General features: G+C 31.0%; 13 protein-coding genes and 1 long non-coding RNA gene across 26 annotated transcripts in view; 8 read left to right on the top strand and 6 right to left on the bottom strand.

The window, feature by feature from the left end:
• Positions 1-3,895, bottom strand: part of LOC111035058 (cell surface glycoprotein 1-like) — a 4,684-nt gene extending 789 nt beyond the window's left edge. Inside the window, exons 1-2 of the mRNA XM_022316558.1 lie at positions 3,176-3,895; positions 1-24 (exon numbers count right to left, since the gene is read on the bottom strand). The exon at positions 1-24 is cut by the window's left edge and continues 789 nt beyond it. Of these exons, the coding sequence (XP_022172250.1) occupies positions 1-24; positions 3,176-3,895 (744 nt within the window). The remainder of the gene's footprint in view (positions 25-3,175) is intronic.
• A 2,232-nt stretch (positions 3,896-6,127) lies between these two features.
• Positions 6,128-7,289, top strand: LOC111035072 (repetitive proline-rich cell wall protein 2-like). Its single transcript, XM_022316576.1, has one exon. It carries the CDS (start codon positions 6,137-6,139, stop codon positions 7,109-7,111), a length of 975 nt encoding a protein of 324 aa, XP_022172268.1. The 5' UTR covers positions 6,128-6,136; the 3' UTR covers positions 7,112-7,289.
• A 7,848-nt stretch (positions 7,290-15,137) lies between these two features.
• On the top strand, positions 15,138-16,569 carry LOC111035074 (repetitive proline-rich cell wall protein 2-like). The gene has a single exon (XM_022316580.1). It carries the CDS (start codon positions 15,280-15,282, stop codon positions 16,123-16,125), a length of 846 nt encoding a protein of 281 aa, XP_022172272.1. The 5' UTR covers positions 15,138-15,279; the 3' UTR covers positions 16,126-16,569.
• Positions 16,570-58,737: 42,168 nt separating this feature from the next.
• Positions 58,738-185,459, top strand: LOC111035066 (netrin receptor UNC5B). 3 transcript variants are annotated; one of them, XM_022316570.1, is made up of 17 exons: positions 58,738-59,058; positions 82,460-82,664; positions 95,171-95,608; positions 132,376-132,654; positions 155,121-155,288; positions 165,025-165,057; positions 171,029-171,190; positions 171,630-171,680; positions 178,669-178,815; positions 179,975-180,334; positions 180,447-180,656; positions 180,889-181,055; positions 181,184-181,426; positions 181,513-181,662; positions 181,873-182,156; positions 182,884-182,985; positions 184,570-185,459. In XM_022316570.1, exons 2-17 carry the CDS (start codon positions 82,589-82,591, stop codon positions 184,739-184,741), a joined length of 3,042 nt encoding a protein of 1,013 aa, XP_022172262.1. In that variant the 5' UTR covers positions 58,738-59,058; positions 82,460-82,588; the 3' UTR covers positions 184,742-185,459. The 3 variants fall into 3 exon arrangements, with proteins under 3 accessions (XP_022172262.1, XP_022172261.1, XP_022172263.1); XM_022316569.1 differs by having other exon boundaries at positions 171,026-171,190; XM_022316571.1 differs by having other exon boundaries at positions 171,026-171,190; positions 182,925-182,985; positions 184,570-184,680.
• Positions 126,174-128,144, top strand: LOC111035067 (KRAB-A domain-containing protein 2-like). Its single transcript, XM_022316572.1, has 2 exons — positions 126,174-127,079; positions 128,061-128,144. The coding sequence occupies exons 1-2, from the start codon at positions 126,544-126,546 to the stop codon at positions 128,074-128,076; spliced, it is 552 nt and encodes a 183-aa protein (XP_022172264.1). The 5' UTR covers positions 126,174-126,543; the 3' UTR covers positions 128,077-128,144.
• A 6,378-nt stretch (positions 185,460-191,837) lies between the features above and the next one.
• Positions 191,838-195,820, bottom strand: LOC111035054 (peroxisome biogenesis factor 2). The gene is made up of 8 exons (XM_022316551.1): positions 195,770-195,820; positions 195,184-195,263; positions 194,876-194,953; positions 194,603-194,665; positions 194,368-194,535; positions 194,116-194,304; positions 192,287-192,496; positions 191,838-192,222 (listed from the first exon to the last, which is right to left on the bottom strand). Exons 2-8 carry the CDS (start codon positions 195,205-195,207, stop codon positions 192,118-192,120), a joined length of 837 nt encoding a protein of 278 aa, XP_022172243.1. The 5' UTR covers positions 195,208-195,263; positions 195,770-195,820; the 3' UTR covers positions 191,838-192,117.
• A 360-nt stretch (positions 195,821-196,180) lies between these two features.
• Positions 196,181-199,057, top strand: LOC111035053 (SUMO-activating enzyme subunit 2). Its single transcript, XM_022316550.1, has one exon. The coding sequence runs from the start codon at positions 196,726-196,728 to the stop codon at positions 198,688-198,690; it is 1,965 nt and encodes a 654-aa protein (XP_022172242.1). The 5' UTR covers positions 196,181-196,725; the 3' UTR covers positions 198,691-199,057.
• Positions 199,058-203,297: 4,240 nt separating this feature from the next.
• Positions 203,298-217,397, bottom strand: LOC111035052 (protein kinase shaggy). 5 transcript variants are annotated; one of them, XR_002604608.1, is made up of 10 exons: positions 216,542-217,397; positions 212,620-212,810; positions 212,286-212,369; positions 212,104-212,214; positions 211,785-212,022; positions 209,347-209,540; positions 207,078-207,279; positions 206,343-206,533; positions 205,043-205,091; positions 203,298-203,776 (listed from the first exon to the last, which is right to left on the bottom strand). XR_002604608.1 is itself a non-coding variant. In XM_022316548.1 (9 exons), the coding sequence occupies exons 1-8, from the start codon at positions 216,624-216,626 to the stop codon at positions 206,346-206,348; spliced, it is 1,293 nt and encodes a 430-aa protein (XP_022172240.1). In that variant the 5' UTR covers positions 216,627-217,397; the 3' UTR covers positions 204,532-205,091; positions 206,343-206,345. The 5 variants fall into 5 exon arrangements, 2 of the variants coding, with proteins under 2 accessions (XP_022172240.1, XP_022172241.1); XR_002604610.1 differs by having other exon boundaries at positions 207,078-207,264; positions 216,542-217,394; XR_002604609.1 differs by lacking the exon at positions 203,298-203,776 and adding an exon at positions 204,530-204,927.
• Positions 217,398-221,573: 4,176 nt separating this feature from the next.
• Positions 221,574-226,192, bottom strand: LOC111035078 (aspartate--tRNA ligase, cytoplasmic). 2 transcript variants are annotated; one of them, XM_022316588.1, is made up of 13 exons: positions 225,894-226,192; positions 225,763-225,834; positions 225,211-225,298; positions 224,822-225,011; positions 224,660-224,762; positions 224,408-224,591; positions 223,884-224,024; positions 223,250-223,421; positions 223,022-223,169; positions 222,258-222,447; positions 222,113-222,193; positions 221,932-222,043; positions 221,574-221,857 (listed from the first exon to the last, which is right to left on the bottom strand). In XM_022316588.1, exons 2-13 carry the CDS (start codon positions 225,798-225,800, stop codon positions 221,694-221,696), a joined length of 1,611 nt encoding a protein of 536 aa, XP_022172280.1. In that variant the 5' UTR covers positions 225,801-225,834; positions 225,894-226,192; the 3' UTR covers positions 221,574-221,693. The 2 variants fall into 2 exon arrangements, with proteins under 2 accessions (XP_022172280.1, XP_022172279.1); XM_022316587.1 differs by having other exon boundaries at positions 225,958-226,192.
• Positions 226,193-231,953: 5,761 nt separating this feature from the next.
• LOC111035041 (protein Spindly) lies at positions 231,954-234,869 on the top strand. Of its 2 annotated transcripts, none has more exons than XM_022316535.1 (10): positions 231,954-232,212; positions 232,420-232,523; positions 232,745-232,915; positions 233,017-233,196; positions 233,288-233,446; positions 233,527-233,733; positions 233,793-233,891; positions 233,955-234,073; positions 234,161-234,336; positions 234,452-234,869. In XM_022316535.1, the coding sequence occupies exons 2-10, from the start codon at positions 232,440-232,442 to the stop codon at positions 234,622-234,624; spliced, it is 1,368 nt and encodes a 455-aa protein (XP_022172227.1). In that variant the 5' UTR covers positions 231,954-232,212; positions 232,420-232,439; the 3' UTR covers positions 234,625-234,869. The 2 variants fall into 2 exon arrangements, with proteins under 2 accessions (XP_022172227.1, XP_022172226.1); XM_022316534.1 differs by having other exon boundaries at positions 231,954-232,147; positions 234,452-234,868.
• A 700-nt stretch (positions 234,870-235,569) lies between these two features.
• LOC111035042 (OCIA domain-containing protein 1) lies at positions 235,570-237,695 on the bottom strand. The gene is made up of 6 exons (XM_022316536.1): positions 237,295-237,695; positions 237,048-237,171; positions 236,574-236,763; positions 236,362-236,498; positions 236,181-236,304; positions 235,570-235,794 (listed from the first exon to the last, which is right to left on the bottom strand). Exons 1-6 carry the CDS (start codon positions 237,352-237,354, stop codon positions 235,677-235,679), a joined length of 753 nt encoding a protein of 250 aa, XP_022172228.1. The 5' UTR covers positions 237,355-237,695; the 3' UTR covers positions 235,570-235,676.
• Positions 237,696-237,795: 100 nt separating this feature from the next.
• LOC111035040 (rho guanine nucleotide exchange factor 10-like) lies at positions 237,796-246,808 on the top strand. Of its 2 annotated transcripts, XM_022316532.1 has the most exons (18): positions 237,796-237,870; positions 238,020-238,205; positions 239,723-239,994; positions 240,078-240,351; positions 242,160-242,298; positions 242,369-242,540; positions 242,678-242,833; positions 242,898-243,194; positions 243,257-243,349; positions 243,417-243,641; positions 243,722-243,883; positions 243,952-244,125; positions 244,200-244,371; positions 244,428-244,570; positions 244,642-244,862; positions 244,937-245,228; positions 245,297-245,425; positions 245,535-246,068. In XM_022316532.1, exons 3-18 carry the CDS (start codon positions 239,743-239,745, stop codon positions 246,066-246,068), a joined length of 3,435 nt encoding a protein of 1,144 aa, XP_022172224.1. In that variant the 5' UTR covers positions 237,796-237,870; positions 238,020-238,205; positions 239,723-239,742. The 2 variants fall into 2 exon arrangements, with proteins under 2 accessions (XP_022172224.1, XP_022172225.1); XM_022316533.1 differs by lacking the exon at positions 237,796-237,870 and having other exon boundaries at positions 237,879-238,205; positions 245,535-246,808.
• A 328-nt stretch (positions 246,809-247,136) lies between these two features.
• On the bottom strand, positions 247,137-250,649 carry LOC111035043. Its single transcript, XR_002604604.1, has 2 exons — positions 250,593-250,649; positions 247,137-249,834 (listed from the first exon to the last, which is right to left on the bottom strand). It is a non-coding gene; the product is annotated as an uncharacterized LOC111035043 (long non-coding RNA).
• An 11,838-nt stretch (positions 250,650-262,487) lies between these two features.
• LOC111035077 (echinoderm microtubule-associated protein-like CG42247) overlaps positions 262,488-288,358 on the top strand; it is a 29,755-nt gene continuing 3,884 nt past the window's right edge. Inside the window, exons 1-15 of one of the 4 annotated variants that reach the window (XM_022316583.1) lie at positions 262,488-262,762; positions 264,765-264,837; positions 264,924-265,153; positions 266,228-266,431; positions 268,130-268,357; positions 282,708-282,917; positions 285,408-285,524; positions 285,582-285,819; positions 285,895-286,033; positions 286,555-286,704; positions 286,782-286,953; positions 287,550-287,645; positions 287,784-287,924; positions 287,993-288,124; positions 288,184-288,312. In XM_022316583.1, the coding sequence (XP_022172275.1) occupies positions 264,959-265,153; positions 266,228-266,431; positions 268,130-268,357; positions 282,708-282,917; positions 285,408-285,524; positions 285,582-285,819; positions 285,895-286,033; positions 286,555-286,704; positions 286,782-286,953; positions 287,550-287,645; positions 287,784-287,924; positions 287,993-288,124; positions 288,184-288,312 (2,151 nt within the window). In that variant the 5' untranslated portion in view covers positions 262,488-262,762; positions 264,765-264,837; positions 264,924-264,958. Of the gene's footprint in view, positions 262,763-264,764; positions 264,852-264,923; positions 265,154-266,227; positions 266,432-268,129; positions 268,358-281,158; positions 281,648-281,674; positions 282,064-282,707; positions 282,918-285,407; positions 285,525-285,581; positions 285,820-285,894; positions 286,034-286,554; positions 286,705-286,781; positions 286,954-287,549; positions 287,646-287,783; positions 287,925-287,992; positions 288,125-288,183; positions 288,313-288,358 lie in introns of those variants that run through there. The other 3 variants (XM_022316584.1, XM_022316585.1, XM_022316586.1) reach the window with 3 other exon arrangements.

Below are 288,358 nucleotides of genomic sequence, written 5' to 3'. Positions count from 1 at the left end.
CTCGACCGGGTACGGTTGGGCCACCTCCTTAATGATGGTTTTGGACAGTACCTTTTCGTGTCCGTGATGTTCGTCACCCACTTCATAACCATAACTGGTGCCGTAAATGCCCCTCTTGTCGTGGTTTTTCCCGTCGTCAGAAGTCGTTTTCTTCTCGTCCGCCAGTTTTCCGCCAAAAGCGAAAGCGCTGCAGCACAGCCCGAAAACACACACTGCCAATGAAATCCTCGTCATTGTTGTTCGATTAGAATGAAACGATCGACTGATGACTGCTTAGTCAGTGCACTCAGCTTTTGTAGAGAACCATATTATGTGATGTTCAACGAGGAAGCTTCATCCGTGTCTTCCCACCTTACCCTTCTCCGGTGATATATTATTATACTTTCTATTCAACATTATCGTCGTTTGTGATTATCAGACCATATTAACTATTATAATGTTTTATTTATCACATTTCATAATATTTGTTTTAAGGAAATAATGTAAAAACAACAAATTGTTATTCTGAAAATCGTAAATTGGTTTTAGTTTTTTATGTACTTACTTTAATATAATCTTCCCTATCGTCGCAGACTTAATTAAATATAAAATTATATTTTATTAGATAATAAAATGTTAAATCAGGTCACTGGGAATGAACAAATTTGTTTTGTTTTACATATTTTAGTACTTATTGAATAATCAATAACCTAGATTTCATAATTTTTACTGTCAGTACATATATTAAAACATATTTCATACAACTTAGTTTACCAATTATATGTTCTATGTTCTATGGTCTATGGATTACAAAAGTTACTTACGGTTTGAAGTGTAAATTTAAAAAGTCTAATTTTTATTGGACATAATTTATTTAAATTTATCATTTAGGAAATTATGATAATTAGATTTAACCAATCTGACTGATTCATTTAGTCGAATTTTTATGGAAATAAAATAAGACTCAAAAATTATATATAATATATAGTATATACCTAGTTATCTTTTACGTTTTATAAAAACGTAAAATTATTAGTGAAAATGTATGAAGTTTGTATTAACCATATTATAGTAGGTATGCAAAACTTTAAGTCTATACCTATACAATATTCAATTTCATAAATATTTTAATAACTAATTATAGTAATTGCATAAAAAAAAACTCAGACAAATTGATTTAAAAAATGCTTTTAACAAATATTAAAATAAGGAATGTACAACAAATTAGAAAATTATACGGGGAGCAAAACAATATCTCTAACGCTGCCTTTCTGGGTATCATAATGACCAAACAATAAGTTTCCATATGTATTTGTGTTATTTGTTTCATCAACAATATAGCTCTATTTTAGTATAAGTATATCCAGAAAAACATACAATTTTGAATCTTTCCACCCACATTTTAATGAACAATTCTATATATCACATCCAAATTATTTATATACATGTGTGTAACACAACTTTAATGAACTACAACTACTAACGTAATTAAAATTCCAATTATTGAACTTCAATCTGAAAATTAAGTCAAACCATTTTTGAGGGTATCTGAGAACCGCCCTCCTTGTCGTGGCCTAAACTCTAAACAGTTCTCAAAACAATAATTCAGACAGACGTAGGTACAAAAACATTTGGCGGAAAATTATGACCGCCCGTTTTATTTCAGTACGTTTTACAAAATCTTTTTTTTACTATTTAGTTTTGTGGGACCACAACATGGGGGCTGATTTGTTTGCACACTTTTTGCCCCCAAACGCTTTACAAAGTCTAAAATCGAATATTATCACTATTATTATTCTATACTCTCGCGCCCGTTTGGCAAAATAAAATTTTGGCCCTAAACTACCGTTCACTTAATGTGTACCTTCTATAAACTGACATCAAAATGAAGGATTTATATATTATTACGACTATCATACCTAAAGTGATTATCCACTCAACATTATTATTGCATGTTGCTTGTATGTATTTAGGCTTATTGCTAATATTTTTATTAATGTGATGTATATCATCACAGATTATATTCATTTCATTATGAAAACAATTCTTAAGCTTGAGGACTCAAATGTGGTATTATTTGTACGGCTAATAGTAAGCCATTTATGGTTATTAACCTCGTAAACATATATACCTAATTTGTTCAAACATAGTTTATATAATGTACGCATAATTTAGACGCATATCAATTTATATCCAACGACTATAACGACTTGGTTTTTTTTATACATATTTTACGTAATCTTGATCCCATGGACAATAGATGGTCTCAGACATATTGTATAATAGTATAGACTCTACTAAGTAGAGTTAACAATCCTCAAAAAAGAAAAAAATGTACAAACTTAAATATAATTATTATTTTATAATAACAAGTGTGACAAATATACTATTGAGAGTGATCTCAACTGAAACATAATGGAAACATCAAATCTAAAACGCTTGTACCACTATGTTTATAATAAATATTATTTTTACAAAAAAAAGTAAAAGGGAATAAATTAACTATATTTATGTCTAATAAAAATAAAATATAGTTAAAATATCCAACGTTTACCACTATTAAAATAATGATATACACAAGAATTTTATAATATCATATATTTTATGATTTTATTTATTTCTATTAATAATTACGTAGCTAATAAATTATACCAATATACCGTTAATTTTACCTAGTACCTAATACCTGTAAAACACTGTTTCTTTTATAAATGTAATTTTATTTATTTTTATTCATAGTTAATAGTTATATAGGTATGTCTTTTTGAACTAAGACTAATTTTTAAAGGAATAAATCATCTGAACTCATCAATATTTTTGATGGAAATGATGTTACAGATACAATGGGTTATAGATATTTTAAATTTTTATGACGATTATGCCAAATAAAAACACAAAAATATTATAAAAAAAGTCTGTATTTAAATTCTTCACCTATACACAGTATATAATAATAATATATGATACTCGTGCTTAATAAACATATCTTAATGTTAGAGATATAATAAATGACTTGGGTTACAATGTATTCAATCAGAAATGTAACATGAGTTATGACTAGAAAAATATGACACGTTTATCAATAACTGCCGTGTTCGTTTTGATCGTTGACATATTGCGGTTGTTCTTCGTTTTTTGTCTCCGGAGAGTATTCTTCTTCGTGTTCGTTTTCTTTGTACGGCACTGGCACTTCGACTTTGACGGGAAATTTGACGGGATAAGGCACAGGTTTCTCGACGGTGTACGGTACGGGCTTGTCAACGGCGTACGGGACGTGCTTCTCGACGGTAACGTGGTAAGGACGGTCCACTGGCACTTTGACCGGGTAGGGCACCGGCTTCTCGACTGTGTAAGGCACGTGTTTCGTTACCGGTACGTGTACGGTATAAGGTTTGTCGACGTACACGTTGACAGGGTAAGGGACGTGTTTGGTGACTTCATATGGGACTCGCTTCTCCACGTAAACAGCGTACGGTTTAGGCACGTGGATGGTGTACGGCTTGTCGACCGGGTACTTGACTTCGTACGGGACTTGCTTGTAGACGGTGTACGGTTGCGGCACGTTGACTTTAACCTCGTACGGGACTGGCTTTTCCACGTGGACCGCATACGGCTTGGGCACGTGCACCGGGTAAGGGCGGTCGACGGGCACTTCGACCTTCACCGGGTACGGTACGCGTTTCTCGACTTCGACCGGGTACGGTTGGGCCACCTCCTTGATAACGGTTTTGGACAGCACTCGCGGTTCGTGGTGGAAGTCATCGTGACTACGGTACTCTTGGTATGTCTGGTAATTACCGACCGGCTCGTGCAAATCGAAACCCGAACCGTCTCCATAGCCGGTGTCGAAGATGCCTCTCTTTTCGTGATTCTTGGTATCTTCAGATACATTTGCTTCGGGCAGGTCGGCACCCATCGCGAATGCGCACCACCCAATAGCGCACGCCATATGTAAAATCGTCTTCATTGTCGTTCGATTTGAATGAAATGCATTCGACTGATGTCCGTTGGTCCGCGCGCTATGCTTTTGTAGCGACTCGCGTGTGTCCACCTAGGAAGTCGTCTTCGCCGAACCACTACATCCCCACCACCTATCGCATTCCACTTATGCACTTTCTACCGAAGATCATCGTTGTTGACCGTTTTTTTTTTATGGTGGACAATATTATTACTAACCGTTATTAAATCACTTCGCTGTATGCTGTACAAGGAAATGGAATAAAACGAGACTTTTTTTTTATTGCATGCAGGTATGTAACGTCTTCTATAACATTATAATATCCCAAGCTGTTTCAACCTCAATGTCATGTAATATTTATTTATAGAACTGTTTATTATTTATTAATACTAGTTAAATGTAACCGATTAATAAATTCTGCCACCAATGACATTGTTATTATGTTGAATGTCCATGAATATTACAATATATTATGCCTACGCGTACGTACTGTATTAGATATGATGATGTATTCTAGTTAGAATTTATGTGCTACTTTTATTTTTATTTTCATATTTTCATTGAAAATCAGTATGCAAATGACTTGATAATCTGATTAATTATTTTTGACATTTGTTTATTACGATGTTATTATTATCCAACGAAAGGTGATTAAATTAAGTGTTTATAATTTATTCATTGTATAAAGTATAATATGTATATTTACGATAATATGATATAGGTAATTATAATTTGTTTTGACTTTATAGTTCATAACTAATAAATAAATTGAAAAATTGTATCTTCTTTTGTACCTATAACTGTATAAATAATTGAAATAATAATTATTGCAATTTTTATTCCAGTATAATGAAATAACAAATATAGTTGATAAACATTAAGTGATAATAAATCCACCCAGATAAACAGATGACTGTGTTGTATAATATACTTATCTGACTGAAGTGTAATATTTCATGTACTCATTAAATTATTTAAATAAGGTTTTCAAAAAAAAAATAAATTGTTTATAATAACCAAACATATAATTGTTCAAACATAGAAATTGAAGTTATCGGGAAATAGTTCTATAACACATTTTATGTTCTAACTAAGATTGGGAATATCGAATTAAAGTTTTTCAAAATACCTATGTATGTGAATATTATAATTTAAACTTCCATAAAGTTTTTTAATATAAATACAGCCACATCCAATCGTGAAAAACAGAGGAACATACGCAAAACAGTACGTACATAGGTATAAGTAATAATATTGTATCAATATCATTATTAAAAAAAAATGCTAAAATTTGTGAAATATTATTTTTTTTAGACATAACAAAGAATATAACATCGAAGTATGCAAAGTCAAACTTTGTACTTAATTTTAGCATTTTACAAATCAAATGTTTATCATTCCTAGTATATTTTACAACCAACACAAATATGCTGCTAAATGTCTTGAACCCTGGTTCTAACAATCTTGTTTTAGATCAATCAGTTATCATTTTATAACAAATAATAAATTATGTACCTATATGAAAGTTTGGTAAAAAGGTTGTAATCCGATAACATATGCTTGTGTTACAAAATAAAAATTATTTATTCCTAATAATCGTTTGCAAATTTTCACAATTTACGATAACGATTTATTTGTATACCATTTATTACATACAAGGTGGGCAAATATTTTTCTAAAATAAAACTCACTTAGACGTTTAATATTATATTATGAATCATAATGCAGTGAATTGTAATGTAAGTTCACTAAATTCAACTACGCTTGAATACTTATTTCGTGTACCGAGATTCCTCTTGTCCAACTGATTTTTTTTCTAAAAATGTACCTAAGTCAATAATAATATGAAACCATTTGTATTATATCAGAGTATTTTTAAATAACGTATTTTAAACCGTATGTAATCTGATTTGAGTGTAGTAATACAATACGAAGTCGCAATGTCGATAAAAACAAAGAGTTCTACATTTTCATTGAGTATATGCACGCTACGTTGAAAACACAAGTTATATCATATAGGTATAAGATACCTACTATGCGTGTATTTGTAACAGTCACCTACGCTGTAATAATACTGAGCAATACTTAAGTTACGTTTACTTTTCAAGGTTCAAATAGGCGTATGAAGATTACATGGGAGCCATTCTAATAGCATTGGAAAGTATGTAGAGCTCGCCTCCCCCCGCCATGGTGGGGGAGATGAAAATGACTTCCATTATGGGTGTTCGGGACACTACAAAAACAGATGAATCCAGCAGAATAGCATCAGTCGATCGATCCGATCCAAAGTCCAACGACAATATGAGAGGAGTCTTCAACATAGTGTGCGTGTTCGGTCTGTGCGCCTACGCATTGGCGTCGGAAAACGCTGCAGAAAAATCAGCTGACAAAGCTGCCACCACTGCAGCAACCACCGAAGACAGTAAAAGCCAAGGCAAGAGAGGCATTTTCGACACCGGCTATGGATACGGCTCCGGCGGTTTCGGCCACGAGCTGAGCAGCGGTCACAGCTTCCACCACGAACCACAATTACTGTCCAAGACCGTCATCAAGGAGGTCGCCCAACCGTACCCGGTCGAGGTCGAGAAACACGTACCGTACCCGGTAAAGGTAGAAGTACCCGTTGACCGCCCTTACCCGGTGCATGTGCCCAAGCCTTATCCAGTGCACGTCGACAAGCCCGTACCGTACGAGGTCAAAGTTAAGGTACCGCAACCGTACACCGTCTACAAACACGTCCCTTATGAAGTCAAGGTACCCGTCGACAAACCGTACACCGTCCACGTTCCCAAGCCTTACACCGTTTACGTGGAGAAGCGCGTCCCATACGAGGTCACCAAGCACGTACCATATGAAGTCAAGGTACCAGTCGACAAGCCTTACACCGTTCACGTACCAGTCGAGAAACACGTTCCTTACACTGTAGAAAAGCACGTGCCCTACCCTGTCAAAGTGCCAGTGGACCGCCCGTACCCGGTGACAGTCGAGAAGCACGTTCCGTATCCCGTCGACAAACCAGTGCCGTACACGGTCGAGAAAGCAGTACCGTACCCTGTCAAGTTCCCAGTCAAAGTCGAAGTCCCTGTGCCATACGAAGTGCCACACCACCACCATTACGATGAACACTCATACAGCGAACACTCGTTCGGCGAACACGGAAGCCACAGCTATTAACAATGTCTCAACAAGTATCAACGAGGATCCGAGTTGTCATTTTGTAAAATGTAATATAATAATATAACGCAAACGGATTGATTTAACCATTGTACCTGTCCATGTCTACGTGTGTATATAATAATATATTATTATGTATATATTTCGTAGAATAAAAACTATTTTTTTTTTTACCTTATTCGATTTTTCGTTTTATTTTTTTCTTTACAATACAGTAACTTCATAGTGTTACGAAGTACCGTTCATAATAACGATTCTATATTCTATCATTAAAAACTGATTTTCCAGAAGGTATGTTCATATACATCCCTAACATGTGACTATGTGAGTATTGAAAAACGGTCATCAAAGCGTTTAACAACACTTCAAATGTCTCAGATGTCTTAACTGCAGGTATAAGAATATGATGGGTGGGTATGTTATTAACGCCGCTTTGGATTCAATAACTGATTGTACACTTCTTACTGACGATTCAAACTTAAAATAAATTACAATTATTAATGGTCAAATAATTTTTAAAAAAACTCACAGAAAATAAATTATACGCGTGTTGTTTGAAAAACGAAACGTGAAGTCGATAATGAACCACGCAATTTAGTAGTAGCTCATGAGTTATGACATTAGTATTAGTACAAACGCATTTTTTGTCACTTATACGATTTATAATGGCAACCAACACTCGAGGAAGTCATTTTATATATTATATTATGCTCAGCCGGCGAGTTTCTTATAACACGACAAACCCGTCAGGATTCATTTTCATTTATTTTATTAATATTGGTAAATATATTTGACATAATATTATTATGGGCGAACGAAATGTCGTAGTATAATAATATTATTATTATTATTATTATTATGTTAATATGCACCAACGGTTTGTATTTTTTCTGTACGATTTGTTTACAACACACGCGTGGTGTTCTCTATACAGCCAGAGTTCCAGCCGGTTATTCGCATTCATATAGAATTGGATATACTGCGGCAAACGTCACGTACCAAAGTGTAAGCAATTCGTCTCCCAAGACGTGTCATCCGGAATGGGAAAAATAAATAATAATAACTAAAGAAGACATTCCGCCCGCAGCAATCGAAACTCGTCGGTATTAGTTGCGTACGAGGGCCGTGGTGACTACTCGTCCCTTAAACGGCGGCTTGCCGAAACGGAAACGGCACCGAACAAGTCGTGTGGAGTACGTACATCATAATGATAGTAATAATAATATATTATTGCATTTTATTATCATGTTAAATTCGGTTTAACTATGGTGCAGTGCGTACATAATATGGTATAATCGCGCGTGTATTATGTCGCAATGCGTATAATATATAATACAAAATAATAACAATTAGTAATTACCGAACGAATTAATCCGGAGTGTTTCGACATTTTTTTTCTCGACGTCGGACACAATACACATTTTAGGAAGGTACATGCTCAAAGCAATAATAATATGTAATAATACGCATTATAATACCCACTGTTGCAGCAGCGTAATACTTTATATGTTATACATTTATAACGCCACCTCGTCCGATGATAATCTCGCGAGCACTGCTCCGCGATTATATAACGCCGGCTGTGTACACGAAATAATAAGAAAATAATAATATATTCGCGATGTGTGTGTGTAAGAGAACAAAGCGGAATATAATGATATACGGCTGACGACTTGGCAGCAGCTATAGGCAAGTGGGTACCTACCTACATATAGGTATTATAATAATATGCATGCACCGAGCGTGTGTGTTCACTCTATATGTGCACCGGTGCAGCGGCAGTGGAGCAGTGACCGCCGTTGACCGGTTCCGCTCTACTTGGCGCTCGCGATGCCATCACGGATAGTCTTTGCCGCTTTCGGAGACTCGAGCGGGCGAGACGGACGATGTGGGCATATGACAGCAGCTATAGCAGCGGACAATTCTTCATAAGGAATAGGTAGTAAAGACAAATATAATGCGTACCTACAGTAGCTGGGGGGGGGGGGGGTATTCAAAAAGATTAGCATCCGATTTCAAATGCACAAGTTTTTAGGTTTTGAGCAATGGCATAATATATTGTATAATAAGTGTATAGATTATAGAGGTGTGAATCAGGTACGATGTATTGTTTCAATAAAAGAATTATATTTAAAGTGGTAGAGTAGTTTTAATGATGGTAGATACAATGATATTAAAACTAGTTCACGAGAACTACCATATGATTTAAAATTTAGAAATTACCTAAATAACAGATTTTTAACATTCAAAATTATCGCAACATGTATTGAAAAAATGTTTTATTAATTTCCTTCATTTCTCTTCTCCGCTTTAAATCTATTTGCAGGTTTGTTCCTTTTTCCGGAATTTAAATTGATCTCACTGCAGTTTGACTGAAAGTATGTACAGCTCATTTATACAGATCGTAATAGAATATTATACATTTCACCCACGTTATAATATGCAAACTTTTTCGTGATTTTCGGTAGTCACCGTTAAAAGAAAATGTCTAAAACTTTGTAAGTCCATATACTTCGTGCTAGTGGTAGCAGGTATATTAAACCAACGTACGAAAGTGTTCACTCAATCATACCCATGCGACCGGATCTAACCGGGCCACGTCCAGGTTATAGGTAAATGGAATTCGGTAATTCCCTCCAGCCAAAGTAACCCCTTGGAAATTCTTTAGGTGAAAACTCGAAATATTCGAAAAGGGTTTGTGGGATTTAAAATACTAAACAGCAACGTACGGTATTACATATACCTACGCATGCAGACCACCACGAGGTCCATTGTGTGTGTTTACTTGTATAAAGGCCTTGATGGTGGACGCATATATTTAAATAGGTATACAATGTATATTATGTACTATACATAATATGTAAAATAGTGGTTTTGTAAGTCAAAATTTAAATCACACTTATAAAATATAGTTTTTACGTCTTCTAGCTGCTGACCAAGAGGAATTAGATCACGACCGGCTACCGAAACTTTGTAAATATGACTAGAAATATTATAATAAGTCAGACACTAGAACAGATTTTATCTATACGTTCATTGTTATGAACGAGCGATAGTTATTTTTTAATGTCGACTACACAAACATTATATCACGGCCATCACTTCGATAATTCTATTTAAATCACATTTAGGCAGTCGAGAGTCGAGACCTTTTAGGTATGGCTCAAGGGGTAGGTGTAAATTTTAAAAAAACTCGTGTAATAACATTAATAAATGTACAGCACAGTAAAATACGAGAGAGGCGCTTGGGATGATATTATAAAAAAATAACAACAATCAGGTATTGAAATTAACTTAGAAAAAAACAGATGAATACGTTTTATTGATTACCTGAGTGATTATATAGGTAATACTATTATATCATATGATCACAACAGACATTAAGATAATCAAACAACTGTGTTGTACATGTACCTTTTAAAATATGTATAGAAAAAATTTGTTGAACCGTTTAAAAATTTCGTAGGAAATTTAAACACAACAATCAGTTTTTCTATTGTTTTTCCAGTAATATTGTTGTATTAATAAGGCCGATCGAAACACGAATATAGGACAGTTATCGGGCTGCATTTTTCTTTTTAAATTGACCTGGGAGGGTTTGCGGGATAGCTTCGGCTTTTCTTGTGCACACCGTCCTATATTACAATATATTACGACTTGTCTGTTGGAACGATCCACCGGTCGTCGCATTTGAATATCCAACCACCGATTCACGTAGATTTTTGGTGTGGCTTGCTGCGCCTTTTTATATTCTCAAAGACATGACTGAAACGATAATTATGCTGTCATCGATGTTATTATATTACGGTCAGCTGTACAGAACGACGTAGGAAAATATAATTAATATGTACGCGAGACAGCAGCAGACCGGGACGAATCCGTTTGCGTGGTGGTGGACGAGACGCGTCTGGACATCGAGATTCTAAATCTACAATATAATATTATAATAATATTATCATGCTTGTTAGTTGTTATCGTGTCATGCGCGCTCACATCAAATTGCGAAAGGCAAAAAAAAATACCTAAAAAATTATAAATTCTTTGCCCGCGTTTACAGTGGATGGTCAAGTGTGTTTCGCGGACTCAGCGACCGCGTCCAAACGCCGTCGCAGAGTCTTGTAGTGAGCGCCCGAGATTTCAGACGAGATAATTATTATTATTATTTTGTTTTTAACAAGAATTTATTATAAGTACGCATAGACGTTGTTATTATTTTAATTATTACTATTATTATTACTATTATCAACGTCGTCATAACAAAATATGGTATTAGGCGCATGTAGTTGGTACATAGTGTTATGCGCTCGCGTTTTATTTCGGACGATTCTCGCTATTCTAGATGCGCGTGACATGCGCAATTTTTTGTGACAAGCTAATCAGTCATGAAAGATTTCGTCTCGTAGCTTCGTCGTTCCGGTTGGGACAAAACAAAACCCCGTGAAACACGACATTAATCAGAAGTACGCCGAGTTAGCACTACAAAGTACAGAACCGACAACATTCCAAAAAATTCTATGCTTGGAGATTTGTTGGACATTGTTAGACATTTTTTGGAATTTTATAAACATTTTTGAAAAAATGATTTATATCTACTCACAACCAACAAGACACTGTACAATTGAAACGAAATTTTAAATACATTATTCAACAATGCGAATTCAGTGTTGTTGGCCATTGTTGGGAATTTGTTAGACAATATAAAAGCTCTACAATACAAACAAAATGTAGAGTTGGAAACGATTAAATTATACAAAATAAGCGTGAACACCCGACTCCTTTTTCAACAAACCTACAACTGAGTCCATCGAAAGAGAAATAATCAGTTCTTATACCATGTTTATGCTATGAGAACTGATTTTTTTGATATTAACAAATCATTTAACATTTTTTATTTATAAAAATAATAATACAATGGGTACTTCGGTATATTACGAATATAATAAACAATAATCAATAGAATAGTAACATATATAGTATCAGTATCATTATAATTTAAAACAGTTTGAATGCCGTAAACACCTAACATATTTGAGCTGTAGTGCTGTTTGAATGCAGTTCACGAGTTTTATATCATATTTTAAATTATGACCATGATTTATAATCACATTTAAAAAATTATTAAAAACAATATTTAACAAAGCTTTGCTTGAAACTATAGTAATAGTGTATCGTGTGACTCAATTGGTATTCTTCACCTTATATATTATTATATTATATACCTTAGTAGTATAACAGTATGATTGTATATTTACCTAAATTGAATATCAGTTTATCTATAATATGATAGCAATATAAAACAGACATTTTTTCTTAGAGTTTTTTGATATATAAAAATCAAATTTTAGATTGATAGTTTACGAGCCGTATCTAAATTGTTTAAGTTTCAATGAGCTGAGTGGAGTGGGACCCGAATGCCTCGAAAAATTATGACCTAGTTCTTCTACTGCTCATCTAAGCTTTAAATACAAAAATTATGATTTTAATTAAAAAGAAATATTTTCAAAAATTTCAAACTTTTTGAAATAATATGTATATTACGTAAAATGAATCTCCGCGTACATTAAAATACTGAACAGTCTATAAATACAAAGATATCGAATTTAACTGTATATAAATAATTAACATAATCGTATTAAAATAAAGTCATGGTAATATCATCTAAGGTCGCTTTTAACCACAGCGCAACAACAACAAAGCCCGTCTACAGGTGATTTAAATAGCAGCAATAAAATATAAATCCATGCAATAACCATCAGCGCGTTGTATTATTATAATATACCCAGGTACATGTATAATGTATATGTTGTGTCTTGACGATTTTATAATCGTGTTAGATATCGTATTTTATAACAATAATAATATGTATCATTATTATTATTATTATTATTGTACACATAAGAAATATTATAAACCGTGCCTTGGCCAAGAGATGCATAAGAAAACCTGTCCTTCTCTAGGTCGCTGACCGACTTTGCTCCTAAATCACTGAAGAATGAATAATAAAAAAGTAAACGTGATATCGCTTTTCTTTGAACGTAATATCGTTCTCGTTTACTCGTGTATATTATTATTATATAAAAAGAAAAAAATATATTAATGTTGTAATTTTTTTATCGTATAAATATTTAATGCTAAACTTAAGAGGACAATGCGATAATTACAAATTTGATAATAATATTAATGATATTTTTTATGTTTAAAAGTATTTGAAAAAATAGCATTAAAAAAATGGGAAGAAACAAGATGCAATCGATAAATGACCCTGAATATCGTAAGAATTAAAGCAGTTTTCACTCATACCTAATAGTAGGTAGGTATTGGTGCTGATGAAATTATTATAGCCAGTTGTCAAAAACTCAAACAAAACTATTTAGTACTATACTACGATAATCCCGATATTGGATTAAAAAAATTATAAGAGGATTTCGTGAATCACACATGAATCGTCATCTTCTACGAGGCGTTCGTCGTCTGCGTACCATTAATCCTCGAGACATAAAATGTCGTTGTTCGTCTGCGATTCTCGGGTTTGAATAATTTTAAACAGTATAGTGCGTTTTAGTATGGGGAAATGAACGCTCATAATACACCAATAACATATTAATTAGTATGTCGAACCGTATATTATATTATTTAATACAAGTACTTACCTATATCTCGAGTTCAAAAAGATTTATATCTAAAAACAATTATACTTTAAATTAAAGTTACAATTTAAAATCTAAAATATACTCATATTTATTTTGTTTATACATTATTACGATTAAAGTTAAACTAAGATAACTAGATACTTACATATTATTTTAATAACTTTTTATATTGTTAGGTGTATTGTTACAGATTAACGAATTTAATATAATTTAGATAACTGCATCTTATTTCAATAATTTGAAATTTATTTATAACAATAGTTATTCGGAAACTATCTATAAAAAAGATCATTTGTAACAATAGAGATGTCTTACACACTTTTTAAGTTTGAAATAATGAAAAATAAGTAATATAGTAATAAGTAATATAATAATAATTACTATGATAATTAACACCTATGTTTAATGATTTATGCATTTACCTACATTTATAGTTTGTAGTTGACAAAAATCACTTATTTAAGTATATAACTACTAAAAACTGGAAGAAACACCCATAAGTATGTGAATTTTATAACTTTGGAAATATTTTTTGATTTTCTATTTTTATTACAATTGTCTATTTTTACTAGTCTCATGTATTTATTTCGTCTAAAATCGGTTAGTGTTATAGTGTCTCACTGTCTTTGTCATATAATATTTGTTGTTACTTTCTACTCGATATCTTAAAAATATTATATCATATCGAATAATACTAATAATATTCACTTTATTCGATTTGTGCACAATTGTGTTTTAATTTCCAGTATATCATATTATCAGACACCTCTTGGTTACCATATGAAAAATAACTAAAACTCGATGCAGAGTATATATTTTTATTTTTAATAGACGCGCGGTAAACACAATCCAGATAAGTGAGTTTTTGAATGACTCTCAATATACCGCTGCAGACAATACAATATAATAATGCATTATATTTTAATATGCGTCTTACATTATTATGTATATACCCAATAGTACCTTTAGTTGTATTTCGCGAAATAAGAAACTCGAAATACTTATCATCGTCATATTATATTACGTATTTAATACCTATATGTTTAATGGAATATCATAATGTTTATTATTATTATTACGGGAACTTCGGATGATTCATTTCAATTTCGCATCTACATACTGCAATCATATTATGCGTGTAAGTACCTATATAAACACCGCACAGCAGATGTCCGTCAGATCGATGTGGGAGCATATAACGAAATTACCTACAAGAGTTACGAACAAATGAGTCGTAACTGGATCGCGTTCCGAGAAAGTAGACTTGACCGGGTGCCGTCGAGCAAAGCACACGCCCGCCGCAGTGTGCCGCGGGGAGGGGAGGGCCCCAAACGTGGCCCCCACCCTCGACGCTCGGACGGCCAGTACAAAACGGATGGGCCAGAGTCGTCAGCAGTCAGTGTTGGACCGAGCCGGAGTCGGAGCGAGCAGCACACGACCATATTATAACACCGAAAGCGCATAAATAGGATTTAATATAATTATATTATTTACATACAGAGCGTGCTCGCTATCACGATGAGAGGTCTCCTGTATACAGTGTGCGCGTTTGGGCTGTGCGCTTACGCACTGGGCAAGGACGAAACAGCCGTCAACAAGGACGCGCCGGTGGAAGGTGACAAGAAGTCGTCGGCGGACAAGACCCAAGACAAGAGGAGTCTGTACGACACCGGTTACGGCTACGGTTCCGGTTCGAGTTACGGATACGACGTAGGCGTCGGCGGCGACGATTACCACGGTCACGGTCACGTGCTTTCCAAGACCATCATCAAGGAGGTGGCTCGCCCGTACCCCGTGCCCGTCGAGAAGCACGTGCCGTACCCCGTCAAGGTGGCCGTACCAGTGGACCGCCCGTACCCGGTGCACGTACCCAAGCCATACCCGGTGCACGTCGAGAAACCAGTGCCGTACCCCGTCAAAGTGTCCGTACCACAGCCGTACCCAGTGATCAAGGAGATCCCGGTACCAGTCAAGGTGCCCGTCGACCGCCCATACCCCGTGCACGTGCCCAAGCCGTACCCAGTGTACGTCGAGAAGCACGTCCCATACCCGGTCGAGAAACACGTGCCGTACCCAGTCAAAGTTCCGGTCGACCGCCCTTACCCCGTGCACGTGCCCGTCGAGAAGCACGTCCCATACCCGGTCGAGAAACACGTGCCCTACCCAGTCAAGGTGCCCGTCGACCGCCCTTACCCAGTCACAGTCGAGAAGCACATACCGTATCCAGTCGAGAAGCCCGTCCCGTATCCAGTCGAGAAGCTCGTCGCTTATCCAGTCAAGGTTCCTGTGAAAGTCGAAGTCCCGGTACCGTACCCGGTCAAGAGCCACGACCATCACGACGACTACCACCACAGCAGCTACTAACTGAAAGCGCATGGCATTAATACACATTTATCGCATCGAAACGGTTTTCCACAACCGCAAAATGGTTACCACTAATTTGTTAAGTACTTTTTTAATTTTTTTTTTTTTTTTTACTTTGTAAATATTTATATTGTAATATAAAATTTATACTTCCTATACAATTATCTTTAAACGAAATTAATTGTTAATATATAACGGAATTAAAAACATTTTCTCTAGACTTTGACTGTTACCGACCAAGATCTTTTTTTTAAGACCTTAAATTAACTTTTATTTTTGTATATATCAAACTTTTACCTGCCCCAACCCCTCTCCCCCTATACTATAATCAGCTATTCTCCTCTTTGGCAACGAAAAAAAACTCTACAAAGGAAACTGTCGAGGGACAATATTATATGGGACGATGTACAATGCAGTATGAATAAAGTTTATTTTTCTTTGACATTTTGTTTTGTTTTTTTTCCACACAATATTTATAAACACGATTCAAAAAAATAAACAAATAAAAACCGACGACCAACAGTTTGGAAAAGTTTAAGCGATTTCGATCGAGGATAATATGCTTTACCATGTTCGACTACGGACGGTTGGTATATATTATTGTCACTATTATCATGCGCAGAACATTGCACGCATATAATAGGTACAATGTTAACGTTATTATAAACGACAGGACAATTGACAATTGATAATAATTCTTTTATTATCCCTGCTAACGTCCTATTCGGGCTCTCCACACGTCACCGATCGGTGATGGTTATATTAAATAATGTCCTCCGATCGACGACGACGACGGCTATAATAATAATATTATTATTGTTTCGGTCGCTGCAAAATGTATAATTATTTGCAAAAATCGATTCGAACGGACGATACCTACCCGTGTGCTGCCTAATAACGATGCAAATATTACAATATGGTATTATTATTATTATTATTGTAAATTATTGGTCGCAAACGATGTGATTTCCCGGGAAAACTGTTTTTCACACCCGCACTCGTGAGCGTGCGAATTATTTAAACGACCTAAACCTCGCCGACTGCTCTGCAGTGTCGAAACCGTAATCGTGATTGCGCAACGCCCCAGCAATGGTGGAAAATCCGATTATTGCGATATGATGATGATATTCACACATTTGCAATAGGTAGGTAATAATAATTGAAATCGTGTGAAGCACGCGCGTCCCACGTGTGCGGCCACCCCTGCAAACGTGATGTTTATGACATTATAATATGCGCTACACGTTCCGATTTAAAACGAGATAATATTATTATTTCGTCCGTTCTCCGATCGTATTTTTTTCGACAGCAAAACGGCACGACAATTTATAATACTATATATTAACGATATTATAATGCGGACCTAGCTATAGGACGTGCATCTTGCACCGTGCACCTTAACCACTTTGCATTGTTATAAATCGGAGTTGTATTTTTAATTTTCGTGTGTTCATTTTTTATATTCATCCTCGTCGATCACGTCTATTATTATACAACTGTGCGTGACGTAAAAAAGCCTAATGTGAGTAATGTTTTTTTTTTTTTTTTTTTACTTTTTCTACGGTCGACATCATACTTTATACTTAGCGAATACGTTCGTACGATAAATAAATATTTTAACGAACAGCACAAATCATAAAAACTAAGTATATTATATTCACCAACTGCGTCACACTATGCACAAATATTGCCAAAACTTGGCTTTCGTCTGGGTCGAACTATATAAATATCGATAAACAATTCGACAATTTGTCAAGTCGTGCATTGTTGATTTGTTTGTTTTCAATTTCAACAAATCGACCAAAAATGAATGGTGGTAAAAGAGTCCTAGGAAAAAAGTCCGGTAAATAAATAACAATATTAAAAATAATTAATTTAAAAAAAAAAATTAAATGATTATAATTAGATACTTAGTATCATTCCCATCATATACATAATAAATAATAATAATTTTTCGGTTTAATTGAATATTAACTATCTAGTTAACTATCTTAACTAAAAATGCTGGTATAAATAATATATGTATAGGCATAAATATTTAAAAAAAACAAATTCATTAACTATTATACCAATCTAATATTAAGACTCATCAGTTTGATAAACTATCGTCAAAAAAATAAAAGAAATATTTAAAAATAATTTCGGTATAAATGCATGTTTGTTGTATAACAATATTATTTAAAATAATATATTTAACCGATAAATTTGGAGAATATTTTGCGAACAAGATTATTTATTCGTTTTGTCAGGTACATCATTTAGTTACAATTTATATTTAATTTGATTGTGCCTCACATTATATTTTTCATTTTTACCTCATTATATGTACCGGACTTCTTTCAAAAGGACTTTTAAACTTTTTTACCGCGAACCTTTTGGTGGTACACCGCCAAAAATAGATCGTTTCGAATGTGGCGGGCTTGAGGACGACGACTGCAGGCGTAAAGAATAACATGAAGAAGGTTCGCACTATACCTTCAGAGCCAATAATGTATCGAAAATCTTTAAAAAAATTAATTATAAAATATAATACAGTCGATTGTGGACAACAAATACACAGGAATGTAATATTATAGTTAATGTTTTATATTTACAATATTATTATGTCACTGGACGCCGCGCAACGATCGATCCAGGAAGACAATAATATAATAATCATTGGCGAGAGTCGCGAGCGTATACGGTTGTGCGGTGTTGGCCATGGCCTCGGGCTGGTTCGGGTTTTTATTTTTTTATTCTCGTCGACGAGATTGCGTAGCTCGCGAGCGCGTGCTAACGTCATTTACATAATACAATATATTGTAATATTATTATTATTATTATTATTATTAAGACTATTATGCCGTAGCTGGTATTAAACCGCAGACCGGACCCGGCCCAAGTCGCGTCGTGTTTTTACTGTGTTTCGTGTGTGTATCGTAATATGCTTACCAATTAACGTGATAAAAGTCATGTTTTCTCGGCGATGGGTGTCCGAGACCTGATCTATTATGAGGACTATAATACGTTGTTCTGGTTTCATTGAGCCCGGTTTAAGGTGGCGGGGGTGGCAGGGAGCAATGGCTCCCGGGTCAAAATACTTAGATTTTTTTTAGGAGCTTCTAATTTTTCACAGTACATTATTTTTCATAATGTCGTATTTATTACTTACCTTTTGAAATATAATTTAAGTAAAAAAATGGGTTCTTTTAATCGTTAATTTAAATAAAAATTACTTATTCTACGGAAACAATTAGGTTCTGAAAATGAAATACTTGACGCTGCTGAATTTAGGAGATATGACACAAACATTTTGCTTTGGCAAAAACTAGAAAAAAAGTTTTAAGAATATACGTATATGGGTTATCTGCTTTATGAAAATAAAAAAAAAATTTTAGAAAAATTATTTTTTGATTTCATATATAGGACAATTGGAGGCAATAAAGAAATCGGCCTGAATTCGGGCTTAGTTATTAAATATTAGACATTTTCTAGCTGATTTCCGACCGTTTCCTCTTCATAAACTTATAACAGAATAATATAGGTGTAGGGTGAAATATCAGTAGTATAGATGATATAAGTAGTTTATTATGTTATGATAATCTATGTATAAAAGAATATTCGGACAGCGATGTCAAAGTAATTCGTGTACGATAAAATAAAATACGCCCAAAACATCGTAATGACCGTTCGTGTGGTATCCACAGATTATTGTGTGGAGATGTATAATACATAATAATATACAAATATAATATCCGCGGGCAATCGGAGCGGTTCGAATATTATTATTATTATTATTATTATTATTATTACTTATTAGGGTCAAGACGTGAGTTTTTGCGTGCAACGCACCGCGAAGTTGCGCAATGGTCCATCCGGATTTTTTTATACCAATGACCAAGACGTACCGACAGACATAATTATACTGGGCACAATATAATAAAGGTAGAGGGTATAAGCACTGGCATGCGACGGAAAATCAAAATTTTTAATTCGTGGTTTCCCAATATACAGGTTATACTTGCAGGCTGCAACCCACCTAAAACTATTAATAACATGAAATGTGTGCTAAACACCGTATTATAATTTATAACTGCAGTGGAAAAGTATTAATTCATCTTCATTAATTATACTGTAATAGACGCTGACATCCTACCAAAAATAAATCCATTACAAAAATAATAACAAAAAAATCCCAATTAATTCCAATCCACCTTACTTGCTCATAGACAATAATCCTATTGATTGCAGCATCTTCCGTGAATGTAAAGGACTAAATAGTTTTTATTTGTTTTATTTAAACCACTTGTATCCCTCATTTTACTATTTTTCAAAGTATTGACGCACATATCAATTTATCTTATAATTTGTTTTTATTTCACTTAAATATTTACTTTGTAAAACTTAACAACACGTTGTTTATGATACGTTTATTATTATTATTATTATTATTATTATTATTATTGGTATTCACCAGTATGTTACTTTAAATTTTATCACTTATTTATATTTTGTGTTAGGTATTTCTAACATTTTTTTTAGTTTTTATAATATTTCCTCCGAGCGCGTATTTGATACACAAATAAATAAATAGACTATTGATGATCAATGCAGTTTCCACACTTGGGGCAAGACTAAAATCCAATGAACAAATTAATAGGTATATTTTTATGGCCCTCCTCATTATTATTATATACCTATTGGCTATTGGTGTACTATTAAAAGTATCTCTGTATATTATAATACAGAATACTGCAGGTACTACTATAGTTGTTCACACTTTTTTTCTGCTTCAGAAATATTTTACAACTCTAATTACATGATATTCAATATTATGCATGTTATTAAGTTTCGTACAAACCACAACTAACAAAATCCCAAGGGAGATGACAATGCCCCCTCTAACGGGTGCACTGGGTGACTATTTTTTTTTTACTATACGCAAGAACGAGTAATGAATGTCACACGAGTTCCACGATTTCAAAAAAAAAAATCTTTTTCGGGAAAAATAACTAAAACATTCTCGAGATGAGAATCCAACCTTATTTGTTATTCCTCGTAATTAAGACGTTGGCGGATGCCGCTCTTTGCTAACCGCTACCACTCTACAGGTGTGGGCCCATATTATAGTATGTACGTATTCCACCTAAGCACAAGTATTTACCCGCCTCGCATACCACTCAAATCCCTCCTATTAACTATAATGATTTATTTTTCGGGGAAATTTCTAAGCAATATTGTTATTATTTTTATTATTAATTATCGTGGTATAGTCGTATAATAATAATATAATATATTTTTAATACCTCGCGTCACGGAATTAAAATATACAAACAAAGAAAAGTTTTTGTTTCACAATAATAATCATATTTGTGGGAAACATTCTCTGCAATAATGAAACACTCTATATTATAATATTATTGTTGTAGCCTCTCTCCCTCGGTATACCTACTCATAAAGTACCAAATATACTATTCGTTATTTCATTGTTGTTGGTTTTTTTTGTACAACGAAATGTAATAAATTACCTCTATTTATATTCAACCAGAAATTTACTCTCATTAAAAAATGCTAACTAATATAAGAGCTTAAATTTAAATTGTGTACTTTATGTTTTGTTTTGAATCCATCAAAATAAATTATTCTTGAAAAAAAACAGAATAAACAAAAATTAAGATTTAAACAGTTTAGAAACTCAATAAAAACAACGAAATTACATAATATAGAAACAGAGTTATTATAATTTTTATATTTTTGGATCTTCTCGTTATAATTATTATTATAATAACTATAACACAGTTATCTAAAAACAATGTACTATTTTTGGAATTAGTTTATTACTACTCATTACTATTCAATTTGCGTGAATTATATGTAACTTAACATATAAAACTTTTTTATTTTTTTAACGTTTTCTTGACAATCATCATCTAAACTTGGTACTTATGTAGAATTTTTTTTTTACATTTTGTAAATCAGATCACAATATGGTATACCTAAGTAAGAACTATAGATTTAAAATGTACAGAAGAATAACAATTTTCACATTATTACGAAACATTTTAACAATAAATTTTAACTATAATAGTATATATTCATTCTCAAATATACTTTATACTCCTCTCAACTATTACACACAACATAATATTAACTATTTGTTATGGCTATTAAATGGTTAGCTGAATAAGACTAAAATTATATTTTTCAACAAGTATAACTGGTAAAAATATTGAAATTTTTTATTTTGTCAATTCATATTGTATTAGATTATATTTCATCCATCCACTATTGCATATTTACAGTTATTTCAAACATCTTCGACGTTTTATTATTTATGTTTCGATAGGTATAATTTTACCATATAAATAACTCTGAAAGTGTTATTTTGCATTTTTAATTTTTATAGGTAGGTATTCAATTTTTGGCTGTGCAAGTTTTATGAGATAAACATTATAAATTACAAATTAAAAACTTGATTACCAAATGAAATTACGAGCTAAATATTTATTTATACAACTAAATATATAACTTACAAACCACATGAAGTGTTAATATTAATAATATTAATTTAGTATATTCACAAGAATTACATAAAAAAACCAGATCTGTAGCTTTCATTATTCATTAAACATACATTATAGCCAATTTATAGGTATTGAATATCTGGCGAAAACATGATGCAAAAAACATATTGTAATAAATAATAATTTAACAATATTATAAAAGACTCAAACAATTAATAAATAAAAAATAATATAAATGTTTCCAAAAAAGTGATAACTATAAAAATTAATAAGTTATAATAGGAAATAAATAAAATTCAAGATTAATTGTTTAAGACAACAGCTTTAACAAAAATGCATAATTTAAATACTAAAAACTAAAATATGTTGGTTATATAATTTGTAAACACATAGAAATTTTTATATGTGAAATGATCAATAGCAACAATAAAATAGGTAATCATTTTATGAAAAATTTCAAAAAAAGTAGTTAAGAGTGAAAAATACCAAAATGTATATAATATTTAAGTTATAACTTATATGAAAACGTTAAAAATATTACTGGCTATAAAAACGATGTACCTACGCCATGTAAAATGATCAAAAAAACCATGAATGGTACCGGTGCGATATACTAATGAAAAAATTGCATCTAAAATAATGTATATATATAATATATAGAATATAGATACATAATACGGATTATGTTATAATATGTATCTACCTTGTATTACAAAACAAAACAAACCAGCAGTCCCAAGACAATTAAAATTGAATGAATTCGCGTAATGTAATTCTTATCTAATTATCTCAGAGTCTGTGGACCTAAGTGTGTTGGCCGTCGAAATAATACACAGACCTCAATGCCGTTCGCGGTATTCCTTGCGTGAAGATTAATTTTATGATTTTCTTTTCGTACGAAAGCCCGTTGACAGGTAATAATATTATTATAATCCCTCATGACCCGATATTGTAATACATATTCGTGAATAAATCAAAAACCAGTGAAATTTCATTAGCTTGTTAACGATAATATTGTAACACGAAAGTAACACGAAACTCGCTGCACATGGTACAAAGTCTGTGTAAAAGGTCTAATAACATGGTAAAAAAGTAAAATGTATTTACTTTTTGGTGTACCACATTTATATTTTTATATATCATATTGTCGTATAACTGCAGTGATTCGTGTACGCCACGTGTAAGGCGTACATAATCAAGCTGCAAATAGTTACTAAAAAAATTTTGAGAGTTTAAACTTCATAATACTTATTATAATATGTAGCCGCCCTGGCAGTTATTCCAAAATATATATATTGAACATAATATATTTGTATACAAAACATTAATAATGGAAAAATGATTTAGTTTCGAATTTGCAGTAATAAATTATCCCGATTGAGTGGAAGCTCTGAGTGTCCGTTGAGGGGTGATAAAGTAACAGCGTAGGTGAGTAATAAAAAAAAAAAAAATTAAAAAGCGAAATGTTGTAAAATTATATTGTCGTTTGTTTCGGTGACTTGTCACGCGGGGGTGGTCGTACGCGGCTCGGTCTTGCGTATGAATTAATATTATTTATATATGATTGTAGCTTTTTCGCGAACGATATCATATCATACTACTGTGGTGACTACCCGGTCCTCGGGCAGTATAATACAATATAATAAATTAATAAGCACAATGATAAAAATGAGCACACACACATATCGCACGCTGCAGTTTATGTTTACCAACGCCGTTTCCCCTGCATATACGCACGATGACATCCATTCGGAAAACCCACTGAACCGAGTGCCGACGACCATTGCCATACCGGAAAACTCGCATTAACGGTCATGTATATAATATATATATATATACACCCATTCAACCCGAAAACCGTGCAGCAGAGGGATGCAGAGGTGCGGGTTCCCGCGGGAGGGTTGGAAGGGCGGTGTAATCCGATCTGCTCGTCGAGTGACGTCATCTATATATGTATGTATTTACTTGGATATGTCAAAAGTCGCGAGTGTAACACATCCTGGGTGCAAAGGCCAGGGAGGGGGTGGGATCCGAAGTTCACTCCCTAGAGAGGATCATCCGCCGGAGGTTTCCGATCGGCTGCGGTGCAGCGCGACGAACGCGTGATATACCACTCGAATCGACAGCGACGGAATGTTCCTGATTTTCTGAGCCACGTGGAAAAATTTCCAAGTAGGTAAATATGGTATATATAGGTACCTAGCCGCTGCAATGTATACCGTATTAATGGTTAACGGTAACGTTTATATAATAATGGATCGATGGCTGTGCTCTGCAAACTTCGCTGGTTCAGGTCTTAAGAGAATCCTGTACAGGAAGTCTCATCACTTTCGAGAACCGGCTGGAAGTCTCGACACCTACACCTTATTGCAGGTTTTATCCGGCAAAGTCTGCAGTTTGGTTACATAAGAGAAGCTGCACGTGAGTGTCCATACTAACGTCATAATATTATGTCATAGACGATCACTGGACTTTTACGAACACACTAGAAAACCTGTTTCCAGGAACGCTCTGATTGGTCTTTGCTCGTTGGCCTTTAAGTCTTTGAAGCAGTGTGCAGTCATCGCCGTAACTAGTATTTACGTACTATATAGTATAAAAATTTCTCACGCGGTTTAGGTGACCGCAACGATAACAGACCCCACTTTAAAATTACTGCACAGGCGTTAACACCGAAAAAATAATCTGCTCATGTTTGTGTATAATATATGCGTGTTTTAACGAGTTTACAAAGTTTGCATACGAAATTGCTTCATCTCCTTTATGAGTATAATAAAAATATTATATAGTAGGTACACACTACGAAATATGATTGGCAGAGGAAAAAAAAATACAACACGCCTAATTACAAGACGTTTTTGTGTTTATATTTTATCGCTCACCGTGTGATGAAATATTACTCAAAGCTTGTAAGATTTTTATATCAACAGAATATTCATAAACTAAACTATATTATATTTCCAGTATACCGTCAGGATAACGCCAATAACAAAATATTTGCAACCTTTTTGTACTATCTGACACCCTATACTTTAATTTTTTGTATGCGGAAATAAGTGCACTAAACTAATTTAAAGTTAAATCAAATCATTAACGCTGTCGTTTTTAAGCTTGAAATTTAAAAATATATATGTTTATACTTTTATAGAGATTGTCAATATCGTTGATGGAAATTGAAATTGACACTTGACAGTCTGCCATTGCGGTAGCAGTATAATAATGTGCTGACCGTCCACTGCAATATTCAGATTTCAAAAATATATCATCATACTGTGTTTAATTTGAATTATTCAAAGACCATTTTTGTCGAAAAGAAACGTGATAGTGAACATAATTTATTATTTTTATTCATTATAAAATATAAATCATTGGAAAATTATTCGCAAACTACAAAATCATACATTAAAACACACCAAAAGTTACACGACCTCGTACTACTTGATCGTTTACAAATGTAATTTTGGCTTTTTAATATTTTTTTTTTATATATATATGCTTGGTAAAAGTCTTCGACTGCATACATTTTTAGCCTACATTAGTTTAATATTAAAACCAAGTATTAATATATATTATATTTTAATACAAATATTGATTGCATGTTTTGGAAAATTTAAAATTCTTCCCTTACGTTTATATTGTGGAAAAATGTAATGAATACGACAGTGTTCCCTTCATAATCGAGGGCTTGGTGAAGTGTGAGAAGGTCATTGGAGATCTTGAGGGCTTCTATGTGTTTGGGGCAGACGGGCAGTTGATGACTATAATATGTGCTCTATTGTTAAAGTTTCATTACAATTTTTAACATATTATAATATACTTGTATTGTATAATATTATAGTCTGTACCTACATACACGTACACCGAACAAAGAAAAATCCTCGTACGTCTTCCTGCAGCAAATGAATTACGTTTGGCACAAAATATGTCTTGGAGAATTTTAATCTCGTAGCTGCAGCTGCGTATGGTACCTATATAAACATACTTACAATATTACAAATGAATACGTCAGACACAATATTACATTATACAGGTGCAGTTATTTCTGTAATATTTGTACTCACGTTTATTACGATTCTACACAACACAATGTAATATACGCATGTGTCGTACACCGATTAATTTAACGAAACACGACGAAGGTTCAAACGTTAAAACCCGAGGCTCATTAACAATGTACCTATAGCGTCTAATTTAGCCTAAGTGCAGTGTTTGCCCGACGGATTAACATCGTCACCGTCGGCAAACACCCATATATATTATTATTATAATCCGGTAGCCTTTTTTTCCCGTTACGCATTCATCTCTCGCCGATCGTAATGGTACGTCCCTTCATACACCCGCACGCAATCTCGTTCGCCGTCGGCTACTCGATTTACATACTAGTGCAACGGAATACGATATGTACGTAATATTTTGTAAATATGAAATTATCGGTTATAATATTGTGCCAACATTATCGAGATAGGTAGTATGTATGTTTCTTGTTATCTTTATGAGTCTATAAAAATTATCGATTATACCTATTTTCGGTGTAATCGTAGCATTATTTTATCTGCAGGTAGCGACCTTTACAACTTAATCAATATACCTGAAACTTTTCCTATAGCTCATTAATATCAAGTAGAACAAATTGACAAGGGGCCTCAACAATATTTTAAAAGTTGAATTTTAAACACCAAACTAATATGTACATAATATTTCATATATATAATTTCCTTATAGTAATTATATATTTATGGTTTTCATTACTTTAAGATAAAATATATACAAAATCAGTAGTGATTACTAATTATACGTTTTGCAAAATTAATCTTAGACTATGTCTTTTATACGTTTTATTAAAACCAGGCATGCATTGTTAGACACTGTCAGTCTTTAAAAGCAAATCGGAGATACTATATGTCTATACACCAGTTAATCTTTTTATTATTATTTATTATATTCATTTTTATAATAGGTACTTATGAAAAGTTTCTATATACAATGTTGACATTAGCTAGTAAATTTGTTTTTTTTTGGGGGGGGAGACCTTTCTCACAAGGTCCCATATACTATCGACTATGTAAGCCCTCCTCCCAAATATTTGCTTGAATCTCCGTCTATGCGGTACATACATATAGCTGTGGTTCAATTATTGTATAATGTCAATAATTTAATTGTTAATATTATATAATGGCTAATTAGTATTATTATGGTGGTGTAGTTCGCACCATTAGGTACAGTATTTATATTTTATTATTATAATAAATAAATATTATCTTAGAGGTGTGTGTCATTTTACATATACGTATTATGTATTATCTGAAGTCACATCATACAGGTGTATTTGTTTTTAAGAACACATACATTATTGGTAATAATAATACTTCGGCCTGCAAAAATTTGGCCTGTGCCAAATTAATTTCGTTTCATCGCTTGTTCCGTGCATCGCTATTGCGTTTTAATAGGTGCCATATACCACAAAACGTAAATGTAATATAATTTAACGGTTTATAACCTGTTGATTAAGAGCGACTAGTTTCCCGTAGAACGGACTAAATATCCATTTTTTTCCGAAAGGTTACTGGACAAGAAATGTGAAAAAGAGATGTGGGCCCTTATTTAACTCTCCAGCGGCATTCACACTTAGTACTGCAGTTAGTATCAGGGGGTTTAGCTTTCGAAGAGCTTATTTAGTTTCAACACATAGACGATGCCATTAGATGTACAGGTGAATTTAAATTTAAGTTAAATTAAAAATGAATAATATTTTACTTTTGATTCGTAGATAATTTAATGCGAATCGACTGGTGAGTGGTGGCAATGCAATTTGGCTATTTCCATAGAATAATGTTACTAAGAAAAGACACAGATAAACTGTATATATTAATTCAATATATTATACATCTATTCTGTACCTTGTGGAATGAGATAGCCAAATATCAGTGCTACCAGTCGACCCGTCGAGTGGCTTAAAATTATCTGCAAAACGAAAGTATAATATTACATTTTTAAAAACTGACTTCCCTGCCTTCTTACAAAAAAATTTCCTAATGACATTTTTGTTTAATTATTTCTTGTGGTCAATATTTAGTCTACTTTAATATAGTCAATTTTATTTTTATCAAGGCACACTGAAGTTGTTAGTTATTATTAGTATTTATTTAATAAATTATACCTTATGAATTTGTTGTAAAATAAGGTGGGTTTCCAGTAAACACGAATAATGTTCAGCCATTTCCAAAAACACGGTAACGTGGTTAATTGTATGGTAACCTAACCTAACCAACCAATCACAATAAAGGATTTACGCGATTTAATGGCCACCCTCTTACCTATACACGCAAACACGTGGTATAAAGACTGCACAGTGACCGCAGTATAAATCCAGCGACCGCGGTCCACATCAATTGTCTGCGTTGTATTTTCTGTTGTCTAAAGGCTTTGGGAAAACATGGTGACCACTGTCTTAGTGATATGTTTCTCCTCGTCCATCGTACTGTTCGATTTTGCGTCGTCATGCTAAATTCCAAATTCCAAATGCATATTTAACGATGTGCGGTGCATTACATCTCTGTAGAAACAAGTCTTGTAAAGTTATATTTATAGTTTAGCTAGCCTCATAATTTCCGGTCCGACAATTATTGACGATGCCCGTTTCCCAAGTATGATGGGCCGTGGACTACAGCTCTGTCAAAGTAAGATGGTTCAATAAATACCGTCTATAATATTCAAAAGTTCTTCGTGGTTGCCTTGTAAAGTGTAAAAAAAGGTAAAATTATTGAAACCTTGATAAAATGCGTTAAAAAAATATTTATGCCATCAGTATAGCATTAATCGTTACCGTAAAATAACCACAATAATTATCATTCCAGTATAGCTACTATAAGTACTACTTATAATAGGTACTAGCTTGTAATTTGGCGTTAACAATTTTATTGTCGTAATACTTTAATAAGTGCATTATTTAGGCAGGGTCACACTCCCCGCTTGGAAAATAAGTGTTCAATATTTCACCTTCAGGTACCAGTAGAGTACTAAGTACGTTTTTTTCAATTATTTATTATTATTTTTATTGCTATTTTAATGTTTATTATAATCTATTATTACTTAGAATTTAATCGCAGAGAGTCAGTTTATGCTGTATATTGTTATTTATATATTAATAATAATATTAAATTGTTATTGATGAGTGCCAATAATAAAAAGAAAGTCGAATTATACTCTATAAATTGTGATCCAGAATGGGAAAAGAATATTAACAGTTATGTCTATTATTTCACATTATATACCTACCTACGAGTTATACCTTATGTCCTTATAATGTTTTTTTTTTAAACATTAGACTAGGTAATAATTAGTATATAAGTAATAATTTAACTATTTATTTCTTAAATTATGTATGGAATCATATTTTATATTATTCTTTATTTATTAGAAGGTCGATGATTAATATTACTTATTTATTTATTTGAATATTTAGACGCACCCAGTTACAATGATTAAAGGCATAGGTACGTATGTAGGGTTTACAATAAAATAATATAATATAATATATTTTTTTGTTATTTCAGATAATATTAAGTACCTATAATAAGACAGTACCGATAGTAATATAATTGAAAATATAAATAATGTTATAGTGTTTGTAATAATATTATAATGTCCAAATAAATTTAGTTGTATTTGTATTCATCATATTGTATAGCCGTATAGGTAACCTACATTCCTTCCTGTAGGTAGGTACACAATTTAATAATTATAATTATAACAAACAGCTAATACGTATAATATACTATTGTGATATATTTATTGATGTGGAAATTACATTTATCGAGTAAACACAAAAAACTACTCCATTACTTCCAAGCAATCGTTATTGTGCGAAAAATATACTGACTTTTTATACGTGGTAGAGGATAAAAAAATTAATAATTACGCCATCCCCCACCCGGGCATGGCAGAAACCCACGGGTGCCCACTAGAAATTCTGCCAAACAAACACACACGTGTTCCATAACCCTACAGTACCACAAACTACAGCGAATGGCCTCAGTTACTTAAGCTTAAAAAAAAAATTAATAGTTAAAAAATCGACATTTACCTGGAAGTACCAGGAGAGAGTATTTCTGATCCCTTAAAAAAAAGGTTAACACAAACCCCTGAATATCTCGGGAATTGCGACCTCCCCCCTACATTGAACAAATCCTAGACCCATGACTTGCATTATTGTTATTAATCGTTTACACCTGCAACTGAAAGTATACATTTATAATTTTATAATAATACATAAACATAACAATGTATAATAATATTATCAGTTACGGCAATATTATAGAGCACGAAAAACCATTCGAGAGTGACACAATAACACCAAACGCAAAAATTATTTATTAATAAAATATTAACTGATCCGTGTTTATAATATATGGTCAACTGACAACTACTTAGACTTAACATGTTCAAAATGTTTCATCCAGTTGCTGATTTTTTAACTCCCCCCTCAAAATCAAATGCTGAAAGTGAAAATTAATTGTACTTTTGTTCCTATGTACAATATGCATACAATTATATGTTACAATAGTATAATAATTATGAAAATCAAAATAAACAACCTAGAAAATAAACTGCAGTTATTTATAGCAATCGATACAACACTTATAGAAAGTATGATACATACCCATAAATACGTATCTACCGAAGGGTTAACAGCCGGTATAACGAGCGGAGTGTAGCAGACAAATATTGGGCAAAGTCTCCTCCTCCGTCGTCTTCGCCGTGCAGTTTTGTTTGCGGAACCGGAAATTTCCAAGATTTCTGGTTCTTATCGCGTTACTCCTTTAAGCGTACGTACATATTAATATATTACACATATATAGTGTAAATATATTATTATGTATTATAAATGTGTATAGTTGGTCGGCGGGTTTGGCGGAATAGTTTCTTTATTGTTTGCCAAGAACAACCACAACCCCGTTCCCGGTTTCCACGCTTTCCTGCGCTGTTATGGATTATATTATTTTATAATAATAATTATAATATATCCGTGCGTGTTTAATGTGCCTACGTTCGCCGCCAATCGGCAGAAAGTGCCAAGTCGGTTTTGCATTAATTTCAATTTCAATTCCGGCAAAGCATATAATAGATTAATTATTATTGATAAGCTCTCCTATAGTATAAAGTCTCACCTGAAGCTCCATTTCCACTGAATTTATGTACCTACAACAACGATTCTGATAACATTTATATTATACTAGCTGTCCCGTCACGGCGTTGCCCGCGTATTAAATAGCTATATAAAAACCTCCCTTTTACCCCCTTAGAGGTCTAATTTTAAAAAATCCTTTCAAAAAAAAAAAATAATAATAATATTTACAAATGATTCTAATGATTCTGTACACATTGTTAGTAAAAAATGATTCTATAGTTATAATTATAATTTGTATAGTTAATTATTTTGATTGTGTACACGCCGATGGGCGGCTATAAGTGTAACTCAGCCGACAGCCACCTTGTTAGGCAATGTACTAAAATTCAATTTGATGCATTCTTAAGCCTTATCTACCCGATTAACCAATGGAAACCAAAAAATTAAAAAATATACCAAGTTCTATTAAAAAATTAAGAAAGTTGAGCTGAAAATTAGTTGTTAATTAAAATAAACATGCTAATTGTATACCTATACAGTATACACATATTGTATGGCACGATGGCCCGTGAGTGACTTAAGTTTGTTTAACCAGATGAACAAACATTTATCAAAAAAATCACTATACAATTTTTCATTAATCTTCCGATTGATTCCACTGTTAAATGAGCACTAAGAAATTATATATATATTTTATATCATAGTTAGAAGATAGATGGACCTGTTTTAAATGATAAGCGATAAGCAAGTTGCCTCAACTAAGAGAATTAGGGATTTATTTTTTTATACCTAGTTAGATGATAGATTGTAGAATTTTACTTTTCGGAGCAATTCATATTTACACGCCGACCAAACACATAGTTAGACGGACAAAAAGTTATGGTTGCATGTCGCTATGAAAACCCACAGGTCGCCGGCTGTAAAATATATATATAGATATACAATTTGTACGTAAATAATTTATTTTTACCGATTTTAACCCCTTTAAAAGTGAAGTTTTTAAAATCGGGTGACGTCGTAGTGACACTTAGGAAGGTATTTGGAACAATTCTATGAAAAAAAATTAGAATAAAGTTAAATAGCGTGGTCACAAAATTGGTACTAATATTATATATTAATATATATCTGTTATATTATATATTATATAATATAATATAATATACAATATAACTGTCTAAGGATTTCGGATTTTTTTATTTATTCTTTCCCGATTGATTTTAGTGTTGCCGTAGTTCTCGGGGAATATTATGTTTCGTGTTAATTATTTTCCGTATTACATAAACGAATAATAGTAAATTATATTATTAGAAATAAATCATTTATTGAGTATCATTAGAAGTTACAAACTTGCGGTGGTGGGACAAATAAACTATTATACATTTTCAAAATTAAAATTAACAGTTTAACTTCGTAAACTATTTATATATTATACATAACTTTGAAATTTGAATAAAACTAATATTAAAAACGTAATTATGTGGTTTACTTAATAACCAGTTTACATTAGAGTTTTTATTTATTATATAAATATTAGACTTTTTATTAACATTATGCAATTTATTTATTTTTTATTACAGAGACATTACATTCAAATTAGACGGATCTAAATAATCCAGCATATATGTTTACCAGATAATATTTCTACGTTCACAACATGAACATCATGGTACACACTATTTTCTCAGAACACACATATTATTCTCAATTTTTTTTATAAGCAGCTTACGTTAGAATTTTTACAAAAGTCGTCATAAACGAAAAAATTTGCGAATTATTATGTAGTTAAAAATAAATCAAATCTTTAATATTCATATAGGTATCCAAGATTTGAAAATTTAATACAAATTCCTCATAAGTTTCTAGATCTTTCTTTTGCTAGATCTAAACAAATATATGTACTTTTTAAATTCAAATGTAGTTATTACACCTATAATAAAGAGTTGTTTTCATTTAAATTAACTATATTTTTTATAACTATTATATTCAAAATACAAAATAAAGTCTTCTTCATAAAAAAAAAATTTAAATTAAATAAATAGAAATATATTATTTCATTATAAAAAATGAAGGTTTGGCAGTATATTATTTTATTACATTATTATTATTTTAGTTGCTCTGAAGTTTGATAGCATGTTATTTTTGGTATAGAATCTGTTGAACATTTTTCTTATAGTAATCCGATAATCTAACTACAAGTGTTATTGAGTGTTAAGTTAAAAATGCATAGCCAACAAATCAATATTACAGCGTCTTTGAGATTATGCAATGCTGACAACGAAAAGGAGAAAGATAATATGAGATCTAAAGTGCACCCGCCAAAAAACCACCCGGGAATTCAGCAGAAATGGGCTGACATTGAAGAAGAGCTGTGTCTTCTTAAGTTAGCTCCGTCTCATCTGAAATTCTTGAGGACAGTGTCTGAAGCTATATTTTCCGAGTCACTGTATAGGAAACTTAACTTTGTTCCAAGGAAAATAAGTACAGCGGTAGGTGATAAGACAGATTTAAAGCAATCTGGCTGTGAAAACGTGCTAGGTACACAACAGCCGACAGCCATGACTTTTTCGACTGAGATTGTAAAGCTAGAGTAAACAAGACCTGTCATTCAAATTTTAGCAAATAAAGGAAGTAAAAATCGTGGAGCCTTCTTTAATCTTGTGTTCTCCAACGTATTCGCAAAATCTTTACGGTCGGTGGCAATGAATAGACCTTTGAACTTCGTCTTACGATTGCGCGTTGAAAATCCACGGCTTTGACAACCGAGATTTTAAAACCAGAAACAAAAATAGTTGTGCCTGTTAGTTTTCCATGGCAAATTATTGCTGACGTCATCGATGAAAATGACATCGAAAATATTTAGACACTCGACGATTTTGATTTGCAATCTATCGGTATTGACGATGACCGGAATGGAGCAGCAACACCCAGACGTGTTTGACGTAGGCCATTCCTATCGGCTTTAGCGGGAAGACTCCTTGAAGTCGATAGGAGGTTGTGCTGCTAGTGTGGTGTACCACCCTCGATACACCAATAATGTAAGCTGGTCTGAGTTTGTAAGATGACGAGCATAGACGATTTAGCGAATGGAAAATTGTGCTTGTACATTTTCTCTCTATCCCTATGCTGTGTCAATGCTTTCTCCATGGTGTAGTCATCCTGTATCGCTATTTTCATCCTGTATTGCTGCGTAAACACTGTATTGCTGTGTTGATGTTGTACTGCCTTGTTTATCTTGCATTCTTGTATTATTGATCATCGTGTTATAAGCTTATAAATATTTACAAGATATGTTAGCTATTTTTTGTTAAATGCATACTAATTTTCTCCATGTATATTGTTGATAAAATAAAAATTGTACTTATTTACAAATCACTTATTAATTAATTCAATTGACTAGTGTTCTTATAACTGGTAGTAGGTAACTATAGTTACTTTCTCCCGTGAAAATTAAAAACCTTATATTGTGCTTACGTAAGATCTATTTTAGAACATAGTGCTATTGTGTTTGATCCTTCCACTTGTTGTGGGAGGGATCAAATTGAAAGAGTACGTCGTAAATTCTTAAAATATGCTGCATTTATTTTAAGTATCGACCATCCATCTCATGATTATTACCCAATTTTAAATAAGCTCGGTTTATCGTCCTTAGTTCATACAAGAAAAGCTACTAACCCGACATTTCTCCACCTACTAATAGATGGCTGTATTGATTATCCTGTTTTACTTTCCATGATTAACTTTAACGTCCCTTACTCTTCAGTCAGTCAAATGTATCCATTTTTTATTCCAAAATGCAACACCAATTATTCTGAGAATGTTGCGTATGAAAAATAGTTATCCATATTCAGTATTATCATATTATGTATAATTGGGCCTAGCCCATATTGTTGATAGTAAATAAATAAACGAATGAATAAATAACATACAAAATTAAAAATGCGATTTTTCTATAATAATGCGTAATTAACTAAAATGCAAATCCAGTATTGTGTAATTTAAAATATCTAAAAGCCAAGTATCAAATTTTAAAATTATTAAATTATAAAAATTGTTAAAAGTGGTTTTGCTCAGGTCAGGAGCATAATAAAGCATAAAGATAAGTGAAAAATAAAAACATACATATAGCTGTTATAACTGGTATATACCATAATAATATATTATATAGGTGCATTGCTATTATTGAGAAAATATTAAATAAGATTATTTGTATGAATATGTTTTGTTTGAATTGTGATGCTGAAGTACCCGCAGCCCTTATCGATAATATTTTATTGCAGTGAGCAATATCTGTCGATAAATAAAATTAATAAATCAAAAATAAATCTAATCAGCAATCCTCGAGACTTGCTTCTAGGAAAAATATGCGTGTGGAAATAGTCAACGACCATAATAATATGATCAAAATTTTAAACAACATTATTTTGGTTGTATGTTATATATTTAAATTAAATAAAAACTTCGACGGTAAAAATATTGATAAAATGACAAATTATTTAAAATTTGCATCTAAAAGTATAGAATGGAAGAAATATGCCAAATATAAAATTAGACCAAAAAAAAAAATACAATATACATTTATATTTTATATGCAAAATCATACTTCAAAGCTAGCTTTGTTTTAGGATGAAACGCATATTATTACTCTGCTATTTTTGTGATTGTGCAAAATAAATATGCAAATGCTACAAATCTTCTGCCCTAGTAGTGGTATAGTAGTATAATGACTATTGACTAATGCGGGTAACGGTATCATTTCACTACAAATAGTATAGCTAGGTATGCTTGACCGTTGTATTGCAGACATTGTTTTTTTATTTTAATACAAAACATAATGTGTTTTTCAATGAAACACTAAAATACTTGTAAAAAAAAAGATATTTGAACTATGGACTCAAAATACCTCAGTTATAATATTAATATTATACTAATAGTTAAAATATATACGAATTTATTGCTCTAGTATTATCGAAATCGTACAATAATATAGACTATAGTTAAATTGATAATATATTATTATGTTATACATGCGTGTTATATAATAAGTAAAATTTTAGGTGAATACCAGTGGAATATTGTATGTTTTACTCGAGATAAGATCATAAATTAAATATTACGTTTGTATGGGATCATTATTCATTCCTCATAAAACATTTAAACATAAACTAAAAGTTGTAAAAAAATATTCTCCGAAGAAAACTCAACATTGTGATAAACGAACATCTGTAAAGAATACCTACCCTTAATTTGAAAGTGAGTAACTTATTTCACTGTCCAGCCAAAACAATATTGCTCTGTAGATGTCATTTTGCAAAAAAGTTTTAATGCCAAGAACTGACATTTGACAAGTTTTTTACAAAATATGAAATTCTCTAAATACAGGAGAAACAAAAAAGGGTGGATTTATAAAACAATTCTTCGAGCGGAATGACGGATATTATTTTGACGTGGGACGACCATCTGTATAGCAAAATATACAAATGAACAAGTTTAAATTAAATACAGCCAACCTACGTAGTTCTGTAATTTTGTAATTTTATAGAACTTGATGTTTTTAACAACAATTATAAAAATATCATATTAATTATTTTATTATGATTATACTAAATCAATGGGTTTCTCTCAATTATTATATACATTTCAATTCATAATATAAAATCAAATATAGGTAAATATAAGTATTAAAAATTTCATTTTAATTTTAAAATTGTTTTCACATATTATTATGCTTGATACTGAAATGTGACCTTGAGAGCAATGGGAATAATTACTTTCGATAAAAATAATTATTCAAAGCCCTGCAACCGCACAAGAATTTAAGAAACAATGAACCGTACAACTAAAATTGTTTTAATGGGTACGTACTGAGAAGTTGAGATATTTTAATATTTATACTCATACTTTTGTATAAAAAAACAACCATAATTAGTTTATAACTATATTGTCTTTTTAATTATGACCTATTATCATAATGGTGGTTCAAGCTTAATAGATTTTTAATTCTATGAAAATAAAATATACATGTTTATACATTAATGATACCAATGATTATTTTTATATAGAGCAAAATAATACAAAAATAATAATAACATTTATTTTATTCCAATTCAATTCCCTTCAATTCAACGATGATAAATAACTTATTTTGTAAAAGAGATTGTGCTCATAATTTTTGTTAACTATTAAACTTCTGAAGAATAATTATAATATAAAATGAATCGCATTAATCATATATATTAATTTTAACTTTAATGTGAAACCCAGAAAAGGTTACCGGAGTTCGTATTAATAGCTAATAACGTACTGATTTTCATTTTTTTTTTCGTCGATAAAAAAAAGGTTCTAGGAAATTTATGTTTTAACAATTTAAAAGTTTATTTTAAACTTGTTGAATTTATTTTTGTTTTTATTTAACTTTTTTATTAATACCATAGCTCAAAACATTAAACAGTATACTCATGTAATTAAAATATAATATTATAAAAAATAATAATTATTAAATAGTTTGGGGCTACTTATTCGAAATATACCTATTAGTTATAAATATATTTTTCAATTTCATTATTTAAATTGAGTACATGATATAATATTATAATTGAGTAAAAACAACACTATTGTTTTGTATTTTTTAATTACATAATAATATAATGTTTTTTATGAAACTTACCTAAAAAGTCGTGATTCATTTTTACTAGGCTCTTTTTTTTAATATCGTGCTGTTTGTCGACGTAATAATTAAATGTAATGGTAACAAAAAAAATTACAGAGGTACCTATTTATTTATACATTTCGAAAGTCTTTTGCAAATTTAAATTTAAATTTAAAAAAAATAAATTATGTTAGCTACCTACTTATAAGTTATTTTATAACTAACTTCAGTTCCTATTTTTTTTATCCAATAATTTTAAAATATTATCCACATTAACCAGTTACGAGGGTAACAGTTAGAAATGAACGTCAATATGAGAAGTTCTTAGAAAAAAATTTTATTAAAAATGTAATTTAGAATTAGTTTTTACACCATTAGGTTATATTACTGCAATAACCGTATACCATATGCAATATTTAAGGTATACGAGTACATACATATCATTATGTATATAATATCTATAGTTGGTTGTTTTAACATTAAAAGTAGAATAATAATTGCTATTACTTAATTATATATGAGAATATATAATGCAGCAAATGATAATAATGTTCTTTGCATTCAACGTTTTAACAGGAAATTAACTCAACATTATATAATCTGCGAAATATAGAATAAACATTGGTGCCTATATAGTTGTATTATATACATATATATTATATATATTACACAATTTAGCTTTTTTTTCTCAATAATGTTATATCATACGTTAGGTATAATACATGTACACTTTATGTATAAGATATATAAGTGGAAATGATTAGATAGGTATATTGTTTAATTGTTTTGACCGTCAGGCGAAAGTCTGAATCAACTGTAGACATAAATGATCAGCGCCGAAAAAACTACTTGTGAAGTCTCTTAACTGGTTCTTCTACAAATCCTAATACTTGGTAACCACTTCTTACGGGTTCCAAAGTGTGGAAAACAAATAAAAAAATGGTGGTATCGAGTAGTACACTGTATGACATTTAAAAAGGCTCTTCCGTCTTTTAGTTGTCTGTAGTCTGATTAATGATAATTATAGATTAATAGTTTTTGTTCTAGCGTTCATAGAGATGTTTCCAATTTTGAGAAAATTCGTTTACTGGGCTTTGATTGATTCTTCGACTAAAACTTTTTTTTATCACATTTTAATTCATCATTGTGTTAAAGTATAGATATCAGACCTCATGGTAGGAGTTAATAAACAATAGTAAAACGTGAAGGCATGATAAAAGCGTATTTGGTTGGGCCAACCATGAAACGATCTCTATGATGTGTGTATATGCATTTTACCTTATATATGAAATAACATTTATTATGCAACCTTACGGTATTTAGGTGGTATAATAATAGTGACATCAAGCGCCCGTGACAGAACCATGGAATGGGAGTCCAGAAATCCAATTTACCCAAATCTATTATACAAAAATGATGAACACAAAATGTAAAAACTAAAAACCAATAATCATAATAACGATGAGATGAGGATAAGATTTAAGTGGACCTACAATGGCCATCGTATATCACCTCTCCCCACTGCACTCACATCACCATGATCTTTAAAAGGAAGAGAGAGTTTCGTCTAGCAACGGAGGACTAGTTTTGCAGATCAATAACGAGTAGTCCGGACATGATCGTTTCGACTTAGTGGTCATTTTTGGCGGTGGCGAGGCGTGTAAACGATTTTGAGTTTAATTCGATAGTGTTAACACTATAATAATATATTAGATGATGCGTAGGTGCCAGGTGGATGAAATAATTCCCAAATAGAGCCGCCGCCATCAGAACTCATATAAGGCGCTTATAAATAATAACAAAACGTGATGGTGCCACACTATAAAAATAGTGTATTGGGACATTCCACCACTTCTTCCCACCACATCCATACAATATTTGAACGGAGGAGAGATAGTTCCGTTTATTGCAAAAGGCGACGAGTTCTGCAGATCAATAACGAGTATTCCGGACTAGGTCATTTCGACTTAGTGGTCATTTTTGTCGACGATGTGGAGTGTAAATGTTTTTGAGTTTAACTCGATCGTGAACACACTGCAATATAATAGAATTTATAAGTGGTAGGTGTATAAAATAATACCCGCAAGAGCCGCCGCCGCCGTCGGTCTGTTCAAATATTCCGTGTTTGCAAAGACGTGACACGAAGTAAACACACCGAAATCCGTGTTTATGATGGTACGAGTCCTCACGCTAGTTCAGAGGACTCTGCAAAGTCTCTATATATATATAGTATGTATTATATACATATACCATAATGATAATAATTATAGTGCATTTTACGGTCTCCCCGAGCAGAAATGGTCCGCCATTTGTGTACCCACACGTTTAAACGTGGTCAGCTGTACTCGAGACTTGAGCACATTCGAGTTTTCAAATCTTCGTAATTTCAAATTTTACAAACAATAATGGGTGTGGAAATACGTTGGTATTACATTATTATCGATTATCGTCACGACACTTCGCTGTGTATCGCGGCGATCGCCCGGAGTTGAGATAATAATAATTGTCTTTGAACAATTCCATAGCCTTAAGAAATACCATCTGAGACTTATGCAACCAAACGAGGCCGTAAAATATAAATACATAATATTGTACCTATTTAAATATAAACGACGATAATTTTAAAGTTACGTTCTCTCTAATATTATTGTTGTCGTTGAGTAATAATGATAATATAATCCAGAATGTCTATTATTATTTAAATTATATTATAAATCATTTGAATTCCGAAACACTTCTATAAATTATTTATAATAATATCATTGAATACGAAATAGTAATATTAATTATTATTATATCCTTAATTTTTGACGGATGACTATAACGCAAGGACATAATACAATTATTTTATTTGTACTGGATTGTATTTTATTCAATATTCACACAGAATCTAGACAAGTAGCATTATATTAAAGCTGACGGGTGGACCGACGACTGTATCAGTGGCACTTATCCGCGTGTCTTTTATAATATTTTGTGATTTGTCCACTTGGCACGTGCGTACTGAGTACTAAGACTACTGAGTGTCTATAATTTTGCTGTGCCACGTGTCTGATAGATGATGACAATATACTTGACTACACCTAAAAGCCAATTTTGTCGGTAAGATAATACTTCAAGTTTCAAAGAGAAATTAAACTAGTTTATGTAAACATAATATTATACGTTTCGAGTTAACAAAATTGTAATTTAATAATATGCTATCAAAAACTAATTAAAAATTGACTACAATATCTTAAATATTCTTGCTAAAAAATATGTTTTTGTAGCATGCAGAATTGCTCAAATTTTTAGAAGTCCAACAATTGTTTCTTATATTCGCTAAATAAAATAATTAAAAAATTTATCAATTTCTTTTATTCATGAAAATAAAATACATTTGTTTAATTTCATGAAAGCATATATTATGTACAACACGTCACGGATAATAGCCAATATGTCTTATAGGTTTTTATACAATATATTATATATAATCAAATTGTATTTATCACTAAAGTTTTAAAGTTAAATAAACTCAATTCACAAAGTATGCTGACCATAAACTAGTTTTGGTAAGACATAAACATATTTTTCTTATTTTTCCTAAAGTGTTTTATTATTATAGTAGGCATCATTAGAATGTTTGTGTAAATTAAAATAATTTATATTTTATTTACTGTTGTCTGTTACTCAATTGGCATCTGGTTTACGATATTAAACATTAAAAGTACATAAATTTTCACGAATTATAGTGGTAATTAGTAATAATATTGCCCAACTACCCATATTGAATTTATAATAGTATTTATTTTGAGGAAAATTAATTAAAATATTAATAAATTCTAACCGTGGTTTGAATAAATATTATGTACATCATGAGTTATATAAAATTCATTTAGTGTTGAAGAATTACGACCGTAGTATAACATTTTAACACAATTATAGGTATAAAAAAAATAGATTTATTATGGTTGAGTAAAAAACATACAAGGAAATGTAACATTATTGCGCTTAATGCCGACATCATAGACCGCATAAAAAATAAGCTTAAAAAAAAAATAATAACTGTCGTCTCTAATTATTCATGTTTAGGACCCTTTTTCGTAAATGCATGTTAACGGTTAGTTTCAATTACAATATTACCCGTTACACGCCGTATATCAACCCTTTTTTATGCATTCATATAAGTGGTTTCAAGGTTCGTCAAATGTTTGATCCACCTCACTCACCCCCACCCACCAAAACATATTAAACCGAAACGATGGTAAGTACAGCACATGTGTATACATAATACAATAAGGTTTTCATAGTTGAATGGTTGACAACAATGCATGCACTAGAACACCAAATACATGTTCGGTGCCTTGGAAGCTAGGCATTTCTACTTACAGACGTGTCCGCGGTAATTACTATTAACGATAATCCGGCGCTACGATAGCCACACTGAAGTCAAATAATAATTGTAATCAATGGGTATATTTTGTGATCGAGTATTTCGCGTGTTTCGGGTGAGTAATGAAATGTTTTTGCCGAAAGTTTCTAATTTAAGATTTTGCAATCGATGGTTAAGCCTTGAGGGTTTACCTGGTTATAAATCCTATTTTAGTTTGTTTTATGGCGTATAAAGAATTCGAAAATTGTTCATTGAGTTTACTATTTGTTTTGTTTCTAAAAATAAATGATTTCATTCTGAACTACATTTTAACAGCCAAAAAGGAGTTCAATAAATCAATGGTCAAAAATAAAATGAAATAAAGAAATATAATTCTTTGGATATTTGGCTGTTCGCTGAATGTTCCCAAAGATACTTATGTGAAATCTATTCAATTTAATAGTATTCAATATTCAATGCCAATGCCTAAGTTTAATTAATTTATACAGACATACTAAATATTCTTACATTAATGTACATTGTACATTTGTACAGCATTAAAGATATTTATAAATATTAAAAATATAGGTTTTAGTTTATCATTAACAAAATCTATAAAGATAGCTTTGTAATTGTATAAGTAAACATAGTACGTAGGTACTAAGGTTATCTACGACGGCGATCCGATTCCTGTCAACATTACTTTTTGGATATTTTTTGAAAACATTTTACCCGACCCTGTAAGTACTTTCAAACGAATGTCAAACTTTATTCGGCAGTTCGGCACCCCTTCAATATGCCATTCTGGTGTTCAGTTGACCGAAAGATAAGAAGTGAAAACCGTCCAAATATCTCTTAGTGACGTTGAGGGTTGTGTATAACTCGGGGTTGAGTATTTCATTGGGGACAATAGAAAATCCTACAGATTAGTAAAACACATTTTATTTCGTAAGATTTTCCCACAACACATCTGAATCAGATAAACTAAGCGAATCGTTATTTTGAAGATTCCATGAGTCATAAGAAACAAAAATGTACCTAATGCAAGAACAATAACAACATATTACAATTTAAAACTGAATGTGAACGTGTCTAAGTCAAGTACAATACGCCATCCCTAGCCCTCTACAAACGTGCTATTGTCAAATAAAAATTATTAATTTTAAGAGAACTATACAAATGCTTGTAAATAGTTTAATTAACATTTTAAGCATTTCGTTCATGAACCATTCAGCCGTTTTGACTTGAACAACGGACTTGTTCTATATTTTAATTAAACATAATTGAAGAATTTAATATTCAGTGCTATGAATCATGATGTAGTTTATGATTACTCCCTTTAAAAATCGTAATGGAATTATTATATTATTAAATAGTACAAGTAGGTAATAAAAATTCATATTTTATAAGTAATTAATACATTTTTTCAAAAAAAAAAAATACATATAACGATTATATTTTAAGATTTACATTATTCAAAATAATATAAAAATTAATATCTACACGATTACATTAGAGCCAGTAAAAATATATTAATAACTGTAGTTCGGCAAATTAAAATAGTTAAGTACTTATATCCTATGGGTAGTATTAATTAATCAACTTGTTAAAAAATTATACATTTAAAGTAAAACATTATTTTACTTAACCTTTGAGACGATAACCGCGGTTGGCGGTATAAACTGAGAACATTAATATTTAATGTAGATCATACTTTTATATACAATTAAACAAACCTATTTAATATCAGTAAATAAATAATTACAAACGTTTAACCGTAGCACATTTCTGTAATAAATTTGAATCTAAATATTTGTACGACGGAAACAACGTCGGGTGGTAGCGCCTTAGCGGTATTCGGTTACAAACAATTGAAGTCAGGAAGTGTTTGATTATGCGTAATTTTCAGCTCGCTACGATTTTGGTACGTATTTGATGTAATAAACTTGAAACTTTTATGTGTTATAAACGGTATAATGTCTGAAAACATTTCGGGTGTATTCACTATTTATATGTACTTTTGGCATATACACATACTGTGCTATTCATTTCCGGATGTATTTTAATGTGCCGTGAAACGTAGAAATGCTATGTAAATAAAAAGTGACAAATGCATTTTTTTTAGTATGGTAGAAAGTATCACTAGTTTTTGTGTATGAAAATAGAGCTTATTATATAATTTATTGTACTATGTACCATTCAACCATTGTGCTTATATAGTTTAAAAATATTGAACTATTTAATATTACTTATATCTTATAATTATTCAATAGGTACTTACATAGTTGAATATTATAATCATTAATCATATATCAAGATTCAAGACATATTAAATTCATATTTGACTTTCCATATTTAATTAAATTTTACATTCAAATAATCAATAGAAAATTGTTAACATATTTGGGTATTTTTTTTACAGCTGAAGTTGTTATTATTAATTTCACATTACTTTGTCAATAATTGCATTTGTAAATAATAAATGTGTAGAATAAATATGTTGTTTCGACTAATAATATATAATATAATAAGGTGATCGTTTATTAATTAATCATAATATTAATATATGTATATAGATACAATAAGAAGATTATTTTAAATATTTTACTCATCTTCAAGAAAAGTATTGACTTTTGGACATTTTTTTTCTTCATATATCTTGAAGACGGAACAAAACAATATTTTGGAAGTTAAATATATTTTTACTATTTTTTACCCTTAAAATTGTTTAGGTTTTTAATTTTTTGAATGAAATCATATAATTTTAATTTCCTATTCCAGACCATATTTTTTTTTTGATAATTTAAATACATAAAAATAAAAATTTGAACTAGAAGATTCCTAGTTAATATTTAGTATACCTATGTATTTAAAGTTTAAATGAGTGGATTGGAATGACACAATGGTAACTCACAAAATTTTAGTCATCCTATTTATTGCTTTTAAAAGCAGTATTTTAAATATAATTTAAACTTTATTTGAAACAGTCTTTTTTTCTTCTAGAACGAAAGTACTGTGGGTACCAAAGTAATAGGTGGTACCTATTAGCCAATTATTTTACTGTTGTTTTTTAATTTAATTGTTATGTTAATATGGTGTTACTTACTTATGTTTTGTCAAATTTGTAAATCAATATGACAATATAGAATAAACGAGGAGTACAACGATGTGAGTATTATATTATATTACAAAACCAATATAACCACAACACGCTGGATACTATCCAAACTACATTTTGTATTTATTCATACGATACCTATACAACATTTACAAAGAATGTATAAACGTTCAACAAACTATTCATTCTCATATCCCACATTATTCCATAAAACATACATTTCACACTGTATACCTACCAACATGCATGGTACCATGGTAACATAAAAATTATTTTAATATCAATGCAAAGTTTTTAAATAGCCTTTTCAAACCAAATTGCTATACTTTATTGTATCAAATATAAAACGTCGGTACCCATCTTTATTATTTAAATTGTTCGTACTTACCGAAATTTGGATTAATGCATACTGGTACGCACATAATATATAATTTTTATGACATATCTAATGGCTATTTAGGATTTAAGTATTTACCTTACTCGAATTATGCATTAAAATAAACTGCTACGTACAAAAAAATCTGAAGTGTTTTATTTTAAATATTTATGTATAGTGTATACCTTTAAAAAACTATACCTTATAAGCCTTTAAAACAATTAATTTAAAATAAAATAAAAAACCTATCTCTTATAAATTGAAAAAAAAATTATAAACGACTGTAAAATTAACTAAATATTAAGTAAATATAAATGTAAGTACTAATTATAGACTATAGTAGCACCTATATTGAAGTATTTTAAGTTATAATTGTATACAAATATTATTTTCAATTTTAGTTCTAACTAATATACTTTTTAGATATTAATTTATTAGTTATTATTATTTATAATATATTGCATAGAATAAACATAAAATAGTTACTGTATAAAGTAATGTATGTATGTATGTGTATGTATTATTAACGTATATTTTTATATGATGATAGAATAAGTATTTAAATGTACTCAAAATATAGAATTATTTATAATAATAGAATAATATTTTTTTTAATTTATGTTTATATTTTATACACATATATACCTACCTATTATTACCAACTATTTTTTTTAACTATCAAATTTTTTTTCATTCGATGACTCATTATTCGTAAGATAATAAACTCATCATCTATTAGGTAAATATCAAGATACTCATGTAATTTTTATAGTAGTTTCAAGTACATCAAAATGTATGGTTGGAATAAAAAGTGTATTAAATATTAGGTAACACTATAATAATGTACTTCTCAGTTATTAGTAAACGTTATATTATTTATCGTTTATTTAATACAATTGCCATTGTATTTATGTCTTATGATGATATGCAGGGTGAGCATACAAATAACATTAGTTTTAAAAACACAACTAAAATATTCAATTAAGTGGTTTGCTATTATCAAATTTGTTTCAAAAATAAAGTGTCTTTGGATATATTGAATGGTTCTTATTTGGATTTGGACGTTTCAATAGCAATGTTTTCATTCTTTTATTTTTTCTTACCGACTTGTCACGTACATAGGTGTTCGAATAATGTGAAACGTTACCAAAGTTTAATCGAATGGAATAAGTTTAACTATTTTCAAAAGTTTTTCTATTAGTTTTAACTTAGAATCAATAGAAAAAATCTGTACCACAATGTTAAAAAGTATAAGCATAAAAATTATTTGTTTCTATATATTGTGCCGGAAAATTACTTTTTAACAACTAAACGTTTATAAATGTTAAAACTTTAATTTACTTTTCGTAAGTTTAATTTGAGAAATAATAACGTGTTACACCAATTTACAATATTATTATTGATTAAACAACATAATATATTTTTAGTTTTATAGACATTATATTTTAAAAAGACAGTATGTTTTGAATAATATCAGATTAGGCTGATGTATCGGTCTCATGAAAATCTTTATTCAAGAAAAATATTTTTAAGAATCTATAAAACAACATTTTATTTAATAAGCTAATAGATCAATTTTATAGAAAAATTTTAATGTATGATATTTTTATAGTGGTGACCGTAGATGTTGATTTTGAAAACTTTATATGGGTTATGCGTGTTATAACGTATGACTAATTTGGTTAAAGCATTTAGGGTTATTTAAGAAATAAAATATGTTTTATTAAATTGAGTAAACCCTTATTATTAAAATTATTATAGGCTTCAATTAATTTACGTGTATTATATTATTATAATAATATATAAACTATAAATTATAAAGCATTTACGCTAAAATGTTGATGCAAATATTTCAATAAAATTATACAGGAATGCAATGAGTGTTATAGAATTATCTCCAGATTGCTATAAATGAATAATTATTATGATAATTTTCCCCATTATTCGAGTTTCATTTGAAAGTTACCCCTAAATTAATTTTTTTATTGCTTTATTTTACTTTTTTTTAACTTGAGTATTTTTATTAATTCAATTTAAATTGAATGCAATTTGAAAATTAAGTTTTAACGATCCAATAGATGATTTTTTAAATCATTATGATATTTTAATTACTCGGTTATTATTAATGTGTTGTGGATCCATAGTTGACTATTATCATATTTTATCTGTGTGTAAAATACACTTAAGTACACGTAAAAAAAACACACTTATAATTAATATTATTTATATTTAAAATAAAACCCAAATTCTGCTTTAACATTTTTGGACTTACGAATATTGTACAGAATTTGTATAAAAACTTTTAAAGAAATATAAACTAAAATATATGTTGAACATACCATAACCATTTTTATATATATTATTAATTAAGCTTTGCTCACAGCTTCGCTCTGAAACGTTTTTCAAATTAAATAATTTATTTTTGGTTTCAAACTTAAACACATTCATTAGTGAGTTATTTATCCCAATATCATTCAACTATACTATATCTTAATGTAGTAAATTTATTATTTTATATATACCAATCATTTGTTTTAATAATTAATTTAATTAATTGAACGATTTGTGGTGGATAGTTAAAAATATAACATAATTTTATTTGAAAATGTGGATATTATATTATATGATTCGAGACAGTTTTAAATTTAAATACTACTCTATATAGGAAATCCTTAAAATCTATCTTACCCACTTGTTGAGCCATCCGTAAAACAATTGGAATAAACCATTCGAACCGGAAAGTATAATATCTTTTCGCACTACTATCTGGTTAGTACGCCATCGATACTTATCCGGACCAGACTAGTAGCCTCATAAGCTCCTTATGAGTCTCCCGTCGAGAAGTACATATATATAATAATACAATGTATCCATTTTATACGAGTGGAGTATAATAATAATAATAATAAAAATAATAATAGAGGGCGAAGAAATCCCCGAAAAATTGAAAGCTCTCATTCCCTCTCTTTCAATTCGTTCTTCCTTTCATAGGTTTTTCCCACCATCCATCGACCAATCGACCGTAATACTCGTTGTAATCCTATTCCGGTGCGAACTAAACGAAATTGAATTCATGATTTTCCAATTCAGATGATATGTACCGAGTAACAGCGTCTATGATAGGTTTATATACAGAATAAGTTGTTCAGTTATAGACACTTATTTTTCATATTTCAAATAATTTTGATTGGTTCATAACTTAGAAATACGGCATGGGGTCCTGTTGTATACACTTAATAAATGTAATTATTACATTGAAAGGCAGTAAATACATGTATACCTAAAGGTATCTAGTACCTATCCAAAGTACTAGTAAAATTATCCCTCTAAGGAGGGGGAGGGGGTCCAGACACCCAAAGTCTATACTTTTGATTACGCCACTGAACAGTGCAACCAGTGTTGCCGAGGAAAAATATAAGGTCTTAGAGGGAGGAGAAGAACGAGGGATCAAGTAATTACACTAGGTACTATATATAGGTACCTAGAATGTAATAATTTCAACTGCGATACCCTATGGATGGAAATGTTGGTCGCTACGGAGCCACTAGCCAGGTGAAGGTTATGTGTCCGACGAGTTTGATTTTCAATATAGGAGAAGCGAAACTGTGCCGCCGAAACGCTTAGAGGTCAGACCCTGTGACTTTCCCTTCCACAGACCTGCAGAAGACGACAGTCAAGAGCGCGACCAACACGGAGACGCTTGTACCGTTAGCACCGGATAAAAATTCTCGGAAGAAGGAGCACGCACTTTGGAGACTATCAGATATTCAGATAGATTCTATAATCATATTAAATATTATATTATGATATTATAATGGTATACAAATTAATTTCTAAGTATAGATTTGAGATGTTTTAGACAAAAGTTTAATTAACTATTACTGCTTCCAAAATATTAACAATTCATAGACTATATAGCTAGTAGTGTAATGTAATCAACTTTGAATATTAAGAAACAATATTGTCATTAGTCGTCATAATTTTTAAGATCGATCAATTTCACCCAAATTAAAATTTATTAAAAATGTCATTGTATTTCCTTGGTGTTTTTAAAATAATATATTTTGTATGCTGTCAAATAATTTGACTAATTCTAAAACCATTAAGTACGCCTAGTGTATTTAAACACAGTTGAATAAATTTTTTTTTATTTACTCTGAAGAATCAATACATATTAGGTACATACTCGTATTTTGAAGATATAATTTGAAGAACATAAAATACAAATGATTAGGGGGAATATAACAAGAGAATATATTTTTTTAAATCAGATAAAAATCTGTATGCTTAACAATTTCTTTTTTTAAAGCATTGAAAATCGGTTTTTAATGACAATGAGATTTTGTCCAACGTGTTAAAATGTGAGAAAGACCGTCATAGAGGTAACATATTTATACATTTATTTTTTTTTAAATGAATAATACAATATGTCAATGTACATTATTATATTATTATAATGTAAGTAAGCCTATTGAATAATACTATTGTAGAAATGTAGACATTGTGTCTTGGTTTCTAAACAATTTTATATTTTTTAACCTTTAATAAACCTACAATATTTTTGAATCTAATTATAGCGTTGACTTTTAAAATTAAGCTAACATTCTCGTATTTTCTTACATGAGATCGTTTTTTCATAATTACTTTCAAAAATGTAATTTAGGTAATAATGAAACTATTATGGGTAATTGATAAAACAATATATGGTCTAAGTGTTAAAACTTAAAATAGAACATTTTAATTAATGAAGTTGTGTACATACGTATAATAGGTATAAGTACATAATATTTAGAACCAAAAGTACGTACCTATTGTATACTTTTTATTTGAACCATTTATAACAGGATTAATTCATTAACATGATTAACGAAAGGAAACGCTAAATGAATAAAACATAATTTGTCTTTCAAATGGTTAAAATGTCATTCCAAGCATAATATCAGTAACATACAGTGTGTATAATAATGACACAGGAAATGTATCAACTATTTTCCCATGTCCTAATGACCATTGTTCGAAACTGCCCAAAGTCGTAGCTGAACAGACAATATGCAACAAAAAAAAAAGAAACAACATCCCGTTGCATGTGCATGGGCACCTTTTTAAAAGTACCCTATTTTTAAACACACATTGTTATTCATTTTGTCCATTTTCCTCTTTACCTCTCTCTTTTTAATTCAACAAATAATAACAAAATATTAATATAAAAATCCAAAACTGGAACTGACAGGGATACAAGAGCAATAATAAATAAACAAAACGTATCGCATAACCGCACTGTGTCACGAGCACCATAAAACTCGTATGAAAAACTATATACACGCTCACCGCTGCTCCAAACTCATTACAATAGCGTTATTTATTATTATAATTTCCTTTGCACAATGTGGGACGTGGGTTTTAATTTTACTAAAATCTCGCACTTTTCACCTTGTGTTTATCGAACAATCGTTTCATGTAATATTATATTATAAAGCTTAAATACGTTAAAGTTACAATCACAAAATAATAATAACTACATACCAAATACGAAATCGAAAAATTAAAATATCATAACTTAAATAAATAAATGTTATCACCTATATTTATTGTTAGTACCACGTGATATATTTTACAAATTATAGAATTTTGAAAAATATATATGTATTAGAATCAATTATTATAAATTGATAACATTATGATATAATTGATATTAACATTGTGTTAAAATAATTCGGATTAACATAATATTATAATGTATTATGTTTTTCAGTAATCTACCTGGTGAGTTGTGATTCAATCATAAGTTATTTTGAGTACCTAGTTACTGTACAAGTTGGCGAGACCAAAAGAATTCGATTAGTGTCATTTTAAATAATAATAAATGGCTACGAGTTATAACCGAACATATTAATAAATATTTATTTCCGATAATATTTTTAATAGGTCTGTAATATTTATAGTTTATATATTTTAATCATAATATTATTTATTACATAATAATTATTTTATATTTAAATGAAAAAAAAATCATATTTTCAAATATGATATTTGATAGGCACTACTGTTAATTATTTTATTACAAAATTTAAAGCAGATACTAATTCATTACATGAATATATTAATCCAAATTGCAAAACATAAATATGAAAGCAAACTGGCATAGACAACTATAACGTCTAATAGGTAACAGGTAGCTTAATATATATCTCATATAATGGATGTTATTTTTCTTTGCGTGTACCCACTTAACAATTTACAATTTGTTGCACGCTTATTTTCTGCATAGTTATACAAGTCGAATACAATTAAATATTTAAGGGAGTTAGAGAGAATAATTCTCTAAGTAATTATTACTTAAAACAAAGAAAAATACTTTTAAGTGGTTACACACCTACAGTCTTAAAAAAATTTAAATATACCAAATTTACAACGAAAATCTTCTTTCATTAACAAGTTGTTCAATATTTCAAAGGTATAAAACATTTTGTTTATTATTAGTTATGTTTATTAACTTTATACAATTATACCACATTTATTTTAAATATTCCTACAATACAACAATAATTAGGTATTAATCAGTATGATACACCGTGTTACATATAATACTCCTCATATTAGTTTATTAACTCAATTTTGATTTAAATATTAAATTAATATACAATACATTTTACTTATGGATTATCTACTAAAATACATAATAATTACAATTTAAATTATATATGTAATAACAGCTATAATAATAAATTGGACCAATATAATTACTCAATAATTATGTTTAAATAGAAATTAACAGAAATGTTGAAGTTTTATTTATTTATTAAATTCAAATATTTTTTATAATGTTAAAATAATTGTATTTTAAACTGCTTATTATAATACTATTGGGAAAAAATAAATAATGTCCTAACATACTTAATAATTAACTAACACATAATTATGAAGATCATGTACTCTGCATATTATTCTAGAAAACAAAGTTTAAAGCTTTTTCTACAGTTCTTAGAATACACTTTAAAATATTCACAGTAAAATCAATAAAATGTCTGTTACATAATTTTTATTTATTTCTGTATGGTATATTGTTTATACTTGGCCGATTCTCCGAAGTCAAATTAGATAATAGATATCTCAACTTATGTTAATCAAAACAAAACATTCAATCGGAATTTCAACTTAATATCACGCCACACCCGCATATCTTGTCACCATTGAAGTGGGAAATTGACGTATGGTTGAGCCAATGTTATGTTTATAGCTTTAATATTAATGTTAATTGACATATTATCGTGATGACTTACGAGACTAACCTTTAGGTTAGGTAACCTACGTAAGAACATCATCTATAAGACTTGGGTTTTGACAATATTTCAATTGTTAAGCGAGTTATGACTGCTTATTATGAAGTAATGTGTATGTAAAATATTTCATTTTAAAAATAACCTTAGCTTGACCACAAAATCATTAGGGAATTATTATTAAAATGTATAACATGCAAATATTTCAAAATTAACATGTAAATATAGGCTATATATTTTTAATAGTTATTAGTATATTAATTTAATTGTAAGTTCAAATTGCGTGTTCTAAATTATAAAATCCCTACTTATATAAATGTACAACAACAGTTTAAAACTATTATAACACGCGTGTTAATGAACGAGTAGGTAATGAAAATTGCAAAATTCAGTACCTAACATACACCAATAACACTGTTTTTTTAAATTTAAGTATTTAATATTTATCAAGTGATTACTAATAATTATTGATCAACTTTAAAAAAACTAGTATTAGTTACTAATTAGTAATTGCTATACCATCATAGAACTTTATAATTGTGTGTAGTTTTTGTACAGTGATATATGATCATACAGAATAACATTGATTACCTAATAATAAAAATTATTATATTAAATTATTATTATTACCTATACTACAATATAATATTTATAAAGGTAATATTAATGTAATTAGTACGCATTGTAATACATTTTCTAGTTTACTACTAACTTATTTTCAATAATTTCAAGTTATATTTATATATTATGTGACTAATATAATATTCATTGATGGTTTTTTTTATGCATTCAGAATAGGTATTGATGTTTATTAATTATTAATATTGGTCACCGTTGTATAAATTAATATACATGATATTTAATTTTAATAATAAAAACTTACAACCATTCATTAAAATATACTATAACAATTAGCATTATTATTTCAATCATGGTTTTATGCTTTAATTCATAGAAGGCAAAGTAGGCCGTAGGCATTATAAAAGGATTTAATATCAATTTAGTTTCAGGTACCTATTCGTATTTTTCAGTACGCAACTTGATGAGTCATATTATATTAGAGTTGAATGGTAATTTATTTATGTCAATACTATGAGTGCTAATGTGTATTTAATTTTAATACTGCACAAGTGGATAATCATTTTGATCAATGCGTACTCCTACACGTCGTAATAATTACACAAAAACCATTCAACCATTGGTATATTTGTCGTGGGCTCATACACAAATCAATTATAATTTCAGCACCTACGAAATTCTGGTGCGGTGTATTTTTGAATTTTTTTATTAAAAGCTTTGACCTCAATAATGGCGGATCTCTAATAATTATCATTACGAAACCATTGTGTACAACTGTCACGAGATAAAGTCATATTTACCATAGTCAAATCGCAAAGGTACGATTAAAATCTATTTACACGGCTACACGTGTAAAACTCGGTGTCAACTATTATTAATTTCGATCGGATTAAGAGAGTTGTCAGAACCAAAGTTGGAAAATCTTTAGAAAGTACTAACATAATTTTTTGGGAAAACCTTTATGGAACGCTTTAAAAAATATAAAAAAAATTAAAAAATATTATAGAAAAATATTATATTATAGAAAAATTGTTCGTGTCCATGCGGGCAATACGTATCATGATGATGATTTCTGTCTTGAAGCCGCAGGTAGGTGTTCGCAGAACACCTTTATTATTATTTTTTAATGCTCACACTTTATTTATTCTTCACCTACCTACTTCAGAGACATAGTGCATAAAAACGATGCATTTTCGAGGAGTGCACGAAAGAAGTCACTGCTGCAACACTATTATTATAGTCGGTGTATTATACGCGCCATACGATCTTCGGGTCGTGTGTAAATATTTACCTCTGACATAGCGGTCGGCAATTTTTACGGTCACAAGCTTTCACAGCAAGTCAGCTTTTTTTATGAAAGACATTTTTTTACGTACGCGATAATATAAAATATATATAGGTACCTACACTTTTTTCTACGTGTGATTCGTTTTCAATTGGTTTACGAGCCATCACGACAGCACTGTTCAAACAGATGCAATTCATTCGAATCATGAGAACGAAATTGGACGGATAACAATGCACACTGCAGAGTAGTATGATTATAGTTTTTAAATACATAATGTCATATCGTTATTCGTTTTAGTATGCGTATCATAATATAAATTATAATAGAGAAAAAAATAATAAAAGTTTTGAATAATTAATATATATTATTATAGAACCATAGTATACCTATTACCTATACTATATATATTGTAGGACTGTAGGTATAATAGTATATGATTTAAATAGTCCAAAGACGAATAAAATTTGTTGTTTTCCGTCCCGTGTATAATTTAATCGATAATACGAGAGTAGGTACCTGTTTATTAGTGTTATTTGAATACAACATAGTTGGTTATACTTTTACGACCGTCTTGTTATTGAATTTATTATTATTCAAATAATACCATAGTTCATGTCATATCGTGTATAATGTACCGTTTTTAACCAATAATAATTAATTCGCAGTATCATATTATAATTCATAATAATATTATCGTTTCGTCCGTTGCAGTCCGTCGCGATTTTCGTCGTCACGATGTGTGATGGGTGGTTACTATATTAGTGACTGATTCCTAGTGGTCTATAATTGTCGATTTAATTTAACTTACACAATAATTATTAATTAACCTTATTTTTCAGTATTTTACTTTGGGTACTTGGAATAACAGGAATAATTCGTTTGTATTTTGTTGTAATATCAACCAACAATATAGTGGCATAACGTATTGCTTATAATAGGTTATATTCTAATATGACGTGATGGCGTGTATAACGTTTATTATTAAAGCAAATTTGAACATAATATTGGATTTGATAAGGTATTAATATTTAATATACAATATACCTACTGATGTATAATATAACACTAATTATTAATTGAGAATCAGCACATAAATAGATGGGTAGGTTGTAGGTAAACTACCAGGGACTTAGCAGCTGCGCTGTCCTACTTGTATATTATGTGGAATGTGATGGAATGTTTGGATACTGAAAGACGAAACCCTTTTACCTAGCACAATTATTAAGCGATGTAATTATATAACATCCGTACAACAATACCTTCAAATATAAATACAATTATTTTCAAATAACAATATCTATATTATTCTATCTATATGTATAATATTATGTGCATGCAGGTTAACAATACAATAATTCTAAAACAGTATTTGTTGCCTCTAGTTCTGAAACGCAAATAAAAAAGTTATTATATGAATATCAATAAAAAAAACCTGTCTTTCTATAATGGTCATAATAGGTATGTATGTGTATAATTATATACATACGCCGTTACAGTATTATTGATAAATTCACATAACTATAATATATTATTATAAGAGAGTCCTTAGTTATTATTTGTCGTTCTATTTTTAGGGGTTTTATAATATTGTTATAATAGTGCAACAATAAGAATATTAAATATGATTTATCGCAAACTCAAATAATAATTAGGTTAATAAAAAATCGTTATACATATATGGATATTTATAGGTAGTAGAAACCTATATTATATTATTATGATCGATATATCATCATTAATAATAATTATTATTAATTGTATTGTCTTGAAATGGATAATCGGATGTTATGACGATAAAATTTGATTTTCTTTATTTAAAATACAATTATGACGTATTACCAGACATTTAAGTTTTATATTTTTATAGCTGAGTTCTAGATGTGAACCTTCAATATATCAACTGAGAATATTTAAATATTTGAGTTTTCATTAATTTACTGGTTTACTGGTGAATACAGATTACGGAATATTAATATGGTTGAATTATAAATTATGAATTATTGTAAAACTCACAATTAAATTGATGGCATAATATGACTATCAGATATTTTTTTTACAACTATTAAACTATTGTGTGAGATTTCTGTATAAAAATTATTCAAATTAAATATTTCATTGTGAATTCCTTAATTAGCATTATACTCAGAATTATAGTATTATAAATAAACATAATGTCTTACTTAAATAGTTACCTATTCATAACATTATTATTAATTTATGTAAAATTGTTTTTCTTATTTTTACAAAGGAAACTAAATTATTTATAACGAGTATACATGGTTGCTTATAGTTTACTATATTTTAACAAACTAAACGATATTATAGTTAAACAACTACCTACGGAATTGTATAAAACCTACCTATCTGAATCATTGGCACAATTCAATTTAGTAATGAAATCCGTTGAACCGAAATATTATAAAATTCATCTCTATTCTTCATAGTTAATATGCATAGCGTATAGGTGATAGGTATTTATATAATATAATATTAGTATCATTTTATATTTTTATTGTATTTAATTTGAACTTGTACTTTTAATTGACGAATCTCATAAATTATCTCGTAAATTGTCAATGATAATTGTGAATCGATTGTCTATTATTATAAGTAAGTGAACAAAGTGGAAATTACCTAGTCAAATACATTAAACCGTCAATATTATATATATGTCTATACATACTCAACTTTAATGTCATATTGTCATCGATTAAATGACACGATTGCTCAATGTATTTATTTGATTTTTGATTGAAAACGTTGAACACTCAAAAACCGTTTGACGACGGTATATAAACGATTAATTATTGCTGTTAAACAATATTGACAAATGACAATAATATCACGAGCGCTCGATAACATGTATTTAACATTCAGGCACATAATAACACATAATAACAACTACGCTTAGTAATAATACTTAAATTGGGCAAATTTTCAAATAGATATCTACATGAAAAAAAAACCAAAATCTACACGCTGTGGCCAATATGGCTGTGTATCCAATGCCAACAATCGAATTTATTAGACGCACGTACAACAATGCGGTCGTGTTTTTTTCATCGTTATTATTATATTATTTTTATTTCACGGATTATACGGTGTTCGATCCTCCGCCGCCGCCGAGGACGACGACGATGATAATAATAATAATAATTCAATTTATTATTATTGTAAGGTATCGAATGTCAGTCGGACTCACCCTCGCGCCGAAGGGATCGACGCCGTCTCGCGGGGTACACATACGTCGTCGTTCGGTACACGACGGACGACGACGACCGTTCGGTTGGCCCGCCTGCGCGGCGGCACACCGTTAAAGAGCACGTCGGTTTTGCCTCCCCGCGCTCGTCGGCGGCCCCGCTTGAACAGTTTCGTTCGTGTGCTCCGTGTTGTCGGACCTCCGTCGCCGTCGTTGTTTGTTTCGTTTCGTTTCTCGCGAGTCGAGTCCGCTGTATCGTAGTTTTTTCGACCGTCGAGCAAACAATTTTAATTTTTCGACCCAGTGGCGAATGTGTTAGTGCCGTCAAAATAAAAAAACCGATTTCAGTGCAGGAAGTATTATAACATTGACACTCAAAATTATAGTGTCCGTCCTCGTACTCGTTGCTTTTTTGGATTATATCCCGCTAACGGACAGACCGCCGGAACGTGAAAAATTCGGCAAAAAGGTATGCAAAAATTATTTTATTTTTGGATTTGGGTTTTTTATACCGGTCATCGTGTGCGGAATTTTAATAGGGTTGGAGCGCAAACACGATGCCAGTCGTGTAACGGAAATTTAATTTAAATATTATGTTAATTGCTTACCGGCACCCTTTGAATTTTTCTTTTGCGTATCCATAACCCGGCTATGTGGCGATGGGGTTTATCAAACCCAGAACCGGTACTTAAGAAGCTCTTTGGTTAAAAGTTGCGGTTACTAGCTTATCTATATACCTACCTGGATACACTGTGATGGAGGAAATTTAGAATTTTTTATATATTCTTAGTAGATAATAGGCATTATAAAAGTACTATCAGGCTGTTTCCATTGTTCTTGGAATTCCTTTGTTGATACAATATTTAACCGTAATAACTTATACCCCATAAACTTAAAATAATGTCGTGAATCTATTCGTTCTGTCGTTACTTGTTTTATTTAAAAATATTTTATCTATTCATATAAGTAAAATATACGAATACTGTTAGAAATACTGTGCTATGCAAAATTATTAATTATAATGTACCTATAGTTAGATTTCGTTTTCTAGTCTTTTCTACAAATATATAGGTACAAAAACTCAATTATAATCAACTTTTATTATTACATAGATAGGTTAGGTAATTAGTTAAATATTATTATTTATTTTCAATTGCACACACATGAACATGATATACCTATTTTTATTTTTGAAATAATCTAAAATTCACAGGGACTTTGTATATATTGGTAATAGCTAACATTGATCAGAAATACTAGTGTTTAAATCAATGGTAACACGTACACACTCAAATAGTACCTATTAAGATAAGACGTTTAAATAAAAAAATAATTAAAACATTCATTTCAATCAATTTTAATAGACAGATGTACCTATACCTTGTACGTTACAATAAAATATATTGTGTTTGTGTATGAAATGCTACTTCCCGTTTATTTATACTAAACATTAATGTATATGATCCCGTACATGATTATTTTTGTTCAAAATAATATTATATAATATATCTATAGAATTTAAAGTGGTTAAATGAAACATGTTATATTTATTTTTGCATTAACAAAAAAATTAAGAGGGGTCTTAAAGGTATTGCGGGAAAAATAGACCTCGTTACGTGATGAAACGTCCGTTTCAGTGATTCCGGAGTACAAATAAATAAACTGGAAACCTGGTGATTCCTTCGTCTTCGTGTAAAACCCTTGAAGTCGCTATAGTATTGGTAACAAGGGACCTGGCACGTAGCCTGTCAATCAAATGCCACCGATCGTGTTCTACCCTCGTCGAAAAAAAATTTCTGTCTTGGTGATTTATCTCATGACAGTGGTTGACCATGAAGTTAAAATATTTGGAACTGCCCCTGCAAAATGATGAAATAAGAAAAGTATAATTAGGTACCTAAATCGAAGAGTATTAATAAGAATATTAAGATTCTGATTAGGATAGTACCTAGGTATTCTACGGTATTTTATTTTAATTGAATTCAATTGATTACCATTTTTTCTTTGTAAGAATAATTTTTATCACATGAAAAATAGAAGTAAACCTCTTAGTTATTTAGATTATGATTTTATACTTAGGCATTTTACATAATATTATATAACTTATTCGAGTAATAATAATTTTAAAAACAATACAAATGTATAGGTAGGTATAGAATTTATTTTTATTTTTTTATTAGTCAATTTAATATTGAACTCGATTTTAACCCATTTTTTATGTTACAATTTATAATTTAGCATGCAAAATAACATGTTATTAAAAAGTTAATTTAGAAAATGGAAAGAGTATCGTAAAATTTCATTTTATAGTTAGAAAGGTACTAACAACTGTTAAAATATTGTTATAGTGTTACACAAAAACTTGTTTTTTAAAACATTTTAGCAGTTTGTGTTAGGTTTCTATTACCCATTCCGGCCATTCTTAAGAAAAAATTAGGGAATACAACGGCTTTTTTCTTAAAGATTTAGATGAATCATCTTATATTAAACTTGTGTTCAGGCATATTATTTCAGTCTTATTTTTTACTTTTAGCTCAAATCAAATATACAACTTTACCTACTTATGTATCTATATTATTAAGTAGCTGAGGAAAAGTTATAAGTGCCTATGGTTTTCCAAGCCTAATGTCTGATATTATAAGCTAGTTTTTGTGTGAAATTTTACACTGCTGGACACTAATCTCGTATACTTGAATGGTGGCAGGATTAATGAGATATGTAAATTTGCGTCACTACAGGTAGCATTAACTCTTTCACCTTAGCTCCCACGCGTACATATTAGATAGGGAGGTACGTATATTATATAGGAACTTTCCGAGGTTCGCGCTGATTTAATATCATTCCTTATGTCAGCTGTATTACTAAAATCATCATGTCTCTTAAATCAAATTTCGGTTTAAAAGAGTTGATAGTTATTACTCTTCAGCCATATAATATGCAATATTATTATCAAAATAATAATAGCAGCAATATTATGTATTGTCGATGACAGGTATTTACATAGGATTACCATGGTCCATGTTTGGGGTACCCCGTACATGATTTATGGATACCACGATAAAACATCACGTCGTCGGTGGATGCAATAAAAATCATTAACTTTCCTATATATATAATTTTTTCCGACTAGAAAACGCGTTAGATTTTCCGCCGACCACAAAAATATTGCTTAGATATCTCTAATGCCTAACAATAATGGTATAAGTCGAAATGAAAACCGCCGTAAACCATTGTAGGAACCGTGACTGGAATGAAGTCTTTGAATAGGTATACTCTGGATATAGGTGTACGTTATACAATTTCCCCGTAATTTCTTCCATCCTTTACATACGTCTCAAATGTACTAGTGCAAACGTGAGGTCACGAACACTGATCATTTCAGTGTTTGGAAAGTAATGTTATAATATACACTTAATATAAAAAATGTATTTTGTCTTAATTATTTTTGAAAATATTGACTCATTATTTTAAATTCTGTAACACACTTTGGTCTAAACAATTAAAAATTTACATCTTATTAGCTTTCTAATAGTATCTAATGATATAGTGATACGGATCTAATCTATCCATTAGATTCTATTGTCTAGATCAATAGAATCTAACAATTTTATAAATTTATCAGTCAAAAATTATTATTATACACAAATTAGGTATTCTAATATAAAAGGTTATAATATTATGTTGTATAAACTAATACTAAAATAGTAAAATGATTTTTTTTTTTTTTATAAAAATGACTTTATTTTGAATATTACAATCTATACAGGGGTGTACAATAAGTAATAATTATGGTGAGTAAAATGATTTACGAAAAACATGTAGATGTCTCTATTTTTTTAGTATACCTATATTTACTTGTTATTGAATATTAATACATTAGGTACAATAATAACGTTATCTAAATATTTTTACAAATAATTACAATTTTAACGTATCTTCAATAAATTGTATGAAATAATATTAGGTACTAGTTTTTTTTTAACTGTTATACTAATTATTGTATTCATTACATTTAAGTATTTAACTATTTTATTGATATAAATAAATAATTTACATTTTACACAATATTTATTAATCTGGGGATTTGTATTTCATGTACTTGTACCTATAATATATATAAAAACTACTTACTTGTTTAATACATTTTTATTAAAAAAAAAAGAAAATTAGGCACCTATTAAAATCACACAAAATTAAGCACTTTGTTAACTACATTAGAAATGTTTATATTTTGTTTAATAGTACAATACCGATATAATAATTAATTATATATTATGTATGATCAAAAAACATTAATCATTCAATGATTAAAACCCAATACGAGTTCTATGTTTTTTGGATTCATTTTTTATTCAGTGGAGCTTTATCCACCGATCAGCTTCGGGGTTATATAGAATATTTGGAATGCAGACATATACGCTCTGGGGACTCCGTGCACCCTATTTCCTAGAATTCGATGGGACTGTGGCTTCTTTTTCTTATCTTTATCTCTGAGCCTTTGTAGATGTTAGTAATCGCCAATCGGCCATCCAAACATGTTTTACAATTTTTACTGGTATAGATTTTTTCGATATCTGGAATTCTGGCGCCAATGATAATAATTGTTGTGGATTTGGATTACTCATGTATATTTTTTATTATCATCATCATTGTCATGTTATATCAAGCTTGTAAAATTACGATTGGTCTTTGGAACTCTTAAAAGACTTTCAATCAATTTTAAGTGGCATCTAAACCAGTTTCCTGTATATGTTATAAATATTTACCTCCGAATAACCATGATTCGTATAGCGTGTGTCTGTATTTGTCTACCCATGTCTGATGTTTCGCTTAGTCATTAAACGTTAATTTCTCTTTTTCTATCTCACGCAAACATGCATTATATACCTCTCTCTTATGATGTCGGCAGCTCGACACCTGCCATCACCGCGTGTATACAGAGAGGTCGTGCTGTGTGTCGTAATCTCCGTACACGATGCTGTACGCACATATTTTTGTTTTATCTTTCTCAAGACTATCGACTTATAATATCGTAGTGTCTTACACCAGAATATATTATACCTACATAATAAAGTAGCTAAATTCCACAGGTATAATTAAGTCATTTATCTAAATAAACATAGACATTATATTCAATGTATTAGCATTTTTTAAATAGATATTAAAGAAACCTGGCTTTGCCATTCTCCTATAAGTTGTGCGTATCAACCACTTTACTAATAATAAATTAAAAATGAGAAAAGCAAGTTAAATAGTTAAATTAAGTATTAAATACAATATTGCACAGTGCACACCTCTTTGCACACATTTTCATGTATAGGTATAGTAGGTACAATGCAATTTTTTCAAATAGTTTTATAAATTCTTATACCTGATGTTTTTGTAGTTTTATAGTTGATTTATGTGAAAAGAATTTTGGTGAGTTATTGACTGCTGATTTCATAATATTGCGGTCTCAATATTTCTCCTGGATATTGACAATATAATTAAATTATTATATTTATTTTAATGTGATTGATTAAAAATATTTAATCTTTTTGAAAATAAATAATATTTTATTGGTTTGTAACATATTTTTATATAAACGATTTGAACATTGATATAAATCATTATTAATGGTATTCAAAATTAAGTATTGAAGGATTTGGTTTTTTTTGCAGTCATTACTTATTCGATAACACATTCCAATCGATATTTTCCACACTTCAATAATATTCTCAACCGGGCGCTTACTCGTGCTATAAAAACGATCACGCCCATGTGTTTTTCATCAGCATTTGAGTATTTCCGTAATATACTCTTATGAGAGAGCCTTGTGATTTCCTGTGGTAGAATTAAATAACCGTAGCGACAGAAAGGTGATGCGCTATTTATATTTGTGAATTTCTTCAGTTCAATTTATTATTATCGTGCACTGTACATACACCATCATGAAGCTCACCCTCATGCCTTTGGGATGTCATGTAAACGTTCCAAGCCTCTCCTGACAAGCCGTTTCCTACTTGTCTCGTCTTACTTTAAAACCCGTCGCACTCGATCTCCATATTTATTATGTGTACTGTACATATTATGGTTGGCGTGGTTGCTAATTATTATGCCACGAAAAACGTATAGAAAGATTGGAGGTGTATGAGGTTCTTTTGTTTTTAAGTTTAAATGTTTTCCAACCCCCTTCGTGTCAGAATCTGAAACAAAAGAATGTGCCGAGAATTAATGAAAGTAATTATTTCGAAAACACTCACAGTAATATATATACACATAGCACGTCGTCACTGTTAACATCGCAGTCTCGATGAGGTCGTATAATTCATTTTCACCACTCCAAAATCATTTGTTGCTTTCATAATATACATTTTCGATTATTGAGCAGCTGGGTTTCTATAAGCGTGTTTCAACATATATTTAATACTATTAAACAAGCACAATTATTTTCCATAGATGTTCTTTTTTAACTTTAATGTGAAAAAAAGTAATCGTAATTTTGTATTCAGCGATAATCATTATTAGAAAATTCTAAATTTGTATTTATAATTTAAAAATAGGAATAAACATGTTTTTATTTCACCAAATATGTTAAGTACAGTAAATTTATTTTTATTTTTTAATCCTTTAGTTCTTTATAATTATTTTATAAGAACAACATTAGGTAACTAATACAATTTAATCTACTAAATCGTTCTGAAACTACATAGAATAGAAAGAATAATTGGTTTAAAGTTTAAACTTGAATTGCACTAAAAATTATACTTCTGTCCCGTGAACCGAATGATTTGATTGGATGTATGAAAATATTCATCAATGCAATTAATATTAAACATAACTACGTAGTACTAGTTTTCTTACAAAAGCAATAGCAACTTGTTGCATAGAAAGTCCAATCATCATATCTATGTGTTTTATTCGTTTATTCATGGACAACTCTTTTTTTTTATCTATATTGGAAGATATTCGTTGTTTATTCCCCTGATACTTGGTGAAACTGCAAAGATCCCCTTCAATCGGTCGATATTATTATGTATTCCGTATCTATACTGTTTGTGCCGTATATATGTGAGAGTGTGTACCTGTATTTTTCTTTTCTCCGTTTTTGAAAATTGTTCCTCCTATTACTCAGTTCTCACGTCTTTTGGCGATCCAATGGTATTACTATATCCTCATTAATACTATTCAATTTTACGTATTAATAAGTACTTTATATTTATACTATAGTTAAGATCCTGAATATTAATACTTAAAAATGTTTGCACAGAATAAACCAGCTAAACACTTTTTAAATTTGTTCAGCTATGTAAATTATTTTGTGTTTTACGTGTCATACACTTACTCATATATTTTTTTACGTGTGAAATAAAAGTTATAATTTAAAATAACATCTGTTTTTATTTCCCGAGAAAATGAAGATTGTTTTTAATTAAAGCTATATTTTTTTTAGTATTAGTGACAAGATAATTATTACAATAGTAAATATAAGTTTTTTTAGATTTAATGGATTTATTTAACTATTGTTATGAAATGATCCCGAATCGTGGCAAAATTCCAATTACTTATTATACTATCGAATTATTAATTTTTCCGACGAACCTGTTGTTTGAAAAACATACTGTTTTATTACTCTATGTAATATGTAATATATAAACCTAGGTACTCGCAGTCGTGTTACTTAATAGTCGTTTTTAGAGTTAAAACGTTTTTGGTAGTTTAGGGCTCTATAAAATGAACCCAGTATCCCCGTTGTGTTTTGTATATAATAATAATATATTATATGAACTCGAAAAGGCGTGATTACAAACGATGTGAAATAAAAACGGGGAAAAGTAACTATGTTTTTTATTTTACTGTGCACTTACCCGTGGTGGCTAGCCCCGCAGAAGTAGCTGCAATGACTGGTGGTGTGAAAAGATTGTTTTTACGTCACATATTACAATACACACGCTTGTGTTTTCTTTCTGTACACTTTTTTTTTCGTTCCATTTCGTACTCGGACGCAAAACAATACAGCCAAGGCTTTTCGAACCCGATAAATCACATACGGAGGGTGTGTTTTTTCGCGGGAAGAAACCGAAATCAAGGGTGGGTTCGCACAAAACACAGGTAGCCGGTGGTATAATAATATGTATGTGTGTATAAATTTTAACCCCGCTCTGCTGCTACATCAACAACAATAACGCACCGCAGTTTACACTACTACAACAACTACTACTACTACTATTGCTGTTACAATTGCTATATATATATTTACTACCTACGGTCTGCAAAAAATCAACAATAGCTCTTGCTATGGGTCGTTGGGGTCGACACGGGGATTTTAAAACGATGGATAGACCGGTTCGGAACGTTGTGTTGGGTGTGTACAAAACCCCTAACCTAACCCAAGTAATGGGTTAATTATGCAAATGGCGTTTACTTAAAGCCGTTGTTTTTTTAGTATTTCGCAGTATTTTGGGGATCCATAAAATAGAACTTCGTATAGAACAGTAGAAGTGGAGGTCACCGGGAAAATACCACGGGATTATATTGGGTAGTATTCCATACACCACCCCCAACCATTGACGAAAATCGTAAAACACCCTCGATCTATAAATATAGATAATATGTATATTATACTTAAAATTGTGTAATTATCCCATGTTAGGTTTGACAAAGTTCAATGTGAAATTATTTTTAAAAAAAAGAACAATTTTTTGAAATAAATATGTTTGTGATAAATGAAATACTGAAGTACTTATTTCACATTTACCTATCTCAAAAAAAAATCTTCATACCAATATTGTATTATAGAAGTTGAGTTTTGTAGCAATAATAAATAGGTCATATGAATATAGCATATTATGTAGGATTTAACCATATAGGTATAAACGGAATATGTTACATCCTATTTCTTGTATATTCCATTTTCTACATTTTATTTTCTTATAACATTTTTGAAACATTTCATATTTGAATCAATAATTAAGTTTGTATATATATATATACAATATAGGTACTCGGATCAGCAGCTTACATGTTTATGTTAATATTATTCAGAGTAATATCATATATTACTAGTTTTGGTTAACCGGTATTTTTAATTTTTGCCGTTATATATTTCTTCAATAAGGAAGCTTTATTGGTTTATTTTAAAAAGTAGAGTATTATTTACATTTTTTGGAATTAATATTGAAATTATAGTTATGTTCCTATCATTATAACTAACTACACCAAATGTTTAAAAACAAGAAACTAATACCCATATTAAATTAAATTATTTATTCAAAAGTTTTTTCAGAGTTTCGCACCCTTGTTAGGTAGTTGTAATTAAATTTAAATGAACGCCCACAGAATAAGTTTTATTAAAAAAAAGTCTAACTTTATTATGCTGTGCCGGTAAATCTACTTTACTTGGAATTACTCCAAGCAACGCTAGATACCTGTATGGCTAAATATAATTTGTGTTCTATAGTTACCCATCAGTTCAAGCAATAATTGAAAACATATTTGTACGCCAATATATTAAATTATTATATGAGTACCTATTTAATATAAGACTATTATACGAATGTACGATAATGATGTAGGTACCGGCTTTATTGTTACTGCGAGTTAAATAACATTTTTACAACGAGTGATAGTAAAATAATATAATAGTATCATGTATTATTTATATTTTTTTCCAAGTTTGTTCACTTGAAAACGAAATTGTACCTACTTTTCGTACCTATAGTTAGTAGTTTTATATTTTAAAAATATTTCATAACATTTAAAAAAGTTAAATTTGGTGTCGTTTCTTGTGGAATATCTATAAATAGAATGCATAAGAATATTTCAAGTCGCGCACAATGGGCCGGAAAATATCAGTATATATTATTATACAACAGTGTATTTCTACATAATATTACAACGAATCATGATTAACAGCTGTATAACAAATACATATATAGGTAATTACCTATGTATTAACAATTTTACTAGTTCAACATGTTTTAGAAAAACTAATCGTCATAACATTTTTTTCCCGGTTAAATAATTTTTTTTTATTGATATGACTGTTGTATTTTGATGATATAACACACATACCTATATAAAACCAAAATTCCACGCCTGTTTTCGACACCGCGGGGGGGGGGGGATGGAATCAATTGCTCGCGGATCGATTTTATTCCCCGTGGGAGGTTTTACGAAATCATAGCACACTGCAGCTATAATAACGCACGAACAAACGGTCTCGCTGTATGGGATAGAGGGCGGTGTTTTTATTAACAAAAACTGGGAAAAATGTCAGATAAAACAAATCGCGAGGTTCCTAAGAGTTTTGTGTAGATATTGTTATATAGGGGACGGGTTATTAAAACGTCCCCTTGGGACATTCACATTCTTATTTAGTTTATAAACACATGTTTAAATGGCAATTCCCGCCAATATTGTGAGAGAATGTTTTACAGAAATCTTGTTTATTTCAAGGAGTTCATAGTTCTGAACGTTATTCATACCTGCCCCGGGTTACCTCTCCTCCCCGATAAGAAAGCATGGGCCGTGTTTGTAGCGTCGGTCGTCACCAAAGCCAAAGCCCCCGCGTCCTAGCATTCGCTAGACCTTCGCCCCATTAGCATAATTTCATCGTGTTCCCAGACCTCACACGCAGCGTAAAAAAGCTACCGATGACGTTTCCGTGTTAATAATATAATAGTGGTGCATTTTGTTTTATATTTTATAATATGTTACTTACGTTTACCATTTACTCATAAAAAATCAGAAATCATCGATGTCTTCTGCGGAATATATTTTCTAGATGTAATCTGCTCCTCAGGTAGTTCGCCATCGTAATTTGATACGTGTTCACTAGACTGAACGACATTTATATTTTCATAAATTATACCGGTTTTCATTTATGTTATGTTCTATATAGTGTGCTTTTGTCTTTATATACCGTAACATATCACCGCGAGCAAAGTAGGTACGATGGATTAATGATATAAAATTATAATATACGATAGGTACATGTGTCATGAGCAGCATATACACATTAGTAACATGGCGTCTTTATAACATAGCGATATATGGTACTTACCTAGGAACATTTCGTAGCGAATTTACCCGCGATCATTATATTTTATTTATTATATATATTTACTTACTTAAAATATTATGATATTAGTACTGATTTTTTTATCTATTTTTTGACTACATCTAATATGTGTCCTATATTACCTGGTATTACGTACTACGTGTTTACAAATTTATTGGGAAATGCATAAATATTTATAAGTACCTACATAATATGACCAATTTAAAAAAGATGAGTCCCCTACTTATAGTGACAATAAATAATTTAATCAATTATAATATTATAATATAACATTGAGTTTGTATGCAAGCATTATCCGCTTGTCCCAGTATTAGAATTATCACTTATCAGTGCCATCTGAAAGGAGTATAATATACTTATTACTATCTATTTTCTGTTTTGGATACTAGTTTATGCACTGTGGTACCAGGCTCCTTAGGATGATTATTTTGAACTAGGTTTAAATCAATTCGTGTAAAGGAGGTGTCGTTGTGGATATCCCTATTCCTCACAAATCGCGGAGCCTGAAATAAAACTCTTAGAATCCTAACAAAATAAAGAGCAAGCAGTTATTATAGATTAAAATCATTATTTTAAACTAGGTAGGTATTGTTTATAGGCAATTGCATTAGTAAAATATTGTTTACGAAATAGTTATAAATAAATGAATAGTTAATTAAATTATATAATTTTTAAATATTATACTTATATTTTCCAAATTGTATTAGCACAATATGTGTAAGAAATGTACAGAAATATTTTTTCAAGTATAACACTTTTTTGATAGGTGTACATTAAACTTGAATACATTATTTTACAGTTTGTGTTTTTAAATAAAGTTTGAAATTCATAAAGTGTCTAAATTTTATATTATTACCTATAAAATAAAAATTATGAAATCCATGTTCTGAACAATGAAAAGATAAGTTTTTATTGTCCCAATCATTGTTTTGCTTACTAATAATATACTTTTAATTATCAAGTTAAATGTATCGCTAATTGTTATAACTTATTTTTATATAGTTATAATTATTTATTTAAATGGTTTTCCCTAATCATTATTAACAATGACGTGTTATATCTCGTGTTGCATGTTAAGATATTTGGATGTGGTAGGATAAATTAGCTTCATCTTCTTTTACTGCTTTACATTTTAAAAGCAAATAAATGTAAAAAATAAATGTAAATAATAAATATCACATACATAATTTTGTTTAGCATTTATTGTAAATGTTGACTCGTTAATTTTTTTGGTATAGCTATGTAGTTTTAACAAATAACGATGTGTCTCAAGCTCAACTTCACTATGGTAAATGTAAAATTAACAAATAATTTAAGCTTGTATTTTATATCTATAAAAATTAAATGTAAAATTCGTAATAATTTTCATTATTTTTTCAAATATAAATTTAATTTAAATCAATTAATGGTGTTGAAAAATAATAACTTCAGAATAGATTTATTTTGTTATGTTGGACGCCTTCGATCCCTTTTAGCCGACAGACGAAAAGGTGTGCTGACTGGTGCACCTGTCCCAATTTATCCTCTCAACATCAGAAACACACGGATCGTTATTTTTTCAAATTACATTTCTTTAGAATACTTTTATATTGGATCTTCCCCTTCATTTTCAAGTCGTCTGCCAATAACAAAAAAAATCCGCCCACCTCGTTATATTGGATCCATTGTATAAACATTTATTTTTGATACTCTTTTTCTTCTCACTAGCCTCTTGTAATTAATTATTTAATATAGTCGAAATACCTAATATTTATAATGACATTATATAACTAAACATCAGCAATTTTGACTAGTCTAAACATACGTCTACTTGTAAGTTACAGATTATCATCAAATTACCCAGCCGTTGCGTGGTATTGTAACGTGTCAATCATTATAGGTATACTCGAAATCGTGTTGTTGCAGTTGTCAAAAAATTGATGATGTAACGTCATTTTGACTGATTGCTATTCACACCGAATCTTTCCGGAAGGCTTGTTTGGACAAGTGCCTCGATACTTCTTATTAACAAATATACATACTGTTCTGTGTTTTTCAGTGTGTATTTTAGTATATATCTATAATAAGTTAGCCTCGATTACAAAAACCTCGTTAGGTCATTGTGAATACCATATATGAATTTGCATACGTGTCATACCCGAACAAGTAGTGTCTAATCAGTTAGTATCGACGTCCGAATGGAAACCCATGAGAATTTCAAAATCTAATTTGTATTCTGTGGGTATATTATACGTACATAATAAGTCAGATAATAGTAGTGTTAAGCTACATGGTATATAGGAGTTACATGATGGCGTTTCTCTAGTGCTGGCATGCAGCTGAGTGGTGAAATTTATCCACTGTTTTTAAAGATAAATACCCTTCTATGTCCTCCACCTAACAGACATGTACTTGACTATATGGTGTTCCAAGGCCTCTCCTGACTTTCAAACATCCCTCTTCACACGCATGCGATGTTTTTAAACGATATAGCTAAAACATTCCCTTAATATTTTAAAGATATTTACGTGAAATTCTATCATTTCTGGTAAATCTGGTAAAAAAAAAATGTTGGTAGTAAGAATATATAAAAAGAAAAAATTAAATAAGCGAAATTTTGATTAGGTAATAAAAGTAATAGGTATAGAACATGCTTTATAAAAACTGTTAGTGGTTTTGAGAAAACTGTAGAAAATTTATTATATAAGCAAACGTCCGTTTTTAGTCAATCGACAGCTTGATTATCTTAACGCTCAGAATCGTTTTCAAAATATAGGTGGTATGAACATTTATAATTCACTTAACAATTACTCAAAACTAATTTTAAATATTAACAGCATGTAATTTTGTTTTTATACTAAATTTGACTTAGTAATTGTATGTAACGTTTAAAGCGTAAATACAGTTGACGTAATATTAACTATACTTAACTAATAAATAATAGACAATATAATTTGAAGTGTGAATCATCATATTTTTTAAGACATCATGTGAAAAAATTATTTTTAAAACCACACAAATATTTTTGAAATTAGATTTTGAAATTAGTTTTTTAATTAATTGTTAAATATTGCTACAGATTTATTTAAAATAAACAATGAGAAGAGACTCAATATACCAACTATTTTTCTGAACATTTGTCTATAACTTTAACTTTGAAGTATTTTATCCCATCTACCCATACTTAAAGACTATTTTTCCATTTTTAATACTTCTTTTTCTTCATATTATTTGAATGGAGTAAAATGTATTTCTTTATTTAGTAGGTATACAATTGTGGAAATAAAGAAATATAAAAGTAAAAAAAGTCCATTAACTTTTGTTAGTAATCTTCCATAGATAATGACGGTGATGGTGTAGTTTTATGATTTTTTTTTTCATGTGGAACGATTTGGTTGAAATTTTGAATTGAAAAAAAGATTATTATATTAAATTCAAGAAGGCAGGCAACTAACCGGTCAACAAAAATAAAGAAATGAATAAAAATAAAAAACAAGGTAGATTTGTTTATAATGACCTACAACATTAGGGGCTATATAATATATTATAACAATTTTTCGAGGAGACCCTCGTGTAGTTATTATGATGTTTATTGACTCTAATAACTTCGCAGCGGGGCACATAGGTATATAGTTGCAAAAATAATAATACGTAGGTACCTATATATATATAGATAAAATAAATGGAAAAAACCATATGGAGACAGTTTTTCCCCTGTTATTCTACAAAGACCTCCGATAATAACTTATGGCGTCCCGTTTGCCCTTTGTCGGACAACTAATCATCATCATACCGGCGAGAATTCCTTTAATAATTTTTATTGCTACGCCGTCTCCGCTGTACCTAAAACTACTACGCGGGGTCATTGAGTCTACAGAATTTGCTGCACATGTGGATACAACACGAAAAACGGTCTTATAATAAATAATAATAGTACGTACAATTTGCGTGGCGGCGATCTAACTTAATAGTTATCATATTTTAGTAATCGATGACATCATCCTATAGTGATTTTTTACGGAAACTATTATTATTTATAATATTATTTACCGGTTTGAAAGAAATGAAATATTTGACCGGTGGAGATATTATATTATAGTTTTACTTCCGGACGGTGCAGTTGTGTATAGCTATTAAAAATATTACCAGTGTCATATTCTTGTCACGTAAACGCATATCATCCGGTTATTTATTTGGTTTGTGTGTTTTTTTTATCCTCCCACTCTTATTTATTGCTGTGCTATGGTATGTATACGCAATGAAAGTATCGATTATTTTTTTTTCTTTCTTGTGTCCACGAGAAGTAGTTTTTCCTGCCCATCGTTTGGTCGTTAACGGTATCAATTAAAAGGCAATAAACGAATATCTATGTATACGCTGAAATGCGTTGTCCCTCTCTTTCACTCTCCCTCTTTTCGCCACCCGCAGATGCCCCCCATCACCCCATGCGTAATATATAGCAGTATACCTATTAGCTACATCCAGCTCGACAATGTCACTAATTTTTTCCCTCTTTCACGATAGAAAAAAATTTCCCTATTCGCTATAACAGCAGTGCGATGAAACGGTGCGGGGAGCATAAGAATCGGTCGACTGGAAAAATACCTGGAACACTTGGCTTTTGGGAACCGTCGACGCTTCTCTAATTCGCCGTTTGTATACGCGTTGAAAAGCGTCGTCATATAGCCTTCACCCCTGCACTGCAGACGTCTCGGCTACCCTCCACTCCAAATAGCCGCCGTGATTACCTTGTTAAGATAATTTCGTTAGTCGCTATTGGGGCGTTAATTTCGCACACAATCGTCTTATTTTCATTATTTTTCAACACTCGCACCCCCTTTTCTCATTGAAACGTGGCTGAGAACGCGATGGTAGATGAGTGCTGGTGTACAAGGTCTAAAGAAAAAGTACGTTCTTGTGTTTTACTCTTATGTTTTAAAAAAAAAAAAATAATAATAATAATAATAATTCAACTCACGAATGTTATTTTTCTTTTATATCCGCCTCTCCTTCAGATAACTAATAAGTAATAAGTTATGCATCCAAGTATACGCTTTCAAGTTCTATCTTACGATCGTGCGACAAAGCCTAGTTTAATTAGTCACAAATTAAATAATAATTCGAAACGTTCGACCGTACGGATGTAGCTTGATATGCAACAGTTGCGGATAAGAAGCGGTGATTGGAAATCATCGTTAATATTTAATTATCGATAAAGTTTTTATATACTGCTGTAATTATTACAATAGCTTTCGTGCTCATCGATGTTCATACAAAATATACAGAGTACAAAAAAAAATGATTACTAAACCTATGTACCTATTAGTATAGTATAATAATATAAAATAGTATATATATATAGTATAATAGCTGTACCTATAATCTTATTCCGAGCATATTATTTTAAAAGATACCATTGTATAATATATTATTTATTTATACCTCGTATTATATACTTCATAGCAATTTTTTTAACATCATGAGCCGTATAGACGTAAATGTCCTATCACACTGTTTCTAAATTAGAATACTTCGCGGAATTTTTTTTCTAGTAGAACGATATTTTTTCAAAAGTTTTAAAATTACAAAGTTCTACTTTTTTCCTTATGATTGATCTTAAATAATGAAATAATTGGGAATGTACGGGTTAACTACTGCGAGAAATAAAGCATAAACTATACAATTTAAGATTAGTTGTACCTATATTTAATCTCGTTCATTTATAGGTTTAGATGTAATTATATTGTTCGTGTTTCGATTGTAAATAAAAATAATGATTTAGTAACAATATGACTATATATTAACTATATGTGGTTAATGGTTATAAATAATATATATGATATAGGTATATTTACCTACTCACTAAGTTTCAGTATATATATTTGCAGCGAACAATATATGAAAGGCATATAATGTAGACTGTTAATTATTATACGTTTTAGTCATTTGCTCTTAAGACTTAAGAGTGTTAACTTGACAGTGGTAGTTACAACGAATTGTCATTAGTGTCTGTTATAAGAGTTCAAATGCGCATGTATATTAATTTTGAAACTGTTGCGCGGTGGATGGGCACTTAAAAACCCAAGACTCCCGTAAATAATCGCTCAGGTTTTTACACTCCTTGGACTAGATCCAAAATCCATTCATTAGCTCATCGGCCACCGTGTATATTTATATAGCGTTGGATTCGAAGGATTTTCCTAACACACGCATAATATATATGTATATTAGCATTATGTCTGGTTGTGCGTGTGCGTGTGTTCTTCTAAATATCATAAAATTTAATAACAACAATAATAATAACAACGGCGCATGTAAAATACAGTCCGGGGGACGTGGAATTAATTACGTATAGTCGTATACATAGACTGCATGTATAGCGATGACGTGCGAACACGACGAAATTAAAAAGTCCGACGACACATTGGCTATGAGGATCACGATCTCGACGATAGAATATACGAAACCATATAGCAGCTGACTATCGCGAACAACTGAGTACGCGTCTTCTGATTAATATTATATAAATAGGTCTGAATATTTATACATATACACATTTTGAAATTTACTATTTTTACATAACTTACACGTTGTTTTTTTATATGAATGTAAAAATGTTGGTTAGAAATCCTTTTTTAAGGATTTAACTATTTAAGAATGCTCATTCAATATATATTATGGTTTTTTTTTTACGTAACGATCGGTCCATGCACACCACACGCATTAAATTGCTGTTGGTCACGGTTTGCTATTTATTCCTTAGGGCGTAACAATTAAATTATCAAGCGGCCGCCCATATTTGTCAGTATATAATATCAAACGGGTAAATAGGCAGGTACGTTATATATCAATATATTCGATTTTCTGATGACCTCGCTTCTAAAAAATAAATCCATAGGTATGCCAATTCGGTATTCAACATTCGTGTCTCATGCTTTACATCAATTGAGTTATAAAATATGTATGAAAAATATTGATACCTATGTTTATTGTACCTACGTTGAGTAATGTGATTCATCTGCACTGCACTGATAATATTCATATTACAGGAGTTTAAATTTTAATGAGACAAATATGTTATAAATAATAATAATAATTAAAATAATGATTACAATGAGATAATAGTATAAATATGATTATCAAAAACTGATTTACTTTGATTATCATGACTTGAAACTACTTAGTCAGCATTGTAAATTATGTAGGTACGTACTCTTTGTTTCAAATTTATTAAGTTAAATCGAGCTTTTTGAAACGTTTGCAAATCTTCTGTAAATGGATTTGAGCAGAATAATCGTAATGAATGTCATGAAAAGGGATGACACTGGTAATCCCAATTAGATTTCCTCGGAGACTATGAGGATTTGACTGAATTATTCCTTTGGCGCTCTTTAATTTCAATGTTTTTTTTCTAATACCCTTAACTTATTATTTTATTATTTAGTCTCAAACCCCTAAATATAGTTATGTATGTATATTTCACCCTTAATAATATTAGGAGAGAGGGTAGGTATGTGGTTGAAACATGATGCTCGCAAATCCCAAAGACACAGGGGGTCCCCGAGGCCTTGTTAGGTTAGGTTGTTGAGAGTGATGGAGAGAAAATATAATAATAAAAAAATAATATTTCGTATTTTTTTCTTTTAAAAACGTCTGCCAAACACGGTGTAGAGGTTTTCCTGTGTCCCTTTAGTTCAAAAACCGGTCGTGTAAATTGATATATACATGACGAAATTAGATATGTATACTGTAGAGTGTAGGTACCTATAGTAGTAGGTATAATATGCTGCAGTGGTTGTTAAAATGTCATAATTCTTCAATACAAATTAGATTTCTTGTTATTTTCATTATTCAGCATTATCCGTATAAGTGTCTTATATTTAGGAGTACTAAAATATATATAACGTACCTATACATATTTAAAGAATTTAAATACCTAAGTATTTAAAATAAATCATAATTTAGCCACTATAATATACCTATGTAATGTGTATAAAATGAAGGTATATAGAATAGTGGTGTCATACATCGAATAAATTATAAAATGAACTATTTAAGTGTATTTATTATTTAAGTGTGAAGAAGTAGATATTTTAAAATAATATTTATCATTTGTGTGTGACTATTACTGACTTGGTATGATAATACCGTGTATTCGCATAGAAATTGTAAATTGTAATAACTAATAGCCGTATTATAAAAGTACGTATTTGGTTAATGTCTATGATTTTACGTAGGTACAAAAAACTTTCTTCTTGAATAGTTAGGTATGTACTTTAATCAAAGACAAAGTACTTTCTGCTTTTGGGTATCGTCAGTGGAATCTGTTTAATGCCGTAGAGAAATGTGCTGGAAAATACGCTATTCATCAGCGCTATTACCTACAGTTACTATTTGCTAATTAGTTTTAGAAGTTGTGAATTTAATTTGCTTTTACATTTTTCTTACCAAAAGATTTTTGCAAGTAATATAATATACATGATACAATTCCAATAGACCACACATCTGTTTATGGGGTGGGCAAGGCGCCAGAAGTTCCTCTATGGGTTTCGGTCGGAAAAAAAGACCAGCAGACGAAGAAGGGGAGAAGTGAAATTCGAAGAACGAATGACATGATTTTAATTGGGACCAGTGTTTTGAGTGCAACACGTGAATGGTATTATCTGTGAATATTCGAATATTTTTATGTTCTTTTCTCCCTCTTCGTTTACCGCGTATCGATATCGTAGGCGGACTTTTATGGTTGTCATTAACGATAAAATCGACTGCCTACCGCATACACTCCGTGTAATAAAATATGTATTCTATTTGTTTCCTAAAAAAATATATACTTACACACTTGAGACAAACACAAACGTCGGTCTTCATTTTTTTCGTTTTTGTGTGTTCATAATAACTAAAAAAAATGTATACATATAATATATATATATAAATAATAAAACGAAAAACAATAACCATATGGCGGAGACTAAATGTCCATTATCCATTGTCTATAAACTACTGAGTGGCATACATGGTATAACGTATATTATTATAGTGACCATAACGCAGAAAGAGAAAGACGTTGGGCGGAAGTGATATATTATTTTTTTTTTTGGGGGGGGGGGAGGCCGAAATGACTTCGGGAGCGGTGGTCTAGTTGGTCAACGGCACAATTGTATTCCGTATCGTAAACAATATCGCGGTGAATGATAAGATAACAATAATATTATTATATAATATTATATGAAAATAATGAATGGACATTAAACGCGGTTATTGTCTTGTTTTAGACATTTTTATGGCGGCTTAGTCGTACATATTAGTTTATTTCCCCATCGTTCATAGTGACAAACTGTTTTGTTTCATTCAAAATATAATATAACAATAATGCTGAAATATATATTATCATTTTGTGTGTGTGTTTGTGTGTGTGTGTGCGTGTGTGAATATAGCATTGTAATATGATGTACGGAGGTGTTCTACTCATTCTAATAACCAATAAAAATTTAATAGAAAATCTCATAATTTTATACTATGCTTAAACAATGCAAATTATATTGTTATGTACCTATATAAGATAAATTACAATAATCGATTTTTTTTTCTTAGAAAAGAATCAATGAACATTTCATATATATATTCTAAAATACATAACAATAATATACGACACTATAACTATAGTACTTATTTATGTTCTATACCCATCTTAAACTGTCCACTTTCAGTTAGGTAAATATATTATGTACCTACCTGCTTGTTGTAAATTAATTATGAATTCTAAAAACGAATTTTAAAAAATAAATCTTGAAATTTTTTTTATGCTTGGAAATAATCAAAATAAATTGATTTTAAGAAAAATAATGAAACTATTTTTTGACTATAAATTTGAAGATTAAGATGTTTTATTTTTTAATATCTAATATTATATGGTAAAATATTAATGATAATATCATAATTTTGCTTTTTATTTTTATCTCAGATTATAATGTATTAAGCCTTCATCAATATCATCAATAACTTTGAACTAAATGTACAGTGTAGGGAATGCATTTTATTTGTATAGTTCGGTATTAATCAGAGAGTACTAAATACTAATTGACTAATTAATGACAAGAGTCAAGAACTATTATGATTTTTTTACTTACATATTATATCTATAATTAGGCAGGCAGGTACCTATATAATTTAATAAAATACAACTTCAAAACCAAAATACTCTAAGGAGAAATACACATGGCACTCAAAAAGGTAGTAGTTGGTACCTAGGTATTTTATTTATATGTCCTGTGGGGACACGTCTTGCACACAGATACGCATGCTATCGAATAATAGAAAAATTGATTTTTTTCAACACCTCATTGGCTATCTATAAAGACTCAATGGTATGTAGTAACAATATTTGCCAACTATCCACAGATACCTGCATAACGTATATGATTTTATTCAAAACAATAAATACATCATACCTTTTCCCAAATTACAAAGAATCAAAAACTGGGGAAACAACAAGTTTTACTGCGAAGACATTATTTTGAGTTCTTAAACTTTCTTTTATATCGGCTTATCGCAAGTTTTCCCTTCCTGACCGAATCCAATACCGCACTTGTCAATGTTTTTACGTGCTTACGTGTTTTTACGTTTTTACGTTGAATTTAAATTCTTATGCGAATTATTGTTCAAACGTTATGTTGTCCTGTACTCGTTTAGTCTTATAGTGTCATCTACGTTTTGTAAAATACGATATTTTTTTCAAAGCTGCTAAATATTTGAAGTCTTTACTTCAATAACCGCGACATTATAATACATAAATGTATTTTTTAAATAAATTCTATTAAATAACACAGGTTGGTCGTATGTATTATTTTAATGTACCTAATATAATGTAGAATTACTACATGCAAAGTATGGTATAAAAAAATAATAAATTAAAAATATATTATATGCCTACAATGTAGTCTCAAAACAACAAAAATAAAAACGCTTATATTGGGAATAATAATGCGTGTATATTTTATCGAGTCATTTACATTTATATTCAAAAAATGTTTGTACCCATCGGTTCGAATCATTCAGGTACTTGACTGCGGGGTTTCTAAGTGTTGTACAAAGCCATTTTCTACAGTTTGACACTTTGACATAGACTTGACCGCCATCGATGGGAGACATATGGATACGTCGGTGTCTGGTAAACGTCTTCGACCCAGTTCGGTCGATTTACCACGAGGGGCTAAGTACAGAAACGTGTTTTACGGCTGCTAATTGATTCTTATTCAGTCTCAACCTCCATATTGTATGTGTATGTATGTATATATATATACTAAAACCCTCCAATGTCTACTATATAGGGACATTTCGAGTAGGGTTGTGCGTTGATATGTATATATATATATATATATATATATATATATTATATGTGTGTACTGTGTATGATAAAGAAGGACTACTTGACCCCAAGAGAAAAAAAAACGAGAGGAAAAATAACCGTTAGTAGAAGCTATTAGAATATTCTTGACCACTTGACTCTATTGTCCATTGTGGTTTTCACTCGTCGTCATTGAAAAAAACAAACAGAAGCGTACCAAGTTAATTTTCACTGGATATACATTTTTGTTTACATAGTAAGAATAATGTGATAGTGCTAACTTCAATAAATGCCAGTTTTGCGGATAAAATAATCACAAACATATATTTTGCACACTTTTAAGTCATTTCTGAAAATCTATTTTAAACAAACTAAAATTATTATGATCTATTATCATCAAAATATCGTGTATTGTATGGTTACAAATCTTAATATAAACCCTATCTATATATATTTGTTGATATAAGTTAAACAATATTGCACTTAATTATAATAATAATACTTGAAATCTAATATTTAATTTAAATTTAAATACGTATACATATACATATAACTGGTAAACAATTCTCACTTAAATTATAATAGTATTGTATACCAAAAAAATGTTGAAATATAAAAAAAAAAATGTGTAACCTAATTGTTATAGAAGACAAAAGTCGATAAAAAAAATTTAATTTGTACTATAAGTCTATAAATATTTGAACATAAGTTTAAATTCAGCTGATCATGAAGAATGAAAAAAAAGTAATTAATCTGAAAAATAGCTCTTGTATATATATATATTAAATATATACCTATATGTTATAAAAACTTGGTGAGTTCTTAGTTAGTCATTATTCAATTAGAAAATAATAATTTATAAATTTCAATTATTATGTTTACGGATGAAATTATTAATTACGGACAATTCAAAACTTAAAATAATTATGTAAGAATCACAAATTTACATAACACTTATAACGGTACTCGTGTTTAGTTCGTCTCGCTTTTCAAGTTTATACTTAACTCGTGTATTAGAATGACCGAGGAGTTGATGTACACCAATGGATTCCTAGCTGTAATCGCCACTTAATGTGGAATTAAATGAAAATATTAAAACATTTTTATTTTATGTTTTAGTGTTTATTTTATCTCAAAATATGCAAACTGGTCGTCATTTTGAGGAATAAATATCGTTGTATAATGTTATTTTAATTAGTCGCACATGTTCTAATAATAATTGATAGACTGTAATATATAGGTATATATTTTATAATAATTAAATTCTGGGAAACAATGGGATAGACAGTACAATATTCATTATATATATAGTTTAATAGTTAGTTGGCACAATAATAATATAATAATAATATGATGTACCTACCTACTACTGTAACGCTGCTTTATGACGTTGCATAATAATTAATACTGTAAATGTACCTACTGCATTGTATATATTGTTGTTTATACGCTGTCTACAATATACACGTTTTTCATTGTTCACAGGATCCGAGTGAGCACTGCAAGCTCGTTTTATTCATGCGTGTGACCTAGTAGTGGAAGGGACTATCGTGTATGATGTAAAAAACCAAGTGGACCGGACACGAAGAGTATATACACCCGTTCGGTAGAACCATGTGTGGTCAGGGTAGAAACCGGCCCGGACCTGTGGCCATGTTTACGTTACTGCTTGTACTCGTCAACATCCAAGGTGAGTGTGTCTAATAATAATAAATCTACATATTACAATTTATTATTAAATTAAAAAAAAAAAATACCTAATGTGTATAGGTATGTATTCTTTTTATTTATACTCGTTTCGGGTTTGTTGATATATCGTATCAATCGCGATGCATGTTATCGTCTCCTCGAAAACGATCCTGAAGTGATTTGTATTAGTAATTTAGTCCTGTAAACAGGATGTCAGTACATCGTGTTGATTAATGGTGTTTTCAACCATGCATACACCGAACATCGAATATTGTTTTAATGTTGGGTAATTTTTATCGTATTGAGTAATTATTATGTTAGGTATTAGTTTTTACTTTTGAAGCAATTATCAAACATAATGTTCGAAGAGTGTTAAACTTTTAATATTATAACTAGATTTTAAAGTATTTTATGTGTTATTATAATAATTGTATGAATGTTGTTAACGCAATTCATGTTCTTAATTAGGTGTAAGGTACCATTGAAATATATTTTTAAATATGTTTTCGTTTAAAAGAGTTGTTTTTTTTGACGAATAGAATGGTAATGGTTGGATAAATAATTTTGATTATTTTTCCCCTGTCATATTTACTTAAGTAGATACTTGAATAATTATTTTCATGAGGCTTATAAACCTTACATAGGAATAACTTTGCTCTTGTTAGACATGTAATATTTATATCTTAAATCTTTGTAAGCACGTTTTGGGACATAATTCGAATAGAAACAATAAAACGAATAGGCTGCTTAAAGTCAATACTTATATTGATTTTCATAAGATTTTCAGATATTCAATTATTTGAATACAATTCAACAATATATTTTACTATAAAAATCTTATAAAATTATATTAGTACACTCCATATAGTCCATAAAAATTAATATTTTGCTTTGAGGGTTTTTATCAGCCTATACCGTCTGTCCATAATATAACATTCGGCTCCACTTCAAAGCAGTATTTTTTTATACATGTAACAAGTCTACACATTTTAAATGCTATTTATTATTTTTGTTCTTCGAGTGCGTTACATTTTTAGTACTAACAATACACAGTTGTTTGTACAATACCAGATAAAATATTTAATATATTGCTGATTTGTTTTTTTTTCAATGAAAACTATACAGATTAAGGATGTTCACATAATATTGTGTGTGTGGTATTATACAACAAAGTACTCGTATTCATATTTCATCGATGTAGACTTGCGTGTTATTTCTGTGAGGAAAAGATGACGTTTTACATTTACATATTATTATATACGTCGTATTGTAGATTGAATTTTTGCCACCCTATGTATGAATCTCCGAGTTAAAAATAAAACATAAAAATAAAAAAAAATTTCTGAGAGAATTCGATCCATTGTTCAATGTACAACGGACTGAAAAATTGTGTTCGATGACCATGAAGAGTTCGACTTGCATGACGTGGGGTATGTGGGTGCTTTTCAGTGTTCTGTAATACGCGATGGTCTTTTCTGCGGATAAGATAATGAAAAAAGTAAGGGTTCGGTATGTATAGTGATTTCGTGTTTAGAACCCATTTCTACGGTGTATCGACCCTTGATAATTTTATATGGTATTCAAAGTAGAATTCGCGTTAGGCACAAGGAATATATATTTTTTCAGCAAAAGTGGTTTGACACAATATGTATATTGATACCTACCATATTTTATTTTATTTTAATAAAATCTTTATACGTATTCTTATAGATATAAGAGTTAAGATTAATTAGTATTTCATTTATAAGGATAATATTGAGTTTAATTAAAAAGTTAGTTATAATTTTAAAAAAACATCCTGGCATTATTTATATGCTGGTTAATTTTGGAATAATATTTCAAATTTTAATTATCACCTCTACTCAATGGTAAAATAATACATTTTAGTAAAATTTGATATAATTTTTAAAGTTTCTTAAGGATAGCCATATATGCCCACATAGCAAATAGACATTTGTTCAAAAGCTTCTCTTGAAATCTAGGGTGTATCACGAAGTTCTGACATACGGTATATTTCTATATCAGAACTTCATAATACACCCTATATATTATGATAAAATCATAATCAGGTCTGTATTTAGTTCAAACTTTTAGTGCATTGGGCGAGGCTTTAATATATATTATATTATGTTATAGCTAGGTAATGGTTTAAAAAAATATTTTCCTTCACGTTGTTTAGATTTTACAATTGCATTACGCGTTACAACACTCCAATTATTATATGATCACACCTTCACTTTCAGAAAGCTATGCATTCCAATGCTAAATTTTTATAATTCCGATCGATTTATATTGTAATGTTATAGGAATTTTACTATTTTATTGGACAATTTACATTATTTATGAGTTGTTGCTCGTTATTATTACACACAGTTCAATACGAGTATAATATAAACTCATGACATGCCGTGTTCGGTCGGCCCTCCCGACTGTGATTGGTGTTGTTTTGGGGTGGAAGGGGCGATAATTTATAAATCAAACCCAAAGTTATAATGGTCAACCGGAAACTGTAAGTACGTGCTTGTGTACTGGACCATCTAAAATCAACAATCGATATATTTATTATTTTTTTATTACGTGTAAGTCGGAAACGCCGAAATATGGTATAAGTACGTTTAATTATACAATAAAAAAATTTGAATTATACACACGTGCTGTGTATAATTGTCGCTCCACACAGGTGTCATACTTATTGAATACAAGCAATTGTTATGCACAATGACACGAGATCAATAAATTCTATACGGTTTGAGGATTAATGTATGAATAATATCATAATGATTTGAACTAATATTGTATTGAGATTTTCGAAATCTTATAAAATTCTATTATTTTATTTCATTCTTTAATGTTTTAATGAAAACTGTAAATTATAATGTATATACTGTATTATTATAAAAAAGTATTTGACAGTCAGAAATATTTTCCCAATCATCGTCTGCTGTGGCGTTATTAATTATTATTTACTCAATACATAAAATCCAATAACAGTCTTAAAATCAATACCACGTTTTGAAATACGACTATACGAGTTTGACGTTTTAAACTTAAAAGCTAAAACACTTTTGATAATATATAGTAAAAAAAAACAAGTTTCATTTACCCGTTTTATACAATACATTATTGGTCTGGTGGGTGATAGGTTGGTACTATATATTACAAAGAATAATCGAAAATCGTGTTTTATGCTTCTATAAATGTGGTTTTCTACTTAGACGAAAAACGAAATTTATGACTGAATAATGATAATTAGTTTTGTGAACATAATCCTTCCATGTAATTTATTTATAAGAGTAAGTAGTTAATATACGTATTTTTGTATAAATTATCTAATTAACATATTGTTACATTATTAATATTTAATATATATACCTTTCATTAATATTAATATTTAGTATTTGGAAATGTTTAAAATAAATTTTTTCTATTTATAATGTACTTTTTATTTAAAATATATTGCATACTCAATCTAATATAATTACCGGGGTACACAGTGAATGTTAATTTTTCAAGTTCTGAGTTTTTCTGATTAGGTGCCTACCCAAAAATATATTTTTAATGTTTAACTTAGATTTTTATCGTCAATATAAGAAAAAAATTATTTATTTTTAAGAGGAGTTAAACAATAAATAAAATTTACCTGTATAGAAAAATGTAAGGATTAAATTGTAAAAATAAATCTTATGCTTAAAATAAAGTATTAAAAACTCAAACGGCTTATCTTGATTGGGATTTTTTTATCAACAAATATATTCTCTGAAAATTAAATTATTTTTAAATGGGTACCTATAAGAAATAAATACATTTTTTAATTAGAAATGTTTTCTTACTGACTTCATTTAACTGTATTTTTCAGTCAAGTCTTCCTTAAATAAACTAAACGAAACATATTAATAATATATAACATTAATTGCATGCATGTGAGTATAAAATGTGTGCTGCCCTCTTATAAATTGTACAATATACATGTAGTATAAAACAATATGCACCAATATAAGTAAGACACAGATCTATAAGAACAATACAGTATTTAATTGACATTATTACATGAGAATATTAAATACTTAAGTATTTGTTGCAGATATATTTTTATTGGGTATGATTTAGTTCGGTCGTAAAAATAATAATAATAACCGTGCCTGGAGTAATCCATTTATTCACACAGGATACATTAAAGGATTAATAATATTATTACCGTTACGAAAATCTTGTATTGTTAATAGAATATAAATCTTTAAGTGCACACACACACACACACCTCTAAGATATTAATATAGAGAGAGAGACAAGAAACTTTTGTAAAATCAATTTTCGATAATTTTTCGATACACGCGATGGCCGCCCCTTCTTTTAAAACCGAACACGTTTTCAATGTTCCAGGCTTTCTTGGAGGTCTAATGATATATATTTAAACATTTATATAATATGTATTTCCAGGCTTTATTCTACATTCTTCTATTCCTATTAATCTTCGTTTTCCTGTGTAACAACCGATACGTTTATTATTATTATTATTATTATTATTATTATCATTATTATTATTATTATTATTATTAACGAGCACGGGTAGTGTTTGTCCGGTTTTGATCGATTTCTCTATTAGCCCGCACATGAGTTATCGTGTACCAACTCGTTTTTTTTTTTGTTAATTTAAGATACCTACATTAAGTATATGCATGTATATATGAATTCCGCTGGGCTTAAAACTTATACCGAGTTTTGGTGACAAATGAATAACCTACCAGACCTCCTCCACTCACACTCCATCTAATCGGCTCATCATCTCGACCCATCTCATCGGTGAGAGTATAATAGTATTCGAGATCTGCCCGATATGGTGGCCAGCGGGGAAACGGTCGAAAAATAATTACTGTCGTGTAATAATTAAACACGTGCAGTCAAAATAGAGTTGTACGCCGTATACAAGAGGTGGTTTACAGAATTTACATAATCTACGACCACGGTGGAATTCTAGAATATTGTGTATGTGTTGTTGGGAGGACAGAACATGGATTTTTATTCAAATGAACCGAACGAATGTCGGTGGTTGAAGCGAAAAAAATCGATGAAATTTGTTAAACAAGACGTGTGCCAAGCAATCGTTTCTGTTTTTTTTAACCTTGTAAAATCAATTGAACCTGCATAAGGATTAAACCATTAATTTAAAACAAAAATGATCCTTACTTGAAATAAACGTTATTTTGTAACATAAAATAGTATAATACTACTTTTCGATTTAGACAATATTGCAGGTAGGTAAATATATTTATTTTGTTGGTAATTTATTGCTTCGTTTTGAAACAAATATTTATACTACTATTCGAGTTTAAAAAATTGAATCCATACGCATAGATGTATTCGTATTATGTATTAATTTTTTTAATGAGCCTCGTTGTAGTTACTCGTAATAAGGTTCCATACTTTGGGAATGGAGTAACTAGTAAAGTCTTATTTTAAATCTTTGTTTATTGCTACGTATACAAATATTTTAGAATACGTACTAAAGTCGTAAGAAAATGGATTAGGTACCAAATATTTATTTTTGTTTTTGAAGAAGACACGAAATACATCCACCCTTTGTCACTATAATACAGACTGAAAATGAAATCTATTTAAAGAAGTCGAAACGTGCATTACAGTATAGCTGTGTAGTTATACTGTCATTTTTATTCTTCTTCGTTTTGTGAGTATAGTTTTACGAAAAAACTATACAATTCGTGGAAATATTTTTAGCATATTATATTGTATACAATTTAAATATTTTCAAAGAACGAATTCTATTTTTAACTTTTCGTTTTGTTAATACTTACTATGCATATAAAATATTCAATACGATATAAAATTATGTATTTACTTTTTTCTTAAAAAAGGTGCCCAACAAGAATTATGAATATATATCTTTGTTTTTGGTGACTCGAGTTTCTAATTTGCTGTTTAATTTTGGATATTTATTATGATATTATATTTAAATATTATTCAGCCTGATATTTAATTAATTTTATTGGTGTTATTTTATTTATCGTTTATCCATTATAGTATTAATTATATCTGTCTAATTTTGTTCGAAACAGTTTCATAAAAAATCCAATCTATAAATGCAGCGTGCATTCGAGAAAAACCACATCACATAGCGATCCTATCAATTCAATAGACAATTATTTATATAGAGGTTTAATTAAGAAATCTAAATTGATATAGGTAATATTTTTATGGTCGGAGGAGATATATTTGTTAAATCCATTAACAACAGAATTGGATTTATTTTGTTTTGTTCTTGTACTCGTTGCATAAATCTGTAAAACAATAATTTCCCCAACGGCTACAGTAGTTACGTATATTATATAGGTATAGGTATATATTTCATATATATCATATACTCGCCCTCGCAAACACGAAGACCACCACAACAGTCGTATCCGAGAGTCTAATTAACTTGTAGAAAAGTTTTCAAAATAACAATATTATAAATAAATATTGGACACTTATAAATAATTGCTGGTTGTAGCCACCGACTACGATATGTCTTATGGTGATTGAGTTGTGTGTTTTTTTTCTCTGCTCTTACATATATAATAATAATATATATAATGGGTGGCATTTGTGTGTGTATGTGTGTACATTGGCTTGTTGTGCGATTACCCAAACGGATAACCATTATTAACTGTATTTACGTGGGCGTGGCAGCAGAGTGCTTTATCGGAAATGTAAAATTATAAGTCTCGCAAAACAACTGAAAAAAAACGAAGAGAAAAAGTCATGTTAACTTCTCGGATGTCTTAATGGAAGGTCACATTGTGTGGGAATTTTGTTTTGGATGTATACATAATATAATCGTGTCGTCTAAGTCTCCGTTATATAAAATATAATTTTAGTCTCGGTCATCGAAAGAAAAAAAAATTAAAATACATTGAGATTCGAGTTTATATAATGTTTATTCTTTCAATAATAAATCCCCCACGATGTGTTAGTACGACAATATTTACAGTCGTCTCAGTTAGCAGGGCACAAAAAGAAAATGATATTTACCATCCTCGGCGGCTCGGTTATTGACAAAAAAAAAAAAATAATAATAATAAATCATACTTGATAGTATTATATAATTTATCCAATTCATGAATAGGTAATGATTAATACCTAATAAAGTTGTAAAAATCGCAGTAAAAATTGCACATTATTAAAATATTTTATAATGTACACACAAGATGATTTTAATTTAGTATGTATTTAAGGAGTGTTTAAATTAAATTGCACTAATAAAGAACAATTAAGGTATGCAAATATATTATTTGTAACTCTCCACTATGACACAATATTATCAATAGATATACCTACTGTTAATAGAATCAGTGTATAGTTTCATTTTAATTAATTGTTTTCTAAAAGATCTTTCGTATACTCAACTTAATTAGGTTTATTGTTAATTTATAATAAAGTATTATTATTTATTCAAGTGTGAGAAACTTGAAGAACCTTTTTTTGTTAATATATTTCATTAATATTATAATTACCTATTAAAATTATTTATATACATAATACAATGTTCGTATGAAATAGTTGAATAAACTGCATGAAATATCATTTATCATGTCCGGCCACACATATGAACATGGTTATTGGCCTGAATTCAAGGGGGATACAACCGAGATTTCGGAAGCACTCAAAATGTGCGGCAGTTCCGACGAGTGAATCTTAAAATACGCTTATGCCTTATTACCCTTCCGGTCAAGACCCCGGATGCGAACGTCGGCAGAGCGAACCCTCTGATGTTATTCTCACTTTTCACAACAGTTATTTTTACATAATATACATCTATATGATGTATCCATTATAATTTATATTATATAATAAATTACCAGCTCGAGCAGTCAATGTTCTGAAAAATCGCCGCCTCTCCGCACGAGCCCGGTTTTGCGCGTTGCAATAATTTTCCTCTTAGCGTCTCTATATCCATATTATATTATTATATACATTGTACATATATTATTATTATTATTATTATTATTACTATCCCATCGGACATCTCTATCTGCTGGACCACTTGTACGTGTATTATATACGCACATGGTATTATACTGCACGCGGTCGTTATGTGTTATTAAGTCACGTATATAGGTACATATATTATCGTTTTACACACACTCACAAACGGCGGCGGCGGCGTCGTCGTCGTCAGTCGTGACCAGTTTCGAACACGTAAAGAAAAATCCGCGAACGCTTGTCAATTATTTACTTTGAGTTGTGTCCGTTCCGCCACATGCGTGTCATAGTTCAATATGTATTATCCCGGTGAACATATAATATTATTATATTCCCACCAATCACCATATAGGTAATATGTAGGTGAGCGAATTCGCGGCAATAATAATAAAAATAATAATGTATAAACGTCGTTTTAAAATTTAAATTGTCCCGCCTGTGTTGGGAAAAGTTAAGTTTATGTTTTATTTGGCTCTATTGTCCTATGTGCACCCCGGATTATACTCAATGTATCTTTGAGTCCTGGAATCCGCCTTACGCTTGAACTTAAAGGTAGCTATAATCTGCACTACATTACATTTATTGTTAACTGAAAAATGTGTCAGTAACAAAAATACGGTAAAACCAAATTATTATTTTTATCGGATGAAATCGACATATAGGCACTGTTTACTGTTTGGTAATGCAACACGTAATTACAAAATCTAAGAAGCTGTTGTTTACACAATTGAGGCGAGGGCAGAGTGATCGTAGGTTTCTTTTTTTCTCCAATTATACTTCACAATCGAACTGAACAAAAATATAAAATAGTAAATTGACTTCATGTATACATGTACGTATAACGTATATATCCATTAATCCTTTTAAATTCTGAGGATGTACGGATTTAACCTCATTTCCAAACGCGAAGGAAGAGAAAGGAGATAATAGTACCTAGCGCTCCTCACGCTCCTGAAATAGGTATAATATATAATATAGAAGATAAAAAGGAGAACAAATCCAGAGCACATATTTTAACTGTCACACAAAATACCTATGTAGTATGTTTACGATAATATTATAGTTAACTTACTCACATTGTGTACACGTTATAATATGAATAAGGTTCCGTCGTTTGGTGAACAAAAATGTTGTTTTTAGGGAAACAAAAATAGTGTACGAAAAACTGAATTTCTATAACACTGCATCGGATTGCATTACTGTGACAGAGGACTGATATTGGTACGGTTTCGCTGCAGTTGACCCCCCTCCTCAAAACATAAACACTCACATATGTAGCAGGTGCTACCGACGTGCCAACAAAAAAACGGTCTGAGTATTATTTTAAAAATATATGGAACCAGTGCGCGTGACGCCATCGCTCTGCTGCAGTGACTACTATTATAATATTATATTATTATATATACGTTGGACTGCAAAAACGAAACCCAACATCTGTCTAAAAACATATTTCGATATGTTAACGCTTGTACAATATTATTATATTATTATATTTATTTACGGTTTGTTATAATAAACATAATTTATTAAATGATTAACCGCGGTCGGTATATAACACGCTATTCGACCTACCTCAGTGTACGTTTCCGTAAATATTCTCTTTCTATGAATCATGTATATACCTACATACATATATACGCCATATGTATGGCGTACTTACTGCACAACGACATCGCTAAAATTATACTATCAATAAATCTTCCGGGCTGCAGAAAAATATTATGATGTTCTATGCGCTGTTTTGAATATAATCGCGCGTTTAGGTACATATTATTATTCATATACACACAGAACACATGTAAATTATTTTCGGTGGGTTGAAGAGGTTTTTTTTCTTTTACACATTTATTACCGTAATAAATCGATTCGTACTTGTCGGTTTCGGCTGTACGACTTACGAGCTTACCTATATATAATAATTGTCTTGTTCTCTGCACTGTGCTGGGCTCTCTTCGAATAGGTCAAGCAGTGTGCATGTAAAATACTGAGCTCAAAAAATGTCTAACGTCCGTTGTGGGAATATAGGTTGTGTCCATTATCAAATTACGGTCGACCTGATGGGTTCGATAAAATTACTTTCGCCGTTAATCCTAATCCTAATCCTCTTGGTTGGATATTATGTCGCATCGTCCCGACCGAGGTCATCCACACGAGCAGCTCAGGATGTTAGATATATTATAGTTGTATAGGTATACTATCTAGAATATAATATAGTGTATGATTTGTTGGGTCATGCTAGAGCACGCCTGGGTCTCCGAAGACCTTTCCGTAACCATGTTACCGGTTGATTATCAGTGCATTGTTATCAATAATAACAATAACACTGTGAACGCGCTCGGTGACTCGGAAGTACAAAATTTACTTTTCCCGATAAATGTCCACTGTTTTAATGCACCTATGACATTATGAACGGGTCACCGGCCACAAAAACAATTTATCGTAATACGAGCCCGCGTAGCTTCGTTCTGATATTGTACTTAAGAGAACATGTAATAAGGTATAGAATTACGATACCCATATTATTATATACGTAGTCACATGAATATATTATTACTATCCCGTAACTGTTTTTTAATTTTTCGTTTGTAAAGTTATGTATAGCCTTACAAATAATAATAGCGTTATATTTAAGTGTATCAAATCAATGTAAACAGTGAACACCACTGCCCATAACTAGAGTCGCGTGTGAAAATATACCGGAAATAATGGTTGATGATATAAACCCGATGTTAATCAATACTCCCTACTTCCATATTATATATTATATATAATAATAAGCGTCCATTGTTTATATTTTATATTTACAGCCAAGCTATAAACACTAAAAATACAACTATTTTTTTTTATGGTAGGTAAGGTACTTAACTAAAATTTTTATTGTCAATTGGACAGTAGGCGTCTCATGGGATTATAATGGAAAATAATATGCTGTGTGCGTTAACACGCTATCGTACATCTTTACGACTGAAAAATATTGTCATAAAATGTCACAAAACTATTTACATAAGTTTTTCAAATGATTATCTGAAAATAAAAATCATCTATAGGTACTAACATGTGTATATTATACAATATTTACTCACCGTGTATATTTTTGTCTTTATTTCGTTGAAAAATACTTGTAGGTACGCATATAAAAACCAGATGATATAGTGCACGTAAGGATTTTTATACATTATCGTGAGTCTATCGAGTGCTAGTGGTTGATGTGTGTAGATACCATGACGAACTAGGAGAAAGAAACGAAAGATCTATTCTAAAACATCGTTAAAGGATAACGTGTGAGAGTGGAAACCCTAATCAACCGACCGAAACTATGGGTTTCGGAAATTTTTTTTTTTTTTTAATGGAATTCTAAAAGAAATTGAGTTGAATGGAATAAACAAAATGTGATGATAAGTTGAGTTAATGGATTTTGATTTTTTTACGTCGTGTACATTCGGTTAATTATGGTAATATGTTATAAATTCATAATATACGTTCAATATATATACTTATTTGTGTGTAATTTTTTTAAATAAACGTACCATGTGTTTAGGGTTTAGATAAAATTATTATTATCAGTGGAAACTTATTCAACTTATAATTGTACATCTATAATTTGTTTATTATGCATTTTTATTAAATTTTTTTATTTATTAAAATAGATTGTAATGAATATTTGTTACTGCACCGTAATCAGTTATATTTTTAGTTTATACTGTGATTTAAAAAAATTAAAAATCAATAGAGTGTACATTGTACATTTTATCGATATTCATTTTAGTGGATTTTGTTCTTATATATGTGGCGGCGGTATTAAAGATTATATTATTGCTCACAGAAAAGGGTGATATTTTTATGAAGTGCCAATGAAGTATAATGAAAAAAAATCTTGGAATATGTTGACTGAATAGTTTGGTTTTTTTTTTATTATTCATTTTTTGCTCTCTACTAACAGATACGACAGTATATATGTATAGTATATAGACAAACGGCCGATATTTGGTATGAAATATTTCCCGAACGTGTTCGAAAACTGCTTTCCTTTGGGTAATATTCTAATTTTTTCCTACATAACACCATAAAAACCTTACAACAATCCTCCGACATTCTTTTATCGCTGGTTTGGTATATTTCTTCGGGTACAATACACGGATTTCAAGCTCAGCATTATCCATTATTATTTGTGAAGTTATTTTTTTTCTAAACGGATTGCATACCTAATACCTATGTATAAATCTCGGTGGCATAAGATATGGTTGAAATTTGAATATGTGTATGTTTTTCCATTTTATCTTTGCCGAAAAACAACAAAAAAAACGTCCGACAGGATCTTGCTTAACCACAATATATTGTATAAGTATACTTATATTATAAATATAGTGTGTGATGCATATAGGAATATTCGTTGAAAACGTTATGTTTATACAGGCACATGTGACATTATAGTATAATTTCTATTGCGATTTTCAAAATCAGTCTTTTATATAATAATTGTATGCCTATATAGTATAATAATATAAAACTTAAACAAAATCATTGTTTCAGCCGGTTTCGGGTCATCGTCGGAAACAGGCGGCGGTGGTGGAGAAGTCGATGAGGGGTCGTACTTGCCGGGCGGTGACACTCTCATGCACCCGGTGACGGCGTCCAGTTTGGACGCTCCCGTCCAGCTTCCGATATTCCTCGAAGAGCCAATGGACGCGTACGTGATCAAAGGTAAACCAGCCGCCCTCACTTGCAGGGCTGCGCACGCGCTGACCGTATACTTCCGGTGCAACGGCGACAGGATCGAAGACACTATGGGTCCCGTGGTAACCGACTTCGTGGATCCGCAGACCGGCGTCCGGAACGTGGAGGCCATTGTAAACGTCACGAGGAACCACGTGGAAGAGTATTTCGGAAAGCACAACTACCAGTGCCAGTGCGTGGCGTGGACTTCACGCGGCGAGATCATCAGCAGACCAGCTAACGTGGTCGTTGCTTGTGAGTACTGCTACTTTATTACATGCTGCTCACAAATAACAATTTACCTTCTATAATTATATTGGTCAGGTCATGCGTAGTTGTAGGTTAGGTCAGGTCATTCGTTGCGGAACACACCGACCACCTTAAATATAATATTATTTAGGTATAAGTTGGTAGGTTTTATTTTACACGAATCATATTATGCCTATTACGGCCGTTTTCGGAGCAATTTTTCGAGTATACTAGATGTATGAGTACTCTTGGATTGACTGCCATAATAATATAATACCCAGAAAAATGTGTATAACATCGTATTAGCTGATCATAGATTATTTAACGATTTTCGCTATAGATTATATAGACACTATAACTATAATTAGTTAAGATCAAAACATGGATTAAATTGATTTAGAATTTGTTTGCTTATATATTTTTTATAACAATAACATTTATTTCAAACTATTCTTGACTGATACCTAAAGCAAGTCAATTTAAACCATTAAAGCATCAATTTATACATTATGTACCAATAGAGATTTCAGTAATGGAGGTCAACTACTTGGGGTAGGACTGTCGTAAGAATTAAGAGTTGGCAATTCGAATTACACAAAAATAAAAGATATGATTATATATTTGGGTTTCAAATAGCGCGTCAGACCGGACATCGAGTAGGTTTCGTGAGCTTTTGCAGATCATCTTGGAACCGGAAACTAATGAAGCGTAGGGCCTCTGCTGTGACACATAGTATACACTATTATATTGTATTGGTTGTGAGTAAACATATTATAATTTTTATTAATCCCCACTGTTGAGTGTGTGTGTTTTTTTTGCTACGCATAATATGATATTATGTCACAGTATACTATTATAGTCAAGCTTTTTTTCAGCTAATAATATACGATTACGAACCGCCAGGTTCGATTTCATAAAATATTATGTTTTTGTTATTTATTACCTTTTATGGTATCCCTGTCATATAGCTTCGCAGCCGCAATAATTATGAAACAGGCATTTTTATTATGATTGTTTAAAAAATGACTCTGGATTTTTCCATTTTATCGAACTTTTCATATGAAAGTTGAAAGTATTTTGGTACTCGTATACATATTATATATATATAACGATATATCTGGGAGTTGTACTAGCGCAAATAATGTTTTATACTGAAACACTAAAAATATATTTTTATAGAAACGATAATAGCGTATAACATAATATATTATGTATATATATATGTGCGTATCAAATAACTGCAAATATACATAATATTATATAGTGCCGATTTGTTTTTATCACGTGCGCGAACGAGACTTGTGTTCGCCGCGCGTAGTTGTTCTCCTCAACAGATTGTCATGTCATATCGTACCGAAACTCGTGACTGCGAATCTTTGCTGACACGCGTGCAGAAGGTATAAGTACATAATATATTAGTATAATATAATCGTATATATAGTAGGCACCTACTCATCGAGTATAATAATAATATAATATATTATCAGTGAACACGGATTACTCGTCAAGACATTTATACGCGACGTAGGTACCTATAGAATTATGGATTCAAACGCTTTCTCTGCGCTGCATGTGTATCATATTATATATATTACTGTAGTAATATATTATGTGTTCTTTAACATACGTAGGTTAAGTATATATATATATATATTTACCTATGTACTATTTTCTTTTCGATTCTCGCGTATACAGAGGTTTTCGCGAAAGGATTACGCGTCAAAGGTCTTAACACGCGACGCGGAGAAGCTTTATTATAAATGGACGAGGGTATTTTTTTCCACCGTACTCGCCTCCCTCCCAATCACACTTACCACCATTAATATCGATTGGTTTGTTACAACGCGTCCATGAGAAAGTTTGCACCATTTGTTGTCGTCGTCGTTGTCGCTGCTCCTTCCCGCCATACTATCCGCAGCCAACAGCCACCACCCGAAATCCGTTGAAAGCGATTTCCGAAACGAAAGACGAGTGTAGTCACAGCTGGTGTGTAATCTGCTTAAAAGTTAAGTCTTGTTTTCATTCGCCTCCGTCGCGCGTTTATAATACTAGTTGCTTGTATACACACACGTATAAAATATATAAATGTATAATATATTATAATATAGGTATGTGTGTGTTCAAATGTGTTATGGAAAACCACCGGCCGTTTAGACTTTTTCGCGGCACGTTGTTGTCATAAACGCAATCCGTGCGGTTTAATATTCAAGCATTATATTATTATATAATGTATATATAGGTATATGTGCCAACACTCATATTATACGACAAAACTTTTCGTGCCGTCAGGTTTTCAAACTGCATATAGATACCTAATACAAATCAACGATGACTGTTCCGTATAGTGATAATATATTTTGTTTATGCGCTACAAACGTCCGCACATAAAATACTCATTATTTAATCGTTAAACATAATATAATATTACAATTAGTATGTACGAAACAGTATACGTATACGGTTTTGAATATTGTAAGGCACGAAATTCGTTAAATTGCCGTTTTCGGTAATAATAATAATAATACTATATTACTACTCGACAGTGGCCTATAATAAGATGCGGTTAAATCGTGTGGAATACTAAGCGCCACCGTGACCAATCTTTGTGTTGTATTATTATTACGACGTCGAATATTATTATACGATACCGAAAGCCGCCGAGACGTTAACAATAATAATATCATCATATAATGGTTTATGGTGGAAAAATATACGATTTTTTTCTACATATTTCGACAATATCAGCAATAATAATTATTATTTCCACGAAGGCTGATCGGCCGTGTACAAATATACAAATATAACAATAGTCATTGTCAAGCGCATAAAACACTGTCGTTAAGCCACGATCAGACGACGGTGATGAATACTTAATGAGAATAAATAAATAAAGAATCGAATAACAGCCGCGCGCAGTCAGTCCTTTGGGTGTATATTATATATAATGAAAAACAATAAAACCGTGTTTGGTCCAATTAAAAATGAAAACTTTGCCCGCGACTTTAGAAGCGACATGCCGGCATTAACGGATCGTCGGAGCGGCCTTTGTTTTATCCGAAACGAACTTTCTGCCGGCGCACCCACGGCCGCCACCACCACCATATATATATAATATGCTCATATCTCTGGTGCAGACTCTCGACGTGAATCGACTGCGGTGGCGAGCCGGGCACGAGCCGACGTTTGTTTTTCGTATATATTTTATTATTTTTGCGGCCGATTAATGGCCGCATCGTTAGCGGTACAACTGAACTATTCCGATAACGGTTTTAATTACCATTTCCATACCCATCGTCCCGGGACGGTTTCTCTTCTTTACGACTCTCCGAAACTTTCGCCCGCGGCCGAGATTTATTGTTCTTTAAAATAAACCCAATAATATTTCTTCGTTTTTAGAGTGGTGGTGTTGGCATTCGCCGTCTTCCTTGAAAAAATTTACGCACACAACAAGAATATTATAACAATAATAATAATAATATACTCTTCAGCCCTTATTGCAGTTCTCTCTGGGGTGGTAATGGCAAAAAAAGAAAACTGACAGTTTTGACGTTGTATTTTTTTCTGAATGGCCGTGGTGAATAAAAACGGCCGGAGTAATTCCTTTGGAATATTTTTTCGCTCGCCAAAGCCTCGGTGTCTTTAAATCTTATCTTATTTATTGTAGAATATAAATAACATCGCATTATTTTTATTTTATGACAGGCAGACGATTGCTTACGATTTTTACTTGTTATTCGTCTTAAATTCGTACCTGTATAGCTACTTTCATACCGACTACCACTAGAGTCTAGAGTCGAATTTTGTTTGAAGAAGACAAAGATAATTTTTTATTTTATACTTATATTTAATTATCTCAAACAATGAAACCCATTATCATAATGATACCATCATCAAATTTAAATAACATTACTTGAGCCCGTATTAACAATATATTTACCAAATTGCGGGTTTGTAACTTCAACATATTAAGTTAATTTAAATGTATCAAATTCCTATACCTTTGAATTCATTTTACGTCGCCACTCGTTTCAACATTATTGTTTTTAATTCAAATAAAAATTACATTTAATTTAATTGCTGTTTATTCAAGTCTTTGTTTTTTTTTATAGTTTCATTAATAAAATGTTCGTCACACAATGTTTGTATTCACTTTCATTCCACCCAAAGAGTTTAGGTACATATGAAATCTGATAGTGCACATGTGCCAATCGAATCGTACCCATAAGACCTTGTGATGTGAATCACCCTTGTTTGTGAATCGTGATCAAGTGGTAGTTTGCGATTTGTTGAGTGTACACCTCGTATTTTGGCTGCCCTTACAGACGCAAATTAGACCGGCGATAATTTCGCAACGATTTGTGTGAAGGGACCAACAGTTTTTGTCACGTACGTGTTCGTGCTTTTCGTGTGACAGTTGACATTTCTAGTATAAAGGATAAAAAAAAAGAAAACTAAAGAGTCAGTCGCAGCTGGACATATTCGGTCCCTTTCAATAATCGTCGGGGTGTAGGAGGGTAAAAATTCGGTCACGTCAAAAGACCAGACCAGCGGGGTGCCCTAATAACTAACCATAGACCTCATTTCCATCATAATGAATACGCGATCCCTAGCATGACCGCGTGCTGCCTGCAGAAATCATTAGACGGTCAATGGTGGCAATAATAATAATTAGAGAATCGGCCCAATTACTACAAAGGTTTGAATTTTGTCGGTTTATACCCCCCAATGGTCAAACCATATATAATTTATAAAACGCTTAGGTTCCTTTGCATTGTCATAAACACGCCAAAATCACTCATATTCAGCTACAACTGAATATGGCTAATAAATAATAATACATATTATATTTTCCTATATTCAAAAACTTATTTTACGTGATGAATGATGATATGCGTTTTTGAACGTCCTTTACTCTTTGTACGTTACAATCTATCGCACATTATTGTTTATAACTCAATCGCAAATCGCTAAAATAATTATAATATATATTTTTATCTGTTTTCTTTGTTTGTTTGTATATTTTAAAACATGTTTTGTAAAATAGTCACGTACATTACCACTCCGTAATATTTTTTGAAGATTTTAATATATTATTACTTGCTAGATCTGCATTGGCAATACATTATGATACAGCCAACAACGGTTTATAATTGAGTTGGGGGTAAATTCATCACTATAACGGTGGTCTCTGCGTAGAGACTAAGTAAATGTTGTGTTTATAACATTACGGTTGACATACGTTGCTCCCGCATCCCAACATTCGGTGACAGTTATCGTATTTTTTTTTGTCGTTGTTTTCAGTCGACGAGTTGTTTTTGTTTTAGACATAAAAATCATGGAAATGTATTCACATAATTGTGTTGATAATTTCTTGGACAATGAATATAGTATCGAATAAATTCTAATTTTATATTGTGTCAAAAAATCGATTGAGAAAGGAAACTGTCATGTATTCAATAAAAATTAATTTAATTATTGAGTTGTATAATGTTTAAATTGTTGATAAAAAATATATGCATACCTACTTGAATTTACATATAAATATATAGACACATATTGATATTATACGCCTACATTTAGACTTTAAACATTTGTGTATACAACTAAATCCAGTTGGTTGTAATTCGTTAGTAATATTGTTATATAACTTAAATAAAAATAGTACCCATAATTTGGAAAGTGAAGAGAAATAAATAAACTAATACATTTGATATAGTCAAATAAAAATTTTTAGTTATAATATAACATGTTTATTTAAATTTCAGTTCTTAAAAGTAGAATTTCATAATTTAAACTCTAAGTTCTCCCGTAAAAATATCATTATTATTTTGAACATTAGGTATTTTAGATAAATTGTATTATTTTTAAATGGCAAGAACGGACATAAGTTGGCATACGAATTATTTCTAATTATATTGTGTAATTCTGTAAGGACTGTCAAAAATAAATATTTTTAACAGAATATTGTGTTCCTTCGAATATTTGTTGAGATTAATTTTAAATATTATTTGGCAATGTTCGATTTTTTTCTTCCCTATAGTTGTTGGCTTTGTGACCAAACAAAACCAATAACAATAATAATTATTGTTTATACAAGCTGTCGTGCTGTGTATAAGATTCCCCGTCGAGCCCATGTAAGAACTTGGCTTATGTCTGAGTAGACAAGAGGTCTGCGTGCCTTACGTTTTTATTTTGACAGTATTCTGATGTCCCACCGAGATATCCCATCACCGTCCAATTCTCTAATGCACTTTACATTATTTGTTTGTGTTTTTCAAAATTAATAATTTGTTTAAGAGTTTTTGACATATTAATTTCAGTATATTTTCACTATTGTAACTCTTTCTGCACCCTTGATCGCAAACAATGAATTGGAAAATTTGACTTTTTGCATATGTCATTTTTTTTTTGTTACAGCCTTACAGGGGTGGACAATGTTGTGTTAGCACATGTTTGACACGTGCCCAAAGAGGTTTTTTATATAAAAAGGGGAGGGCATCTGTCTGCTAAGGGAGGTTTTACGTCAAAAAAACATCTAAAAGAATACGTCCTATAAAATTTTGAAAACAAAAGCTGACGAATCATTTGTATTACATATGCGATGGTAAAAAATGACGTGTGACTAGTGATATAAGGGGAGTAAAAGAAGAAATAGTGCGTAATGGTGGTGGTGCTTTTTGTTATGCAAAACTCCCAGAGCTTTCGAGAAAATTAATTTTGAAAGATTATTCCCGCTCGGAGAGTGGTCTCATACATGGTTAGAATGTCTGAAAAATTTGCTCTGAAAGAAAATATATCTATAGAATGTACGAGATATCATTTGTTTGCATTTAAGAAAAACAAAATTAAACTAATCTATACAGTAGTTACAAAAATAATAATTCATTTCATATACGCAGAATGTATTATACTATTCAGTGCCTTACAATAATGATTTTCTATTAATATTGTTAACTTATATTTAATATAAATAAATGTTAATAATACATGTTCTGTCTAGAATATCATTATTTGAATGAATTCATCATTAATATTTTATAAGATTATGTATATTTTGGATTTTAAAGAAACAAAATAAGAGCCATTGTTGTTTGACATAATATGATGGGACAAAAGACTATTAGTATTATGCAAACTTAATACATTTACATTTAAAGAACCAATTTTGTGTTAAAAATTATGAAAACTAGTGAAAAAATAAACAGTTTTCTGTGTGCAAATATTCAGTTGGTTAAATTTGTAGGATGATTATTTATCATTTTGTCTCATAATGTATGATTTGCACGTACCTTTATCTATTATTAATTCGTAAACTGTAATTTTTATTTATCAAAATATTACTTTTAATTCAAATGAATTTTATTTAACACGTTTTTTTTTTATGTTTTCCAATTTAAACGAGTTTGAAGATGTCGGGATAAAGTGGCCGTGTTTTAAGAAGATAAGCAGAGCTGTCATTATCTTTGGCTAAGTCTAACTGTGTCTGACCGCTGTCAGATACAATGGGGTCTGCGTGTCTATTTCTTATACAGGGACGTGGTTTACCGTTAAGTTTGTCTTGAGCAAATGAAGTCACCGCAGCCTTCTAGTAGGATTTATTTGGGGTCATTGTAGTGCAAGGAATTTATTGCTAGGCTTCTTTCCGGATTAGCTTTACACTTAAAAGGGTGGGAAAAACTCGTTTTCATGTAACCAAAGAGCCCTCGTTATTAAGTCGGGCGAGATTTATTTTTTCAAAGGTCTTGAATAAAGAGTCATCTTACCGTCTAGGGTTGAACTTGTCTGGCATCGGTCTGTAAGAAAAAATATATAGGTAGGAGACACCTTATAAACGCATGTGGCATATATAGCGCACATATAACCCTTTTCTAAAATCGTAAGAGACGCCACGGTGCAATTTGTTCCCGCACACATCTTAAGTATCTGAAATACCATTTTAAACCGTTACAAATGTACATTACCGTACCGGTATTAATAAGTTATATCGAGTAGGTGAGTTCTTAATCCAAAGTTAAAATATCACACTGCGTTTTCAATACATTATAGATATTATTATATCGTCTAAAACTAAAAAGAAAGTTCTGTCGGTAATCACGTCATATATTAATACATTTAATAACATTATACTACTAACAATCAAAACAAAATTGACTTTAAGGTTAAAATATTATCAAATATAATTATTTAACCCGTATTTTCAAAAATGTTTACTTCACGTATATTCGGTATTATAAGAGTTTAGAATGTATGTTTGTTGTCTAAAACTGTTTGAATCAAAAGACTACTTATAATTTGAATGATTAAAAAAAAAAATTAAATAAATAATAAATAAATAATCGTTTAAAATGTGAATAGGGCATCGTGGAACTTAATGCACACAAATTCGTGATGAAAACAAACCGTCGAGGGTTTGATGTTTACATTGGCGAATCAATAAACTTGACTTTTGTTCTTTTTAGCCATGAAAAAAGAACAATAAATAAATTATAGAGAATAGGAAGTCTTTTATAATCATCGAACAAGTCTCCGTCTTGACGTTTTCTTATCATTCTGTTTTCTCAGTTCCTTTCATTTTCAAACAGATGAAAATCCTGTGTTAATTAAAAAAAAATAAAGTCGAATAAGTACTCTTTTAAATGATAAAAAAAATGAGGGACGGAAAAAAATTGAACAAAAATGTAATTAAAAACCTTTATCTGATCATATTCGCGTTTAATTAAATAACCAACTTTTTTCATCACAAAAGCTTTATCCAGTTAACTAGGTTGTGGTTTTGTTTCGTGGCCTGGAGGGGTTCTTGCAAAACAAACCAGTGTTTCTATTTCCTCCGATAATGCGGGCGTGTAATATTAAATCTATGATTGATAGCTGGTTGTTAAATCAGTTTTTATTTTTAAACATCCTACTTAATGATCGGAGCATGAGGTTTATTTTTTTTTTCTATCCATTGAGGTCCTTGCATGACCAATATAAGAATAAAAAAATAGAAAAAAAACATGGCAGCTCTTATATGGAAATCGTGACCACCAGATGCACAAACCGTATTGAAAGCCCGTATATACTACATGCGACCAATATTTTTCTCTTCTCCGTTAACACACACGTGTGTGCATACGTATGTGCGTGCGTATTTGTGTGTGCGTGCATTTAAACGGCGCCGATGTTTATGGTGCGGGTTTTCTGTGGTCATGTGACGATCTGTATGGTAATCGAGGATATGCAGACACGTATATTGTAATAGTACAGTGACTTCGGGTTGGTGGTTTCGGCCGATCGTGTCGAAGTTTGTGGTATGTCCGTGAAAAACATGTTCCTTTAAAGATTTTTTTTTCAACATAACAACTTTTTTAAACACTCAATTTTCACAAAACTATTCATTGTGTATATTCGTTAATATCAAACACAAGACCATAGTTTATATCTATTATTAATGATTTAAAATTATTTTAGATAACTGTTACTGTTACTGTTAATGTTAATATTAATTAATTAGTCAATTACACAAAACATTGTAACAAGGTTAATTATTTATAAATATATTATGTGGGTGCAATTAATATTAAATAAATTGTCAACGTGGAAAAAGAGTCATACGTTTGAAAAAAAACAACTAAATTTAGATGACTTCAATATAAAACATTTTAGATTCATTAGGTAGAATGTCTATTCTATGTGTTCATTATGTGTGTAGGTATATCGTATATGTATGGATAGGTAGTTAAAATAACTCATATAATGGTTAGTATTGTTCCTAATGATAAGAATATATCCTATGCAACGGAAATGGTTATTAAACGTAGGAATAAAAATATATGTATTCAACTCCTTATTAAATGCTTATTTCCAATCGCCTTAAAGCATATACCATTGTCTCTCGTTTGTGATATAATCTTATGGAATATTTAAATTACATTGAAAAGTCGGTTAGTTGTAAACATTTAAGTACTAATTATTATTTTTTTATTATAATTATTAGTGTAGGCTAATAAAGAATACTGTTATCTTGCGCTTATTCATTTGATCTTCGCTGTGTATAATATGTTTCGTGTAAATTCACTTGAGTAGTTAATTTGACTCATTAGAAATTATTCTGATTCTAGGTATAATACATCGAAAAAAATACGTTAAAATATTTTTCAATTAAATAGCAAATAAGCATACTTTTTTTTATACCCGAACTGTTGCCATGTTCATGCAACCGATATTCTGAATATGAGCGTAGGGTTTACAATATATATATATATTTTTAATAAAAACCATGAGAGATATTAACATCATTGCTATCTGTTATATTATACTATTCATACATATTACATATACATATTGAAAATGGGCATTTTTGTGTGTGCTTATTTGTTCAGGTTTTATGATTAGTTGGTTCGAAAGGTATAGGTAAAACGTACTTTTAATTTTAAAATTGACTAGTCTCAATATATAACTTCAAAAAGTAAAAACCGTTCTGTACGGAACCATATAATATAACAAACAAATAATGAGTAAAATTATACCACGGTCCACCATACCTATTGTCCAGACGACCAGTTTGCTACTGGACAAAGCATAATATAAAGTTTCAAAATAATCAAAGTGAAATAAAGTCCGATGCAGTTCCGATTACCGCCTATTGGGTCTGTATGAAAAAAAATAAATAATAGAATATTCTCGCATTTACATTATAAATGGAAAAGGTAAAAAAAATTGTACCAATTTGCTGATGAAAATAATGTAAATAAGTGGATTATAAAAACCCCAGTAATATCCGATTTCCAATGGCTTTCAAAAATAGTTTTTCCGATGTTATTGAAAAGTTTCTAATTCCATTAATCGTCCTCCCTCTGGGTAGGACCGCTGCCGACGCTATATAGTACTGCGCCGTACCGTGGTCAGATTACACGATCCGAATACTACGGTAATTTAATTCCTGCAATTCTATCCGACAGTTTTTATTAATCGATTTGAATTGTAGTTCTTAAACTTTGCTCATAAAACAGAACTGGTTCAATTCTAAAAGACGCTATAATATAACCAAGTTTTTTATATTGTTATTTTTCGCTTTGTGTACTTTCTAAACTCTATTAAGATTATTTTTATTTTACCTACCTATTTCATGACTAATTAATGTCTCGAATTGTATATTATATATGGTTGTATTTCATTAGTTCGAAATCACCAACTCTAAAATAATAAGCGTAGGCATAAAAACAATTTTTATGGCAACCACCGTATTCGTTTTTATAACTTTTATAACATATGCCCATGTAACGTGTTCATTAGTAAAATCATATGCACAAATTACGGAAACAACGGGTGGAAACCGTTTTTGGAACCGATATCGTTCTGGCGATGTGTTCCCCAGGGGGTCTATCCGTCGTTGCGAAATCCAATCAATTGCCAGATGCCGTCGAAAAATATGGTGTCGCACGCATATGCATCTTTACGGTTTAGGTACACTCCCGTAGTGTGTTATATTATAATTATAGATATTTACGTATTTTTATTATTTCACTCTGTGGCATCGAGTTATTTTAGTTATACTATTATAAATAGTATATAAAATATAAAATTACGATACGTCAGTAAAATCCTAGTTTTGATTTAAGCGTAGACGTGTGTTTATCTCGCCAGTATTTTGAACATCGTATTAATTATATTTTATTAATTAAAATGTTTTCAAAAATTCACGCATTATTGGATAAATTCTATTTTAGAGTTAAAAACTTCGATGTCAGTATGAAATTATTTTAGACATGCAACATATTACGCTATAGGTACTATATAGTATAGGTATAACATCATTATAGGGTCGGGGAAGTATATATAAAAACCGTTTGTGTCACTTTAAACTTATTATTTTAAATTAAATTCTTTTCGATCGATTTTTTCAACAATAAAAAAAAAACTCAAAATTCCACGCTGCCGCTTTTTAATCCAATATAGTGGGGTCGTTTTATAGATTCTAAATTAGGCCGAGTGCAATGCCAAAAGTCGCGGCTACCATATATTATTATTATACTGCATAATCGGTAATGTGTGCCCATTTACGGACCAAAGTGTTTCCCTATTCTCTATGGATCCCATTAAGGCTGGTCTGTCATTGTTTTTTTGTTTTTGTTTGCATGTCGCCGCACAGACAATGCGCGTATACGTTTATATTATTCCGGTCTGACATTTTAACACGTCCCAGCAGGTTGTCGTGTTACTATTTTTTTTTCTTCCTTATCCTTCGCTCTTGCATTTCATTCATCAACACACGCCTTTCCCCTCTTGCCCCGCGCGCAGTGTATTTGACGTATGCGCACGCGTACATTATTCGTGTATGTTGTATATATAATATGTATATATATAAAACAACGGGGACAAGATCATCTCGAGTGCTATCAAGATCGAACGTGTTGGTAGTGAACCTATAGTAGGTTGTATAGGTATATAGTATATACATATAAAAAAAAAATAATAATAATAATTGTATCGATACACATATTTTGTTGGAAAAATATTGAATTGCTTTTGTCATTTTAACATTAGAACTTGTGGGCGAAGTCACGTAGGTACATGGAAATCAATAGATATATGCGCGTGTACTCGGGCCAGTGATTTTTTTTTTATTTGTTTACATGGCGTTTCATTTTGAGTTGCACAACCGGATAGACATCGTATAAATTTACATCATGCCATTGTGGTTATGTCTTAGAAACAATCACGATCGAAACAGTCAAACGTTCCAATGATACTAAGCCGCTCATATTTTACCGAATTATGCTGTGTCAGTACCACTACAGAACTTAAATAGTATTAAATCTAATTATAATCACCGGTTGATAGTTAATCCTGCTTTACGTCTATCCATACGCACATAGTGGGAATTAATATCTACGTTTAATTGAACCTCTATAGTATTAACATAACTAGTCCTGTACGTCGTATTATACGTTTGTGATTGTGAAACAGTCGAAATTCATTTAGGCATTTGTTGTTGCTCGGTTACCCATTATCTGTTTGTGTCGTCTTGCAGACTTACAACTAATGGTTGGAAATTCGTAAATTAAATGACAATATTATATATACTATAACGCTGGTACAATATACCTGGTATATCATGCAATCAAGCAAACGAAAAGTAGAGTGATTACTCATAATTTAGATACTCAATTTATACAATACAATAAAGTTATTTTTGTTCATTTCTGCACTCGAAAAAAGGAAAAACGAAGTCTGGTATTGCAAGTAATATTAATATTAACGTGCAATATTTTTGCAAAAACGTGGAAAACGTGTCTGACAATGAGTAGAAGAAAATATTACCCAAACTATTATGATTTTGTATAACACACAATACAACATACGGTTTACTGAACATTATTAAACATCGATTATAGGCGTATTTGTCGTCCATGAATGTAAAAAATACCCTAATATACACAGGTTATAAACGTATACCTATGAACTGCAGACAATGATATTTCGACGCATGAGTCATGACAATAACAAATGGGCTGTAAATCAACTTCCCCTTTCTTTTGCACGCGACTCTACCGCCTGGCGGAGCCACAAGTAATTATAATTCTGTTTTTACTACCCTGCAGGTACTATATACGACCAAATCGTAGGGAAAATAATACATTATATACAAATGTGATCGGTATATACCTTTGCCGAGCCCAAGAAGACCCCCGAAGGTAATTATATTTTATTGGACGTTCGTGACTGCCTAACGCGGCTTTTGGTGTATGTAAAAACACGTTTACAATATTGTACATGGGGTGTAGACGTGTAATAGTATCGGTGAACTTTCAGTGAATTGTGTGTCTCGGTAACGTTTTTTTCTTTCGTTTTATACCCTTTACGCACCCCGACTGGATCGGCATCCTTTCATTTGGTCGCTTTGATGTCGAAAAGACGGGTTTTTTCTCTAAAAACGCTGATATCATAAATATATTTTATATATGATGTCGGTGGTTTATTTCTTGTTCGTAGTGGCATTTCAGTAGGTGAAAAAAACCGAATTCGGCCTTCAGTATAGGTACCTCTTCTTGTCGTCAGACGCCATAAATAGGATTTTACATAAATATAAATGAAACACGATGTATTGACCGTGCTTGCGGACCACAATTGGGTTGTAGAATAAATACGGTTTGGTGTATAATAAGTATATACTTATAAACTTATTACTTATACATATGCATGCTTAAATAACTACCATTTTTTACGGCTATATCGATCAGTAGAATTATTACCTTTCTAGATATTATATTTTTGAGATAATAATAGCTATTAGGTAGCCATCGGGATCGATATTTTTTTATCGTTTAACGTCGCAAGACTGGATCCGGAATAACGCAAAGTAAATAATATATTATGTCCGTTTACAAACGCGAGCATAATATTTCGTTGAACTTTTAGTTTATTTATATACATATACGTTTAATATTATAATATAATATATTATTATAATACATTTTGTGCTGTTCGTTTCGTACTGTATATATTGTATATAAAAATTCGAATAAATGAACTTTTAGGCAGCCATGTAATTTGCATATTGGAATTTCCCCTTGTTTGTTTTTTATGTTTTACCATGACGAATTTAGAATAATAAATGTATACCTGCAGTATATTATGTATACAACACTCGGGCGATGTGTCATCGAGGTGCAAAAATTCACCCACAACGATGTCTTGCGTGTATTAAGACCGTTATTTCAGGTCTCTGACGTTGCCACCGCCGCCCATTTTTTGCCTTTTCGCTTTACGCAATCCGTTAGCACGCATTAACAATATTACAAAATAATGGCGATCGATTAAACTCTATACACATGCAAATAACAGAGCCTATACGCCGATGAGATCATAATAATATAAACGACTTTTCACTGTACCTATACATTCAGCAGTGCATCAGATAATAATAGTCGTTTAGAAGTGCATTGTCGAGTAAATTTCTTCAGTCCTACATATAGGTAACAGTTTTCAACAAAAGAAATCACGCTCGACACGTTAATGGCCGCCGATGCTCACGGTTGTATAAATTCGTAATAATATTGTGTAGGTACATATCTATAAGTAACGCGTGTACAATGTATATAGGTAGGTACTATAAATTATAATATATTTAACGTGCTAATGCACGGTATTGTAGCGCATAATATAACTCACCGAAGATGGATATTTCTAATTCATCAAAAAGCACAATAATTCATAATTCGTTCAGCGGAGTATTTTATTCTGATCGTGGTATTAATATTAAACGTCGTTCTTTTGAAGTACCTATGAAATGTTTTTTTTCCCATCATAATTTATTATTATAATTGAAGTCTAAAATGTATATTTAGGTAGGTACTTATAGTAATTAGTCATAATTACGTATTTGACTTGAGACAAATTTTCCAGTATTATTTATGGTTATCCACCTATATTTTGAAACAATTATTATTCCATCACACTATTATTTACTTAAATAATAATAAAAATAAACGAAATTGATTCGCTCATTTTCTCCCTTAACGCGTCAACCAATTATCATAGATCACTGTGTGGTACCATTCCATAAGAGATTCAAAATTATGTTCATCTGATGAAATTAATATTTGATGTGTGCCCATTAACTACACCCGGTAATTACGCTTCCTCCTCTTTCCAAAATATTCAACCATAAATCCTCATAACTCATCGTAACACTTCAACCAGAGTTGATAAATTTATTTTTAATTATCGTAATATCTGTTAAGACTCACATGTGTTTCACATTCCTCCTCGGGCCATGCCGCGTGTAATAATATAAGTCAACCGAAACCTAATCGTTCGTTCTATGCTACATATTATACACAGCTCTTGACGTCTGCGAATTTCTGGTAAGGCAATAAAAATTCCAACGAAAAAAATTGACTTATTATTTTTCTGTTCTAATAAGATGTGAAAATCTACTACAACATTTGTCACAGGTAAATTTCGTTAAATTTTTATTCTGATCTAAACGGTACAACAAACCGTTTGAAAGAGTTTCCGAAGCATAAAAATAACAAACTGTTTTCTTTCTTACATTTTGAAAATTAAATTTTTGATTATTGTTTATGAATGACGCAGTGAAGCCTTTACTATTGTTATCTTTAGTACATAGTATAGGTCCGTATCCACAGTTTATTTATCATTTTATTTTTGCACGGTACTGTGAACTGATGTACCCAATTCTTTGTTTTTTTCGTTTGGCACTGGATTATGCAGTGTTTCTTCGTGGAAGCTTATAAAACTCACATACTTTTGTGAGGGTGTTGAATGTAAATCGATCCCCGGTTCTTGGTAACATGCGGGGTAAACAAGATGAAGGAATATAATACTATAATGTGGTATATGTTTTTGTCTTACAGAAATGTTTATCAATTTTTGAATATTTTAACAAAAAATTATATAGATATTATGTAGAAATATCGTTCATCGTTTTTAGTAATTCAAGTAATTTTAGTCCAATAATTCTGTCACTCAAGGAAAATATATAATATTTACTAAATACGAATGATGTACAAATACCTACCATCCTTTTTCTTTTTTCTTTTTAAGTTTATTTATAATGGTTATTGATTAAATGTCAAAGATAAAAGAAGCCAGTAGAATGCAAGTTGCAGTTTAGTTTAAAGAAAACAATGTAATATACAATACACTCCTTATATACGCTAGATCGTCTTGTATTACGTCCCTTCCTTAATGGGATTCAGAAGTCGTTTTCTGTGGTTTTCCTTCCCCCACCGCCGCCAACGATCGGGTTTTACACCAAGGGTTTCTTGAGCCCATTAACTATAAAAATCCGTTCGTAAAAGTCTGTGTACGAAAGCCCTGTGAAAGACGGCTGCATGTTAGGCAGTATTATGGTAAACGAATTTAACTACAGAAGTAAGTACACCATACACTGCACCCGTCTTCTCCGGTTTGTTCCTTGTACGTACATTGTAAAACATTGAGGATAACTTAGTTTTTTTTCATTTTTTTCATTATTCTTTTGTAAACAACATAGTTCTGCGCATATAACAATAGATGCTGTAGTTTAAATACGTTGTTTTTTCTACTCTTCTCGTGTTCGCATAAGCCATTGCCATCGAGACAAAAAAAATAAAAAATAAAAGTGCTCTGTTAACAACAAAAATGTACTTCAAGACACGGGAAACTGTGGTGGTGGTGTTTGAAAACTTTTAACATAAACTAGTTCTTAGAGCGAATCGCATTAAAGTTAAGTACGATATTTGCAGCCGAGATGAAAAAGAAAGTCACTACATTCAATTCTTATGTACTCTCGGTGCCTATATAGTTCCTACCTACTCGAGCATTTCATTCAATTTTGAATAGGATCGTTTCAATTGAGCAGGGAAATTAAGTATAATAATATGCTCATATACAAAAACCATTTGTCGTCCCTTCTCGGTTTTATAAATACAATTCGCTTTAAATTCTCTACTGGATGACGAGGATGCATTATTATTGTGGAGCGCCATTGGTGGTGGCTATATAACAAATCACTGATGACTTGTTAGATATCCAAAATAAAAAATTAAAATAAAAAAAAACCTGTAATCGAAACAATAACTCGAAACCCAAAGATAACCATCGAAATATTATACGCTAGGGACCCCGAGGCCGTTACGTAATAATTAAAACCAGATTTCCTTTCTCTGTCTATACGCCGAATGGCATTTCAAATTATAAATTATACTTTGGTGTGATATTTTTGAAACACCGGGCACACATTATGGAGGGGGGCGTAGGTATACCGTTGTCCGTAATCAAAATCGAACGTTCATTAAAAGCTTGTCAAAACACTGTGTTCGCTATGTACGGGATCATTGTGTGAGGGTGTTCGCTTCCCGGGTTCGATGATAAATTATAAAACTGTTTTTGACCTAAATTATAGTCGGGCATTATAATGGTTAGGGGGACGTGGTTTGGAGGGAGAAATATTGTGTTATGGTTAATAGCAAACGAGGGAGGCTAAATACTATATAGATGTATTGTTTTTCGCACGTATCGTAAATCAACAACGGTTGGTACTGGTACTGTGAATGTTTAAAAAAAAAAAATTTTCCTGTAGAAATTTTTTAAAAAAATGCTTATTGGAATTTCTTTAAGTAAACTGTGCATAATAATTTTGATATGAATAAATGAAATCAAATTTGATATTATTAATACGCAAGTAAATAGGAATGTATTTTTTTTCCTTGAACTTTGTGAATATAAGTAAACTAAAATTATATACTTTTATAAATTCGATTGTACACATATTGATGTTATTAAATTATATGCAATACCTTTATATATTTTTTAAACTGTTATATTTTCAATATTGAGCTTTAAAAGTCATAATATACAATTTAATAAACCCTATGTTTCCAAATTGTTATTTTTTTGAAGACTTAATAACAATAATAATACACGATTTGTACAATATAAGTTTATTTAGTATAATTATTGTTCGTGTCTATTTTGAACATAGCGCGTACAAAAGAAAACTTTACTGGCGGGTATATAATTATTGTAAAACAAATGTATATTCGTGTTTGGATCGTAAAACGTTTTTCTTATTTCTTTTTGGGTGTTCTCGACTCGACGCATAGTATCATAAATGTGTAGGTATAGTTTTTAATCGATAGACCACATCTAAACGTTTTTTCTTCTCAGTTTCTAATCGAATTATGCGATAAGTCAGCGTGCGGCGACTCGGAGTAATACTGCTGTGGTCGTGGTTAGGGATTCGCGATTGAAAATCTCGTGCACTCGTTTCGGATCGTGCAACTGCAGACTCCGTCGCTGCGATCCGCGACCCACCGGGTTGATGTGCGTAATGGTATACAATAGTAATAATAATAACAACAACAACAGCAACAATAATATATAATAATATATGCCGCACTGCAGCGGGGACAGCGTATTATGGTAAAAAAGAAGAAAACTCAAATGCATTTATAAACGATAAAATAATAATAATAACGCAACCGACGAGAACAATGAATCTTTAAGCGCACACGGCGATTGCATTTGTAGTAATGAACGAAGACGACGACGACGACGATTTCGTGTCCGGCAATACTGCTGCAGCGGCGGCGGACCACCCGGACACCAGCTACCGGCGACAAATCAATCCCGAGAGATCGGCGTCGTAAGATATACACACAAACCGGCTGCTGATGCTGCTGCCGAGTGCGATTGCCCGCCGCAAGTTAATTAGAAAGAAATGGAAAAACACGAGGCGAAATAATGTATATGTATGTGTGTGTGTGTGTGTGTGTAGTGTGTACAATCGATGCACATATTATTATATATTAAAATGATGACCACTATGTATATATAATATATTACAATATACCTACACACTAATACCTACATATTATTATTATTATTATTATTATTATTATTATTATTATATATAGGTAGGTACACGAGCACCGTGAGCGCGGTTCTTATCTCCGAACGCGGTCTTAAAATCCAGAAAGAATAGACTCGCCGACCGTTTTACTAGCGACTAATTTATGTGAGTTTACCTACATCGACCGTGGTTTAGTTGTGTAATACACACGATGACAATTCAGGATCATTAATTTAATCTACGACTTTTGACCCTCTTATACGGAGTACAATTTATATGGTTAGTCGGTTCGATCTGGTTTGTGTTCCGTGTATGTATATAATATATATATATATATATATTATAATGGTTTTCTTTTCTCGTCTTACCCTAAGAAAGAAAAGCGATTTTTACTGAAATGTATCTGTACACGCCTTAGCGCCTATCTTGTTTTTCATTTGTTTTCCAAATGAACGCAGTTGGTTTTGATTTTTGGCCAACGATAAGATAATGACGCGCCCGAACGATTTTGGTTAAATTCATTTTTCCATACACAAAAATATATTATATTTTTATTTGTGTGTGTGTGTGTGTGTGTGCATTTTGAATTATCCAAGTTAATTATTAGTTATTCCTATATGTTTCCGACATTTTAATTTGTATACGTGTTTATAACTTTTATTCGGTTCGCTCGTGATATCGAATAATAATTGGAGTGATATAATACAACCGTGTGTTTGTAATAAAGTAATAACTGTATATGCATTTTTATGGTATGACAACTCGCGTACATAAAAAACAAACAGATATAGACGGTAGTTTTTTTTTAAATTTCTATACCTACCTATATACATTGAGATTGGGCATACATACGTCAATAATTAGGTCGTGATGGCTCGTTCTTTTTTTCCGTGCGTTTATGTGTGGGAAATGCAGTACGTAATAAGGTCGGAAATCGGATAACCCGTGGGTCGTCATAAATCTGCCCTGTTAATTAAAAGAAAAAAAAACACCACGTGTCCAATTAACGACAAAACAAACCGTAACACGAAACCGATTCGACGCATGCAAATGGTCCGCGGGCTTACGATTTGTGGTTCGTCCTTCATTCCCGAACGAATGATACAAAGCTGGTTAGGTACATATAAAGTACCTATGTATATATAAATGAGCTACGGTGGCACGGTGGTGATTTCGGCCAAGATATAGTTTTACACTAAAAAAAGGGAAAAAATCAGCCGAAAACGTCAGTTTAAATTTCATATGTACGATAGTGTAGTATACATACGAGTTACGACGGTTTTCAAAATTATGTTTTCCCGAAAAGACAATCGCGCCGGACGCGCGTGGGTGGTCTGACTGCGCCGAAAAACAATAGTCCACGACGACGACAACGACAAGAGCCCTATAGATTTATGTGGCCGTTGCCGTGTAATGAAGAGACTTTAATAATAAAGCGATCGTGCATATAATGTATACCAAGCTCAGCGCGTATAACCGGTCGTGGCGGGATTAAACAGTAGTAGTATGTAATATAATATAGTGGAATTACGTATTATTATTATTATATATTATAGTGGTGGTTCGAAAATTTAGCATAACCAGCAGTCCCATTGTGCACCAGACAAATTGTGTAGTATTTATATGTCCGATTCGTCGAAAATAGGTTTTTTTGTCTACCGCTCCGTTTTGTTTAACATATAATGCATTAGTATATAATATGTATATTGTGTGTAGTAAATATATTATATCTCTGCTGTATTATACATATATACTACACTTACCCACCCATCTAGAATTCGTATATTTTTTGTTTTTGTGTGTGTAGTTGCTTAATGATTTCCGTTCAAAACAACATGTAAAGTTTAGTAGTGAAACAGCAGAAACGCCGAATAATACATATATAGAAACAAACGGGATGTGTAACGGACTTTTTAATTTTAGTTTAATCCTTTCTGTCGTCAGCTGATGTATTAATAAAGGGTTGTACTCTGCAATACCAGTCGACGAGACACATTTGATTTGAGCAAAGTTTTGAAATTTGAATACACTGTAATAATAAATAGCTTTTCAAAAGTTGAAGTGCATAACATAATTTATATGCCCAGCACTTTCCTGCAGACCTAGTCACAGACCACTTTATAATATTACACGCTCCACAAATATATATAATGTATATTTTATTTTTAATTAACTCTATAATATACGCGTAACAGATTTCCACATAAACAATTTTCATGTAGTCTCAATTTTTTTTTTAAGTCGTTTCCTAGTAATAGTTTTTCTTCAAAATAGCCGTACATATAGCTGATATTATGTACATCGATTATTTTTTTTTTTCTGTTATTGTTACACCATCAACTACGTGGTTATAAGCTTACAATTATAGTTAAGTTAAAATTATTATTTGCGTAGAGATATTTTTCACAATGAAATAACATTATATTGAGTTGTACATTTCAATTTTGTATTTAACCTTATAAATTACTCACAATAATTTCAGTGCATGTATAATTCAATAGCAATAAGTTACATATACCTTCCTAACTTATGACTCATAACAGTTTTAACCTTTACGATCTCGTTTTAATTTGATTAAGTGTGCTTTGAGTCAGTATTGTACCTACGTACTGAATTATTACGATTTCATAATAGCTTAGCTCTATATAGCTTATACATCCCTGTAAAATATGTATAATATCATAATAATTGTGTTGTCTTGGACACCTGTGGTAACGTATCCAGTGACGGCAGGGGAGGGGGTGGTCCAGAACTCCCGCTGAGTATAGCAATTTTAATGTTAAAAATGTTTTCTCACCATTAAAATTTAGTTTAATAAAAAAATTATATATTTATATATATTATGAAATAAAAAATTAAAAGACATTTATAATCTTTAATGTTAGGTATCGTGACTTTAAAACTAACATATCAAAAAAAACCTTCGTGAAATTTCAATATTATTACATACTTTATAGTTTAATAAAATATTATTTTAACACTGTTCAAATATTACCTACTTATTAAATAGGTTAGCATTAATAATTGCGTATCACATAGGTACCTACGTCCTACATATTTGCCAGCTTTTTGCCTGCATAAGACGTGTCTATATGTAATCTATTATGAAGTAAACTTACTTGTAAGTAGAGCAAAAATAAAAAAACAATTATTATTATTATTATTATTGATTAAATAATCCTTCCTTCCTACTTAACGGATTTCCGAGACATCGCTGCATGTAGAGACTCCTGCAGCTGTAGTTGGATTCACATATCACATGTCACACAATATATTATTATATTATAAGGCTTTATTATCATTCAAACATGCCAAATACTTTTATGTTAATTTGTACCCTTTCCCTGATTATTAACAATCCGAGAAAATGGTCCACGTTAATTGATGATTAAACTAAATAACATTATGGTAATTGAATAAACAATTTAACGCATTTTTTTTTTAAATAGCAGGTACAGAGAGGAAATAATGAATAACGAACGACTGTTTTTCTTATTATTTGAGTCGTATTGTAGTACGAAGCATCGTTGTATAAATAAATATATGCGTATCGTCGGCGCGTAATAACTTTACTTCACTTTGGATATGGTAGCCAATTCTTCATACGCCTTCGTGGTTTTCCATTTAAAATTCAATTTATGGATCGCAAAAATGTTTTAATGTTCTTTCGTATCCATATTCTTGTACATATACGTCTCGCGCCGGACGATTAAACACGCTTGTATTTTTATACGTTTTTTTTTTTGGCTAAAACATCTCTAAACTTACCATTTAATAATAACTCTACGACGACGTTGAAATAGTGCGGTGGCAATTTTTAATGACATGTTCGTTGACCTTTTATCAGAAGACGTGTTTATATCTATTAAATTGTACGAACGTTTAGATTCGATTATATCATTTCTGCGGATTCGAAAAAAAAAATATCGACAGTGACACGTGTGTACACAATTAAATATAGTTGCACAATCATAAAAATTGCCAAATGAACCGCAATAACAAATTATTACGTTATGTACGAATTATTTGATCTCAAATAATATTAATGACTTCTAAGTATTATAGCTGATCTATTTTTCTTAACTACAATTATTATTGTCTAATAAAAAATTCTAAGAAAATCAATTACTTTCTAAACTATACCTATTAGACACGGCTAATTTTCAATTAGTTTCATATTGTATTATACCTATGCCGTTTAGTAATTTTAAAACACTTAATTCATATATTCTCTACATATCTTTTTAATGTAATGTGTACCATCATCTATCATAATTACATTGAACATTTATTAAACTTTGAAGAACGATATTCCACCTTGTTTTTATTTTATACTCAATAAAAAAAACCATCCTATTGGTTATCAATGGATTATCAATCCTATGTCCAATGTCTTAGAGCGACAGTCGTCATTGTCGTCGTAGGGCTACCTGTATGAAGTTAGGTAGTGCAATTATAATAATAATATTTTATTGATGTGAAGTTTATGTAGTAAAAATACATTAAACAATGCATTTAAAATTTCAAAAAATACCATAAAAAGGCACCATAAATTCCGAAAATGCACTAAAAATGCAATAAAACGTATAAAAATCTATCAATTTGTGGATAAGTTAAGAATAAAAAAAACTATTATTTTTATCCGTTCACCTACAAAAATGTATGGTCATACGAAAGTTATAAATAATTCATAAAATATTTGTTGATAATTTTAATTGACGAGAATTGTTAAAAATATCGAATAGCAATAAATAAATAAATAAATAAATTGACAAACTATGAAGACTAAAAATGACCTAAAACTTCACAAGGATGCATTTTCCCGAAAATTCTCAGCCCTAATGATAACATGCGTGTAACATAACATAAAACGACCCGTTTCGTAAAAATATTATACCGCGCAATACTGCATCACTGTTTTGTTGTATGTCATATCATTACACGGTGACCGTTTATATGAGCTGTGATATAATATTGTACGCGACTGCATAATATTTTAGTGCGTAAAGCGCATGTACGCGGGGAGCTTTTCATTGTCATCATCTAATGGACTACACGAACCCGGGACATTAATGAACTAATGGACCTTTGCGTGATCGCCAAACCGCAGCGCCGTAGGGGTCTCCGCGTGCCCGGTGCAGCGCCACCATCATCGTCTCAAAACCGACTGCAGAGTCATCGTCGTCCCGCACCGCACTGATTTCTTCTCGTCCGAGTTGATTAATACGTATTATGCGTTTATTAATATTGTATCATTATACGTGTAACCCGCGCAGCTCCTCTCGTCCTGCCAGGCAGCGTCGTCGTCGAGGGCGGTATTAAAACAATTTTTTTTTTTTAAGATTTAATAGAAAGAAAAAAAAATGATTACAATTTTTTTTCACTCATAACACAATAAAATATCGTATGATATTATTATAAATTCGCCCACAATATACACGTTGAACGAGCGGCAGTTTGTATGTGCGTTATATAATCTATTAACGTGTTCTTCAATTATTGCGGGGCGGTAAATTGCGTCGGTCTCGCGGCGCATGACTCTCGCGGTCGGTCATTAACTATATAAAGGTACGTGTGTGTGTGTGTGTGTGTGTGTAGACTTTGTGTATGGACGTCTCACGTCGTATATTATTTACACCTGATTTATGGCCGGCAATAATTATACACACACGTAGGACGTTTGCGCGACACAATTAAATCCCGTGTGTACCTACTGCACGCGATGCATTCGGATCGGATACTTAATGAATTCCTTATAAAGTAATAAACGTAATAATATATTTTATATTATATAGGTAGGTATACACGACTCGGATATATTTTTATTGTAACGCGTAGACGTATCAAGAAATATGTTTAATCGATTAACCGAAAAGCTGAAGTTCGCATTCGCATTTCGTTCTTCAAACAATGATTTTCGAATTAAGCAGTCCAAAACAAAAAATCCTTTGAATAAGAATCACTTCAACTATACGTCCTAGTCGTCCTACACTATTATAATATACGCTTGGGTATCGTCTTTTGATCCACACATATTGTATATATACATATACAATATACATATATATATATATACATATACAATATACATATATATATATATAGACCTAGATTTTCCTGCTCCTGCAGCGCTACCCTTCGTATATCCATTATAGCTCTTAAATTATATTTTACAAATATGCGGATGAGAGTTGAATTAAAAAAATCATCAAAACTTTATTTTTTATTTTTATTTGCTGACCCATTGAGAATTGTTTGTTTTTATACTAAAGACGAAAATATTACCAGCGAAATTTAATATAAAATAAAAAGGGTTAAGAGAAACCAAACACTAATTACTTCGGATATGAATGACGCGCAGGAGAGGGCTGTTCTGCTTTTTAGTAAATGAACTCGTCTCTTGCCGTTTTTGTTTTGTGTGTTCGCTACTTGTTTTTTTATTTAATACTTTTTTTTATGTTTATATATATATATATATATATATAAAATTAGACGTGTAATTTATTAACATCATATATTTCTTAGCTGTCTTTTGAAATCTCGGTATACGTCTTTATCCAATTCCACGGGAAAAAATGGCACTAAATTCGTCGTGTACACGTTTGAGGTTTATTGTCTGTGAAATTTGTTCGGGTGCGTAACTTTTATTTTCCACGCAAACGGCTAACGATTTTATTTCTTTATAAATCCTTTGAGTGGTTTAATGTCATTATTTCGATGTCATTGTGCCAGGAATATTTATTATTTGAGTATGAACTATAAAATATACATGTACCTACCTACTATTAGATATGTCACTGTGTACAATAATCGACTTGGATACTCAAATACGTATAGGTACTGCAGGTACAAAACTTTATTTCCTTTACGTCAAGGAAGGTATTGGGTTATTTACATAACTACATAAGTAGCAGGAATAAAATATTATAACCTCGCATACCTGTTACGGAATTCCGGGGTACAATTCAAAACTATTCTTATATTATATATATGATGTATAAAATACCTACAAATATTTAATATAATTTTGTAAAATTAAATTGAAAAACCGTAGCTTTCGTTTAGCAGATTTATTTGTTTTAGTTGGAAGTGGACAGCTCGAGAAAAAACAAAATTAAATAAAGGGTTGGCAAATCCAATTCAGGAGGTCTGGCATTTTTTCAATTAACTCCTTGTTTCTTCTTCCTTCATATACGCAAACATAATAAGCCCAGTACCTTACCTCTTAAAGTTATTACTTTAGTCCACTCAAAAGAGAAAAAGATCATTCTGACAGGAACCGTTCGGAACGATGACGTTTTTCAGGATTGGATAAAAAAATATATATGTCGGTGTGGCTATATTATACAGTATATATATATATATATATACACCACACATAACATACATGTGAATCGTACTGACACCTCGGGCAAACAGTGTTTGGGCGGTAACCAAGTGAATTGGACTAAGTGTAACACGAGCATTCACATAAAACACCTCTATACATTTCAATGTTTTTTTCGTGATGCGGATTCCTTGTACATGTACAATCTACCTAATAATATATAGATGTTCGGTATTATTTATTTTTCTATGTTCCATTATCCTCTATGTGGTCTAAAACACGTTGCGTTACTCTGAACTATAATGGGTACTTATACCTAATTTCAATACATTATTTTTGGGAACATTGTATCTCGTATGCTTGTTGCATTTAATTTATACATTAATATATTATTATATTTCCGGTGTTGTGACGTTTATTATACACATACATATTATATTTTCATTAATTCAAAACAAGTTTTAAATAATTGATTTCTAAGCGTGGTCAGTAAGAAATATGCCTGTTAAAAGTACTTCCGTCGACGTTTGATATTTGAACAGTGCACCTACCACCTATTATATTCAACGATGAATGGTAAATAGTGTTAAACGTTTCCTCTATAATATAATGGCTTAAAATAATATACATATTATATAATGCTGCTACCGCGGATAGTGGGCAACATAACCCAGTATGGGATCGACATAGAGTAGGTAGGTATTCGGCAATCGATTATTATTTCTTTTTTTTTTTTTCAAGTAAGCTGCAATAGAACAAACGCCGACGATATCTGCGAGAGGAGAACGCTATGTTATATACATATACGCAATAATGTATGCGTCCGATTTCAATTTAACGCCACCGCACGAATCACCTTGTCCAAAGCGCGTGAAATAATACACTCTTAATGGCTTATAATATTAAAATATAATACGCGTACAAAACGATTTATTCGGGCGGCCACGTGTGAGCAGTGCATCGTGCCCCCGCGGCTCGACGAAAAAAAAAACAGATTGTATAATAATAAGAATATAATAACGACGACGAAAAACGTTTACCACCGCAGCGACTCGATGAGATTTCACGGCCGCTCGCTGTCATAACACCGTCGCGGTCGTAGTAAAGGTACTCGTCCCGCGAGAGAATAATAATAATATGTATACAACGACCCGGGTGAGTGTCGTCCGCGTGTCTGCGTTAAAAAAAAAACCCACAAAACCGTGAAATATTAATTATCATTTCTTGCGACGATACCGCGTTAAATAGATGTTGTGAATGAGACGACGAGTTCGTTAGAAGTTTATTATAGTATACTATTTTATCGCATATAATATACCTACGGAGTCAGCTCGTGGCTTCCAAGCTATAAGTGCTGTACACGCTATTTTGAAAGAAAAAATGTGTTAATATTGTTATAAGGTTAGATTTTTTTCAATATTTTAACAAAAACCCCAGTTTATAACAAATACGCCTCTATACTAACTTTGTATACCATTTACCCAAAGTATAAAAATATTCAGTATCCGGCATTGACTGCAGGTCGTTTACATTCGTTCCTCGTCATCTTATTTATTTATTTTTAATTAGACTGGTGACAAGTGTTTGCTCTGAAAATATGTTTATTTTACTTCCCGTGTTGTTTGTGTGTGTGGGTGGGAAAGAGTAAAAAATGATGTCACTATAAATTTATCTAGTTTTTCCTGGACATGCCTATTTTTGCCCAAACCTGCTTACACTGATTGCACGTCATGGCCTGTCCATCAGTCGGTGCAACGACTGGGCGGTTTAGGACCACGACGCGCGTACAGGCGATGACGAGACGAAATAGGACAACTCCCCTATACCGGCGCGGAGACCGCGAGCACGACTCCTGTCCGGATGTTAAAAAACGGATGATTCGTGTGATAATGAAGCGAAAACGGAAACGGGGAGAAAATCTTTAGACACGTACCAATATATATATATATGTTTATAAATAATTGTGTGCGCACGCAGAGAGAGCAGAATGCGTTTTTAATTGGATCCCGAATGCGAGAAATCATCTCACTCGCGCTTTCGGTTAATCGGCCGCGTTGGTACATATAATAATAAAAATATAGTGTTATTATTTTTTATATACATATATATAGGTATGGGTAGTGATGTAGGTATGTAATTACTATTATACATGTATAGTCGCTGCGGTATTGTCATTTTCTGCCGACGACACGGTAAATAACGCGTAGTTAAGCTCCGGACTCTTTTCCCCCACCCCGCTGCAGCACCGCAAACTCGCTTTTCGTTTATAATAATATAAAATATAGGTATATAGCCGACTGCTGACAAAGACCGTACGCGAAACAAAAAAAAATCCAGTATATATAATATAATAATATATACACTCAAAGGGATATTTTGTGTATATATACCTATATATTTGTATATGACATTTTTTTAACCGCCCTCCCTTTTTTGTGTTCTGCCTGCAGAAATTCGATTATCGTATCGATTCGAAAACGCGGAGAGTCCACTATATAACTGTAGACGAGCGAACGACATTTGCATAATTGGCGTTTCTGCTGTCGCGTCGTATATTCGTCACTATATAATTATTATTATTATTATTAGTGGTCGGGCGGATTTCGAGTAACAGAAGGTATATGCTCTGAAAACCGATCGGTCGATCTTTAGATCGCAATCTACATAGTAGTTTATTGTATTATCGTAGTATATAATAATGCTCCTCCGTGTTTTTTGAATTTTTTTCTCGAACTCTCCCCACACGACAACGTCATTTATCATTTGCCAGCTATATATTATAGTGCAGAGCTGCACGTCTCGTCAGGCATTTTAGAACTAATGCGCTTTAAAGTTGACCCCCTGCATATATACAGAATAATGTATGTATACGTACATGGTATAAATTCAATAACGCTCCGCTGTATATTAAGTAAGATTTGCAAAGCTAATTAATTCTACCCAATCGTGTAAGTTTTATCGTTGGAGTTCGTGCCGTTCAAAAGTACGCTTATATATATATATGTATTATAATAGGTATGCATCATGTACATACATGTATATGCGTGTATATGCACATCGCATACAACTCGAAAACTAAACTCACAGAACTTTAGACTCGTTGGTTGTAATAATATATACATACCGACCCCAACCTCCACCAGCCCTCCATACAGTCCGCACGATCTGTTATAAATTATATAAAGGTATGCACATTGTGTTATTATTATTGTTGTATATGTAATCGGCTGTGGGAGACGAACTGGGTCCGCCTCATCACAACGTCACGTCGTCGCTTCGCGCTCACCCGTCAGTGCTATTCGCCTATATTATGTGAAGTTTAGTGACCCGCCACTTTGGGTTTACTTTGGTTTCTCGTGGCGTGCGCTCGGCGAAACATAATAGTGTTTATAATAATCGTGTCGCGTTAAAACGTCGGTCGTTAATCACCGACAATATTATTCGTAGCCCGCGCCGTAGTCGTTCGTCAAAAGAACTTTATATTATTATTATTATTATTGTTATGTGTTCGTTTGCAGACAAAAGGACGCGGGAAGCGAACACAATTAACACGGTAACTAGAGGGACACGAAAATAAAAAAAATTGTTACCATAATAATACGCGCGCGTTGGCTAAACGAGACAAATTGTCTTCTTCCTTGTGCAGTCTCCGATCGCGGACGTAGGTCGCGACTGACTTATTATATATATATATACACACATCTTCTATTAGACTATATCCGAGAATCGAACGACTTCCTGTTTTTCGTCTGATAAATTGTTAAATTGCAGGGCATAATATTGCTGCTCAGCATAGATTATTACGGGCTTGGTCGCTACAGCGTTCTGTAGTGACGACTGAAAGTTTTAAAATATGGTTGCGAAATTTAGGTAGATAATACACATCATATTTTGCAAGTATATATGTTAGCGGTAATGTATGTAATACGTTATTTTATTAAATAACTAGTTATTCTATAAAATTCCTAAATATGTTCGTTAATATATAAATTACACGGTTTTACTAGTTAATATATAAAATACCGATTGGGTTTTCGTTAATGTATGAAATTTATATCATTAGGTAGATATGACCGGGACTGGATTAGATAACATACAAAATTTGTTACCGTTGTTGTTATTAATAAAAATAATAAGATAAGATAGTATTGAACCACACCATTTGGCATAGACTAGACTTATTCGTGTGACAGTGTACTGCGAGTTTACTTACTAGTTAGTTTAATTATTTTTAGTGTTGTATAGTGTAATAACTAATAAGTGTGCTTTAAAATGAAAACCAAATTTGATACAATTATAAAAAATACAACAACAGAACGTAATAACAGCACGTTTTTGCTGAAAGAAAAATATGATTCCTTAATAAGTGAAGTGAAACGTATTAAAACAGGAAAAAAAGAATCGCCACGTGATTATTGGTTAGTACAACGGTATGATGTGATAGAAGTGCAGGGTAATGAAAAACTTATACGTCCAATGAAAGAAAATTCTGATATTATATTTTACGTCCACGACGAAGAATTATATGATATTTTACTTAACATTCACCTATCTATTGGACATGGTGGTAGAGACAGAATGATGTATGAACTGAAAAAAAAATATAAAAATATTACTCAATCAAACGTCAAAATTTTTTTAAATTTATGTGAATCATGTGTAAAAAAACAAAAAAGTGAAAAAAAAGGTATCGTGACAAATCCTATGATTTTTTCTGAATTAAATAGTAGATGTCAATTAGATCTTATTGATTATCAAAGTCAAGCTGATGGTGAATATAAATTTGTGTTGGTGTATCAAGATCATTTGACTAAATTTTGTATTTTAAAACCATTAAAATCGAAAAGAGCTGAAGAAGTAGCATATTGTCTCATAGATATTTTTACGGTGTTCGGTGCTCCAAGTGTACTACAAAGTGACAACGGTCGTGAATTCAGAAACCAAACAATAGATTCATTAAAAGAAATGTGGCCTGAATTATCTATTATTCATGGCAAACCTCGCCACAGTCAGTCCCAAGGATCAGTGGAGAGGGCAAATCAAGATATAGAGAATATGATAATTACCTGGATGAAGGACAACAACACAACAAAATGGAGTGAAGGGCTAAGGTTTATTCAATTTATGAAAAATAAAGCTTTTCATAGGGGGATAGGACGAAGTCCTTATGAAGCTATGTTCGGATGTTCCCCAAAAGTAGGAATTTCTTCAAATACTCCAGACAATATTTTGAAAGTTTTGAATACAGACAAAAGTTTAAATAATAAAATTAACAAAGATTTAGAGAAAAATAACTGTAAAATATGCAAACATATATTTATGGAAAATGAAGGGAATACCGAGGAAGAATTGTGTCAACTTTGCATAAATAAAGAAAATATTTCCAATAAAAGAGAAGAAGCAAAAGAATGCTTAGAACGTCAAGCTAAAAGAATGAAACTACAATCAGATATGTCTCATCCACCTGCTCTTCAAGGATGTAACGTACGAGTCAAAATTCCAGATGTTAACAGGTCAAAATGTGATCCACAATCTATAATTGCTATTGTATTAGAAAAAACAACCGACGGATTTTATCGCTTAGGTAATTTTTTTTATTTATAATTTTTTTTTTTTTTTTATTAATAATTCAAATAATTTTGTTTTAGGAACTAAATACGGTACACTAAAACAACTTTACGCGAGGTCACAATTTAGTTTATGCATAGAAAAGTTTATTACGCTTAGTGACGTTCCAGATGGAGATATTTGCCTTCGAAAAGCATCCGAATCCCAATCACTTGGTAATGGACAAGGGTTTTTTAAATGTACATGCCAACAAAAGTGCACCACAAAACGGTGCATATGTTTAAAAAATAATTTACTTTGTAATTCTAAATGCCACCCAAAAAGTTCCTGTACTAATAAATAAATTGTAAATTTAAAAAAAAAATTAATATTAATATTTTATATAATAATGTAATGTGTGTTTGACTTATACTATAATATTTGAGTTTTTAATTTGTAAATTGATTAAGATTTTAATAATTATTCTAATAAATTTATATTAATATTTTATATAATATTGTAAGGCTTGTTTGACTTAATACTATAACATTTGATTTTGTTTGTAATTTGTAATTTGATTAAAACTTTTATTCAATAATAGTTTTAAATACATTAACTAAACCATTATTGTTAGTTTATAAAATATCTAGTTGGTATGTAGAATAACTAGTTGAAGTATATATTTATGGATTCATTCAATACATTAACTGAAAGTACCCGTAATTTTATAAAATAACTAGTTATTCTATAGAATTACGGAATTTCATACATTAACGCTAACATATATAAACGAGTCTAGAGGCAAAGAAAAATAAACAGACTACACATTAATTTTATTTTGTTTAGAAAACAAACACGTGTGATGGTCATTATAAATTATTGACTTGGCAGAATATATTTCGAATTATTTTGTTGGTTTTATGTGGGTATACATTTACGAATTATTATACTCTATACTATTTCTGTCCGTCTACCAAAAACTACCTTGTAAATTGTTTTAAAAACACAATGATTTAATGTCATAAAAAAATAAAAATGTCTAAACTTTTGATTTAGACTTTAATGATAGGTATTATAATTATATAATTATAATTGAACAGTCTTAGGTTATTTATTGCACGCAGGTGCGTATTGATATCTATAAATATAATTATAAACCTATGCATATATTATTATGTAAGTAATATTCGAATGGTTCAAAAATAAAAAAATGATTTGAATCGAACATGGCGTATTTGTTTAATAACATTTTTTATTCGTCCGGAACCACGCACCGCTGTAGCACACCGCATGCCAAAGACTTGCGGTCGACAAACACATAAATATATACATATATAATATATTAATATATGAGGACACGAGTTTTTTTTCGGTAACACCATATAGAACGCACTGTAATCCTAAACCTTCATCGCATAACAACCGTACCGGATTATTTTAACCAGCCGGAACAGTAATAGAAGTATATACTATTTAGGTGTCGCATTATCGTGCGTGTAACCCCAAAGCGGATACGCATATCTTATTTTCCATACTTTTTGTTCTCCCGGTGACTATATTATACATATGTATAGTATAATATATTTTAATATACTAATACTATGCACTGCAACTGCAGCACCAGCAGTTACAGTGCGCATGGACTGTCGTCATCGCCGCCGCGTCATCACACACACACACACACACACACACACACACACGCACACACACACACACACACAGGCCCTTGTAATAATATATATTATTATGTTTGGGATTTTCGAACCAGTAGCATTAGCATAAAATTTATAACACAGCTCGCCCTGTTAGTATAGTACCAAGTAGAAGTTTTTCACCCGAGGATACAAATGTACGTATTCTCGTCGTCTCCCATTATCGTTATTGTTGCGTGTGTGTTTGACGCCCACAAAAATTATACATGATAATAATGAAAGTAAAAAATAATAAAAAAAAACGTCGTTCTTTTGTCACACGACGGGGGAGGTAAGACGTCGTTGTGTGTACTTATACCGACTGAATCGATCTAGTCGAGACAGAGGAGGTTAGGTCATCGCGAGTTTGTAACTACCTATTATTATTATTATTATTATTATTATTATTATTATTATTATTTTATAAATATTTCATGCATTATATAGGAAGCGGCAAAGGTATATAACATAACGGCGGGTTTTGCCGCTTTAATATGTGTATATATATATATTTATTATAGTGATATGTATACCTATACTACCTATATTTTATATTATTATATCCTTCCGTATATAATAGTTCTCACTCGTGTCAACCGGCTGCTGGATTGAAGCCTGACGTTGATTTATTAACTGGAGCTGCAATTAAGAGGGTTGGAGAAGTAGAGAGAAACTGTACAGTGCACACACACACATACTGTCGTGCAATGCTGTGTGTTTGATCTGATAAATTATTGGCAATATAAACTCCGGTGGACGGGTTTTTTTTTCTTTCCCTCTTTGTCCTCTTAGCTCGCTGCGTTGTTGTTTTTTATCTTCTTATTCTTTAGTGTTTTTTTCCTTCTTTTTTTATTCTTTCTCTCGTAAACTTAGGTACAATAATTTGATTTATACCTCAAAGAAGAAAATAAAAGTAAACATCTGGAAGAAAGTCTTCGACTTTATCGCTGCGGATTCCACGCTATGGACGAGGCGGCTTCGTCGTCGTCGTGTCGTCCCTAGCTATCGTGTATGTTGTGTGGTACCTACGGTCAGGTCGAATGGTTTTTTAGGCGTTGTTGTTTTGGTAGCCGGTTTCGATTAATCTTCGACATCATCAATCAAAATCTATTGTTATTTACTTTTACACCTCATGCGAAGCTCCTTGTTCGACCGAATTCATTACCTGTATTTGTACGCGTCGGGCGACAGAGTAATCGACTTCCCTCCCCCATTGTCGGGTGTTATATGTATATATTTTTTTCATTAATCACGTCTCAGACAATACGAATTCCATTACTACCCATACCGACGGCACGGGAATAATACGGTTTCGATATAAATCGGTCGATGCCGTCCGTCGTCGTCGTCGTCGTCGCAGTCTTCGTCTGTGTCCTATATGTGTATACTCTACGCCTATATGCCTAAGTATGCACTCGCATATAGCGTGTATATTATAAATACACAGCGTATGATAGTAATAATAATATACTCATCCGACAACAAAGACCCCAAAGGCAGGTGCACCACTGGACTCGACTATTATTGCGGTCGACCGAGACTATATACAGCTAGTATACATATATCGTGTTGGTATATACCTACACATATAGGGGTACCAATACAGTATAGCATATAATTTTATATAGGTAGATACCACGCTCCGCCGCCGCCGGACCCGTTTCACTGCATCTATACGTTTGCTACTGCTGCTGCTGCTGCTGCTGCTGCAGCGTATTTCCTCGGAGGAGATATACGTTTACATTAAAACACACACACAAGCACACACACACACACACTCGCACATATACGTGGTGTGTGCAGAGTTTTGTATATATCTCGTTTCGGGAAAATAATATGTATAAATCCTTCCTTAAATATACGTCGTGGGCATGTTTGCATAGGCTTAATGGGTCGTCCCGCCCGAGAACGTATATAGTACATACACACATACATACACATACACCTATATGTATGAAGTGAAACGGGAAACGGTCGTTTTTGTTTTGTTTCGTGCGGTGAATCGGAGCCGATGTATATGTTCCGCGGTCTCTCTCGCAGCGGACGGATACCGCCGCCGCGCCCTCGGAAACGCTGCGTCGTTGATTGATTGTCTCCCGGAATACGCGAGCGCTTCTCCGCACGGAGCACGCATATGTCTTTCGTATATTTGTGTAATCCGTATGACTAACAAAATAAACAAAGTATATACACACGGCGAACGCGACTGCAGCCACTGTGACATGAACGCGGGCAGTTTCGCTAAAAAAAAAAAGAATAATAATATACACATTTCAGAGAGGAGGGCTCTATCCTTAATGCGTTTCAACGCCGTCGATATATGTACACGTAACGTTTTCATTGTATCGAATTTCGTTGTTTTCGTTTAATGCGTGGGACCGACTTCTATATACATAATGTTATTATAGCTCGGAGAGTTTAATGTTATAATATATATATATAGTCTCGCCGTTATTTGTCGTACACACACATATATTATGTATAGGATACGCTATCGTATGGGCATTGTATATAATATTCGAGTATGATATGACGTTATATATAATAATACGAAACTATAATATATTAAAGACGGTGTATTTAAGCGCGTAATGGAGTTTAGGACAAAATCGCCTAAACTAAACAATATTGTATAATATAATAATATGTGCATCCTACTTGGCGCCGTGTTATAGCAGTCCCGAGCGTCAAGTTTTTAGTGGCACCAGACACTTTTAAATTACTGCTAGTTTATTTTTACAAATGTATTTATAAACAGAATTCTATAGGTACCTAGGTAGTATGTACAACTCCCGCAATTAGATATTTATCATGTGCACATTATATTCTTACGAGTGTAACTTAAACGTGGTTTTTTTTTTTGCAGACCTGAAGAAACCGTTCACGTCCGTACCGTATTCGGTGAGTGTAGAAACGGACCGTAACGTTGAGCTCCGATGCCTTCCGCCGGACGGCGTTCCACCACCCAGGGTGTACTGGCTACGAAACAACGTGGCTATCGAGCCGGACAACAACATGATCGTGTCCAGCGAGGGAAACCTGTTGATCGGCCAGGCTCGACTGCAGGACACGGCCAACTACACGTGTGTGGCCGAGAACGTAGCGGCCAAGAGGCTCAGTGACCCAGCGCTGCTCACAGTTTACGGTGAGTTTTCTTTTGCAAGTTTTATAATATGCTATTATATACGGCATGAGTGTACGCATATGAGGTTAGGCGTAAAAGTATAACAAGATCGTTCTGGAAAAAAATTGCATAGAAACTTTGGAGTATGCTATAGTATAAATATTTAGTGAAACTATATAAAGTCTCAACAGTTATCACTTATTAACTTCTGATGATTCCTTACAAAAGATGCCAAAATCGATTTTGTCAACAACTAGTGTTTGTGTATAAATATACTCACTATTTCCAGTTGTCTTATTACTTCAAATTCTTTACTTTTCCTCAAGTACCGACTAAATAAAATTGTCTCTAGGAAAAATATTGGAAATTCATTAATTTGACTGGCATCGCTACCTGATCACTGCTATTTTTCGGCCTCGCCTCGTTCATTCATTACTATACGAGTATAGATGTAGATATAAAAAAGTACCCATATATAAATATACGTGTGTATTACATAGTATTCGAATCTCGTCGATTTTCTCGTAGGTCAAAAACACATTTTCCAGGGGGCGCTCTGCTCGCGTGTGGTCGATACCTATTTATAGTTTATAGGTGTAGTAAAAACCTGCGATTTTTTTTTTTTGGTTTTTATAGCGCGCGTTAACCTCTCCCGGTCTCCGACAACGCGACTGAAATCGACGCGCGTGTTCCGATCGTCGTTCTATAATATATAATATACGTGCGTATATAAGAAACACAACGCTTCTACTACCGAGGAGCGGTTTATTGCCTGTTGCCCTTCTGTGCGCGCATTTGTGCGATGGATATTTATTTTTTATTATTATAATTTTTTTGCCCCGGCGCCGCCCCGTTCCTTCGCGACCAGTGGCGGTGGCGGATCGTAAAATAAAAGAGCGCACATTGACGTTATGTGCACGCATATTTCGTACGTGCATATGATATATATATATATACATATTATATATAGTTTTAAAACGAATATATAGGTCGTGTATGTATATAGTATATGCTATATATAACACCGTGTGTATAAATATATAATATATAATATACTATATTATAATATGGTAGTAGTAGCCCTTCTTCGCGTTTTATGCAAACACGCTTCGCCAATATCGTGTACCCGTCATAATAAATTTACATCCACCGTGACAACGACGACGGTGCGTGTGTGCACATGCGAGTTTATGTACTACGATGAATCCGCCGCCGTGCGGGACGTATGTTACTATTATTATTATTATTATTATACGTGAGCCTGGCCGCATAGCTGCAGTATAGACAGTGTATTTTTCGATCAGTCGTCGATCTTGTTTATCGACATCGGCGGCAGTAGCGAAAAAATAAAAGTCGCGTCTGCTTTCCTCCGCACGAAGTATAATATTATGTTTCGGATTGCGTTTCGGCGTTTATTATTCATAAACTAGATAAAAGATTTTGTATGTATACACTTTAAAAACCACTCTCGAGGTCAACGACGTAGAAAACGGCGTTGAAAACCGAAAAGCCGTTGATATACTACCTCTATATTATAATATATTATATATAATACAACACGCTTAATATTATTTTATTATTCTAATATACTTTGTAAACACACGGTAGAGATGAGGTGTATCTTGATAATATTCCGCTCCTCCCGTTTACAATTATTAGCATCATAATGCGTGTATACTCAGCTATAGCTATACGTATGAGTTTCCTTTCCGAAGATATTATTGTGAGTGTATTACACGTGGCTGTATAAGTATGTAGGTTAGTTTATATCTTTTTTTGATGGATCCACAAACCAAACCCTTGCGTAATATCGAGTCCCCACACTATTGGAATCGTTTTTTTACAATTTTTTACTCCGAATAGAGATTGAATTAATTAAATGGTTTTAATTATGTACTTGTAAACGCATTGCACGCGATATGTGTGTATAGGTGCGTATAATATATTATATTCACACACACGCACACATGCATGCAATATATTATAGATACATTATATGTTTAGTACGCGTGATTAGAAAACGGTGTTATTTACTGCACTTTATATTATTATAGTCATCACAAGAACATTAAACAAATAAACATAAAAATCAAATGAAAAGTATAATATTTTTATGTATGGTAGGCCCCTTTATATTATATGTGTTCTCCGAAAAGGTATAAATAAAATAATATTTTTTTGTTTCCTATAACGGTTTTACGATGATGGTTTTTAACTATTAATTCGAAATGCAATAATACGACTCTCGAAGGTTTGCACCTGTCGACACTTTCGTTCATTTCCTTTTTTTATGCCCGATTTTTAATCTTTTTCTTTCTCGCTTTTAATCAACTGTATAGATTTTTCACATACATAATATTATAATGGTGACCATAAATTGACTAATGAAAACAAATGATTTTACTTGAACGTCATTTCTATGTAACATTAGGTATATTTTATAGATAAATACTCCAGAAAAAAACAGTGAATGAATATTTTTTTCTTTCGTTAAATCATTTGTTCGTTTATAGTCTCATTAGCGATCGCTGGTCTAGTTAGGCACTCCTTTAAAATAATGGACTATAAAAAATTGCGTAACGTTTTCAATGGATTTTATTCGAAAAAACAACATTAAGTGTGTATAGAAAATTATTCTAAACCTACATATTATACAACACGAAGTTTTACCTCGGTCCCGCCCACGCGCATCTACGCACGTGATATATATTATATACTTATAAATAAAACGTTTCGCCAAGGATATATACCAACGGACGATTTGTATTCAAACGTTTTACCCGGTCGTATTTCACGGTTCCCCCTTAAAACAACCAGCTACCACTACCGCCATCAACGACAACTGCACCGCACCTACACTCTTCCGGCCACCGTTTGGGAGTAAATCTTGGTGGGAGGGGGCAAAGTCGTTTTCGCGGAAAAACGACTCTATTACCGCGACTGGTTACCGCGGGTTTGGCAAACGGGATATATACGTGCAATATATATACATACGATGTATACCGTGGCAGTGCGGATTTCATTAACTCGGCGCCGTACATAAATATTCATCAGAAATTAATGAAATAGAATGATAAAAACAAATGGAAATCGTCGGTGGAACGCAGTGGCGGTATATATGTATACAAAGAGTTATATTCTACCAGTTTTTCTTTTATTTTTCGCCCAACACCTCGTGATCTCTCACCTCCATCCCTACGCAACAACACGCCCCTGCCTCCGCGGGGATTGCTGGTAATGAAACACCCGCTGCAGTGGTGCACACAGCTACGGTACTACGATAGCGTCGCATACATATATATATTTGAACCCCCCCCCCCCCTTGTAAATCTCGGTAGGTACCCACTTCATGCGCGTATAATATAGAAGAGAGAGCTGAGCTTATGAATATTCCTTTACAACGCCTATTTGTCATCAGTATATATTATATTATATATATATATATACTATATAGTATATACTATATTGGACGTCGTTCGTCGGTAGGTATACTCATCAAGTCCGACTTAAGGGATTTATATCCCCTCCGTAATACACACATATATATATGTATATACTATATATATTATATGATATCATGTACACGCATTATTATTATACATACAAATCGAACGCGTAAGCATTTCGTCAAACACGAACTCATTGTTCTATGTACATACATATACGTATAGACCTAAAGTATATTCGATAGTTCCATAGGCTATATATATTATATATAATATGGGTACGCCGTCTCAGATATTATATACGTCTGTGCGCGCATCGGTTTGAATATGAACGTTAACCCTTTCCGCACTCATCTATATCGAGCAATATACAGGGGCGCCGCTCCGACAAAAGCCGAGTTTTTCAATCAAACCGAGACGACTCAGCCATGTACATGAGGTACGTATATATATATATATATATATATATGTATATATACGGCTATAGTGGTGCCCGCCTAAATGTTTTTTTTTCTCTCTCTCCCGGCCCGTGAAAGTGATTGATAGAGTATTTTACATAACGTAATAGATAGTGCCTGCGCTCGTATATATATATATACGTGTACGGGAAACGGCCGTTTTCCTCGCGGATATATAATATGCGGATCTTTGTGCGCAGGCATTTTTGAATACACGATCCATCAGTTTTATCGAATATAAGCACCAATACGGGTGTTGTAAGTAAAAGAACCGACGGCTACAGGGGGGAATGTGTGTATATAGGTAGGTAATCTAGAGAGCGGAAGAAAACGTCTTGATTAAAATGTTATTAGGTAGATAGGTATTTTTTTTATTTCTTTTTTTTCTTTTTGAATGTACACACAGATAATAAACCTCGTCCCGTTTACTCGAACCAAAAAAATAAACATCAAATAAAACGCCGGGAATTAGTAACGTCCATTACTGCGGCCATCCCAATCTGTGTAATGGACTTTGTGTCTGCTATTTAATATTTGCCCTTTTATAAAAACAACATCTCGTTAGATTTATTATTATAACTATTATTATGCTTTTATTCTTTTTTTTACAGTGATTTAAAATATGACTCGGCCCTCGGGTATTCGTTAGACGCCATTTGAGTCTCGTATTGTTATTATTATTATTGCATGTATTCTGTGTTGTTTTTTTAATACTTTTAAGTCAAATTTGTCATCACGTGAGGTCGTTGTGTATTCAGAATACTATATATACGGGGTGATCCATTTAACGTAAGACACTCATCATTTCAGAAAAAACTTAAGTTTTTGAAAATATTTTACTTATATAATTTCTTTCAAGTCGTTAACAAAATTTTTTGAAGGAAAAAAATGTTCACTATATTTTATCGTTTTAATTTTTTTAAGTTTTTACTCTTTAGAATAGAATGATAACATACATTTTTAATTTCATATTGCAAAGTAGAATATATTCGGAGTATTTCGATCTATAAAAACAAATTTTGGGTTTCTTAGTCATAACTTAAAAGTGCTTAAAGTTTTGATGAGCGATGAAGTGGACTAACATTTTGCAGGTACCGTTGTACCACTCCACTCGGCTAATCAAAACTTTAAACTTATTACGTCTTTTAGCTCATAAACTTCTTGTCCAAAATTTGGTTTTTATATATTGATAAATTCTGTTTTGGAATAAGTAATTAAAAGTGCACCGGTTATTAATATTAAAAATAGATGAAGATAAAAAATTAATTTTTTTTATAAAAAGCGTTGGTTTTTAATGACTTAAAATAATGTAAAACAAAATATATTTTCAAAAATGTCAATTTGAAATTACCAATGTCTACGTTCAATGTTTCACCCTGTATGCGTATTATTTCGCAAGACAAATTTGCCGTAAAAAATTGATCGCCCTCGGTATATTTACTTGGCGTAACGAAACTGTCGCTCGTTATTACGATGCGGTATTATAATAATATGTAGAACTAGGTAATGGAATATTATTCTGACCCGATCGTGAAAATCAATTTTACGTTAACGCATTTATAAGTCTGTGGTTGACGTATAAAAAGTAAATATATTATAATAATATACGTGGTAGTTTGCAGTCGTCGTTAATTTTCAATATTCCGACGATCGTGTGCGGCGTGCACACGTTTATATTTTATTTGTGACTCCTTTATATCGAACGAAAGCGTTTTTTTGTATTGTTTTCAATTATTAACGCGCACCTACCTACCTAATCGCATGATATCGCGGGAACCAGTTCCGACGCGTAGGTCGGATATCGTTTAGTGAAACTCATCAATACCCGAAAATTATCTTAAGATTTTTTTTTAATACAAGAATTATTATATGACGACGATATAAATGGATAAAACCCGTATTTAAATGGTTTTTTTTCAATATAATATAATGAACTCAAAATGGCTCTTGAAAACATCGTGATTGCTTTGTGTGTATACTGCTCGGCTGCTGCGGCTGCTATTCATGCTCTCCGAAAGCGATAACATTTTGTCGTAAGTGCCTATAATTATTACTCGATTCGATTTACATTACACGTCAGGCAAATGTTTATTAATTTGTCATTAGTACTATAGATACCTAGCTAACTTTATTCAAATAAATTGCACAAAATTTGAAAATAGACAGGAGAACATGCGACCACGGAATTTTAAATAAATCACGTTTTACTGGTATTCAGTAGGTAAAATGTGGGTGGGATGATATCCTTAAATTGTTCGACAATAATATTGAATATTCTCGTTCAACCCCGCATAGATTTGGAATTAAAACCATTAATTTTCATACATTTTTACAATAAGTTAACCAAAAGATAAAAAATAACAATGACTACGTTTTCGGATAGTATAAACTGGAATGTATAATATTTTCAAACCGCATATTAATTTATGTTTCCAAGGAATAACAGTGTTTTTTTTTTTAACTAAACCCGCTTTTTGAATGCGAATAAGAAGCGTGTGATTTATGGCGCGTCGATTTTTTTCGTACAAAATTTGTGATGTAAAACCAAAATTATTGCCATTATAAACTTAAAAAGGTTGTGCGTCATATAATAACAACGTTTAAACGACGGCTTAAGATAATGTATTTTTTTTCGCGGCACACCCGTCATCGTTATTACTTATTATTATTATTATTATTATTATTATTATAGAGCGGCATTGGTTAACTCAGTATAATGTAAATATATACCTATATACTTGTCCTTAAAAACGAAGCGATTCGACCTATACTTTTGCGGCAGATAGGTTCGTGCGAAAATGAAAAAGCAAAATTATAAACAAACACAGTATAATATATATAATAGGCACTACCTACCTATACCCACCTTAATAATATATTATATTGTTTAATACGATCTGCCCGAGATATTGTCTTAGCCGTGCACCACCTATCTGTATATTATTATAATGGTGTTATGTTTTTTCCTTTATAAGAATAGAATTGTATACAGTTCCAAGCGTTCGTAGTCGCGTTTGTATAACAGCGCTTAAAAAAATCCGCAAGGAATTTAACTGAAACCCTCTCTGTCGCCTCCGTTACTTCGACGGCGGGGGGAAAGGGGAGATAAGTGGCGACGTTGGCGACGAGGGGTGAGGGAGACCGTAAATTACGTGCGGCGAGGCCAGAAATAATTAGCCCGTTATATATGCACGCCGACTACGACGACGACGGCGGCGGTGTGTAAGTCCGCCGAGTTGTGACTTTTATATGCGGCAGTGGTAATTGAAAATCTCTGGATTTATTATTATTTGTCCGCGCAACACGACGAGAAGCTAAATTCAAGTGTGTGTGTGTGTGTGTGTGTGTGTGTGTGTGTGTGAGTCGCAGGTTTGTTTATGATCGAAAGACACGTCTTGCTAAAGTGTCGCGAGCGGGACACGCGCCAAGATAAAAACAAGAAATATTAACACACGGACAAGACGTATGAACGGTCTTTCGGTCGGATTGTTCAAATATGAAGTGACAATTTTAACGAAAAAAAAATAAAAATCATCTAATCGGAACGGTCATAATTTAAAAAAACATAGGTATAGGTACTTAACATATATTGCAAATAAAATATCCACAGGACAGCTATTATATTTTATAGGTGCTTCAAAAGTGCTTGCAGCGAGTTGCGAATATTATATCCTAAATAATAATACCTACATTAGGTATTTATAAACGTTTAGTGGATTGAACAATTTTTATCTTCTTAGCTGGTTTTCGGTTGGAATCGTGCGTTAACTACTAACATTTTTTATAGGTTATTTTATGCAATGTGGCCGATCCTCATTTGGTACGCTCAAAACAATAACCGATGTCTACATAATATTGTTACAAGCTTTATATTTTATTTTATATATACTGCTGACTGATGCGATTAATAACTATCATTTTTTAAATTCTCATTGAAATCGAAACAAAACATTGATGAGATTTTAATTTTTTATATTTCAATTTTGTTTACGAACGCTTAGTGCTCTGTTATTTTAATTCAACAATTGCGTGTGTACAGCTATTACGTAAAAGTACATAATTTTATGTTGATATTGTTATTTTGTGTTTTTTTTATTAATTTTTCTCTCGCCGCCGCTGGAAAACGATGAAAAACGGGTGGAATAATGTATGAAAAATAACAGAGGTGGTTAAATCATTATTCCTCGTTTCTGAAATTGGCGTTCGAATGCGTTTTGTGTACAAAGCCCGAAAAGTCGTGTTGTCGAAGTTGGATGCGCGTGATTTTAGAACAAAAGCGCGCAGGATGTGACGGATAATGAATCCGGTGAATGATTTATGGCGGAGTCGCGCGTAGTATATAATATTATATTATATCCCATGTCCCTATACATGTACTCTCACTCTAACCCTCCACAGTTGTACACCCACCCGGTCGATTCCACGTGTATGCCGTGTATATAATATATAGGTATGTAATAATATTATATATATATATAATATAATAATAAAACTAATGGACCGAATATCCGATAAGGATTCTCACCGGTCGCCTCGTATGCACGGCGCGGATGCTCGATTAACGATCATGTATAATACGTAGGTTATATATTATAATATAGTACCGCGGGTTGGATTGGTTAAACACAATTGCGCATTAACCATATACCGGTACTCGCTTTCTCCGGCAAAAACAGTTTATCAAACGCCGAAATTCGTCGTTGAAACACTTACGAACGACTATATACGCATAATAATATATTATTATACTATGGGTATCGTTATACCTACATTGGGCGGGGTCGACGACAACTTATTGTCATACAACTACTACGGCTATGACGGAATTAATGATTCGCGGCGGCCTTGTTCAATCGTGCAGTGTTATACGCACATCATAGATTATATTTAGCAAAGACGCGCGTATTTGACATTTCGAATCAAATATTGTACACAAATTTGACGGCCGAAATGTTTGATGATGTATCCCTCGGAGACCGTATTATTATATGATGGGTTGCACTGCGCACTTATAAGGTTTGTACGAAAATGGTCGATCTTTTCCCTTGAATTCAACACTAGAATGTATACTGTTACCTCCTTAATTCGATTGTACGAACTTGCAGCAGTGTGGCATAAACAATTCCCGATATCGAGGATATATATACTAATGCGGTTTCCCAATTCGAAAATCGCCCGCGATCGTTGCTTATTCTATACAATTTAATATATTTGATCCCTTAAGGATTTTCATTATTGTTTAGTACCTACATAGCAGTAGTAAGTTGTATACTATATAATATAATTAACCTAAGCATTATTCTGTTTTGGAAGTAGATTTTATTTATTGATTTTCCGTCGTATTCTTTTCGGACTGAAGATCATATTTAAAATTATCTTTATATAAATCTACACAGCGGTAGCAATTTTATTTAATGGTCAGTCATGTAGTCATAAACTTATTTTCGGGCATCATCCAAGGAATCCGTATATGAATATTTAATACCGAATGTATACCCCGTTTTCGAACTCATTTTGTACAAATAATATAAAGGTTGACATCTCTATATAAAATATAACAAACGATCCGATCGTTTTATTATACAGCCCTTCATCTGAAATATGCTTCGTTGTTATCACGAAAACTACCGATTACACATTGCACCTTTATTTAACTTTTTTATCGACTTTTTTAAGTCATGGTTGGCATGTTGTAGAGTCTAGACGATATTTTCAAAATCTTATTTGATTTTTTTTTTTTTATGTCGAATTTTCTCAACAATTATTTCGTTTGATAGCATATATGATATATTACCAACAATATGTTGAAAATTGTACATTTAATTAATTTTAAATCACTGACCTACAAGATAATACCATTAGAGAACACTATATTTTATTTTTGAAGTGTATTTTATTGAGAGAATAGATCGCAGTCGAGCTGGTGGTAATAATATTACATTTATATAAATCCCTATGCCATTAAGAAATAAACTTATCAGTATTTTGTTCGTACCAGCTAGGACGGGGTCAACGATGGATAAAACGTACAACAGTTTTTTTTTTATAATAGCAGGTGTGTGCCGCTTTGTTGTTATATGTGCGGTATATACGATTAGGTGTAAAAGCTTTTTTCACGAAATAGGTTAAACCAATCGATATATGTATACCTATTATTATATAATATTATACTTATGATATTTACTATGTATTTATCCGGAACAATATATTATAATTTTGTTCAGCGCGGTGTATTTGCATTTGCATATAATAAGTTGCGTGGTAGTATTATTAATATAGAATTTAATCGAAAATCAACATCGCTAATAACGAAAAATAAAAATAATGTCGCGTGTGTGTGCGTCACAGAAGAGAAAATTGTCATGTTGTTTCACCAAATATGTTCACCCTCTATTTTATTCTTTAATTTTAAAGTTGTTCAAATTTTAATTTTTGGTATTTTTCAGAATCTGTACTTAATAGACCGTATTTTCAGGTTCTTAAATTTTGCATACCTATGCCATATTGAATGAGTGACTTGCGGCGGTATAAACTTATTTTTTAAATTTAGAACCATTACTTATTGAAAATTGTAAAACAGATGAAATTTTTTATTATTTTCTATGCATCTTAAGATACATTATGTATAATCGAGTAGTTGCCTATAGTATTTTACTACAGCCGCGGCTCTGTGCTATTTAACTAACTCTTCGCGGGCTTTACGCGAGAGATAATAATATTATTATATTAATATAATTGTACTATATGAGAGGCGCCTCGTCGGCATGTATTCTGTAATAGTAAAGTGTTTGAAGTTCTTTCCATTCAGCCAACCCGCACTACAGCTCAGGATTATCGTTATCAGTTTTCCTACAAGTTTATGTAAGATATTTTATTATATAAGATTCCATATCGTGAAATTCTCTTGTATATCACTTTACATATATATATACCACTATTATCACTATACCAGTTACCTAGATCCTATTTATTGTTCTTATACAGCTTCAACGTTTAATGTATAAAAAGGAATTTTAATAATACAAAAATAATCAACGTTTTGAAATTGAATTCGTAGAAAAACAATGTTCTTTTTTTGCACGGATACGTAAGACCAGCTGAACATGAGAAAAATAAAAAAACTACTCCGCTGAAACCCGCGAAATTATATATTGCTTGATCCCACGGCCGTATAATAGTAAAAAGTTTGCCCGGCAGTGGTAAAATTCCAATCAGTCCTGGATAATTGGAATGCAGTCCCCTAAGCAATTATATATCTTTGGCGGTGGCGTGTGTACTTAAAATTCTCGAGACACTCGACAACGGTGCTTTTTCTTTTGGTAAATTTTCGGCCATTATTGCATTCTGTCGGTACCGCGGCGAAGTTCGTTTGAAGAAGACGAAAAAAAAAACCAGAAAGCAATTTTTTCTTCTTCCAAAAAGTACCACCGGTGCAGGGGTCGTGACAACGCCAGATATAACTTTACGAAATTGTCTTTCTCTGCTCAGATATTGTTAAATACGAAATTACTTCCCGGCGACGGTAGTTATACATAGGCATCTATATAGGTAGGACAAGTATGGACGCAAAGAACCGTTCATTTACATTTTAACAATAATAATAATAACATTTTATATATTGTTTGTATATATAAGCGTATTGGCCGGCCATTGTTTGTCGTTTATTTTTTTTCTTCTATTGTTAACGTGCGTGCGTTTCTTGGCCTGCAGAAGAAAGAGTCCGCGGCTCGTCGGGGCGGGGCGGCAGGGTCGTCGGGGTCACGTGGATTCCCATTTTCTGCAGTTGTAATTATTATTATTTTTTTTTTTATATAGAAAATAAGCGCACATCGTCTCTAGTTCGTTTAAAAAATAATAATAATAATAATAATAATAATGAAAATAATGAATAAATTGTGTTCACCCATCTGTGGTAAAATCGATTGGCGATAAATTATGAACGGTATAAATTACTATCCGGAATTGTGTTGAATAATTTATGAACGTCAAAAGAGTTGTGACTCCCTGATATAAAATGAAAACCTTAAAAGGTGTTAATTGTTAATGTCATTCGTTTTCAAAGTAACTCTTGAGTTTTATTATACTTTAATTCTCATGGCTTTAGTTTTCATTTAAAAATTAGTCCTCTCAATAAAATATATAATATGTCAGATGCCTTATATACCTGTTATATTACCTATATACCATGGACCATGGTACATAATATATGATACTTCAATGTTTATAAAAACTTTTAAATATTCTCTTATAACTTGTTGTGAATTTTCACAAAATAGGCCTATAAAAATGCCCTAAAGTACGATTCAGACATTAATTATATTTTTTAAATGCAATCCCATAGAAAAATAATAATCATATTTTCATAATAACCTGAGGCTAATCAGTATGTTTACAATCAATATCACATAATCTAAAACTGATCGAAAAACGTTTTAATAATTGTTAAAAATAAGAAAAATATGCTTTTATATCATACAATGTTTTCTAAGAAAATATATATTAATAAATTATACTCAAAGCATCAAATATGTTAAAATATTGTATCTGTTTAATAGTTATGTAAAAAAAATATATTGTGTATGCGCTATGTGGTCTTGTGTAAAATTGTTTATTGATTTCCGTTTAGAGTTATATTTAAGATGAATAAATTCCTTATAAGGACAACATAAAAGTAATATAATTACATAAATATATTTATGTCGAGTATTTTTTTCTTATTGATAATCCTTTTAAAGGATTTCAATATTTTTTCTACCCAACAGTTTCTCTCTAGAAAACGACCAAATCGTTTTAATAAGTCAGTAGTCATCCACATCCAAAAAATCTTGAAGAGGGAGTGAAAAATTAAGGATTCTTTACCCTTCAAACTTCTTTCGCGGATTGTTTTTCAGTGCACATTTTGGCAATCAAAACTTTTTTACCCCCTCAAACCTATAGTGACGTAGTATAGAACTGCAAGCCGCATAATGAACTTATTTAAATAACTTATTTAAGCACGTATTTTACGAAAGCAGAGATTATGTGATTTATTTATTAAATATAAACATCGTTATAAGTCTCAGGAAATTATAACTTTAAACATGATTAAATTCACTAGAGTGGAAAAACCTATTGCAAAATTCATATTTTTCAAATCAAGGTTATTTAAATTCGTTGTTAACGCCATGAAAGGCTATTATATTTCATTTTATATCATATACATTACTTCAAAAAATAGCTGAAAAATCTCAGAAAAAGTAAGAGAGTGTATAAATTGTTTTTTGCATTCCGCCTAACCTAACGTAAAATTATACGTTTCTAAATATTATAATAGTTATTATGTAGGACACTTTTTATTTAGCGATTCCAGAACCATTACGTTTTCGCCACCTAGTCATCGGCTATTTCTCTCTCAGTATATCAGTATATCTATAAAGCGCCCTACTCGATTGAAATGGAATTCAATTAAACGTTTTTTAAAATCGTATATGATAATATTATATAATATATATTATTATATATAGGTGCATAGCATATAGTATAATCCTCGTGTTATCCGAGCTGTGCGGGATTTTAACTATTGGGTCACGCCTGGCTCGGCGGCCGCGATATTAATATATACATATTTAATAATATTCTAAATGCGAATAATTATAACGGACCACAGCCACAACCCCTCGCGACATAAATTTCGCTATTCGTTTTTACGATGGGTCCTCGGTCATTAAGCCGCGTGTTGTACGGGGCTGTGTGGGTGGTGGCGTTTCGGGACGAAAATATAAAAAAAAAAACCACCGAAACGCAGTTACTATATGCGTACCGCTTTATATGTACCGATTCGGGCGTATTGGAGGAGGAGGATGGGCGATAGGGACAAACCTATCGTAAATTTTACATGCACGATATTATTATATACGTATATATATACATTATACACACACAGTCGCAATCAATTATCGCACACGAAAGTCCCTTTCATAAACACTCTGAATCCGAAATGCTGCGGGCGGCTCGTCGAGGGTCTCTTTTTCACTCGGGCTCGTTCACACTGCACGCTCGTTGTTATTATTGGGCTAATGATCCGGAACTAACAATATACCGCGAGCGTAGAAACGCCGAAGCGTGTGCAGTGTGCGTAGCTCAATACATAGTATTATATTATATTAATAACAATAATATTATATACCTACGTGTATCCGTTTTTGGTGCGGTGCGCATAATATGCACGTAGGTAGGTAGGTAGGTAGGTATATAGGTAATCGACAAAAAAACAACTTTGAGCGTTATTATTATTTCTATTTATTATTATTATTATTATTATTATGATTTTATTGTATAATATATAGATGTGATGATACACTTTGAAGTCGTCGTCCTCGAGCTTATTAAAATCGGGTTTTTCGACGAAACGCACACACACAATGATAATACGGGCAATCAAACTCTTTTGAATGTGCAGCACCCCCCTCCCCCCCCTCGTATAGGTGTGCTACTGTAGTACTTATAAGACGGCTTTTTAATCGCTTTGGCAACGTCATCGTCAGTTGTCGTGATCGTTACACGTGCCGACGCGAAAAAGGTAAACGTGGTATACAATGACCGCATGCGTGTGTGTTCGCGTACTTCTAATGTTTTACACAGACACACACATGAACCGTTTTCACCGCACGTAATATTCTTAATTCGAAAATAATGGTTTTTTTTCACGATCGATATTATATGTATAGTACTTTACCATCAAAGTAGAAATCACTCTATTGCGAGAATGCCGTACTCCGGCGCACGTTATCCAGATTCGAACGTAATCGTATTATATTTTTATTTAAAACTTGTTTCTTTTTACAGTGTTCTTGCACACTCTTTCACTTACTTCGAAAACGACAACGAAAAAAAAAGGTCCTTTTTGTGATGCCGTACAAATTACTCAGTACGCACACTGCACTGTTCCAATTATGTTTTATTTTATCACTGAACTTTTGTCGGTAATCAATTATGACGTATTTATCGTGTATATAATTTATTTATTGAGCCGTTGAACTATTCCACGTACTCCGATTTAATTGTCGGTTACAATAGTCATCGATTTTACATGGAACCCTCCGAATAATAATTCGTCAATTATTTCACATTATGTACATCGTCATAAAAATGATGTACTGTAATATTTTAACACATTATACACGTGGTTTAATTAAATATTTTATTATGCTATAGTTATGTTGATTAGTTAATTACGTTTTCTAGTAAAACGTATTATTTTTATATCAAAATAATAGCATATAATTATTGCAAAATTATTAAAACGAAAATAGTGTAAGTTTATATTACAGTTATAATTATTCGGTAGCGTTACATTTACCACCAATTACATACCTACATATTAGTAATAACGTGTAATCGAAGCATTTGAAAATAAATTATACCACGTAGTGGCGTCATCTGTTTGAGGACATGTGTATAATTTGCAGCATCTAATTTAAATTGCAGCAAGGACGGTTGTTAGTGAAATCGGCCTCTCTAATTAGTTATTACTTATTAAAGTATCGAGATTTACTTATCCAACTCATATTATATGATCTTTTGATTATTTCCATTACATTATGATATTATGTATTATTGATGTTGTTATTGTTATTAAGAATATTGGTATATTATATTATTATAATAATTAGTTTCATTCATAAATAATTACCCGATGCTATAAGAGTTGTGTATATAATAAAAGGTAGATGTAAAATAATATCGAAAAAAAATTCTTTTAAAATCAACATCATAAAAATTACACCAAACTCGAGACTGGTTACTATTCATTTGTTTCTTTAAAAAAAAAAAAAAACCATTATTTTGAAATGCTATCACTGCCCGATGGATGAAATAATCATCTATTTTAACCAACAGCTGTATAATAAAATAATATCTTTATAGTTTGTCCACAACACGGACGCGACATACACTGCAGTCTGCAGTATTATTTAACCCGTAACTCTGAACATTGGTATGTGCAGGTTTTCGGCTGAAAGTCTATATTTTCCGTTTGTTTCAATTTCCTCGTATACGTTTACACGTGCTCGCGTGGCGTGTCCCAAAGATGTGCCCGACGGTGATCGGGGAGGGTAGCCATTGCGCGTGACTTTCCGGCGAGAAAAAAAAGCAATTCGAACGTACAAATCGAAATCCCGACGTCTTTCCTGCCACTCGGCGGCACCCTCGTCGGCCGACCCGTCGCACTACACCGAACACACACGCATACTGCGCCTTCACATACAAATATATGTATACTGCGCGCATAATATTGTATATATTTTCGGTCTACGTATTGTAATATTTTATTGTACGCATATATATATATTTACGCCGCCGCCGCCGCCGCAGGTGTGTGCGCACGTGGGGTGGTTTGCGGGTAAAAACGTCTTTTGTCGCGGGCGCGGGAAAAGTTTCGTTATTGAAAATCTCGTTAACGAGACGGAAGTTTTTTCCCTCCTCCGCCACCGCCGCCGCGAACTTTCCGCTGCAAATCGGCGGCCGACAGCGAAAACTCGGTAACAGCAAACACTGGTGCCTTGTTGATTCACCGTACGTGATAGTGTCGCGACTCACGACCCTCGCTTGGTGCCGTCTTCGCGAAATGCGCCAAATACAATAATACGCACATAATACTGTTATGCAATAAGTAGCGATTTTGGAAACGAGCGTCTGGTATACCTTATACGTAAATAATATTTTCGACAACTTTAGGGTCACTTGAGCCATATCTTTTTGATGGTCACGAGAAATTTTTAATTTTTAAACTCTACGAACTGTAATGTTGTAGCTGTTGTTTAAGTATTATTATATAAATCCCAAAACATCCCCGGAAACCGTGTATAATATAGTCGTACCGTTCCCATTATTTTTGGTACCGCTGGTATTATCGGTACTTTGCGTCGTTGGATCGCAAGATTATCGTGGTATGCATGCGACCACCGAATATTCCCAACTTCCACCAACCAGTTTTTCCCGCATCGCCACGTTAACACAACGGAAATAAAATGTATAGATCAGTATACGTGTACCTTTCTTTTAGAATCACTCTTTTTGTGTACCGGATAAAACCATATGTGGGTCGCGATAGATTTTCTTCCGAAAACCCGGGTCGCGGTGCTATAAGGAGATCGAGAATCAGCACTGCTATTATAGGTGATAATGATATATTATTATGCGCGACCGACGACGATCGTTTCAACTGCGATGTAATTTTGGTATCCTCCTATACATTTATGTATTATAATACGCGTGGTAGGTACACACGTACGCGCTCGTAGCGAGACCGGACCTATATAATCACAACATATTATATATATATATATATTTATAAAACAGATAAAACGTAATATAATATCATCGTATATTGGATACTCGCGCGTATTACACGGCGAGTGTTGTTGTATACTTGTACATACACACACAGTGTTGTATATTGCATCGTATATGCGCTCGGCGGGGCGAGAGCAAACATTTTTAACGACCCGACTGCGCCGAACGCCCGTCGCTGTACTTATAATGAAAGTTGTTATGGTCGACCATAAAATGCGAAACAATATTCGAATGTTTATATTGTATAGAGATACCTATAGGCACAAAGTATATTATTATTATGTATATAGGTGCTGTTGTACGTGTAAATTATATTATTATTATTGTGTGTGCGGGGTAACCTGTTTGCAGCGCAGGAGAGACAAACGTCTCAATTTATACGCATACTATTTATGCTAGGACGAGTATTAAATACGATCCGTTTAGTGCATTTTCGATATAAGGGGTGGCTACGGGGGCTGAACAGCCACTAAATTTACTATTTAAAAGTTTCGCCTTCATCGGTATTGCTAGTCGGTTTATAAAATAAAAGGACGTGTATACCTAATGCTTATATATTATAATCTCAAATAATACCTAGCTACTTAATGTTTTGTACTCGGCGTGCGTTTAAAAAGTGTCCAGACCATTATTATTTCCACAAAATCTAAAAATGTACTAGAAATTTCCATTTCCGGAATGGTAGGACGTTCCAAAACACTACTTAAGACTACTATTTAGAGGTTCTTAGTTATCTATAAAGTTACCGTACGTCGTAAAAGACAAAACTTGGCAGCTTCATCACTATGACCTAACCAGCACATTCCCCGCACCTATTATTCAGGCTGTCCTGTCGAAACACTGTATTCCTATTCTCCAAGTTTCCCGACATTGCTCCAAGTGGCATTTGGATATTCCTCAACTAAAAATTGTCATTTAAACGGTCAGATTTGAGTCACGAGAAGATAATCTGCAGAAGGCCCAGCTTCGTTCAAAAAGACATATCATAAGGGGTTTCAAAAATTCGGCATTACCTAGATGTATAGGATTATTGTAAAAGAGTAAACCTTGTACCTATAGGCTATAGCCTCTCCCTCCATTTCCACGTTCGTAGATCCACCCCTGACGGTCGTCACACACCCTCTTGACCAAGAATATAATATGTACACTTTGATGAGGAAATACGGTGTTTCGAACGGTATAATAATAAACCCATTTTTTATCGCGACTTTAACGTTTTGTTTGGATCTCTGTTTGAACAGTCCATGTTTTTAAACACGTCTTGGTCTTAAACGTGAGTCTCGTAACGCTGTTTGCTTTTTAAACTTTACCGGAAAGTCATATCTCGCCACCTACTCACGTCTCGTGATGTTTTTTTTCGTTTTCGTTTCGGCTCTTTCTGATTATTCTTTCTCGCGTATAATTAATATAAACTAATCACGTTCTTAATTATCTCTAAGATTAAAACTCACGCCCCTTCGATATGAGTTATAACTATAGTAGCTATTTTAATGAAAGGGCGGCATCGGATTTTGGAAGGAGTCATTTTTTATTTTAAATAAACATAAAACAAATTATTACATTTGGATAGCCGAATATCAAATTATAGAAATCCGTGAGGTTAGCTTATGAGGTAGGTATTTCCTCGGAATGACCAACGGTAATATAATATTTTAATTACCGTGTAATTCACGATTTCTCTCTTCGAAATGCATTACGTACCGCCCCGCAACTGCTGCAGTGACAGTTAAAATTAGTTTTTAATCAACGTCGTCCGTACCGCGCGTACGCGCATCCCAATTTTTTTCTCGTGTTATATTATTATTATTACATTTTTTATTTTATGCTGTCCGCCCGGAAACCGCTTTTGCTTATCACTCCTGGACGGGCGGCAGTATAATTCGGCGTGTGTCCGCCAGCCGTTACTACGGAACTCCGGTCACGCGTTCAACCGCGCTCCTGCAGTTTAAAACTAAAAACACTTCAAATACCTAATTCGATGCACTGACGATGTGTTTACCTATATGCGAAATTATGTAGCCATCGGTATGCACTCGATTCCGATACGATTCTCGAGCGGGGAACACGATATTGTTGTTACTACTATACTGTAACATGTAGGACATGTAGGTATTCCGGATTCCGGTCTGAAACAAAATATGTATCGTGGCTAGGAGTATTTATCTATATTATATATATACAGCCAGTCGTATAATGTTTATGTGACGGGTAGTGTAGAAAATCGGGCTTATTTTTGGCAATGTGAATAATTATTTAAATATTTTCTACATTGCACAGACATTCCATTAAGGTGTAATTTGTAGAATGACNGTAGAAAATCGGGCTTATTTTTGGCAATGTGAATAATTATTTAAATATTTTCTACATTGCACAGACATTCCATTAAGGTGTAATTTGTAGAATGACTGATTTATCGCGAACAATGTTGTTTGTCAATGCTATATCTTTAAATTAAACTCGAAATATAACTTATTTGTAGTTCACTAGATTTTTGTGCATAAAAAATGACCGGTTCGCATCCATACTGTGATTTATAAATTGCTCACTTGCAGCCCACTTGGGCATTCTACATATACGTTGTCAGGGCATTATATAAAGTGCTCAGTTTTCCATTTTGCCCGTAACATTGTGTATTATTTTGTATTATATACATTATATCAATCACGTGAGAACTCCTCGGCAGCCCGTCACCTGCAAGCCGTTTCAAACGCGTCTGTCGGACAATAACGACATCATATGTATATTATTATTATTGTTATTATTATTAGGTACGTATATAATATGTGTATATAGTACGTTCGTACAAAATATAAAAACGAAATCTACATTCAGATTATACAATAATAATAATAATAATAATAATAGTATAATACCAGGACCCCAGTATACTATAATATGTGCGTGTGTCCCTCCTAGCGCGAGTCTCTCGTATATAACCGTCAAACCAGCTTCAATGTACCTGTATAATATTATATACTCGTATAGTAAGTTATATTGTCGTGTATCCGACGTATAGGCATATTATAATACTCATCATCGTATTCGTGTGCAGTACGCGTCAACAATGAAGCGCTCAGTGAATCGTGTTGAGAGTCAAATTATATATATTATTCCGACTGCGCTGGTGTATATAGACTATACACGATTTCGTTTTGTCTAACAGCGTAGTGTACTGTATACATATAGTTATGTACTTAAAAGAAAAAAACTTCCATACTATAATACGACTCTATACATCGTTGTTCTTTTATTTCTCGCGTACATCGCATAAGTTGTACATCATGTGCAGCGCGATTATAATACATTATGCTGGAGAAATATTGCGTTTACGTGCTTTTTCGTCTGCAACCATCGCCACCCCCCCCCCCCTACAACGCCGCAGTTTGTATTTTTTTTTTACAAAGTCGTCGACGACGTCTGCACACGCGCGTGTCACGTGTGTTTTCGTTTGTTTGTTTGTTTGTTTGTTTTATTATATTATCATCACAACAATTAAACGGCTTTCGGCGGGCGTGCGCTTGAGTATAAGACACGACAGGGCGTTTTTCAAGTAGAAAAAAATCGTACTCGAGCGGCGAAATTAACGGCGTGTATATTATTATGCTAATGCGTGTCGTCGCCCCCGTTGACAATTACAATTCACTATACATAATAAAAACGTTCTATAAAATATTACTGAAATCTCGAGCAAAAGTGAAATACTACAATATAATAAATACACAAACGCCATATTATTATGATGATATTTAATATATAGGTATATATGTATGGTATACACGCCGTAAAACAGTCTATTTAGTATTTACGATTTCGTGAAATATTCAACATTTAAATAGTTGTTTACCTTAATTGTTTACTCGAGTCTTGCGGATAAAAAAAAAGTTCTAATTGTTTAATTTTGTTGAACGTTGTATGCTTTTCATTGTGTATATGCGCGAGTGTGCGCGTGTACATAACAAATATTTGAACGCGTTTTGATGTATATATACATATATATTTATATAGTGTTGTATAATTCGCATTTAGCTTATCGACTGGGGTTTAGGTACACAAAATAACGACTCTAGTTGCAATTTTTTTTCCTCCGGGGAGTCACAACTCATCAAGAATCAAAAAAAAAAATTATTATTATTTATACCTCCCTACATACCTATCTTATGGTATATAAATAGGACGACACATATTTTTTTTTGATCACCTCAGCAAATACCAAATATTTACTATATATTATTATTATTATTCTGTACCAACGTGAAATCAAAATGCGGCAGACAGACAGCATTATCGCGACGTCGACTGCGATGCTGCGAGATTTATGGGTCGCACGAGACGTTTACGGGTTCTTGACAGATGGTCGCGTGGACACAATTTTTTACCATACTCCATTATAATATATAGGTATATATGGTGTACATAAAATGAGTCGTCACCGCGAGCGCATATTTTGGTTTGACGGTGTAGGACACGAAAAAAAACCCGAAACGGCCGCGCGTTTACACACGCATATATATACGTACATATGTATAATATATATATTACCTACCTACCTGTACTGCAGCAGATAATGTCGGATAAAACGTCGTTTTTATTATGATATTATTTTCGGAAAGAATCGGCCGTGTTTCACGGTTACTTATCGCGCGCATAATATAATACTATACATGTGCAGCGCTCCGTAAAATAATATAATATTATAACGTATAGGATTATCGTCTTGACCGATCTGCGGACATTTTTTTCTTTCGAAAAACGCGATTTATTTATTGTCCGGTCGGCGTGTGTACACAATTGAGACACGAAACCGACGTGCTCTAAATCACAAGTTCGTGATCTCTGGTCACCACGTCCTGCGCTGGCTGGCAACCGGTGCATCCCGGCGTATCTATATACTCGCGTTAAGTTTATTTCGCTATCACGATTTCGACGCCGCACAAAATGGTTATATATACAATAAATTATTGTACACATATACATGTGCGTTTGGCGATGAGACCAGCGGTCACGTGCTCTGGCTGTGCAGCGCGTGTGTAGTATACTAGTATACCTACCTCATGTACCGCGGTTATTAAAACGATTGAAATAATTATTTATATATATATATTTAGAGTATCGTAACACCTATCCGTTTTCATATAAATCATTGCGAACGAAACGCATATAATTCGCACTGCTCGTATTTTATAGCTGCGGTATTGATTCGCTTATTGTGTTGTAAACCTATTATAATATATGTATATATTTCTTTTCGCAGTGAACGGAGGCTGGTCGCCGTGGTCACAGTGGTCCGAATGCAGTTCCCGGTGCGGCAAAGGGCAACAGAAAAGGACCAGAGTGTGCAACAACCCGGTGCCGCTCAACGGGGGCAAACCGTGCCCCGGGTCGGCGGTGCATAAGGCCGAGTGCACTTCCATCTGTCCGGGTAAGTCTAGTAAACAAAAATGTTATCGCTCGTATATAGTTCGATCGCCGCCTCGGTATTCCGACAACGATGGTGGAGGTGGCGGCGGCGGCTGGTGTATACTGCATATTATGTACCTATATAATATAAGCGTAATATGTGGGATGTCGAAAGTTCATTAATCGCGAAGTTAAATAGACTTTAAACTTATTCCATACACACTCTGCCGCCGCCGTTGCGGTGCAAGCCATCATAACATATATTACTATTACTGTGTATAGCGAGTATGGGCCGACCGATGTTTGTTTCAAGCGCGTATCTGTTTATATATATATATTATATGTTAACAATGCCGCCGCCGCTCAGTTGTCGGCAAACTAGTTATCCACTAACGAGTTTTCTATAGAACTCGATGGCTGGGTCTTTATTGCGAGCCTATATTATGTGCATCGAGAGACTTGACCGATGATAATTACACTAACTATACAGTATAATATTATTTTATATAGATATATATACACACAATTACCTACCGATGATTTTTTAATTGCTCTTCGACGAAAATAATATCGTATATATATATTTTTTTTAAACTTTTTTTTATATATATTATCCGTTACAATCAGTGCAGCTATATTATATTGATTATTATACCTATTTTATCCACTCCCGACTCACCAAGCACGTTACCGGTATTTTGTATTATAATAAAATATATATATTGTATATATAGGCATTGCATATTGTATACGTGTGGAGTGCTTGTGCTTTGTGCGTCGGGCTAACAATATTATTGACGCGTTATCCTGTTTAGTCGCTATATATATAGTGAATTATTTCACTCTTTATATCTTCTCCGAGAGATATTTATCTCGCACGTACGATTTGTACGACTTAACGTCGAAAGTCTTCTCGCGCGCGAGCGTTAGGCTTCATTAAGTACACCTTTTAAAAGTCTCACGAAATCGTGTCGGAAGAAAACTGGTTTCATTAATCTGGTATTCCCACGCGCTTCGTTTTCAAATATCTCGAATGATTAAAAAAAAAATATACAAAAAAATGTTATGGTAACTGAAATTTTAATTAAAATTTAATTTAACTATAATATTATAGTAGCGGTACTACCTAATACCTATTCGTGGTAAATTAAACTATAATATGTACGGCATAGACACGTAACAAGTGTACAACTAATATATATTATATTAGAGGACATTAACCGAGGAAAGTTGCATGTCAACATTTTTTATGTATTTTTATTTATTTTTTTACGAAACCAGAAACGGCCTGCAAAAGCAAATAATTATAACTGAACAACAATATATAATAATATCCCCGAGACTCGGGGTAGTACAACCATTTGGGGGTAGGTAAGTACACCAGGCACATAAAAATATATTTATTATTTACACGGTTTATATCGTGCGAGTTCATTCGCCGGCAAACTCATAAGAAATGCAAACTGCACTTTGCCGACCGAATGGAAAACAAGAAACAGAAAAAATATATATCTTATAAGTATGTATACCCACAATTGGCCATAAAAATTGTATGTTTAAAAAAAAAGGAAAATCGGTTATGAGAAGGAAAAGCGAACGGTGCAGCGGGTGGTGATGCGAGACATATTACGTGTTGGCTGCATTTCACTTATTTATACAACGCGAGTATGAAAATACTATCTGATTTGGATTTTTTTGTTTTACAATTCACGTGCGAATTAAGAATCATAATATTGTATATTATTTACGTATATGTGGGTATATATTATTTTTTATGAGATTACAGTTATTGATCAGCCATCAGTGGTTCTCTAACCTGGCGCCCGAGGGATTTAATATGTACCTACTTCTTATATCATGGCTACGATATTAGTAGATATTCTACGATTGTAATTAAAATAAGTTAATCTTATATTATAGTTAGTTGCAGTTTTCAATTGAATAATACCCAAGAGTGACTACACTTGCGTTGCAATTACATTTATTGTAAGACACGCAGTAGGCTATTTTGTTTGTAAATGTTTTGAAATTTAATGGAGAAAAAATGCGTGTTAAGTTATTGTATTTATAATATATATAGACGAGTTTTGTTAGAGGTAAAAAAATTGATCGACGGCTTAATTTGTTTAGCAGCTCGCCGCTGTATACCGCTAAAACCCCTTCGAGTGTTTCAGTGTTTTACATAATATTAAGCGTGCGACTTTTCTTGCTGGTTTAAAGCGTCCCGGAGAAAAAAAAATGAAAAGAAAAACACCGGCGAGGGGATGAAGGAGACACTGGTTTCTCTCGGGCAACAATAATGGCTAATGGTTCCCCGGCAAGGGATAGAATCGCAAAACAGCATCTGCGCCGCCCGTGCACTTAGTTTAATTCCAGTAATTTGTATTCTAAATCCGTTGCGCGCGTTGCTCACGTGAACAATAATTAGTACACCGTGCAGTATTATAATGCCGCACGCCGTTCGGTCGGATCTCGCAAAAACCTGGTCACGAGCGTCCACTTTTGGGCGAGCTACGGGTCGCGAGCCGAAAACGAAAAAAAAATATATCCCAACCCGAAACAGTAGTTAACCCTATCGTGCGCAGTTCAGCTCGAGATTATAATGTATTAAATTATATCATATAAGTACCTATCCAACACCCGCGCGTGGAACGACGATTTTTGGTAAATATTTCAAGTCTCTATAGGTATACATTGTAAATATATAGTTTAATATAATATAATATGTACATATTCTGCACACTTAGTCATATTCATAATAAATCCATTCGTGTACGGACATTTTGCGGTCTCGGGTATACTTACATCACGAAATCGATCGGATGATGCCTATTTCCTATGCTTCTATATCTTCACTGTTTTTAAATAAGACTTTGCACGAAACACACTTTAACTCTCTGTTCTATTAATATTATAGTTCTCACTACAAAACCTAGTTCGTATACAGTTAAATTAAATAAATTTAAAAAACCTTATTTTCTAATAACGAAATTATGACATATATTTTATTAAACATAATTTAATATAAAATATTATAATTTAAAGTAAGAGAAAATCTTACCGAAAATTCAAAAATTTTAATTACTTGATGATATTTTATTTTCTACATAAGAATATTATTATTTTAATTGCATTTCTTCGAAGTACACAAACTTTAACGATCAAGTATATGCATTATTTTAAGAAAATTACAAGAACGAGAATAAATTTCAGAAAACTAGTGGCAGGTATGTAATACAAAGAATAAGGAAAGCTGGTTAATTTTAAGTATTTAAATTCTATTTTCCTATTTGTTAGAACTTTTGGTTTGATAATAATTTTTATTTTTTCAACCATTAGTTGATAGTATTATTATAGTCGTTATATTATTTTGTTTTTCTACTAAACAAAAATATTATTTTATTTTCATCTTTTTCAAATTTTACTAATCGAGTGTTTGCATATTTTTTTTTTTATCTGTTTTAGAATAAAGTATTTTTCAATCTAATTAATTTTTATAGTTTTTTTTTCGTCATCATTAGATGCATAGATGCACAAAATAATTTTCAATTCACCAAATTATCTGTTTTCGGTATTTCTGTATGCTCAGAGTGACTCACTCTCAACTCCAACGTAATTCGTCGCCGATCATTTTTTTGTGCATAAAACTTACCATTTTTACTAAACATATAAAATTATATAATGATAATATATTATATAAAATGCTAAATAGATGCTGTATAATATTTAATACTTGTTGTTAGTTACTTTTACGCATTTCAACAATGTTGCAAACTATAATTATATTGGTACGCGCATTTATACAAAATACATATTATTATGTATATTAGGTATATGTGCATTACCATAATATCGTTGTAAACCATATATTTAAGCACGGTGTATAATATATGAATAGGATGGATAGTAGACGTGCATGTATTGTGAAAAATTCTGAATATGACATACATACGCAAATAAATATTTTTTCATTATTATTAGTTCTATACTGTTATTATTTCCGGTATACCTAAATATTTTTTTTTTTTGCACATCATAATAATTACCGTTCTCTTTTCGGAGTTCACCCCGCAGATCGTGATGGACGTGTTTTTTGTGTTATGCAATCGATTGTCAACCCTTTTGCACACTGCAGCACCCTCATTTCCGATCTTTTGTGTCAGCGTGCAGCCAATATATGCAACGCATAGTGCACCAAATTTACCGCACTCGGCCGGGCACGTCAATGTCCCTTCATGCAAACAAATGCAAGCCGACCATCTGCCGTTAATTGTTGATAATGGAAAAGTCACGTTAGTGCAGGGTATTTATAGCTAGGTATACCAGATATTTTACAAAATGTGTATCCAACGATTTTCAGTTTTGGTTTAACGATCTTTCATTTCGACCGAATTTGCAAACCTACTCAATATATTAACCATACATGGTGTTTTTTTAAATATGCTCACCCCTATATTTCCCTTTAATAGTATACATTTATTCAAAGTCTGATTTTTACGATTTTCAAATATACCTAAAGACCATATTCTCGAATTCTTGATATTTGTTATACCTACTACTTAAGGAATATTCTGCAGGGGCTATACAAACTTCTATTTTTGAGAACGCCCCCTTTTTTCTGCAAATTATTTTTTTTTTAATATTGATATATCTAATTCAAAATTCTATTAGGTAGTTTCTTGGTTATTAAAATATTTATACTAAAAATAATAATCCTTAAAAATGGTTTTACAAAAATATATTTTTTTATTTTCCAGCTGATAGTTTAACAATGGATTATGAGTGTATTTAATATTAGAATATGTATTATTTATTTCACTTGGACCATTTTTTACAAATTATTATTATATGCATAATTTAAAAATAAAAATTGGGTGAGCATGCTTAAAACGCCTTGTATATATTCGGATATTAAAAAACGTTAATATAAAAACTACATTTTAGGTTACTCATATCATACACGACACAAATATTTTTAGGGAAATAACACGATTTATTTAACGCCATGCAGCTTGTTGTACATACAGTTATATTCGAAAGCCGAAGAAATGAACCAGCTTAGCTATACAGTTGAACGCTGAAAATTAACCACAGGGAGGCGGCCGATAAGACGAGAAGTTTGCGTGTTATTCCGAGTGCATCTTTGACTATAATAGTAATTAACGGGCCGATGGAACCGCGGGTGGGCCGCTGCAAAATAACACGTATGTTGCAGGCTGAATACGCCCAAATATATAATGGAATCGATCGTAGCAATTTCATTCCAGCTGGATGCCGATTTATTTCTAATCTTTTTTCTTCTTATTTTTATTATTAATAACAACTTCTTATGACGAAATACAGGAAACGATTTCAATCTAAACGAGCGTAACACGTATAGATTTATATGACGTATTATATTCATTACTACTACTAACTATATTATTTATAATCAATTCCATATTTACGACTCAATAGTGAAAATAGATTAATGTTGTAATCTTTTGGTCGACTCATTTGCAGGTTCTTCTATTGATATTTAGGTGTGTTTATTTGATTGTTTCTAAACGTTCTCTGCAGTATAGACGTGATTAAACGGTTCCTAATCAAAGTGTCCGGGCTCGTCGATGTTATACGAGACTTAAAAACGTTTTGTTATAAATTACCGCCTAATAAATATATTTATAGGTACCTATATTATTATAATATATTAGTTACGAAGAAAGAAAATCACACGTTTATAAACTATCGAGATCTCCATTATTCATGACCGGAATTCAAACATCAAAAAAACCTTAAGCCCGGCGGTCTGCTGCAGTATTCACAGCGAAATCTCAAAATTCAATTCAAAATGTGTGTGCATTAGTAGTTTTTATACTCTGCACGGCGCAGATAGTGTATGTGGGTTCCTAAACAGAATTTATTCGTGGAAATCCGTACCCGAACCACAAGTATATGGACCGTTTAAAAGGTAAAAAAAAAGGTTTTGTTTTTGTAGACGCTTTTCCGGACGAAATAAATCGTTAGTGCTTCGGACTCGTCGTGTATAAATACGCCGTCGTTTACCGCCTAAAAGGTCGCAAAAGTTAATGTCTGTTTTCGATTAACTGCAGAACGGCGGCGTACGGGTACCCGGATCTATAGTGTGCAATTACAAAGGACGGGTATCATAATATTATATTCATAATATTATTATATGTTAATACTTCTCGGACGAAAAAAATGCACGACGACCGTGAACCGCGTATACGGTACATCGGAGATATTTGCACGTTTGTGGGCAGTCATAAATCCTAGTCTTGTATGTAATATCTTTTGGTTGCAGGTATTTCCACGCCCTCACATACCGACTTGCCACGGCTTACGTAATTAAATTTAATGTTGCCAAGTAGTGTGCATAAAAGAACTCGTCGCTTTGTCCTCTCGGGCCGCATACTCATTCAGACTTTGGGTTTTGTGGATAAAAAAAAATCCTATACGTATATCTGAGATTAAATATCGTGACTGTTTCCGAGGCGGGGAAAGGTATCATACACTTGAGTCGTCCCCCAAACGAAATTGAATCATTTTATAAAACCGATTATTTCGTATTTAATACAAACCCATCCAAACGTCTGTTATATATTATATATTTTTTAAGGATATTAAGATGATACTACGCCATTACGGTTCGTTATATTTTACAAAAATGTCACTTGCACATCAAAGTCAACCCGCGGAGCGTGCACCCTCTGCATATATGTGTACACGTGTCACTGGTCGTAAATATTAAACGCTCGGGAATATGCGATCCCTCTCAAAATGTAATTTCACACGCGGCCCAGGGTCACTGGCCCCGTTGTGAAGTCGCAGTTAATACATTTTTTAAATAAAATTATAATGTTCATTTTCAAAATCTACATAAAATAAATTTAAACAACTGCAGTTTGTATGATTGCAGAGTATTATCACAAAAATTTCACAAAGTATAAATTCAAGTCAAATAGTTTTTATATTTCTATGTTTAATCTCTTTTAAAATTTCACTCAAATTAGTTTATCTTACCGCTGGCACTGCATACTTTTATGTATAATATTATGCGTTGTAACTATATAGGTACTGAATAGTAAGTATCTACAAAATATTCATTATCAGCTATAATGTTATATTATATAATTAAAATTACCTTTATGATAAATTAATATTATTTACCAAAGTAAATTGGACTATGAAAGTGACTTTGTTTATGTGTTCAGTATTTAATGAATTTTGGACGATAGGTTTCAAATATTTACGATTGATGATTATCAGTGTAATACAATAATAATATTATTAATGTGACTTAAAATTATTAAATTCCAAGATACGGAAATGTGTACATAAATAAAATATCAATAATTATCATGGGATCTAGTTTTGTTTAAAAACGGGTCGTTGATCAAAAATTGAAATAATCTTTATTCTCGGACATGGTGGTGTTCTAAGGAAATGTTATGTCATGATATTTTTTTATTTTTGTTACATTAATTGTCGTTATTGTTTTCGATTTAATGACGCACTAAACCCACTCGCGGCGATATTTCTCAAGTGTCCGCGTTAAACGTGTATAAGTATAATGAAAACAATTTAAAAACAAATGTTAATAAAGTAATTTAAAAGTTACCTTATAGTCTCGATAGACATTATATATATATATATATATGTAGAACCACACGCAACTGCTATAGTTTTAGGCTTAATTAGAGGGTTTGGACGATGTTTTATAATATTATACAAGATAATAGATCTTTACTGTGCAGTGTATAATATATTTAAAATACTATATATACGCCTGCTGCAGTAACATTATTAAAAACTTTTGTGTTTCGCATCCACTGCTACTGTATACTGCAGCTTAGCCGACTGGAGTTCTATGATTGACAATACGATCGGGAGAACGCGACTTTTTTCAAAGTTTGTTAGTGCCTACCTGCTTTAAATTATATTACATGACGACTGCGAAACTGCTGAATTCTCGATCTGCAGTCGACTCTCCGTGACAAGAAGTTTGAGGTTCGGGTACTATATATAGGGCTCGTATCGACTCATACATACTGTTATGGTTATATATGGAAATGGCATAATATTATATAACGTCCTTAAAGCCTAACAACAACAACCCCCCCCCCCCCCCCGTAGTACCTCGTCATAATTTTATAAAGTCAGATTTTCAATAACACGATGGTGTGAGCCAACTTAATATTATTATTATATTGCTATAACTTATTAGGTATAAAACTCGTTCGATGATGCAAAACGGTGCACGCCGCATACCTAGGTAAATCTTTGACGATTCCGCGGTTATCTCTAAAATATTATATAGACATTATGCCTGCAGTTCAGAGCACTATCATATTATTTAAATATTATAATAATATATGCACTTACGTTATATTAAACACACAATGACGCGGGACGGGGTGGCGGCGGCGTTTATGATATTCCAATCAGCACGCGGGTAATCCTATCTGTGTAATTACACCCGGCGATCCGGATTAACTATTTGATGAGGTTATATTATTATTATATTTGTATATAAAATACCCTCGAGTGTATAATATGGTGGCCCGCTGCAACAAAACCAGTAGAGACGTTAATGAATGCGTTGACGAGGGTTAAAAATATTTCGTGCGCTTTTAGACTGGGGAGGTCGTTTTGCGGCTCGGACTATGTAGTATAATATTATTATTATTTTCATCATTATCGTTGTATTAACCTGCTTTATCAACGTGTGCGAATTAATACTCCACCCGAAATCGGATTATAATATATTCTCGTCTGCTGCAGGGGAAACGGCTGTGGTTAGAGTGTGGGCGGTGATACAATTTGTAAACACTTCCGCGCGGTTATATTTCGCCGACGATACGTATTTTCATTATTTGTATAATTTTTGCAGAATTGTACTATTCGAAGTAGTACAATAAAAAATGTATCTGTAGGTACTATATATTTATGTATACCTAAACTAAATTCGTTCTTAATAGGATTGAAAATGATAGTGTAATATTTAAAGACGCAATATATTATAATATAGGTACAATTATTAAGGCGCAATACTTTCATTAATGAAAGTGGATAAAATGATATTTCTCAGAGTTTAAAATTTACTCAGTATAATTATGGTTATTAAACTTATCGAGCTTCCTGAAAGTTTTACAATGTAGATCAGGGCGAGGTGGAGGAGGAGGAGGAGGAGGAGGAGGAGGTTCATTTCTCGCATTCAAATTAACGACAAAGCTAATATCATACGACAATATCGCATCGTCGTAATAACGTTCAACGTTTGACGTCATCGACGGGTTGGAAGAGGTGTACATTGATTACAATACACGACGTTTAAGTAAATCACTCGTCAGGACACGACGTCTATAATGGTCGTAGCAGTGTCCTACAGTTAGCTCGATGGAGAAAGGACTCGCGGTTAGGAATAATACGTATTCGGCGTAATTGATAACATAAAGTGTACCGAAGCGAAAAACGAGGCGGTTGTGTGCGCGATCGTATTCGGGTATTATTATATATGTTTGCACCCCTCGCGGTGCCATATAGCCGTCCCGCGAGTAGACAAATTATCATCTTGTGTGTCGTCGAAACGGAAGACTTCACATTAAGTCGTCCCCGTGGGATTATCGTTGGTGAATCGTTAGGAATTACGATGCGCACGAGATCCGCTTGTGTGTGTCGGTTAATCAATTCGAAATGTAAGCCTAAAATAAAAAATACCTCAAATCTAATTTCTCGTTTTATTTGTTTGATTTCAGACGGCGAATACAGTGACACCGTGGCCGAAGAAGGTGAATATAGTGCAATTTTTATTTTACAAGTGTCATAATATTTTAACCTTTATGCAGTTGTTGCCTACAACTACCCAACATTCGTTTTGATCATTTTTTTTTTTTGTAAAACACAAGGCGCCTTTCGTGTAGCCGTTATAAAATATTATCGTTGTATACATATAATTACGATCGACGGCGTACCTCTATGTATATATAACATATATCTACTTGCAGAGCTTCATACCGAACAGGTAATCGATCAGGTCTAAATTGAATAGGCGTCTCCCGTTATTTTATTATTATTTTTTTTTTTTTCATCTAAATAGAAATAAATAATTGAACCCGTAAATCGATGTTAAACCTTTTCATTTATTTATTTTTTTTCAACCGTCTTCATTTTAATATGATTAACTATAGGTAGGTACTATATTATATGCCTGCTAGATTATGTTCACAATCGGTGTATATATATAGTATATAAATTATCAATATTCCGAGATATTAAAATCCCATTGCGGAAGAATAAACTCGATTTGACGTTATCGATAAGTGTCTATTATATATATATATACAATACGCGTTTCACTACAAATTTCCACGCCAGAGGATTCGTGGACGCATTAAAAACGTAAAAACAAAATTAACGGACGCAAGTCGAAAAGCGCGTGTAACGCATACATCCGCTCGAATTCGTTTTCATATTTTTTTGCAAAGTTAAAATCGTTTTATAAATGTGTTTTTTTTTTCGCGATTGTTTGCCGACTAAAAATCGTATTTTCGCGCATCAAATATTATAAGATGGGGCGGCGGCGGACGAAATAAAATTCTTAATTCGATCAAGGGCGTATATATAGCCGCATCGCAGGAAACGTGTACCAGGTGTTACTATCTGTATATATACGAGACGTGGACGAAAAACTCGGAGGATTAAAAACTGGGCGGTGAAACGTATATAAACCCGGTCGTCGTTTTTGCATAATTCATTATAAAGTTTTTAGCTCTCAACTTTGCACGACGATAATCGCAGTTGAAATTTTATTCGGGCGTTTACCCCCTTTTGGGCGCAGGGTGGACAGAGGTACTCGCGGGCCGTATTATAGGCGTAACGACAGGCGAATAATAATGATAATAATAAAATAAAACAGACAAGAAACGCAGTAGGTGCGCTTTACAATATTTACATACGTACATGATACAGGCGCGTTATTCGAAACGTCAGAATAAATCATTCGGCGACAGTGGTGGCTCCGACGAGATATGTGTGGCGCAGCAGCGATGGCCTGCATATTATATAGTATAAATAATATAATGGCGTGTATTTAGTGTGTAGACTTCGAGGGTGACCCCCCGACGATTTATGGGCATCGAAAGATTTTTATCGTCTACCGGCCAATTAAATTTCGGGGGACTGGCGAGAGTCGGCGGAGGAGTGTATTTTGTATAATATGTACGTCTATACACGCGCCCGTTGACCATCGTCCACTGCTGCCATTAGCACTGCAGCGAATTCCCTGTACCCGTGACTCTCTGTCTCCCTCACACTCCGCACACGCACACACAACCCTCTATTCCTCGATATCTGTGTCTCTCTCTCCGGCACGGATGTCTCAACCATTGTATTTGTGTGAATATTCATTGTGCTCCGGGGCATAAATTAACCGTCGCGGATGTGCGGCAATAATTGCTACCGGTCGTGGCTTTTCCCGCGCGTACACCGAATGGGACGGGACTGCGGCTGTGCAATGCTGTGCAGCTGAGTTGCTGCTGCAGAGGTCGCGCGGTGGAGGTTACGGAAGATTGATCGGAAGTTGTACAGTGTCGATTTTGGCAAACCCTCGACCGGGTACTACGCTATACTAGCTAGAGGACTGTACTAGCTACTACTACTACTATTACTACGACGACTATAATACGGGATGGCTCTGGGCCAAAAAAATAAAATGCCGAAAATCATCTATATCCGACGAATATGTTCGCTAATGGAATTATATCGATTCTACCCTCCCGCCCAAACCCTTCTACGAGAGAACAAATTTCCAAACCGTTGTCTATTTCATCTCAAGACGTTGTAAATTATAATTTTAAAATACCTATACCTGCATCTTTTAACGTGTTTTTATACATTTTTCTGAATATCTATTTATATTGTGGCAATCGTCAATGTCATACGAGTATCCTAAAACCAAACAATAGATTAAAAATATACAAATTTAATAAATATTATTTTAACAGCGAGCTGTTTGTATTCAAAAATGTATGTTCACGACTATTTTAATTTTTTCTTTTAAAAGACTGTTTATATATTTAGTTATTTTATCTATACTTCTGCAGACAACGCGCATATAATATAATGCTAAATATTGTACATACAACACGGCTAGATAAGGGGTTCGTTCAGATATATAGGGGACTTTACGTTTTAATCGATGAAGTCCTATATGGTGGTGGTGACAGTCGATTGGTGGTGGTGTCGCCTCCGGCACGACACGAAATTATTAATATATTATCCATCGTGTATCGTTATAATTATTTATTATTATATTTTTGTACTTAAACGATTTTTTCCCCGCCACAATGGGCGGTCATTTAAAAACAATTTGCTCGTATAGATACGATACAATGATGTATAGGTGTTCCCCGGGGACGCGGTCGTCGCGCGGCCATTATATATTGGTATACGCGCTAGGCCCCTGGGATGATGATGGTGCTGCTGCAGCGGAGGAGGGACAGGGCGCACAAGACAAATGACCCCGAGGGTTTTCGAGGCACGCACACACTCGTACTCGCGTATATATACGTATAGTCGAATTTGAATTGAAACAATAGCCGAGCACTAATTCAAAACTGGTTAGGGCTGCGCGCGGGGTGGTATAGGAAGTAGACGGGTCGCATTATTGCGGTTGCTTGTATATATACCGGCAGCATTGTACACAAGTATATATATATATATTAGTGTATGCGTCGGTCGGCACGGCGAAAGGGGTGTCGGCGGCGTCAATTCCGGCTCGCTCGCTGTGTGTTAAATGCACCGCGAACAATGTGCCTGCGGGCCACGTGACAGTTGGCAGAGGACTGAGGAGATTTTATTCTCAAGTGTGTGACTGTCGGTCGCGAGCTACAACTATAATACGCGTACAGGCGGAACAGGAGTGTATATAGTAATAATAATAATCGTACATGTATATACTTTATATTATATAACAAACGGTTCTTGTAAGTTGTCGCGGTCTATTGTGTTTGCAAGGACACCGCGACGACGACGGACATCGGTTGGTTGATTATTATTAATTCCGAAAGAGTAGGTGGTGGCTATATGGTGCGTAATGCAGTATATTGTGTTCCGGAGGCACATTACTGTAAAGTGCTGGTAAAATCAAAACACTATTCCGCAGCGGAAACGCCGTCGACAAATCTCGTACATCTCGCTATGTGAATATATAATATTAAAGCAGTGGCGCAACTAGTCAAAAAATCTTGGAGGAGGGGGCTGAATCCCTGCTTTACAGTTTTCTAAACTATAATCCAGTGGCGCTTTGCCCCCGAGTTCAGTGCATATTTTTATTGTGAAAAATAATCGGTTACTTATTTACTCTATATTATTTCATATTTCTTTTATCATTACAAATAACAGTGTTCAAGACATGTTGCAAGATTTCCTCAACAAATTCCTAGTCGGTTGTATTATAATTTATTCAGTTTTCAAAAAGATATAATAGATACATGTATAATATACTTTTAACTTTGATCTACGAGCTTTGAGTAATTTGGGAGGGCTGATACCCAGCACCCCCCCTCCCCTACGGCCCTACTAGTCACCACAGTGACGGTGGATTTTCGCATTGTCGAAGTGATATTAATGTAGAGAATCACAATCGGTGCGACTTATCGGTACTTATTGATAAACGACCGTATAATATTATATTTGAGTTCGGGTGGCTGCCGCCGCCCAACCGTACGCGCACGCTCACTTGTATAAAATGATATATATATAGAGGTATAATGTAATGCAGCCCGCCGCATTTTAGTGCCGTTTACGCGCCGAAGAAGGCGCCTGTTTAAAACGCATTTACCACCGAACCCTCTTGAGAATAGCTGTTTTTGAACGCGCGTAGGGGTGAGATCGGCTCCGCCGAGGGCCTTTTCTGCTCTGACCCCCGTTCGAGTGCTAATGGCTCGGCGAACCCTCCCCCGCCCCTATAAGGATGTAGGAGGAGGAGGGACCCGGCGAGAAGTTGACCGAGAGTTGAGAATTATTATAATATCGGGTCAGGTACCGCGTGAGGATCTGCGACGACTATATACGCGACCGTCGAGGTTTTCGGGCCCGACAAACAAACTCGAAAACCATCGATCATTCGCCGCCCTGGTCGTTTGTACAAATATTTAAATATTTTGTCGGCTTCCTACTTAATATTATACATCGTGCGAGCGGTGCCGCCTAAAAGTCCATTCGCTCCGAACTTCTTTATTCCGGCCGTGGCGTAAGCCGATGATCGTTATCGTCGCGGTTTAATCCACGCCAAACTTTTTCGTCGTATACTTTACGCGCGAAACGCGAATAAGTATATAATATATATATATATATAAAATAAACAATACAAATGACAAATGTCTTCGTTTTTATTTTCCTCGAGGTTTTTTCCTGCTTCTGCACCTATATCAGACACCACACACACACACACACACACACACACACGCACACACACGTGTACGTAACGGCGATGTAAATTATGTGTTTACGGGCATCGGAAATGTGTGTTTAGAAGTCTTTTATATAAACACCGTAATATACGCGTCGGCCGTTATAGTTAAATCGGCCGGAAAACTAAACTCGCCGCCGAATCTGCAGACGCTCGCACGGCTCGAATCGGGCTTTCACGTTTTTATGGCTGAAATAAATATATGTTACGACTGTACTGCTGCAGCTTTCAAGCCCCCTAACCGGACAGTATATCTTATCTCGCTGCAGTCATATAGTTTAGGTACCTATGGTCTTTGCTGGTAAAACGATTCTTTCTTTTTATTTTGTAGTGCCCATTCTATAACCTATTCGCCTTTGAGCGCTCCCGATACGCGTTTCAACGCACACCCACAGCGACCGACCGACAACGCGTATGACAATAATATATTGTATTATACAGGATGATTCAAAGAGCATAGTATACTCAACCACTTTTTTTTTTCTTTATAAAGCGGGTTATTCAAAATCATCTGATGTTTCAAATTTTTTAACACACCTGTCTACTTAAAGACAATGTTTTCAAATTCTTGAGATTTTGTTTTGTATAACTCATGGGGTGTCTTGCAATGGAAATACAACATTCTGTTTATCAAATAAAAACCCTCGCCTCCCCCTCCTTTTTTTTATTGTAAATATTTTTTTTCTGAAAATGTTGAAGAGTGTCTTCGAAATCAAATTTCGTACTAGCCGTTTTTGAGTTATTTAACTTTGTATACTTCAAGGTGATTTAATAATTTTAATATTAGTTCATCAATCAATTAAAACATACAAACATAATTTTAAAAAAACGGACCAAGTAAAATAAAAATTAGATCAAAAATGAAATTTATTTTATGTTTTTGTAAACAACTATTTTCAAACACTCAGTATAAACACTTCGATAACTGAAAATCCATACTATCTCGTTCGAATTTTTAACTAGGTACACCAATATTTTCCACTAAATAATTTACATTAAAAACGGATGGTTATCGTTCGAAAAACCAAACTTTATATCACCATAGATCACTCTTTATAAGTAGGTAGGTACTACAAATCTCAAGAATTTTAAATTGTCATTATAAATATATTTAAAGATTCTAAAAATCAAAATAGTATTTCAATAAGTCCATTATTAAAGGGAAAATGGGGTTGAGCATGTTCGGGTGGTGAATCAGCCTGTATACCCAGCATGGTGAAAAAACGAACTTACACTCATAATGTACCTAATAATAATGTTGTGTTCTATTCGCTTTGATTTTTTAGCAGTCGACGGTCATTGGTCGGCGTGGTCGTCGTGGTCGCCGTGCGGTCCGGATTGCCGTCATCATCGGACCAGGACTTGCACGTCCCCGAGCCCCTCGAACGGCGGACGATACTGCGTGGGTCGGGACGCGCTGACCGGGAACTGTTCAGGAGGATCTTGTATCGGTAATGATGATAACTTTATGACTTAAAATGTGTTTTTTTTCTAAAAATGTTGATTCCTAAAATGTAATCGCATAATATTATATTGTCACGCGTAAATCGCATTTGATAAATATTAACAAACTTTAATAATATTCCGTTATGATAAAATATTTACACGCTTTTTTACTATTCGTTTCCCAGTATGTAAATAAATGTATTGCATTTGCATACATTTATACTTACGTCACGTGAACATTATTATTCTCTTCTCGCGTATAGATATAATGTATAATACTTGTTTATATATTTTGCGAATAAGAGTCGCACACTGGCACTATTAAACATAATATTACTACTAGCTACATATACTAATAAAAATTGCGAATTTTACGACGAAAAAATATTATCCGTTACACTGAATAAAATATAACATTTATTATTTTTATTATACTTGTTTCAGGTGGCAGAGATGACCCTGTGAATTATGATGATGAGCAATTCACCGAGGAAGGTACGTGTTTTTCGTTACACGATACTTATATATTATATTATAGTTTTTATAGTCCGGCTGTATTCGTGATGTTATGGCGAAAATGTGTATTGATTGTTATGGCATTTAGGGCTGATAGAACGAACTACCACAATATATAAGACATAAATTTCGAGATGCTTGCTTATAAAAAAATAACGGTTTTTTTTATTCAAGATACTTCTTGCCGCATTCCGCACAAATTGACGTTAAAGTTCATGTTAAGCATTTAGAACATTTTTAGCGTGTTTATATGCCGTTATGAGAACATTTTGTAAAAAACATAACGCGATATTAATAAACAAACATAACATCAGTAAATGTTTTTAAATAGTATTGAAAATATATGATGTTGTTTGCTTGAATAATAAACAATATAAATTGTATTAGTAATATATGATGTTGTTTGCTTGAATGAAAAACCGTATAAATTGTATTAGTAATATATGCTCGGTTTCTCGAGTATTCGTATATTTCATTTATATTATCACAATTTTATCACTTATATTTGCAGCTGTAACAGTCGTACACTACCCATTTTTAGGTATTATATACGTCTTATTACTGAATTCAAACTGAAGATTTTATCATATTTTTTTTTCGTGTTATTACATTCATAAATCTAATCCCATCTAGTTATAAATACTATTAATAAAATGAACGGATTGTATTTTAGTTATATACTTATATCTTCGTGAAACTAACCCTGCAAAGATATGGACCGTAAGATACGTGTTAAATTGCGCTGTTGCCTTATGCAGGAAAGCTTTAATATTATTTACTTTCTGGTCTATATATTAGTTGTCGCCAGAAAGTTTGGCAGCTTTTATGATTGGGTTGAGAGGGAGAGGGTAAATGAAGATTGAATCTCTCGCGTACTGCTGTGCAGGATATAAGGAGAAATTCAATTATATCAACAGGAAATTAAAATCACCCTATGTAAAAAAAAAATGGGGGGAAATAGCAAAACGATATGACCGTTTTAATTTCGTTTAAAAACATTGGCCATCCGTTACGAAAAAAATATTTACCTAATATACGTACAAACATGATTCTCGATTTTCCTTTTTTTCACGCTTCTTTTGATGACTTCGTTATTTAAATATAGACTTAAAACACTTAGCACCCGCCGAAACTCGATTTGAGTATTGGGTACCTAATTGAGTTTTTAAAAGAGACGAATTTTCGTGACGATAAAGTTGTAAATTAATGAAAAAACCGACAGAACTTCCTGGAGCATTAACGGGTAACTCAAAAAGAGCGAGCACCGCTATATTATGATGTAATTCCAATAACAAACGGTTGTTGGGTATTGTTCGTTGGTAAAACTCCTATTTGTCGTCGGGCTCTACAGGACGACGCAAATGGTTGTTCTTTCACGACCATCCGGAAATTAGTGCAAGAGAAAACCTCCGTGAAAGGAAATCCATTTCCATGCTTATATATTATATTATATTCGCTTTTCGTTTTCACGTTTTTCGACGGATTTTCAGGCATAGGTCGTTTTTGTTTTTTTTTCTAGCGCGCGCGTGCGCGTAAAAGCTCCAGATATTGTTCGAAGAACCCCAAGGCTTTATTGATGGGGGTGTACAGCAACGGCCCTCTTCATGTGCAATCCTCTGTTTAACAGTTTTGAATGGACAGGACCCCTATATCACTCGCGAATGTGTCATATTATATACTATAAAATACGAAGTATTAAATCATCTTTAGGGTATGACGACGGATGCGTCGGAATGCTTCTGCAGTAGTGCTGGATGGGTGGTGCGGTGGTACGTTACTTATGGGGAGACGGAAGGGCTGTTGAATTTCGTACGAATATTTAGGATCTCGCTATACTCGGGGCGGACGACATGGTTTCCGGTGATGTGACGTACGGACAAATTGTCATCGTAACGACCCTGACATGTAACTTCCAACCCCTTGGCTTGTTCCGAACAAAAGAAGCCTATATATGTATATATATAATATATATATATATATATACGAGAGGGATGATGAAGCGACACCGGAAGGAACAAGTTTATTCGCGCAGGGGAAAGAATCGTAACTAAAATAATTGCTGTGCCCCGGTTTATCGTCTTGGGGTGGAGTGTAAATCACTATAACGTTGACGACAACGATATATCCAATGAAAACATTAGTCATGCGGTCCGTTTAAACTGTATACTTGTACTTATACTGCGATCTTGTTAATTTAGTGTTCAATTTAATTTTTTTTTTAATGTTATGCTTAGAAATCGGTCAATGAAAGTATAGATTATAAAATATAATACCGTTTATTGCCATTGGTAATTTACAAATACTATGTCGATTGAAAAATTTCATATAAAATATGTACTTAACACAACTACCCACAAAATGAACATTGATATTATTATATCAGTATATTGCGTTTAAACTTTTAGTATAAATCATCAATTGCTCGGGCGTCTATAAATCGTACTTAAATGGTTTTGGAGAATGAAGTATTTATTGTATGGCGGTATTTATTAACAATACCATACTATCCTCTTTGTCTAATATTCTGATCGCTTAGAGAGTTTCATAAAGAATTAAATAATCCCGAACACAGCGGTATATAGTTAATGAAGAAAACATAACTTCTAATTAAATTAGATTAAAACAATAAAATAACTAAAAAATAACATTTTATTGAAATCGAAATACATGATTAATTAAAATGTCATTTAAAATTAATACATCTATAAATGATGTTCTTTTTATATTGTTCTATATGCGTATACAATTCTATAATCACGCGAAAACCTCTTTTAATTTTGATTAAAGACTAATTGAAACAATTTAAAGGTATCCCCCCCCCCCACACACACACACACACGCGCGCCACCATTAAAAATGTTTAAATACATAACTGCACCCTCAGTTTGCAATTATTGAATATTATGCCTTTATGTATCGCATACATATTACACCCATCTGTACATATATGCATTTGAATCACGAAAAACATCTGGACGGCAGTAAAGTCGTCGCCTGTCGTATTTCAGTGTAATACATGCTGCATACAAACATATTATATACTTTATACGTACATACAATATGATTATTGGACCGCGTTTTCGATTACATCGGTTGCCGATCAAAGACGCATCGAAACAAAAGACTAGCATTCAAACTGACACGGAACGATGGGGAATCTACCGCCGGCCGTTTCTTAATACTTATAATGAAATAGTTCCGTCGAATCGCAGACGAATTACTCCCCGGGATCTATATATTGGGTCTTTCATGTACACAAGACAATCCGTGAAAAGGATACCACCACCGCCACCATCACCACCGCCGGTGGACCAACCCCCTCCCCCCGCCGCCGGCGATATCATTCCTTTTAGCATCGGATTTTCTCCGGTTGATTGGCCGACTGATATATAATTGAACGCCGGTGGTGCTCTTTGACTTCTGACAGTCGGAGCTTTTATCTCGCCAAAAAGTTCGACTTTTTTTTGCAGCCCTCACACACATGACGCGAGTCTTAATTAAACTTTAAACCGTCTGCAGCACACCCGGATTCGATTGCAAACATTCTGCAGCGGATTCCTGAGAGTCGTGCTGCAATGCGATGGGTCAAATATTTCAGTTTATATTCGAACTTGTACCGTATAACGCCGCTGGACATTGGTGAAGTTTTTGCGACCTTATCCGCGTGGCATGATACTACTGCCCGCGCACGTTCCAATGCCATATATAATATGTGGCTTACGATTTCGCTGGAAATAAAACACTGGCTTAAATGAAAAAATCGATTAAACCTCGGCCGGCATATTAAAACCGCTCGGCGTTTGCCGCCGCTGCAGCAGGTCCCGATGCCCTATAGACTATAATCCTGCGTTTGTTGATAGCCAACTACGTAATACCTGCCTACCGAGCCCAAAGTTAATTGGTCTTGCAGACTAACTATTGTTGTGTGCGATTTCGCCTGCAAGTATACCTATGTACAGCCTAAGGCGTAAAAGGTTTTTTTTTTTGTTGTTTTATTTATAATGTAACGCTGCAATTTGCGTTCACGTGTAATTTAATAGTTTGCAGGACAGTGAAAAGAACGTTTAATAATTTTATGGTTGGCGCGTAACAAAATTATAAAACAGCCCGTCGACCGACATAAACTTGCTTGTACACAATCACGTGTACGAGGATTAATAAAATGCCAAAAACATATCTACCGCCTCCCGGTGTTTCGATGAATTTATTAATGTCATCAGCAAAAACATCCGTTTATATTCCTCGCATTTTTAATCCTGAAGGGCTTATCGATGTAATCGGCTATACGTAGTCACGTCCTGCCTAAAATATAAGCAAAAGTCGCGGGAAAATAATTCTTTTTTCCCACCTTTTTTTATGTGAATATTTGTGATATTATTTACTATATTTTCAACGCGAATATAAACGTAACGATGCATAACTATATAAAGCGATAACCTGTAATTCAATTGAGAATAATAATACATAGGCACCTTCAAACCACATATTAATATCGTTTTTTCACTTCTGTCCATCATTTTTAATCCAATCACAAAATAATTTATTTTAGATCGCAAACTCGTTTATAATACTACCTCTGGTTATCTTGCTACGACATATTTTAATCTTTCCATGATCTCATGATGTTATTCTTTTCAAACGTCTTGTTATATTAAAACCATAATTTAACTGAGATTATGTCGGAATTAAACCATCAGACTTGATTAATAAAAATATCGCTGTTCGGGAATGAATTCGTTGGAAAAAAATTATTCAATTTTAATTATTAATGACTGTCCTACTTAAGACTAATCACCGACATACCGCAAACGACTTGTACAAGAGCTATAAATAGTATATTTTAAATTAAATTATGTACATGAAATAAATAAGTATAATATATGTTCGAGTATTGGTACCTCTAATAATCATTGATTAATAATTCTTTAGTTATTGCAGTACGAATAATAAATTTAAACTCGTTCACGTGAGATGCTCCACGCTTAGCACGTAATAATATGTATATTATAAGTTATGTTTGTGTTATGTCATAATAAATATGTGATTCGAAATACCTCCTCGTTGCAGCAGGCGTATTCAAAACACGATTCGTCCTGCGTTACGAATAAAAACTCGCTTTTCTTATCGACATTTCGGTCTGTCGTATTACCTCGTGGCCGTGCAATAAATTATATCGTTAATTAGTCGTCGAAGGTTTTCCCTCGCTCCTCGAGTCAGTCCCGTTGCATACCGATCGAAAGATTAAAATATAATATAATGTGGATCGTAGTATATGTATAGCACGTTCCTCAGAAGTCATCACCGAATTTATTTACGCTCGCAGTTCAATTTTTTTCCCCCGTCGCATTACCGTCGTGTTTCGGTCGGAAACCATAAGTGAGGAAAAAAAAAACGTAATCACCGGCAGAGGTTAAGCGAAAAATTCGGGGGTCGCACACCGCGGTGGCGCAGACGTGTTAACGACCGTGCGTGGGCGATTGAAAGTGTGGTAAACACATTTCGGTTTTCGTTAGGTATTAGCAGCGATAGAAATAATAACACAAACGACGACGGCCCGAAACAATATAATATTATATTATTAAAATCGGTGGAAACGTAAGGCGGAGTGCGTACCCATACCTACCTATATATGCGGTCGATTCGTGTCGGAGGCCAGTTATAGGGCCGATAAAATCAATTCACGCGAACGCAAAACTGGTCGCCGACAAAGTTTTTGATAAACCGTCTCGGGACACGAGAGAAATCCGGCACGACGATGTTTTTATTGGCCGTCCATCGATTTTATTGGATATTATATATATTGTATTATAGGTAACATATATATATATATATTATAAATTGCTGCATGGCGCAGTGACGGTTCGGAAATAAGAAATTAGTCCTAAGCCGTTAAGTATTGTTGTTTTACACCACCAACGCGCCCACACCACACCACCTTATAATAAACCCCCGGCCACACTTACCCCTTCTGCTGCATTTAGGCGTGTAATACCTCGCGTGCGATCAATCGAGAGTTTCCGCATTGGGGCTGCATATCTCCATTCACCTCTTTCTTCAGCGTTTGGATAATACTACACAGTGCCCAATACTTTTTCACGATTTGGATCGTTTTGACGAAATATTTTACCATAGTTATTCAAAATTATTACAATAATAACGGATTTCTGTCAGGCGACGAACGGTCACCGTCTCGTACCAAACGTCCGGACATGTATTTCCCTTTTTTCCCCAAATATATATACTATAAACCTCTAGTCAACTACACAAATCACTCACAGCTAAAAGTTGCTTATAGGCAGCATATTTTATGTTATAAGAAAATAAATTCATGGTTCTATAAATCGAATTTCGGCAAACTAGCAAATGTTGAATGTACAATGTTACGTACATTTAAGTACCAGAAAGATACTTTTAGTTCGTCAGATTACAACGAATTAAATATGGAACGTTGTCTAATTTGTTAAAAGTTCATATTCGACAATGGATATAATGTATGCAATCATAATTATATAATATAAAATAAGTATAAATCGTGGCCTAGTGCTGCTTGGTGTTTGGCCTCAGTCAGAAACGTGTTCTGAGGTCAAGCGTCAGCCGCTGTCACTAGTTAACGGATGGGTGACCACCAGGGTTTTAGTGACAAATCCTCGCCACATAACATACACGTGTTCTAACTGACCGTGCTCTCCCTCCCGGTAAAAAAAAAATCTACCAGCTATACTAAAATATAACCTTAAGGCTAATTACCATATACGTTGGAGCCTTCACTCAATTAAAATAAATAAAATATAAAAATATAAATACTCAATATAGGCGTATATAATATCGTATAATGACGATGTATGTTTATTTAAGCTCGTAATTCTTACTATATCATGATTTGAATAAAAATAATATAATATAATGCGGAACACGTAATACCTACCTGTATAATTATTAATGCATGTTGTCGTTTCGTTTGTTTTAGCTGCTACCAAATCGGTAGTGGAGACCGATGTGGCGCTGTACGTGGCACTCATAGCCGCCTCCATACTGCTGGCTGGCATGGTCCTGTTGTTCCGGCTGTACAAGAACAAAGGCCGAGATCACAGCATGTACAACATGGCCAACTCGGGTACGTTTCTCATCCCAACACAATATCGTACTTATTATTAAAATACAATTATAATCACAACAATATGTGTGCATAACATGAACGAAGCGGCGTGTAAGGTGTACCTGCCTATACGGTGTACGCGTAGTCCTTGAACTCTGCCGAAATTCAATATAGTAATCGTTCGGTCGATCGATTCGCTGTACGAACAAAGTTTTAGGCATGTATGTTTTTTACTTTCGTTGATTATAAAAAAAAAATGTCTGTCATTCGGCCTCCCGACCTACTCCGCAGCCTGCGTATATAATAGTTACTAGGAAACTGAAAAAAAACCGATTGTTCTACAAAAAAAACCCATTGATTGCAGATTCGTCAGCGCAACAATTACATCATTTAAGAGAACGTTATACCCGCATGGGTTGCCTCCGTCTTACAAGTGCGTAACATACCAAATTTTAAGCTCGGAAGATCACGTTTAGCTCTGCCAGTTTAAAAATTAGAGTGAATTGACCTGTTATTAAAATTAAAAATAAGATTATTATGGATTGCTTCCCATGGGGTTTTTATTATATTTTAAGCTTAAAATTTGATATGTTTAGCTCTTGTAAGACGGAGACTACACGTACAGGTATAACGTCTTCTTAACGGCACAAGATTATAATCATCGCGAAAGAAGGGAATAGTGGCAAAAACGGATCTCGTCTCGATTATTATTGTTTTTGTTTTTTTATTTTATCGGCAGACGACTATTATAATGCGATCACCGGAAAACCGGAACGATGTATTATAACATAACCGTAAAACTTGGGGGACTCGTGGCTATACACCTAGCCCTACGCGTGGCGGGTAAATACTGCCGCTGCAACAACAACCACCGAGCTGACTTCATTTAAATGTCAATCGGCATTATTCGTACGCTAACAAGCGGCCCGTGTTCTAAAAGACTGCACCCTCGACTGTATATTATATAGTTTACTTAATTGTGTTTGTATAATTTCGACGAAGGCGACATCGCGAGTGCTGCGCAGCGGTATATATTATAATAAACTGCTCGCTCGCTCGTAAACAGTCACGGGAATAATAATTAAAAACGCGCTAGCTCGAGTTTATCTTTTTAACTCTCATGCGTGCTCGGCATCCAATATTTATGCTGATATCGAATTGATCGTTTTTCGTACAGATTTCCAACCGGAATTCTTCCCGGACCAAGAGAAAAAGACTTACTCTCTGGAGTGTCATTCGCGGAACGGCGGCTGCAACCATTTCCAGCAGACGCAACCGGACCTGACCAGAACCGTGGTAGTGGTGCCGTCGTGCTACGAGTACCCGTTCACCAACGACCAGAACGCGTACAGCTTGACCAGGTCTTGTTCGGAACACCATTATGACGTACCCCATCACAATGGTGGCGGCGGTGGCAGTTCGACGGTTACCACGGCCATCATGGCGCCGCCGGTCCCGTCCGTGGCCCCCGACAGTCCGAACGCGCTCACTTCTAGTCCCGAGTCCAGTCACAGTCTGACCAGCTACACTTGTTCGAGTGAGTATGGCGATTCAAATATAGACGGTGGCCTGTGTTGGCGCAAACTCGACCGGAAAATTAAAAATTCTTCGATTTAATAATAATAATAATACTAATATTATCTTGACAGGCAAGTCCCAGTCGGATTCTAGTGGAGTGGCGTGTCATTGCAAGGATTATTTGTGGATGAAGGAGACTGCCGTGACGTCGACAGGTTGCCGTTTGGAGTGCAAAGAGTATGGGTTGTCGCTGACGATACCTGAAGGCGCCGTCGCCAAGTCTCAGAAGGAGCCCGTACTGTTTGCCTTGTTACAGGACGAGTACAAGCCGATACTCTCCGGTAACTATACACACATATATGTAATTTGTGATTGTTCTTTCGGATATTATGTCATGTTATACGACATTCTATGTATAATATAAATAATCGTATTAATCTTTGTGACAATGAGACGTATAGAACTATTTTATATAACCGTTATGTACAATATATACGTCTGTTATTATACAAGAAATAGGAATAGATTTTGACGATTGTCGGTTTTTTTTTAACAATTAAATCAATCTTCCAGATGGACAGACGCAGTTAAGTCCAGCGGTGATGTGCGGCCCTAACGGAAAGAGCTTCAAGAAACCAGTAATAGTCGGAATGCGACACTGCGCCAGTCTGATGCAAGGGCCCTGGGTGATTTCGGTGCTGAGCTGCGACATGCCTCTGGGCGCTAAGCCCAAATGGAAGGTAATGCCTATAACCTTACACATCAAACGATCGCATGTGATTTACAATCGACACGAAAACCGAAAGATGATTCAATAGCAATTATTTCGTGTATTAAACGTTAAATGTATTTAATTTTGTGCCACCAGAAAATTTTGACGTTGGGAGAGGAAACGATCAACACATCGGTGTTTGTGCAAATGGATGCGGAACACGTGTACCTGATGAGCGAAACGTTGTCAAAGTTCGTGTTGGTCGGCGAACCGGACGCGACGGTGGTCAGCAGCCCGCCAGCGAAGACGCTTAAAGTGGCCCTGTTTGGATCTCTGAACCGGAAGTTCAAGTACGACATCCGAGTTCATGTGGTCGACGACAACGGCGTGGCTTTAGAGGTACGTACTTGGACCAGCGACACAGTCTTTCGGACGGTCTTTAATATTAATTTTAACAAACTATGTCGGTTTTTGTGTGTGTGCAGAGGCTGAAACACCAAGAACGCAGCGTCAGCGGGGGCGTAATGCTGGACAAGTCCAAGTCGATATGCTTTCAAGATGGTGGCGGCAACCTTGTGATCACCGTGGACGACATTGGTTCCAATTGGAGGAGTAAACCCCAAGACAATTACAAGGTCAGCAGAATGCTGTATATTATATTATTATAATAGTTTTTGAGTGCTCGTAGGTTGGGTGGCGAGGGGAATGGGGGTGTGGTAAATATTGTGTAATTTCGTATACCGTTTCGAAAATTATCGTTCTGGTCAAGATTTTACGCCTCCATCTATATTCGCGATACGTACCGGTCATCCGCCTAACCAAGAGCATCTTTTTTCCGTCAACAGGAGATCCCGTTCCAGACCCTTTGGAACTCGGGCGGCCTGGCTGTGTTCTCGTTGGAACCATACGAGCAACAGTACCCGGACTCGTGGGTGAACGTTTCCTGTCGGGTGTGTGTGTCACAGACCGCAGCCACTGGGTCGCTGCGCAACGTCAAGCACACGTTCAAGGTGAACCAAGACCCGAACAGCCTGTCGTCGGTCGGTCACCAACCCAGACAACCGAGGACAGTGACCAGCACCACGGGTAGCGGATCGAGCGTTACGTCGTGCGATCCAACGCCATTTCGGTAAGTCTTTGCATAGGACATGGATCGTTTCTATAACACATAAACACAGTGCTGTATTATGGGGAGGGGCCATGTCAAAAAACAGTGTTCAACACACATTGGGAAAGCAATAACGCTTTGACAAATTCTATTTTCGAATAAAAATTTAATTATACACAGCAATAATACACAATGGTATTTTTCGTATTCCCTATGTTATAAATCCATAAGCTTATTGAATTTTATGATTACAAATATTAAAAATATTTTATTCAAACCTACTTATATTAATTATTTTAATAGACTCTCCGAGAGAATGCGAGAGTAGCTCGCGAGTCCGATCAACTGAAAAACAGACAATTTCGTTTGATGCAAAAGGTTTCTTTTAAAATTTTACTACACAGTTTTTTTATTTTTTTTTAATATGTCTGGAAAAGCGGTCGGTGCTGTATAATGCCATTATGGAAAATAGTCTAGAGGAAAAATTAATTTTTTCCTTTGATGGGTAGAAGGGTAGGAAGGGCGCAGACATATTCGTTAGCACGCCACTATAATACACATACAGGCGACACATTATTATTTACTTTTTATAATATTATATATCCCTCCCACAATCGCTGTCGCCTGATTTTGATTAATTTTTTTGTTTTTCCGTTTATTTCTTCCCCCGTACGTATAGTAGAATATGTGTTGTATGTGACGTATAGGAATTAAAAATAATTTATTAATCTTTCGGTTGTTTGTTCAGATTCGGTAAAGTCTTACGTAAGCAACTCTGTCAATGTTTAGATCCGCCAAATTCTAGGAGCAACGACTGGAGGATGTTGGCCCAACGGCTCAGCATGGACAGGTATGAGCGTCCGTCTTAATATTTGACAATATTAACATAACTTAAACGTACTATAATAATAACGCGTTTGACGACGAGCAGCGTTCAAAATATATATATTATGCGGTTCAGACTCTGGCCGTTATTCGTTGTGTATATTTATGTATTTTTTTTTACGTACCTACTTGACACAGTTATTTAACAAAAGCGATTTTATTTTAATAATAAATAATACGGTGTATTTCATTCATTAAGTTCGATAAATTTAGACGGTATCGATATTACTGTTCTGGCGCGTTAAACGTGTGCCCAAGCTCCTTACTTTTCATTAAATTTAATTTATGTCTTTCGCTTGATTAACAAAAAAAAAAATAATAATAATAAATACCTGATGTCGGCTAACGGCTTCAAACTATTTTCATCGACACCGCTCTCAGCTATATAACCGCCGATTAATAATTATTATTGTTGACCTGACAATGTCTATATAATAGAACGCGTAATTTTTGTCTCGCACGTCGCGGTCGTCTCTTATCTGAATCAAACCCGAGTGTAGTGTATAAAATAATAAAAATTAATATTCATTTTACACTGTATAATATTATTATCGTTCGGCGGCTGCACACGAGTTGGAGAATAATTTCAACTCAACCGACGATCGGTGGGAATAAAAGAAACACGTGTAAAACGAGTTAAAAATTAGTTAAGAATAAAAATTAAAAGTTCTGCTCGTCGTCAAGTTAAATTAACTCAACTAATATAATAGAATACTACGATATTTGTAATTCGATGCGCCATCTAGCTTTGAACTTTCAAACTACTATTATCATACTATAGTATCATACATATTATACTATTACAATTTACAGCTGTAATCACCGTTTATTGAATTCACGGTTAATGTGGATTCATTTACCTATCAGACTCAAATAGGCTGCTCACATTTTATGCAACAAATTTAGGGAAAAGTTCGACTCGTCATCACACTGATTATAATTGGGTCAACGTGTATTTTTTAGGGGTACATCTATACATTTTTTTAGTTAATTTTCCAGATTTTATTGCCATACATTTTCGTAGATATTTTTTCTTTGTGAATAACATATTACTCTCATTTAAAATCCATAAATAAATGAATTTTCATAATAGTACGCATTAAATATAATATAGTAAATGACCAAATAAAATGTTTTCATTACAATAGACATACAGTAGACATATTTTTTTATCCCCTCACTTTTCGTCTAAAATATCATCCACTCCATTCGTTTAACGGACTGGGTCTGTAGTTCAACTCAATCAATACGACTCTGCAGGTTCCAAAGCGAGTCCTGGCAACAAGCGACGACTACTGCAGTGCAATAGTTGTAGTATATATTTTCACCTACCAATACTTTTTTTTTCTTGTGGTGTCGCCACATGGGATTGAACAGTTCGCACAATATACTTAGCACCCCCACGCAACACCATTTATTGAACGAACAAAAATCAAATTACGTTAGAAAATAATGCCGGTATAAACACCAACGTAACAATGACCTACCAATACTGCCATAGCCCACCCATCTCTATTCACCATAATAATAACGTATAACATACTCACAGGTACATAAACTATTTCGCGGTCAAGCCCAGTCCCACCGACCAGATATTGGACCTGTGGGAGGCCAGGCACAGGGAGCCCACGTCCGTCACGGACCTGTTGAACGTGCTGAGGCTGATGGGCCGCACTGACGCCGCCTCCCTGCTGGAACGCGAACTCGGCCCGTGGCTGTGAGCGGCCAAGGGAGCGGCAGCGGGCTACGCTCGTCCCCGGCCGCCGACGCCGACGCCGCCACCGCCGCCACCATTTGCAGTTCCTACGAAGCATATTTTTTTATAAATCTCAACGCCGCGCGATTTAGTTTTTTATTTTATTATTATTTTATGTTATTGTGAAAGTTTTTTCTTCGAAATTTTACGTGTACATTACGTGTTTTTGTTTGGTCATTATATTTTTCAGATAAATCTAAAAAAAAAAAAAATATTGATAAATAATAATATAAATTATTATCATCGACAATCAAAAGGTTATGAATATTATTATATATTATATTTATGTACAATATGTGTGTATGTATGTATATATATACATGTATTATCGTAAAGCGCGTTTAATCGTTACATATTATTTTCTTCTCTCGGTTCGTTATAGACAGAATAGATATCGTCGGTACCTATATATACATGATACATCGTAATATATATTATATATAGTAAAGAAAACTGCAAAAAAACGGTTGTAAGTACATACATTGTCAAGACATGCGTTAGGTTTTCACTTATATAGTCATATATTTTTTTTTAACAATATTTTACATACTAGGTACACCACATATATACCTAAATTATTATTGTTTCGAAAACAAATTGAGTCCCGGATAAAAGACTACATTATTTTAGTGATAGATTATCTGTGATAAAACATAAATTGACGAATAAAAATAAAAAGAAAATTAAGCTAAACTCCATTGAACAATTATTATTATAATGCGCGATGATGACGTTTATATATTATCATTTCTGGCAAATAAAATAAATTTTCATATCCGTTTGTATATAATAATAATACTATCTATTATAATATTAATTATTATTGCCATTGAATTATTATATTATTATTATATAACCTAGAGGTTATATTACCTCTCCCTCCGTCATCGGTTTATTCTTTTCTTTCCTATCGCTACCGTAATACGCGTTTTCGCGGCGCACCAACACACAAATCTATACTTAGGTACCTACATACATATAATATACAATATTGTGTAAATTAACAGATTTGATATAAATATATATGTGTGTGTGTATTATTTAATAAGTAACACTTAAACGTATATATTATGTTGTATGTTATATATATGTACACGCGTGGCCACTTGTTTTTACATGTACACAAAAAATATATATATACATATATACATGTATATGTTATAATATTATACATGCGAAACAAAGACTATTATATTATGGTATATATATTAAGTGCGTGTATTTAAAATAATATAATATTATCGCGTTGTAAATTATATTGTGTTTATTATTTAATTTGTAAATAATTGTACCTACCAATTATGTATATTTAATAAGCTATATTATTATTATTATTATTATTATTATTATTATTATTATTATTATTATTATTACTGTATATTGTTGACGACTCACTAGTTTTCATTTTATATTACTACCTATTATTATTATTTATTTATTCAATTATTATTATTATGATTTATTATGATTGTGCAACGTCGTGACCAACGGCGGTCGTCACTCGTCATAGTATATTACGATAAATTAGGTACATCGATTATACCTATTGCGTATGTGCGTAGGTATGCCTACGAAAATAATAATATTATATTTTAATGAAAACGTGTAAAAAAAGAAAAACCGTAGTGTTAACGTGCTGAGCCAATGATTTAGTTGATTTTTATATATATATATATGTGTATATCCATTGGACTTTTGACAAAAAATAAATAAACTGAATATATATAAATAAAATGTTTTGTTATAGTGGACAATAATTTCAGAAGGTTTTTTATTTAATCGCCGTTTAAAATACCACGCTGTCCGTCGTCAATATTTAGTTGTATTCCGTAATCCTTTCACTGTGATGTGTCCTTATTTGTCACATATTTTACGCCGAGGTTAGACATTGAAATAATACATATTGAATGGTTACAATAGTTGTCGTTAATTATGTCATCTGGTTAATTTTCACCTCGCATATACACTATACTTGCTATTCTTGGATTCTTGGGTCTTATCATCCTTTATCTCACCCAGATTTTGTGTCGGCATAGACTATAGTTACCATAGGAAGGTAGTAACTGAAAACAATTTAAATTATTACATTTAGATCCAAATATATTAAATTGTTTCTTATTATATTACCTATGTCATAATTTATTTTGATTGCTGTAATTTCGCTTTTATCGTTATCTCAACACGAGTTCTGTAGTGTATTATAACTTGAGGCCAAAGAAGCAACTTTACGCATAGTACATTTCTGCAATGTGCAACAAATATTATAAAAAAGCCCCACATCATTTTTTTAACACCCACTAATAACAACATCAAAAACCAGAGAAACTATTCTGCCGTTTTGTTAATTGATTTTTAAAATTATATTTCGAATCGTGTGCTGAGTATAAATTAAACACACTAGGTAGTAGGTGAGACAATATCGCACGAATAAACTTGTTTTCGAATTCACACTTTCATATTGTGCGATTGTGATTTGTCGAAAAAATAAATTAAATTCAAACATTTCAAACAAAGATAGTATCACTGTCGAACCAAACTATTTTCATTTAATTGAATTCGGTTGGATGTCGTCGTCCGCGGTCGCTTTAAAATACTGCATCGTGAGATAATTTATTACAGATGCCCAGGGAACAGAATATTACGACATTTTTTAACAGCGAAAAAAGTAAAACTTTTTCAAAATAAGTCAACTTGTTACACGTGGGGCGAGTAACATACAGATCCGACGAATGAAAAATGAAAAATTGATACTAGTGAAACGTATGAAAATTATATATTATTGACTAGGTATTGCATAATACATAAGTCATTTAAGATTTACTTCTTTTAAGAAATCCCAAAAATAATATTTTGAACGACCATTAATTGTTTTTAAAAATTAGAATTACAAATTTTTTGTTTTAAAAAATTTTCCAAAAAAAAATTTATATGAAATTGAAATTATCTTATTTCCATTATTAAAAAATAATGTCTATAAATTATAAAAAAAAAAATTAGAATATAGATTAAAACAAAAGTTATTTAAATTGTAAAGTCACCGTCTGTTACGCCTTGTATGCTTGTTTTCATGGGATTGAACATCGGAATATAGTTTCAGACTAACATTTCATAGACAATATTCCCTTACAAAGTTACATGCAGTTTTCTAGTTCCCTATTTTCTTTGTCGATAATAATAAAAAGACACACGTGTGTGTCAGTAGGTTCACAAGACATGAGTGAATACCTAATTGAATATTTAACTTTATTTGGAAATATAATATTATATCAATTTATTATATATTATAATAAATACATATAATAATGAACGTATATAATATTATGTTATTTTAATTTGGTTAGGATATTTAACCAAATGTGTCAAAATTTCGGCTCTGGAAATGTCTATACAATACAGCGATCAGGGATCCTCAGCGAGATTAATCGTGTGACTATAAGCATTGCACAGAAAATTCACAACATAATATGCAGGTTGAAATGGTTAAAATATTTTAACATTAATAAATTATTATTCTGCTTCGTGTTGGTAGTGTACTAGTGTCATGTCGATGATCGTTTATCGATAATATTATTGTGTTGGACAAATATTTAATAAAGTAATAAAATATATTGCTTGTATCTTACCCTTTGGAGTGTTCATATTAACGAAACAAAAAATAAATAGTGTTTTCTGACTAACAATTAGCATTACATGGTTAGTGTTATTTGACAGTGTAAATAATGTTTGTGCGAAAAAAGTGTCGAAAACATTACAAATATTTAAAAAAATTGTTAAGTGTTTAGTGTACCTACCTGTTTTTGTAATGCACAAAAAAAACACAAAGTCCAACACAAAACAATTATTAGATAAACTATAGTATCGTGGGTGTTAGTTTATTGTGGCGACTGGCGAGCTAAGGGTAAACACCCAACGGGTAAAAAATTCATTTTGAGTAAATATACCCACATATTTTTTACGCAAATCGTATTTATCTTTCTAAATTTGGGTAGGTGTTTGATATTTTTTCAATGTATTTTATTTGTGGCTACAGTTATAATAAACTGTAACGGCATCGGGTGTTTCATCCCCATTTTATGTATTTTATTTGTAATTAATACAAACAACTTTTGAATTCATTTTTCTCATAACTTAAAACGTAAGATGACAAATATTATGCAATTTACTAAAAACGTATAATATATATTATATTATCCATACGATTGATTATACAAATAACTATAATAAGTAATAACAAACATCGTTACATATTAATTGATTTGAAAGTATTTGATGAGTTTTTTACCCTTAAATTTCAGTTTAAAGATCGTAGATAATATTTTATTTATGGATCGCTATATTTTTCCACTGCCAACTGTCCACCAAAGATGTATATATTCAACAAATATAATATTTTTTAGAGTGTTGTATTTAGCCTGAGACTTGCAACACCTGCTGATAAATGAACGAATGTTATTTAATTATTCTTTATTTAAAACAAATAATTATAAGATGATAATATAAGTAACGCAGTCTCTCACATTATTATAAATAACCCCCCTTCCCTAAACAATCACATTTTGTCAAATCTTAAAGCCCTAATAAGAGTCTCCATTTGTTAATGAAAAACTCAATCCCCTACAATTTTACTTTTACCGTAAGTATTACATATTTTGTTTAATTTTCTATATTAATTTTTAATTTTAAAATGATTATCTAAATGTATAGTAAAATTAAACACCCATCATTTTGGTATTTTGATCTTCAAACACAGCTGTCCGATTTATGAAAATCAGAATTTGGCACCCCGGGCTATTTTTCGCATATGAGCCTTTTCCCCTCGCATAAATAACGAGAGTATTTATTCTAAATACTTTTACTGCTATAGTGTTTACCCTTCGGAAATCATAGCCATCATACTGTTTATACTTTATAATCATTGATTAAAATATTCTAAAATCAATGGTATATAAATAACGGATAAAAAATATATAATATTATGGAATCTCGGCGGTCGTGTAGCTAAATTGCATATTCGGAACGCCGTGATACAATATAGTTTTTAAAATCCATAAGAAAAACCGTATTACACTACGAGCGCCTGCCGTCTGGTGAGTTAGGACTCTATGGGATACCAAGAAAATGGTACCGATTATCGATGTCAGCATAAACCGATACCGGTAAGTATATTTTCGTAAAATTAGTATTGTTTTAACATTAACGGAATTAATGAGCCATGTGTGGTGTGTACAAAGTTTGGATTTTTAAGACATATAATTTATACTTAGGTAGGTACTAGCGATATAAACTAATACGGTTACTTGCTTGCGAGTATTAATGCTATTTATACTAATATTTACATTGTGGCCAGTGGTCACTGAATTTATATCCAGGTCGAGCTAAGCGACCGCCGCACTGCAGTGCTTCCCTAATTATAACTATGTTATCTTAATTGCCCGATATTCTATTTTTGTAATATTATTTCTCCATTTTATCTCCAACCCCAGGTATGTATTTGGAAATGTATCAATATTTTTCATCCCAAGTTATAACTATATATGAATAAGTTATAAGACATTTTCTATGTGCCCTGGGTTACATCTCCGTGTTAATGTTGAAATGTAGGTAGAAACCAGTAAAACACAATTGAGCATAGAATCTTTTATGTGAAATTGCCTCATCCAAAACGACATATTTAAATTTATTATTTTTACGTATTGTTGCATCAGTTATTATATGATACCGAACTTGCACGAATCACTGGCTGTGCGAGCCGTGAAAATTAGCATTTAAGTTTTGCAACTGTTCCCAAATTATTATAATTCAACTTTTCATTAGTGAGTGTTCGATCACCTAGTCCTTGGCATACTACATACGTCAGAGCGTTACAAAAGTTTTAAGCTCGATTTTTTTTTTTTACTTCTATAAGTTTAAATATTAGTCTAATTATATTACCAGAACGCGGCAAAGAATTAGATATATGTTAAATGTGTGTCGTGTGTGAGTGTAAAATAATTTCTGAGCGGGAAAAGGATAATCTTTTGAGATGAGTTTAGATAATAAGGACTATAAAATCATTTTATTTGTTTAACTCATACCATCGGCAGGTATTTGTATCATTATTATACCTAATTGCCTAATAACCTATAACCTAACCTTGCCACTGGTTATTGAAAATAAAATAGTTGTCACAATTGGAAATAATTTTCAGAATTGTATTTTACCAGTTGTGTCTCACCGTTAAAAATACCTAGTCTACATAAATTAAATCGTTTTTCATTTCGTTGTTTAATATTCGGTGTAATGGTGTTTAAAGCTTAACAAATTGCATCGATCATCTTGAATGCTTCCTTAGTCCCACTTACATCGCTGTACTAAGTTACAGTGAAAATTCCAAGCCTCAAGCTATCCTTTTTTAGGCTCCACGCGTTTATCAGTCAAGATAATTCATTTTTATTATATTATATTTTATATACAAAAAAAATTGTAATCTCGCCTGAGGTTTCCGATTAGACATGCTTGCGATCCTGCGAGCAGGATATTTTCAGGAGTAAATATACCCCGTGAGGTGAGTACGCAATTACGAATGTTTTATTAACACGTACATTTTTATGTTTTTAAGTTATTTTTATATAGGAATGGATAAAATTAGAAAAAATACAAAATCCTGTATGACATTAACGACATTTATGCGGAGGTAATATGTGTGCCAAAAGATTCTGGATAACTATTTATAATCAATGGTAGTACTCCGTTCAAGGAGTTCAGTATAGACAATTAATTCTATACAATATTTTTAATTTTATTTATTGTAGGCAATTCAAAATGTATGCTCTTATAGTCATAGTGGCACCTTTTATTTTTCTTGAAAAAGTCGTAAAAATAAGTAGTAGATAATCATCACACTACTACATGTCTACATATATTATGTACTCATAGAGTCATACAATGTAGCAATATTGTGATTTGTATAATAATTATTGTATAGTTAAAAAAAGAAACAGATAATGATTTATTATAATATAGTAATAGGAGATAGGTACTTCCTAACCTAACTTTCGTGGTATTAAAAAAAAGTACCAGTATAAATATATTCATGTAAACATCTACTTTCGTTTGTAGCTATGTGCTATTCAACACTATTATTTTAATTATTTTACATACAATTATTGAATTATCTGTAATAAAACCTACCAATCAGTATCACTAGTGTCTAGTAGAACATTATATAATTCTGTCAAAATATAGTCCAGGAAAATGTATGATCTATCCACCATTTTAATTTTTGGGAGATTACTGATACACATTTTCATGATTTTGACAAATTTTGTCAAAATTCTAACTTCAGAAGCTCATGAAAAATTACTATGAATTTATATTAACTTTATTGATCAGTATCACAGGTATTACATTAGGTTCAAAATGATGACACTCGGGGCATTCAAATTTTTCATCAACCATTCTCTTTGACTGTAATAACAATAAATTATAATTTAGAAAAATAATAGAGGTACAGTATTTTTTTTCTACTTACACTTATACAGTAGTAACAAAACACATGGGAGCATTTAAGGTGATGTGGTAACACAGGTCTCTCTCGACAAATACTACAGACTGAAACTGGAAACATGAGCGGCTGCCTTTCTTTGAATTCTTCTTTGCGTGGTGCAAAATGCATTACTCTGGATATTTTATGTTTTAAGGACTGATAATTGATCAAAGGCAATGTGAATAACAACAGCTCCTATACATTTCAACATAATTTAAATATTATTAAAATGCAGACAAGTAAAAAATTTGATAACTTGTACAACCTAAATTAAAGATAAAAATATATAAATCAATCAAATTTTTAATAATGACTACTATTTTCAAACCAAAGTTGAAAATTTTAAATATTTTGTTTGAAATATAACAAAATAAACCGATTTGAGATTTTACTTTAAAATGTTTGTTTGAATCATAGTTGATCAATCCATTAAAAATAATTAACTATTAGGTATTATAATTACAAGAACATAAACCTAATATTATCTATTTCTATCACATATAAAAACTATTCCCTGAATTTCTTAATATGTAGCCAACTATTCAGATATTCAGATAAGTTGAAACATATTATATTATGTTATGTCAAATATTATCAAAAAAAACTACTGAAGCAATATTGATCAAGTGCCTTACTAGTAAACACGGCATGTAGTAATTTAAAATGTTTTATGGTTTTAATTTTAAGTTATAACCAATTAAAGTTAAAAATAAATTAGTATTTATAATTTCTTTAATCACGAGTTTTAAAAAATCTTTGTAGAACACAAGACTGAAACTTTTTTAGATTACATTCAAGCATAAAAAATTTAAATACTTTTTTGTGGTAGTCAGATTTGCACAGTAAGACGGAGAAAAAACGGTCTAACGAAAATGTTTCTTTGCTGCTTTGATGATGAAATATATGATTGAGTTCTAGAGAAAAGTTATTAGTTTGATAATAAATAAAAAAAAGTCACCAATAGCATAATATGTATAACTTTTATATTTAAGTCACAAAAAGTAGTTATGTACATATAATAACTGATAACTAGATAGCTGATTTTGGTGAAAAATTTAGATGATTTATTCATGATAACATTTGTTGAAAAAATTTATTTTGCATATGAAAGCATATTTTGGATATTAGAGAATATACATTGCAGCCTGTATTTCACAACTAACAATATGTTGTTTTGTTGTATATAAAAAAATCATACTTGTGAAACTCTAAAGTTGTAATTTGTTATTTCCCTGCAAATTAGGTTTTGCAAAAAATATTTTTTAATACAAAATTATAGAAATTGGTAAATAACTTGATACTTATTAAATTAGAAATTATTTCATTGTGTCGAATTTGACTGAATTTAAATAATTTACCAAAGAAAAGGTGTACAATAATTATTTTTAAGATTAAGCATCTTTTACATGAAGTGCAGGTTAATGGATAGTACACAAAAATACTATACATTTAAAAAGTTTAATGTAAACAACATATACTATTAATTATTATACATGTTTCTTAGTGTAGCAATAATTATAATGTACAAATTTTTAAACTATTTGAAGTAAAATAAAAAGCATATTTTCAGCATATTTTTACATTTTAATGATTATTCAGAAGATATTTTGAGGGTTTTTAGAGCATATTAGAATCATATACTAAATTTTGAAGAACCTAAAACTTCACTTTTTACTAATAAGTAATGTTATAAGATATTGAATTGAAATATCAATATTGTTCTGCATCACTAAATATTATAATAAATATACATATTAAAGTATTATTATAATTTTATAAATTATAATGTAGACTACAGGCAATGTGATACATACTGAAAAACCATGCCATAGAAGCTCTCTCGTCATATGAGTATATTCAATATTTCTTTTGCGGGTTGGCTCTTGTGAAAGACTTAAAAACCTTTGAGTCAATGTCGGGTACTTGCCTTGTTGCAAGAATAACAGAAAATTCAAGAAAGAACCCACTTTCAAAACATCAACAATTAATTGTAGGTTAGAAATCTATCTGAAATTTACAATCATTAGATATTTTAACAGTTAAATTATATATGATATATGATTTACATTGTTTATATAATTGTTTGAAGGACTTTCTACTTTTGATTGTATATACTCTGCTCCGACTGTAAACAATTGATACAGAACTAACTTTGTGTCAGTCAGCTGGTCTGGTTTGAATCTAATTCCAAGCATTTGTTGACCAAATGTTGCTTTTGATTTTGTGACAGAATACTAAAAATAGATTTTTATGTAATACATGCATTTAATAAATTAATCAAATTAAATATTTCCCACTCACGTATGTCATTAAGAATTGTAATATAACATTTATTTCCAACTCGCAATTGTTTAAAATCCATGACTGAAAAAAAAATTAATTAAAATTTAACATCAAACAAACATAAGCAAAAAAGGGTTTTTACTTTTTATAAAATATAAAATTCTGATATTATTATACTTTAATTTTTAACTATAGGTAGGTACCTAATTAACTATTTTATTAAAATATGGTTTTTTTACGTTTGATAAAACATTGTCAATAAGTTTCTAGTAAAAAAATGTAGGTACTGACCGGTAAGTACTTAAAAACCTTTAAAGTCTGGCCAATGAATATTTTGGAAATGTGATCATCAAGTACAAGAGCATCTAGCTAAAAAAAAAACAAAAGTAAATTATTGAATTTAAACACAGACATGCAGCCATGCAGGTTCATTTGTCTAAGTGTTTGAAAAAAAAATATTAATTCAAACATTGAGCACAGTTGTTGAACGAGTACAATTTAGTAACTTGATTTATCCAAGTGATTTTGTAACATCACATAAACCGACAGTATGCAATATAACTGTACGTTGTAATAGTTAATTATTTTTTCAAACTTACCAGAGTCACCCGAGGTACCATCATGATAGCTTTGACTAATTGTGGACCACAATCAATATATGGCAGGACACAATCAAAACCTAAAGACACCACATGATTTAAAAGTTAATAAAATATATACCATAACTATTTTGAATAACACCCAATTGTATAATATTCTGATATCTGATTCGTAGCTAACGAATGCAAGTCTTCAAACACCCTAAACAATTTAAAGTATTTGACAAGTCACCATTTATTTATGATAAATTATAACAATCAAATAACAATGATAAATCAATATTTATAATCACCATGTACAGACCAAAATTTAAGATATTTAACTATGGTTGTATACTTATATAATATAGTGTAATATGTGAGTGGTTAAGAATTTAAGATCACGGGCTGGATTAGTATTAGATTGGTAATTACTGTTTAACAATAAATCGTTAACACAAATTAGTCATAAGTGAGGATAAAAATTAATTATAATCATATAAGTATTATTCATAAATCAAATATCTAATATCTATGCTCTAGAGACAATATTATATTATAAATCATTTAAATATATCATAGATATTATCATGACATCAAAACTTACTTATTGCTAATTAATTAATTCTTAAGCATCTATAAAATATACACTATACACTATGGTAGTTCACGAACAATATAAATCATAATTACGATCCATAGCATAATGAATAATTTATAACACTTATGTTCAATTATTTGGTAATTACAATAATATTGTTAAATCTACACACATTGTAATCACAGAAATGAGCTATTTGATTATTTCTATTCTGTGGATATAATATCACGATTAAAGATAGTACTATCTAGTACTATCTTTAATCTTGATACGACCAGAAACCAGAGTAACCGGCCTGCAGCGGTATTCTGTAACCGCTGCTGGTGGCTAGTATACCATACCCAACCAATGTTTATAGAATCCATCGTTTTTTGTTCCAAGAGCAACTGGATGTAGTTGTACCTCCGTAGAAGTTAACTGGTATCATACAATTTTGAACCGCTTTAAAAATGTGTATAGCCGTAATGCTGTAAAGCCTATAAACATTTGTGAACTGTTCAATCAAACGCGGTGACTGAGTACTGAGTGTTTACACTGAGTCGCGGACGCCGAGACGCTTTATGCCATTGGTCCTAGATTTTAATAGTAATTTTGTAGTAACTATATCTATACTGTATGTAATAACCTAAACCGAATCCGCCATTACGAGATTCTTACACTAGCGGCTTTCACGTTTGGCACCCGTTCTCGGATTCCCGCCATAGTTCATCTTGCTGTTGGCTGTGAGTAAGTTGTGTTTGCTCTTTTGATTTACTTGCGACCCGCGAGAGTTTCGTTTTACTACCAGTCCGAGTTCTGCCGTAGCTGTTGTTTTTTGTCTCCGTCATCTGCTCTCATTACCTCCGGGTCCCGAAAACCACGAGGACGCTTGCCGCGCTGAATACCTACGCTCATCGTGACGCCGTGTGCGAACATCTGAATAGAATCTCAAGCGGCTTGTACACAAGACATACGGTGCGAACATGGCGGCCACCATTGCTGGAGTGTTTCACCCTGAATTACAAAATCTCATCAAAGAGTCCAAAGTCCTATTGGTGGGCGCGGGTGGTATTGGCTGCGAGGTTCTCAAAAACCTCGTGTTGACTGGATTTGGCGAACTGGAGGTGATCGATCTGGATACCATCGAAGTGAGTAATTTGAACCGTCAGTTCCTGTTCTCCAAGGAGTCGGTGGGCAAAGCTAAATCACATGTCGCTAAAGATAGCGTACTTAAATTCAACCCTAACGTCAACATTACGTCGCACTTGGGCGACATTATGGACACTAAGTATGGCGTGGCGTTCTTCAATAAATTCCAATTGGTCATAAACGCTTTAGATAACAAGAAGGCGCGTAGCCATGTGAATCGTATGTGTCTCTCATGTCAAATCCCTCTAATTGAATCCGGTACGATGGGCTACAACGGTCAAGTAGAGTTCATTAAAAAAGGAGTTAGTATGTGTTATGAATGTAATCCGAGATCTGAACCCAAGACTTATCCTATGTGCACAATCAGAAACACGCCCAAAGAGCCTATTCACTGCATCGTATGGGCGAAGTTCTTATTTAGTCAATTGTTTGGTGAATCCGATGAGGATGTCTCCATGGAAGAGGCTGATCAAGATGGTTCCGAAAAATTATCTGCCCATAATTGGGCAGTTAGAAACAAGTTCGATCCAAAGAAATTATTCAAAAAAATATTTTTTGACGACATCAACTATTTGTTGAAAATGCCAGACTTGTATGCTGAAAAGAAAATAAAACCTGTTCTTTTAGACGAATCGCTCTTAGATCAAGAACATGTTGAGTATAGTCATGTACTCGACAGTGATATGTTAACCCTACAACAATGTGTTTCGATGTTTATAGATAGTGTTACTGATATTAAAGAAAAATGGGAAAAATCCGAGAATTTGAGCTTAATATGGGACAAGGATGAAGATTCGTTTATGAACTTTGTTGTGTCTTGCAGTAATATACGATCAGCGATATTCAATATTCCTTTTAAAACTCATTTTGATATCAAGTCGATGGCAGGCAACATTATTCCTGCCATTGCCACCGCAAACGCAATCATTGCTGGACAAATCGTTATCCATGCCTTAAGAATCCTTCGAGGAAATTATGAACGCTGCCAGAGTGTTTTCCTAAGAAATATGCCTAACCATAAAGGGGGAGTACTAGTAAAAGACAACCAACTACAACCACCTAACCCTAAATGTGCGGTGTGTTCCTCGGAAGGAGAAATTATATTGATGACTGACGTGGACAATTTTACTGTAAGACAGTTGGAAGACCTTGTATTGATGAAAAAACTGAATATGGTTGCACCTGATGTGACAATATTCGATAGAGTTATAATATCCAGCGATGAAGAAGATGACGTAGACTTGTACCATAAATCGTTAGCAGAAGTGGGTTTGATTGACGGATCCAGCTTTGTGGCAGATGATGTATTCCAAAATTTTAGTATAAAAATAAGGATATATCACGAAGAAAAGTCTGATGAAGAACAGCCGGATTTCCAAGTGTTCAGCACTATGAATGATTTGCTTACTGCTAATGAAATTAAAAAAGAGGAAGAATCTGAAAATGACGAGGATGATTGTGTGATGCAGAAGGATGTAAGTTCTGTTGGAAAAAGTGAATGTGACAACAATGAAGATACAGGAGATTCTAATCATGTATTGGTTAGCGAAGAAAACATCAGCAACGAAGAAGAAGGTGAAGAAGAACTGGCTTACGAAGGTGAAGAAGAAATGGCTTCCGAAGAAGGTGGAGAAGAAATGGCTTGTGAAGAAGAAATTGCTTACGAAGAAGGTGCAGTAGAAATTGATCATGAAGAAGTCAGCGATGACGAAATTAGCAATGAAGAGATATTAGCAATCAAAAGAAAAGCTGATGATGCGGTTGAAGACAGTGATCCTAAGAAAAGCCGTACGGACTAAAATACTTTTAAGTGATTTCTATTAACAGTCAATTTGAACTGATGTATCTTAATATACATATTCAAACATGAAACAATAATGTTGATTTACCTATTTTGATGTTCCTCTTTAGTACTACTGTTACTTAGTAAATTTCATATTCTAATAATCAGACTAGGTACATCAAAATTTGTATTTTCATGATAGTGTGTATTAACTGCTAATTATTATTTTTTGCTAACCGACTTATAAAGAAGAAATTAATTCATGTATCAATATTTTTTATTTATACGTGTATAGGTTTAAGGTTTTAGCTTGTATGAAATTTTATTTGTATTGTCTTTGAGATAAAATTAAAACTAACTCCCTGGTTAAATTGCTTAAATGATTTTTAAGAACTGACTTCACTTTTTATTTGCAAAATCTTTTTTATTAATTTTATTGAACTATTAGGTAATGACTAACAGTTGAATTAATGCTTTGACCTCGTACAATTAATATATGATTATTGTACTTTTGTAGATGTATTCACATACTTGGTGTTTTGTATTGAGGTAATAGTTGTCTACCTCCAACATTATAATATTTCGTAAATTTACCTTTTAAAGCACGAAATATGATGTTTTTTATTTTTGAATATAATCACTCTTAATTTATGTTGTAATAAGAGTTATTTTACAACACCAAAACCATTGTTACCAATATATATGTATAAATAAGCTAACCTAACTAAGATACATCAAAGCTAAGTGTTACTACTTAGTTGTCGTAATATAAAAGAAGTTTATTCAATAACTCCCAGTTGGAATTTTTTGAATTTGTTACGTGTGGTTTAATTTGTTTTGATTTTGGTTCAGGCTACTAACAACAATACATTAAAATAGAAGCTTTAATCATAAAGCATTAGGTTAAGTCTACAACTAATTCTACCTGAATTAATGGAATAAGTTATTTTGTTGTATTATTAGAAGATTTGATTGTGAATCAGTCTAAATCTAACTTTTTTTTTTATTGTATAATATTGATAAAATATGATGAAACTTTGCAGTTTGCTCAAATACCCTATAGGCAGCTGCTTAATGCAGAGAATGTACACGACACAGTAGACAAGAATATTTTAAAAATAAAAATGATTTCTCAAATTTAAAAAGTAATAATTCATGCTGTGTACTATTTATGTATCTACAATGTCAGTCGTTATGTATTTCACGGTTTTTTTTGCATTTATTTGTCTATTCATAAAATAAGTAACTCAATTTAAGTATAATTTTTAAAAACATGGTTATAAAACTCATTTTATAATGACATTCCAAGTATACTCTACACTTTTTGAGGAGATGCCAAAAATATTTATTTTTGAAAGCTATGTTATGTACTTATAATACCTTGCCTATATGTAATTAAGTTGTTATTCGTTTTTTGTTTGACAATAAACATAACTCATAAGAAAAATTGAACAATGTATCAATTGTTACCCTAATTCTAACAGCTCCAAGATTCATTCTTAAGGTTCTCAAAAAAATCAGTACATTATTCCACATTTCCTTAGAGTAGGAAATTAATCATACAATGAACAATCACACAATATTGGTCATTAAAACGGATTTTTATGATCTAATATAAAAAAAATGTACAAGTAAACCTTGGACTTAATACATTTTAAAACATAAAAATTATTTTAATATGAACCACTGTGATATACTTAACAGATAACTTTTGTAAGTGACCTAACCTTTATCTATTTTCTTTAAGAGGACACTACCCATGTATTTGTTGTCTCCGCCTTACACATACATTCGACATGCCAAATTTCCATTCTCTTGTTCAATAGTATGCTGTTAGTTGTGACATTATAATCAATGAGCCCACTGTCAAACATTTAGGTGACAGGTAAGAACTAAGAACATTATCTGTGATTAAGCGTCAGCTTTATTCAATTTTTTAATTTGTAATATTTCACATACCCATATTTTGCTTGAAAAATATAGGATTAAACCAAATATTGTATGTAAGGCAGTGCTCTACATTTTTCTGAAGCGGAATGGATTTTTTTTCAAATCTACAAAATGTTAGTGGTTTCTTTCTAAAATGCTGACTCTTTTTGACATTAGTTGTACTTACTGAACCAAATTGAAAAATACTAAATATTTAGTTCGGTGGTTGTACTATTCTTATGGAACTAACCTCAGACTTTTTATCCATCTTGAAATTTTCATCTTTGGTACTCATCTGAACATAGTATGTAGTGTGTGTGTTTTAATGATGTAGAACTTGCAGTGAATGAACAATTAAAGATAAAGTTCTGTAACTGAAACTCTAAGCTGCGCTTCCTCTAGCCAGGGTATTTTAATAAGACTCCAAGCTACAAAGTCCATTCTCCAGTTAATAATTAATATAGCTAAAATTGACTATTATTTGAATGGCTAAAAAGTAAATTAATTTTTATAATCTGCATTTTGTATCTACTTAACACATTCTTATTAATGGGCTATCAAACAACTTTCTGAGAGAAAGAGCACTAAAAATTAAGTTTCCAGAACTAATTTTTTCAAAAACAATAGCATTAACTTGCTGTTAAAATAATCAGTCGGTAGAGAAATAACATCACAGATTACAACAAATTATTATAGACCAATACGTACAATGACGTACCTACCAAAAAAACTTAGATTAAGGAAGTCAAGAATGTGGCGTGGTGGTCGTCGCAAGTTGTGCATTGGTTTTGAAACTTGTTTTTATTACAAAACAAAGGCACCTTTGAAATGGCAGCAAACTCTTAGTTGTTATAAATCTATTATAATTAGATGATATATTGCATCATTACCTATAACATGAGAAATCATTCTCCAGAATTTGACAGAAAATATTTTTTGATTTGTATTGAAAGCTTGCCATTCAAATGGAATATTTTTACAGAACTCTACTCAAAATATGGACACGAACCATAGCAAAGGGATAGTATTTGATTTTTTAAGGAGATGCCACATCTGAGCACTAAAGGAGTAGAATGGGAAAGGGGTAAAGCCCCCCATACCTATTTCTTAGTTACCCTTTTAGAATATGTGTTGAGTATGCAGAACGCCTGAAACATTATGGGGCATAGGCTCCCTCAAGTATAAATTCACCACGTTACGCCCTTTCTCGCCTATACCCTGTCTTACAAACGTTCATGGCAACATTTTAAGTTTAAAATAATCCATTTTATTCTGCTTTTAAAATTAGAGTTAATTTGTCTATTATAAACCTAATAAAATGATTATAATTGACTTTATAAAATTTAAAGAAAACATATTGCTACTGTCCAGGGCATCTCTTATATTGGTATTTTGATTTCAAAGCAGGTCATGAGCGTTTCAGAACTATACATTTTTTGTAAAAGTATCACAAGTGGTGTCATAATTTTATAACATACATTTATGAGATCGGAAATTAAATCTACTGATAGGTTTTTTTCTCGACTAAAGCATCAATTAAGTATAGTACTGGGCAGTGTACTGGTACTATTTAATAATCTAGGATAGAACAAATGAGACAGAGCAGTTGTACTGAGGTATTATAGTGTTTTAAAAATTAATTTTGTCTTTCCGCAACACCTTCAATAACAAAATCAATACTAAATTATGTAGGTATATATATTATACTTATTTGCATATTATTTATTTTTCTATGTATGTATCATACATATATAAATACACTCACAGGCATCAATACATATAACATGCCTATATGTATGATGTACTGAGATGTACACAGACTCCCATATGTATATAAATGTATATATATATTTAAATTTTCTTTTACACATTTAAGAGCTATGAACTAACACAATTTCTCAAATTTTCATAACTAAATTGTATGGAATTTTACATCAGTATATTTTAATACTAAATAAATGACATTACGGCATTTGATACCTATATTGTATCTGGATGATTATACAAATATAAGAATTTTTATGAATTTTTATGATTAAAATTATTAATTTCTAGTATGTAAATAATATTAGATGATATATTAAACAACAAAAACTGCAAAATCAATAATTTATTTTAGGATATAGATAGTCCATGTAAGTATAATATAAAATATAAATAATACATTAATACATACCACAGAAAAAAAAATGTAGAGAGACAAGAACATAATTTTAATTGTATACAATTTGAATGGTTTTCATATAATATCAAAAAAGAAACACTACATAATATGTAATATACATATATATTTATATATGAGTGTATCTATGTACATAAATATATAAATATATACATAAAAAAAAAACAACCAATTGAAATAAAAATCAAAGTTAGTATTAATAGTCTTGCATGTCATACAATTTGTATAATTAAATGATAAAAAAAGAAGAAAACAACATATTATTACTGTATATGTTTAACTAGCCACAAAACTATATAATCGTATCTATGCAAGTTTTATATATATATATATATATATATATGTATATATATTATGAATATACAATATTATTGTTAAATACTTTACACTTTTACACAGTTATACAGAGCTTCTAATAAAATAATTGTTCTCTATTATAACAACATTGAGCTCTAACTAATATTGTATCTATGCAACAGCTGCATCAGTATATTGTTAAATATTATTTAAAATTTTTTTGTTTAAGCATAAAAAAAAAACATTTACGTACTTGGTTATATAATATTCAGTATTCATGTATGAACAAGTATGGTCGTTGGCAATAAACGCGATGGGTTTATTATTATCATATTATACATATAAATAAATTACGTTACAATAACATAATACGCCAAAAGCGCAATATTTTTGTGGAACATCTTGCCAAACAATTTTGGGTTGCTATATTATGAAATATATACTAATTGATGTTAAAACGAAATTACAGGCTTCTATGTCTTATATGCATTGGTTTTTATTAATTGGGAATACGTGCCAATAACATGAATTGCCTGTGATAGTAACTAATTTGTACATAATTTTGAATAGTCATTACATTTGATTTTTATTAATTAACAATTCCAAATTAATGACTAAAATTAAATATATATTTTAATTTAAAAAGCGTGTTTTCTTTCCAATACTCGTATAGTCTTGAGAAAAGAGAGGAACCCTTGAGTATGACAAAAAAAAAATCAGTTTGGATTAACTTAAAATATACACGTCAAATAGAAAAAAATGTATATATATTATAAGTATAATATATAATAAACTAAATTAAAACATTTATACATTGGAATGAACGTTTTATTTTTGACAAATTTTTTCCATTTATTATTAATAGATTGCAACTATTATGAACAATAAAACAATATTGTTTTCACAAATAATAAACATTGAACCCATTAAAAAATATTAAAATAAAAAGATATGAAAGGACAGTATATTACAAAAGGTTTCTGTTTTACGTCAATTAATATATTATAATCATTGAATTTAAATTATTGCTAACTCAATATAAAATAGAAGCAATTTTGTTAAGAATAATTATATTTGTATGGGTTTTTTTCAAGGTACACATTATTCTTATATAATAATATACTAACACTATTGATTATCTGAATAAATAATAATATGAATGATTTTTTTTATAAGAATTTTGGAAATCATCATCATATATACTAATATTTAAGTTGTCTACAAAAAGAAGTAACAGGAACGTTGGGTATGCAAAAATAAAACAAAATTATCAATGCAATAGAAGTTTTTAAAAACCTGCAATTTTTTATGTTATACAAATCGTCTGTAGTTTATGAATGAACTACTCTAGATTTGTATTAATATGTTTTAGGATTGAATAAAAGCTTTAGACCTACCCTTTCGTAGAAAGCACATCACTTACAAACATAAAAAATACACTACAAAACCATAAGAATTTGCACTATATTTACACGAGTTTATTTTAGTATATATTAATACACATTTAATTGTTTATACAATTATCTTTGGACTTAAAAATAACACAAAAGGCAAGTAATTGGGAACTAAATCAAAATTTGAATTTCATTTTTAAAAGGCTACACGTTTGACGAGATCCTCTGAGAAAAAAAAACAAATACCTTACCATAAAAAACGGAAAAAACAACAACATAATAATATTTGATTAAAATAAGACTGATTATTAGTTCCAATAATTTTGTTTTAAGTTTGTAACAAAAAGAAAAAAAAATGGTTGTTAGTATCATTGAAAATGAGCTTAAAAATGTTTTAAAATTGCGTAATTCATCCATTTCATAAGGCGAGTTTAGGTATCAACAAATTTACCTAATAACAAAGTTGACAACCTTAGACTGTACTTTTTTTTTAAAACTAAATACATAAGACAATACAGATATGATGAATTTGTAATAAGTTTTTTTTCGGTGTACATATATATTACCTTAATATGTTTGTGAGTGGTTTGATTGCCAAGGCATTTTTTGGTCGCACTGTAAACAACAAAAAATAACAATATTTATAACTAACATACTAAAGCATTAAAGGCCAAGGTCCTTCGATTTAGCAGTTTAGCTTCAATAGGTTAAAAATTATAAATTAACAAATGTATTTAACGTTTGCTGTAATCAAACATCACCTCATACATTTAATTAAAAATACCAAAAATAAAAAAACAATGTAGGTTGGTAATAGTTGATAGTTATTATTATCTATTACAAGAACATAAAGCCTAATTAGGTTTATTTATTCTTCAGTCACATTTCATGGTAAATTTATTTACCAATCCCACATTAATAATACAATTTATAATCATTCTAGAAAAGAATAAAATTCACTATAATCTACTTGAAAGTTATGATAATAAAAATTGACCATTTATATGTCAATACTCAAATTAATTAAGATGGAAATTAAGGGGGGAGGGTAGGATAAAATTGTTTTCAGAATTTTTATCACAGCAATATATTAGCCAGTTGAAAATAATGCTGCTGTAAATATTTCTACAAGATATATTCAAAAGCTGTATTTTAATGTTATTCAGATAATAATAATTTAAATTAGAATTAACCAACTATATGACTGAAAATTTTGATATTTTAAAAACAATGAACAAAAATGTCAATTGCACATAACAGTACATTTTATTTTCGATACAAACTATTTCATTTTAATCAATGAAAAAATTACTCAGGTCAACAATATTGTACTAAATAAGTATTATTTATAGCTACATTAATTTTAATTTTAAAATAATAAGTAATACATTTCATTGAAAAGAAGGTTAAAATAATTAAATTGGCAATGCACTATTGCCAATATTTCATTGAACAACGTCAAATTACTTTTGTTACTATGCTTGACTCAACTTTACTACTGTGCAATCAATATACATCTTTAATAACAATAATAAAGAAATTAAAGAGAAGAAGAAAATAATAAAATAAACAAAATTAGAGAATATTTTTGATTTAGCAATACATTTTAATTTATGCTAATTGCTAAAATAAAAAATAAAGTATAAAAAGACAAAATATGATAGGTACGAACAATAAATAATTTGATGGAATTTCAATTGAATACAAATTTAAATAACTCACAATAAGGTGTAAAAAAAGTTTTAAAACAATAAACTTTAATATTAATTGTTAAGGTTAATAATGATTTTTGACAACCCAATTAAAATTAATTCATAGAAACTAATCTTAAATCTACATAATATTATATACATAATTTTCTTTTACCTTTTAAACTATTTCATTTGAAGGTTGCCTGGAAGTAGTAGATGAAGAAGGGTGATTTGGACTGTCTGGATTAATATTCTCTGGAGTAGATGGACCACCACTAGCTGCAGACGCTTCATTTCCGCTTCCTACAGAATCTTTTAAATGCTTGGGTATTAAAGCAGACTTCAAAGACCCAGCTGCACTCAATTCTGAAGAAAACATTTAATAGTTCAGTTTGACAATTAAGTTAAGTTAAAAATAGTATTATTAAAACTTTATTTAAGAGCATGCCATAGCTGCATCATTCATATTATGTTATTTTACAAACATAAAATATATCAGGAAATATTTTGCATTATTAGCTTCAATATTTAAGTGAATTTACCGATTATTTAACTTAAAGGTAAAAACATTTTAAGTGTTTCTAAGTTAGTTTTTTACAATATTTTAATTTTTAAGTCATCAGCATTTTTTAATTGTAATATTTTACATACCTACTCAAAACTTAAACATTTAAATATTGTTGAGAACAATAATTTAAACACTAATAATGTTTTTAAATTTGAGTTTGATTATAAGTCAATTTACTCTAAGACAGTTAACAATATAAAATTAGTTCAGCAGAAAATTCGTAAATTATTTTTAAATATGACATTTTTGTAAGATGGATATAACACACACAAATGTGTAATCTTCTTAACAAGATCTTAAAATAATTTTTGATTTTAACAGATATTTCAGTAAACTACATACCTAGTTGCGTAAAATTGAATAGTGGAGGTAATGATCGTCCATTTGGTAATCTATGGAGCGGATCTCTTAGCTCATCGAAAAATGCATGAGCACAAGCTTGTAGTGGAGACACCCTAAGTGATGGAGTGTATTCAAGTAACACTGACACCAATTCTACAGCTTCTGCTGGTGTCCGCATACGGAAAACCTTTACAAATGACGCCTTAAGGTTAACACATAGAATATATGCTTCAAACACACACTTTTTATAGTTAAAATATTAAAAGAACAACGACATAAATTAAATAAATATAAAAATTCAAAAGACATGTTAGAGTTCTAATTTTCTTTAAGTTCTACAGTAAACTTTCAAATATAGCAGTAATAACCACAAGTCGAATACCACTTTTACGAGCAAATACTTCATTTGTTTTACACTTATCAAAAGAATAATATTTAATTAATTATTATTACATAAAACTGAAATTATCTTCATAAAACATTATAAATTATTAACTAAATAATCAGTCTTGTAACCTCTGTATGCAAATTGTTAAGACTCTTTTAATATAAAGAGTATGTCAAAAGGTTATAATAATTGAACAAGAAAAACCGGTTAGATATTCAAACTGTCTCTTAGTCATTTTTTGACTTACTCTAATTTTTTGATGGACATTGCTGTTTTTTGGGAACGACATGCGTTGCAGCATAAACTGCAAGGTACAATATGTACGTTAAAAATACGAAGTATAGATATTTCTCCTCTAACATGTCTTACTAAAATAATATTAGTAAAAAAATAAACATAAACCAAAAAAAAAGTGAAAAATTAGTTTTATTATTTTATAGATAAAGAAATTGAAACATCCTGTAAATTGAATTTGCTCAAACACTATTTAATATTCAACCTTTAATGATCTAGATTTTTATTTAAGAGGACACAACACCCACGTGTATTCTCTCTGTCACATAAACATACAATTAACAAATTTTACCTTAATAAAAATCCATTTTACTGTTATTTTTAAAAATAGAATAAATTCAACCACGATAAAATTTGAAGGTAAGGATATTATCTAGGGCAGGAATGGCAAATCCATAGCACACAAACATTTTTGATGGTTCGCAAAATATTCAAATATTTATATTATCCATATTATTTTTATTTTTAATATTAAATAACATCACAAAGTATGTATTAATATCTACAGATAAAATTGAATTATCGTTATTGAACAATAAATAGCCATATTATGCTGATAATATGTACCTTTTTTCATAATTTAATGGCAAGCTCGAAAAAAAAAGGTAATTTTTGGCACATTGCGTTAAAACAATTTGCTACCCCTGATCCATGGCATTTCTGAGGGTTTTATTTAAATAATTATTTTTAAGTAAGTGATGATCAAAAATTATTTGTCATAACTTGCTTCATTGTTGTACCCCCATATGTTGTCTCCATCCTACACACGTACAATATAGCAAATTTCCATTCACCAGTTTCAATATTATGCTATTAGTTTTGATATACGAGTGAATTGACCAATTATAAACAGGTAATATTATATCTAGAGCCTCATTTAGACTTTTATTGATATTATTTTTATGTGAGTTATGACTTTTTTGAAACTACATTTTAAAATAATCATAACTTACATCAAAATTAGAATATCAATAAAAGGCTATGTGAGGCCCTATAGAATCTAACCTTTAAATTTTATAAAAGGTCAATTCACTCTTATATCAAAATAAGCAGCACAATATTGAATCTGGTGAACAAAAATTTGCAATGTTGTATGTGTGTAAGACGGAAACAACACATGAGGATACGACATCCTCTTAGAAAAAATATCAATAAGCCTCAGATGCCCTAGTTGATAATCTTACCTTTAAATTTTATAACAGGTCCATTCACTCTAATTTTTGAATTTGCTGAGTAAAATGTATTATTGTGAACGTAAAATTTACCATGTTGTATGTTTGTAAGATGGAACCACACATGCAGGTGTATCATCACATTAATATGTTATCCTTACTAGTGACATGTAATTATCCATCAAACATTTCTATGTTTATACTAACTTTAATACTTGCTATAGTAATTTGTAACATCTTGATAAATTGATTGAAGATTTAACTTACTTAAATTATAATTTTGAAATGTTTATAGTTTAAGTTCAGAGATACATTTTAACCTACCTATGAGCAAACTCTGGAAGTATGTATAATTTCTTTAAGCTTTCACAAATTAGTTAAATTCAATGAAGATCCAATTCAAACAATGACCTACCTTTGACCAAGGGTGAGATTTGATCTGTGGGAATTTGAATTCTGTATAGTTGGGATTCATTTCTCTAATCTGTTCTCTTGTTGGTGTGCCAAGGACTTTTATAATTTCCACTAATTGATCAACACCAGAGTCTCCTGGGAATATTGGCTGACCTAACATAAGTTCTGCTAATACACATCCGGCACTCCATACATCTAAAAATTCAATATTTCATTAAACAATTAAATTAAACAATTAAACTTATAATTTTAAAGTAAAAATTTGTATAATACTAAATTATTAAGTACATATAAAAACCAAAACATTATAAAAATTGGGTTAAAATTTATATAAAAAAAAAAACAATTACAAGTGAATAGTTGTCAAGATGTCATTGTAATGGTATGTTAAATTACTAACATTTTAATTCAATGATAAACCATTGGATACGAAAAACGATTCTGAGGGAAGATCGTGTCATCCTAGCATACTTGTAAAATGTATTCAAATTTATTGATAAAAAAATTAATAAAAATAAAAATATCTCATGGCTATAAATAGTATAACTTTCTGGAAAACAATTTTTTTTTTTTAGTGAAGATGAGGAAACTTCTATTAACATTTTTAATGTTAGCAATGAAAATAAAAACTTTTATGAATTTCTAGCTGAAAAATAACTCACGCAATTTGATAAAATTCTCATTGCCATAAATAGCTCAGAGTCAAAGAAGTTTGACAATTTTGAAAATGTTATCAAGTATAGAAAATGGTCATTTTAAAATTTGGAAAAGATGTTGATTGTCTACAGTTATTAATTTTTAAATTACAACAAATTATCAAAAATTGATGTATGGAAATTTGTTTATTTACAAGTAAGAATCCAATATCGTAAAAAATTTAAATCTAAAAGCCAATAAAAAATTAATGTTTTTTTTTTTTTGTTTAACATAGATGTGTGTGGAATCTTATTTTAATATAAGTTATGAAAAGTACTTTTATGAATACCTAACTTAAAAATAATTTGAAAATTTTTGGAATTTTATCAACATTTCAACTTTAAATGCACATAATAAATTCCTGTACCTATGTATCTTTCATATTTTTGAACTGCCATTAAAGAAACTTTCGAGGAAACTTACATTTAATTTTCAAGCATTTTTAATCAGTAAAAGTATTAAAAAAAATTTGAAAAATGTCTCCAAGACTATACCAATATTTTTCAATTTTGACCTCTCAACAGTAAAAATGGAATTCATTTTTCCATCAGAAAGATGCTGATGTCAAAAATCTAAGCATACTACTTAAAAATGTTGATAATGTTGATGACAGACAGGAAAAAAATACAAATACATAAAGCAAATCTCATAATCTAAAACATTATAACAGTTGGTTATTAACTTGGAAACACACTAATTTTTTTCGCTAAATTTTGCTAGTTGAGATAGATTACTTTGTAAAATAAAATAATACTTAAAATTACACTAGAATCTTTAAGGTTTAAAATAAATGCTTTATAAAAGAGGCCCGGTGACAATTTTCAAATTTTCCACAATACTATACAATTTGAAAATTATATTTTAGTTACCACCTTATTATAATATTTTTTCACTAGTCTACTTCTCCTGCCAATACTTATTTTAAGGAGGTTGATACTACCGAGTATTATATCAATAAAAATTACTTCACATGAAAAACTCTCAGACCTTGTAGAATTGTGGGATTTTGATAACTATTTTTATATCAGAGAGAAGAAGACTTCTTAAAGGCCACATTGAACTCAGGTTTTCTATTTTATTTCAAATAATAGTACAAAATAATTTGTAAAAAAACATTAAATTGTTTTAAAAACATATTATTAAGTTTGAGATTAAAATATTGAAAAACAGAGATCACGTTCTGTAGAATAAAAGCCTTAATTAGGTTTATATAAATAATGATCAAATTTGGTTGATTCTACTGGACAGGATCATTATTCCTGAAGTATATGAGGACAAACTGACATTAGCATCGGGCGTCAATAGTAAGAAAACTGTAACAAATAATTAGCTTTCTGAACACCTGCTTTAATTATTGGCATTGGATTATCATATAAAAAAATATTTATGAATAAAAAATAAACTCTAGTTAAGTAAAAAATAATTTAAATACAACAGTTGCCACCATTGATGATAAATAAATCCATAAATTAATTAATGAAATAAAATATAAGTAGTTAAGAAATATTTTGAAATTAATAACAATTAGTCGATAAGTTATTATTTACTGATGATTAATTATACTAGCAATAATTAATACAGGCTATAATGATTATTTTTAAATACTATTTCAATAAATACATTTATTGTAAATATGCTGATTAGTAATTAATATTGGCTCATCTAATTTTATTAAAAGTTAAGAACATCACATTTAATAAAGTTTAAATACACTTTGTTTTCATACATATAAATAAACATTACCAATTTTTGTAGTGTAATCTATAGCACCGAATATCAGTTCAGGTGCTCGATAGTATCTTGAACATATGTAGGATACATTAGGTTCACCCTTGATAAGAGTTTTAGCACTGCCAAAATCGCACAACTTCAATACCCCTGTTTCAGGGTTTAATAACAAATTTTGAGGCTTAATATCACGATGACATATGCCTAATGAGTGAATATAAGCCAAGCTTCGGAATAACTGGTACATGTACAGCTATAAAATAAATTCATTAATACCATTTATTATTACCATTCTTTTTTATCAATAATTTTATAAAATTGTAAAGTAGCAAACCTTTATGTAGTTGATCGGAATTGTTTGCCTTAATTTGCTATAATGACGAGCAACTTTATATACAGTATCTGGTATGTATTCCAAAACTAAATTTAGATAAACTTCATCCTTCTAAAATAATCAAACATTAATTTAAAAAAATAAATAGGCACCTTTAGGTAGTTAAATAATTTTAAATTTACCTTGTCCCCACTTGAATAAAAGAAGAATTTCAATTTCACTATATTACAATGGTCTAGACGTTTCATTATTTGTAATTCACGATTCTAAAATGAAACATATAATTAATAAATATATAAAAAATATACATAACTTTTTATCTTAACACAAAATAAATGAAGTGCAATTTCTTTTTTACAGATAATCATTTAAGTACACGGCATAAATCAAATTGTTTTGTATTAATCCAATGCAGATATTCCTCAAGGAAATCAAATATTTAAAAAACACACGTTAAAAGTATATTAACATTTCACATTTAAAATAAAAGTTAAGTAACAAAATAGAAAAACTTACTTTAAATCTTTTATCTTGAAGGACTTTTTTAATAGCAACCATTTCTCCTGTATCACATAATTTGGCTTGGTATACAACACCAAAACTTCCATTGCCGATAACCATTGTGTCTGTATACGACACCTCCAATGGTCGATCTGGTCCCTGGCAGGGATTTGCCACAACTGTAGTGACTTTACTGCCATCTTTACCTAAAATAGGAAATATGAAGTAAAATTAGTATTTTTACAAAATTAAAAAATAAATACCACCAGGACAATAACTTTTGGGCATCAATATATTTAAAATGGAACATAATAAGTTATATTTAATAGTTTTTTCACCAAGAATTTTAGTAGGTAGGTACATACTACATACTATAAGTTTAATTGACAAAATAAGCATCCAACTGCAAAATCTTTTTCTAAATTATCTTGAAAAATACCAACAGTCATATATGTCTAATAATATTGGAATATTATACCTACCTACTTACTAAAATATTTTTTTTTATCTTATTAAAATAAATTACTAGCTAAAACTAAATTTGTACAAAATAATTTTGACTAATTCATTAAATTACTAGGAACAAGATTATAAAATTCAAATGTTATTATATATTGAATCACTGTTATATTATGTATTATTATTTATAACAATGACTATCATGTTGCCTATCAATCGTGGGCCAATTAATGTTAAACATCTAAATAAGCATCAACAATTATATAATTGAGTACTAAAATTATATTCGAAAAAAAAAAATGTAATGATTTAATAATTTTAGTAAAATTAGGTCCATCAATGCATTTAAATTCAAAACTATTTTTTGTGTAAAATTTTTTTTATCAGACATTTTTGAAATATAAATTAATAATGATGATTAATTACCTACTAAAATGTAGGTAGCTATATAAGCAGTAAACTAAATACCACAACATAACTATTCTAAAAAAGGTCAATAAAACTTCAGATAGTTTTATTTAAATTATAGAAAGTTTTTATTGAGATTACCCATAAAAAAATTATTTTAACACAACTTGGTAGGGTATATGGTGTTATCAGTTAACCAATAATTTGTAAAAATAACTCATAATAAAATTAATCTAAATTTTAAGTTTCTTAAAGTGCTGTATACATATATATATACTTATTTATATATTATGTATTTAAAATGAATTAAGTATGATAATTTATTATTCGTCTGTTTAAAAATTGAATCTTTAATAAAATGAGATCTTAATTCTTATCATAATTAGAAAATATTTTATATACTTTTAAAATGAAATAAGTTCAACAGAACTAATAAAATTATTAAGATAAACTATATAATGAGAAAACATTATACAAAATATAGAATAATTATTCTTAGAACTTAAGACTTATACCTAGTCATTTATTTTCATCGAAAATTATTACATATAAAAATATTCTTTGTTTAATAAAATCATTCCAATGATTTAGAACATGCAAATTTAAAATTGAAAAAGGACAAGTTTAATAGACTAAACATAATATATCAAATATATTAGGTTTTAAGATTTATTTTAAACAAATAATCATTAATTCAAGAATGAATTATAGATTCTATAAAATTCTTAAAAGTAACAGATAACTGAAACGACTACTTTCAGATCATGGACAATTTATTGTAGGCAGTAAGAAAACAGGATAAAAAAAAGTTCAACTAAGTTTAAACTCTATCAAAAAAAAAAACAGTGAAACATTAACTATTCAATTATTTTTAGTTGTAAATCTATAATAAATTGTAAATTATCCATTTTAAAGGATAATATTAAGAAGATAATACCTTGAAGTCTTATACGTTCAGCGTTTGCGACCACAGTTGGATTCCAAATAGGAACCACATCATTTATTGAAGGATCTTCACACGGGAGATGCAAATCCATCACTACTTAGATTACTAACATTTCAAGCCAATGTATTGACATTGAATTGGAAAAAAGGTCTGTCATTTCAAAATTAACTTGGCACAATGAAATCAACTAACCAATATATTTTTAGATTCAATAAAGGTTATTTATTCAAATGAAAATTTAAAACTGATAAATTTAATTCTTTTAATCACTTCATTAAGATACCTAGGTAAGATATAACATTAATACCTGAGTTAAAATCACTTTAATTCTTTGTAATCGACATTTTAATAGCAAATAATATTTTTTATTTCATACTCATAATAAAATGGTAGATATAGAGTACAAATTGCATCTATTCATTACCAATCTAAACTATTTTAAATAATATTGAATACAACTAATTAACTGTACCTATAGGTAACCTAGTTGTAATTAATTAATTCGTGATTTATATAAGTGAGATATGAAGACATACACACAGACATATAAATAACTGGTAAGTATACTCATAGACACATACAAATTATAACTTACCAATATTTGTATAAAACTACCTGACAAAAACCGGATTAGAAAATTGTAGGGACAGCTCAAAAATATTTATACCTACCCTCTAAATATTTTATTTTTATCATTCATCTAACATATATAATATACAGTATATACCTAACTATTCTCCTATAATATACTGTACTATTGTCTTTTACATACCTACTACCTACTCCTAGATTTTCTATCAAAATTGAAAATACCATATTTTAAACAATTTGATAATTTTAGGAGTGTACATCCTTATTTGACTCCAATAAAAATTACATAACATGAAGGAATTTGTTAAATTTGTTTGCATAAGTAAGCACTAGTAAATCATTTTTTTCATGTAAATAAACTTTCAAATGTTGCATAATGAATTGAAGTTGAAATATGAATGCAATTACCAACATTATAATTAGTAACTAGATTAGCAAAGAAAAGTAAATTTTCAAATGAGAACATCTTAGTTTAATTAGCTTATTTAGATGTTTATTAGGTACCAAATATAGTTAAGAATATGCACATTCCTAAATTTATTCCATCATTTACACAAAGGTTGTGATGATGCAAAATTCGAAATTTAAAATTGCATTACATGTAGGTGGTAAATGTTACATATTAGTACCACATGACTAATGAAATAACAGTAGGCCTAGACAAATTTCTTTTTATTGTGATAATAATTAGTATTTTATCTAACATAGTTAGCAGTATGACGTATTTAAGTACATTATTTAGACATTATAATAGTAGATAATTTTAAGGCTATAACTCAATAGAGATCACAATTGATTCCTTGGTTGGAAAAACAAATATTTATTTCTTTGTAAAGAACTATGACCATAGAAAAAACCTGAAAGTATTGTCATATACCTACACAGTTGATTAGCTTACTTAGTTATCACAATAATTATAAGCAATTAGACCTAGAGTGTGATTTTAAGCCAACACCATGCAAGTATCTTGAATTTAATGTATATATTTTAATAAAAAAAACAAGAAATCATTAATCTGAAAATAATTTACCCAAGTGCCTACCTACTTACACCTTACATGACATGAAATTCTGTCGAAAGAATGTAGGTTTATAATATATAAAATGTAAGATAGGTTTATCAAATTACCTTGAAGTTTTCAATAGGTAGGGTCACAGAATAAATGCAGTGGTAATAAATCATAAATAATTAGTAGAATTACTTGTGTGATAGGGATGAAAAGCCGAAATATGACCTAAGTACCTAACAGTAGATTGAGAGATGTATTCCACGATCCAAATAACACAGACAAAATCAATGATATCCCTTGACCACTCCGACAGTGAGAGTTCATACTCTACTGTCATCAGTAGACAGTGTGTTGAGTATAATATTAGGTATAAGTAGTGTGGGTCGGCTTGTCAAGACGACTTGCTATTGTGTTGAGGTAAGTATTACGAAAGTAAAATAAGTTGTAAGGAATTTCTGATGCGCACGATAGTAAGAGTACAAATGTTCGTGGGCTTGAATGTGTGAGCGCGTGCAAGTACGTACTTATGACTTTAATTCCGCCCAGAGGAGGATTCGGAGAAGTCTTATTTCCTTCAGCAAAGGAAGTGGTTCTGGGCCTTCCGCTCATGTCCACCGGCGGGTGGTGTGAAAATCGTCGCCGAGTTCTCTCCCTGGAGAAGCTCTTCTATGAATCGCTGTCGTCGTCGTCGTACTCGTCGTCGTAGCGGACAGCAGTCGTCTTTGGCGTCGTCGACCAAGTGTGCGGCGGGTGGCTGCTCTTCGGTTTTTACATAATTCGTAGGAACTCGCGAGTTCGGCGTAAACACACACACACACACACGGGTGTTAATGGAAAATGTGTGCCGTACAAAACGGAACGAGAAAAGGAAACGTGATTTATTGCTCCGCACTTTTTTTTATTGATAAAAAAAAAAAAGAAGAAATTTTTCTGATACGCCTATCTGGCCTGGTTCGCGGCCCACATACTACGCTAGTATACGCTACTACCTGAGGGTAGTGGTGGCGGCGGCGGCGGCGGCGGCAGAGCAGCACATTGGAAAACGACGACGGACTGTACGCAGTACGCGCACTCACACTCAGACACTGTACACGGTACACACACACACACGAGCGCGCGCACACGCAGACCGCGGCTTGGCGTTAACGGACCGACCAAACTCCTCGACCGCGGGAGATACGGACGGGAATAATATATTATGTATATTGTAATTAGACTTTTTTCCGACAGGAATCTATGCTAAAATTTGAGCGGCCGAAACGGACGGCGCTGGTCGTTGTTGTCGTCGGAGGTAAACGAGCTTTCGCCTCGGGTTGTTCGTAAATCGTGTTCTAATCACGAGTTCGACGCGGCTGTGTCTCCATTTTGGAAACGACGGCGGACGCAGCACCAGACGGCAGACATTGACCCAATCGGAGCGGTTAGGGGGACCCCCCGACCCGCGACCGCGGCCGACATACCGCCGCGGCCCGCGCACGCCATCGCGCAATGTCGAAAACGTGACTGTGACGTCAGTCTATTGCGTAGTAGCGGCGCCGCCGACTCTCGCGCGGCACGTCGACGGCGGGCTCGTTCCGCCGCATTTCCATATTTTACTCCTTTCGTTCCCGACGTCATTACTTATTGGCCGTTGCGCCGCGGACCGTTCGGTCGGGGCCAGTTCCTATCGCAGATTTTTCGACATCAGTCGTGAACACAAATATTTGTGGTAATCATCCGTGAGGAACAAAACAGGTATCGATCTGTTTGTCTCGTAGGAAATATAATCGTCTCGAAACCCGATGGCCACATCGGGCGCGCAGGGTCAGCTGCTCGAACGAGCAGTGTCGAGCACGTCTTGGCAGTCTCGCCGATATCCGACATTCGTGTCTTTCTTGATGTTCGATCGGAGACGACTGGAACGAACGTAACCTTAAAAGTTAAAACCGCCGTTCATGGATAAAAAAAAGAGTGTAGAAAAAGCAGCGCTTGCCGCTGAATTTGGTGTTTTAAGGCCTCCGACGTGATGTCATATCTGTATGCGATATACCTATTATCAGAGCCCTATACTTAGGCATTTTGAGGGCCCGGAATTAATTTTTTAGTTTGTCCCCTCAACATAAATTATAAATTCAATTTTTTCATATTCAATTTATTTTTTTAAGATTATAAATATATACTAAATTTAATGTTGATTGATATAAATAAAATGTATGTATGACTATACAGTAATATATAGGGGCCCCTAATTATGTCGCCCATGCTGCAGCCCCCCTTAAGTAGGGCTCTGGCCTCTACCTATTTTTATAGTATTATACTTGGAATTTTGTTATTATTAACGTTTGCGTGGGTCAGGTTTTGGCTAAAACGATTGACTGCAGTTTATATTCCCCCAAATCGCATTCATTCGCACGATCGTATTAAAATAAATAATAATATATTATATTTAAGTACCTATTTAATGGTAAAATGTGTAATAGGTACACGCGTTTGAACCTTTTGAAATGTTTTTAGAATTTTAATAACTAGTTAGTTAAAATTATTACGACCGAAATGTATCTCCCAATTACCGACACGCAAGTAATAAGTATTAACCCTATAATAACGGTGCGATTATTGAACCAGGATTTATTTAAAGGGGGGGGGGGTCCAAAAAAAAGATTTAATTAGGTTCTGTTTTCTGTTCCTTTCTTGAGTAAACCTATACAGACATTTTATTGGCCAATGAACCCAATTATTTATCATATAAGATACCTATCGATAAGTTTTTATGACTATAAAAAAAAATAGGTATGCCTGGGAATGTTTTTAGAAAATAATAAAATTTCTAGGTATGACATTAGCCAAGACCACCCCCTGTCCAGACCCTGGGTCCAGTGGGTCTACCCCCCTGGTTGCGTCATTGTGGGGCGACGTTTAGTTTAACCCATTGATAAGTAACATATCATTTCAGAGCGTAAACGTATTGTATTTATCCGAACTACTTGTCTACACATGGGAATGCACGATTTATAATTACATTTATTGATTAAACTCAAGAGCTTTGTATCTGAATTCCTTAAAGCCATATGAAGTCTGTCTTATTTTGCCTAAAGCACATGTATAAGTTAGTGGAGTAAAACTGATTTGTGAAAAAAAAACATAGGGAAAACCAGTGTTCTACATTGCTATGTTCATACAGCATTAAGACCATTTTTGTAAACAGAACTAGATAGGTACCAAACAAATAATGTGCCTGAAATACTGAATGGTGGAATTATCGATCGGTACCTAAACCTTAGAGGAGATAAGTTCCCATTGTTCCCAATTATTGGGAAATTTCTAAGGAAAGTTCTGAGGATGACGTAAGACTGTAGGTGCTGTAGGAAATTTGAGCAGCAAAATTAAGACAAAATCGGACTTTAGAAAACTGAAAAACATAGGTACATGACGTAGATAATAAAATTATTATTGGAAAATTAAAATTAATGACGATAAATCGCACGGGACACAGGTGAATTTTTCACTAAACATAAGGGAATGCTCCCCACTAAAGTTTAATAACAAATTCCACTTCACCAGTCAACCAAATACCTTGGTATAACTTTAGATAAAAGATTAACCTGGTCAAACCACACCAAGCAAAAACGAAAACCACTTAACTCCCGCCTCTATCTATTTAGACCTCTACTAAAATCAAACACGAGTCTCAAAAACAAGCTACTCCTATACAAAGTAATCATCAGGCCAGTATGGTCATACAGCATCCAAATTTGGGGCCCAGCTAAACCCGCAAACGTTCACCCTATTCAAGCCTTCCAGTAAATTACCCTAAGACTTTTCACAGGTGCTCCATGGTAGGTACATAACAAATGCAGCCCTCCATAATGACCTAAAAATACAATCAGTAAGCGAGCTTGCAGAAAGCCACTACAAAAGTTTCCATTCAAAATTAACAAATCACATAAATCCTGTCATTCAAAATATGTCCTCTCTAACATTACCATAAACTCACCGTCGATTAAAAAGACACTGGTCTAGAGATCTCCTAAAATAGGGGGGAAAAAGATATTTTCTTAAAAATGCAAGCGGACAAAATCATCGGTGTTTTAGATTTTTTAACATCTGTAACTGCAACTGTCCGCAAGTCATATTATAAGAAAAAGGTGTGATTAAATTGTTTTTAACTTTTAAAAGATAATTAGGTACTGCATTATATGTACGACTAGGTAGGTACCTATTACTTTTTAGTTATTACAATGGCTATAAATGTTTCTAATTTTATAAACTGTTTGAGTACTTATATTTACTGTATTCCATTATTAAACCTACTATTCGTACAATGGTTTATTCCTACAATATAATTTAATAATTATTATTCACCTGCTATATATTATTTTATTTATCACAAATTGACTTTTTTCCTAGATTATTAGAACTAGATGCATAGTAATGTACTAATTCATTAGTATTTTAATTAACAAGTTAACACGCAGATAGGTACCTATATCACAATAACCTATTAAAATTAATGATTAGAACATTATAATCCATTTTTGTCGGAAGTATTTTTAATATTTAAATTATATAAATCTGTTTTTTTTTACTATTATTCGTAATTTGTATTCATAAATCATATTACGTAATTGTTTTCTTAAAAATAAAAAAATGATTAACCTACCATAACTTAGGTACAGTTTTCTGCAATATCGTGTAATATACATAACAAGTCAATTAAATTGAAATTATAAACCTAAAAGCTCCAGATTATATTAACTACTGGGTATTAACTAGTCAAAAGATCAGTACTTTGTTCTATGTACTATGTAGTAACCAGTAGTACATACTCAACTTAGTTATAAAAATTTGAACAAAACAGACACGCAGTAAGCTTTCTTAATAGTTGGTGCAGATCTGACGATATTATTAAGAAAATTGGTTACGTAAATTTCCATGTAAATACTTATCATTCAATTTTTAATTATTAAGAAAAACAATGGAGCTGGTGTTAAGTGTAACTCGTAAAAAAAAATAAACATTACTTTTAAAAATAATCAAGAAAAACGTGAATTTTTATGCAAAACTAGTTTTTGACATTTTTTTTTCTTTAAATAACTCAAAAATGAATCATCGTGGATACATACTTAAAAATGTCATCAAGTATTTATTTAAGCTTTTTCTATACCCATATGAAATAATTTCGTTAGGATTTAATAGACGTACTTTACAATGTTGATTCTTTTTAGCTTTATTTCTATAAATGCCAATTATAACAATTTCGCAGGGACATAAGGCTTGACATGTTGTCAAATTCACGAACATTTGGTAATAATTTAGTTAAATATTTATAAATTTATAAAATGTTTAATTTGTATAGCCCAGGATTGAAAATCGAATGCAAGGTTCCTCATAAGTAGTTCATATTGTAAACAGAATGTCAAAAACAATATATTAATTTTTTTTTTTAGACATCGATCGGTCGCCACCTATTGTATTCTCTTTTGGAATAGAGTGCATGTTAATATACGCTGTTAATTTATTAATTAAAAATATAAAACTACAATTTTATATTCAAGTAACAATAAAAGACACAACAAATTCAAAATATTATTTGTTTTTAATTATTAAATGCTTCATTGATCCAAATGACAATTTCATAACATACTTTATTTAAAAAATAGTAATAATAAAATAAATACTTTATAAAGTATAATTTAATCATGGAGTAAGTCTTTTAGGATCACGGGGAAACATTGAAACTTTTCTTATGTTATCTAAGCCTAAGTACAACATAACAACTCTCTCCAATCCGATTCCACCACCAGCATGAGGTGGACACCCATATCGGAAAGCATCTATATAAGCTGCAATCTTCTCAATATCTAAACAAAAATATCAATGACACACTAAATAAAATTATTTATTCATGGGTTACCATGATTCTAGATAAACATACCAACTTGATGATGTTTAGCTCTTTCTATTAAGTAATCAGAATCATGTATCCTCTGAGCACCAGATAGAATTTCTTCACCTCTCATAAACATATCATAAGAATTAGAAGCAACCTATTCAGAATATAAACATCAGATAAATTACAGAAATTCAAACTGCTAGAACATAATACAAATAATTACTTTTGAGTCAGGATCTGGCATGGTGTAAAAAGGTCGTATAGCAAGAGGAAACTTATCCAAAATATAGAAATCCGTATCATACTATGAAATAAAATTTAATCATGAGTAAAAAAGAATAATTTAATTAAGAAAATGATGACTATACTTTTGCTTTGACCAATCGTCCAAGTAATTTTTCATTTGGTGTTGATAAATCATCTTCATCGCCCATTTCAACTCCAGCTTCGCGAAGCATATTGACAGCTGTTGGAAATTCAAGTTTTAAAGGTGGGTCCAAGAATTTAAATGGTTCAACTGGATATTGTTCGCAAATCGTTTTAATTTCAGATTGATAACTATAAAATTAAAATATATTTACATGCAAATTTAAAATATCAAAAAATATTGATTTTGTTATTTTTTTTTAAAGAAAATTGTTGTCATGATTTAAAAACCAACTATAAATATAATCTCTGTTCCATTTTCTTCTACATAAAGGTTTTTTGAATTTTTGAAAAATTAAATTATAAAATAATTGAATTACCTCTTTCATTCTTATTTTATTCTTCAATATGTACATCGTATTTAAAAAATCAAAAATATATTTTAGTTAGTCAATTTTTATTTTGACAACATTAATAAATATCAACTAATGATTTAAATCCAAAATAAAAAAATGATTTCAATTTACTTTTCAAGTTTGATAGTTAAAAATTTAGGAATAAAAATCGATCTATTCTGTATCTGCCCAAAATCAATTATAAATTAACACTGTTAATTATAAATAACAATAAATATTTATACTGGTACATAATATTGCTATCAGCTTAATATGAATAATTAATTTTATTTAGCTTAAAATGTGTCATTGTTAATGAGCCTTAATAAGTTATTTAAAATTAATAAGGTTAAATGTACAAATGTATTTACTTGTCACGTAATCCTTTAAATATGTTGGTAAAAAGTGAACCAATAACATCAATTACTTCATGATAATGATATTTAAAAGCCATTTCTAAATCTAAGCCAACAAATTCGGTCAAATGTCTATATGTGTTACTATCTTCTGCTCTAAAAACTAAAATGTAAAAATATTAGGTAGTATAGGTATGCTATTAAGCATAAATAATTGATGATAGTGATAATAAGATAGCATACCAGCACCAACTGTGAATACTCTATCAAAGTCACCAGCAATTGCCATTTGTTTATACAACTGAGGTGATTGAGCAAGATATGCAGAGCCTTTGAAATACGATATTGTGAAAACATTTGCTCCACCTTCACTCGCAGCATTTATCATTTTTGGTGTATGAATTTCAACAAAACCCTAAATAAACAAAATAATTCAAAACTCTTATTGCAGTATGAAAAAATATTGTAAGGTTAATAGTTGCAATTACTCAAATACTGTGTTACTTTGAATCTAAATATTTAAAATTTGTACACAAAAAAACTAATTCAAAATTATTAAAATGTTTTTAAAGAAAATTATATACAAAACACTATTTTCAAATACAGAATGTATCATGTAGAAAAATAAATGCTAATAATAATATAATATTAAAATAATCTCAAATCAAAAAGATTATAACAAAACCTAACTACATTTAAAAATATGTGCTCAATTAAATTCTAGACTCAAATTTTGAATCTGGTTTATTATAAATTAATCATTATTGATGCAATTTGAACATTACAGCCAAATAATTCTTTAACCCAAAGTAACTTCAGGCCTTAATTAATAAAAATATTACATTTTTAAACGAATAAAATTTTATAACTAAATTACTTTTGCAGTGAGCAAATCTCGGAAAATTTTACAAACACCAGCTTCAAGGCGGAAAATTGCTTGATTTGCAGGGGTACGTAAATCAATCACTCTATTATCTAGCCTTGTATCTTGGTTGACTTTTATATTTAAACCTTGATCCTAAAAGAAAATACATAATTAATTAATTATAATTTATATGCTTATGAATCCTTAACATTTTCACATATACTTTGTGTGCTAATTTATACAAATTGCGTACTTCAAATAGCGGTTTAAAAAAATTAAATGTTTACTGTTATACCTTTTAATTGGATATTAAAGGTTATACTATGGACATATTATAATAGATAAAATGTAGATAATAATAAATAAATAATATTTTGCTAAAAAACTGCAATAGATAAGATAGTGCCTATTGGTAAAAATTGTTATAAGGTTTATATAGAGATAACAAACATATTATTTAGATAGGTAATATAAAAAACAGCTATTAAGTGCAAATTGTTTATATCTCATAAATGTCAATGTATATACTATTTTACCTCATCATCCCCTTTAACTGGCCTAGATGCATCTTCAATAAGTAAAGGAAGTTGATTAGCAGACTGACTAACAACCCATAATTCTTCAATATGTAATTCAACATCTTGTTGTGAGCACGATCCAATTTTAGAAGGCGTTCTTGTAACTTTACCTTTAACGTCTACTATAGATTCCTTGTTAATACTGCAAATCAACAAATCAAAATAAATAAAAAAGTACTGTTTTTATTAAATATATATTTTCTTCCTTACTTGGAACAAAATTTTACAAATTGTTTACTAATAGTATCAGATACTACAGCTAATACTTGAATGGACCATTGTTGCTGTCTGACAACCATGAAACATTGTTTACCTAAAATTAAACTATGTTAATATGCGTAAAATAAATATAACCTTTTTTTGTTTAATTGCCTTTGGCACGACTAGTATGAAGTCTTCCACGTATCCAAACACTATTATCAGCTAAAATAGTCATAATGTTTTTTACATCCACAAATACTCGGTCAGATATACCATTTTTTGAACTTTGGATCATTTTTAAAACTCCATACTTTCCAACAGAGATGTCTTCACCAGATTCCTGGTCATTAGTATTTGCTTTCTATTTTAAAAAAATATCATGATATAAGATCCAAATTTAGTTTTGGACCTAGTGGAATGTAAAAAGTAACTAAATACATTAAAATAGAGCAAGCGCAAAAAATGAATCGCTAATCGATAACAAATCAATTACTCTTCTGGAAATTAATTTTAAGTATTATTGAAAAAGTAAAAAGTTAATACAAATGTTGAATACTTACATTCAATGTTTTGAATTGTTCTTTTTTCATTGCTTTAGCTGCAAGTTTTTCCTCTTTTTTTAATTGAGATTTTGATTTTACTTGCTCACTGATACATAATTTAAAATTAATATTAAAAATGGCCAACAAAAACCATAAAAATTAAAATTGTACTATTTATGAAAAATGAATATAATATATAGTTACCCAATTGGTAGGTTTTTATAGTTCTTAACTCAATATTTACAAATAAATCATTAAAAACAATATCATAAATACTTAATTATTTATATTAATAGGACTGGTGTAATAGAAAATATCTACAGATTAAAAATGAACCACAATGATGGAAACAACAGACTTAACAAAACATACTTATATTTTGCAGGAAGTCACAAGCAAAGTTACTAAATAATAAAATGTTTAAACAGTGAAAAGCGTTTTTTTCAAATGTTATATTTAAATTGAAAAAAATTTTAATTATTAAGTTAATGATGAGTAGTTAAAGAATATTATGAATTTAAAATGTATTATAGGAACATCGATAAGAAACAATTATAAAAAATAATTTACCCCTCAGACACTTCAGCAGCACCATTTTTTGATGTCATTTTTCTATTTTTCAGATTTAGACTGATGGAATATCTAAAAAAAACAATATCTAAAAATCTTTAAAAACCTTAATATGTACTGTAATCAGTTACCAAATTGCCAAAACCACAATCTCACATTGCTAGAGTGGCTTTGATGTAAAACTTCAATACTTACGCAGAATATGGTAGAACAGAATAACTATTCTATGATCATGGACGCACGGCTATAAAGTATTATAGAAATATAGACTATCTTTAATCGCGGTCCGCGGAAGGCAGTATTAATCATAGGGTTAACTCTGTGTTATCAATTTTATCTTTATCAACTGTAGATAATAAAATTCGATTTTTATCACCTCATTATTTTGAAAAGTTTCAACATTTTTGAAAATATTATTATTACATAGGTGATACTTGTGTCTTTTCAAAACAACATTTCTGAAAAAAAAATTTTTATCGTTATAGTTTCTTAAGTATTTACTTTTTTGAATGACACAATGAATTTTTATTTTCATACTCCAAAAGACCAAAGCAGAAAATTATTCTGAATATTTCATTAATAAAATAAATATCGAATTTCAGAAAGTAGTTAACTCAACTTCATTAGTTATAACTTAGCATTTAAAATTTAATTGAGCAGAGTAGAGTGGTACTCTTACATTATCTATGAGTGGTACTGGCCAGCTGGTACCCCTGGAAAAAAGTTGTCCACAAACTCCACTCATCTATACTTGAGTGTTTAAATATTATTACTCTATGGTTTAAATGCTTAATGTAATGATCTTCTAGGCCGTCCGCCCAACGCCCGTGCCATTAACTTACTAATGTACTACTTATCGGAAATTTGATCTTTATAGAATGAAATACTCGGAATAATATTATGTTACGGAATATGGTACCACTGCAGTATGCAGATTCAGTGGCTTAAAGATTTGGCGGTCTCGTTTGAAGGAAGAAGAGTTTTTGATAACCGAGTTTGAGCGCAAAGCCCGTAGAAATATTCTAGAATTATAGCGTGGTCATAGTCCTTCGCTATTGCAAGCAGTATAGTAGCATAAGCATAAGGCATGCAAATATGCAATCATAATCATTGCAATTTGATTCAGTGGCGAATACAATTGGGGTGATGTTGAATTCACCCCCCTCTTTTGGGCTGCTTTTACGTTATTTTAATATTCTTATTTTGAGCCGAAAAAGGTCATTTAATTTTTGAAATTTCGCCTCACCCCTTTGTGTGACTTCTGGATCCATTACAGACTTGTTGCTATTTAGTGTCGTGTCCATAGACCCTATATTAGGTAGTAGGTACTAGACAAGAACAGTGAAATAGTGAATAACCCTACGAGCAGCGTAACAACATAATATTTTCGCAATTATATTATATAGAGTGTCTTAATCAGGATTCGTAATTTTTAACTAAGCACTTATACCATTTTTACGTATGAGATTATGACAGCGACATGACCATCGACCATGATATGATAGACCTTATACTTCTTGTTTACTCAATAGTCAATATGTACGACATTAGGGTAAGTTATAGAGATACATAGATTATTGTATTTTGCATCAAGACAGCCTACATCATTGCAATATATTGTAATACAGCTCGTATAATGCTGTTTTTTATACACAAATCCCGTAAAAACAGACTAAGGAAAAAAACACGGATAAAGAGAAAAGGGTAGCGGTGTCGTATGCTAACTACGCAACAAATATTATCTACGAATTTTGATACATGATGTCGTATGCTATTTTAATTCACGTATGAATTATGTCGTATAATTATATTAAAATCTTACTTCGCCTTAAACCAGAGCACTTCATAAATAAATTAAGATTGTCATGAATGTTCTCAAAAATGAAAGTTGAAAAGTATTTTTCATATCGTTAAAAAATGTTTCGAATATATTTGTTATATTTTATGGAGCGCCACCGTTCTTCTTTAAGCTGCCTTATTTCTACGTGATAAGCAACTTAAGTATTTTGATTTCACAAGTTGCTCATGGTAATCGCGTTTGCGGCTATTCATATAACATTCCTTGAGAACGCCACCACACACTTCATTGTTGACATTATTAATTTTTTCACAAAATCCTCGTTAGGGTACCTAATACACCTTTTTGTTTTAAAAAATTCATACAAGTATCATCAGCATAAATAATATGTCTATATTAATCACCAATCGAACTCATTTTGAACATAAATACAAATGACAAACACACACACCATAGTATTTGTCATAGACCTTTTACTCAGTAAAAGGTCTATGGTACCTATTTGTAGATAACATACGACACCGCTAAAGAGAAAAGAATTTACAAATTTAAAATATTTTAATAGAATATGAACATTAAAAAAATACATAAATTTGTAATTAGTAATTACTTATTAGTGTGTAAAGTGATCACTTCTACCCACTCAAATACACGACCATCAAGTGCTTACATAGAAATTGCCAATATATGTCCTTTAAAAATGGTCGGTATCTAATCCCCTAAAGAAAAATCAAGTGAGGACGTATTGTGTATATATTTTAATAACATTTTTAAAAATATTGAAGTACAAAAAATATATATTTATTTTAAATATGTTGTTGTTTCATTTCATAAAATTATGTGGAAAAATATTTAAAAAAATATAGCTTTCATTCTCCATCTTTATCATATATTTATGAATATATGTATTCTTAGTAAATAATTTATAAAAACTACATCGATATTTAATTATTTTAATATAGTAAAAATCTTTTTTTTTTCCTGTTTTAACCGACGACGCCGCGGGATCTGCTTTCGCATTGCTTCCTCGGCGCAATATAGTAAAAATCTATCAATACCTATTAACCCCTGGTGTGCTAACTGTAAAAATTGGCGCATAACCATCGATATCAAATTTGACAATAATCAAAATCAAGTTGAAACAAATAACAGATTTAGACTCTAAAATGCTGATTGGCAAATTTACTCCGAAACATTTAATAGTGAAATAGAAAATATAACCAATTCAATAACCTGTAATTCTGATATTAACGATAAAATTACAACATTCACCAATGCAATTGTAAATTTTGCTCACTCTGCAATAGGAAAACCACAATGCAAAGGGAAAAGATTTAAAGATCGCCTGTCCCTTGGTAGAGCTCTGAATGCGACAGTAAAGTAATAGAAAAGAATATGGCATTTAAGAAAAAAAAAACAATAACCTATGTGACCCAATAACATTAAAAAAAATCGGTTCATTTAATTCGCTTTGAATGGTTTTGTTGATTAAGGTTTCGTTTTTTTAATAAAATCTTGTTGTTTTTCATATAGTATCCTGAGATGAGATACGTTTGCTGACTTTGCCTGGTAGGTTTTATTTATGATTTTATTGTAAATACATTTCTCTGATATATTTTTTTTTATTTAAAAGTTTACAAGCCTCCACTACAAAGGTAACAAATAAAATATTTAAAAAAATAGTAGTTATACTGACTTTCGTAACAGTTTATAAAAATATATTATTTGGATTTCGTAGTAGTTGTAATCGATGCAATTGTAATCGAAGCTAACGATATTCGTGTTATTGTATTAACATACGTGGTGTATTATCGTATTCGTACCATGGCTATAGCCATGGTGATATCCCACTCAAGTCGCTGCTTTGAGATAATCATAGATAATAAAGATATGGATAGGACATATTGGTCTTATCAGCGGTCTTCGAGGGGAATAATTGAGGTCAAATAAAGTATTCTTATATTGAGTATCGACTATCAATATAAAGGAGCCTCAATTGCCTTCCCCTCCGGGAACGCGGCCTCAAATGTATTTAACATAGGCGTGGCCTATCCATATCTTTATTATCTATGGAGATAATAGGGGATTTTTTTAAGCACGAATTAAAATATAGTATATACTCTATATTTTAATTCCTGATTTTAAGTTTAAAATGTTGATATGTTATCAATTAAGAATTGTAAACAATCGATCATTTCTTAAAAATGTTTTACTAATTTATTTAAATAATTTTCAAGCCAATGATGTTATATCTTGAATTTGAAAAAGTATCATTAAGCAATGCAATTTTTAATTTTGTGTTTTATTGTTCTGTGGTTTTAGGCACCTCACTTGCCCGTAAATAGTTATTTTGATCATTCGTGATCTCGAGAGCTATAATAACCTCATTATTTAATTTTTTTTTAAAAACTCCACAGCCTTAATAAGTAATAACTAATAATACCAGAATCAAAAATCTAAACTTAATACTTAAATCTTTTTTTTAAATAATATTTTTTCTGATGTTGTATATCATCCCTCTGTAATGATTTAGGGTAACTAAATGTTTACACATTTTGAATAGACCTTCATTGTTATGGTATTGGTATTGTACAACAAAATTAAAATAAATCAGGGTAGTGTATCAAAATTGAGGTTTTGTTCAGTATTTTTAATTTTACTAAACCTAGTTTCTAGTACCTAGTACTACATTTACTAGATTTCTACCTAAATCTAGTAAACCTTGCAATTTAATGTATTTTCAAATAAATATTTAACACTGTCTGAAAATGTCATGTCAATGATGATTGGAATTCGTTTTTTACTTGTGAAGAATCCAAAGTATTAACTATTAGATATTTTTTACAAATATATTGTGGAACAAATAGTAGCTGAAAAAAATTATTGTTCCGAGAGATTTTTTTCCACAAAATATTTGTCCCGAAAGACCTTAGTTCTGCAAAACACTTGTTCCAATAAACTTTTGTTCCACAAAATACTTGTTTCACTGTTTAAACCGTTATTCCAGTTTGGAACATGTATTTTGTGGAACAAAAGTCTATTGGAACATATGTTTACGGAAAAATATGTAATGTACTAATGTCCCACTTCTGACCTAACCTATGACCTGTGTACTCTGTATACATGTTAAAAATTGTCTATTAATTATTAGGTGAACAAAAGAGTACAATATTAGAAAATGTCTGTCATAATCATTGCCTCTCTAATGTTCATGGTCATAACTCATAATATACATTTACTTTCTATACATTGTATAGCATATAGTTAAACATAAATAATAATACAATTTGTATTGTTTAATAGTATAATATATCTTAATAAGTTAAAAATATATATTTTTAAAAGCCTACAGCATATAGCGTTTACAACATAGGCACAACTAGACCTCTAAAACAGGGGGTGCTAAATCTGGGAATGCACCACAGAGTCGTGGGGGGCTTTGCCCCCACACCCGCTACACATGAGCCTGCAATGCTCGATAATTCAACATTTTAAAACATATATTAACACACTTCACATAAATAAAATAAAATAAATTTATAATACTTTTTTTGCTAAAATTTCAGTAACATAAGGATACATTATAATTTCATAATTTTGTTAGTAAATAACTTATATATATATAATACATTTTAAATTAGCATAATTTTTCTAGGTTTCATACAATATTTATTTAAAATAGTTTCAGTGTTAATCTGATTTAATAAATCTTTTTCAATATTCAGCAAAGACAAATTGGTAAACCTTTGCTGAAGCATACTTGATCTTAACCAGTTTTATTATTTGCTCTATTATTATGGGAATATCCGTGTATGGAATGAATTAGAATGAATTATATTATAAGACTTACGACCAAATAATTAAATATTTTTTCAGGAAATTTATCATAATATTTAAAAACATAACATTCAGGTATTTCAATAAAATAATAAAAGTTAGATATAAAAAACAGGAGGTGCTAAATTTTAACTTGGGGGTGCTAAAGACCTTTTTGCACCCCCCTAGTTGCGCCACTGGTTTACAAATGTTCTAGGTGTGGACTGGTAATAATGAAGCAAATAGTTCAACAGTCCTGAAAAATTGCAATTTTATGGTAATTTAATAACATAATAACACGAATAGAGCCTACTGTGCAGTGAGCCTACTATAGTACTATATTATAATTCCAAAGATGAATCACTACTACGATTTAAGATAAACTTAATTCGTGGGTAGTAATAATAATATTAATTAATTCCTATAACTTCGGGAGAATGGAAAATGCTATCACAGACACAGAATAGATTAAAAAAGAAATTCTGTGGTATCACGACAGATTATAATAATGTTGGCGTCACTGGCTGGAGTTAGTCGGTTACTATCTTATTAGCTTCAAAATTCAAATTCGAATATTCGATTACGATAGTAGGTATTTACATCGTATATTTAACGGTAGACGGTATATTAAATATTTGTTCATGGTATTTACATTAACATCATTTTATTTGGCAGTATATAGAAATTGAATAATGAATAACTAATAAGTAATAACTGTTTAATTATAGTGCGAGCACAGAACGAACTGGTCTACGAACGTTTGTATAGAGAGTAAATATTTTTATGATTTGTATTTTCAAATTTGTGCTAACTATTAATTACTAACCTTACAATAGGTAATTTTTAAATATCTAAATATTAATATATTATTCAATTTATAGTATAAACTGTTGCTAAATACTATAATATAAATTATTATTTATAATATTTGTTACTTGTTCTGAGTGTTCTGACTTTCTTCATTTTATTTGTCTTATATTAATAAATAACCATTGTTAAATAGGGGTACACAATTTGTATTTACTAGTTTTAAATTTGAATAGGTTTAAATTATCTAGACAAGATGAACGGAAATTTGTCCCAAAATAATGAAAGTTCTGTAAGCACACTATCAAACGATACTCGTCCTAGTGTGACCACTATTGATGTAAGTAATAACTAATGAGTATTGTAAAAAATATTAAATAATAAAATGATAAGTTACACAAAAAAATATGACTACATAATTTATAATTATTTCTTTAATACTACTTATAATATAATAACTACCTGAATACTAGTAGAAGATTTTCTTGAAGCTAAACCTAAATTTAGTTTGATCATTATATTTGAATACAAATACTTATATTAAAACAACTTTTTATGTAGATTCTGAAACAAGAATTATATCAAACACAACTGCAATTAAAAACAAAAAATGCATTTATTAGTGAACTTCAAAATGATGTAGAGCAATTACAAATAGTCGAAGATGATAATATTAAGTTGAAATCAGAAATTTCAACAAAAGAATCAGATTTAAGGCAATGGACTGTGAAAGTAATTAATCAACCTATTAGTGATTTCTATGTTTTGACAAGCATGTGCAATTTGAGTCATAAGATATATTTATAAGTAAGCGTTATTTATTTATATTTCAGTATTCCAATTTAGAGTTCAAATTATTAGACCAACAAAAAGACCATTTATTACAAATTGATTTGTTAAATGAGCAACTATCAGTTTTAAAAAGTTTAAAAGATAAACCAAAAGAAGATTTACCCGTGAATTTAAATGATAGTATTATAACAGAATTAAAAACTGAGTTAAATGAGAAAAAGGTATTATTGACTATAATTATCATATCAATGTTTAATATTAATACATATTTAAGGATTGTCGTTTGGTAACATTTTCAATTATTTTTTATAGGAAAAATATGAAGAGATGCAATCCATCATAAACAATCAAGAAATTCTTATTATGGAGTTAGAACATTTAAAAAATAGAGCTATTGAAGAACTAGAAGAATTTAAAATAAAAGTTGATTTTAAAACTGATCAGTTAAATGAATGGAAGCAAAAATATGAGGTACAATGATTAATACTTTTAATCTACTTATTTTTAAAGTTAATTAAACATTATTATGTAGTAATTATGACTTATGTTAGACATTGCAAGAAGAATGTGAAATGATGAGACTGCAACTCAATAGTATAAATAATCTAAATGATCATAATAAAAGAGGAAATTCATTGTTTGCTGAAGTGGATGACAAAAGACAAGCATTGACAGCCGAGCTGGAAATGAAAAGAGAAAAATATGAAACTTTAAAAAAATGTTTATCAAAAGCCAACCATGAAAACAATCAAATGAAGGTTTTGAAAATGATTAAATTTGCTTTTTTACCGATGCATTCTAATTTATTATTCTTTAGATGGAAATGATGAGATTAGAAAAACAGTTGTCGGAAACGGAAAGAAATGATGACTTAGAAAAATCTACTTTGATTCAAAGTTACAAAAATCGTATAAGCGTAAGATATCATTATATAAAAAAATTATGTAATTTAATGTCTTAAATGTTTTATTGTTTATAGGATTTGGAAGCCAAAATTAAAGAATTAGATAAAAGACCGGAGACTCCACAAGTACTGAAAATAGACAATTTAAGCAATGAGGGCATGAATGTTGTTCTTCAAATTGTTTCTGACGTCCGGTATGTTGTATTTTTGTATAATATCATACTATCATTCATATTGTATATTTTGACAGTTCATGAAAATCGTATGATTATTTTTTTTAGAAAAGAGAAGAAAGCTTTGGAAGAAGAAATGAATAGAAGGTCAGTTAGAGATATGGAAGCTCGACAGCAATGTTTTAAAGGGGAATGTGAAATTCGACAGCTTAAGAAGGAGATGAGAAGAGACAAACTGCAACTAAAAGAATTAGAACAACAAATTTCCGTATTGAAATCTAAACGTAAAGACATTTCTAGCATAGTTTTTATACGCAATTGTTATTTTTTTTATAACTTTTTGGAAGAAAACAAAATGTATTAACATCATTGTTTTTATGTGTATATTTTTTGTTATAGTGTCGTCATCCAAGGAAAATATTGGTGAAGATAAACGTATGACATCAAAAGGAGTACGTTTTAATGACAACTGTAAAATTGAAGATGGAGGCCCTTCAATGAAACTAGCGAAAAAAATTCCTCAACAAGCTGTTTTAAACACAATCGTTTGTCCAAAATTTGAAGATTTATAAATAAATTATAATCAATATTGTTTTATTATTTAATTGTTTTATAGTAGATATTTAAAAAATATTCAATTGAACGTTGTAATTAAATTATGTGCTTCTGATTTTTAAGTGTATTTAAAACTAAAACTTCAATTTTAATATTATAAATGTGTTATGTTCCAGGATCATAACAATGATTAAATTACAATTTGTCCATGTAATAATTAGTAGTTCGTAATATAAAATGATACTAGCTGGTATTTGTATAATAAAATTTGCAATCGGACAATAATGTATAAATGTTTTATTTATTTATATTGTTTAATAAGAGAAGATAAACAATACATAGAATGTAAGTACCTTAATAAATGTTAACAACTCCCACTTAGGACGATTGTTTGTATATATTGACACAGTGGAAAGAAATCATGTTGGCTAAACAATAATTTACTTTTTTAATTAGTTAACTGAATGAAAATTCAATTGTGTTTGTGCACTAAACTGTAAAATTTGATGCAAGGTTCTTCATAAGTTTCTTTAGTGGAAGTTAAAAAATATCCAGTAAATAGGAATGTTTATTTTTTATATGCATTTAAAGTTCAAATTTTGACAAGTGTACTAGGATGACACAATGTCTGCTCAGAATTGTTTTTCCTTTTCAATATGCAATGATTTATCATTAAATTCAAATATCAATTGCAACAATATGCTCGGCAACTACTGTACAGCAAAGCAGTACTCACTTTTCCACCTTTTTTTTAACATTTACTATTAGGTATAATATAATATATGACATACATATTCAACCATGATCATAAATTAGAAATATATTCAATTTACATTTTAGTAGATTGCATTCTTATACCACGGAATATTTACTAATTTAATCAGGATGAATTGTTATTCTGCCCCAATAATGACAAATTTATAGTGGTCAGTAAATGGTATTCTAAATAAATAACAAATTAGTTAAAAATGTACTTTCAGATGCTGAAAAAAATTTATTAGGTTATAACAAACAAAACTAATATTATATTACATTTAATAAATGGGAAACGATTTTATCTTCAGTTATACTATACAACATCTCCATACTGATTACGCGATTCTCTGGGTTGAGGTGTCCTCGGTTGATCCAATGGTGGATAAGGTTGATTATCCCATATTGGTTGCGTATTTGATGGAGGCGGAGGCCTATATAATTACAAATAATATCCAGTATTATGTTATTTTAAAATCATAAACAAACTAAAGCAAGTCATTACTTAATATAATGATTATTTATGTAGAACTAATAATAAACAACCTTCTTTGGTAAACTGAACTATTTAAATTAATGACAATTATTACCATTTTTTTTTTTTATGTTAAGTCTTATTAATGTTTAAATTATATTTCATGAACACTAAGACTGATCGTTTATATATGTAACACCAAAAAAACTATAATACTCTATTCTCATAAAAAAAGACCCTTGGCACCATTGAATGGCAGTCAGGCAACACCCGTTTTGTCACCCTTAATCAAGGCGACTACCCAAGTTTATTTCTTAATAAAAATAAAGTATTTAAATGATTTACCTATATGCCATTTTATTTGGTTGTGTTCTATCATAGTCTTGTCTATTACGATTCCTAAGATCATCATATGAAGTAGGTGTAACATTTGACATTGAAATATCATTATCCTTCCTAAGTGGTAAACCTACAACACAAATTGATTTGAAATATGATTACAATAGAATTATAGTATTAATCTTACCATCATAATTGGGTCTATAATCTGTATCTAAAGAATTCATAGGTTTATGCATATCCATACCCATTTCAGATTTATAGTCTGTCACAAGCGCTGGTGTATCAGTTCCAGATGTATAGATCGTGGGACTAATGGCACTTCTGAAAAATAAAATAAAATAATTGGATATTATTCATTATGACTGATTTATTACTGATTTTATGTTATTCTCTTACCCCTGGAAAAGTTCACCACTTGCTTTTCCTCTGCGCTCTCTGAGAACTCGTCCAAGTTCACTATTAGGTAGCTGCATTAATTTCTCAGCACATATAGTTTGATAAGAATATTTACCAACTAGATAACCAACCAGACCACCAAACATAACTTTAGGCCATGGGCCCCATTTCACATTCCGCTTTAAATAACCTTAAACAATAAACAAATTACAATCATGTATAATATTCATGTAAACTGCAAACAAAACGATAAGACATTAGACATTCAATAATACATTCATTAATAAATGAACATCCAAAAATATACAAAATGCTTTCAAGGCAATTTAGACCCATTTTTAAATGATGGTTCATAAACCTAATATGTCATATTTGAAGGTGCCTTTGTTATCAATAAAGACAACAGTTTTTATATCTGTAAGTTAGAGCTATAGAAAAACCAATCATAGCAACAATAATAATGGCATAGTTTACCAGCATTGACAGCAGCATACGAAATAGCACCTGTGATCAGCGATAATGGCAAGCTCCTCTGGAAAAAACTTTCTTTGTTGCATTCGTTCATGACTCTAGTTTCTTCCGGCGAGAACTGATAAAACTAGATGACAAGGAAAAATCAAAATAAACTCCATGCAATAATACTTTTTATGGATGCGGGAATGCAACTATACAGTTGATAGAATATAGGCACAACTATAGGAGACATCAAAATATGACTTACCACTGAATCTGGAGACGGTTTCTGTTGCTGTTGCGGAGAGCCGGAATGTAGATTGGCCATTGTCACTTAAGTCTCTTGAACGGACGGACAATTTAAAGTATTTTTATTTTATTATTTGTACAGTGGAACAGTTCACCCTGACGTAAATTACTATTTACTGTTGACAATAACAAACGCACGGTCTGCAGCAATTTAGCTTTCCAATCTTTATTCTATGGATTGACGTCAATAATTATTGTTGATGTTAAATGTTGAACAGTTGTAGGTTCACAAGACGCAAATAGTAATTGTCAGCTACAGGCTGACGAGACGGCACGAAGCCACGAATATTTTATGTAGTGAACCCGCACCCGGTTCCCTGGATGACAGGATGATAAATTTTATTATTTTTGATTTTCGAGCCTTATCGTTATCGTTGCAGACACTCCAGACATGGAGGAGAAACGCGTCTAATGACCGTGATAACAACCGCGGACGGTCGGCCGAGCGCAGCCACGACACCGTCCTCCTAACGCGTCCTCATAAATAATCTGTTCACCACTCCATCATTATTAATTTCATTACTTTACTATACAGGTACATAATATAATATTGTTTTTTAAGTACGGTTTTTTTTATTCCTTCTCCCAAATCACACAAGTCGTCCCCCCAATAATGTCAATTAACCAATGTTGTTACTCTGATTAAGTTATTTTTTTTCTGTTAATTTGTAAATTTTTTTTTAGTTGTAGTTCACATCGTAGTCTACGATAGTTTCGGCGTACGATTTCCCTAGAATTGTGTAGTGTCGTCGTTGTCGTGATCTAAGAAATATTAAGACGATTGTTCATAAGCAATCAAAATTTTGCATTAGTGTTTGTGTTTCGAATTACTTAATCGTACCTCCGGCAATGGATAGTATTACGAAAAACGTAAGTGTTCCAATCATTTTTGTCAAGTTGATTTTAACATTTATTTTTATTAAGTAGATTGATGATTATAGAATATTTCATAAAATTAAAACTGACAGCAAGACAATATTTGTTTCAAGTCGTTCAACACACCCCAAAATTAAAAAAAAATATATATATTTATTTAGGTATAATAGGTAGTTTTGTTACAACATCCTTGTATTGAGTTTAAGCTGACATTTTCCTTGTCATAGCAATACATTTAAAAGTTATTAAAATTAGAGTACAGTTATTATACTTGGTAGGAGATTATTGTATAGTTTTAAAAATCGTTAAAATTATATTTATTCATACGTTTTATTAACATCTATTTTGTGGACCACTTGTATTAGCAGCAGACAATTTATTTGTGAAATAAAATGATTGAATAAATTTGTTTTTTGTATACATGTTTAATTAAACAATTAAACTATGTGAACATTAGTATTAACCTGTTAGTAATAACAAAATTTTGATTGATAAGTGTTATATATTATATGTCAAATATTTATCTTTTATACACTTAGTTACTTAATATTTGTTAGTTGCAGTTCAAATGAAACTGATGTACATACATTTTTTAAATATATAATTAGAACATTGGATAAAGACTCCTCTTTCATTTGAAATTCGTTATTATTTTAATTATTAGTAATTTATTATCAACTTGAATGTTTCATTTAATCTCTACTCCATTCTAAATTCTAACCCTGAACTGGTCATTATTATTATTATTCCTTTTATTCAGGAGCCTGGTTTTGTCATTTGATTGTTTTTGTTACTTACTTTAATCTTACTATTATTATTAAATTTTTTTTTTAGTTATATATTAGTTAATTTTATTTATTATTCTATTTGTTTTTATATTGCTTTGTTAATATTTTAATGTATTATAACTGTTGAGCTAGATTTTTAAATAAAAGCTATAAAAAAAAAAAAATTATTAGGAATTAAATAGTCAGTATTATGGATTTGTTTATGAGTATTTGGGCCTTAAACTTTTTTTATCATTAATATATTTATACGATGTAGAACATAATTTGTTTTACCTATACTAAAAATTATAGTTACAATTGTTAATACCATTTATTAAAATAATAATTATACTCTGTCTCAAAAGAGAATAATGAGCCGGCCAACCGATTTACGTCAGTGCTGCGCATCTCCCGGTGTTATCATGATCATATAGTTCTCGACTAATCGCATCATTCACAATGGGCAAAAAGGGATTATTCTCTTCTAAGACAGAGTTTATGTATCAGATTTCTAAATGACTGTTTTTCTATATCTCATAAGATTCGGATTTTTCTTCATTTTCTTACATGTCCATGAAAGATGATTCACTGTACATGTTCACAGCCTTGCAGTTAGATAAGAACTATTTTCCATTTAATAAACAATAAACTTGATTAATGAATCATTTTGTTTTAAATAAACATCATTAAATTATTAAAATACCAAAGTTGTTAATAAATTGGTATGTATTCATGTATGTTTAGGTACATCATAGCTGATTAAAATGGCATCTAGAGATAAACAATCACAATATGTCGATGGTCGACGTACTTGTCCCAGGTACAGTGGACCAGCTTCCAGCAACGGTGACTATGCTTATGCATATTATGAACATGGTCCTCATGGATCTAAACCACATGCGTGTTCAAAACATAGTTATATCAATCGATATGGACGTGAAGAGAACATATATGAAGAGATCGGAACATCTAAACTTGACGAAGAAGTTAGATACGTCCATTCAAAACATTTACAAGCAAGTGTTTTTTTAAATAACACGACACCCAAAACTATTATGTAGGTCTAATTTAATAATTACACTTATATTTTTTTGTCAAGGTTTTGGATGAATTAAATTTATCAATGGAAGCGATGATAATGCCTGACAATGGTGCATGCTTAAATAATAATGGTTCAACTGGCCTTAACTTAGGAACGTCTAGAGATGGTTCACCTGTGAATTTAAGTGTTGATAGTGGTGTTGCTTGTGATGCTAGCAGTTGTGGCACAAATAGTTTAAGCCGGCCTCGTAAATCTCATTTTAGCACAAAACGGTTTTGGAATAAAATGCCTACATTAATTTCACCCAGTCCAAGTAAAACATCACTTCCAGGTTAGTTAATTAATTTCATTTATTCAATCGTTAATATCCAACTTTACTTTATATATTAAAATATTGTATGTCCTCTATATTCAATAAATATTAAATATCATTATGCTCACATCAAGAATACGTCAAAGAAAAAATTATACATTACTGATAAGACCTAAAATTATTCTTCAATTATTGTTATTGTAGTATTTACAATCAACCAAATAGTGATTATAAAGTGCACCAGGATTAATTAATTATTTGTAAATTTATGATTGTGTCACAAAAGTAACCCCATACTACCTAATTCAAATCGTTTTTTTTTAAATATTTTTATCAGCTATTTATTTAAGCTGAGTTGACTTCATAGCAGTTCTATGTTTCTTTTTTTTTTACAAGAAATAATAATTGAAAATAAGATAACATTTCTAAACCAGTTTGGTTTATTGCTTATAAAAATGTTTTATTATAATGTTTCACTGTTTTCAAATTTAATATTAGATTTTTGCAGGTTAACATTTTTTTTTATATAATAGTTTATTGGAGTCAAAAGTTAAGTGTGATTGTATCATACAAATAATTTATAGTACTAACCAATTTTACCAATTGTGTTATATTACGTATTATACTACTAAATTAAGTCACAAATTTTAGTTTCAAATAATTTATATATACTACTAAATTAAGTCACAAATTTTAGTTTCAAATAATTTATATTAATGTATAAACACTCATAACAACTTATAATTTTATGTAATAAATAATGAAAAATTTATTTTCACTTTATTCAGTTTTTGTTTGATTCTGCACATGTTTCATATCTAGAATAATTTGATGTTGGATACTAAATTTCTTTTCAGAGGCAGTTGTATATAATATACAAAAAAAACATCATTAAAAATTGAAAAAATATTACTACTAACCTCACTCATATTTCTTTATTGTCTTTCTACTAATGCCTTAGTCTTAGGAATTTTAAAATTTTTTACATTGATATATTTTGTTTGCTACTATACATTTAAGAGCAGTATTTCTGTGCTCATTACTAAAACTATTAATGTACTGCCTACACAAAGGTAATTATTTTGTCATCAAAAAATCATTAATAAATGTTATTACTTTTTTCAATATCAATTGATTTGGTACAGATAAATATAGATACAATAAAATATGTTTTTGAGATAAGATTAAATTGTAATTTTATTGTCCTGTGAAGTCTAAAATTGTACAAAACAATGCTTGAAATAAACATAAATTAAATTAAATATGCAAAATTAATGTAATATTTATAAAAACAAAATGTATTTATCATAATAAATGCAAATGTGTATAACTTGGTTAGCATTATATATCACTTGTAGAAATAAAATCAAAAGTCATCAATGTCCTATCTCTAATTATATTTATTTAAATTGGTGGTTAAACAGTGCAATAATATGTTATAACTTAAACTATAATCAGGGCCCCAGGAGGAAGGGGCTGTTAGATCTGGAGTACAGGGGCCTGTTGAAATTAATTTGTAATTTTTGAAATTTTGAAAGAAATACTCATTTTATATTAAATAATAATTTATGATATACTTAAATGTGTGTTTTAATATTATATTAAGTAGAAATTGTATATGGGGCATTTGCATTACTTGTAATGGGTTGTATTTTATTAGAATTTTTGTATAGGGCCCCCAAAAACATTTAGTTTATGGGTCCAAAATTTAATGTGGGGCCTGGCTATAATAATTGTTCATTATAATTTGATGAAATATAGTTTTAAGAACATAAAAGAATATAAAAAAAAATTGTACCTTCCTAAATATTCCATTTTACAAACAGATGAGTCTGTGCGATGGCGACAAAATTCATGGGATGAAGTAACACAGTCAACCACTATTAATGAGCGCCATACTCCTTCACAAAAAAGTTCAAGTTCTGACAGAGATCCAGAGCTTTCATCCGAAGAAGAAAGTAATAAGTATGTACTTACTTTCCTCTGCTATTCTCTCAATTGTATATTTTTTCATTTTTCAAATTTTTAATTTCAGAAGTTATGATACTAGAAACAATGTTTCTAAAACATTGAGATGGACAAAGAACCCTCCATCCCCAGATCCACCTTCTAGTCCTGGTTTATTATCGAGATGGTTTTCATTAAGAAGATGCTCACAATACGATCTAGATGTTCGGCCAAATAGCAAAATGCCTTTATTACCAGAGGTAAATTATTATTGTCATTTTAATTTTAATTCTAATATTATGAACATTCTTCCCCCAAAAAAATATTATATTATGTAAACATTTTTTGATTCTATAGAAATGTGTAATATTTAATTTTAAATTAATGTCATTTATAGGTTGAAGAAGACTGTTTTTCTAGAAGACTTATTCCACCAAGTCTTCCGCCAGCACCTCCCGATATTTCTGAACAAGAACTAAGACGTAGATATATTGTTGATGATATAGTGAGAAGTGAAAATTCATACCTAGCTACTCTTCATAGACTAGTGAATGTGAGTTAATAATAGAGCTCTTAAAAATATATCTATCTAAAAATTGCATATTTTATGATATTAGGATTACAAAAAGCCTCTGGAGCAAAGTATGCCATCAATTTTAAGTCAGTCCAAAATTTCAATACTATTTCATCGAGTTCCAGAGATACTTCAGTGCCATACACTATTTAGAATAGCGTTAGCTGAAGCTGTTGCAAATTGGGATCGTGATCATAGAATTGGTGATGTTTTTGTCGGATCTTTTAGTAAAGCAATTGTATTGGATATATATAGTGGGTTTATTAACAATTTTTTAAATGCAATGGAATTGGCAAAAACTGAAACCAAAAGAAAAGCATCTCTTGCAGAATTTTTTAAAGTTAGTATTAATTGTATTTTACCTTTATATTGAATATAATTTATTTTAATTTTTTTTTTAAGAATCGACAAGAGGCATCCCATGACCGTCTTTCATTTTATAGCTTAATGGTTAAACCTGTACAACGATTTCCACAGTTCATCCTTTTCCTCCAGGTTTGTATTTAACATTATCTATTAAATCTGATTTAAAAATGTTTTTACTACTTGCTTATTTTTTTAGGATCTATTACATAATACAGGTTATGGTCATCCCGATAGAATGTCTTTACAGTTAGCATTAACTCAATTGGAATCTTTAGCAGAAATGCTCAATGAAAGGAAACGCGAGAGTGAGCAAGCTCAAGCATTTAAAGAAATGTTAAAATCTGTATCTAGTAAGTTAGCTGTTCGTCCAATAGCAGACAGCAACAGATGTCTCTTAAGACAAGACGACGTTACTCAAATAGTGAGTTTTTAATAAAAACAATACATTTTTAAATTTTAATACTTTTAAAAATACATTATATTTATTTAAATTACTTATAGGAAATTAATCACGGAGAGGTCATTGGAAAATGTAAACCTCGACGTCTGTTATTACTAAATGATTTGCTTGTATGTGTCTCTGTGAATAACAAAGAAGATTCCAATAGTACATCACAAAAAAGATTAACGTTCAAATGGAGTTTTCCAATTGCTGAAATTCAAGTATGTTACAGTTATTTTATTTCTTGACTTTAAAATATTTTTCAATTTTTTATATGTTCTATTTATAGGTCATTGACACATTGTCATTACCTAGTGTTTCACGTACAATTGCTGGTAGTGCAGCATCACATAATAGTATCACAACAGACAATTTATGTAATGAAATGAACCATCTAATGCATGATTATCAAGTAATCAGCCGTATTGTTGAATTAGCATCAACATTGAAAGGCACATATTTGGTTAGTTCTGATTAAAAATTATAATTTTAATAATAAATACATATTTTTAAATAATGTTTTTTTTTTGTTTTTAGGATCTTGCTCCAGATCATTTAAAAGGAGTCTTAAATGCAATACAGTGTGAAGTGCAATACAAAGGAGATCAGGTAGCGTGGATGGATTCCTGTTGTCTCCAGTTATTTATTAATCGTCAAGGATACACTTTTCAAATGGAAAATCCTGATTTACGCAAAGGGTGGATCACTGGTAAATTCTAGAATGACTGTGTTTTTACTTTTCTTACTATTAAAAATATTTTGTAGAACTAAGGCTTGCACGCTTGGCTCTTGATCCCAATAATTCTCCTGCTTGGGAAGTTCCTGATCAAGAGTTGATGCGCCCAATGACAAAGATGCCTCTATTTGTGGGTGCTCATCCCATAACTACGTCTAGCAAACAAGCAGAGGTAATGTTTAAATTCAATTACAAATTGTTTAAATTGTACCTAATTTCACTCATATTATAATAACTGTACAGGTGACTTGTGGATGTTTTTATTCTTCTGGCTGTGGTAAATTTTCATATTTGTGGGTGTGCACTACAAATATTCCGATGAATACGCATATAGCCATCATGTCTGTCAATAATACTTGTATTCTAAAACAAATTACAACATTAGATTTGCCACAAACCATTGTAACAGCTATAGAGTATGTCAGAGCCTCTGATACAGTTTGGATGGGTACCAATCATAAAAGGTGACTAAAGTGTTTCTATAAATATTTAAAAAATATATTATTTATGACTAATAATTTTAATTTTTGTCTTTTAGTATTTTGATTTTTAATACTGCTGACATGTCAGAAGAGGCAAGTATTTCATTACCAGGCGAAGACGAGAGCCTCAGAGTCACAGCTATCAAACACCATTGTGATACTGTGTTTGTAGCTTTATCAAATGGCTCATTGCTACTTTATAGAAGAGGTAATCAGTCCAAAGAACCAGAGATTGTAGTTTTGGGTCCCGATGCACCTATAACATGTATATTACCTATTAATTTATCATTATACGTGGCATGTGGAAAACAAGTATTTGTTATGAGTGCTATCACTGGAGAACTTCAAGTAAATATAAAATTAAATAATACATAGTTAATTTAACTAGTAAATGTGATACATTAATTTTTATTTAGAAAAATTTTACCATTCATCACGGAAAAAATGTTAATCTTTTGGCTCATTCTGGTGTTGGACTTTGGCTTTCGTTAATGAATTCAACAACTGTTTGTTTGTACCATACTGAAACATTTAAACATTTACAGGTACATACATTTTTTATAGTGTTTATAGAAAAATATTTGAAATTTTTTAATTACAATGATAATACTTTGCTTAAAATATTATTTGTTTTTTCTTGTGATATTCTTCCAGGATATTAATATTGCATCAAATGTTATAAGATTAAAAGGCACTGCTACACCAGTTAATGTTACTGCACTTATGGCTTGTAAAGGTCTCCTATGGGTTGGAACTGATGCTGGTATTAGCTTAACTGTTCCATTACCTCGTTTAGAAGGTGTACCTATAATCAGTGGCAAAGTGAATGTTTCTTATCATGGGCATACCGGTCCGATATCTATTTTGGTGCCATTACAAGATCCACCTACTGTTCTGAAACGTCCACCTTCAAAAACATTAGCAAGTGATATTTATGATCTATATGGTCGTTTAATGTGTGTCAAAGACTATGATAAAAATGAAGACGCTTTAAGTTCGAGTCGATGGTCTTTGCGATCAACTGATGAATCATCAGCAGTACAACATGCCAGATCATCAGATGTATCCAAAAAAGATTTCACTTTAGTAACAGTGTCTTGTGGACGTGGCTATGTCAATTATCAACAACCGTGCTGTTCAACCATTGAAAATAATGCTTACATAATACTTTGGGAAATTAAGCTATAAATGTAAGTAGGTAATGGTAATTTAATTTTAATAGTTATTGAGTAGTAGGTAACTCGTTATCTTTAACCTACAGGGTGTTTCTGAAATTGATAATGTTATAATTTAGAACATATTTAGGTTGTGAAAACAATTAAAAACTTATTTAATTTGACTACAGAATCATTTACTTAAAAATTAACATTAAATAAATTAATAATTACTATACATTCAGAGTTGTATTAAGTTAGAAAATAACTCTTTTATATTAAAACTAACCTTTAGTTTATATTAAAAAAAAATTCCAAATTCTATTATTACTTTATGCTTTTTAAACATAAAAATTCATGAAACACCTTTTTGAAGCCAAATGACCATTTTATCTTGCCAAATCAAAACATTCTTCTTCCTTAGAGCTGTATACTGTAACTGTAAATAGTATTAATTATAGTTTTTAAGTCAAACATATTAAGCTAAATAATAATATTTAAACGAAACATAGCTGTGAAAAGAGTGATTTTTTATTTTACAAATTACCTGAGTAATGAACCTTTTCTCATTTTCTTATTTTGTTATTTTATCTTATAATTTAAACTATTATTGACTATATTCAAAAAATAAATTTGTGATAGTTGTCTTCTTATGTCTATTCTGAAAATAGTAATGATAAATTAATATGAACAGACCATTAGTGCGTCAATGCACTATGTTCCATTCACCTTTTGTTGCAATCAAAATAATTTAACACTTCATATTATCCATAAACATTTTCTTTTCATTCTTCATAATCAGTTCTTTAGTACTATTATGTATTATTTTAGCTAAATTGATATTTTAACATTTCTAGCCGCTCAATAATTATTTTTAACTCCTTAATTATTACTTCTATTATTTTTAACTTTCTAAGTATGACTTAATCAGCTCTAATGCCTTGAATTTGTTGATTATAGATAGTAAATACTTAATATATAATTCTAAGTATTTAAGATAGTATTTATTAGTATATTTGTGTACAATTAATAACATATTATTATATGTGCTGCTGAATAATTAAAAATTATTGTTTTTTTAAATTATTAATACATACTTTGCAATTACAAAAAAAAAACAATACAAATCTATGGTTAATTTGAATGAAATATTATTATTTGTACGCCAATCCATTTTGTTGTTAGATTATGTACTATGCATAAATTCCAGTATTACACTACTACCCGAACACATTTTTTTCAATTTGAATACTTGAAATTAGTATAGTGAAGTATTAACCAATTTTGTAAATTTTTACTTTTTCTTTCACTCATACTGTCCCTAGTTGAAAATATTTAATAATCAAACAACATTTATCAGTATTTTATGTCACAAACATTTTTATACATTTATTATTATTTTTAACTCATATATTAAGTATTTTTGACTGCTCACTACTCTTATGATTGAATCTCTTTATACTATATTGATATAAGTTTGTGATCAATAAAACAGTATGGTATTTTCAAATTTTTTAAAGCAATATTATTTTTATGAGGCTTTTTATTGCCATCGGATGACTAGTATTAATAGTGAAAATATAAAAAATTTTCCGGTGTCCATTTTAATACAACTCATTTGTCCCCTCATTGCTACTTGTACCTTCAATTCCTTTAAGCCCTTGAAGACACAAATACTATTATGCAGTGTATAAGTGTTTACCCATATTTAATACTGTGATATACTTATTAAAATTCACCCAAATGCTTTTAAATCATTATAATATATACATTGTAATATTATCATAGGTATTTACTTAGAGTTTTGTATTATACCTATTATATAAGACAATGACAAACTGTATTTAATGGTATTAATATTATTACATCTGACACACATTTGTCACTTACTATTAGTCCATAATAATAATATTACACACACACATATATATATATATATATAAACAATTTGTGTTTCTTCCTAGATACTGCGCCAAACTTTTAGTTTTATTTAAGTAATAAATTAATAACAAAACACACACAAACATATATATTAACATTATACATTTAGTCAATTAAGTACAAATTAAGAAACAGATACACACACATAAGTGCACGTGCACAAACATATTATTATAATTTATAAGTTAAAAAATTGCTATTTTGACGTCAGTATAATAGCCGTTGACGTTTTGTGACGTTAAATAATGTATAGATTGTTGAACATAAAACAATTATTATATTATGTTCTTTCTACTCGTTAATAATCAGCTTAATATGTTACAAAACTAATTTTTGCCCTGACACATTTATCGGTCAATTTATATTGTATAATAAAAAAAAAAAATAGTATTTGCTCGGTATTTCTGTACACACACACACAGCGCAACAGTACCTGTAATTGCTTATAAAAAGTATCGATTATATACTATTATTACTACTACTATTACCACTAATGTTACACGGTGAATTATATTTACATTTATTATAATTGTTTGTATTTAAATGATTACCTTTCGCGCTGCTGCAAAAGAATGGTATTTTGAGATTTGTATTAAATTTTTTTTTTTTATCGCTTTTTATACGAATATTTTATTTGTTTTTCTTTTGTTTTGCCGTCTCGAAGAAAAGATTTTATATATTATTTCATATTATATTTTTATTACAACACACCCATTATATTACTATATATTTCTATTATACGTAGTACATAATTTAATACAATATGTACTACTTCTAATGTCTATTTGAACGAGCTGTGTCTACTAAGTATATCAAAGTCGAGAAACGAAATTTTTAATCATATATTATAATAACTATATACCTATATATATATTTTTTTTTTACGTCAATATGATTATGTTATAATTATCGAATGTGGTTGTAATATTGTATACACTATACATGATAATAATTTAAACCAACTTAGTTTTAAACGATTTTATTTGTAAAAAGAAATTCTTTTGTATTTTGTGTAAAAAAAAAGAATAAATATATGTTTTTTCCTTTAATTATTAGTATTTATTATGTTCGTCTCGACCTTCATAATGAAAACAGTCCGCTCTTTACACAATATTGAATATACTCTTCCTGTGTTCGTCCTCACATATTTAGAGTATAATATATGGGTAATAGGTATAGGTAGGTAAACTTTGGCAGTTATCACCTTGTGGTATGCCTTTTACGCTTGTATCTGATACAAGCGAATGATTTTGATTTTTCAAATAATAACCTTTTAATCACATACATTGTTGATATTTCCTATTGTTCAAATCGTGGTGGTGTAAGTTCGAAAAATTTTAAGGATCCGTCAATATATAGGCCCGGAAATTGGTGCGATGCCTATAGCCCCGCCTAATCTATAAACCTTTGTTTTTAGTAAACATTTTACCGTTAGGAGGTGGGGATAAATATACTGATTCACCCCCAAAAAAATTATCCTAGGATAAGGGGGGGGGGAGTGAAAACGTTTGAGATTATTAAAAACCTGTGACATCGGCATTAGAAGTTTACTAAACACAAATTAAAATTTACAAAAACCTAGACTAACCTATAATAAATGGATATAACTTGGTGGAAATCTTATATCACTATCAACAAAAATCGGTATTTTGAGGAACCCTCCTGTTGGACTAATTACCTTAATTTCGTTACAGAGTCTCAAATTTGAGTTGTCACTTACAACCGATACGTTAAGTATAGGCATTTAAGATGTGAACGGATACCCAAACCTGTTACCCATCTTGCAACTTATTTGGTCCCGATGCGCTGCACTTGACCGATATTGCCAATCTCGCAACTGTGTTTGTTCGCTTCTGTACCTATAAGTAGGGTTGAAATTTGTTGTGTTATTGTGTTAACAAGTGATTTTGCTTAACACATTTTATATACATAAACGTGTAAAAAAACATGTACAATTTGTGGTAAATTTTTCCATGAAATATACATTTAGGCTGTAAATCACGGTATAATGAGTATACAATTGTTAGAATTTCAATTAAATTTGTTTTGAAGATGTTGTGGAGTAAAAAAATGGCTGGGTTCCCATCCACCCTAAAACTATTTTCCATATTATTTTTCCATATTTTTTTATACATTGTTTAAACATTTAAAAATATGTTTACAACAAAAAAACTGTTTTTTATAAATTCTGTCTATGGGTTATAACTGAATAATATTTATTTGCAATATTATAGTATATAGTGGTGGGTTACACAAGCAAAGTGTGTGGCGAGTGGTATCGATAAGTTCTATGCTTGCAATTTAACGATGGAATTTTTTTTTTTATTGAATTTATGTTTTGACAATATAATAATATGTTATACATAATAAATAAATGTTATAAGTTTATAACAATATAGATATAATGATAAGATATAGTTTGTCCTCCACTTCTGATTCCTGTTTCATGCATAGCTCTATTGATACGTTTGAGTGGGGTAACTTTTTTTTTTTTTAAAGAAAGTTTTTTTTCAATCTATTCGGTGTGTTGCTTTAAGAAGTCTGAAATGCTTAGTGGTTGAATTCGTTGCAAATAAAGGACAACGAATTATGGCGATTATTATGATGTAATTCCTACCTGTGTAAAATGTTCATTATTTCTTCGGGCAGAGGCTGCCGCCGCTTGAGAACCGCGTCTATTAGCAAAAAAATACAAAGTATATTATAATATAACGTAGTTTATATAGCTTAGGTATATGTATTATATTATACATAAAACGTTGATGGTAATACACAATCGTTATTAACATTATTACCATCATAATATTCTTCTGTTGCTCTTTCGGTCAGTAGGTACCTATACATAATAGGTAGGTACTTACATATAATATTATCATATGTCTATTTGTGTGTAACCTAGGTACATATATATTTTGTTATGAACCCCTGCGTAGGAGTAGAGGGACCAAAAAAAAAGCGGAATTACCATAATATAAATATTAAAACGACAACTTAACGGGGTCAATGTAATAAAAACGAGTGCACGCGAACCACAAGAAAACGCCGAAATATACGCTTCGATCGAACTTGGTTCGTATACATACATATAATATGTATATATACGTGTCCAGCCCGGACTCGTGAATGAAAGATTAAAACGTTTATTTAAATTTCCTTTATTGGGGGCATTAAGCTAAGTCCATCGGTTGGTCGGCGAGTTTATTAAATGTGTCGGATTGGCCAGTTTTAATAATATATTACACATTAAATATTATAATTTATAAATACCTACCACCCAAAAATAGGGACCTATATATTATTATTATAATATTAATATTTTACTATTAGGTACTCTTACACGCCACTCTCTACTCTAGTGTCGTGTGACTTTTTGTTAACATTACTGTAGGTATTAATAAAAAATAATAAACACGTAGGTAAACGTTTTTGAAAGAATAAGAAAGTATATAGTTGGAGGGGGGGGGGGGTACACCCCGTTGCAAGTAGTGGCAAATTGTTTGGTCCATTTAGAGGGAGTTAATTTTATATATATTATTATTATTATTATATTTTTATATATTTAATAATTGTATCAAAAAAAAAAAATCATATTCATATTATTATACAATTAATTCGACAAATTTTATTTAATTCAAGCAGGCAACTACAGATAAGATACAGATACAGACACAAAAAAAAACACACAAATCATTGTAAAAAAATAAATTCATTGTCCTGCTCAGTATCTAAATGAGAAATCTTCTTTAAAGTATACTAATAATAATAATTAATTATCTATTAATTTTTATGGTTACCGATGTGGTTGTAAGTACTAAATGCAATTCAACGACGGGCCTTTTCATATCTTGTTAAATTCCAATTTTTTTTTTTTGACGTCTCAGGGTAACTATCAAACATTCAAAAATAAATTTATTTTATACATTTCAATAATAATTATATTAACCTCGCATTGATTCTTATTTTATTATAATTTAACTTATTAAAGTTACACGGCGTCTTGGATGGGCAATTTAGCTACACTCCTGTCCTTTATTAAAGTGCATGAAGAATTTATTGCTGTAGGCACCTATCACCTAAAATACTGTGTCCAGACTTCAGAAATCATTATACCCGATTTGGATGGGTGTGATCTAACAAAGTTTGATGTTTCCGTTGATTATTTGGAGCCATGTGACAACATTTTGAATTTGACAGATGAGGAGCTTAGAATTTAGATATAAAAAGTAAGAATAGACAACAGCCATGATATGCCGCTATGCCGCTTGGACTCTTGGGCAACGAGTTTTCGTCTGAACCGGACTTAAGTATTCATAGACACAAAGTATTCAATTTTAAATACAATCATTAGATTGAGCTTATAAATATTATAATAGGTAGGTATACTATGCATTTTCATCACACCTTTCTTTAGTCTTAGGGCCACGTTCTACACATACAATCAATTGGCATGCAATTTTATCGATTCAATATTATTTTCTATTATCACGACTGGACTCACGTTATTTAACGTGACGACAATATCTGTAGGACATTTTTTTTAAACTTTAATTTTCTTTTATTATATTATTTATTGCACTTTACTTACATTTTGTGTTTAATGTATATATATTTACTGCAATCACAAATTTCTGCATAATGATGTCATTTAAAGTACGAAAGAAAAACGTTGATTCTTGTGTACCTTGTAACTATAATATTACATAATATACAGCTGGCATAACAACATTTCATGTTTATGAAGAATTGTATCGTTAAATGTTTTACTGCTATTTGAGTTGTAATAATATATGTTTGCCAATTTGTATACAAACTATACTGCAGGTCATAAAATAATTTGCGAACCTTAAAACATAGTATAATAACTGATATTATATATATATACGTACTATAGAAGATTTAAAAATAACCAGTCTAAAATATAAAAACCAGAAAAATATCCATATACTTTTTATATGACCATAGGTATTATAGGCGTTATAGGAGGGCTTCGTGATGGATTGAACGGCAAAAATCGTTTAATTTTAATGAGTTGCGTGTAATAATTTTAAAAGATACATAAAACAAAGCCGATAATGCTTATTGCTCAGTACTATTATAGTCAATGTAGCGTATCCAGGATATAGATAGGGGGGCCTTTCTTTAACTAGTCGGGGGTCATGGCTGGCAGCTACCAAAGTAATATTATTGTACCATAGATACCACAAATCGGAGAAGTAACTTTGCTTTGGAGTAGGTTTCGAGTGTTTCTCGTCATTAAATATGTCTCTGTAATGGGTTAAATTTGAATTCAATGATGGATCATTGCATACTAAAAGTAGAGGTGCAGAGATTGTCGCTCGCCGTCTTATATTTCTAAGGAAATGTTATTATTTATTTATTGCGTTACCATATAGTAATTTATTTTTCTATTTTTATAATACAGAGGTTGAATTAATTTTTGGCCAAAAATGTCACATCTAATATATATTATTATAATATTATGATATCATACCTACATTATTACTATTAGATATTTAAATATTTGTAAATCAATATCACGCGTATGGCGTATGCACCTGAAAAAGTTGTGTGTGTAGCTATAAAGGTTCCTAATTTAAAGGCTTAAACATAGTCTAAATACTTTCGAACATTTTAATGTGTATAAAGAACATTTTTGTTTTTTCCATATATTTTGAAACGTTCTCGGAATATTCGAAATACTCCCTAAACCAAGTTCGATTTGCTATCAGAACTACCTTCAAAGTTGAAGACTGAATCATACATATATATTATATACTGCTCCTAAAGGAGACGTCAGAAACAAAAAAATCACATTTTCACTGTACATCTAACAACAATATATTCATTTCCTCTCAGAATCAAAAACTAATAAGAAGCATGCAGCACCCAAAAATTCCCTGGAAAAGATACCGACTATACGCTATATCCTATAGTGTACCTACCTCAACTTAAACACCAATGCGGGCAACCATGATGTACCTACCTACAGCTGTACTGATATTATAAAATAATATTGTAATAATTACCTACCTAAGTGTAGTTTACTTAATTTTCATAATATTTTAAAATATATTTGGTTTAATTTATTTATAGCTTGATCGAGTTATTCAGGTTGGATGGCACTGCCGATTTGCTGCCCATCAATGTTAATTATTTCTTTGCTATGTTATAACATTACGTGTCATCAAACTTATTAAATACACTGCTGTAATACTGTACAGATTGTGCATAATAAATTTTTATGGTAAAAAAAAAGTTTTTCTGTTTTGAGTAATAAACCATAGTAAGATCCATCATATGTATCTGTCACTTATGTGTATTGCAGTACTATCTTCAGTTAACGAACTGCAGTACTTTATATGTACAGGAGTACAAATACAAAATATCGCACTGTTGCTTACGATGATTATTCGTATAAGTAGGTCAAGGTACTTTTTAAGTCATGCATATTAAATACTCGGAAATTCAAAATATTATTTATTATTTTTAATTTAAAAATAAAAGGACAAGCGTATACATACATATTATGTATACATATATATAATACGCATACAAATGTTCTATATATCGTTGGTAGTAAATGTAACACGCGGTATATAAATAGTAACTAGTACTTTGCAAAGGGCTGTCGACCTTTTTATCACAATAATTACTACTTTGTAGACTAGGTATAATATATATATATGTTTATAGTGTCGGTGAACAAAAAAAACTTATGTTAAGTTGACCGTGATTGTATTAAAATGAACTCCAAAACACAAAAACAACAAATTATACTACGCATTTCACCATTCGGGTTAAATGATATACTTTGAGATAACCAATGCAGGTTTTTTTTTACTCTGTTTTTAGATTAAAATTTACTTTTATTTAACTTTTTAGCTTTCCATTGCTATAGCTTGTTTATACATTTTTAAAAGCACTATGTATAATATTTTACCCGTTTTTTATAAATAAAAATAAGAATTAAATATAAATGATATGTCATGCATACACAATGCATGATTTATAAGAAGCACTCAATCTACCATATAAGTTTAGAGTACCTAGTCATTTAATAGGTCACTGTAACGGATGTGTTGAATTTAAATTCGACGATAAATATTATTATGCAGTCAAAACTTGAACTTCAAACTAGCTCTTATAATATTTTTAAACTGGTATCAGACGAACTTCTGAGGAACTATGTATTACATTTTCAAGATTTTTGACCAAACAAATAATTGTATTAATATAACACGGAAAAAAGACAAAAACTTATATTAATAGATTAAATAGAATAATAATTAAAATATTTATAAAATTATATTAATACCAGAAAATGCTAATATTGTGTATAAATATTTTAAGGGTTTTTACGGTTATTCATTCTTTTAATTATTGCAATTTTTATGTTGTAAGAAGTGTTTTTATACACGCAAAACAAAACCACATCATTGTGGTAATTGTTCCAATAAATTAATCGCTACCTTCTGAATCTCGAAAAAAATAACCAATACTGTTGTATGCATTTTAAATTGTAACTACAATAGTTTTATCATAATATATCATCCCGACCCCTCCCACAGAAAAAAAAAAATACCTCCCCGTGATAAACATTCAAATTTGACATACTTTCCAGTTTCCACGACGGTAGTCGTCTAATAGCAGCATAATATTTTGAACACTTTCCTACATTTACATATACGTACAACTAACCTACGTAGCATAGTACACACAACACATTTACGCGCCGACCGAAAGAGATTCGTAAGCAAAACGACTGTGATATATATAACTATATATATGAATATAATATAGCACAAGTACACGCACACACACAGTTCGTAAGTAGGCCAATGGGTGGTGTACCCACCTATATAAGACTTGACCACGCGATAGGGTACGATTTTCGGCGGGGTGTAATGCCCCAACGATGATTATAATAAGCTGTATATTATACCTACGGAGTCGGCGGCCGCGGTGGTGCGAATGCGTCACGGTATAACATGGTCACGAATGGTTGTATTTATCAATTTCATTCGAAATGTAATAAGCGCGTTGGACCGCGTTTCGTTTATTAATCGTCGGGTTATACACTCATCACGTGAAAACGAGAATAATCCGACTCAAACAGCCGACTGATTAAAGTCTTATAGACTATCCATATTTTTTTCTTCACTCAAATGCCGGACTGGAAAGTTGAAATCAACATGAAAAATTTTGATTTTGATTTCAATTTCAAGTATCGATATAGTTGTTTTTTCTGTTTAAAATTAAAAACAATTACTATTGAATATTGACATTATAACTGTATGGTTCTTATATTATTGCACGATACCTATCGATTGAGCTATATATTTGATTGGCTTTTAATTACATTTTAAACATAATTTTTTTTTCGATTTAAAATATCAACCTAACATTTTTACGATTTCAATTTCTATAACTATGAGAAATATCGTTCGTGTGGCCACGCTTAACAAGCCCAAGAAAACGAAATATTAGTCATTTATTACTACCTGCACATGAACCACATTACACTATTACAGATCTATCTGCTATCGTTGAATTTTAAATTGATTTTTATAGTATAAAAAGTTCAAATTACCATCCATCAATGAAACTGCCCCTATCTTCTACAAGCGCTTCCACTCCAAACTACGAGATAATCCTAATCAACTAATAAACGAACTAGCCTCACTTACACTCCCCGGAAATCCGGCTAGACGCCTCAAAAGAAACTGGTGCCGTGACCTGAAAACTTAAGATTAAGTACTTAAAATATTCTGGGGTGTCACAAATGTGTGATTTCCCCTTCATGTATATAATTTAACCTGTTTACTATCTGTAAATATTTATATTACTTATTGTACTCGATGTATAGATTGTAATTTTTCATAATAAAGTCAATATAAAAAAAAAAAAAGTATAAAAAGTATAAAACGATTATTGTCTTATTTTATTTTTAGTAGAAATAGTGGTTTTACTTTAAAAGTCTGAGCGTATTTTAAAATTGAAAATAAACTAAGCATATTGTAACTTGTCCGAAACTAAACTTAAATATAATATTGACTTCTTACCAGTTTTTAGACAAGTTCCTTGATCTTCCTAACCTCTACATACTTCCTTTTGCATCTTTTAATGTAAAAATTCACTCTTCTATATTATGCGACAGTCACTATCCCGAAATTTGAACACGACTGCACACGAAAATACGAAATACTGAAGTCGGGTTTAGAATGTCACGTATTATCCACATTCTACTGACATGGGATTCTTGGTACTTTTTTATATTAGATGGACCATTATAGTAAGGAAAACCGGATATAACGACGAACACTGGAGTCTGGAATCTATCGATACTAGTTTCTTTCCACACGGCTGTTTCTATTCTTTTTTCTACCATCGATCATCACAATAACACTTAAAAAGTTAAAACATTTCGGGTCGAACATGAAACCATATATATGCATATATGACGCACGCATTCATTGATGAATATTTATTGTATTCCATTTTCGATGATGGTTTATGTTCTTTTCACACGTGCACTTTTATTATTCAAGTTTTTAATCTCATTAAACGATTGTCGTGCGATTTAAATAAATAAAGTTTGTCATAATCGTCTGACCAAAAACAATAACTTATTTAAATTAGAATTTATTAATGTCCCATTTTTTTAAATCTCCTGTACAAAAAATATTAACTTTATTATAATTTATAACTTTATAGGTAGGTACCTAAGTAAAATAACCAATTGGTTTAAAAAATAAAATATTTCGATTTTCTTAAATTGTATCCAGTAGATATCACACATATCTTTAGGCTTTAGTATAGGATATTAAAATATGTTTCTACGTACCTGTACGATATTTTCGTTAAACATTTATGCAGACCATACATGTCAACAGATGTTATTTCATCTGATTCAGGGGTGCTTTTTCACAGTAGAGTTATATTTCGTGAGATAAGTTACAACGGAAGTCATTTATACATATTCAATTTTGTAGTTAAGGTATTTCGTGAATGTAATTATGGTATCTTAATTTTCAGTTTTGTTTTTATTGAGTTCCGTATGAAAGCGATCTTCTATAATTTTCAAAAAATCGATTAAAGTCTATTAACGAGCGATATTTATTCTTCTATTAAAATGTATAAAACCGTTTTATGTTTTCATAGAGGAATTAAAATGTTTATTGTTATTCGTGTAATGTGTATTCTGATTTACAACATACACGCATATACCAATATAAACTTACACCACACACGTATATTCGGATATTCATATTAAACGTGTTTCTTAAATAATATTAAATGAAAAAATATTAAGATTAAACGAGTTGTTACTGTAAGGTTAGGTTTAAGACCTACGAAACTGTCAAATTATATATTGAGTTATATTGTACTTTGAATTATTGTTAGACACGCGTTCTTTACTATGTAATCAAACATTTAACTGAACAGTAATTCCATATTTTAATAATACATAATTGATTTATACAACATTTAATATAATAATACAACATTTGTATTCAATTTGTTTCTTTATATAGGTAATAGAATACAATTATGTCATTTGAGATGTACCTGTATTTATATATTTTGTAAATTATCATTAATCCGCGGAAAATAAGGTCTTGAGGAGTCAAATTTCGCTGATATTCATCAAACTCCATACTTCTCCTATTTTATACCTACTTAATTTATTATTTTATTCAAATTCCGATACATTAAATATATTAAAATAACATATTATAAATACCAACTTAGAGATGGTATAAAACATTTTTAAGAAATGTCTTCTGACATATGTTTTTGTCCTAACTTTTTCAAATTTAAACCACTCTTTCATATTATAAATTATTAAGCAGATGATAGTTTTTTTTTTAAAATGTAAATGTATTTATAAATCAAATTAATAAAGATTAGTACTTGAGTTATATATTAAATTTAATGACGTAACAAACCGATAAGAATAATAGTCTTTTAATGGTTTTACATCAAATATAAATTAATGAAATATTAATCTATACTTATTATATTATTATGCTCAGACAGCTTTTACAAATTATGAAACTTAAAAATATTCATACTAATTCTGATATATTTAAATTATTATAGACTCCACGTATCTTATAAATCTAATATTATAGACTGTCATTGCATTATCTTTATATTGCATAATAAACTCAGAAATTAATAACTACGACTCTTTAAAATTCGGATTTATATTCAATATGCATCAATATATTTATAATAAAAATCATTTGCTTAAAGATTTATAGCAAAAAAAGGGGGTTTTCATTAATAAAATAACTGTATTTCACAGAATACTCCCTTTAAATGGTATAAAAATTGAAGTATTTGAATATATAGTATAATTCCAAAAATCAGAAAATGAATAAATGCATTATTAAATTATAAACAGGGGTAAGGGTTAAGGGAAACGTGTTTGGTGAATCATACTGTAAATAGGCGTGTCACATATTATAGTTTATATATATATATATTTGATTATAATACAAGATAGTATAATTATACTATATTTATATAAGCACAAAAAAACAATACGAAGTATATCTCATTGGTCATCATTCTTTAGATTAATGGTTAACACAAGTACAATACACATTTACCAAAAATATATATTATAATTATGGGCCATCATATAATAATCTATTTTTCTTATGTCAAAAAAAATTAATTTTTAATATTTCAACCTTTACCTATTTGATTAAACCTTATGTGATGCTCTTCAAAATTCAAGTCATCAGTCTTTTTTTTGACAATAAGCGAACCATATCTGAAATTCTCACGCTTCAGTATAATTTGTATATTAAAGTACCAAAAACACAAGTTTGAATAGGTATATATATATATTATGTATTTGATTTTAAGCACAAATAAAAAAAATACTTAACTCAAAATATTTCAGTTAATTTGTATAAATTAAAAGAATATCTACGATACATAATCATGAGCAATAATTTGATGGTTGCACAAAAATCCATATAGCTAATTGGTGTCATTTATTAATTAAAACTAATTTTAACAGTGTAAACTGCATTAATGTATATTATTGCATATAATAACAAATAAAATCCATGCTTAACATCAGCAATAATCATTCATCTAGTATTGCCTATAAGACTGTTTTGTATCTCTGTATAGTTAAATAGAAGGAAGTAAATATCGATTTATTTGAGTGATTATATTTTTGTATTTCTGTACTTAATTATGCCCTATAATTATTGAGATCTCAAACCACTTACATTACATTTAGGTATATAAAATTACAAGAATAATAATTTCTTAGAAGCTGGTCAGCTTTAAATAAAATTGTTTATTTTTAAGTTATGACTCACATACAGTTTTGTTTTAGTATAAATCATTTTAAAAAGCCGTAACGTACTTCATTATACCTTAAAAGCTAAAACAGCGTTTTGCAGTGTTAGTTTCCGGTATAACGCATGAAGTTCATAAACCATGATAGGAATATAATAAATGGGCAATGGAAAAAAACTGTGCAGCTTAAATAGTGGTTGATGTTAGTCTCGGATGAATAAAGTGCCTATATCTAATGCAATTATATTTACTTTACTGCCGTCGGGTTATCTCGCTAAATAGATTATAATTTATACGTAAGGTATACCTTATATCCATTACACCTAATATAGTACATTGACATACTGTAAAAGTGATTTAGGGGTATTTTATTTTTAAGTTTAATACTGTTTTGTACATTATCCAGTACTTACATAGTAGACAATTTGTCATAGTAGACACGATATATCCATTATTAGACATTGGTAGACAAACCAAGTGGGTACTTAATTAGTTGATTTTCTATAATGTTGTTTAATTAGTACTAGTAACCTGAACTGAATTTAAATTCTATAATTAAGGTAAGATGGCTTCAAAAGTTAAAATTGTATAAATTGGCACACAATAAGATATAAGATCATTTGCCACATTTACTCCTTTTAATAACATTTAATAGGGCTATAGCATGTGAAATGCTCGTTAAAAATTCGATTTTTAGGTATTAAACTGTGCATATAAATTAGTTACGTGAAAAAAAATGTGTAGAATAAAATGATAGTGTGAGATTTACATAAATGAGTATACATTTTTAAAATGTTTATGTAATATCTATATATGTAATAGGTACATATAAGTACACTATACATCAATGTATACCTTTTGTACAGGGTAAATTTTCCAAAGTGAACTAGAAAAAAGAAAAGAAACTGGAAATGTGTATACCTCTGAAACAACTCCCCCCATGAATTGTTCCAGTCATAACTAAAAAAAAAAAAAAATCATAATTAATAAGCCATTAGTCCGATACAAGATTAGACATATATTTAATATAGGAATTTATACCTTCATTATTAATTACGTATATTGCGTGTATTATTTAGAAAATAATTAGTAATACAACGAAAATAATACCAGTTTTAAAAAAAATATGTTTTTAGTAAATCGTGTTGTAAATAACAATTGTTTACTAATTTTTCCGATGTCATTCATACGACATCGTGTAGTTTGAAAATCGTAGTATTTAAAATTTAAATATAACATAATATATTAAGTGATAACAACCCCTCGATGTTATAGACAGCCGAACGTCCGACGAGACGAGCTACCCGTGGCCCACAGACGGAATAGGTCAACACCAAAATATGTCCAGACATATTATTTTGTCTGGTTCTGGTCTGAATATATTTTGCGCGTTTAAATGACGAGCCTGCATTGAAATGTACATCGGGAATATAACTCATAACACCAGGGATGTATTGGTAAAAAATGTCTTGTGTATACGTCATATTTTTTTAATGTATCTTAAACATTTTTTTCTCACTACGCTCGACACTTGTTCTATATATCTATCCCAGAAAATTTTTTTTCGCTCCTCTCGAAAAATAGTGTACATAAGTATAACATTTATCATTATTCTTACTTCATTATCAGTATCAACAACAATTTTTTTAAATATAAAATCCATAAATATGTTGAAAATATTATTTTTATTTTTACACTATAGAATTTAAAAGACCAATTTCAAATCTTCAAAAACAATTAGTAAAATAATACACGCTTTTCCATTTACCTCCATCCACCGTATACCCACCGTATACCCACCGTGTACTTATAAAATAAATATTTTTTTCAAGTATACGCATTTCTTTGTAAATATTGTTATGAGTATACGCCGTGTACTCCCGTATACGCTCCAATACACCACTGCATAACACCACGTCATCACACCGTCGCCGTCGGCCAGACGTTTTCGGGGCGACGATTTTTCATCGCGCAACGTTTTGGTTGATTCGAATCACAGCCCGCCACGATAGGCTAATGACGCGTGCATGTTGATGATATTGAGTCTTGCACATTTCCCGCTGGCAAAACTTACCCTTCCAGCTGTAATGCCCATGCAAAACCTATTGAGCTCAAGGTAAATGTGGCACAAACGTGGTTGGCCAAGAATTGCGTGACCGGTGGTCAACAGTCGCCAGCAGCGCGAGGGGTGTGCTTGTCGGCCTTCCATAAACTCCATCCGTAGTTTTACCGCCGTGCAAGCCAAGCGTACGACGATTTACGGCAGCGGCCGAAATTACAATATATCAGAAGTTGTTTTTACTGTTGTAAAATATCATGAAATAAAAAAAAATAAACATTAAAAATTGGTAGACCTCCGTCCGGATATATTCGTGTTATTTTTTGCCCCATACAAGTGACGATCGTCCGGCTCTTCTATTCTTCCTGCAGTCGAAAGAACAACGCGATTTGGATTTGAAAGTGAGTATGGACAAAGTGTAGCGCTGTTAATGCGTAGGTAAACGAGTTCATTATATTATGATTCGTTCAACGACTATATTGTAAATTATATGACTTAAAGACATATTTTAATATTATACAGAGATTCGATATTATAGTTTCGATACCAACGAACACATACAATGTCTGTTCAAATCATTCTTTACAACTATTATAAGACATACATAATTAGTTTAATATACCTACACAATAATATAGTATAAACATTATTGGGTTTATAAACTCGCGTGTTTTGAATAGATGAACTATTAAACAAAAACAAAGAAGCGGTGGTTGCGTTGTTTAATAAATATTATATAGGCGTAATGTGTTTTTTTAGGTCATATTTAATGTTAAAATTCTGGTTTAAAATTTTACGAAGGCCGAAGGGTGAATTTGAATGTAATAGTCTATATTAGATGTCAAATAGTTCACTCCGACTTTATTTACCTACTATTTATATACACACAAAATATGAAATTAATTGGGATGGAAAACTAAATCTGATCTTATCTGCTAGGGGGTATATATTATATTATATTTTTGTAATATGTGTGCATTGTTATAAAGTATTAAGGGAATCGATTATTATGAATAATTCAAATGTAGACATGTGGCTTATAATTTAGTGAATCTATTCAAGTTACCAATTTATTTAAATTTAGGAATATTTATAAAATAATATCTTACTCAAATATTAATATTTTACTATACAAACCTAAATCATTTCAGTAGAAATATTTTGCATTTATTGATAACGTGTTTCGGCGTTTCCATAAATATGAGTGAAGACTGAAGAGTTGAAATATTTTGATTAATGTGATTAATATTTGTTTGCTTTTAAGATTAATTTTTATAATTTTTTAAATGCAAAAAAACCATCTGTTGTACACAAATAATAGATATCGAATAGTTTAAAGTAATAATATTTATACTGTATGCTTAATTTTATTCGATTAAAATAACATACTAAATTAAATAAAAATCCAATTTTCACTATCAAATAATGAACTGTCGTCATTGATTTTCTAGTGTTCAAGTCATATCTTGTAAAATTAGCACATAATTTCAATGTAGACACCGAGTTTATAAAAAAAAAATAATAGTATTAATTATCCCATTCAACAGGACAATCGAAAATTTCGTTATAACACACAACAATTTTTTTCTTGTTACACATTTTCAAGTCTCAATATTCAATATCCAACATTCAACTTTAACTTTTAAAGTGAGGCATCGTATTATCCTCTTATTTGAAGATTTCAATCTTAAAGATAAATTCTAACAAATTTAAATATGCGTCAATTCTATTCAAATACTTATATAGTATATACATTTATAAATAATTTATCCATCCTTTTTACTATTAAGCAGTTACAAAGTTTCAAGGCTTTAATTTTGATTTTAACTTAAAGAATCTACTTCAGAAGTATTTTTCTCATTAGATTACCATTTACTTAACATACATTTGAAAAACTATATATTTGAAAAATATATTTAAGAAATTAATTTTTCGTGGTTATTTTGTTATGTAGTGATTTGTGAAGTCTTATTTATTATACTATTTATACTATAAGAAGAGTGTGAATAATGATCACCTATGTAATTCTAAATTAGTATAAATTAAATGTAGATAGTACAAACTACCCATATTATTTTGTTATAAATGTATAATGACTAATGAAAATATAATTTTCAAAAATATTTAAATTTATATGCAAAGTGTTTCATAACTATAATTAAAAAACAACAATTAGGGTTTGAACTACATTTTTATTTAAAAAAAAATTTGCAATTTGTAATATGCAACTTATTTTTGTATTAAATTATATATATATATATATATATATATAGGTTAATTACTAAAAAGTTGGACTGGAACAATATTAATCTAATTCTCAACATATTTAATATTATTGTATTGTTTGCATATTATTATATTAATTATGAAACCAAACAATCACAGTAATAATTTATTTTACAGGATAGCTAATGGAGAAAGCCAAGGATTTTATCATTAGGTTATTGTGATAAATATATTTTCACGAAAGTATTACGTACGTATATATAGGTACTTTTGTGTTGACCAGTTGACATTTTACTTGAAATCTAGCTTTATTAAATATATTTTTTTCTTTGATAGAACTACAGCTGAAACATACTTGATGAACTTTCAAAATGTTGGCACCAACTGTCACTATTCAACCATCATCTCGACCGTCCAGTACGATGGGAGAACGAGAAGTTATGGCGTCCGCGGACGGCAGCGAAGAAAAACATGAACCAAATGTGAAAGAGATTGTTGCTCCAGCAAGATTAAACGTCCCTCAGTCCGAAAACAAGTCGGAAAGTGAAGATGAAGATTATCAAGAAGTAAGATTACGTAACATTATATTATCACTTTTGATATTATACCAACAAAATAAAATGTTTAGTAGATACTCATTAGAATTATAACAACATGTTACAAATTAATTACAAATAATTATAAGCATTTAAGTGAGTTTGACGACAAAAAAATATAAAGTGTGTAAGGTGGATTGATTTAATACGGTTACACAATACACATGTTAAATCAAATCAATTTTATATTTGTAAAGATCATTTTACCATATAGATCCTTAGATCCCTTTACCTAGATCCCTTTACCATATAAATATTAAAATTATCCCTATTTTTAAATCATTTTAAGTTCTACAAAGCTCATATTATATTTAATTTTAAATTGTATAAAACAAATACAAATTTAATGACATAATTAAAATGTACTTAAAAACGTGTTGTTCCACGAATTTTATTTTGGCTGTACAATTTGAAGGTTTAATGCCTATAAAATAAGTTTAAGATGTAAATAGTTCCAAAAAATGTTTGCTAAAAAAAATAAATAAACTAATATTAAGTCCAAAAGTACAATAATTCTATACTAAACGATGCTAAAAGTAGGTATAAGTAATAGTATAATACTAACTACTATCTATGCGGCGATACTTTTATTGTATACATTTGCCAAATATTTATTATATTCTTTTTGTATAAAATAACACATCACATTAAAGTTTAGTTTGGTTTAAAATTATTAACCATGATAATATGAATATGTTTTTATTGGAATCAGAATTGTAAAATAAAAAATCCTGAATGAGAACCTATATTTGAATATTTCGATCGTTTAAGTTGTACATGTCAAATTAGTAATTTTTAAGATTTAAGAGCTAGAGTGCCATCTTTTTGATGATATTGACTTATTTACTTTTAATTTATTAATTAAATAGAGAATTATTACAAGTACCTAAATAAAATGTGAACCTGGCGTAAAATGAAAATGAAATAACAACAAAATATTAACACAGAAATTTAAAATTAGTACCTGTATAAATTGTTGCTAAATAGATTTAAAATGTTTGATTAAATATTAAAGTACATTAAACCTATCAATTAAAATTTTAGGTTTCACGTCACACACAACAAATGGGACATAATATCGGACCAGCTGGATATTGGCAGAGTGTACCCAACAGCAGAGCGGCTAGTCCTGGTAATGATAACGGCAGCGAGACATCATCAGTTATGCCTGCTCCAGTCCCCGGATTAGCTGCTTCTAGAGTAGCTAAAGACAAATATAATCATCTATCGTATTGGAAAGCGAGAAAAGTGAGGAAACTAATTAAGTAGTAAAACATTAGGAGAAAAAAGTAGACAAAAATATTCATAATATTTTAATATGTTTACCGCAATATTATAATACTGCAGATTCCTCCTAAATTATGTATAACCCTATTTGACTAAAAAATATGTAATACAACCTATTATATTATTACCTCTAGGCTCTAATATTATTCAAAATGATAACCAAATTAATTTAAATTTATATTTAGTACTTAAATTGTTATTTATATTTTTCTATATTATACTTATTATAGTATACACTGTATAATTTATATAGTATATATTATACTATATACACGTATTATGTTCCTATTCAATAACCATTGAACATAATATAATGTTTGATTAATACTTGGTTGAACAATTGTTATTAGCTACTACACTTTGAATTTAAATATTTGTCTCTAAACAGTCCTGTTTTTATTACTAAAACATACTGAATATTTATACTTATAGGTTATTATTTTTAGTCAGTAAATATTATTTAATATATAATATATATACCAATCGTTAATAATAATCTATTGCCACAATAATTTTGACTTGTAATATTTTTGAAGTGTGAAATCAAAATTATGATAGAAAAATGTATTTTATTCTTATATAACTATTAGTTATTATGTAAATTATATTGTTTATAATTTGTAAAAATTTCTCTTTGATTTATAGATTGTATTTTATATCGTCTTAATAGTCGCTATGTATTTTCCTACAACTTATATACCGGGTGATTATTTTATTACTCTCATTATTTCAAAAAGTATGTGTTTTTGACAAAAAATTTTTATGGTTTCTAGTTATTAAAAACATTTCTTATATATATTTTAAGTTTTTACTTTTTGAAATGACAACATACAATTTTATTATCATATATTCCAAAGCAGAAAATTTTTCTATGAATTTTGATGCATATTAATCTAATTTAGGACGAGTAGCTTAAGTATTTAAAGTTAGGATAAGCAGAATGGAGAGGCACCCGATTATCCTACAAAATGTTGGTACATTACTCCGCTCATATCAAAATATTAAATACTATTAATACTTATAACTACTCGTCCTAAATTAAATTCTTATATTGTATCGAAATACTAAGTTGAAATTAAAAGTTTATGTTGCACTAACTATAATGTAAAATATATTTAAATTATAATGTAAATTAGAACTAATTAGTTCAGCCAAATTTATTACGATAAATAAAAAAAGTATATGTTGTAATTCAAAAAAGAAAAAACTTTAAAATAAAAGAGGACAAAAAAATATTTAAAAATATAATTTTTTCATAAAAGCGTTGTCATATAACTATTTGAAACTGTAAAAAAACTATTTTCAAAAACATAAATAGTTTTTGAATAATGATTGTTCTAAGTTAAATGAATCACCCAGTGATACATATACATATGTAAATCTTTCTGAGAATTAATTAATCCATACATGGATTATTGTTACTTGACAGTCGTTCTGAATGTAGTTTTGAATACAATTATAAGCATTGTTACATTTCATTATTCTTTTCATCTTTTGATTTTTAAACAAACATTCGACGAATCTATAATAGAAAAACCAAGTATTAGTCAAATATTATTTATTAAATTACTGGATATTGTTGAAATAATCAATTATTTAGTGAATTCATAACTTAAATAATATAACATAAGCTTAACTATATACTTGTTATATTTTTAGGTAACATTTTTTAAAAATGGTGATTTATACTTTCCGGGATTAGAACTACGGTTCAGACCTGGGAGAGATATTGGAAATTTAGAAGCATTATTGGACAAATTATCATCACGAATGGATTTACCTCGTGGAGCACGATATTTGTTTTCTATGGATGGCGGCAGGGTTGTCAGTTTAGATCAATTAGAAGATGATCAGTCATACGTGGTTTCCTCTTATAAAAGTTTCAAGGTATTTATGTAACACAATTTTAATTGGAAGACAAAATTACAATTTCAAAGCAAATTGTGTTTTTTTCAATTACATTTAAATCCTTTTAATTTTATATCTCAATAAAATATTCTATTGTAAACGTTTATTCTACGGCAAGACACATGACACCTATTTCGTCCAATACTTTATAATTAAGTTTATAAAGTGATTAAATAGGATTTATTATAAATCGTTATAATATGCAACTGATTATTGAAATACATTCACAAATAAAGTTAAATTTTTTCAGCAAAGTTAAAATCGGAGAGCCATTATATCAGTATATCATATCGTCAAGACATGAAAATATATATGATTAAAATTATAGAAATCCTAACTTTAAGCTTTAAGAAGTAAGCCCCTGATAAAATAATTCCAATAATGTAAGCTATAAATTATGATTGGTTTGAGTATTTGACTTTATGTACAGTATCGAGTTTCAAGGCGAATAAAAATAAATCAGACTTATGTATTTTTCAAGTCATATATACCTCATAGACAACTTAAAAACACCTCAAGGGGTAAGAAAAAAATTCGAGGTTTTTGAATTATCTATATTTGATCGTCCTATAAATAATAATATTATATATTATTGACAAAAAAAAATATCTGAAAACTAATAAATTATGGTTGTAAGATTTAAAAAGAAAAAACTATTGAAATAATAAATATATTCATGGGAATATTTTAATAACTGTGCTTAATAAGCATAATATTGCTTAAATCTTAAAATATGTAAAATGATTGTTTGTATCTTGTATGTGTCCTGGAAACTAGTTATAATGTAAAACACATTTTGATCATCGAATTGTATTCCTTCTACGAAGCAGAAATAATAAACATGATAGTTCACAAAAAAACTCAATGATTTCTAGATTAGGAATTATAATTTTTTGTTAAATTCGTAACATTGCATGTTACTTAATTTAGACGTGTGAAAAAAGTTGAAAAGTATTATCTAACAAAAAAGGTTTAATTTTTAAGTCAATGCTGATCTTCTGGCTTAAAAATGTATTTATATTATTATGAGTAAGTAATTTATTTTTCTATTAATAGTATTGAATGTCGAACAACTGATTTTTGTCAAAAATATCGCATATATTGTTTTATTAATTATTATAGAATGTTACTGAATGTATTCTATTGTACATACATTTTTTTTGTAATTATACCTACATCAATATCCTGTAGATACTCAAAAACAGTGCGAGAAGTTCATGATATAATATTTAATTAATAGCTAAAATTTAGTCTAAATATTTTGAAAATTGTATTGTGTGTAATATTTAAAATATTTCTTAATGTCAAGAGGTCTCCTCAACTCCCTGCAATTAATATTTGTCGAGTGAGAATATTGAACATTATAATAACTTTGATTGAAACGTTGGAAGAAAAAAACTTTACTTTTTAGTTAAATATTCCATTTTGATAAAATTTGAACTTAAAATCTGGCAAGATCAGTTTATGACGAACTCTGTATTCAATTATCATGTTGTTTAACTTACAGACAATATTTTTTCAAATAGGTATAAATAGAAAATAATCTAAAAACGTAGACAATTTCAAATGTCAATAAAAGCAAAATTATATTTTGAAAATTATAACATGTTATACTGTAGAAAATATAAAAATATTTTGTGAAAGTATCAAGTATTTAAGGTTATATATTTTTTAGTTATAGAAAATAAAATTGTACAAAAAGTATACATTTTTTTCATGGACTGGTTTTACTACATTTTGTGTTATAAATAATTTTGGAAAGTAACCGAACATGTTTTGCTTAAAAATGCTAATTTAATTCAATTCGCTACCAAAAGCCACTCACAAAGTTGAAGATTGATACATTTAAACTGCTCCCCCAAAAGCTGACGACTGACAAAATAAAAAACCACATTATTGTAAAACAAATACATTAACCGCTCCAATAAACCAATATATTATTATACATAATATATGTTACTATAGGTGATCTTTTTATCATAAGCTACCCATTATTTAAAAAAAATTATTAAACTTTTTGAAAATATTTTTTTTACATAACTGTAAAAAACAAAAAATGTCTAAAAAGTTATGTTTTTTACTATATTCTGTGTTCCATTGTTTTATTGTTTTATTGTTCTACTTTTTTTTTATTAAAATATACATTTTTAGTTTGATATTCCGAAGCAGAATACTATTCGGAGTATTTAAATTTTAAAAAATCAGATTTCGGACTTGTAGCTTATGAGTTAAATGTAGGTATTAAAACTACAATGTTTTGATTAGTGGCGAGGAATGACGCAGGGGTATCTTGTCAAATGTGAATTCCACTACTCTGCTCATCAAAATTTTAAATAATAACTACTCGTTGTCTCGTCCGAAATTTGATTTTTAAATATAAAAATACTCAATATAATATTCTGCTTAGCAGTATGAAATTAAATATGTATGATATTATACAAAAAGGAAAAAATATCATTTTTTTATAACATTTTTGTTTTTTTATTACTTAGATTACTTAAATCACCTTGTTAATATATGAGCAAGAAGAATCAATTTTTTTTTTGATTTTATATTTAGCCTTTTGTTAAGAAATAACTTTCTTTATGACTATACGAGTTATAACTTATGTTACATTATCATAGGTAGGTATCTGCTACTTACCTACAATTATTTCAAATGTATTTCTCCAGAAATCTATAATTTTTAGGTACTTGTGTAAACCAGTCGTAGCATCTCAAGAAGTTTAGTTTCGAGATATTTGTTTAGCCCATGTCATATATTTTGCAATTGTCCGATTCTCACTACTAATAATTTTAAATAAAATATTTTTGAATCATTTATTGTTAAAATTTTTTTGTATTTTGAAGAATTTTTTCTATAAGTCTTATACTTTTGGGACATACTCAATTTTTAAGTAGAATGTTATATGTATAATTATTATTATTATAGTTACCTGCTATGTATTTCCTATTTCATTCACATAACACTAAGTTACTGCAAACGTGTAGGCTCTTCTAATATTGTATAATACATTTGGTAGGTCCGTAAGTGAGGTGAATTTTGCTTCGATATACATATTTTTGCATAGTTACGAAACAAAACGCTAGATCGCATGAGTTATATCCAATATGTGTTCAAAGCACAAAACATAGTACAAGCTTGTTTAAAAAACTCCACATACGTTTTGTTTCATACTAGACGTGTTGACGTGTATGGGTTAAACTATCTTACTGAAGAAATTGACAAATTGAAGTGTTAATTCATATGAAAATATAATATATTAATGTAAAATATGATTAATCGCAGAAGCAAAAATAGTTTTTAAAATTCAAAATAACATAATATTTTTTATAATAAAATAAACTAATAATAGAAATAATGTTTAAAAAATCTTACTGTTCACAAGTAGGTACATAAAAAGTGTATTAAAATGTCTAATACCGTCAGCCGTGTAACGCATTAACTCAATTTTAGATTCTAAGAGGAGTGATGAATGTATTGATTTTACAATGATGTGTGTTTTTATATATTTTTTTTTTCGCGTATGTCATCACGGTTTGGGGCAGTAAAGTGCTTCGATTTCTTCAACAGAAACTTTTCTGGTTATTGGTGTATTTGGGAGGTCAAAATTTAAAATATCTGATTTTCAAAAGCGCCAGGAAAAATAAACAAAAAATTAAGGAAAAACGGTTTTCGAATAGATCGATTTAGGTTTTTAGTGTTAATCTAAAAAAAATGTCAGTAGATACATGAAATTTTCATTGAATGTTTGTGTTTATGTTTTATTAGTATTATTTGTAAATGTTTTAAATGTTTCTATACACCATACAATTTTCAAAATATTTTGATACGTGTCGAACTATTTATAGGCATATGCAATTTTCGATTATTACTTGTTCTTTTTAGACAAATGTCGATAAAAATTTTTTCGCTCCGTCAAACAACTTGTTAATGGAATACAAGGTTCATTGTAAGTTGTTTTTAGTGGAAATTTAAAAAAAAAAGCTGGGGATGAATCCACAATAATTTTTTATGATGGTTTGAACTTAGAATTTTGTCAAAATTCGTAAAAATCACTAAAATCATCATTTTTTTTTATGAGTAAGAAATTCATAAACATTTTCTTTTTATATCTAAGGTTTAAAAATTTGATACGAGATTTCTTATAAGCCAGTCTACCTTGATTAACAAAAAATTTCTACTGGAAAGCTCAATTAAATTTTTATGATCGTTTGACGTTGAAATTTTTACAACATTGGATATTCACTCGATTTCTCATGAAGCTATTTTCTTATTTTGAAACTTAAATTTACACCATATACTCATTTTATCAATTCCTATACTTGATTAAGTTTTCAAAATAATTTGACTTATTTTAAGCTATTGACAGACATTTTAAATTTTAATATTTTAAAATTTTTTTTTTTAAATGTCGATACAATTTTAATAGTCGAGACAAAATGTATGAAAATTGAATACAAGATAATAATAATATACAAGTATATTGTTGCAGTAGTAGTTGAAAAATATCAACAATTTATAGGCTCGATTATTTTTATAAACATTTTAATTTAAATCGTTACAATATTTATCAAATTGTAAATTGAAAATGTTTTTGTAATTAAAAATTTATAAAATTTTCAACTATAGCTAAGGATAGAAAATTTAAATTAAGTTTCCTCTTAAGTAGTATTTTTCGTAATTAAAAGATCTAAAAAATATATAAATGCAGTTATATTTTACAGACATTTTAAGTTCAAATTGGACAAAATTATATATTAACATAAAGAATAAAGTTTGTCATTTTGTTGTAATTTGGTTCCAAAATAGCTCAATCTTACATAAGTATACTTATTTTTTTTTTAGCATCACTGATAATTTAAGAATAATATTATTCATAATATTAATTCAATCAACCGGCTACTGTATTAATGATAATCAATAACTTTATAATATATCCTAGACTGACAGACCGTCTCCGCCGACAATCGTTTTTCGTATGCAATGATATCAAATCACTGAATTAAAATTTAATACCATCCATTACAGCAACCTTCTAGACACCTAATGTACAGCAGAGCGACATCCACTTATCCGCTTTCTGATTATTAAATTGTTATAATGTCGTCTAGAAATATATGAAATGATAAATTTAAAGTAATACACTCATTATTTAAGAAAAAGTAACTTCATAATTGCTAAGAAACTTAAAATTAGTTATTTTAACTTACTAATGTACTGTAATAGTGAACTAAATTACTTTTATAGCAATTATATCATAAAATATAGTTATTAGTTTCGGCTGATAGACAGTTGATGTTTTTCTTATGAAATGATTTGACATTTAAACCGAATTTAACACATCCATCACAGTGAACTATTCATCACCTACTGTACAGCAGAGTGGTACTAATTTACCCACCTATTTAAATATGAAATTATCAATGTTCAACGTTCACTTATTCAGTTATCATTAATACTATGCGCCTATACTCTTTTTATTAAAATAACAGAAGGCTACAATGTTAAAAAAACATTAGATCACTATAAAGTTAGTTTAGAAAAAAACATATTAACATTCATGTTTCTACCACGTAACTCATAATAATATAATATACATAGTTGATGAAGGCTATATTAATAAAACAAATATTTACAACCATAGAGCCATTTTCTGTTTAAATGATAGAAAAGTGGGTTATGTAATTTATGATTCATATTATGTACTAACTACTAAGTATATTGTACTTTTAAAATTCTGTCTCTTCCGTCCCATACATTATACACACAGCTGACTAAACAAGTGATACTCACACCTCAGTAGTCGTATTTGAAGGTAATAAAATCATTTTTAATATTCTCGATGTTCTCCAGTGGCGTGTCAAGGGCCTACACTGATTTTGAACCCTTATTATATACCCAAAATATGCATTTTTAAATTAAAAAAAAGACATTTTATTTTTATTTTTTTTATTTACACACAGAATATTTAAATCTGAATGTGAATACATTGGCGTAGTGTATAGGTAATCGTATGGTCGTGTATCGATAATATTTTGAGACATGTGCAATAACGTATCTACAAATAAAATTAATAAACTTAAAAGTAATTGGCGATCCTCAAGCACTTCTAAAAAAAAAATGTATTCGCGAACCGTCAACAACCATATTAAATTATAAAAATTAAAAATGTATGACATAAATATTGATTATTAGTTAAGGGGATTCGATACCGTCATTTTCTGTTTTTGTCTAACACACGCGTGACATAGTAATTTAGACGTGTTTTTTGCCAAATATACCAATTGATCTAATGAGGTGATAAGACTTCTAAGAACAGATTTGAATTTGTTGTCAAGTCTACTTGAAATCGACTTTCTCACATTTATGATTTTTTGATTTTAACTTCTCCGAAAATTGAAATACAAAAATTTTTAAATGTTCTTTTTTAATATGACATTTTTCGGAATTTGGGGGATAATATCAAAAATGTGGGAAAGTCGATTTTAAGTAGACTTAACGACAAATTCAAATCTGTTTTCAGATTTATTATCACTTCATTAGATCAATTAGTATGTTTGGCAAAAAACACGTCTAAATTACTATGTCACGCGTGTGTTAGACAAAAACAGAAAATGACGGTATCGAATCCCCTTAATATCATGATTTCAGATTAACTGTACATTTTAAAATTAATTTATTAAATTTCCCTAAAAAAAATATGTATAATTGATTGTACAATTGTTCTTATAACGGAGCCTGTCCTGAATGTATTCCTGGACAGGCCTCAAATGTCCTCCCATCGACTATTAGTCAACACCAACACAATTATTTAAATAATAATAATATTTGTAATATAAATCGTGGTATTTTAAAGGAAAAATTAAAATAAACGATGAAAAGTCATCTCATATTACTTTTAACCTTTAAACAAGGTTTCCTAGGTACCCAAAGTTCCCTCATTTCTTTTGAAAAATTAAGTTATTCCATCGACCTTTCTTTTTTTATATTGTCCTATATTTAGGCTTGATATTAGTTAAACGTCTAGCCTGAGCAAAACATATTAAACATAAAATTATCCTGTTAGAACTTCAGCTGTAAATCTACCTGCTTTGAGGAAAGCACTTCAAACGTACTCTAAAAATAAACTCTTGCTACACAAAACATTTCTAAAACCAATATGGTATGACGGCATCCAATTATTCATAGTTGGATGCTGTATAATAATGGATTCTAATACAATATACAAATAAAATACAAACCTCCGAATTAATATCATTAGGTACGTACTCGTATTATTAAAAATGAACAGTTTGATGTCTCAAGACTCAAAGTTTCAAACCATGCACTCCACTCTAATAGAAAATTTCAAACAATATTATAAGTAGCAATATCAACCTACACGCTCGTTTACATACCCACCTTTCAAGTCATTCAAGTACAGTGATTCTTGTTCTTGACTCCAACAATATTCCAAACAGTCTGAGGAGGATACTAATGAGAAACTGGCGTAAAGAACTATTAGTGTATAAAAACTAAAAAGAAAACACTTAAAAAAAATATAACCGTCGAGTAATTCCTTTCCACCTGTCTTTAATTAATAAATTATAGATTGCATATTTCAAATAAATGTTAATGTATATTATATTTATATATTATATACCAACTAAACATTCAAATAACAAATGGTTATTGAATATTGGAATTATTAAAAGTCACTAGAATAAATACAGATATTATCAACACCTAACTTAATAATATAGACTCATATGGATTTTTATCCCGTTTCGGATAAATCAATTGAATAATGTACCGAAGTAGTTTGTAAAGTATAAATTAGGAAAATCATTTTTTTTTTTATGTAAGATTGTGCATTTCACAGTCTATAAATTATTATTACAAATTTATAACAAAAAATAATTAACGAAATAATATAAAAGGTCGTAACCTTGTAAACTGAAGTTTTCAAAATAAAAGTGCCATAAATTAATGTACCACAAATATATAATTATGAGTGTTGATTTGAGTGGTTCCAACTCCCAAGTACTACATTACTACTATAGTACTATACACAGTCTGCACGCTAACTGTTAAACCTTGTCACATTGAACTAAATGAATATTTATTAAAGCTGTGTTCGTTTAAAATTATTCATAGAACTTCCATACATTTTATAAAAACATTATTTATGGTTTATAAAATACAATTTAATGTAATAATTTTTATTTAAAGTAGTAAATATAATTTTTTTATTAAATGAATTAATGTCAAATAAAGATTTTAAACAACTATGATATAATGATATTATAAATAGGAACTGTTAAAATGGGGATTTAAAGAATAACTAGTAGGTATTATTATTTTTTTGTACCACAAAATGTTTTGTTGTTTTATACAAATAATGCATAGATGGAAAGGGTGTTTCTGGTGACTTTATGTTAGTACACAGCGATACATTTAATGATAAATTATTGTATTTTGAAAAGATTTCTGAGTTTGGTAGCTCGAATAAAAATAGTCAATATTTTATTACAAAAGTTGATTGAGAGTGGTGTATTCCATACCATTTTCAATATTGTCATAATTTGTTTAATCTTTAAGGTTCTGAGAGTAGCAATGAATGTACCGGTTTTCGGGTAATGCGTTTTTTTTTCATCTGTCGATACATTCCATATACAAATGGCAAAGCCTTTTGAAGCAGAAAAAATATTTTAGTGGTCAATTTAGAGCGTAGCTACTAGTTTTTGGTACCGAATTGTATATTTGCATCTATAGTTGTTATTTTGGGAAGTCAAAAGACTTCTTTTCCTAGTTAGGGAATTCCCGCTGTGCCCCTTATTTTATAGTTAAGAAAGTATTATTTTTTAGGGATTTTTTCAAGCTTTTTGCCATTGCGTTTATTATTATTTATAATTAAAATTTAAAAGTATTGTTCTTAGTTTTAAACTTTTAAGTATACCCAACATTTAATCACAGCTAGTAATAATTAATAGTATTGTGTGACCTTATTAATTCTAATAGCAATATAAATAAATGACAAAATATCCTTAGAAATATAGGCTGACTCACCGTTTCTACTCAGAACTGTTTTTCGTATACCTACAATGATTTATAATTTAATTCAAATTCAACTCATCTATTATTACTTCACTCAACGACGAGTGTGCCATTCAACGCCCCAATAGCAGAGCGACTTTATCATTTGTGCTCCCATGTTTATTTGGTTGTATTGGTACTAAGGACTACGGTGTGAATTATACAAACATTTTAAATTCATATTTAATGAAAATAAATTATTACAATTCACAAATTAATTTGTTTTTATCTAAATTATAATCGTTATTGTAGGTTAAAATAAAATCTTAATTTATAAGTATACTTTTAATTCATTGAAATAATATGATTTAAAGTTAAAATTGTATTCGGGAAAAATTCGTTAAAACTTTCAATAATTTATTTGAACTATTTATTGAATCTATTAATGTGTGAACAATTAATAAATTATGATGAATTTCGGTACTATTAAATATTTCAGCAAAATAGTTTATCATATTTTACGTAATAGTACTAATCATACATACACTCATATTAATAATTGATCTGAAATATTATTATTAAGTGTTAACATAAATGTTTAGAGCTAATCTAAAAATGTTCTGAACATACACCTATTACTTTTGAACGTATTTTTTATCAATATCGCAATCTGTTTAATTTTGTGTCTGTTTATAATACGTTTTTCATTCCTTTATTAAAATTTCCATAAAATACGAATGGCGCAAAGAAAAAGTTATCTATTGAGTAATAAAAGTGGTGACCCAAAAGTATAACGATAGGTACCTTAGGTATTATAATTTAAGTTAATTACCCTTTGTTCGTGTTATGTTAAGTAGGAGGTATAAAGGTTTATATACCTATACGGTTTCAAAATATTATATTGCGGGTATGTTATGATTTTGGTTTCGTTCGTGTCAGTGGTCATTTTACTATGACCTTCAGATTAATTTTTACATTTTTATAAGAGATCTTGAGTTGTTCATATATATTTTCACATAAGACCAAGAGGGGTCAAGGACTCCACGTGATTTTAGTTTGTTAGGAAAAAAGCATGTATAACATAAAATAACGAACACGTCTTAACGATATAATGTCAAAATATAGTTTAAAATTAATTTATTATGATTTAGTTATTTTGTATTTGAATAGTAGGTACACTTAGAAATAAAATAAAACCCCATATAACAGTAATATATATACCTAAGAATGAATAATAGGTATAATGTGCGTTGTAATGTATTATTGTTATGATAAATTGTTCAAATACTTAAAATGCTTATTTGAATGAATCACTTAGAAACCAAAATTATTTTATTGGGCCAACAAAACTAAGAGAATGAAAACTAAAATTAATGAAAACAATAAAAATGATTTTTATAATAATTTATAACTGTAATATTAAGTGAAATTGTTTTAGTATGAAACTTCTCTGACATTTTGTATGATATACACCTGATAATAATAGTTAAACTATACGGATGTTGTTTATGATTCCATGTAAAAACGAATTCATATGTAAGCGCAGTTTTTGCAATTTTGTTGAATTTACTTGTTTATAAAACAATTTTAACTATTTTCCAATTTTGACTGCGTTATTTTATATTAGTTTTTACTTATTGGCTTCAAATCAAAGAACGTTTGAGCATGAAAATTTTAAAATTAAAACAAAAACTTTAGTAGCTTAGTCAAATTAAATTATGTTTAAAGTATTAGTTTGGTTGGTAAAATAAAACTAAAAATATATATTTATTTGTAGAATTTAAATCTTAGGTATTTAAGAAAAAACGAAGATGAAAAAAGTGTGGAATTGTTTTTATTAAATATTCATTCAAGTATACCGTAAACTGTGAAGTTAAAAAATATAAAGAATATCAATTAATGAAACGTTGTTATTTTTAGTGAACATTTTAGATGTTTAAGTACAATTTTCGATATTTTTTAGTGGAATACTGAAATCAATTTTACTAGTTTCTAACTACAAGTCTACAACACTCGTACCATATACTATCTTATTATAATAACAACCATTAACAACCTGTACGAGTTGTTAAGTTGTTATGGAATTTCGAGATTGGAAAATATTTGAACCTTGTCTTAATGTATCACGTAGATTAACCAGAATTACAATAATTATCTGTGTAATATTTTCTTTGGTCGAAGAATTCAATAGAACTTCAATTCTTTAGGTGTAATTACGGGCTTTCACAATATTATATGAAATAGTCTCCAATTATTAATAGAATCTTAATATATAATCTTAATATTACATGTAATGAATTATTTTAATTACCTTTAAATTCTAAGGTACTTGAATGCGTTTTTGGAATTATGTTTTAGAATAAATGTTCATCTATGACGTTATCAAATGGCAACAAATAAATACATTATTATAAAATACTATACAAGTACCTATATTATTAAATTACGTTGATAAAAATATAAAATATGAAAACAAAAAATGTTTTTCTTAATTAATTAGAAATTAAATCAAAAGGTTTTTTTTCCAAAACGAGATTTCCAGTTTCTCAGGACTATTAAAAGATTTTTTAGTATTATTTAATTATTCACAATTTGCAAATACCATAGTATTATATCATATTATCACCGGTGGTCCAACGCCAGCACTCGTTGTCCATCGATACTTTGTATTAAATAATTTTTACTGCTGAAATATTTTCTTCTTATTTAAGCCGGGCGTATGGACATTTTCCACGATCGCTCGTTCCTTTTCACCATTTCAGATCTATTACATAATATAGGCACGTTACACACGAATAATTTGGCTGTTCAAAAGACGAACAAGCTAATAGTAATACATAAACTGTATTGGAAAAAATTTAATGTTTATTATAGAGTTGACGATTTTCGATTTTCAATGGAGTGTAGCAACTTAGTGAATACATACCTCCACGGCTAGACCTAGGTTTAATTTATAGAGCAGCTGGTCGCGGGTACATTATACGTGCACTTATATATTATAATAATATGACTGATGTATAGCTCGACTGATTTATTACTGCAGTCGTTTTTTCCGTGTATCCTCCCGCAAAAAAAAAAAACTAATTCTTTGTGTGCAAGTGTGTGTGTGAGCGTGCGTGTGTGTTTTAATACCTCGTAGCGGCGGCGGTGTGGCCCTCGACGCGAAAAACATCATATATCCACGCGACAACGACCGGAAGCGCACCTCTCCGCCGACGAACCCGCGCAAAAACAATACGCAATAATCATATTATAATAAATATACGGCAGGGCGTTTGCATGTCGGCGAAAATAATAATTAGAATAATAATAATAAGTATGGTGTTATTATTGCCATCAAACGGCGGCCAGTAATATAGCAGGTACATAATATAGGTACACACCGCCGCCGATGTACCATCCTACCTTGGCGTACAATAACGCCTCGCCGCCGATCGGATCGAGGAAAGGGTTGTTTTGTGTGCCGGATGGGTGCGGTGGGTGGGAGGGGGCATACAAATAGGGGTCGTGCTGTGTTGTGTTGCTAATTGCGGTCGTAAAATTGGCGCGAGCGAAGATGGTCAAGGGCTCGGGGCATTCGCGTACATTGTATACACGGGTATATATACAATAACCGTAAACGTTGTCTTGACCACCGCGCCCCAGACCTTGACGCGACCGGCCGTCCGGTTTAAACCGCGATATTATCATATTATATTAAAATATAAATTAAATAGCAATCGTGCGGGTCGTAATATTTACGCGCAAAGCAGTCGAAGACGGACTTCCGCGTGAGACTGCCGCCGCTAAGCGTCCGCGTATTTACCGTGCCTGTTATATACAATATTACCATAGTTGTCGTGGCGGTTACCTCGAAATCAGGACCGTGGTAGGTGTAACGTTTTCCCGAGTTTTCGCGGTCGTGGTTTTTTTCGTACATATCATACAAGTAAAACAATAATACAATATAATATTTTGATTCTGTTGTTGTGTGCATAACCGTCGCGTTTAAAATCACTTCTTTCCCGTCCTTCGTCACCCTCACAAAATATACCCGTAAGTCGTTTAATCGCGTACTATAATTATTATGTGATATAAATATATATATAATATTGTACACACCTCTCTCGCGTATATGTAATATATATTTCCCGTCGAGGTCATTGGCGTGGGCTTTTTTATTTCCCGCCCGGCGCAGCCCTCTAGCACACCAATGGAATGGCAGTCGCGTTCACCGTGTTGCACTCGTCCATCGCCGAGCACGCCGAACAGGTATATTTCGGCGATATGATTACAAACATTTATTATATTCTTACTATTTTGACTGTGATAAATAATCGTTAAATATTAAATTATATTGTCGTGCACGGGCCGCGGCCGAACGCGCCAACTCGTTGTTACAATCGAAAACGGACACTTTTGAATACATTCATTTTCCTTCCGACGACGGTAACTTTCGGACCCGACTGTACCGTCGAGGCGTTAATAATGTTGTTATTATTATTAATATTACGACGACCAACAACTGCACGTGCTCGACGGATTTTCCGTTCGAAATGTTGACAGTTTCACGATCGTTTAACTTCCACGACGGCCGTTGTGGTAGTATATTATTGTAAAGGCGGTAGCCCGATCGCGTTATGGAAACGTCTTGTAGATTTGTCACTGAACCGCAATGCAATGACTACGTATGTAATCGTTTGTGAATAAATAATATTATTAGCTAAGCTGTACGTGTATATCGTACGACTAAGCAAAATCATGACTTTAAACATTCTTTTTCGCATCCAATACAATTTTATGTGATATTATAAATACTAGTATTCTAAAATGAATACACGTTAACGATAAAATATTGACGATGCACAAACTCAGCAGTGGCGCGAAAAGAAAAAATTTTCGGGGGGGCTAAGGCTTTGGAGTATATTATTTTAATGTCTTTAATGTTTATATGATTAAATACGAATATATATTCGGTTAATGTTTATTGAGGGAGATTCTTCGTTGTGAGGGGGGAGTGAGCTTAGTCTCCTCAAATTTTCACTACTGAATCGATAAAACATCTAAATTTTAACTAGGTATAGCAATGATAAATGAAAAAAAATGAATAGTGAAAAAAAAAAATAAAAGAATTTTAATAAAAAATAAAAATTACGAACAATCTATAACGTAATATAAAAACCCTTTTTCGATATTTGTGTCCACTTAACTGCGAATATTTAACGGATATTTTTAAATACACAAGTTTTGTATTTGAAATTAAATTGCGTAATTATAAATATAAAAAATATAAGAGATATGTTGTAATTTTTTTTAAACTTACTTATTGTAGAATGCAAATTACGGTAAGAAATCTGGTGGTTGGAACTCTACAACTACCCCGACTCCTGGTTCGGGCTGGTCGAGACAATCATCCATGAGTAGGAAGCAGTCGGTAGTAGACGCTAACGAGTTGACTTCTGTTACTTCAGGACTTAATATAACTAAATCATCTACAACTAGAGTTATAAGGATCATCAATAATTTCGATCACACAGTACAGGTCAGTGTTAAATTTTAATATTATCTAGACAATTATTGTATTGTTTAGTTAAGTGTTATTACCTAATTTTTTCCCTTAGTCGTTCATCATAATTTTTAATTTTTAGTTTTCATTAAAATATTATGCTTAAATATTTTAAAAACGATTAACTTCAGACTTAAAAAAAATTTAAAACGTAGATTAAATGAACAATAATAAATCTAGTATAAGAGTTTAAAACAATAAAATAAAAATCCCAATAGTAGAGGCAGATCATCGTATGGAATGTTTTTAAATTTTAGAGAAAAGGTGAATTGAATTTAATAAACAATTCTACGATGAACTCTATTTATTATAATAATTTTACATTTTAAAAGCTCATAAAATATATTTACTTACGATTTTTGAGATATCTTAGGTACAAGATAAAATGTTCAATTAGCTGATTTGTTATAATTTCAATTATTAATATATAGATATTTAAAAATATTATAATACTCAAAACTTAAAATAAAACAAATTGCATATAAATAAACGCAAAAAATACCTACATAAATCATGGTACATCGTAATAAAGTTCATTCAATAGGCACCAAGGTATGTATCAATAAACTTATCTTGAATTAATAACCCTATTTATGAAATTTAAATTAACAATTTTAAAATTGTTACCCATGGAAGTCGTTTTCATTCGTAAAATAGTATTTACCACTATTCAAACACAAACAAGTATAAACATTTTTTTCGTTATGGTTAGAATTCTAATAAAATATAAAAACTATATTGTACAACATTTTTATTTTTAAGATCATGAAAATACAAATAAAATCTAAAAAACATTAAATTTTATTTTATTTTAATCTTTCTAAATTACATAATATATACTTAGCACCGCAATTAAAAATGTAACCAAAATAATTATTAAATGTATAATTATTATAATAAAATAACAAGAATTTTATTTTGTTGATAATTGGAAATAATAAACCATATTTGCAAGGAAATTGCAAAAAATCTGTTAGTAGTTTATTAATTATTCTTGTTCATCATTGTTAATCTATATTTAAATTGTAGTGATTCTATAAATGCACTAAAATGAAAGTAGAAACCTACTAGAATTTATTATATCACCTCATATTTTACTGTAAAGAAAATTTTTGGCAACGTACAAAAAACCATTGTTTATTAATATAAAGATTCATCTCTGGACCATTAGAATATTTAACATACAAATATAAAATGATTACTTACTGACTTATGAGTTATGGCTATAAGAAAACTGTTAAGATTTAAAAATATAAATAATTAAGAAAATTAAAATTTATTAAATCAAAATATTATATGCAAACGAATATACGACTGTTAAAAAATTATTATACTTTTTAAAATTTAAAATTTAAGAATATTAATTAGGACTAATATGTTGTATCTTGTAGGTCGATACGAAGTCCCAGTTATACAGCATAAAAGTTAATATCAAGTTTTTAAGTTATACAGAGTTAACATGTGACCTTGGAAAATAATTTTGATAAAAAATATAATTAGGTATACAATGATATTGAACTTTACCCTGCTTTATTGCAGTAAACATCTACTGTATATATTATTATTACAAAACTCCTATGCACGCATGTACCTGTTTTGCATAACTTGAACGCCTGCTAGTAATTTGTGAAAACTAACAATGATAATTTCATAAAAGTAAAATATATAATATGAAGAAAACGTTTAATATCTGTAGTACCTATAACTAAAATAGTTGATAATAAATAACAAAGATATTTTGTTAAAATTGCGTCATGTGTAGTTATGTCTTAAACACAGATTATACTTGTTTTTTATTTGTTAAGTTTTCAAAATATTTTATATTTTAATTTATAAACAATCGTATAATTTAAGACGTAATGTATGAAACATAAAAAAATATTTGTATACATATCAAGTCCTCATGATTTATAAGGTTAAAATTCTAGAGTTTCATGTATTATCCGAAAATGCATAGGTAAGTTTCACAAAGCTTCTACCTAGGTATTGATACAATTGACGAACCCAGTCACTGAATACAAATATGAAAATATATTGTCCATACATTTATGGAAATCAATGAATTATTAGTCATTGTTTAATAATCGACACAACTTTAAAATAAGTAACATAGTATGTAGCAAATATGAATTTTGGTAACAATATGTTATCATCAGCTCAAAACAAAATCTGAACCGATTCTCGGCGTGTTATTGACATTTTTCTATTAAACCCAATATAACGTAACCAATTGAAGAATTGTACCGGTTTATTTTAAACATCAAAAGAAATCATGTTTTATCGATAGCAATAAGTTATGCATATTTTGTTGTAATATTAAATATATTATAATTTTTGTTTGACAATTTAAAGTTATGATTACTAAAAACTAATCAGCACTGATCTTTTTACTTATTGAAAACACTTTAAAATTTTAAATATATATAAAACTAATTTTTTTATGAATTTACCTTTTTCAAATAATAGTGTCGAGTCTTACTTAATTTGAGGACCACCCAACCTTTCGAAGAGGTCATTGAGGATTTAGGACATGTGCTCAAAATGAACAATGCTAAACGCATGTTAACCGTGTCAAATCAAGAAGTAATATATAACTAATGTTTTTTTGAAACGTTTATTTTAAATAAAATAATTACTTAGGTTCGCAGCTTTTCGCAACTCAGAAATGAATTTTCTGACGTTGATACATTTTACATTACGTCTGAGTCGCGTGTACTATCGCCGCCATTTAGAAGGTCAAGATCCAGAGGGGCATTAGCGGTTGAACCGATTATGAATACAGTTCCTACGAAGGCGGAGAAACAAAGGAGAGCAAGAAGCAAAAGCCGACCTCGCGCACTATACGCAGCCGATACAGATATTGTTAAAGTACCTCCAGGTAAACATTATGGAACAAACTAACTTAATACAGCACTTCATAGTGATAAAATTACAATTAATTTCTAAATTTAAGATTATACGGTTTTGGATGTGATGAAAGAAGAACCAATACGCGTGCAAATAAGAGGAGCAAGAAAAATATTTTTCCCTCCATTGGTCCATTCTCCCGCAGATGATTCACCTCCAGACAAAAGATTAACTTTAAATTGGGTGTATCCTTTTATAGATTTATATGAAATCGAGATGTACAAATTTAAAATAAAATATGTTTTAAAAATATTAAATAATACATAGTTTTAGTAAAAAACAATTTCAAATGTGTGAAAAATTACCTTTATTTTCAAGTACCTAATGAGTAATGATGCTTTCATTATAACGTTTGTTAGTTATTAAAAAATCGCAATACTTGCTGAAACGTTATGATTTTTTGAAGTTATTATTTATCAGCATAGGACTTTCAACCGTGATCCAATGTCAATTACTTCTGTAATATTATTTTACACACAATACTGGTCGTGTAATGTATTTTTGTTTAAAAATCAAGTGAAAACTCTTTGCTGGTACTATATTTTAATATTTAATTATTTGGAGTACTGAATACTGATTTAACTGAATACTATGACTAATATTTAATTAAAACATATTGCGACGTATTACGAGTATCATATATTCATATGTATAAGTAATAAATAAATATGATATAATTTTCCTTCACTTCGGACATCGAATATAGTTACGGTTATCGAGGAGTCGATACCAAAAGAAACTTATGGGTATTACCTACCGGGGAACTTTTGTATTACGTTGCGGCAGTGGCTGTGCTTTATGATAGAGATGAAGAATCACAAAGGCATTATATCGGACACACTGAAGATATTCAATGGTACTAAAAACCACATGTATCTAAACAATTATTATTTAAATTGTATTAAATTCGTTCAATTATTGTTTTTGTTACAGTATGGACATACATCCTTCCAAGGAAATGGTAGCTTCGGCTCAAAAAGCTGGCAGAACACGAAAGACACAGGCTCACATTAGAATATGGAGTCCCGAAACTCTGTATACTCTGTATATAGTTGGCAATGGCGAATTTGAAGAAGGAGTCAGCGCATTAGCATTCTCACAACTCGTATGTTAAGATGTTTGTTTAATTAGAATAAATGAGTATAATGAGTAAAAATTGAGCAAAATATAATACAATCAAATTACCCGACTATATTAGAAACATAATAGTTAGTTATGATATAATTAGTGATAACAGTTTACAATTGAAGTCGTACGCCTATTATTATGCAGATTATTTATTTCTGTTTTGAGAAGTCAAATTTCACAAGAACGATGCCTTCTAAGTTTTACGCTTCTTTTTTAACATTCTTATCTTAAAATACTTATCTAAATTATAATTATCATAATGCATGTTTATATCGGTCAGTGACAAATTATGGTGAAGTGTGAGAAAACATTATAACATTTTAAATAACTGTGCACTGATAACTATGATGATAATAATAATAAAAATGAATATAATAGTTATAACTCTTAACTGGTCGTAAATACCAAGCTGGTGAAGTTCACGAGGACAAATGTACTAACGGCACATGATCCACCACAATCGTAGAAATAATAATAATATGTAATAAAATGCATAACTGAGTTAAATATGGCAACGTAATATAACGAGTATATAAATACAAAATAAGAGATAAAATAATTTTTAATTTTTAGACTGGAGGAAATTACTTATTAGCTGTCGATTGCGGAAGAGAAAAAATGTTATCTGTGTGGCAATGGCAATGGGGACATTTATTGGGTAAAGTTGCTGTAAGTATATTTATATATTTATTGCTTTTTAATCTTAACAAATACACTCAACATGTTTAATTTCTAAGAAATTATGTGTAATATGATTTTAATTGTTGTTTAAATTATTTTTTTTTAAATCTAAAATTATCGTTTTAGACCATGCAAACTGAAGACATACTGGGTGCGTCTTTTCATCCTTTAGACGACAATTTAATGATTACTTATGGAAAAGGCCATTTAACGTTTTGGACCAGACGGAAGGATGGATTTTTCGAAAAAATTGATATCATAAAAGCAGTAATACATAATATTAAAGGTTATTTTTTAAACAATTCGACTTACATTACAAATGTTCTCTCGATTAGCCTTCGAGGACGGTAGTTACCAGTTTACAGTTCGAACAAGAAGGGGATGTAATTACGGCGGATGGCGATGGATTTATTACGATTTACTCTGTAGACAGCGATGGCGCTTATTATGTCAGGATGGAATTCGAGGTTGGCATTAGTAAAATTGTTTTGTGTTTCTTAAACATTCATTACTGTTGTTGTTTCAGGCACATAACAAAGGCATAAATGCTCTTATAATGTTACCGGAAGGCACTCTATTGTCCGGGGGCGAGAAAGACCGTAAAATCATAGCTTGGGATTCATTACAAAATTATAATAAGATAACTGAAACAAAAGTACGAAGTTTATGATTAGACGATGAATGACGATTTTACTTTAAAT

This window comes from Myzus persicae, unplaced genomic scaffold (assembly GCF_001856785.1).
Source record: "Myzus persicae strain clone G006 unplaced genomic scaffold, MPER_G0061.0, whole genome shotgun sequence".
Lineage (NCBI taxonomy): Eukaryota > Metazoa > Arthropoda > Insecta > Hemiptera > Aphididae > Myzus > Myzus persicae.
The sequence above is the reverse complement of the archived record's forward strand: the minus strand, read 5'-3'. Positions and strand labels throughout refer to the sequence as shown.

What these genes read in the sequence shown, in the direction of transcription:
- LOC111035078 (XM_022316588.1), bottom strand. Translation starts at nt 225,800, where the DNA reads ATGACATCAAAAAATGGTGCTGCTGAAGTGTCTGAGGG. An exon ending in GAGATTTGCTCACTGCAAAA is followed by an intron (nt 223,422 to 223,883) that starts GTAATTTAGTTA and finishes TTGTTTATTTAG; the next exon opens with GGTTTTGTTGAAATTCATAC. An exon ending in AGTATTCACAGTTGGTGCTG is followed by an intron (nt 223,170 to 223,249) that starts GTATGCTATCTT and finishes TTTACATTTTAG; the next exon opens with TTTTTAGAGCAGAAGATAGT.
- LOC111035066 (XM_022316569.1), top strand. Translation starts at nt 82,589, where the DNA reads ATGTGTGGTCAGGGTAGAAACCGGCCCGGACCTGTGGCCATGTTTACG. An exon ending in TGACACCGTGGCCGAAGAAG is followed by an intron (nt 165,058 to 171,025) that starts GTGAATATAGTG and finishes TTGATTTTTTAG; the next exon opens with CAGTCGACGGTCATTGGTCG. An exon ending in TGCGATCCAACGCCATTTCG is followed by an intron (nt 182,157 to 182,883) that starts GTAAGTCTTTGC and finishes TTGTTTGTTCAG; the next exon opens with ATTCGGTAAAGTCTTACGTA.
- LOC111035054 (XM_022316551.1), bottom strand. Translation starts at nt 195,207, where the DNA reads ATGATGGTACCTCGGGTGACTCTG. An exon ending in TGGTACCTCGGGTGACTCTG is followed by an intron (nt 194,954 to 195,183) that starts GTAAGTTTGAAA and finishes TTTTTTTTTTAG; the next exon opens with CTAGATGCTCTTGTACTTGA. An exon ending in CAAACAATTATATAAACAAT is followed by an intron (nt 194,305 to 194,367) that starts GTAAATCATATA and finishes AATTTCAGATAG; the next exon opens with ATTTCTAACCTACAATTAAT.
- LOC111035074 (XM_022316580.1), top strand. Translation starts at nt 15,280, where the DNA reads ATGAGAGGTCTCCTGTATACAGTGTGCGCGTTTGGGCTGTGCGCTTAC.
- LOC111035072 (XM_022316576.1), top strand. Translation starts at nt 6,137, where the DNA reads ATGAAAATGACTTCCATTATGGGTGTTCGGGACACTACAAAAACAGAT.
- LOC111035053 (XM_022316550.1), top strand. Translation starts at nt 196,726, where the DNA reads ATGGCGGCCACCATTGCTGGAGTGTTTCACCCTGAATTACAAAATCTC.
- LOC111035067 (XM_022316572.1), top strand. Translation starts at nt 126,544, where the DNA reads ATGAAAACCAAATTTGATACAATTATAAAAAATACAACAACAGAACGT.
- LOC111035052 (XM_022316548.1), bottom strand. Translation starts at nt 216,626, where the DNA reads ATGAGCGGAAGGCCCAGAACCACTTCCTTTGCTGAAGGAAATAAGACT. An exon ending in GGGCGGAATTAAAGTCATAA is followed by an intron (nt 212,811 to 216,541) that starts GTACGTACTTGC and finishes TTCCTATTTTAG; the next exon opens with GTAAAGATGGCAGTAAAGTC. An exon ending in AGATTACACTACAAAAATTG is followed by an intron (nt 209,541 to 211,784) that starts GTAATGTTTATT and finishes TTGAATTTTTAG; the next exon opens with ATGTATGGAGTGCCGGATGT.
- LOC111035042 (XM_022316536.1), bottom strand. Translation starts at nt 237,354, where the DNA reads ATGGCCAATCTACATTCCGGCTCTCCGCAACAGCAACAGAAACCGTCT. An exon ending in AACCGTCTCCAGATTCAGTG is followed by an intron (nt 237,172 to 237,294) that starts GTAAGTCATATT and finishes CTTGTCATCTAG; the next exon opens with TTTTATCAGTTCTCGCCGGA. An exon ending in CCAAATAAAATGGCATATAG is followed by an intron (nt 235,795 to 236,180) that starts GTAAATCATTTA and finishes GTAATTATATAG; the next exon opens with GCCTCCGCCTCCATCAAATA.
- LOC111035041 (XM_022316535.1), top strand. Translation starts at nt 232,440, where the DNA reads ATGAACGGAAATTTGTCCCAAAATAATGAAAGTTCTGTAAGCACACTA. An exon ending in CTGAGTTAAATGAGAAAAAG is followed by an intron (nt 233,197 to 233,287) that starts GTATTATTGACT and finishes TATTTTTTATAG; the next exon opens with GAAAAATATGAAGAGATGCA. An exon ending in TTCCGTATTGAAATCTAAAC is followed by an intron (nt 234,337 to 234,451) that starts GTAAAGACATTT and finishes TTTTTGTTATAG; the next exon opens with TGTCGTCATCCAAGGAAAAT.
- LOC111035040 (XM_022316533.1), top strand. Translation starts at nt 239,743, where the DNA reads ATGGCATCTAGAGATAAACAATCACAATATGTCGATGGTCGACGTACT. An exon ending in CTCTTGCAGAATTTTTTAAA is followed by an intron (nt 243,195 to 243,256) that starts GTTAGTATTAAT and finishes TTTTTTTTTAAG; the next exon opens with AATCGACAAGAGGCATCCCA. An exon ending in TTCCAATTGCTGAAATTCAA is followed by an intron (nt 243,884 to 243,951) that starts GTATGTTACAGT and finishes TTCTATTTATAG; the next exon opens with GTCATTGACACATTGTCATT.